This window comes from Vigna unguiculata, chromosome 4, assembly GCF_037176805.1.
Source record: "Vigna unguiculata cultivar grain cowpea cultivar isolate G323 ecotype 2 chromosome 4, ASM3717680v1, whole genome shotgun sequence".
In the NCBI taxonomy this organism is placed as follows: Eukaryota; Viridiplantae; Streptophyta; class Magnoliopsida; order Fabales; family Fabaceae; genus Vigna; species Vigna unguiculata.
In genome coordinates, this window is record NC_140795.1 from 49,075,053 (window position 1) to 49,300,083 (window position 225,031).

Sequence of the window (225,031 nt, forward strand, 5' to 3'; positions counted from 1 at the left end):
TTAAATTGAGTAATATAATTATTTAAAAAACATTTAGGATATTCATCGGAGCTTAAGATACTCTATTGGAGAAACAAGAAATCATCTCATTTAAATTACTTATGATGTTAAGGTTTATTGTTCCGAAAACTAAGGGATTTAAACAAGAAAACGTTAGAACATTCTACTAAGTTTTGTTTTAATATAAGGATTTTATAAGTTTCATTCTAAATTTTTGTATTAACACTTTAACTTAAAAATTTATTTTAGTAATGTAAAACAATGAGAACAATACATTTAATTTTTGGTCAACATATTTGAATAAAATATTGAAACTTAAATTTACGAGGTCGTTGGAAATGTGTCTATTAATTAACAGAAAGATATTATTAAATAGTAATATCTATAATAGTTATTTTGACTTGTTTTATATAAATTGAGCAGTTGATTTCTCCATTCATTTCATTAAATTTGTGTTTGTTGTTCTCATTCGGGAACTTCATGTTTGCTACTCATATTCATGTATTTCTTTTTGTTTTATTGTCTTTCTCTTTGTTTTGGATATTTTTTTAATACTTTGATTCAATCCTTTTCTTTTTCTTTGAGTAATAGGTTCTGGCGAGAATTTCTGATTATTTCATTCCATTCATTTGGTACACTGATTGATTATTAGGTTCTTGCAAGTATTAGGTTTGATAACAAATGAAGAAGGTAGATTGATATTTTCATTGGCAGAACAACACATTTTGAGGATTATGATAGTTTGACAAACTTTTTTGATAAAATTTATTTTTTAACACACATCAAAAAGTAATTTTCCTTAAATTTATTATATGAGTGAACACACATCTTCAAATGACATACACTAAAATATATTATAATATTATAGATATTTAAAAGATGTGAACACACATATGTGATAGTATCTCATTTGTGTTTTCGCTAGTATTATTAATAGTAATAAGTGAGGTTGAAATTCCATATTGTATAGAAGTAATTTATGTGTATAGATTGATGTAAATTTCAACTTAGAAGTTGATTTTGAACAATTGGGTTAGACTTATAGTTTACTTTTTAATATGAGATCATAATTCTTTAAAATTTATCTTAGTGAAATTTATCCAGGATCAATGTTAGCGATGTGTGTTGGTTTGAGAGAAGATTGGGTTTATGAGTCTTTATCTTTATATGATGTTCAACTTTCTCATGTTGATTCAATGTGAGACTTAGACTCATACTTGATTTCCAACCATATCTAATTCCAATCTTACTATGGTCACGTGGTGATCATTACTTTTAACATTTATGTGAAAGAAGGGATGAGTATTGCATCAATAATCGATGTTCTTGGGAGATAGTCTAGAAGACACCATGTCAAATTAGATCCGGATCCCGACAATGCTTTATTTGGGATGAAGCTCCTAAAAAGTTAAAATAAAAATACTTTCTCTTTATAACCATTTATAAATCTGTGGAGATTAAATAATATTTACACTATGGAGTTTTAAATTTATATTACCAACATGTAGATACGAAAATTATTAATGGTTGGATTTAATGAAAAATGTTAGAAAATGAGTTTTAAATTAAATAAATACCATAATACTATTTTATAGGGTAAAATATGGATGTAATTGTAGTAGATATAAAAATTTTCAATTTAATTAGATTATATCTGACATGCTTTTAATCTAATTGGAGTTTATTTTTCAAAATCTCTTTGATCTAAAGAAGACATTTCAGAAAATCGTTCACATTTTTAAATATGTAATTAAGTTTTAAGTGTCTCATAAGCGTGGATAATTTCATTTGAGTTCCTATTAAATGTTATTGATACTCAATATTTTTATATTGGATTAAATATATTTTTAGTCTTTCAACTTTTAATAAAAATTTGAATTATTCACCTTTTGAAAATTTTGAACCAATTTAGTTTCTTAATTTTGTAAATGCGTGAATTTAATCTGTTTAAACAAATTTTATTAAATTTATTTGATATTTCAAACACATTTTATTATAAATGTTAGTAAGAGGTCCAATTATTAATAAATGATGGTTAGCTATTCATATGGGTATTTATATGTCTACCTCACTTCATAGAAAAGAGATTAATCTTCTTTGAAGTTACCTTATCAAAGAGACAATTTATGGATTCAATCTCCAAAATTATGATAATACTTTGTTTGTTGTTAGTTGTTGTTGTGCAATTGGAAGGTATCGTGAGTGCAGCTCCTTTTTTTCCTACAAAAATTACAGTTGAAATAACCAACAAATTAAGTACGAAGCAAAAGCAATTGGATCTTTACTGCAAAGACAAGCATCATGATCTGGGTTTGATTAAACTAAATGTTAATGAAACATATCGTTTTCGATTTTTTCCTGAATATTTTATTCCTACAACCTTGTACTTTTGTCACTTCGTATGGTCAAATGGTGATCATCATTTTGACATTTATGTAGAAAAAAGAGATGTATATTGTACCCACAATCGATGTTCTTGGAAGATACTTGAGAACGGACCATGTAAGATTAATTCTGAATCTCCTCAATGCTTTTCATGGAATTAAAGCTTCTAAGAAAAATATATATTTTTTCTTCAATGTTTTTTATAAATTTATGGAGATTAAATAATATTTACATTATATATGAATCAAATTGAAAAATGCTAGAAAATAAATTTTAGACTAGTTTAATTATCGTACTAAATTGCACTTTTTATTCTAGCCATTGTCATCCAAATTTTGGGTTAAACTATACTAAATCCACACATATATTTCAAATTATAGCATTTAGAACTATAATAAAAGTTATATTTAAATCTAATAAATATAATTAATTGAAATACAACGTCTAGTAATTAAAATAATTATTTAAAACGCATTTAATTATAATTAATGGAACGTCTATCCTATGTAATAATAATATTAAATGCCATTAACCGTAATTCATCCGTAGCAGAGTTTTAAAAAAAAAAATCTAAAACCCAACTTTTAAAAAGTTGTAACTAGTATTATTCTTCAATCTAAATATTAATTATGTTGAGTAATATAATTATAAAAAATTAAAGTGTATTGATTAGAAACTAAGGAATTTAATTAAACATTAATTAAATTGAGTAATATGATTATTAAAAAATATTTAATATATTTGTTGAGCATGATAGAAACAAGATTTGATCACCCGATGTTACGTTTGAATCTGAACTTTTACATTTTAATAATTATGTTAAATATTCTAAAATCTAAATAAATTAAAGTGTATTGATTAGAAAACTAAGATTTAATTAAATTTTAATTTAATTTAGAAATATAGTTATTAAAAAACATTTCATATATTCATTAAGCATGAGAAAAACAAGAATTGGTCACCCAAAAAAGTTTGTATTACCTTTCAATATGAAATTTTACATTTTAATTACGTTGATATCCAAGATCTAAATTAATTAGAGTGTTTGATTAGAAAATAAAGAGATTTAATTAAATATTAATTAAATTGAGTAATATAATTATTAAAAAAACATTTAATATATTTATTGAGTTTGAGAGAAATAAGAATTGGTCACTCAAATAAGTTTATGTTATTATGTAATTAAGTTTTAAGTTTATCGTAAATTTGAACAGTTTTATTTGAATTCTTATTAAATGTTACTGGTACTCAATATTCTTTATATTTGTCAACTGCGTTCATGCAGTTTAATTTTTAATTTTTTTATTTGGTGACGTTATTTTATTTTGTCATCTTATTTATTTATTTTTTTTTTTAAAATGTGAGATTTTGTAATTAATATAAAATGAAAATTGATTTTTATTTAATGACGGATCTTGGTTAATATTTTTGGGAGTCAAAATAATACTAAAAAATTATATATTTAATTATTGTCAATAAAACAAAAATAATGAATACATAATTTAGTATAACTATAATTATATAATAAATCATACATATTTAAAGGATTGTCATTTGTTCCTTCGTATTCTTGAAATCATTAATAATTGAATCAGAAGAACTAAAATAATTGAATCAGAACTAAAATATTCAGTTATTTAATTTTCAATGTAAATAATCATATTGTCGGCAAAAAATTCATCTTCTATTTTTATTCCGCCATGTTGTTTTTATAATTTTCGTTGTAGAAAATGATCTTTCTATTATAGTTGTAGAAATAGAAATGACTCACATGTAATTCTTTGAAACCTTAAGAAAGAAGAAAGAGTTTCTGTAATTGCACAATTAGGTCATGATTAAGAATATATGTGAAATATGAAGGAGTTAACTTTGTCTTGTTTTTATCTTCATGCACAATTTCCTTTTTATCACTATTAAAATATGAATATATTTTCTTATTATTTATCAATATACCTTAGTTTAAGACTAAAAAAATAATTTATCACAATTTAATATAATTAAGACGTAAATATGAAAAGATAGTTTTATACTAATCAAATCACAATTAAAAATCGATAATGAAAAAAAAAAACATAGTACAATATTTTCTTTCTTCTGTGTTTATAAAAAATTGAATATACAAAAGGCTCATGAGATTTTTTTTTTATTTCAAGAATGAAAGAGAAGAATTGAGAAATAAGATTATAAATAATTATGTTTTCTCTCTTCAGAAATAAAAGAAAATAGACAAGAGTGAGAGATGAGAACAACATGTGAGAAACTCAAAAAACTATGAGAGAGAAAATAAAATATATTTTAATAATTTTTTTATTCTTTATTATATTTTATTTTGAATTTTATCATTAATTAACATTAAATACTATGCTTTATAAAAAAAATAAAAAATGTTTAATTTAATTCTCATTGATTTCTCATATACTACACATAATTAAAAAAAAATTCAAAATACATAATAATCCAAAACTTTTAGTTACACATAATAAAAAAAACCAAAATTTCTGGGGAGCATGGTTCCCATGGGTCCCTCTTATGCTCTGTCACTGCTCTTGTTGTTTAATATCATTTTATATTAACTACAAAACATCACATTTGATAACATATGGATACAAACAAACAATATGAGAGGACAAGATAACAATCAAGTCACACTTACCGAACCAATTAAACTTTATTAATTTTATTTTTTAATTAAGTGAATATAAATATCAGTTTTATAAAGTTGAAATAAAAATTCAATTATTAATAAATGATGGTTAGTTATTCGTATGGGTATTTATATGTCTAACTCACTTGAAAGAGAAGATATTAATCTTATTTGAAGTTATCCTATCAAAGAGGCAATTTATGGATTCAATCTCCAAAATTATGATAATACTTTGTTTGTTGGTAATTGTTGGTGTGAAATTGAAAGGTGGTGGTGTGAGTGCAGTTAACCTTTTTCCTAAGAAAGTTACGGTTCAAATAACCAACAAATTAAGTATGAAGCAATTGGATCTTCACTGCAAAGACAAACATCATGATCTAGGTTTGATTACATTAAATGTTAATGAAACATATAGGTTTCGATTTTATACCCAATTTTTTACTCTTACAACTTTGTACTTTTGTCACTTTGTATGGTCAAATGGTGATCATCATTTTGATATTTATGTACAAAAAAGGGATTTATTTTGTTTTCATTATCGATGTTCTTGGGAGATACTTGAGAACGGACCATGTCAACTTGCACCTGGAACTCGTCATTGTTTTATGTGGAATTAAAGCTTCTGCAAATCAAAATAATATGTTGTCTTCATAATTTTGTATAAATTTATGGAGATTTATTGAAGAATGCCAGAAAATGAATTTTAAACCAGTTTAATTATCATACTAAACTGCATTTCTTACTCTAGCCATTATCAGCCAAATTTTGGGATAAACTATAACAAATCCACACATATATTTCAAATTGTAGCATTTAGAAATACAATAAAAGTTATATTTAAATCCAAAAAAATATAACTATTTAAATTCTTCGCCAGATAAAAGTATGCAACAATCACGCAACAAAATAAAAATCCCAAAAAGGAAATTTGTAACTAGTTTTAATTATTTAAAATACAATTACAATTAGTTTTAACGAAAATTAATATGCTTGTTTATTATTGTTATAAAATAAAGGTAATAAGAGAGACAAAGGAGAGGAAGAATAGAGAATGAGAGAGTAGGGAGCAACTTCTGGTTTTATGTGTGTCTAATTACTGATAGGACGAGTCCTATTTATAGGTACAATATGGTAACCCAGAAAGGATATAAAATCAAATAGTAAATACAAAATATTACATCATAAAGAGTAATGAATAATATGATTATCAATCATATGAGTAATTGTATAAATCAATGGACGACCATTAATTCATAACACTCCCCCTTGGGTGTCCATTGATAAAAGAATGTGCCTCGTTAAAACCTTACTAGGAAAAACCCTTTGGGATAAAAACCTAGTGAAGGAAAAAGAGTACATCATTCTATATAATATTGTTCTTTGCATCTTCTAATTTCTCCCCCTCATGTAAACTTACATCATTAAGATGGCGGAGTCCAATCCTATGAACCAATTGCTCAAAAGTTCTCCTTGGCAAAGACTTTGTAAATAAATCTGCTAGATTTTCACATGAGCGAATCTTTTGGATCTCTACATCACCATTTCTTTGAAGATCATGAGTGAAAAAGAATTTTGGAAGAATATGTTTTGTTCTGTCTCCTTTAATATATCCTTCTTTCAATTGAGCAATGCATGCACTATTGTCTTCATATATCGTTGTTGGTTTCATTTTTCCCAAGGATAAACCACAAGTTTGTCGCACATGTTGAATTATAGACCTTAACCAAACGCATTCACGACTTGCCTCATGTAATGCTAAAATTTCTGCATGATTTGACGATGTTGCTGTTATTGTTTGTTTCACAGATCGCCATGAAATCGCTGTGCCACCACATGTGAACAAATATCCTGTTTGTGATCGACCATTATGAGGATCTGATAAATAACCTGCATCTGCATAACCCATTAGATCTAATTTTGAATCATTTGGGTAAAACAAGCCCATATTCATAGTGCCTTTAAGGTAACGGAGTATTTGTTTTACTCCATTCCAATGTCTTCTTGTAGGTGAAGAACTATATCTTGCTAACAAATTTACAGCAAATGCTATATCGGGTCGAGTATAATTAGCAAGATACATTAGTGCTCCTATAGCACTAAGATATGGTACTTCAGGACCAAGTAGTTCTTCATCTTTTTCTTGAGGTCTAAAAGGGTCTTTATCAACATCTAATGACCTCACCACCATTGGAGTGCATAGTGAATGTGATTTGTCCATATAGAACTTTTTAAGCACTTTCGTTATATAAGCTTCTTGATGTACAAGAACACCTTTGTTTAAATACTCAATTTGTAATCCCAAACAAAACTTTGTCCTTCCAAGATCCTTCATCTCAAATTCTTTCTTTAAACAATCAATTGCCTTTGTGAGCTCATTAGGAGTTCCAACTATGTTTATGTCATCTACATAAACAGCAATTATGGCAAATTCATTCTCGGATCTTTTCATATAAATATCATTTTCCAAAGAGCCATACAAATAGGCTGTAACAACATCCATGAGGTGCAGATTCAAACCTTCTTGTGCAACAAGGCTAATTAAATATCTAAATGTTGTTGCATCCAATACTGGAGAATATGTCTCCTCAAAATCAATACCAGGTCTTTGTGAAAAACCTTGAGCAACTAACCGTGCTTTGTATCTAACAATTTCACCATTCTCATTTCGTTTTTGTACAAAAACCCATCTGTACCCAATAGGTTTTACACCCTCAGGTGTGCGAACTACAGGTCCAAAAACCTTTCGTTTAGCAAGCGAATCTAATTCTGCTTGGATTGCATCTTTCCATTTTGGCCAATCATTTCTTTGCCGACAATCTTCAATTGTCATTGGTTCTTGATCATCATTGTCACTTATGACATCCTTTGCTACATTATATGCAAAAACCTCGTCAATATTGACTTTATTTCGATTCCATATTTTATGATTCATGACATAATTTATTGAGATCTCATCATTTTCAACAATTTCAGGTACCTGAGGTTCTTCTGGAACCGAATCATTGATTATGTCAAAAGAATCTTTTGGGACTTTTACCCCCTCGATTAGGCCATCTTGCCTTTTTTCCCTTTTTCTCACACGAGGATTTTTATCTTTGGAACCCAAAGGCCTACCACGCTTTAGGCGTGTTTGAGATTCATTTGCTATATTAGATTGTCCAACAGGAATATCAATTCTGATTGGAGTATTAGCAGCGGGTATATGCGACTTAGTTACCCTTTTTGTGTCAGTAAAAGCATCTGGTAATTGGTTGGCCAATTTTTGTAAATGAATTATCCGTTGAACTTCTAGTTCACACTCTTTTGTACGAGGATCAAGATGAGATAATGATAATTCATTCCAACCAATATCTTTTTTCCAGTTTCTTTCTTTCTCCCCCTAACGTTGGAAAAATTGATTCATCAAAATGACTATCAGCAAATCGAGCTGTAAATAAGTCACCTGTTGATGGTTCAAGATATTTTATTATCGATGGAGAATCATATCCAACATATATTCCCAAACGTCTTTGAGGACCCATCATAGTCCTTTTTGGTGGGGAAATTGGGACATATACAGCACACCCAAAAATTCTTAAATGAGAAATATTTGGTTGTTGACCAAAAACCAACTGTAAAGGAGAGTATTTGTGATAACTTGTTGGTCTGATGCGAATCAATACTGCAGCATGCAGAATTGCATATCCCCAAGTAGTCATTGGAAGATTAGCTTTCATAAGTAAAGGTCGTGCAATCAATTTTAGACGTTTTATCAATGATTCTGCAAGTCCATTTTGAGTATGAACATGTGCTACTGGATGTTCAACTTCAATTCCAATTGACATACAATACTCATTAAAAGCATGAGATGTAAATTCACCAGCATTATCAAGACGAATTTTCTTAATTGGATAATCTGGGAAGTGGGCTCTTAACTTGATCAATTGTGCTAATAACTTAGCAAATGCTTGATTTCGAGTTGATAGTAAACAAATATGTGACCATCTAGTGGACGCATCAATTAATACCATGAAATATCTAAATGATCCACATGGTGGGTGTATTGGACCACAAATATCACCTTGTATTCGTTCTAAAAATGAGATTGACTCATTTCTAATTTTTTCTGGTGATGGTCTTATTATCAATTTTCCCTGCGAACATGCAGTACATGAGAAATCATTGGACTGAAGAAGCTTTTGACTTTTAAGTGGATGTCCACATGAGTTTTCAGCTATTTTTCGCATCATGATATATCCAGGATGACCCAACCGATCATGCCAAACAAGAAATTCATTCTTATTTGTAAGCTTCTGGCTTACAATAACATGCGTCTCAATCGCATTAATATATGTGTAGTACAAGCCATAAGAGAAGGCTGATAATTTCTCCAATACACATTTTTTATTTGACTCAATTTGAGTGATATAAAGATATTCAACATCTCCTTCATTATTTGTCTCAATATGATATCCATTTAGACGAATATCCTTGAAACTTAATAAGTTTCTATTGGACTTAGGAGAATAAAATGCATTTTTAATATGCAATCTTGTACCTCTTGGCAGAAGTACTGTAGCTCTTCCAGAGCCTTCAATTATATTTGTAGTACCAGAAATAGTACTAACATTGACTTCTCGCATTACCAAAGTAGAGAAAAATTTATTACTCTTGAGAATTGTATGAGTTGTTGCACTATCAGCAAGGCACAGATCCTCATCATTGGTGTTAATGCCAATATTCATTCTTCATATAAACATAAATATCAATATTAGAGATTACTTTGTAAGAGGAGAGAAAGAAAAAAAAATAAAATAAAATAAAATAGAGGATTTTATTCATAAAAACATAAAAACTTGTACATATAAAAGCAACATGAATTAAATATAAAACATTGTCTTAAAAATTAATCATAAAATAAAATTATTTTCTAACACTCCCATCACCAATAAGGTGATCAATGCTTCCATCGGGTTTAGAAAAGAAATCACCAATATCAAGATGAGTAGTATCCATATGATCATAATCAGAATCACCATCTTCATAAGCAAAGTGTGTTTCTACATTCTTCTTTTTAAGTGATTCTTGGTAGAGTTCAACAAGATGCTTTGGTGTATAACAGGCACGGGTCCAATGACCTTTACTACCACAACGGTAACATATATTTTCAGCCTTTTTGCCATTATTTTCACCCCTTTCTTTTTCCTTTTTCGCATTCTTGTTCCACTTCTGTTGATGAAGTTTCTCTTTGAAATTTCCTTTATAACCATGTCCACGACCATGATTAATAGCACGACCACGACCACGACCATGGCTACGACCACGGCCAAAATTACGACCACGATTATTATTATGGTCTTGACCTCGTCCATGATTATATGGATCAGATGTTGCTGCATTCACTTCTGGGAATGGAGCAGAACCAGTTGGTCGGGCCTCATGATTTTTCATCAAGAGCTCATTATTTTGTTCAGCCACAAGAAGGCATGAAATCAATTCAGAATATTTGTGAAAACCTTTTTCACGATACTGTTGTTGCAAAAGCAAATTAGTTGCATGAAAAGTTGAGAATGTTTTTTCCAACATATCTTCATCAGTAATTCTTTCTCCACATAGAGTCAATTGAGAAGTAATTCTAAACATTGCAGAATTATATTCACTTACAGTTTTAAAATCTTGCAACCGTAAATGCATCCAATCATAACGAGCTTTTGGCAAAATCACGGTCTTTTGATGGTCATATCTTTCTTTTAAATTTTTCCATAGTACAGAAGGGTCTTTTATAGTAAGGTATTCAATTTTCAACCCTTCATGAAGATGGCGACGAAGGAAAATCATAGCTTTAGCTTTATCTTGTTCAGATGCTTTATTTCCTTCTTTAATAGCATCACCCAGACCCATTGCATCTAGATGAATCTCAGCATCTAAAATCCATGATAAATAATTGTCCCCCGAAATATCAAGGGCCGCAAATTCAAGCTTTGCAAGATTTGACATGTTTTAGAACTAGCACATAAAATATTAATATAATCAAATTTCATGTATGAAATTATTAAAATCAAATAATAATAATAATAATAATAATATGACAGAGAAAAATAAATCAAACAATTATCATTACACAAAAAAAAAAAATGAGATAAAGTTTGTGAATGAGAAAAAGATTAGAAAGAACCTCGATTAAGGAATATAGAGCGTTGTTCTTAGGGAGAAAGAAGAAAAAAAAAAAAAAAATATGCCTTCACGCTCAGTTGGATAACCCTCGTGCTGATAACGTGTTATAAAATAAAGGTAATAAGAGAGACAAAGGAGAGGAAGAATAGAGAATGAGAGAGTAGGGAGCAACTTCTGGTTTTATGTGTGTCTAATTACTGATAGGACGAGTCCTATTCATAGGTACAATATGGTAACCCAGAAAGGATATAAAATCAAATAGTAAATACAAAATATTACATCATAAAGAGTAATGAATAATATGATATATGATTATCAATCATATGAGTAATTGTATAAATCAATGGACGACCATTAATTCATAACAATTATAATATTTTTTATGATTTTAATGCCGGAGGTTATCTTAATAAAACTGTTATTGAATTAAGTAATAATAATATAATTAAGGTAGTCAAAATCGAGATTTAAATAATAGGATTATAAGATTTTACGATTTATATTGTAATTACGAATCAGATCTCACACATAATCATAATAGGATGATAGGATCATAGAACAAATAATAAAATCGTGTAAATCATTTTTTTGTTCAAATCTTATGTTGTATTATTTGTTCATATTCTTCGACGAATAATTAAAATTCTACATGCGTTCTCAGTCACACAATCACCTTTCACCTAATTAAATTAAATTAAATATTACTACAATTAAAATTCATTTCTCAATAAAAAAAATCATACAATTAAAAATCAGCTGCAACACATAACCAAACAAATTCAATTAAAAATGACAATTATAATTTTTTAGTTTTGCAAACACAATTTTATATAGACCCAATGCGTACTAACATTTATTATTTACTAATTTTTTATTAATTATAATATTATTATTTATTATTTCTCGTATTTATTAATTATAACATTACTATTTATTATTTCTTTTATAAAAAAATTTATATAAATATTATTTGTGAAGACCAGTAACAAACAGAGACAATTTTTTGTTTTTTTTATGCTCAAATATATTATAATACTAATAAGTTGATTCGATATTTCACTATCAACATCTTGACCTAAAAGTGTAATTTTTATCTATAAAATAGAATAATTTATTTAATTTTAATTCCTTTTGTATTTCAATATTTTATTATATTAACTATTTTCATGCATATTTAAACTTTCAAAAGATAAATCGGATTAATTTATACTCCTTATATATATATATATATATATATAAAGTGAAATTTATTATCTGTGTTACGATTTCATGATTTACGAATATATGAATTACTTGCAATTCTACTTATAATCTTGATTTTAATCACCTTGAATATAACTATTGATTACTGGTTAAGAATAATTAATACTAATGAAAATTTATAAAAGTTCATAATTAATTGTAATATTAAATGAAATATGACATGATCACAATGCATGCAATTTTATTTTATTTTAAAAAAAATCCATAAGTATTATACAATTGTTATAATATTTATTTAGTGTTTATCGATAAAATTTACAAAATGTTAAATAATAAAATAACTATATTTTAATGTTATTAAAAATTAAAATATAATTAAACATAAAAAAAAGTTTAAATTAACAAAAAAAATCAACAAAAAATAATATTAAATATCTAAAAAAATTACAGAAAAAAAAAATAAAATAAAAGTATCAATTTAAGATTTAATTAAGTTTCAAAATTTTTATTTTTATTGCTTAAAAATTTTTAAAAATATTTTTTTCTTTATAAAATCAATGATATAAATTTACATTATTTTAATTAATAAAATTAGTTATTTCAACTTTCAATTGATAAAATCGAAATACGTTATTATTTCTTAACCAATAACAAAAGGGTACGGGTTAGTATTCTCTATAACTATTTAATATATTTACAATTTCAGTCCTCATTGCATCACATATTGTAACGTTTCATTAATTGTAATGGCGTTGATTAAAGTATGTAACAAATTTCGAAGGAAAACGTAAGTAACAATTAACGCAAAAGACAATTCCTAAATGCAACGTCTAGTAATTAATATGATTATTTAAAACGCAATTAGCTATAGTTAATGCAACGTTAATAATTTCAAATGCCATTAATAGTAATTCATCTTTATCAGAGTTAACACCAACAAAAGAAAAAAAACCTAAAACACTAACTTTTAAAATATAACGGGTGCCCTATTGACACTAATTAAAAATAATTACTGAATATTAAATTTTATAAAATTGTATAGTTAATTATGAATTTAATTTTAATAATCATTAATGCAATTTTATTTTTGTTAGTGAACATAAATATCCATAAATATTATATATATGTCATTTATAATTTTTTTATGTATAACAAACAAAAGTTAAAAAATAATTAAATAACGAGTTAACTATGTCTTTAGTTCATCAAGTTTAAGTGAAATTTGAAATTAGTCCAAAATTTTTGACTAATTTAGTCATTCATCTCTAGAAATACGTGAATTTTAATCTTTTTAATTTAATTAATTCTTGTTAAGTTTAGCTGACGTTTCAAACACATTTATGATAATATTTAAGTTAACATTAGAGAAAATGTGTCAAATGGGGTAGATAATTTAAATACTATCATGAGATGGTTTGAAACGTAGGATAAACTTAACAAAATTTAGGTAAAAGGACTAAATTCACGCATTTATAGAGATGAATGACTGAATGAGTCGAAAACTTCGAAGAAGAGAGACTATTTTCAAATTTCACTGACACTTGAGAGAACAAACACATATTTAACCCTCAAATAAAAATAATAAATTAATTTTAACATAATTGTGTCATTAAAATAACTAAATAATAAAATTTAATGTCATTAAATTTAATTTTCCTCCAATATTAATATTGTTCGGTGAAATTTAATGATTAACTTTTTAATTCATCCTCAATTTAACTTTTTATTTTATTCTTAACTACGTAATAAAATCATAACATTTTGTATTTAATAAACAAACGTTGTAAAAGTGTTTTCACAAACATACCATTGTCACGGCCAATCGTAAAATAAATTAAAAAGAAAACGTAAAAATGTTGAATAATGATAACATATGATAGCGAGAAATTTTACTATTATTAAATATAAAATTAATTTTTAAAATAAAATTATTTAATACTTTTTATATTATTTAATATGATAATGCATTAGTCATTTTCATTATAAAGATGACTGTATAGAGTTTTAAATTTAATTTGAATCTCATTGTATTATATTCCTTTAAACAAAAATATTGTTATAATATTCATATTCTTAATATAATTTTATTTAACTAACTTATGACTACATTAAAATTATTTTAATTTTTTTATGCATAAAACAAATTATACATTATAGTTGTATAATATTTATGAACATTTTTGTCTTCCAAATAAAATAAAATTGCATTAATAATTATTGAGGTCAAAATTCATTAAATGTCACACTTAATTATGAATTTTATACTTATTAATTATAAAATTAATACTCGAGCACTTATCACTTGACCAAAAGCTATCGTTATTAGTCAAGGAGCAACTCTTTCTACTTAAGCGTGTATGAGCCCAAGCGTCATGATTCGATTGTGACTCGGCCCACCCAGCCTCCACCACAAAACAATTGGTGTCACCCGCAACAATCTCCCCCTCAACAAATCTTTATACTTAGCAAAAATTAAAAGAGAGTGCAAAGAAAGCACAAGAGACAACAAGATTTATATTGGTTCGATTCAAATGAATCTACATCCAGTCTCTAGTTTTTCTCACTAAAAATTTCACTATAAAACCCCTATGCAATTCCTAAACTCTAAAACCACACGTCTAGAAACACCCCTTCAAGAAATATGAAAATTGTAATGTTCCAAGCAATTGCACACAATTACCATAATCACAGTGATAACATACAAAATTTCAGATTCAAGAAATTACAGAAACTAGTGAAAAAACAGTAGCAATGATGGAACAATAACACCTGATTCAGTACACAACTTTGGTGTCAATATTACACCCTCTTCATTGGATCTTGTTTATCATTCTTGATGAACACTTAAGCACTTGCTGTAGAATCTGCTCCAAGAAAATATTCAACACTCTTTCCTCTTTCTTTTGGTTGAAATACGTATTTACAATAGGTGCAGTGATCTTATTATATGAATCAGCTGTTGTCTAGAAGTACCTAGTTGACTAAGTTATTTGGCTAATCAACTAGATTATGACAGAACTCAAGTTCATGTTCCAGAACCAATCTAGTTGACTAGATTAGTATTCTAGTTGACTAGCGAGACAACTTAACCAGTATATAGTTGACTAGACTAACGACTGGTGTGGTTTTATAGTGAACTTCTAGTGAGAAAAACTAGATACTAGATGTAGATTCATTTGAATCGAACCAATATAAATCTTGTTGTCTCTTGTGCTTTTTTTCACTCTCTTTTAATTTTTGCTAAGTATAAATGTTGAACAATATGCATTCTTAAATTCTTTTTGTCAATTTGATAAAGATTTAACAAAAACTGTTTTTCAAGTATAAAAACAAATCAAAAGTTTGAGAAAGCAATTCACCCCTCTCTATTGGTTGTGAAAGATTGGTGCATCAAAACTAAAAAATCCCTTGTCAATAATTATTCAAACTTAACTTAGCTTTGTTTACCAATAAATGAGGAGGAAGAGAACAAAGTAGGTTAGACTTTTTTTTACTCTATGAGTGCAAAGTAACAAATGTTTTACCAATAGATAAAAAATATTTCACATTTAAAATGCCATTAATCTAATGGGAGTTTATTTTTCAAAATCTCTTTGTTCTAAAGAAAGACATTTCAAAAACTCGTTTACATTTTTAAAAATTTAATTAATTTTTAAGTCTATCGTAAATTTGAACAATTTTATTTGAATTCCTATCAAATGTTATTGGTACTCAATATTTTTATATTTGTCAACTGAGTTCATGTAGTTTAATTTTTATTTTATTTTTTGTTTATTTGGTGACGTTATTTTATGATGTGATCTTAATTATTTGTCTTTTCGTGTTAAGAAATGTAAGATTTTGTGATTAATATAAAATGAAAAATGATTTTTATTACTTAATACCATTTTATATTAACTACAAAACATCACATTTCATATTATACAGATACAAACAAACAAACAAGATGAGGGGACAAGATAACAATCAAATCATACTTACGGAACCATTTAAACTCTAGAGACTCAATTGAACAAATAAGAATTTTGAGTACCTAAAAGACCAGAAGTATTTAATAAGAACTTAATTAAAAATACCAAATTTTATGAAAAATTTAAAACTTGATTAATTTTATTTTTTAATTAAATTAATATAAATTTCACTTTACATGTCAGTTGTATAAATTTCAGTTAGAGGTTCAATTATTAATAAATGGTTAGTTATTAATATGGGTATTTATATGTCTGCCTCACTTGATGGAAAAGAGATTAATCTTCTTTGAAGTTACCCTATCAAAGAGACAATTTATGGATTCAATTTCCAAAATTATGATAATACTTTGTTTGTTGGTAGTTGTTGGTGTGAAATTGAAAGGTAGCGTGAGTGCAGTTCCCCTTTTTCCGACAAAAGTTACAGTTCAAATAACCAACAAATTAAGTACGAAGCAGAAGCAATTGGATCTTCGCTGCAAAGACAAGCATCATGATCTAGGTTTGATTAAACTAAATATTAATCAAACATATAGTTTTCGATTTTTTCCTGAATATTTTATTCCTACAACCTTGTACTTTTGTCATTTCGTATGGTCAAATGGTGATCATCATTTTAACATTTATGTAGAAGAAAGGGATTTTTATTGTTCTCATTATCGATGTTCTTGGGAAATAATTGAGAATGGACCATGTAAGATTAAACCTGAATCTCGTCAATGCTTTATGTGGAATTAAAGCTTCAGCAAAACAAAATAATATTTTCTCTTCATAATTTTTTGTTATCCATACAAAATCTATTCATGGTTAGATTTATTGAAAAATGATAGAAAATAAATTTTAAACTAGTTTAATTATCATACTAAACTGCACTTTACTCTAGCCATTATCATCCAAATTTTGGGATAAACTATAACAAATCCACACACATATATTTCAAATTGTAGCATTTAGAAATTAGAAATACAATAAAAGTTATATTTAAATACAATAAATATACCTATTGAAATTCTTCCCCAGATAAAAGTATGCAACAAACGCAACAAAATAAAAATCCCAAAGGAAATTTGTAACTGGTTTTAATTATTTAAAATACAATTACAGTTAGTTTTAACGAAATGTCTAACATTTATTTGTAATTAATATCCTTGTTTATTATACATTATTTATGATTTTAATGCTGGAGGTTATCTTAATAAAACTGTTATTGAATTAAGTAAAATATAAAGGTAGTCAAACTCAAAATTTATATAATAAGATATTACTATTTATATAGTATTTACGAGTCACATTTAATGCATAATCGTAATACAATAGTATTGTGATATCTTGAACAGAATTGTAAAATTATATAAATTGTTGTCTTTTTTTTTTTTAAATTTTCTGTTGTATTACCTATTCATATCTTTTAATGAATAATTAAAATTTTACTACTGACACAACCACCTTTCACCTGATTAAATTAAATTAAATATTAATACAATTAAAATTCATTTCTAAACATTACTTAAATATTAATTAAATTGAGTAATATAATTATTAAAAAATATTTAATATATTCAATGAGCACGAGAGAAATAAGAATCGGTCAACCAATTAAGTTTATGATATGTTTCAACATGAATTTTACATCATACTTATGTACCAAAAAATCTAAATAAATTAAAGTGTGTTGATAAGAAAACTAAGGGATTTAATTAAATATTAATTAAATTGAGTAATATAGTTGTTAAAAAATATTTAATATATTCAACAAGCATAAGAGAAACAAGAATCGATCAACCAAATAAGTTTATGATACGTTTAAACATGAAATTTTACATCTTACTTATGTTATATCCAAAAATCTAAATAAATTAAAGTGTATTGATAAGAAAACTAAGAGATTTAATTAAACATTAATGAAATTGAGTAATATAATTATTAAAAAACATTCGGTATATTCATTGAACATTAGAGAAACAAGAACTGGTCACCCAAATAAGTTTATCTTATTTTTCAACATGAATTTTCGCATCCTAATTATGGTGATATTCCAAAATCTAAACAAATTAAAGTGTACCGATCAGAAAACAAAGGAATTTAATTAAGTATTAATTAAATTTAGTAATAAAAATATTAAAATTCATTTAATATATTTATTGAGCGTGAGAAAAGCTAGAATTGGTCTCCCAATTAAGTTTGTGTTACGTTTTCATTATGAACTTTTACATGTTGACATCCAAAAGTTTAAATAAATTGAAGTGTATTCATAAGAAAAGTAAGGATTTAATAAAATATTAATTAAATTGAGTAATACAATTATTAAAAAGTATTTAATAATTAATTGAGCATGATAGAAACAAGAATTTGTCGTCCAAATAAGTTTATGTTACAATTCAACGTGAACTTTTACATCATAGTTATTTTGCTACCCCAAAATCTAAATAAATTAAAGTGTATTGATCAGAAAACTAAGGGATTTAATTAAATTGAGTAATATCATTATTGAAAACCATTTAGTATATTCATTAAGCACGAGATAGATGAATTGGTCACCCAAATAAGTTTATGTTATGTTTCATTATGAAATTTTACATCTTAATTATTTTATTACTGCAGAATCTAAATAAATTAAAGTGTACTTATCAGAAAACTAAGTGATTTAATTAAATTGAGTAATATAATTATTAGAAAACATTTAATACATTCACCGAACATGAGAGAAATAAGAATTGGTCACCCAATTAAGTTTATGTTAAGTTTCAACAACAACTTTAACACATGGTACCCAAAATCTAAATAAATTAAAATAAATTGATAAAAAACTAAGAGATCTAATTAAATATTAATTAAATTGAATAATATAATTATTAAAAATCATTTAATATATTCATTGGACATGAGAGAAACAAGAATTGGTTAATTAAATAAATTTATTTTACGTTTCATCATCAACTTTTACATCTTAATTATCTTGACACCTCATATCTAAATAAATTAAACTGTGTATTGATCAAGAAACCGAGGGATTTAAACAAGTAAACGTAAAAATATTAAAAGGTAATAAATAACTCTTGAATACAAAAACTGCCATATACATGTGCTGTATGAATATATATATATATATATATATATATATATATATATATATTAAATATAAAAGCAAGTGAATGTAAATCTAAAGTGTAAAGATGAGTTTTTTTGAGGAATGTCAACAAAATTCATACATGCGGGTATCTGCGGATAAAACTCGCAAGGATAGGAAATGAATATTGTAAATAGATATCCATAAGTAACGGGTACGGATATTTTTAATACCCACATGTTAAAAAAAAACTGTACCTGTATATACTCGTACTCGCTATACTATAATTTAAATTAAAAAAAATTAAAAAATAATTAAAATATTAACATATTGATTTTGAATGAGTTATTTTTTTTATTAAATAGTTTTAAAAACATCATTTCTTTATAAATTGTCATTCAACACTATTTAAATGGGTTATTTGGACTTTGTTTAAAATTTATGAATGTTATGTATTTTAGTTTATTTGAATATACAATTAAAATATATTGTTAAATATTTATTTTTATTTTTTCTTTGTAAATACTCGAGGGTACTCGTAAATATGTGTGGATATTAAAATATTATATGAATATCCGCATAACGAATACCTAATAAATATGAATACATGTACGAAACAAATATTTATCCGACGATAAGATACGGATGAATTTTTGTCCCTAACCTCCTTGGCCAGTTGAAATCCCTGATTATTCTTAAGATTGAATAACTTCAAATGCAGTGTTAGTGCATGAATATGTAGGATTGCAAATCCGTTTTTAGTGGGTGGCAGTTGTGGTTTTATAGTTGATTTCCGTTTGTTGGGCGGAAGACAGTGAGACATTTATGAAACTTGTGTAGTTGTTAACTTCAACCATAACAAAGACTGTCTTATAATTACAACACTGGAAACTAAAAATAAAAGGTAATAAGAATCCATTAAAATCACTCTCACGGAGAGGAAACCAAGCCAAAAGTTGAAATATGTACGAGATTCATGCGACGAGTCACACGCTAAAAGACATAAAAAAGAACAACAACCAATGTTGCATGGCACGAGGAAACAAAGTTGGTGTCAACAACTGAAGTCATTCATAACGTCATGCACCTTTCTCTCCAAAACCTGAGAGCAAATCTGTCCCATGGTGCTGTAGAAAGTCAAAAGCTCAGAAAGTTGCTCCACCGTCATCTTCCCCATTACGTTTTTCGCCATTTTTTCTCTTCCTTCGTTCAGTTTCAGTCTCTCCACATACGAACCTGCATTCCTCACTGTTGCTCCCATCTGCTTCAACCGATTCTCTTGCTGCACGCTCAACACTGTGTTCGACTCCAAAAACTCTGCTCCAGCTTCAAGTTCAGAATCTCTAGAGGACCAATTCCCACGCCCAGTTGTGTATAGGTTTTTCGCAAGTGAAAAGCTACGCACTATGATTTTCCTCTTGTTCTCCATTTCCCTGTTGAGTTTCACAGGCTTTGGCACTGATGTTAAACTGTTCAGCTTCTTCTGATAAGCAATCACAGCCTTCACAAATTCCTGCATCATTAGCTAAATCTGTAAACAATGTATACCATATATAGCATCAGATTGAAAAAAAATTTGATCTTTTTTAACCTTATAAGCAAAGGGGCAACCGGGGTAATCAAATTCATCAGAATCAGGCTTTCTCATACGCTCAGGGTGAAATTGCAATCCCATGATAAATTTCCCATCTTCGGGGTTATAAGCATCAGGGTCATAAAACCCTTCGATCAAACCATCCGCAGAAAAAGCCATTGGAACGAAACGTTGTGCTAACCTCTTCACCCCTTGATGGTGGTAACTGTTAACCAAAATCTCCCTCTCTTCTTCTTCTTCTCCTTCTCCACCTTCCTCATGAAACCAGTTCCACAAAGGGGTGCTTTTTACGAGCTTCACGCCATGTCTATGGCCATCGTAATCATCGTAGTTCATGTGCATCACTCTATCACTCTCCGCACACCCTTTTGAAAGCTCTTTCCCAATGTCCTGGTAGAGGGTACCCCCACACGCGACATTGAGAACCTGGGAGCCCCTGCAGATACCCAGATAGGGAATGTTCCTCTCGAGGCAGAATCTGGCGAGGCTCAACTCGATGGAGTCTTTTTCTTTGTCGATGGAGGTATCGCTGGAATGAAGCCTTCTGATTTCTTCCAACTCTTCTGGGGAGAGAGCAGAGCCATTATCGTCGTCTTGCTGGTACCAACATGGCTCGATGTCTTCTCCCTCGCAGAGAAGAACGCCATGGATCGGCTCGAAGCTGGTTAGCAAGGATTGGACCCCGGAAACGCGAGGCACGATCACAGGTACTGCGCCATAGCTCACTATCAGATCAAGATGGTATTCCCCTGAAAATGATGATAACGATGATGATGATGATGATGATGAAAAAGATGATTCAAATAATGATCAAGTTAGTTAGTTGGTTGATTAGTTACCGACGAAATCCACGAACTTGTTCTTGCGAAGCGTTCGTCGAGAAACGATGAGAACACGAGGGAGTATGCCAGAGAGATCGGAAGACATTATGAGCGATGTGGGGCTAATACTATTTCGAAAAAAGCTCAAATCTTAATGCATTGCTCTGTGGGACTCTCGCGATGCTTCTATTTATAGGGTGAAATAGATAGATTAAAAAATATTATGGGATTCTTGATTATAACGAATTTTATTATATGAGCCATGTTGATAATTAATATAGATTTGTTTTTTTTTTCTTTTTATTTCAATAAAAACACGTGAAAGTGTTAAGTAAATGACTCGTGCTTCTCCTATTAAGGCATCTTATCTTGGATTGCACTTTAATTAAGGTAATCAATTTTCTATATAATGAAAAGTTATTGTTATTTATAAATAAATCTCAATTGTTAATTGAAATTAAGATGTAAAGATAAGATTTTATTTTATCTTATAGAATTAGAGATATTAAATAACTGATTAAGATTTAAAAAATATCTATATTTAAAAGATATATATTCTTAAAACAAAAAAGAAAATTATCTCTTCTAGTGAGACAAAGCAGAATTTCTTTGATGAACAATAGAAGATATACATATTTGTTTTTGATAAACTAGAGAAAATAAATATTTAAACAAGTGAGACTATCATACAATATTTTCTTATGAATATATAATTTTTTTTAAGCAACTAGTAAAATTATATTATGGGATATGAAAATCGTTTTAAAAGATTGAGATGATGAGTATCATTCGTTGTATGGTATAAAAAATAATTTTTTTTATCATGTGCTCCTTTATCTTCAATAATATAGTTCAAATATTCTACATTTTAATGTATTCATTCTTCAAGACTTTGTTGAGTCATGGATGACACAACACATCGTGATCAAAAGATTGTTGAGGAAAAAAATGTTATTATTTAGAAAAGCAATATGAACTTATGAAAAAAAATATGCATCTAATTTATTATCACGCGTAGAAAATAGTAATGAGATGTTATTATTACTGTGGGAAATCATCTTTATTTTTTTAAATATAAATACACATTATTAGTTTCCTTTTTAACAATTCTCTTAATAATTAAACCAATTGTTCAAAAGTTGAATTTGGATTTTTTTTTGGGAATTTTTGTGCTGTTCTTCTACTGCATCTTCTGCATCTTCGTAATACAATGATTACCATCAATTTTAACGTTTTAAAATACATTAAAAAGTCAAAAGCTTACGCAGTGGATTACTTAGAGTCAATGGAGTAATCAATATAACTATCAATTTTAGACTTTACTTCCACTAAGTATATATATTCTTTCTCTGGGAAATATCTATTTATATATATAACGAACAATCTACACTTTACTTTCATTCTTAACTAAGTCAACATTTATTTTTTCAAGTTATGTTTTCAATTAAGTGCTTAATTAACCATGTCTGCAATCTGCAATCTGTCTCAGCAAGCACCAATCCCTCACTAGCTATAATAATATAAAACCCACTTACGACTTCATCACCCTAAACAAGTCCTATAATTAGTATTTATGATTTTTCTTTTTATGAATTTATTGTTAATGATCATTGTCTATGTTGAAGATGAGTATAGCTAGTGTTATATTATATGTGTTTTTTTTTTACATGTCTTATTTGTATAATTTTCAATTTTAACAATGAAGGGATTTATTGTTATCCATTTTAAGAAGACATAATAATACTACTAGAAATTCTCATATTTTCTAAGAATTTTAATTAGTAGGTAATTCCTTCGTAGGTAATTATTTTCTACAAAATTATAAAATTTGCACGTATTTTTTACAGACTTTTTTAAAACAAAATAGGTAGAAAATATGAGTTTTTTTTTTAAGAATCACGCATCTTTGATTTTTTTTTTATCGACAATTGTTAGTACCTAAATCAACTTTATTTCTCCAAATTATTAAGAGGAGGGATAGAACCCACAACCTTCCTCTCTTTTCCCTCTCTTCTAACTAATAGAATACCTTATCTCTCTTTATTAGAACTGGGTTTTAAGCCTAACTCAACCCCACAAAACCGGCTTGTAAGGTGAAGTTTGCACCCTACTTATATATTGTGAATTAGCCTTATCTCTAGTTGATGTGAGACTTTCAACACACCCCCTCACGCCGAGGTATATACATATTGTGCGTGTGACTAGAAATGAATGGGTGGTCCGTTAGCGGCCCGATATCGGATAAAACATAATGTCCAAAAAAACTAGTTAGGATAGGATCTAACTTGACTGTGATACCATATTAGAAGTGAAGTTTAAGCCTTAGAATACCTTATCACTATTTTTTATATCATCAACGTGAGAAGGTATTTTAAAAAGTCAGATATTAGGCTTACAAGTTGTAAAAAACTTTGAACTTTCTCGATTTCATGAAGAAATTAATATACATTGGTAAGTAGTAGGTATAGGGGAGAAGGGGACATTCTAGGGAAGAGGCACAAATAATGAACTGAATTTCCTTCTTCAACGTGTTTTCTCAACCCCAACACAGGTGTTTCACATGTAGCTTCTTCAACATGAGACAATAATTGTATGAACAAAATCACGAATTCTTTTACTTTTTAATATAATGTCTATGTTTGTACCGTTAAACAATGTCAACCATACACCGCAAATGCACCATGGCCACTAATTAACGCATTATCATCTTTCGACTCTTCCCATGTCACTGTCTATATATTTATGCACACCAAATTATGGCTAAAACTGGTGAAGGTTAATTCCAAAAAGAGAACTCCATTATTTCAAACTTGAGTGGAACATAATCATACGCAAAACACTAATAATAATAATTTATTTGATGGAGTAATTTTGTGTATACAAGTTGAAAATGTTTCCCAGAGAACATAAAGGTTGTTGAGTGTGACCTGTGTTTGAACATTTGTGTCCAAGACTGTTACTGTTTGTTCCAATGGTGGAAGAGAAGTGATGAAACAAAAGTTGTGTTTTTGGGATGAGAATTTCATATAAAATTGTATTCTGAATCAATTTTGGGATCACATTAATGCATGGGAAGCATTTCCCAGAAAAGAAGGTAGTATCCATCTGGGGTGGGTTATATTTATATTTACAAGTTTAAAAATTGTGACTTTTGTAAGATTTTTCTATTTAATAATGATATTTTGACTCTCACAATTTGACTCTCATTTTGTATTTCTGAGATGGTTTAATATTGAATATTAATTCTTTTAAAGGAAAAGATAACGATATATTAATCGATACTTCATATTAAATCACGTCAAGAAATACAAAATCACGTCAAGAAATACAAAATGAGAGTCAAAATACAATTTTCCTTTTTTATTAGAATATTTTGAAGTGACAACAAATTTAAGACTTCAATTTTTAAATATAAAATCTCGAATCATTGAAGATGCCTAAATAAGGATATAGATTTTTGGATGTGATTTGAGTTCAAGTATAATAGTTTGAGTTTGGACTTAAGTGAGGATTTGATTGGTGGAAATAATTAATTAGTATTCTCCCTTTAGTGTTTAGGGTTTATTTTATCCTTTTTTCTTTCCTTAATTTATCATTCTCTCCTCCTGAATTCTTTTCTATTTCTGGTAAATTTTTTTTCTAGAAAAAAAAAATATAACCTTGATTCAGAGTTGAGATTCTAATTAATAATTGATTTGATTCTCATTAATAATTTCAATAGAAAATTCTCCTTTCTCAACTCCTTACATTTGTTTAAGTTCACTAAGTCATATACAAAAACTTGGATAAGAAAAACTAAATTATCTTCTGTATTTTAAATTGATGATGGGTAGAGATTTCTTTAATCCTTTTAAAATCTTGTTTAAAGTGTCCTTTTTTTTTATTGAATGGGTTTCTTTAAGTTTTTTAGAAAAACACTCCTATTGATAAAAATAATTATTTAATATGTTTGGATAATCTCATTTAGAAAAGTAGAAATATAAAATATACTTTTTCTACAAAATTACTCAAAATGGATTTTGTTAAATAGCTCAGAACATCGTATTTAACAGATGAAATGATACTTTTTACTTTTTTATTATTGCAGGCTTTGAAACTTGACTCAAAATTAAGGGTGAAATTTTGGTTTAAATTTTAAATAGATACGAATAAATAAAGGGTGAGAAAGAATTTTTTTTAATTTGAATAATTGAGACAAGTCAACTCATTGAATTGAATATATATTATAATGGAGACAGAAAACTAGACATCGTAATAATTGAAAGAAAATAAACTTGTGATCTGAAAAGATAAATATCGAAGAAATGAAGTAATTTCATTTTTCTCTGAAAAAGGAATCAGAAAAAGTGGTAGAGAGATAACGTATTTTAATTGCAGTGAACCGTGAATCCAAGACAGTAGAAGCAGGGGAACATAAATTGTGTTTTTTGTTTTGCTGGTTATAAGATTTGTGGTTGGAAAGACTCCATCCGTTACTAATTTTCGGTAAATTTTAAAATTAATTTATTTTAAAGTTTTGAATTAATTTAATTTTTTATATTTTAAAATATATAAATTTAATTCTTTTAATTTAATTTTGTTAGATTTATTTAATATTTTGTACGTATTTTAATATTATATTTGAGTTGTTTATAATGTTCGACATATTTTTATTTTAATGTTAAGTCAAATAATATTATGAAATATACTTAAAATGTTAAATAAATTTAATAAAATTTGATTAAAAATATTAAATTTATGTATTTTGAAAGATAAATGACTAAATTGGTTCAAACTTTTTAAATAAACTAATTTTAAAATTGACTGAAAGTTAAGAGAGAAAAATATATTTAATCTGTTAATAATTAAGGTTAGAGATTGATGAAGAGAGAAGGGTGTGAAGAAGGTGTGGGTGGTATGTGGGGAAGGTCGAAGGTGGCTGTGGGGTGTGTGCATGGGAATTCAATACTGAAAATAATGCAGAAACTGCAAGTGTTGTTGGAGATGATGGAGTTGTATTTGGGGAAGGTTTCAACTTTCACAACACAACACACCACAATGCATGCATGTTCGACACGTAATCAACCCACCATTAAATAAATTTTTAGAATATGTTGTCAATTAATCACTCAAACTATACAATAAATAAGTAGTATTAAAGGTTGTGAGTGCCTGTTTAGCAATTTTTGGTGATTTGTGCAGATTTTGTGTGAACTGTGAGACTAAGATCATTATGTTATAGTATATATATATATAGTTATTTTGCTACAAACACCTTATAATTTTATTCCTTTACTGTATTTGTGAAGAATTAACAACAAATATTTTTTCTTATTAATTTTTCTGGGAAAATAGAAATTTTTTTGTACTATAGAAAAACATTTAATACTTCATTAAATAAATAAATAAATTCAATGATCCATAATTAAATTTGAATATTGCATTAAAGAGATGCATAACTACCATAAATGCATATTAATATCAAGATAATAAATTCAATGTAATTTATCATTGAACAATATTGTTATTGTATAGGATATAAAATTTGTGTTTTAACAAGATAATTTAGATATAATCTTCACATTAAAATGACATGTTTGGATAAAGTTATCTGAACAAAATTAAAATTTAATAAATTTTGGAAGCTATTTCAAATGAATAAAATAGAATAATTTTAAATAATCTAAAAATATAAGTAATTTCAAATTCTACTCATTATCACTTTATTCTCACTTCATTCAGTTGAATCGACATATGTTGAAGGATTAGCCAAGTCGGTTCGAACTGGAGGCTCAATCGAAGGTTAAGAAAGGTCAGCAAGGACCAAAAGGTTAAGAAAGGTCCATAAGGGCCAATGGTTAAGATGAGTTTGTCATGTCGAAGATTGGGATAAATCTACCCTGGCCATGGTTAAGACGAGTCAGTTCGGGCCGAAAGTCGAGATGAATCAGTTTGAGCAAAATGTCAAGATGAGTTACTCTAGATCGAATGTCAAGTTGAGTCAACCCAATATGAGGGTTGACACGAGTTGGCCAAGGTGAAGGCCGACACAAGTTGGCTCAAGCTTAAGGTCGAGATGAGTAAGCTTGGACTAAAGGTCAGTAGGTCATCCTTAGTTAAAGGTCAGGACGAGTTCGATGAGTCAAAAGTCAAAATGAGTCAACCTAGACCGAATGTCGTAACAAGTCATCTCGAGCCTAGGGGCAATATGAGTTAGCCCAGGTCAAAGGTCAATACGAGTCATCCTAAGCCTAAGATTCTTATTCATTATTGGCAGCCAGTACCTAATACTGACCTTGGTGAGGTAAGGTCAGGTACGGATACTATAGGATTCTTGTTACTTTGTGGTAACCAGTACCCAGTACCTTACCTTGGTGAGATAGGGTCCAGTACGAGTACTATAGGATTCTTGTTCCTTTGTGGTAGCCAGTACCCAATACCTAGCTTTGGTGAGATAGGGTCGGGTATGGGTATTATGAGATTCTTGTTGCTTTGTGGTAACCAGTATCCAGTACTTGACCTTGGTGAGATGGGGCCGGGTACGGATAGGACACCAACGTCAACCTATTTTACCATCCTTTAATTTTACAAAATTTATGTATTAAAAATTTGTAAATTTTTTTAAGAATAGTATAATTGTGTAATATTTAGAAGGAAAAACAAAGAAAATAGAAATTTGAACCTTAATTTTATTAAATATGAATAAAAGTATATTCAAAGGACTTTATATATCCACCAACTCGTACAGTTAAAGTTTATTGTGGGAAGATAGTGAGAAAAAATGGTATCAATCTCCAAAATTGCAATATTACTTTCTTTGCTTTTAACAACATTTTTTTCTTTGATATTGAAAGGGATTGAGGATGGAGTTGTATCTTTAGAAGTAGAAAAAGGGATTAGTTTTTCTCATTCTAGAGTACACATTGCTGTGATCAATTCCATGGTTTTGAAGAACTTAACCGTTCATTGCAAAGACAAGTACCATGATCTTGGAACTCACATATTGAATTATCAAGATACATACAACTTTAGTTTTAGACCTAGTTTCTTTTGGAAGGTTACTTTGTACTTTTGTCGCTTTGTATGGGAAGGAGAAATTCATTATTTTGACATTTATAAACAAAATAGAGATGAATGTGTTCAATGTGTATGGAACATATTCAAGAATGGACCATGTAAGATGTATCCAAGATATAATAAATGTTATGCGTGAAAATAATAACTTGACGTGATTCTATTATTTTTATTCCTTTTTCTACTTTTGTCTATCTTATTTTCTTTATTTTTATAAAACCAACTCATAAAAGATATTTATGCTCTAAAAGTTTTTTCTTTCTTTTGTTTTTTTAATTATATTTTTTTTTATAAATAATTGAAAACATTTTCTCATAACTTTTATAGAAATAATTTTAATATTCTAATGTATTATAACTAGAAAAGAAAAGTAATAGAAATGAGTGGGGATCCATTTACTCTTAGAGTAAGTAAAATAAATTACCCCTAATCTTAGGTGTTTATTTTAATTTATCGGTTTAATATCACTTTCGGTCCTATATTTGTAATAATTATTCAATGTTTTTTCTGAATTCTTTTTTACTTAATTTGATCTTGTTCTTTCAAAATAAACTTAAAAAACAAACTTAATGTAGTTCATTTCTTTAAATTAATGTTAAATTGTTTTGAGAATGATGATTTGACATAATGATATGAACACCCAACATATTATTTAACATAGTACTTGAGTATGGTGGGTTATTACATTATATATATTGTATAAACTTATATATTAGATATTATATTATATGTAAACTTTATAAACATACATGTGTGTTTGTGTGAAATCTTAGACTTTTGGTGAGTTGTGTATATTTTATAAGACTCGGAGAGTAGGAAACGATTTTAGTTCTATAAGACCAAATGACAAATATTTTATGTGAAATTTGAACTTATATAGTAATTAAATTATTTTATAAATTCTTAAACATACTCTGAATTATATATAAAAATGAACAGTCTTCTAAAATTTCTCATTCAAACACACCACACCAATCACTAAAATCTTAAAAAAACTATTAAAACTTTAAATAATCACTAAACAAAGAACAGTTTATAAAACAATTTAAATTACTTTTTTGACATTGTTGTTATCCATCATCATCCCACGCTTTCTCGTCAGAATTATCATAACAACCACCATATCACCACACTATTATTGTAGTTTTTTCCACCACATGACAATGTATTAACATTAATACTAATTATTACCATTGTTAATAATAATAATAATAATAATAATGAGAAGGTTGATCAGATAAACTGGTTGAGGAATAATTAATGTGAATTTATTTTATTATTTTTACATTAGTTAAAGAATAATTAAAATTATATAACATATTTTATAAAGACAAAACTATCATTTAAAATTTTTAATTAATAATTTTTTTATTTATAATTAATAATTTCAGATATTGAAATATTATTTTTTTTTTAATAAGGGAATTTTGTTAAGTTTCAAGTTAGAGAAAAGAAATTAATGAAGTCTCAAATTGATACTTAAATTTCTTTTATTTTTATAAACTTTTAAGATATTTAACACTATTTTTTGTTGGTTTTATAGTAATTTAAACTTTTTTATGTTTAATTATATTATAATATTTTAATTTTTAGAAACATTAAAATATAGTTATTTTATTATTTAATAGTTTTTTAACTTGTATAGGTGAACACTACATAAAATATTAAAAGTAGTTGTACAATATTTAAGGATATTTTTGTCGTTTAAATAAAATAAAATTACATGGTTATTAGTTCTGATTTTATTTATTATCATAATTAATTATGAATTTTTTATTTTTATAAACTTTTAAGATATTTAACACTATTTTTTGTTGGTTTTATAGTAATTTAAACTTTTTTATGTTTAATTATATTATAATATTTTAATTTTTAGAAATATTAAAATATAGTTATTTTATTATTTAATAGTTTTTTAACTTGTATGGGTGAACACTATATAAAATATTAAAAGTAGTTGTACAATATTTAAAGATATTTTTGTCGTTTAAATAAAATAAAATTGCATGGTTATTAGTTCTGATTTTATTTATCATCATAATTAATTATGAATTTTTATAAGATTCAATACATATTAATTATCTTTAACTAATGTCATACACCGATTAACAAGATACTGATTAATATCTTTAAATAAATCTTTAAATAGTCTGTGTGAATTTAAATTTAACATGAAAGTCTAAATAAATACAAATGCAAGTAGAACTGATAAGGTTGAAAATCATAAATGTTCATCAATAAATATCAATAATGATATATAATCACCTATTAATGCTCATTAATGAAACTTTATGAAATGAGACTTGGTTATAATTTCATTAAGACTTAAATATTTATTGTAATAATGTTAAACGAAAATTAATTTTAAACTAGGATTTGATTTAATTTCACTTACTTTAATTTTTTTTTATATTTCACTTTATATTGCATTATTTTTAAAACTTTTTTATATTTAATATTTAATATAAAAGTTTTATAAGGTTAACATCTTAATTAATATTTTATTTAGTAGTTAATAATATCATATCTTTCTAATATTTTTTTTAATTTGAGAAAGAAAAAAGAGAACACTCAAACATTTATATCATTTGTTTCAACAAATAATGCTGTTATATGTAATAATTGATATAATCAAGTTCCACTATATCTAAAATATACAAGTAAAGTTTTAAATCTAAAATATACAAGTAAAGTTTTATATTGGTATGTATGAAAATACTTTTTAAACTGTATGTAAAGTTAGATCTTTAAATTTTCTAAATATATGTTTAGCTTAAATATTTAATCTCAGTATTTATAAATATTTATACAAATTAAGTTAATGCTTTTTTATATAAATATTTATTTCATATTTGATTGATGTAATAAATAATATTATTTTATATCATATCTCATAAAAATATTAACGAGCATGAATTTTATAATATCATGAAATAAAAATTGAGAAAGTGTTAAAAGGAAGAACTCTTAACTCTACAAGAAAATTAATCATTGACAAAAGAATATGTTTAGAAATCAATTTTTTGATTGGAAATTAATCTAGAGATTAATTTTTTTTAGCCAAAAATTTGGTAATTAATGTTAGTGACCAATTTAAAGATCAATCCATAATAGAAAATATTTTAGTTAATAATTTAGAGACCAATTATAATTTTTTAAAACTATTTTAGTTACCAATAACTTTTAGTTTATAAATTGATATCTAAATTAGTCATTAGATTGATTAATTATTTTTTGTCACTAAAATTGATAATTACTTAAATATTTTCTTAAAGGAGATATTTTAATGTTATTATTTTAGTATAAAAATACATTTAATACTTCACTAAATAAATAACAAATATTTAATTAATTTTAATTAGATTGGAATATTGCATTAAATAGACAACTTACCATAAATGCATATTTAAATCAAGGTAATAAATTCAATACAATTTGTCAATGAATAATGATGTTATTGTATGAAGTATAAAATCATAAAATCATACTTCTGTTTGATAAAATAATTTAGAAGAGTACATAATTTATTTGAAATATTTAAAATTCTTTGCACTAAAATAATTTGAATAAAATTATCTAAAAGAAGTTAAAATTTAATACTACTCATTTTCAAATGAATAAAATAAAAGAACTTTAAATAACCTAAAAAATATTAGTAATAATCAATCAAAAATCGACTAAAAAATAATCAATATTAATATTTATTTTTAATTTTGAACAATTTAATATTTAAATAATTGTTTAAATAATTCAAATACTTTATCCAATCAATAACATTAAAATTCACAATATTTTTATCAGATTATACATTTGAGAAATAAAAAATAAAATAAAATAAGATTAATTCAAATTCAATATATTTAAATATCTTAAAAATTATAAAATTCACTATCCATATACAAAGATATACTAATAAAACATTAGTTTTACATCTTAAAAGCATTCATTTATCAATAAATTTGTTAACATGTGAGTTTTGTGAAGAGCTTCATTGGTTCGTTAAAAGTAGGTTTAATTAGTTGGACGATATTCACTTTCATTTAGATGTGTCAGTTTAGTATCCGCTTTTAAAGAGATGTCAATTGAGTATTAACTTTTGAAAATATGCCTCAATTAGGTTATTTTCAACAAAAAATTATTAACGCCGTTAACAGTATTAATATTTAAAAGGACTTATAAAATTAAGTATTAATATTTATATTAAAATTTAGTGATAAAAGTCATGAATTAACTTAAAGACTTTAGTAATTTTTTTCTAAATAGGACATGATTAAGACATTTTTTCAAAAGTTGGGACTAGATTGACACATTTTTTTAAAGCGGGTACAAACCTGACACATCCAAACAAAAATTGAATACCATCCAACTAATTAAACCTTAAAAGTAAGATGAACGCATTAGCTGGTTATAGATAATTGAAGTAAAAACAGTGCCACGTCCTTTTATATATATATATATATATATATATATATATATTAGAAACAAAGTAGTTATATAAATATTTATTAAAATACCATATTATTTTATATTACTATCATTTAAATAATATAATGAAAAAAGAGTTGATATTCCTAATTGTTATTTCATTTTTCTTTTAAATTTTAAAATAAAATGAGAATTTGATTCATCTTTTCTTACCTCATCAATCACTTGTGTGTTTGGTTGATAAATTAAAATTTCGAACCTAACTACTACCGTCAACCGTTTTTTGATATTTTAATTTTATAAAATTTGTGAATTAAAAAAATTGTAATAATATTTTTAGAATATTATAATTATGTAATATCTAAAAAATAAATAAAAACTCAAACCAGAATCTCATTATATATCAACAAAAGCATACTTAGAGGACTTTATATATCCATCAACTCATACACTTAAAGGTTATTGTAGGAAGTTATCGAGAAAGGATGGTATCAGTCTCCAAAATTATGTTGTTACTTTCTTTGCTTTTCACAACACTTTTTTCTTTACAATTGGAAGGGAGTAAGGGTGGAGTTGTATCATCGGAAGTAGAAGAAGGGTTTTATACTCCTTCTAAAGTATCTATTGCAATGAGCAATTACATAATGTTGAGGAACTTGACCATTGATTGCATAGTCAGGAACCATGATCTTGGAGCTCGCATACTGGATTATGGGGAAACATTTGAGTTTAGTTTTAGTTCTAATTTCTTTTGCGAGGTTCCTTTGTACTTTTGTCGTTTTATATGGAGAGGAGCAAGTCATTATTTTGACATTTATAATCAAAATAGAGATAAGTGTGTTGAATGCATGTGGAACATATTTGAGACTGGACCATGTAAAGTTTATCCAAAGTATAGCAAATGTTATGCGTGGAAATCATAAAAAGTACCTCTCTAAGAAGAGGTAGATTATGAACATGTATTTTTTAATCTCCTTTCAAAAATTATGAAAATTAAATAATAATATAATAAAATAATTGAGAATATTCGAAAAATAGCTTGATATGATTCTATTATTTTTATTTTTTTTGTCTATTTTATTTTCTTTAATTTTATGTGACCAACTCATCAAAGATAATTATGCTCTATAAGTTTTTTTTTATATATATTTTTAATTGTATTTTTTTCTATAAATAATTGAAAACATTTTCTATTAACTTTAATAAAAGTAATTTTAATATTCTAATGTATTATAACTAGAAAAAAAATAATGAAAATGAGTGGGGATCCATTTACTCTAAGAGTAAGTAAAATAAATTGCTCCTAATATTAGATGTTTAATTTAATTTATAGTCTTAATACCACTTTTGGTCTCTATATTTTAAAAAAAAAAATATTCAATGTTTTTCCTCGACTTTGTTTTACTTAATTTTGATTTTTTTTTAAAAGAACTCAATATAGTTCATTCATTTAAATTAATACTAACTTGTTAGAGAGTGATGATTTGAGAGAGGGACAATACATTATTTAACATAATACTTGAATTGTAGAAGAACAAATGTCATTTTTACCTTTTATGTCATGTTTTAAAAATAACTAAAAGAGAGAAAATAATTTATATATATATATATATATATATATATATAATAATGTAATATATATATATATATATATATATATATATATATATATTATAAAATAATATATATTGAGAGCATGTTACATTCGAAACCCGACACATGTCAATTTTTTTAAATAAAAAAAAATAAGATTGACACTTGTCATGCTATTAATGTTTCTTTTAAAGGATCTAATTAAAGCATTTTTTGTCAGAAGTTGAGATGTAATTGATATGTTTTTAAAGCAAATATCAAACTGACACATTCAGAAAAAAGTGAGTATCATCCAACTAATTAAACCAAAACTTTAAATAATCACTAAAGAAAGAACAATTTATAAAACAATTTAAATTACATATTTTTAACTCAATCAAATAATATATTACTTTTTTAAAATTGATGTTTATCCATCATCATCCCACACTTCCTTTTCAGAATTATCATAACAATCATCATATCACCACACACTATTGTATTTTTACCCACCACGTGATAATGTATTAACATTAATAATGTTAGTTATGATGAAAATTATCATCCTAATTATTACCAAGTTTGAAAATCATCAATGTTCATCAATAAATATCAATAATGACCTAGAATCACTTCATTAATGCTCATTAATGAAACTTTATTAGATGAGACTTGGTGATAGCTTCATTAAGACTTAATTTTTTTTACTAATGTGTAAACGAAAATTATTTCTTAACTAAGATATGATTTAATTTCGCTCACTTTAATTTTTATTTTTATATTTCATTTTATATCGCATTATTTTTAAAACTTTTTTAAAATTTTTAATTTACTATAAAATTTTGATAAGATTAACTTCTTAATTAATATTTTATTTAGTTGTTAACAATATCACATCTTTCTAATGTTTTTTTTTTTAATTTGTGAAAAAAAAAGAGGACACTCAAACATTTATACCATTTCTTTCAACAACTAATGCTGTTATATATAATAATTGATATAATCAAGTTTCACTGTATCTAAAATATACAGGTAAAGTTTTAAATTGGTATGTAAAAAATACTTTTTTTAAAATGTGTTTAAAGTTAGATTTTCAAATTTGCTAAATTTATGTTTAGCTTAAATATTTAATCTCAGAATTTATAAATATTTATACAAATTAAGTGAATGTTTATGTATATAAATATTTAATTTATATTAGATTGATGTAGTAAATAAGATTATTTTTTATTAAATCTCCGAAAATTTCGATAAAATATTAACTAGAATATGAATTTTATAATATCATGAAATAAAAATTGAAAAAAAAAGTGTTAAAAGGAATGACTCCCAAAGGAAGATGTTATAATGTTATTATTTTAATATAGAAAAACATTTAATACTTCATTAAATAAATAATAAATATTTAATTATTTTTAATTAAATTTGAATAGGGCATTAAAGAGATAACTTACCATAAATGCATATTTAAATTAAGGTAATAAATTCAATACAATTTACCATTTAATATTAAATAATATTGTACAAAATATAAACTCATATTTCTTGTGTTTTAACAAGTAATTTAGAAGAGTAATTCATTTATTTAAAACATTTAAAATTCTTCACACTAAAATTGACATGTTTGGATAAAGTTGAGACGAATTAACTTAATTTGAAAGTTAAGATAAATGTTGAGACAAGTGAGTTCGATTAATTTGACCCATTCCTCATTTAACATAAATTGAAAAAAACTTGTACGATTATAAAAAAAACATAAAGAATTTTGACAAAAAAAAAGTACATCAATCAAAATCGATGTTGATATTTTTTTTTTCATTTTTAACAATTATTTTGATATTTAAATAAATTTTAAAATAATTAAAATACTTTATCCAAGAACATTAAAATTTATTATATTTGAATTATTTTATCCAAATTATGTATTTGAGAAATAAAAAAAAAAATCAAATTTAATGTATTCAAATGTCTTGAAAATTATAAAATTCTCTATCCAATACAAAGATATACGAATAAAACATTAGTTTTACATCTTAAAAGCATTCATTTATCAATAAATTTGTTAACATGTGAGTTTTATGAAGAGCTTCCTTGGTTATAGACCAGTGAAGTAAGAACAGTGCCACGTCCTTTTTATATATATTTCTCATTAGAAAATTTAAAAGAGTATTACTTTCACATCATAAATTATTAATGATTCAAAATATAATATCACTTTATATTCGTATCATTTAAATAATATAATGAAAAAGAGTTCACATTCTTAATAATTTTATTTCTTTTTTCTTTTAAGTTTCAAAATAAAACGAGAATTTGATTCATCTCGTCTTGTTTCCTCTATCACTTGTTTGTGTCTTTGGTTGATAAATTAAAAATCTCATCCTAACTACCAACGTCAACCCGTTTTCTATCTTTTAATTTTATAAAATTTGTGAATTAAAAAAATTGTAAAAATATTTTAAGAATAGCATAATTATGTAATATCTAGATAAAGAAAATAAAAACTCAAACCATAACATCATTAGATATCAACAAAAGTATACTCATAAGACTTTATATATCTACCAACTCGTACACTTAAAGATTATTGTAGGCATTTATTGAGAAAGGATGATATCGATCGCCAAAATTATGCTATTACTTTCTTTGCTTTTAACAACACTTTTTCCTCAGCAATTGAAAGGGAGTAAAGATAAAGTTGTATCTTCCGAAGTAGAAGATGGGTTTTTTCCTCCTTCTAAAGTATACGTTGAAATAGCCAATTTCATATCCTTAAAGAACTTGACCGTTCATTGCAAAGACAAGCACAATGATCTCGGTATTCATAAATTGGAATATGGGGAAATATTTGAGTTTAGTTTTAGACCTAATTTCTTTTGGAAGGTTTCTTTATATTTTTGTCAATTTACATGGGAAGGAGGAAGTCATTATTTTGACATTTATAAACAAAGTAGAGATAGATGTATTGTATGCGTATGGAACATATTCGAGAATGGACCATGTAAAGTTTATCGCAAGTATAGTGATTGTTATGTGTGGAATAAGAATGTACTTCTCGAAGAAGGAGGTAGATTATGAACATGTACTTTTTAATTTCCTTTCCAAAATTACAAAAATTAAATAGTATTAAAATAAAATAATTGCGGATGTTCTATGAGAGAAATACCTTGATGTGTGGTTCTATTATTTTTATCCACGTATCGAATATATGTCGTATATGATACACGTATCGTAATTATATATCATATGGTATGATATAAAGACCTAAATACTAAAAAAACATAACGTTTTTTTCGGTGAAATTGGAACTACATAAAAATCAAATTACACTCATAAATTCTGAAAATATAAATTTTAATTTTTAATGTTTTATACAAACAACTTATTTGGACATAAATATCTTTCTAATTTTATACAAAGTGAAATATCTTAAAATATGTAATATATATTAAAATAATAGAAACCGGTTAAAGTCCTAAATAAACTATTAAAACTTAATATATATATATATATATATATATATATATATATATATATATAAAAGAAAATATTAAAGGTAAAATATGTTTTGTTCCTAAATCATAATATAAATAATATTATAGTTAATGTAACATTTTGTTTGTCACGTGACAAATATTTTACATGTTATTTGTTTACAAACAAAATATAATTATTATAAGATTATTTATAATAATTATGAAACGAAAAACATATTTAATATAAATATTGAAAAAAAAATCAAAAAATCATATAATATTTTTATAGTTATTGTAAATTTATCACCTAACTAAACGCCATCATGAAATGTAATCAGAATTAGTATTAATTAGTTTAAATATCATAAATGTTCATTAATGAAGTACAATCCACAACACTAATGAGGTAGTTCCATCTCATTAAATAACTATAATAAATGAGATTCACTCATAATAGAGGTTTAATATAATTTCATTCACATTATTTGAGTTATTTTGAGTTATGTAAAAGAGTTATTTAGGACTCAAATATTACAAAAACCCATACACTATCAAAGTATACTAACATATCAAATTTAAGACCTTATATTACAGTAATAAAAAGTATTCTTTTACGTTAAAAACTAAATTTATTTCATAAAAATATTTTATAATAGCATCAATTTTTTCATGTTGAAGTGTATATATATAATATAACATTAAATACTCTCATAAGACTTTTTTTTTTCATGGCAGAAAAAGCATATATCGAATCTTAAAGATGTGACACAATAAAACTCGGAAAAATTAAATTAAGAGCTTGCATTATAACCTCATCTTAATTTACATTTCCTAAATTTTACTTATTATCCTACAACTTTTAAGATATTTCTTTCTGGAATAAAAAAAAATATCACAAAAATTATTCTAATAAATATTTTATTTAATTATTAACAGTAAAATATATTTGTAATATATTTGTATTATATTAAAATACAAAGTAACAACGTGTTGATTTACACACACACACACACACATATATATATATATATATATATATATATATATATATAATTAAAACCTGAGTTAAGGTTTAAATTTTTAAATTATATATCATGTTAATTTAACTGAATATTGTTGTTAAATTTACAACTCTATATATGACCCATTTATTAAATAGGTGATCATAAAATTTTAATAACTAAGGTTAGAAATGAATTTAAACTTTGATTCATAAACTAATTATAATTATTTATTAATAATAGAAAAAATTTTAAATATTTATAAATTTTAATTTATAAAATAATATTTAATTTAGTTAAAATATTACTTATTAAAGGAATTGTAGCATGTAATAATGCATAGGCTAAAATTTATTTAATAATCATAGTCTAAAATTACTTATTTTCGTGAATAACAGCATATTATTTACTATAACTGTAGTCTTAAGCTTCTTTTATTACTATAACTGAATATACTATAGTTTATCATGCGTAATTTAATACTAAAAATAATCGTAGTTATATTTTTAGATGCACTAGTGATTATATTAATTAATAAAAAAAATCATGAATTTAAGATAATACAAAATTTTAGCCATACATCTTAGGTTGAATTTAATCTTACATAGTATTTAAATTATTTCATAAATTTTAATCTTAAGAAAAGCAAAAAACATGTTTTATTATAAACATACTCTAAATTATATATCGGAGTGAACAATCTTCTAAATTTGATTGTAGTAAATAGTTATATTGCAACGCTTTCTTCTTAAAATTGTAGCAACTAAAGTGTTATGATTTGATTGTGACTTGGTCAAGCTACTCTCCTCCACAAGACAATTTATTCATCTTACAATAATTTAATTAGGTCACGTGATGGTAATTTAAAAATATTTAAAGTTAAATTATCACAATTTTAAAAATGTGTTCTAAGCTATCCACATTTTAACAGCGGTTGCCTATACCTATCAATATTTTCTACCATATTGCTTAAAACAAATAGACAACATTTTTTTTGTATGCTCTCTAGGTTTAAGGCAAATAAAACTCACTATATAAGCAACAATAAAAAAAATTGTGGCTTATTCCTATTTTACGCAATGGTTTTTTAGTTGTTGTCATGTCAGCGTTGCCTAATCTATAGGTATGAAGAAGATTCATAGTATATAGTATAACTGATAAGGAAACAACACAAGGAAGATGTCACAATTTTATTGTTTTGCCCACATTTTCTGTTGGCAACTTTTAAAAAAATGTTGCCTAAATAATCAACAATTTATTAAATGTGGTCTTTAGTAGTTTTAAGCCACACTTATATATTTGTGGCCTTTTATATGTTAAGGCAACACTGTTAGAGATGTGGGCTAGTTCAAATGTGATCTAAAGTAAAAAATGGTGTAGTGACCATAGGACAATGATGTTGTTGTATTTTTGTGCCAATAGTTTTCTTTCCAACAAAAATAACATTGACATTCTGTTGTAACCGTCTACAATTAGATAGATAATGACCAATTATTTTACAAATTTTACAAAATAAAGACAATTTCTCAAACTCTACATCAATAATAAACAAAAATCATGGTCTTTCCACCAATATTTGATTAGGCACCAACCTGTTTTACTGTTCTTTAATTTTACAAAATTTGTGTATTAAAACAATTGTAATAATATTTTAAGAATAGTATAATTATGTAATGTTTAGAAAAAAAATAAAAAATTCAAACCATAATCTTACATTGGATATCAACAAAAATATACTCAGAGGACTTATATATATATATATATATATATATATATATATATATATATATATATATATATATATATATATATATATATATATATATCCACTAACTCATACATTTAAAGGTTATTGTAAGAAGTTATTAAGAAATGATGGTCTCAATCTCCAAATCTGCATTATTACTTTATTTGCTTTTAACAACACTTTTTTCTTTGCAATTGAAAGGGAGTCACGATGAAGTTGAACCTTCTGAAGTAGAAAAAGGGCTTATTCCTCACAAAGTACACGTTGCAATAACCAATTTCTTGATTTCGAAGAGTTTGACCGTTCATTGCAGAGAGAAACACCATGATCTTGGAACTCACATATTGAATTATGGGGAAACATATAATTTTAGTTTTAGACCTAATATCTTTTGGAAGGTTACTTTGTACTTTTGTCGCTTTATTTGGATAGGAGCAGATTATTCTTTTGACATTTATAAACAAGATAGAGATGAATGTGTTCAATGCATATGGAACATATTTGACCGTGGAGCATGTAAGATTCATCCCAAACATAACGAATGTTATGTGTGGCAACGGTAGAAAGTACCTCTCTAAGCAAGAGGTGTCTTATGAATATTTACTTTTTAATTCCGTTTCCAAAATTGTGAAAATTAAACAATAATATAATAAAATAATTAAGGGTATTCTATGAGAGAAATACCTTAATGTGAAATTATCTTCATTCCTTTTTATATTTGTCTTATTTTCTTTATTTTTATCCAACTAATATATAAAAGATACTTATGCTCTATATTTTTTTTCTTTTAATATTTTTAATTTTTTTTTCTATATATCAATGAAATCATTTTCTCTTAACTTTTATAGAAATAATTTTAATATTCTACACATCTAATTTTTATTACTAGAAAAAGTAATGGAAATGAGTGGATCTATTTACTCCAAGAGTAACTAAAATAAATTACGCCTAATCTTAGGTGTCAATTTTAATTTATAGGCTTAATACCACTTCTAGTCCTATATTTGTAGTAATTATTCAATATTTTCTCTCGAATCATTTTAACTTATTTGATTCCTATTTTTAGAAGAAAAAAAAAACTCAGTATAATTCATTCCTTTAAATTAATGTTAACTTTTTTAGAGAGTGATGATTTGATAGTGATATGAATACCTGAAACATTATTTAACATAGTATTAGAATCACAAAGATTAAATGTAGAGACCAAAAGAGGGATTAAGTATAATTTATATTAATTATTCATATTAAAATTTTGTTCCATAATTACATTAAATATATTTGGACCTTGAAAGGTGACATTAATAATTTTGGGAGAGAGACAAACTCACTCATGCTGTTGTAATTGATCTACGAATGAGATTAATGTTTTTTTATGTAAAAAACATTTAATATTTGATTAAATAAAAACATAAACATTAAATAGTAACAAAACTTAGTAAAGACATAGTGAAAATAACATTAAAATCAAAGTAATAGGTGTATTTTAAATTACAATAGAGAAATAGTATCAAAACTAAGTAACACTAGGGTGTTCATTTATTATTAAAAAAACTTATATTATTTGTCAATTTTGTTTTAATGTTTTTTAGAAAATACTTATAAATTTATTATAAAAAAATTACAAGAAATTACTGCCAATTTTTTTTGTAAAATATTTTGTATAAAACACTTTTTACAATAAATTTTGTAGGAAATACTTACAAATTTTAGAATTTTGTAAAAAATAATTATTCACAAAGAAATTACCTATCAATTAATATTTTAAAAAAAATAACAGAAAAAAATATTTTTTTACAAATTTTTTCAGCATCATGATTTTGGGGCTCAAATAATAAATATTGGTGAAACATATAGTTTTGTGTTAGGTCTCGTGAGTGTTTCAGTGGAATAACAACTATATGTAATTTAAGGAATGAAACAAGATTTTTTATGCAACTTTTATAAGTTTTACTTTCTATTAGGATACAAAATTTTAAAATCTTTTATGACACTTAATGGTTTACATTTTCAATTATTTCATTTTTTGAAATGTTTTATGTAGATAAGTTAATTTAGTTTATTGAGTTTTAATTACAAGTTTTTTTTTTTTTAAAAAAACATTCGGCAATTACCATCAAATCAAAATATGTAATTTATATTAAAATACTAAAAACTGGTTAAAGTTTCAAATAAACTATTAAAACTTGAAAATCAATAAAAAAGTAAATATATAAAACAATATTAAAGAATAAATATATTTTTCATCTTAATATTATTATAAAAAAGTATGTTTTGCCTCTAAATCATAATATAAATAATATCATAATCTATTGTAAAACTTTGTTTATTACATTTCATATGTTATTTGTTGGAAAAGATATTTTATATAACTTTCATAAAGTTTAGAAAACATAATTCTTTATAATTCTTTATAATAATTGTGAGACGAAAAACATAATTCTTTATACAGTTTTAGTTAATTTGTCACAGTCCTAAACTTCATCACGCAAACCATAATCATAATTTATAATTAGCTTTATCATATTATTTTGAAAGTTAAAAAGTTATAGATGTAAACATAATTAGGATTAACTAGTTTAAATATCATAATCAATGAAGCAGATCAACAACACTAATGACATAGGTAGACCTCATTAAATAAATATAATAAATGAGACTCGTTACAATAGAGATTTGATATAATTTTATTCACATGAGTTAAGTTATATCTAGCAAAAATATGTTTTTAGTTTCTGAAGTTTGAACTAAATTTGAAAATAGTTCCTAGTTAAAATTTGGTCACTGTTTGGTCTCTGCACTTTCAAAATCATGAAATATTATCATGAATCGTCATTGACTCAAGTTGTGACTAAGTAGTAGGCTCCAGCACAGGATCCACAGGCTCAACCACAAGCTTCACAAACTTTAAAACTGGACCAAGAGAGACTTTAGTCTCATCTTGAGCATCAACTACCTTAGGACGATAATGTTGTATTTCTGCGTCAACAATTTTCTCCTCAATAGAAATAACATTGACATCCTATTGTAATCGTCTATAATTAAATAGATCATGACCAATCATTTTACAATTTGGACAAAATAAATGCAGTTTCTTATACTCCATATCAACAATAAACACATATCTTCATTTTTGTATCGAAACCTGAAGATTTATCCTTGATTCATTTCACCTTGTCTCGTTTGTCACTTGTGAGCTTGGCTGATAAATTTAAAATGTCAAAGCACCTATTAACGTCAACCTGTTTTACTGTTTTTTAATTTTATAAAATTCGTGTAATTAAAAAATTTGTAATAATGTTTTAATAATAGTATAATTATGTAATATTTAAAGAAAACCAAATAAAAATCAAAACTATAATCTTACCATTAAATATCAACAAAAGTATACTTGGAGGACTTTATATATCCACTATCTCATACACTTAAAGGATATTGTAAGAAGTTATTGAGAAAGGATGGTCTCAATCTCAAAAATTGTATTTTTACTTTCTTTGCTTTTAACAACACTTTTTTCTTTGCAGTTGAAAGGGAGTGAGGCTGAAATTGTACCTTTTGAAGTAGAAAAAGGACTTATTCCTCACAAAGTAAGCATTACAATAACCAATTTATTGATTTCGAAGAACTTGACCGTTCATTGCAAAGACAAACATAATGATCTTGGATATCACACATTGAATTATGCGGAAACATACAATTTTGGTTTTAGACCTAATTTCTTTTGGAAGGTTACTTTGTACTTTTGTCATTTTACATGGGAAGGAGCAAGTCATTATTTTGACATTTATAAACAAGATAGGGATGAATGTGTTCAATGTGTATGGAACATATTGGAGGCTGGACCATGTAATGTTAATCCCAAGCATAATCAATGTTATGCGTGGAATCAATAGAAATTACCTATTTAAGAAAGAGGTAGCTTATGAACATGTACTTTTTAATTTTCTTTCCAAAATTGTGAAAATTAAATAGTAATATAATAAAATAATTTAGGGTATTCTATGAAAGAAACACATGTGATTCTCTTATTTCCATTCCTTTTCTACTTTTGTCTTTCTTATTTTTTATTTTTATTTTATTATCTAACCAATTCGTAAAAGATACACACTTATGCTCAGGGGCAGAACTACGTGTGAGGGCTCTCCCAATTTTTTTTTGAATTTTTTATATATATTTATATATTTTTTAAAATTATATTTATATATTATTTATATTAAGTTTATATTATCGAAATTATAATAAAAGATAAAATAAAAAAAAAATTAATGAAGATATTGATTTATAAAAGAGATTAGGATTTTTTTTGTCTGGTTATAAGATCTTTCAACCATGTAAATTATCATGAAAATGTGTGAAGAGAAATAAATACAAAGAGATAGATTGGAAAATAGAGGTTGAGAAACACATAGATTGAGATTGAAATATACATTCTTGCATGATCTTTCACTGATCAAGGTTAGTATCTTATTATGATTTAAAAGTTTGAATTTATACAGTGTTGCTTATCTAATTAAAGTGGTATGAGTTTTGTTATGTTTTGCATTGTGAAAATTGTGATTTGTGAATATAAATTTTATTTTTTCTTGATAGGCGAGAGGTGATAAATTTATATTAGAAAGATTATGATAAAAAGTAAAAAATTGATTCTTGTTTTAAAGAGGAAGATTTGGAATAAAGATGAAAAAAAATACATTTACGTTAACTAAATTTTACAAATTCAATGAGAAATTTCATAAGAATAAAAAATTCAAGACAATAAAAATAAATCTCTAAAGTTCTTAGAGTCACATATAATGAATTTAAAAATTCATTAGAACGCAATCTGAGCAAAATAACCTCAAATTTGACAATACCACCAAATCAAATTAATGAGGTACGAAGGACTTATCTAAAATGTACATCATAATCAAATTTCATATATGTGTCAAGTTTTACTTTGTCGTTAGTCATTGTAATGATGTTAACAAAATAGACCAGGTTGAATATTTTAATATATATGAAATATTAAATAAGATTGATTTGAAAAACAAATTGAGGAAAAATATTGAATAATTATTATAAATATGAAAGCCAAAAGTGGTATTAAGTCTAATTTATATTAATAATTCGCATTAAAAATTTATTTCCTAAGTATGGGAGAGAGACAAACACATTCATACTGTTATAATTGATCTACGAATGAGATCAATATTTGTTTGTGTAGAAAACATTTAATATTTAAGTAAATAAAAATATATACATTAAATAGTAACAAATGATTATTGTTTAGTTTTTTATGGTGTATTAAAGACAAAGTAAAATTAACATTGAAATCAATGTAAATAAATGTATTTTAAATTATAATAGACAAACAACATCAAAACTTAGTAAAACAAATTCAAAATAATGTGTTTAGGACTTTAAAGCTATTACAAAATCAGGATAATCAGTGATATTGGGACATATTCGACATTGGTCTTTATGCAACTTTTATACGTTTTACTTTCTTTTACGATAGAAAAATTTTAAAAATCTCTTGAGACTTAATGGTTTACATTTTCAATTATTTTATTTTTTAAATCTTTTATGTAGATAAGTTAATTTAGTTTATTGAGTTTTAATTACAAATTTAAAAAAATAAGAATTGAAAATTTTAAGTGAAAAATATAATTTGGTTCCATTAGAAGATTTTCAACAACATTGATTGAAAGATGTTGATAAATATTAGTAATATTGATAAAAAAGAAGCCATCGATGTTAATGTTAGTTAAAAGAAACTCTAATTAATATTGGTGAGAAAAACATTTTGATCAACATTATTAATTGACATTGATAACAAGATGTGTTTAATATCAAATGAAATATACAAATGGTGTGAAAAAATAAACTTTAACCAACATTAAATTTGAAAAAAACATTAGTTTACATTAATAAAAAATAATATGGACAATGATGATAAAGAAAAATATCTTAATTGAAAATATTTAATTTTCATATAAGATTTACGATATTTAAAATAACGATATAATGTAGAACTATTTCATCTTTAAAATAATAATACATATTAAATTAATAGACACTATGACATGTGTAGTTGTTATACATACACTTAAACAACTCTTCAATATATAGGTAATATAAACTACACAACTATATTACGAAATTGATGCCGAATATTAAACAAAATATTATTTAAAAATAATTCAACTAAAGCATAAGAAAAATTAACATTATCTAAATGTTATTCAAACCCTAATTTAATTTACTAATTTTATATTCAAACCCTAACCTTAGACTAATATTGTTATGAAAATTTTAAAAAACTTATTTCAGAAGGTTTTTAAAATAGGTAATTCGGAAGTTAGTTTTGCAAAAAAAAAGGGTTAAGTATGTTTTTAGTCCCTGAACTTTGCTCCAAAATTGGAATTCGTCTCTGGTCGAAACTTTGATAAATTTCGGTCCCTAAACTTTAAAAATGAATGAATATAGTTCTTTTAACCCAATTTTGTTAACTTTTTTTAGGTTTCGAACGCATTTCTCAGTAAATATTAGGGTTGTTTACGCCGTTTGACACATTCTCGGCTCAATATTTACTGAAAAATGTATTCGAAACCTAAAAAAAAGTTAACAAAATTTGATTAAAAGGACTATATTCATTCATTTTTAAAGTTTAGGGACCAAAATTTATCAAAGTTTCGACCAGGGACGAATTCCAATTTTGGGTCAAAGTTCAGGGACTAAAAACATACTTAACCCAAAAAAAAATATCATTTACACAATTATGGGGGTACAACTAAAATTCACGTGGGTGCAAAAAGAAAAAACCTACTATAAAATTAAAAACTAACCCAAGTAATGTTTTTCCAAATTAGACGTTAATCAGAATGATACTGTTTTGTTTTCCGTTTATTAAATTGTCGGTACCCATCTTTTGTAAAACAACCGTCTGTTAATTGGACGTTGGTTTTATATTAATTTTTGTATCAAAAAATAAAATTAAAAGTAAACTTCTTTATACATGAATTAATTCTAACCTACATTTTTTTTTTTGTGGTAAAATGACGTATAAAGAAACTTGGTCAAACGTACACCTAATATTTTTGTTTATTTTTCCATTAATTTATAGCCGAATTATTCATTGTTGGGTGAAGGTGGAAAAGGAAATATCCATACAAATATCTTTTTATTATCATACACATTTTTTTAAAAAAAAAACATGAAAATATGTAATAATTTGGAATTAACTTTTATCTTTTTTATTTAAAAGCTCCGATACCTCCGTATATATTTAAAGAAAAAATGACATATATTTGTATAATAAACGATATTATAATTCTCACTTTTTATTTTTTTTACGTAATTTAGTGTAGATCATGTACGATTATTTTTTCATACTAAATCACATAAAAAATAAAAAATAAAAATAAAAAATGAAAACCAAAGTATAAATTTGCATTCCTATACCTGTCATAAAACTTTTTTGAAATTAAAAGAAAAAAAAAAAAAAAAACCTTGCCGATTCAAATTGCACTTAATTCATCTTGACCAGTTGACGCCAAAGTCCACCACTCACTCATTGTTGACAAAAACCAGTAGTTCGTAAGAACAAGATAAAACGAAGAACCCAGATACACACCAAATTTATTCCATTAACTTCTTCAACATCTCATTCACACATGCAACATCATGAAACAGAAGGTTTATTACATTTGTAAATATTAAGGTATCGGAAGATGACAAAGTTTGCAGTAACAACACATGATGTTCTTTGGACTAACTAACAAGTCGGAAAAGGAACCCCACAAGAGGTAGCAACCCTTCTGGAACCAGGAGAGTTGACATAATTCTTAAAACTTGGATTTTTGAGGTAACCGCAGAGGCATGGCCTCTGTTCCCTCACTTTCTGGCAGCAAGCAGTTGACGGTGGAGAAGACGAAGTTATTGCCGCCAGACAAGGACCCAGCTCCACGGGGCTGCATGTCACACCCTCTGCCGGAGCCACCTCCAGCGCCACCACTGCCACCGCCGCCACAATCGCAAAAACAAACACCTTCTTCATCTCTTTCTCACTTCTTCAAAATCTGAGAATGTTATTATGGCTTTTATGGTCCCTGGAGTGGACTCAAAGGTAAATACACATGCTAAAGATTACGACAACAACCGGTCTCAGTCTTCACACGGAACCTCTGCTACAGATGTGGACTTTTCCACACTCTCATGTCACTTTCAAAACATCTAATTTTGTTGCTAAAAATCTCACCGCTTAAATAAATTTTTAATCTCTTAATTTTCACCGAACACTAATTTAGTTTTTCATTTTTAAAATATTACAGATTTAATCATTTTAATCAAATTTTGTTAAGTTTATGTGACATTTCAAGTACGTTTTATAATTGTATTTGACTTAACATTAAAGTAAAAATGTGTCAAACAATATAAACAACTCAAATACAATCTTGAAATTCGTACGGAACATCAAATAAACTTAACAAAATTTGATTAAGAGGACTAAATTGACGTATTTCAAAAGATTAAGGACTAAATTGGTCTAAAGTTTTGAAATGGAATAATTCCAAAATTCACTAAAAGTTAAGGGAGCAAAAACATATTTAACCTAATCTTATTTAATATGAGATTGATATTATTTTGACTACTAAATTTGATAATTTTTTTAATTTTATAACATGAGATAATATTTTTAAGTGAATTTTAAATATTAAAAATCAAAAATAAAAAAACTATTTAAAAAATGTCATCAAAATTTAGAAGTTATCGAATCATTTTCCTATTTAATATGTATCATCAATTTCAGTTTTAGTTTAAATGTAGAAAAAAGAGTGTTTGGGAAGTAATGTGTCAAATGAATCTTAATAGAAGAGAAAGGTAAAGTAAATGCACTACTCTTGTAGATGTACAGATATGAATTTAAATTTTTTACTGATTTTTTTTTGTATTTTTTATCTGTTATATTTTTGAAATAACATAGATGGATATTAATTTAATATTTTAAAATATATCAAAAATATTTTAATCCTCAACAAAAAGACAATACTTAAAAAAAAAATCCACTAGAAATAGTGTAGTACTATTTTTATAAGTGATTGTTTCTTGTAGGAGAGAATGTGTGTGTAAAAGGAGGAAAATGTTGGTATGACAATTACTGGAATTTAGTGTTTTGTAGACAATTTTTTCACATTATTAATAGAATTCAGAAGTGGTGGTTTCTTCTTGGGCAATGGGATATAATTAGTATGTAAGGAAGTTTATGGAACTAAAAATTTATAGTTAGAACTATTCTAAACTCTAAACTAAGACTTTATACCTATATATATTTTGAACTAAACAAACTCAATGGCTTTTTTTTTTTTATTTCAAAGTTCGTTTGATGTTAAATTTGTAAAATAGGATCCATTTCAAATTTCATATAAAAAAGAGACGTCTTATTTTTTAATTTAAATAACACCTAACAATTATAATTATATAACTTTCTAATTATAGTAAGCAATAAAGTAATATATATATATATATGTATGTATATAAGGATAAAAAAAAGATGAGATATCCACCTAAGCAATCTAAATATTCTTATCAAGAACTGGACAACTTTAAATAATACTAACAAATATGATTTTATTTATCGTACTATATAGGAAGTTAACTAAATATAAAGTACAATTATTAAGCAGTTGGTGTAATTAATTATGGGTTGAATCAATTGTCACATTACGTTGCAAGGTTTTCGTAGGCATTCATCAAAACTTTGTTCCCTCGTGTAAGGAAAATTTAAACAGAAAACCTCTTTCTGGGATAACATTCTTAAACTCTTCACTCACCCATGTTTCAACGTTTCAGGAACGCAATCACATCAACCACAGATTTTTATTTTTATTTTTTATTTTTTATTTTTTTTTGCCATTATCAAACCCCATTTCAAACTTCTACACAATCTACCTATTCACTTTTCAACATTACTTTTACAGATTTCAAACTACGATAAGGAATTCCAACGAACCAAATGAAGAACAACTTTTTTTTTTTTTTTTTTTTTTTACTTTCGAAAAGAAAAAACTTCTGAACTTTTCCAACTTTAATCTCAGCATACACTGATTTAATCTTACAAGTTTTACAACTGATTCGTTTATTTTTGTAGGCTTATAACTTGAGCCAAATCTTTCACAAATGTCTTTATAACAAGTATTGCTTTATTAATATTGATTTTAAGAAGATACAAATTAAACAAAAAGGTTTTATATATATCCTATCCTTATGAAATACAAGCATTTTTCAAACCAAATTTGTTTGAAATCTAACCATTCATTTGGTTGGGTGATACATTAAGATGATAGAATGAATGTTAACTAGTGTTACTTTTTAAATAACATATAGTAATTTACAATATATATATCGAACTAAAGAAATAAGAAAAACCAGTTTTTATTGAAATTTGCAACACTGATAGTGAAAAATGTTGTTCTAACAAGTCTTATTGGTTGTGAGAATCGTCCTGGTGTTTTCCTCTGGTCCTAAGTATTTCACTAAAATGTCCAAGCATGATGCGCCTTAATCTGGTGTCCTCGACTTGTGGTTGTGGTGTTGTGACAGTCTTGGGGAACACCACTCTCTCTTCGGTGCTGTCTCTCTTTCCACGCAACCCAGCATCACCAAAGAAATTGCTCACCGATGATGGAAACCCAAGATGAGAAGTCATTGACTTACTTGCACCTCCATAACTTACCCCAGTTCTTTCTTTCATGATAATTTCAAGGGCTTCTTTGTGAGCTGGATCTAGTGCATCCAAGTCTTTTAAAAGGTTCTGTGTTGCTGGAAGGAGATAGTCTCGCACACTACTTGCAGAAAGATCTGTAATACAAACTCAGAATTAAAAATACTTCCTAAATAAGAAAGAAATGTGATAGGATGGGATCCCAAGTGTTAATTATGAGAAAAATGTTATACTCATAATATGCAGCATTCGAGGTTAACTATGTTTTTGTCTATGATCTTGGATGTCATTACTATTTCAAACTTTGATCTTATTAGGTCCTTATACTTAAACAAATACATAGATATTGTCTTTTTCATCCAACAACGTTAACAACTTTTTGATGTGACAAATGACAAATCATTTGTTGGATGCAATCCAGAAGTTCTTGTCAACGTCTTAAAAGGTTAGCATGTTTCGCAGTTTGTCATGCCAAAAAACAATTATTACCGTTGGGCAAGCAGAATTACATCCATGTATTTCTTAAGTACGGAGATCTAACAGGATCAAAGTTTGAGACTATGATGAAAACCAAAATCACATTACGGTTTAGGGAAAAAAAAATGGTAAAAGATGAAAGAAATGTTAGAAGTAAAGTTAGTATTATGTTCTTCAAAACATGGACGCTCTTCTATTGATCGCAGACTTATTTTTCTAACCAAAAGATGTAGGAAAATAATTACAAATCACAAATTTTCATAATCGTGAAATGTTAGAATTGATTACCAAAGACAAGAGTTATGTGGTTGAGCAAACCTGAAGCATCTAGAGCACGAATTGCCTCACAAAATGCATTAGCTCTTTCTCGTCGGCGTGTTAAGTCACTTGAAGCAGTTGTGGGTACGGCTGTAAGTTGAGAAATCTTGGATACAAGATGTACTTCAAGGTTAAGAAACAAACGACACAATTTAAGAACAGAAAATGCAAACAATTTAAGAGCACAATTTAAGGTGCATTTTTCAACATTCCAAGGATATAATCTCTAAGTTGTTCTGTTGTATTTGGTAATGCAACCACCAGCGCACGAATGACGGAAATAGTAACTTCATGGGATCCATCTTCAAGAAAAGCACCCATTTGAACACGTATCTTGTCAACTATCTACAAGATATCAATTTTGATCAGGAGTTTGAAATGTATAGCAGCACCAACTTTTAGCTATAAAACCAACATTATGTACTGAACATATACCATGTCATTTTTAAAGCGTTGAGCCACAACACCAAATGCATCAATGCTGGCACATTTAACATCAAGGTTTTGGTCAGATCCAAGTGTAACTAGGGCAGGCAAAGCATGAGTTGAAGCTAGTTTTGCATCAATGTATGGCACCTAATATTGAAGAACTTTGTGTCAATTTTGGTGTTTATGAGATCTAACTATAAGAAACTGAAAAAGAAAAACAATAAGCTTACAATAGCTTTTAGAAGCTTGGCAACAGTGATTTTCATGTTCACGCTAGAGCTAGCAACCATTTCCCACACTATATTAAATATCATAACATGATTTTCTTCAAATATGCTGCATTATAAGAAAGTTAATGACTCAAATACTCGTACCAATTTTGAAATTATAAAATAAAACAGAGGTGTGCTATACAAACCAAATGAAGCGAATAGCATTAATAATCTCAGGAGTGTGTTTTGTTGGTTGATTCTCTATTGAATTGTCTTCTACAAGCAACTTTTTTGAGTAATCTTCTAGTTGATTACGTCTTCCGGGAGCACTTAAAATACCGGCCAACAGAAGTGGTAGGACACACAATATCGAGAGCTTCTCCACAACAACAGATCTTGGTCTCAAACCTAGAAGTGAACTATCAAAACAAACCATTTACGAAAAAATTTCACAAAAATAGTTGAAGAATCATTACCATTGATCCTTGATTTTATGGTAGTAGGAAAAAATGTCAAATCAGCTTCATCTCCCAGTGCTGTTAAAAATACGGGTAGCATGATGCATGTCACATAGGAATCCCCAAACCTTTGAGAAACAGATAACAAAAACTGCAATTAAATAATTTAGATCAGAAATTACTCAATTACTTATGCTACAAAACATACAAAAAAGTAAAAAAAAAAAAAAAAGAAAGAAGAGAAATTATGAATGAGTCACCTTTGAAATTCGACTCCTTAAGTTATCTTCTTTCCATGGAAGCAAGCACACCAGTTGTATCAATTTGGGAAAGCACTCAAGATGCATCCATTCAAATGCATCCCATTCAACATTCCCCCTAGCAAAAGTGGAAACCATTCAAGGTTAAACACCATTTTGGTACTGCATTCAAGAATTGCATAGTTTATGTTTTTTACCAATGAATGACTACAATGCATATTCAACACAATGATGTCTTCCAAACAGGATCTCGTGTATGGAAGGGTGTGACATTAAGACCAAAAGATTAGTTGTGTCAAATTTTTTTACAGGTGTTAGTGTTATTATTTCAAAATGAACATTTTATGTGAAGCTTACCTTGAATACAATTTAAGCAATGTGGTAGAAAACACAACTTCAGTAGATTCTATTGTGGACAAGAAAGGACATGTCGCAATAGCTTTTTCATGCACGAAAGGAATCAATTCCTCTAGCATTCTCAATAGAACATCTATATTCCAACGTTCTCTTTCACCCAATGCATGTAGATGTGACTCTATACACCCTTCAATTACAGAAAGAGGTGGACAATGCTGTAATGCAGATGAGTAAATTCAACTCAGAAATAATTGCCAACAAGGATTAAGTTCTCAGTGACGAGGAACAACTAAATGCAAATGGGAAAACAAAGACCTGAGCAGAACTCAAAATGTGTGAGAATAAAACTCTCAAAACATGGTCTAATTTGTTTCCCCACTTTACAACTGCAATAACCAATTCCTTCAGAGTAGTTTCGGCCACCACTCCTGATCGATCACATATCAATTGGAACATCAACTCCTCCACCTAACAACAAATAAAACAAAGCATGAGACCAAATCTTTATCTCTATTCTTTTTATTTAAGTTGTCACATTATGTATGATAAGGATAAAAGGCTCCATTTCCTATACAGTCCCGTCAACCTGTTGCAGAGCTTACATTGCAGTCAATTCTTTATAAAGTCAGAAATCTTCTCCATGATTGCCTCGAAGCATATATAGTGAGGCTGACCTTGAAATATTTATCCAAGCTTTGAAAAAGTGGAAGCAACATAGCCAAATTATGAGCTGCAGCCTCTCGAACAATAATGGCAGCATCTTCTATTAGTTGTTGCACAATAGATAAAATAAGGGAATCCCGAATCTCAGGCCGCACAAACTCTGCAAGCTCGCCACATGATTGAGCAACAAGCAGTCTACGTTCCTCGTACGTGTGATTTATCTAAAACCCATAATAGAAAAGAAAAAAAAAAAACTAAAAACCTAGTTTCTAGGTTAGAATGACAAATGAAGGTGAAAAATTATGGCTACAACATACTTGTTCCCAACACTGAGGAAGCAATTCTGTTTCTGTTCTCATCTCTCCAACATTCTTTGCAAGGCTGACACATGCCTGAAATTTTGAAAGTTGCATTCAACCAAAATCTTTAAACTGACATAAGCAAACCAAATATAACGTACATCCATTATTATTCGTCTTTGTTGTTCATCAGGGCGCTTGATTAAGTTGAATAATGTATGGGTCAAAGAATCCCGAGTCCTGCTATCTGGGTGGTGCTCAATTGCACACATTATTAAGGGAAGAAGTTCCTGCAACCAAACAACACTAATGCAACACATGTTGAAGATTGTGTAAGTGTAAATAAAGAAAAGTGAGTAGCCACCTCACGATGATTGATCAATACATAAGGAACAATTTTAGGCAAAGCATCTGCAAGTATTTGAATGGTTCTTAATCCCTGTCAAAGAAAAAACATTTGTAAGAAACTAAACAAAGAAAAAACACTTTCAATTTGAAATCTCATGAGCTTGACTTTCTTATATTCCTTTTGTTGGGAAGTGGGATTTTCACTTTATGTTTACTCAAGCACTTTGTCATTGGGAACATAGACTGTGATACTACTAATTTATTATTTTTAAGACCAAGACCATGCCGTGACAAAAACAAATCTTGACCTTTTAGTTTGACTAAAGTGAGAGATACATATTAATTTTTATCCACCACCAAATTGACACTGAACAAGTTTAACCATATCATTTAGAAGAATTTGACTTTTATCAGAGCCATACTCTGGTAAGAATGCTGCAAAAATAATCATGATTGAGTAAAAAAAATTGAAGCTAGAGAACTATAGCCCAAAATGTAATAATGTTCATAATATTCTAAAGAACAAAGGTGTAATGGACTTGCCATCTTCGCCATCTTCTCAGATATTGCTTCATCATTTGCATTATCTGTTTTTGCATTTATCTTGTTATCCCCTTCTTGCTTGCTTGCATTTTGTCCAGGGACATTTTCAAAAGCATTATTTGCATTTGCAGGATTGAATAATGCATATGGTTCATCTTCGTGTTTATCGGTATATTTGCTCATAGTTCGAGAAGTTGTTGATTGAGCATCGTCATTGCGTATGATATCGAGTGCTGCATCACTAGTGTAAGAAATTGCACCTTGGTCCTCATGAATCTCTATTTCTTTGTCTTCTATATGTAAAGTTTCATTTTCATAGCCAACAAATTTTCCATGTTCAGGAATTCCTCTGTTTTGTTCCTTTAACCATTCAACTTCCATTTGCAATTTGTTAATTTCTTCCTTATAATTATCTGAAGACGCAAGTTGAGAGTTGTCAACATCACCAACAACCACACGATTTCCTGAACCAGATCGTTCGATATTCATTTTCAGCTTACTGATCTCAATTCTGCTAGCATGAAGATCTTTTCTTTGATTCTCCAAGGACTGCTTTAAAACTTGCGCCTAAAAGTTAATATTAGTTTTCACGATATAAAAACGAACGAGTATTGTTGGACAATATATCATACAAGTAAGCAAAAACTACCATGTTCTCTTTGTCTTTAAGATCTTTGCGTAATGCCTCCAAGGATTTTGATAATGCTGTAATTTGACCATATGCCATATCTTTATCCTTCAACAAGCTTTCATTTTCTTGTTTCAACCTCTCATTTGCTTTCAACAGTGGGTTACTTTCTTGACCTTGGATAATTTTACCCTGGATATTTACATATGTAAGATTTAACATAAGACCATGAAAAATATCCTATTTTGTATCATATTTTAAGAACCATAAATATTACTATTTTATTTCAAAATTTTATTTATATTCACTTTTATTAATTAAATATAATATTTTATTGTTAGAAAGGTTGCAAAGTAGAGGTAAAAGAAAAAGAAAAAAGTGGGTGTCTGTCAAATGATAATTTTCCTTTTAACATAAACAAGAATATGAGTTTTGTAAGCAATATTATAGGAAGCATTCAATTTTCACATTTATCATCATTTTCTAAGATCCATTCAAAACTAGTTGAAGTTAATAAATTCTTTAAGAATATAAAGAAGTTTCCTTTATTAAAAACAAATGAAACTTTTAAAGTGAAAAGTAATGGTAAGATTAAGAAGCTAAGTGAATCCATAACAACAAACCAAATAATAAACAACTGGTTGAGCCATTAATCTACAGTTTAGATAGTATTTGATAAGAAACTTGCCTACACCATGAGTTAAATAATCACCTCAGCAACCACTGAAGATGATGAAACATAATGGTAATAATAGTGACGCAAGGCGTGCGGTACTGATGCATATGTGTTACTCCCATTGTCCAGGTTCTGGTCTGTAACCTGCAGGAGTCGTCAGAGTTTAACCTAATTGTCTTGCATTGCAAATTAAACATCTTTACACTTTAATTAAATAATATCACACTGATTTGGTTTTGTCATGCAAGAATTTCTCCCACTAATCTCATGTAAGCCTAAACTTGTTCTTGAAGTTCTTCAATTCTTAGTAAACAGTTTGGAAAAAAATGTTCACGAACATTATGAATGAAAAATTGGTTGAAGTGATAAAATGATGAGAAAGTGAAGAATGAAGAGAGTTGGTGAGAGTGGAACCTCTTCATAGAATGTCATTGCAGTGAGACGGTAGCCGGCAAAAAGCAAATATTCCTTGACAGCACAGTTAAGATCTCGACGCTCGGTGTCGGTGAGCGGTCCCATGTCGTTTCCCTTGGGTTCGTGATTCTGTGCCTCCCAAGCATCTCCGTTGGACTGGGGAGCTGCGGGGAGAAACGGAAGAGAGAGTGAGTGAGAGAGATTGGAGAAAGAGGAAAATGCAGAGTGCGAGGGAGAACCGTAGAGCTGATTGAGGCGTTGGGTGTGGGAGTGCAATTGAGATTTGAGTTTGGCGATGTCTTCGTTGGCGAGACGGAGTTCGTAATCGGTGATGGCGAGCTTTTGTTCGGACTCGTTTTTGAGGTGGAGGAGGGTTTGGGGATCGGCGGCGGGGAGGGAGTTGACGCGGGAGATTTGGTTGGGAGGGAAGCGGGAGGAGTCGGCGAAGTAGTGCTGGAGACGAATCGCCTGGTCTTGGCGGCCATCGTCGAGGAGCTCGTGGAGGAGCTCGAAGGCGGTGAGGAGGTAGTTCTCTTCCAGGAGAAAGTTCACGACGCAGTTGCACAGCGACGAACGCTCCACCTCCATCATTATTCTCTCACACCCTTTCTCTCCATTCCCACACTTCTATTTCTTTTAACTGGATTTCCACGCTTTTCGCTTCTTCTTCTTCTCCTTCTCTCTCACACCATCCATGCAAAAATTTTCTATTTTTGATTTTCATGCAAATCCCCACCATCCAAAAAGCTTCGATCTTTTTCGCAATTCTTTCAAATATTGTGCTTTATCGTAAAATAAAAGAGAGAGAAAAAAAAAAAAAAACAGTGGCTGACATGATTTCCGTCTCTGCAATATGAAACGAAGCAGACAAAGAATGAAAGTGATATTTTAATTGTTTGGTCTAATGGAATAAAATAAATCTGAGAACAACTTAACAATATATTTTGATGAAGAGATGGAAAAATCTGAAAGGAATAACAGTGGTACTGTCCAATAGCAACCAGTCATGTGGACCTTCATCTTCTTTTTGTACGTTCTCAACCCTTTGAGTCTCAGCCACAAAACTTCTCTCTCTTAACATGTTTCGTTTCTGAGCTAACAATTCTCAAACAACACACTCGTTTCAGGTAAGGCATTTCTTGTGTATCAATCACTGCTTATTTTGTGGTTGGGCTAGCAAGCTCTGAGTTCTGCTACGTATATTTTGTGTTACCCTTTTGCAACAAGCTATTTTTATGGGAAAAAAACTTCATTTCGATGTGAGTACACCATAGCAAAAAAGCTGATAAATTTTTTGTTGTGGTTCCAAACAGGAATAGGATATATGAATATGGATGGCTCGGCCTCAAAGCACTCAAAGCCTGGTGGTAACTCAACGAGAGTTGGTTTGGTTAAAACTGCTGCTAACATGTATGGTAACAGGATTGCAGATGTTAATGGTCCTTTGCTCAGAGAAGAATTCTCCACGGTATGTGCTCATTACTTTTCATCTACCTGCAGTTACCAAACCAACACTCAAGAACAGAAACTATAACCTTAACATAATCTGTGAGGCCTTTTGCATATAGGTTACAGTTCGGTTAGAGAGTAAATTTTTTTGTGAGATACTATTTACTATCATGAAAGAAAATCTATGTATCCTTTTAGAGCATTCGATAACAGCATTGTTTTATCAAATATTTATCAGAAGAGCTCTTCAAAAGCAAAAGAACTCCACAGAACGAGAAGGGATATTGTCCTGTACAAAGAGAGCAAACAGGCTGCAGAATCTGCAAAAGCTGAAGCAGAAACCGAGCTTTCTAATGCTAAAAGGACGGTGAAAGATCTTTTCTCTATGATCGGGGAATCTAGCTACAGGGCAAAAGCCCAGATGAGAGAAATGGCATCATCACTAAAGAAGTATAGGAAGCCAAGCAAGAACGATGGTGATAATGAGCATTCACGAGTGATGAGGGAATTGGAACATGCTAAACGGGAATTGTTTCAACTCAAGCTGGACGCGGCTTCTGTTGTGGAAGAGAAACTTCGAGCAGAGAAGGAAATAGAAGCATCGAGATCCAACGTGCTGTCATGGTCAAGAGTTGCACAAAAGCTGATGAAGGAGATTGAAGCAGCCAATGAAGAACAGGTGGTGGTTGAATTGGCCCGGATGGACGCTTTGAAAGAACTGAGAGACATGGAAGCTCTGGAGAATGCAAGGAACAAGTTGAAAGAGGCCATCAAGGAAATAGAGGAGTCAGAAGAGCTTGAAAAGAAATTGGCCAGGGCAATGTCTGAAATTGATATCTTGAAGAATGAACTGAAGTTGGTGAATAAAAGGGTTGAAAGAGGTGAGAGCATGGAGCAGACGAAAGACGAAACAGGAGGAGATGTTGGTGTGTTGGAGACTATAAAAGAAGAAATAGAGGCTGCAAAGAAAGATTTAGCTTCGATAAGAGGTCAGGGTTTTAAATTTATGGCCTCCATGGATGTTACAAGAAATGAGCTGAAGGAAGTGAATGCCGAAGCGGTTCATTTGAAGAACACGGAATCAAAAAAAGGTACAAAAGTGAGAAACATCAGTTACAAGCTTTTGAGAGCAAAATCTAAGCTAGAGACAGTGACTGCTGCTGAGGAAAAGGCCAAGTCAGTAGTCATGAACCTGTCACAAACCCTCGATGAGCTCAGGTCCGAAACAGAAGCAGCAAAGAAGGAAAAAGAGGTTATAAAAGAAGAGGTTACAGCCACTAAAGAAGAGATAAAAAAGGCTACGTTGGAGATAAACGAGGGTGAGGAAAGGTTGCAGGGTGCCATGCAGGAGCTTGAAAGAGTGAAATCATCAGAAGCTTTGGTCTTAGAGAAGCTGAAGATTCTCACGGAGAACGCCATGAGAGAGAGAAGCTTAACAAATCCTGGTAGTACCTTGATTGTGATCTCAAAGTTTGAATACGATTATTTGAGCAACCATGCAGCGGAGGCAAAACAAATTGCTGACAAGAAAGTTGAAGCGGCGAAGGCGTGGGTTGAAGCTGTGAAGGCCAATGAGAAGGAGATAGTGATGAAAACAAAGATGGCAGAGAGAAAACTGGAAGAGAAGATGGCTCCAAAGAGAGTTATTAACAATGAAGAGTCTGAGAATTGGTCGAAAAAGAGAGAGAAGTATCCATCAAGAGAGTTGCAGCGTGCCATGTCAAGAAAGAGCAAGAAATCTGAAGGAAGCTCCACACCTTCCAGGGTTCATAAGTTTCAGAAGGGAACTTCACCAGTAACTCGTCCTTTGAGTCCTTTCATTGTTAAGAAGAAGAAGAAGGTGATACCAAATTGGACCAAGATTTTTAGAGGGAAGAAAGAAAAACACTAGCACACTTATATAACACTGTATTTCGACAAACTCATGTAATAATAACTGTATAAAAGAACAACCTTTGTATCAGTGAATCTAATTTTCTGTTAATCTAGCTTATTCTCGTTAAATTTTAAAGTTGGCATTTTTTTTTCGTTATTTTGAAGAAACAAAGAACAAAAAGAAAACATAGCCACGTGTCAAACGATGATTGGTGAAGAGCGTTGGGTGGGGGTGCCCCGAAATAAAAACTCAAGAGGTGTAAAAAGTGATAAGATAAGGCAAACGAACCAGAGTGAGAGAGTGAGAAGCATTTTGCTCTGTTTCCCCAATTCCCACCATGGAATCGACGGCCACTGCTGCGATGACCTTCGCCGTTCCCTCCACCAAGGCCCAGGCCCATGCCCGCTACCGAGTTCTGGCACGGCCCACCAACCCGTTCACCGTGCCCGCCGGCGGGCTGGCCCAGCGGCCGCCCGCGCGGCACCTCTGTATCCGGGCGGCGATTCCCCGCACGAAGAAAGAGGAAACTGTGGAGACGGTGCGGGAGCAGTTGGAAAACTGCTACCTTCTGGCGGGCATAAACTACAAGGGGTTCACCGTGAAGCAGTTCCAGGAGCTTCGGAAGACGTTCCCGGAGAGCACGAAGCTGATCGTGGCGAAGAACACGCTGGTGTACAAGGCCGTGGAGGGAACCCCCTGGGAGACGCTGAAACCCTGCATGAAGGGCATGAATGTGTGGCTCTTCGTTCACTCCGAGGAGATCCCCGCCGCACTCAAGCCCTACCGGGACTTCCAGAGGGAGAAGAAGCTCGAGGACAACGACTTCACCGGCGCCGTTTTCGAGGGCAAGTTTTACGGCCCCGACGAGTTTAAGAAGCTCGAGACTTTGCCCACGCGCGCCGAGATTTATGCCACTCTTTTGGGGGCTCTCAAGGGCCCTTCTTCCGCTCTCGTTTCCACCCTTCAGGCTCCTTCTAGAGAACTTCTGTTGGTCCTCAAGGCTCATATCAAGAACCTTGAAGAGCAGCAACAAGGTCTTCCGCAGTAGATATTGAAAACGTGTATGTGTATGCCTTTTGTTCGTCTCATTCACTTGTTTTCTTCTGTTGTTCAATTATTTACGCCTCTGTAGATTATGTGTTCTTTTGTTTGCTGATGGAAAAAAGGAAATTGAGAATGCTGCATAGGGAATTCAAGCCCTTCTTTTTCAATCTTGCAAATTTTCACTATTTACTGTTTTTTTTTTTTTCTCTCACCCTTGTTCGTTGGAGTGCTGGGATTTTTTTGTTATGATTCTTTAGTTTGTACCTATTGTAGTTTATAACAATGCCATGGAAACTCTGTCTTGGGAGTATTTCTGCCTCATACCTGCATGGAAAAACCAGTTCAAATGCAGAAACTCACACTACTTACCTTCAAATGTTGGGATTTCACTAGGATTTCTGCTCCTGCTTTCAATAAATGTTTACATGTCCAGCTGTTTATTTTCTACCACACTCTTGCTATTTTCTTCTTCCTCTTAACAATTGATGACAATTCAAAGAACTTTCCTGTTCCTAAGCTTTGGGAGAATCCCAAGATGGCATTGATTGTCTCTTTGGTCTGAGGCATTGATTGTCTTGGCATTGTAAAAAATCTCATGTTTTGTCATGTTGATGGTCTTTTTCGAGTCCTTTTCTTACATCCTTCACTCGGTTGCTTTCAATGCCATTTGCTCTGAAAAAACATGAACCTGTCATCTGCAAACAATAAGTGGGTTATGCTGTGTAGATCCCCAATAAGTGCAGAAAAGAAAAGCATTCACAACCTAGGATGAAAGGATAAGGGGAGAGAGGATCCCCTTACCTATCCATTCTCCATTAATCTGTATAGAAAACCCTACAGAATGCAATGATCCACTTTTAACAAAACCCCAACTTCTGCATAATAGTTTTAATATATCCCCATTCCACCAAAAACATCGCAAAGAGAGTCTTTCATAGAGGAGGGCTTCTCTGTGTTGGGTATGAAGACAAAGTTAGTTTCATTCAACTAACTGGGTAGGGCACCTTCTTCTGAGAAACTTTTATAGAAAGCCATGTTTAGCCCATCCGGGCCAGGGTATCAGAATGCATTTGAAAGAGAACTTTCTTAAACCCCTTCACCTTAAAAGGCCTGGTTAAAAGCTAACATTATCTGCTGCATTGATTCTATTACTAACATTTCGCAGCACCTCTTCACAATCACCACCACTACTACAGACCTGAACCAGTCACCAAAATAATTCTTGCAATTTGGCACACTTTCGTCTTCCAGCTTGTGCAGTTTCTTGTACTTCTTTTTGGCTGAGGCAATGGACTTTTGCTCTGTCTCTCAGCTTCAGTCCCCACTCCTTGTGTACTGTTTTAACCTATGTTCATATATTTTCTCTCTGTATAGTTCCTTTTGGGATTTAAAAATGTCAATCTCAGTCCTGAATATGATTATCCTAGAAGTCTGCCAATTAATTATTTTTGTTATACTAATTGGTTAAAAGGGACTATTTTGTTTAAGAACATTAAGATCCATGAAGTTATCTAATCAATGTAGGGAAACAAGCATCGATTATAAATTAGTTCACCAGAGAACAATCCTTATAAAATAAATGAATAATGATAGAGATACATTTTTGTTTTATATACATCTATTACATGTTCGTTTTTTCAATGTATTACTTCTATCACATCATATAATCTATTATTTTTGTTCTCCTTCTAAGTGTTCATAAACTTTTTTGATGTACATGAAATTATTTTCTAAAATAAATAGTCACGCATCTTAATGAGAACAATTCTCCATTCATTATTATAAATAGTAAACAAAAATTGTAAGCTCACACAAAAATAAGCTAAAACTAATTTAAAAGTATAAATATTAAGAATTAAGAATTAGACTTTAAATTTAATTCCAGCACCATATTCGAGCATTCAATTTACATGAGCATATACGTCTAGAAACTACACTATATTAATTTGGAGAGTGTATTAACATGATGCTAATAGAGAAGTAGAAGCACACTTGATCTTTCTTTTTTTATAATCCTCCTCTCTCACGGAAACCTTCACAAGTGGTCTGAAAAATAAACAACAAAATTTCCGACGCTGTCAAAGTCACCGGAAACTCCAACCCGTGAAGCCAAGAGAGAAAACTAAACTTCCTAAGTATTAATTCAGAAGAAAGAGAAACCACGAAAATGCAACACCAAAAGAACCGGTTTTCTGAATTTTGTGTGTTGCAAAGAGAAAATTCTAAAGTGAAATTTCAACTGTGGAAACCAAAACAAGTTTAGAAATTATATATAAGATTGTTTTAAACAATATTAGATACATTTTATTTATTTGTTTATTGCTTATTAACTTGCAAAATTTAATGTATTAAAATTACTGTAATTATATTCATTGTACAGCCATTAAAGTGACATGCCAAAGAAAAGAAAGTCATTAAAATTCAAAGAATATTATATTTACTGTAATTATATTCAATCTAGTGAGAATTTATTTTGTTTAATTTTGGTATCACACATTTTTTTGTAATGTTTATTAAAATACAAGGAATGGGTATCTTTTATAAAACTCAAAATGTTCTTTAGTTTTTTATGTTGATCCCATCCAAAACATATCAGGATTGACATTTGAAATCGTAGAAGGTTTACACGCCAGAGGATTGAGTTACTTCTCCGAAAAAGAAAAAAAAATCAAAGCAGATATGAAAGAAGTATTCTCATCAGTAGTGATAGGAAAATATTCAAAATATTATACACACTAAGATGGTAAAGAGAGGCAAAAACATACCAATATACCACTATGAAAAAAAAAGAAAAAAGAAACATGATGGACCATTGTACAAAAATTGTGTTCCAGACAATAAAAATCACTGTGGCTGTGATGTTTCTATCTGCTGCGGCTATCCACATGCAACTGAGAAAGAGCTTCAGACAACAACTCCGCCGTGTCTTTTCTCAAGGTTTGGTGTTTAGAAGGCAATGCCGGAGGTGGGGGCTGAGATTTGTATATCTGATCACGAGCAAGGTTGTTGTGAAGTTCATTCCCACTCTCGGGAGATTCCACGGAAGTAATAGATATATTCTGAGATTGAGGTTGATGATGATGAACGAGTGGTGCAGTTTGTGTGTGTGTTAAGTAGTTGTGAGAGTTAGAGGTATAGTTATGTGGTACATGGAAACCTAAAGATGAAACATTTAGATTCATTGATGGTTGAGTGGAGGCTGTCATAGGCAGAGTAACAGGTACGAGGTATACGGGGCAAACAGGATTGGTTTGATAAAGCAGATGCGTGGAAGGACGAGGTTGCTGGTAAATATGGTGAAGAGGTAAATTGCGTGTAGCAGATTGCAGCAGTGGATTAAAGCGTGGAAATGAAGAATACAGTGCATTCACATTTGCATTATTGGAAACAAAGGGGATTTGAGTTTCAACTTGAACAGGGTCCTGATAACATATATTGTGCCGCTGCGAAATGATGCTGGAAACAGTACTATCACTGAAACAAAATGCAACCAGAATGTATTAGTAAAATCTTGAGAAAGAAAGAAAAAAAAACGTGACTTGGTGAAGAAGTTAGGGGAAGGAAGGAAGGAATACCTTGGAAGAGAAGAGGGGTGGTGATGGAGGGGAGGGGTGACGGAGGAAGAGGTGGCGTCGAGAGGGAAGGAGTGGTGCATGATGGAGGAGCACTTGAGGGCGTCCAAGAACCATGACTCACTTTTGGGGTGGCGGAAAGCGGGGAAGACGAAGAGTCTGATGCGGGAGGAGGAGCGGTGGTGCTCGTCGACGAGGATGTGGAGGTCTTCGTCGGAGGCGAGGGTGATGAGGGAGTCGAGGTGGAGGTGGGGGAGCTGGTACTTGAGAGTGAAGGGGTATTTGAGAGAGAGGAGGGTGGAGAGATGGGTGCGGAAGGAGGAGAGCGTGGCGAGGGTGCGGCGGTGGATGGAGAGGATGCGGGTTTCGCCGCCGGCGTAGAAGAGGGAGTTGGTGCCGGGACGGGGGAGTATGTGGCCGCCGTAGCTGCACATGAGACGGAGCTTGGCGGTGGATTCTGCAGAGTCCATCGGGTTGGGTCGGTTAACGCACAAGAGAAACTTTCATTCTACTTTCTTCTTTTTTTTTTTTTTCAAAAATATTGACTACTTTTATTTACCTTAATAGTTAAGAATTAAAGTAGAAAGTTGAATACGTAGAAAAGAAGTATTGGAAAGGTTCTAGACGCTGCACTGCTATTTATTTCTTAGTCAAACGCTTCTCTCACCATCTTCATAATCTCACCAAGTAAATCTCCTTTCAATCGGAAACCATGAATCACCACCATCACCGATCTCATGCTCCTCCTGGGCCTCCGGGGCCACCAGGTCCACTGCGAGGACCGCCAGGGCCACCGCCACCTCCGATCCACCACCACTCACCGCCTCCGCCCGATCATTTTGCTCCTCCACCACCACCACCACCGCATCATCATGCTCCACCGGATCCATTTCATCCTCCACCGCCACCCCTGCATAACCATCCTCCCGGACCTCCCGGCGGATCTTATGGGCCTTCTGGCCTCCATGGACCTCCCGGGCCTCCTGGACCTCCTGGCCCTCGTGCGCATCCCGGTCCTCATGGGCCTCCCGGGCCTCCTGGCCCTCATGGACATCCCGGGCCTCCACCTCCACGCGGGCCTTACTTTTGAGGAGTACGTAGAAGGTCCACTTGCCTGTATCTTATGGTGTTTCTATTATTATAAATGTGCCAAAATAATGTCAATAATTTATGGTGGAGTTGTCTTTGTTTGGTGTGGTTTCTCTCATTTCTATAATACTCCCATCATTATGTATTCTATGTTCTATTTTTAATTCATACTTTTTATTCTAGATACCTTTGCGATTTTGTGTTTTTCTATCCTTTAATAAATATGTATCCGTAAGCTAAAATAATATTTTGGAACAGTTTATGAGAAACTTTTAAATTATTTAATAATTTATGTGTTCAAATTTATTTATTTTTATATTCTGATAAATACTTAATTAAACCACATATCAACCACACGAAATATAACTAAAAATAAAATAACTTTTTAAAAAGACTGGACCAGTACGGTGCCCACGAGTCCACTCACGAGCCCCACGACTCTGTTCGTACGAGGACACTTATTATATTATAAATTCCTTCCTAGCATGTTCCCACAAAAACTTATTTTCTATTTATCAAAAAAATATATATAATTTTACCCTTTTATCAAATATTGAACTCGTATTTTTTATTTCTAAATCAAAATAAATAAAATAATTAAAAGAAGAAAAAATGTGAGACTTCCAATTTGTGAGATTTGCTGGAAATGGGCAGCCTTTCAAAATAATACAAAATCAGTATATAAGATCTTACAAAATAATATAAAATAGTGTATATAAGATAAAGTTTGTACTTTTATATACTAAAATTGGTATATTAATAATTTAGTTTAATATTATAAATTATTACATTAATTACTTAATAGTGAATTTTACTTAACTATTGCATTGTATTCAAATTCCAATGCCTATTTTCATGAATCAACTGCAATGCAATAACAACAAAAGAAGGAATGGTAAAATTGATTTTGGAGAAAAGTCTCAGCCATGGGTGATTTGATATTTGTCACCAAGAACTTGCAAGTGATTGAGAAATCCAATGGTGGCCTTTCACTTACATTAATAATTAACTAGTGCTTCCAAGAACCTCTTTCCATTCAAAAATGGACCTTACCCCAATCACATTTCCTTGATTTGATTTTACAACTATTCCCGAACTTTCTTCTCTTTTTTAACATATTACGAACGAGTTCTGAATTTTTATTAATTTTTTTGAATGTTGTCATCTGTTGAACATTAAAAGTATATTTAAAATTAGTAATAATCAATGTATTATAGATAGATAGTAGAGGAAGAAAACAGAAAAATTCGATATAGAATCCAAATTCTACCGTGAACACCAGAGAAAAGATGAAAATGATGCATGAGACGTGTGGAGTGATAGGAATCCAAGTGTGAGTCTAAGTCCCACGTTGACCAGAAATGAGAAAGTAGAGCACTATATAAAGATAAAGACCCATAAACTCATTGCTTTAAGGTTTTGGGTTGAGAGTGGTGTCAATGTCTTATGTGGTTAGGCTCAGGTCTTATTGATGTTGTATCTCCCCAGTGATACCCCTCCTTATAAACCTAACAAGTGGTATTAGAGCCGATGGTTAAAACTGACTCAGACGAGTGCAGTATATCGAAAGTCTTTCTGAGAATATAGGTCAGATAAGCGTGTAAAAGAAAGTGTGAGTCTAAGTCCCACACTGTGAACCCAAACCAATTCAATGCATTGAGTACACATTTCAAATAGAAAATTGGTGGTTTTTGTTTTGGACACTTGTGCCGTCTAGCACATATATGCATGCATGAAGAATCTGTTTTGTGGTTTAAGATTTCAATATTAACTTCTTCTGATTCAAACACTATTTATTAAAAAAACATTTTTTAACTTAGAATAGATTCATCCAAGAGTTTCTTGCCACTAACTTTCTTTTTGGTTGTTTGTACCAGAGATTCAACTTCAGATACCAGAAAAACTTGCATTAGTGGGAGAATGGATGAACCTCTTCATTCTGCTATGTGTTTGGTTGTGTGGTGGAGGAACGTTTATTGAAATGATATTTTCACAGAATGGTACAAAAATAATGACGTTAGGTGGCGCATGTTTTCTGCTTTCATGATAATACCAAAGTATGCAGCAAAAGAAAAACTCACCACACATTGATGAACAAGTTCATATCATGCATCAAAGTAAAAGAAAACATGTCATTAATATTTGTAAGTAAAGATCCAGAGTCAAAACCAAATCCAATACAAAACTCTCATCACATATTCACACAACTTTTCTACATGTGTTAACATAATTAAATCCTCTGACAGACACAAAACAGAAACAAAATATTAAAACCAAAACACAGCCAAAGAGAAAACTGACACACTTTATTATATCCTCTATGGCTATCTCTCTCTCTATTTCCCTATCTCCTTTCCATAATCAACTCAAAAACCAAAAGAGCTATCACAGTGTATTCTGCTCTTCCACTCTTTTATTGTTCACTTGCCTTCAATATCTCAAACAAGTGCAGTGTGACTTTTACTTGAATTCTCCACCACTCTCTCCCTAACTTTAGTAGCCTGCAATAATAGCAACATCCAAGTACAATAATTTCATGTTAGCTATATATTCGGGTGATGTCTCACCAACCTTACAAAATCAGCGTTTAACCTAAGGGTTGTATTCACATTTACACCGTAAACTCGTCTTATTGCGAGATTTCCAACAAAAGACTCGTATTTACACTATAATCTTGTCTTATCTCTGATCGGATGTGAGATTTTCAACAAAAGAATTGAGATTATGCATGCGAGAAAAGTAAGACTAACCTCTTTCTGCCAATCTGTTAGTGCTGTTACGATGGCAAGAATAATTACTTGTACAATAGAGCCTGATAGAGTTCCTATCCAAAGGCCCTTGGCATTTAGCTGTAGATGGAAACCCAAAAACAAACCTATAGGAATTCCCACAAGATAGTAGGCTCCCAGGTTCACGTAAGCACCTATTTGCTGAAATCCTCCACCTCTCGCTACCCCTACACACGTTCATCGATAGATATAGATGCAACAATCAACAATGGTGTTTTGTTTTACATAAATATAAATATATATACACAGAAGAAGGAGATTTTGAAGTGACCAACCAGAAAGTGCTCCGATTAGACTGTCTGCACTGACAGACACACAGAGGAGAGGAGCTATGCTTGAAACATAATCCACAACTTCCATGTCATTGCTATATGCGTATCCTAAGATATGTCGGCAACTGAAGAACACTGTGCTCACAATAACTGCCTCTGCAACCACAAGAATCACAACCACACGCACAGCACCTTTGGCTGTTTTTGGATTTCCTGCACCTAGTTCATTTGAAACCCGAGTGCTGCAAAACAAACACCACAGATTACAAAGTATGTTCTTGATGACAAAGATTTTCGTTTTCTGTTCAAGAATTACTCACTGAAAGAGACAATGTTTTATTTACTCTAGCTTAAATGAAAAAAACCGAACCTTGCAGAAGCTCCAACAGCGTAAGGAACGAAGTAGTGTAAGGTAGTAGCATTAAGGCTGCAAGGGTGTGATAAAAGTCAGAAGAAGATGAAATGAGAGTTATTAAAGGAAGAGAAATTGATTCCACCCACCAGACTGAGAGTACTGCGGTTTCAAGCTGGGGATTAGGCAAAAGCCCTGCAAGTAAAGTTAGCACCTCAAAAGACCACCATTCAAAACTGCAGAGATCAGTGAAAAATGCAATTAGCAGAGAAGAAAAACAGATGAAGAAAAAGCATTGATTGATGCAAAGTCATATATTTACCAAAACATGAGTCCTGAAGGGATAGCTAATTTCAAGAACTCTGGAATGCAAAGTAAAGCACTACAAGAAAACACAATCCTGGTTTTTTGACAAGCCGGGGAGTAGAGCATGTAAATTGCAAGCCAAACCACATTCAACCAATAAGAAACTCCAATGGCTAACGCAGCTCCAACGTGTCCTAGCCCCAACGCAAAAACCAGACCCCAACAAATAGGAACATGCAAACACAGTGAGGTAATTGAGCTGAAAACCATGGGAAAGATCATACTCTGAGTCTGGAAGTACCGAGTGAGAGCCTGAAGAACAGCATGCCCAAACAGCGCTGGCATGAGGCATATGCAGTACTCACAAGCAGCACCAGAAATTTCAGGGTCTTGACCAAACACCATCAGTATTTTATCAGTGAATATCCACACCACAGATATGGGGACACAAACCAATATCAGAGTCACTGTGGCACACCATGTGTAGTTCCCAAACTTTCTATACTCCTCTGCACCGTACATTTGCCCGCACAAAGTTTCCAATGCACCAGACATTCCCAACTGCAATGCAACACAACACAAACACACGAACGTTTCAAAACACAGACATAAACACCGGACTTTGTTTTGTGGCATCAACAATAATACTCTCTCACTCACTCACTCACACACAAACACAAATATGATAAGGACAGTTTTCAAGCTCTCAACTTTCAACCCTTTGCGTAGATCCAGTGTCAAAAGCAAGGTTATATCAACCAAACTGAACAACCAAGTTAAGAAAAATGAGAGAAATAAAAGAAAAAAGGGTGCATTGAATCAAAAGCAAGGTTATATCAACCAAACTGAACAACCAAGTTAAGAAAAATGAGAGAAATAAAAGAAAAAAGGGTGCATTGAAGCAGAAAGAGAGTGGTATTTATTTACAAGGACACTGAAACCGGTAACTTCAGCAAAAGAGGTGGCAACAGCAACCCCGGAGAAGGAAACCAGTGCTCCGAGATGTCCCACCATCATGAGTGACACAACCTGCAGAAGGTACTGTGAAACCGTAACAGCCACCATTGGAGCCGCCATGGAGCTTATCCTCTTAAGCTCTTCCCAGAATGTACTCTCCGATGATAATGATGCTACTTCTTCTTCTTCTTCACCACTCTTTCTTAGCAGTGGTGCTGCCATCTCCTTATTCATCATCTCCCTAGAATTTTCCATGGTTTGAAAAATGTTTGAATGTTGTTCGTGCCAAAGATGTTCTGCAAGGAGAGATATATATATATATATATATATATATATATAGGAGCGAAAGTGGTGCTTCTTTCTTCCTCCTCTTTTTACCAAACCACCAGTGCTTCATTTATTTATGGTCAAACATGCTCAGCCACTCCGAACTGCAAATAAAGCAATTCATGCTTCATGAACCAAAATAATAAGACAAAAACAACTCTTTACATAAGTAACCTATCCACAATATTCTGTATCAGGAATTAACTATCGTCAGAAGATAAAGATAAAAGAAGAGAAGATAAAGATAAAAGAAGTAACTACCGACTAAAGCAATAATTTATGTCAATTATTTATGTCATCATAGTATTTAACAGGTTTAATCGAATCATATTCACTTTTATTTAAATATATTCACTTTTATTTAAATATTTTAATTTGATACTTGTTTTTTAAAATGTGTTAATTCAGTTTTAATTTTTGAAAATATATTTCAATTATATTTTTTTCAGCAAAAAATTATTAACACATTGATATTTAAAATAACTTACAAACTTAAGTATCAATATTTATATCAAAATTGAATGGTAAAAATTATTTATTAAGTTAACGATTTTAGTAATTTTTATCTAAAAACATTCTGATTAAGATATTTTTTCAAAAATTAAAAATAAAGTAACACATTATTTTTTTAAAGTGAGTACTTTGAAATATTGAAATATTATAGTATAAACTAATTAAACTTATTTAATATTAGCTAAAAAGTTGCATGAAAGTGGCAAGACCATGTGCATTATAACAGGGGACAAACCAAAACCGTGATCGTTCCACCGCGTGCATTCCAATTCTACTTTCTAAGTTACTTCGATGTTACAGTTCTTTATCTGAAAATGATATATTAACAAAGTTTTTTCTTACAAACTCTGAGAAACTATCAATTTGAGTAAAAAAAATTACTTTTTTATTTTATTTTAGTTAAAAAAATAATCTATTTTAATTTTATTTATTTTATTTAGGGAAAGTTTGTGAACTTTGTCAAAATAATTTTTGTCAATAGATAATTTTCTTTCTTTATTTTGGTTATTACTGTAATCTGATTCAGTTATTGTATATGAAATATTATAGTATAAACTAATAAATAAAGGTGCAACTTTAATTTAGTAATTAAAAGGAATATTGAAGTCGATTTAATGTAATAGATTTGGTTAAGTTTATAAAATAAAAAACAAAGAAAAAAGTACTAGGACATGTCTGTTTGAATAATTATTTAAAGTCACAAAAATGAACTGAACCACATTTTGAAATGGACCCCAGTGTCCTACAACTTAGAAAAAATGTGCATATATCCTTTTTAAAGGAAAAAAAACATGTGCATTAATCCAAAAGGATACGATCTCTGGCATTTGTATGTATTTATGACGTAACCTTGTAACTTGTTATGACCACATAATTTAGATTTCGAATTTTCAATTATTATCAATTATGATATTCTTATAATCGATTTGGTTAGATATTTTTATCGTCACTAAACATTTTGATTTAAACTATAAAAATAAATTAATATAATTCTTTTAATCCAATAATATTAAAACAAATTATAGTTTATAGTGAAGACCAAATATTCAACCTCAAATAATAGAAAAACTTGCATGAGTGAAAAAATATGTATTATACACTTGTTTTGTTGAAATGTGATATTTGTTGACAACAAATTTACTTTGTGAATAAATTTATTTATCTATGTTGTTGTTATGTTATTCATATAAATAATAATATAATTTATAGACTCGACTTCCCACATGTGCTGGTTCCACATTGCCTTCTTTCACATATTCTTGGATGAAATGAAAGAGCACATCAATATGCTTGTTACTTTCATGGTTGACTGAATTCTTTGTCAACTTAATGGCTAATTTGTTATCAACTCATATCATCATCCTTCCTTTCTGTTTCATCTCCAGTTTGCTTAGAATATTTCTAAGTCATATTGCATGACATACACAGCATGATGTTGCAACATACTCTTGAATTCACATGTTGACAATGTTCTATGGGTTGCTCGTTTGAAAGCTAAGTGAATGTCACGTGGTTCATGAAAAATATATATCTGGATGTGATTTTTCGATCATCTACATCTCTACACCAATCATTGTTCGATGTAGTATAGTATAAGCCAAGTGATACCATTTCCCGAATATACCTTAGTATACGCTCTGACACCTTCTAATGTTTATAGTTCGACTCTTTCGTATACCGACTTATTATTCCAAGACTTAATAGTAAGCCCTACCTTGTACTTGTTAGATAACGAAGGCTTCCCACTAAGCTTTGCATCATGATTTACAAACAGTTTGCATCATGATAAATTCTCCATTGTTTTGAGTATTTTCACTTTCATATTAGCTAGCAATTCATCAATAGATAGTTTTCATTCATTTTTAATCCAATTCCATAATTGTATATTGTCTTAGAGTAGGTTTTATGCATCATTTTCATTGCATAGTGGTTATATACTACATTAGTTAGCTCAAAAGTAGGTAGATTTCGTCCAATTGCACTAATAAACACTCAATTTAAGTGCTCTCCTTGAATTAATATATGGTTTTCGCGCTATACTACATTAGTGAGGAAATCATTTTTGTATAAACTTAATACAGCTAAGAATTTATCAATCTCCATCAAAATCTTCAACCAAGTTGTTCCAACTGGCTTCATCTATTCAAACATCATAATTTACTATCATCTTCTAGGTTATTGGGTCTAACAATTTCAAGTGCAGTATTGGGTCTTTCATTAAGACCAAGTAACCCTTCTCTAGTCTCATGCTCAAAATGTTACTTTTGAGATTGGTACAGAGTACACATCTTGAATTTCTACAACTCGGCCATCCTTCTACAAGTACCGGATTGTTCCTCGACCTTTCATCGTAACCTTTGAATCATATCCAAAAGACAAGTACCCAACTTCTACTTTAGCCAGGTCCTTGAAGAAATGTTTTCTCTCCACATTGATGAGTGCAAATTTATGTCCTCATTTAATCTCTAAACTTAGCTTTTTATTTGAGTGTTTGTGCTTTCAAATACTATTTTATTTAGGACTTATTATAAAATGGCTAATTTAGTTTGGGATATAAAAATGTGTTAAAATTAATTTTTTATCTGCATAAATATTTTTTCTTTAATTACAGTGTACACTTACTTAAGTCTGCATTTTGATCTAGAGGGTTTGGTGCAGACTTAACTGGGATGCAGACTTATGAATATTATGAGTCATATAATAAACCCTATATTTATTGAACAAACAATCCACCCCAATGCAAAAGATGAGCAACCAGAAAGGCATGAAATGTAAAGGTCAAGTCTTTGTCTGAATGATCATCAACGCTTGGAGATTATTGCTTTGTTGGAGAAATCCAAACCAAAGTTCATGCGAAGTATTGCTCGACAATAAGAAGTTCATGAGAAAGTCATTCGAAACTTGATCCGAGAATTTTTTCTTTCCAAATACAGATTTATGTGAACTTAAATGAGTGCGAACTTAAACGAGTGTATACTATGTTAGAAAAAATAAAAGATATTTGCCAAATATTTTTAAAATATGGGCCAAATCTTTTAAATCTTTTAAAATCTCCAAAGCAACATAAATTGTAGATAAGTTTCTGGCCGAACTCTATAAAAGGAGACTTAAAGGAGACATTAGGACAATCCACTCTCTCATATAATTTGCGCAAACGCTTTCCTCCAAACACCTCATTCTTTCTTTTCTTTTATTTTCATCATGTTTTGTAACACTTCCATAGAATGCTAAACCTCTAACATTGGTTTCCTTGTAATTTCAAATAATGAATTTTGAGGTTTCAAGTAAGTAACAATTTATTTATTTATGAGAGTTTACTTTTTTTACCTTTTTATCTTGAGTTATACTTATTTCTTTTAAGATTGTTTAAGAATGATATTGAGAGTCAATTTTATGTATGGTACTTAACAAGAACTCGTGTTAATATTTAATTAGTAATTTTTTATGAGAGTAAAACAATATTCTTTTATATATGTATATACTAGAACATACAAAGGCGAATTAGAACATTTAGATTGTATATGGTGGAACAAAATAACTACTATTAGTTATTTTAATTTATATATGGAGAGAAACTAAAATAATTTATTAATGATATTCTAGTTAATTCAATATTTAACAACTGTGTGCTTAATAAAAAGATAGTCAAAAAATTGGAAATTTAATCATATACGGTGGAATGAAGAAAGTACAAATTAAATCTTAATCATATACAGTGGAATGAATAAGATTTTAAAAAATTAATTGAGTGGTTACTTTAATTAATTTAAGTTATCAAATTTTAAAATTAAATTGAATAACAATAAAAAATATAATTTGAAAAAAAAGGAAAATCAAAATAATTTTATATAATTGAATTAAATCCTTTAATCTATCTTGCATTTATTTATTTGTTTATTCTTATTTAATTGCACAACAATTCCCCTTATTTTTCTTTCAAACACCAAAATACCTATAAAGTTTCTTATTTTATTAGAATTATCTTTGTAGGAATTTAGGTAGTTTATCATTTAGTTTTATTTATTATTTATTTTCATTTAATGTGTGCATGGCATTCGAACACGTTTATTTTATTTATTCTTATTTGCACCATTTTTTTAATATTTTTTTATACTCTAACCCTTAAGTGTAGGTTTTATTAAAACTAATTTTAGTTTAAATCAATTCAATATTCGCTAATTTGGATTAGTTTTACCCTAACTAGTATTCTTGACTACTCACCAGGCAATACTGAAATTGTATTGAAAAAGTAGAATTAATTTGATAGCATTAATGACTGCATTAGTTAGCTGGTATGTTCTTTCTTTTCTGCATGCCTTCCACGACTTCTACAACCATGATCGTTTCCTTTACCTCCTCAACCTCTTTCGTTGTCTTGAGTGTTCTGAGTATAAAACGCCTTTTCTTCCTTAATTGTTGTTTTAATTTTTTGGAGTGTTTGTTCAAGGGACTCCACTTTCTTCTTCTTCTGCTACTCATGCATCTTAAGAGACCATGTTCTTCGATTGAAAGCACTGACAAGTCATTGGACTCTTCAATTGCACACACCATGTCCTTAAAATTATCGACAAACGACCTCAAAATCTTCTCCACAAATCTAATAGTAGGATTGTGTTTCTCATTTCCGTTGAGCTGGTTCGCCATGGTTTCTACACAAGTTTTGTACTTGATAATGTTAATTTTTACCATTATCTAAGTTATATTTTGTTAGCAAAATCAACTCTTCCATAGCTTTCAACCTACTTAATTCTCAATTTTACCTTACTTTTGTAAATAAATACATTTTAGGTTACATTGATATAATTTTACCACTAATCCCCATTTTTTGTATCTTTCTGTAGACAGGAAGCTTTGTTCCAAAACCTAGACAAGTGAGTGACCCGGAGTAGCAAGGAAAAGATAAAAAATGTTATATAATGGAAGAAACAGTAACCATTGGGCGACACAAGGCTAGAGTCAGGCGCCATTCCAGTGGCTCACTGCCTGGCGGCACTTGGAGATCGTCAGACGGTACACGCAGATCTTCAGCACTGGTTTTAGAGGTCGTGCTTGGTGATGAGAGACTTCCACCAAGCTCCACTTTTCATTGATGTGACAAGTTAACCCTATTTCTTCGTGTTTTTGTGAGGGAAACTCATCTTGGACGTTTTAGAGCTCGAACAACACGATTTGGAGTGCTTGGAGGACTATTAGGGTTTGTGGGAACTCTCCCTTCTTCCTCTTTGTATCTCATTCATCTTCCACTTCCATTTTTGTAAGCTTGTGCTCTCCATGACAATGGAGAGCTAAACCCTTTTTGTTGGGGGTAGATATAGCCATTGAACTGTCATGTATTTGTGAATGTTTTGAATATATATATATATATATATATATATATATATATATATATATATATATATATATATATATATATATATGCTTCTTCCATTAATTGCTAGTATCTTTGTTTCTTTACTTAAGGCTTGCTTTGTTTTAACCATTCATTGCATGATATTAAGGTCATTAGGTATTGGAAAATAACTCTTGAAACCTAGACTTGGAACAAGATACCTAATGAAACTTGTATCTAGGAATGGAGTTTGACCCATTAGTTGTCTTAAACCCTAGTTCATAAAGTGGGTTTACTTATTTAAAGATTCAAGGAATTAACTCGTAATAAGAAAACCTAGGCTCATTCAACTAAGGGATTAGGGCTTAAGTAAAGTTGTGGATTGACATTAGTAATTTAATGGAGAAGAGTTTTAATGTTTTATATGCATGAGAGTGAAGTCGATGAAATCTAATCCCAACAATATCAATCCATTGCATTTCTAGTCTTTTCCATATTCTAGAGTTTCAAATATTCAAGTTCACCTTTTAGTTGTTTATGCAATATTTACTTTATTGCACAAAATCCAAATTATTGATTCATTCTTTAGTTTAAATTAGTTATTAATTACACGATTATTTAGTATACACAAGTCTCTTGGAAAACGATATCCCGATTTTATCGGTTACTACTTACGCAACTTGGTACACTTGCTAAAGTCTTAACAGTACTCATCTACTCTTTTAATCTCTTTCATCTTCATGTATTCCAACTCGCGCTTGAGTATTTGAAGTCAGACCTTCTTCACTCGATCATCTTCCTTATATGCCTTCTCCAATATATATTATGCTTCTTTTGCATATTTTGAAATTGCAATCTTCTCATAGTCAAACTCATGAACAACACATGCAAAGTTGCTACGTTCTTCATACGCGCTACTTTCAACGCATTCATTTGGGCATTCGACCATTCGTGGTGTTTGTTGGTTCTTCGTGACCATTTTCCACCACTTCCCAGTTGTCTTGGGAGCCAAGAAGAGCCTTCATGTAGAGACTCATATTGTAATAGTTGACCGCATTTGTCAACTCGAGGAAAGGCATTGTTTGTAAGACTGACCATCTCACTCTCTCTTTTACAAACACTTAGAAACTTAAACTCTTTGGCTCTGATACTAACTTGTTGGCAACACTGTTTGTAAGACTGACCATCTCACTCTCTCTTTTACAAACACTCAAACACTCAAACTCTTTGGCTCTAATGCCAATTTGTTGGCAACAAATTTACTTTGTAAATAAATTGATTCATCTATGTTGTTGTTGTGTTATTCATGCAAACAACAACGCAATTTATTCTCACACATTCCTGGTCATAGTACTCAAAACAGATAAAAGTGTCTAAAACTGGCTAACTCATTAACTACATATAAGACAACAAATAATATATTAACTACCCACAACGGTTAATACATTTAAGTTTATTTCTAACCCAACAATATCATTGTTGAGACACTCATTCTTATATTGTATCATTCAACAAAAAGTAAACCTTTTCATTATGGTATTGTTTTGTTGTTTGGTGGAGGTACATTTATAAAAATAATATGTTCATATAATAGTACAAAAGTAATAACTTTAGACAACACATGTTTTCAACTTTTATCATATAATACTAAAGCAAGAAGCAAATGAATGATTTATCACACATTATCACTACATTCATATCATACATCAAAGTAAAAAAGAAACATGTTCATTAATTTGATTATTTGTGCATAAACATCAGCCAGAAGCAAATCCAATACAAAACTCTCATCACATATTCACACAACTTGTTTACATGTGTTAACATAAATAAATCCAATGACAAACATACAACAAAAGCAAAACACAACCATAGAACTATAGAGAAAGTTGACACACTTGAAAATCCTCTATGTTATCCCTATTTCCCTATATTTCCACAATCAAATCAAAAACCAAAAGTGTTAGGACAATGTATTGTCAGTTCTTCCACTCTTTTATTGTTCACTTGCCTTGAATATCTCAAACAAAAACAGTGTCAGTTTTACTTGAGTTCTCGACCACTCTTTCCCTGGCTTTAGTTGCCTGCAATAATAACAACAACCAAGTACAATAATTTAATATCAACTATCTATTCAGGTGATGTCTTACTATTATTTGCAACATGCATTCCATGCATGCAAAGAGTCTAAAAATGAAAGAGCATAGATTTATGCATGTGAGAAAACTAAAACTAACCTCTTTTTGCCAATTTGTTTGTGATGTTATGATAACAAGAATAATTACTTGTAGAACAGACCCTGATACAGGCCCCATCCAAAGCCCTTGGGCATTTAGTTGTAAATGAAAACCTAAAAACAAACCCATAGGAATTCCCACAAGATAGTAGGCTCCTAGGTTCACGTAAGCCCCTATTTGTTGAAATCCTCCACCTCTCGCTATCCCTACACATGTTCATAGATATACATGCAACAATCAACAATGTTGTTATAATGTGTATAAATAAATGTGTATATGTGTGTGTGTGTGTGTGTGTATTTGTAGTTACATAGAAGAAGAAGAAGAAGAAGAAGATGATGATTTTGAAGTCACCAGAAAGTGCTCCATTTAAACTATCTGCACTGAGAGACACACAAAGGATGGGAGCCATGCTTGCAAGATAATCCACAACTTCTATATCATTGCTATAGGCATATCCTAATACATGTCGACAACTAAAGAAGACTATGCTCATAATGATTGCCTCTACAATCCCAAGAATCACAACCACACGAACAACACCTTTGGCCGTCCTTGGATTCCCTGCCCCTAGTTCATTTGCAACCCGAGTGCTGCAAAACAACCACCATGTCAATTTGTGGGATGATGTAACAAGTAAAAATAAAGAAAGGATAAACCAAGAAAAACACAGAAAAATCAGAATATGTAATGACCAATGACTAGTGGCAATAGATGTGCATGATCAGAAAAAAAAAAAAAAACATATAATTATGACATGGTTTTCCCCTTCACTTGACAATATAGTTATCTTTGTGTTATGATTGTCCAAGTATGCCCATTTCCTTCCATTAAAGATTAATTATACAAGTAAGCTTGTGGTTTAACTTTTTCTACCATGGCAGTCAAAGATTATGAACCAGAGCCACCACAAATTTAAAAAGCATAACCATTAGCAAAGAGTGAGGCAATTAAAAAAGGGACAAATTTGAACTGGACCTTGCAGAAGCACCAACAGCAAAAGGAACGAAGTAGTGTAAGGTAGTAACATTAAGGCTGCAAGGGTGTGATAAAAGTCAGAAGATGATGACATCAGAGTTATTTCAAAGTAATGGAAAAGAAATTGTATCCACCCACCAAACTGACAATACTGAGGTTTGAAGTTGGGGATTAGGCAAAAGCCCCGCAAGTAAAGTTAGCGCCTCAAAAGACCAGGATTCAAAACTACAGAGAAGTGTGAAAAATGTAATTAGCATAAGAAAAATATATCAAGAAAAAGCATTATGTTAGAGGAGATGCAAATATATTTACCATAACATGAGTCCTGAAGGGATAGATAGTTTTAAGAACTCTGGAATGTCAAGTAAAGCATTACTAGAAAATACAATCTTGGTTTTTTGACAAGCCGGGGAGTATAGCATGTAAATTGCAAGCCAAACCACATTCAACCAATAAGAAAATCCAATGGCTAATGCAGCTCCAACATGTCCTAGGCCCAACGGAAAAACCAAACCCCAACAAATAGGAACATGCAAACATAGTGTGGTAATTGAGCTGAAAACCATGGGAAAGATCATACTCTGAGCCTGGAAGTAGCGAGTCAAAGCCTGAAGAATAGCGTAGCCAAATAGCCCTGGTATGAGGTATATGCAGTACTGAGAAGCTACACGAGAAATTTCAAGGTCTTGACTAAACAAGATGAGTATTTTATCGGTGAATATCCACACCAGAGATATTGGGAGACAAACCAATATCAGAGTCACTGTAGCACACCAAGTGTAGTTCCCAAACTTTCTATACTCTTCTGCACCATACATTTGCCCACACAAAGTTTCCAATGCACCAGACATTCCCAACTGCAATGCAACATAAGCATTTCAAAAGATTACCTAGTACAGTAAGGGATGTGAAGTGATGGGTTTAATTTTAAGGGTAGTTTATCAATCTCCTCTCTAAGTATGTGTTTGTTTCAAAGAATGAATTTGAAGGAATTTATGAGAAAAGAGGAGTGAAGGTGAATTGTTTGGATTAAGAGAAAAATTGTAAAATTTGAAGGAAAATGAGAGAAATGTTTATAAGAATTAGTAAGTGATGATAGGATAAATTAAAAAAAAAGTTTAATTGATAAAAGAATAAAATAACTAGTTTATCCTTGTACATAAAAGTAATTTAAATTAAATTATACATAATGTAAATTATATTACTATAAAATGTCAATTATTATTTAAACTAGAAAATTAATATTGATAAAAATATAATTTTTAGAAATTAAGATGGAATAAAATTTTGGAGATTAACTTTAACAATGTAAGTAATAATTTGACATTATAAAATTATTTTAAATTAAAGTGTTAGTTTAAAGTTATTATAAATTAATTGGGAGTAATTTTGTTAAAAAAGGTTATACATTAATAAAAATAATTTAAATTAAAAATTGTACATTTGAGATAAAGTCTAAGTACAGAAAATATTAAACATTAAATTAAAATATAAATTGTAACATTTCTAAAAGTCAAGAAAAGGAAAATTTAAACAATTGAAAACTTGAAGAAAACATATTTCATTATAACAATAGAAATAACTTAAATTCCAATCATTTTCAAATTTTAAATCCCAATAATTTTTAAATTTTATATTAATTATATTTATTTTTACCATAGTTATCTAATACAATTTATAAATTATTGTAATATTTTAACAAGATGTGTTTAATTTTATTCATTCGTGGTGTTTAACAAAAAAAGTGTTTAATTCTATTTATTCGTGGTTAATATAAATTTTTTGCATCCAATCAAAAATTTAATATAAATAAGATATTAATTAATTTAATCTAAACATAATATAACTTTAAACTAATTAAAATTGAATAATTTATAATTCAAAATAAAGTATTAATTAGTTACATTTTAAATATTTGAAATTTTTATAATAAATAGCATTTTTCTGTAATGACATAAAATAAGTTTAAAATTATATGTAGTAATTCTATATATAATTTTACAAAAAGTGGTATAACTTTTTATTCAAATCTCTTCATTTCAAAGATGATCACTTTCTCTCCATTCCTTCAAATTTGTCCTTGTAAATTACCTCAAATTAGCTTAAACAAACAACATTCACCTGCAAATCTATCCTCTACCATAGTAAATAGGTAGAAACAAACAGAGACTAAGAGTGAGTTCCTTTCGATACGGTATATTTTCTTCAACTGTATAATATCCCAGATGAACCAGTAACTTTGATATCACTGATTTTACTTTTAGAAGTAAAGGTCATTAGAGAACTATTATATATACGTGACATGAGTTTTATCCATTTTAACAAAAAACCTTGGAACAATAATTTTACGATTTTTTTCCTTATACGATGTTTAACTTTTCTATTTTTACTTAATATAAAACTTAAATTCGTACTTTAAAATATAATTTTCCGATTATAAAAAAATATATACTCTAATAAAAAAAATGAGATAAAAAAAAATTGCATCGGAAGGAGAGTTGTATTTACAAGGACAATGAATCCGGTAACTTCTGCAAAAGAGGTGGCAACAGCAACCCCGGAGAAGGATACCAGTACCCCCAAATGTCCCACCATCATCAGTGACACAACCTCCATAAGGTACTGTGAAACCGTAACAGCCACCATTGGAGCCGCCATCGAGCTTATCCTCTTTAACTCTTCCCAGAATGCTACTTCTTCTTCTTCTTCACCACTCTTTCTTACCAGTGCTGCTTCCATCTCTCTACAATTTTCCATGCTTTGAAGAATTAATGTTGAATGTTGATGACAAAGAGAGATAGATATATATATAGGACCAAAAAGTGCTTCTTCTTTCTTAATAGACCAAACATGTTTCGCCACTACAATTCATGCTACATCGACCAAAACAATAAGACAAAAACAACTCTTTACATGTCCATAATATTCTCTATAAGGAATTAACTATACACAGAAGATAAAGATAAAAGGAATTAACATAATATTCACATTAAATTGACAATGAAATCAGAATAACAAGGAGAGGGTTTTCTTTATGTGAATTATTTTGTGTGATCATAAGTATTTAATAATGTCGGCTAAAAGATGCACGAAGGTGACAAGACTGGAGTGTGGGGTTTAGTTAGTGGAGACTTTGAAGTGGCGACAAACCAAAACCGTGATCGTCCCACCGCATGCATGTTCCAATTATAGCTTTTTTCACCATTCTCGTAAAATTTTATTTTCGGATCATTTTTCACAAAAAAAAAAATCGTTATAAGTTGACACGATTTCAGTAGTAATTCATTTGCATGGAGTCATTTCAATTTGGTCCAACTTCTTGTTATAAAACGAAATTATACTAAGTTGGTACGACTTACGTATATACAATATTTTTTAAAAAACTTATACCGTTGTGGTAATTTTGAAATGAAATTACAACAGAATGCTGAAAAAAATCTAATTCTACTTTCTAAGTTTCTTCAATGGCGTAATTCTTTATTTTTCGTTATTATTATCTAATTCAATTATTGTATAAAAATTATTGCAGTATGAACTAATAATTAATGTTGTATTTGCATTGAGAGATAAATTTGATGGAATAGATTTGAAGATGAATATGAGATTGTTTGAATTAAATGAAAAGTATGAAAAGTTGTACGTGGATTTGAGAGGAAAGTTTGTAAAAATATATGTATGATGTGACGGAGAAGATAGATTAAAAAATGTTTTATAATTAAACAATATAAATTCTTTACTTTTAATAATTTTACATAAGTTTTCATGAGGATGTGATTGTAATTTTATTTTTGGAACTTTCATATTACCGTTTAGTAAAAAAAAAAGGTTAAATATGTTTTTGATCCCTTAATTTTCGATGAATTTTGGAATTAGTTCATTTCAAAATTTTGGACCAATTTAGTTTTTCATATCTTTCAAAATATGTGGATTTAGTCATTCTGATCAAATTTTGTTAAGTTTATTTGATATTTTAAACGCGTTTCATAATAGTATTTGACTTAATATTAAAGAAAAAATGTATCAAAATTCTAAATAACTCAAATACAATCCTAACATGTGTACGAAACATATTAAATAAATCTGACAAAATTTGATTAAGACAATTAAATATACGTATTTCAAAAAATAAATGACTAAATTAATTCAAAATTTCAAAATAAACTAATTTAAAATTGACTAAAAATTAATAAAAAAATATAGGTTAAAATACTTCGATGGTCTTCGTTTTGGTTCAAAAATCTCAAATTGGTCCTCGAATTTTAATTGATCTCAATTTCGTCCTTATTTTTGTAAATGTGTTTTAAATTAACCCAATCGTTAACAGTGTCAAAATTGTTAACGTTAACTTCATTTTAATCATCTGACGTGGCTTGATTCATTAATTTGAGGACTGAAAAATTTGTACGTGGCGTTATTCATTAAAATAAGCATTTGTATAAAAACCCTAAATTAATGAATTAGGATTGAAATTGAGTGTTGAAGAATCGCGACTGCGAGGGCGACTCGAGTAAATGCCGTGAACGTCGACGAAGGTGAGATTCAGCGTCGTCGAAGGTGAGCTCGAACATTTCAGTGTTCGATTTTCGAGCTTTAGTGTCGTTGATCGTAGTCGTTCTTGAGCACCACACTGTGAAGGTGAGTATCGGTTCATCCTTGGCTGTTTAGGGTTTTGTTGGTTGGGAATGATGTTGTATGGCTTTTATTTTGTGATTAAATGTTGCTTGTCCCCCCAAAATTTTCTCCCCATGTTCTTAGTCGTTCTAGCAGTTCTTGTGATTGTCTTCTCACCGCAATAACAAACAGGTGTTAAATCGGACTTCCTCACCGCACTTCCATGAGAAGAAAAGCTGGAATTTTTCATCTCCCAAGCATTGTAAGTGCAGGATGAGCAAGAATGAGAGGGAGACATTACTAATCTTACCAATTGAGAACGCAAGAGACAACTTCACCTCACCCTTTTCAAACCCTAACATTCAAATGTTATGAAAATAATCTCTTTTTAAAAGAGAAACTAAGAACATATGTGCCAAAACAAGTGAATGACACGTCAGAATACACAAAACAGCCACATCATCAGGAATAAACGCCGTCTGTGAACTGATAACGGAAAGGGTTAATTTAAAACACATTTACAAAAATGAGGACGAAATTGAGATCAATTAAAATTCGAGGACCAATTTGAGATTTTTGAACCAAAACGAGGACCATCGAAGTATTTTAACTAAAAATATATTTAACATAAAAATATATTTAACCTAAAAGAAAAAGAAATATCCAAGTCGATTTAATGTTACAGCTTTTGTAACTTTATAAAAAATAATTTAAAAAAAAAACTATATCAGTCTATTTGAATAATTATTTAAAGTTAGAAAAGTTAATTACACCACATCGGGAAGTGGACCCCCATAGGTGAAAATGCGCATATACCTTTTAAAGAAAGGAAAACGTGCATTAATCCAACAAAAAAGGTATATATGACGTGACCTTGTACCTAGTAATAATGTTCACCTAATCTATATTTTGAATTTTCAAATATTATCAGTTCTGTTATTCTTATAATTCCTCATTTCTTTTCTAATATGGACATCTTTATAAAAAGAGTTAATATATGGTTGGAAGAAGGCCACATTTTACTAAATTTCAATCAACAATTTAATTAAAGTTTTATATATTAAATAAGTGAGTTATGAAAAAGAAATTTATTTTTGCTTTTGCAAAATTGTAGATTATTATTACTTCATTTCTGATATTGTGACTCTACATAACTGTATGAACTGAATAAAAAGTTAGATTACTATTTCAAATACAACGTAATGTTGTAATACAATAATGATCTTTATCAACTCAAATAAATATTAGAAACTAAAAATGTCATTCGAAAATTATAAGAACGTATATGGATTAAAATTAAATTTTATACATTTTATAAAGATTAATGTAAAACCCCATTTGTATATAGACCGGTATAAAAAGTTTTTTTAATTATAAAAATATTATGGTGTCCGCTTTCTATATCTATATATCTATATAACTATAATGGATATAAAAAGTTTTTTTCTTTATTAATAAAATGTTATCGCATCCATTTTTTATATTGATTATAACTAGAACCGATTCTTATATGTATAAATTAAGTCCTGGAAGTATTGTATCTTCATCTACGGGTTCAAGATGAAAAATCTTGAAAGAGAGATGAGAATGTGGTTCAAAATTCAACGAGATAGTTTTATATACCCCTCTATTCAATTAAAAATTATTCCAAATTTTATAAAAAGAAGAATAGCTAAACTAAAACAAGATAAAAAATTTATTTCAGTTTTTATAATAAAAAGTATAAATATCTAGATAACATTGGAAGAATAATTGGAATTAGTTTTCATGTAAATGGTGATTGAGATGTTCAAAGAATAGAAAGCTTTAATAATCATGTTGAAAACATCAATCTTTCTTAAAGTTTATTTGATGTGACTCTCAATTAACAATAAAACAAGTAATTACAAGTGTGAAAATTCAATTTGCTTAAATAATTGCTTCCGATGATTGAAATTTGGAACAATATGGGCAACACATTTTTATTCAGAGTATGAATATATTATCGTCCAAAATAATTCTTTAAATGTAATTTTGTAATTGACAATTTTTTTTCTGTATTTATAATTCATTAAAAAATTGTTTTCACTAACATAATTATATTTTTCCATTTTTTTAATTAAATTATAAAGGGTTAAATATGTAACTCTCAATGAATTTTGAAATTAATTCATCTCGAAACTTTAAATCAATTTAGTCATTCTTCTCTTGAACTAAGTGAATTTAGTCATTTTAATTAAATTTTATTATTTTATTAGATTTAGTTATTTAATGTTTCGTACACGTTAAATAATTGTATTTGAGTTGTTTATATTGGTTCACACATTATTATTTTAACGTTAAGTTAAATACTGTTATTAAATGTGTTTGAAATGTCAAATAAACTTTAATTAAAATGATTAAATACATATATTTCGAAATATAAAAGATTAAATTGATCTAAAATTTTAAAATTTATTAAAAATTAAGAGATAAAAATGTATTAACTCGATTATAAAGTCCATTAATAAGTGTGGGCCGCAATTAGAGCAAGTATCGGAATTTATTGCATTCTAAGAAACTGCTGACAATTTATTTTTTTTTTAAATCAAATTATTGTTATGTTGCATTCAAAATCCGTACGCACCACAAAGAATTCATTCATTACAATGTAATACAACAAATTGCTAGCAGCCATCCATTTTACTTTTTTTTCTTTCTGATTTGTCATTTATTGATAGAAAATTTTGATGATATTTGCTTGAAAAACATACAAGTTGCTTTTAAATATAAATTTTACAAAAGAAATTTTGGGAGGATGATTCAAATTCAAATAAAATTAGGAAATTCAAATTCTCTATTATTATTTTGGATTCTTTTTCGCTTTAAAATACACTAAAAGCTTATATATTTTGAATAAAATTACCGAAATAGGTAACCATTTTTCTTATTTTTGATTAAAACGTCACCGATCATGTAACGTAATATCTGTATTTTGAAAAGAAGATGTGAAATTGTATTTAGTTTTTCTACCGTATTTACTTTTAATATTTTAATTTCTTTTAAATATCAGCTTGCGACTATTTTTTATTTTTATAATTTTTTAAAACTAAGTATTTTAATAAAATTCAGGAAATTTAAAATAAAAAATAGTGTACAATTATAAAAAAAAATCAGCTTATTTATTACCTTTGTGCAGAAGTAGGAGAGGATAAAAAGATTTATGAATTTCAATTTTCTTCTATCTCAAACATTCTAATCTCTATATACAACTATAAAATTTGTTTTTTAGTCTCTCATTGATCTATAAAATAAATGTATTTATAAAACTATTTTGGAATATTTAAAAACTAAAACTTGCTCTTTCTTTTACTTTAGAATATTTATCTATTTATATTATTCTTACTCGTTTTTCATCTGTAGAAACCTTAAGAAATATCCAAATCTTCTCTAATCACTATTTTTAACGTTGCTTAAATATAATGTTATTGTTAATTATGTATTGAATTTGTTACTCTAAACACCTGTGTTAGATAACTATGAATTTTTCCCAAAAAAGTGACTATATACCGATGTAACATTGATAATTCAGGGTGGTCCCAATAATTTATATAATGAATTAAAAATAATAAAATAAATAAAATCAATTTCAGATAAGTCAAATGAATATTTCAATAAAAAATTATCTTCATAATGATTGCTAATATAAATAATGATTTATCTAAACTACTAATAAAATGTTATTTAACAACATTTAAAAAGTGATGGTGCAAAATAATTCTCATCTTACATAATCAATAGAAAAATCTAATTGTGTGATTCAATTAAAAAAGTTACAATTTTTAGAACTTAATATTACACAAAAATTTAGTTTGAAGTCAATTAAAATTTTTAAATTTATCCAGAACACAAAACTTAATTAATTATATAAAATTAATTTCAATAACTTTTGTAATAAATTACCATTTTCGTGATTACAGAAATCAATTGCACTTAATTAAAAAAGTTATTTTAATAACAAATTGGCATGCAATTAAATAATTGCTCCAATAAAATGTGTGAACCTAAATAACTGCACCAGTAAAATGTGCCAACCTAAATGTTGCGATAACTCTTGATTCTTGATGTGCATTTATGCTTTCTTTCTTTTTTTAAGAAAACGTGTGTGAACCTACTAAAATAGTCTACCTTTATATATTGAATAATTTTTTAATTTTAAAATAACTAAATAAATAAATTTTCTAAAAATAATGGTTATATAATTTTTTTAATAATATATATATATATTAAAATTGTATTACAATTCTATTTCGTAATTAATTACACATAAAAATAATCAAATTGAATATTACAATGTGATAAAAAATGTGATTACGTGTTTCCACTAGGGATGACATGAATTTCTTCCACGAGTATTATCCAAATTCGTTATAATTTTGTCAAAAAAATTCTCACATTATCTGATATAAGAGGTACAAGTATGAATATTAGTAAATATAGTTTCATACATGTCTCTATTTAATTACTAAGATACATAAACTATAAACTTGCATTAACTTTTTTTCCCTTAATTTGATAACTTGAAGTAAATAAAGGTAGTGAATTTCTTCCTGCACCCCTATATTTTCTTATTGCACCCCCATAAGCAAGGTAAAAAACAAATTTGCCCGCCTTTTATTCTCTTCTCCTCCCTCAAAACACCTACATACTTTCTTCAACCTCCACCATATCTTCTTCTTTCACCTCCAACTTCACTCATCTTCTCCCACCTCCTTCTTCACCTCCACTCTATCTTATTCTTTGACCTCCCACCTTTATCCCTTCTTCTTTCACCTTCACCCTAAAAAACATTCATAGGTGTTCATTCAAAAAAAATGAAAAAATTATAATAATATGAAGTGTAAGGAAGAAGATGATAATTAGTGATAAAAGACATGAAATATAAGTTTCAAATTTTACAATCCGTATACATTTTAAATTGTACAATCTGAAATTGAAAATTACATTACAAATTGTAATCTAGAATGCAAAAATTGCATTACATATCAATTCAAAATGTAAATTTGCATTACGAATTATATAATCTAAAATATCTGTGGATTGTACAATCCAGAACTATAACTATAACAAAAGTATAATTGAAAATTTTAATATATATATATATATATATATATATATATATATATATATATATATATATATATATATATATATATATATAACCAACTTAAAAGATCACTTTCTTATTTTCTACCACCAACTCTATTAGAAACAAGAGGCACCAAAATTCTAGAGGAATCAAGTTGACTTGTTCAAAACTGATAGACTAAAACTCCAAGTTTCTAGTAACATCTAGAAACTTACTAAAACATCTAGATATTCAATTTACATTTGCTATTACTCCCAGTTTGCTCATATTTGAACAAAGTCTTTCAATTTAAGTGTCTTAGTCATGACATATGCTACTTGCTCTTGTGAATTACAATGTTGAAGTTCAATGGTGACATTCTTTATAAGATCTTTTAAGAAATGAAAGTGTACATTGATGTTTTTACTTCTCCCATGCATTATTGGGTTCCTTGACAACTTGATAGTCAAACTACTATCATTATAGATAATTGTGGATTTGTTTGGAAAGTTTTTGTTTTGCTAAAACTTTATAGTGAAACTACTATGATTATGTTATGGAAAGTGGAGTTTAAACCCAACTCAACCCCACAAAATCGACTTGTAAGGTGAGAATTGCTCTCACTTATATATTGTGAATTGACCTTATCTCTAGTGGATATGGAACGGGTGGAACATAATGTCTAAGAAATCTCACTGGATAGGCTATAGCTTGGCTTTGATACCATGTTAGAAAAAGTAGAGTTTAAGCTTAATTAAATCCCACAAAACCAGCTTATAAGGTGAAGATTTCTCTCACTTATATATTGTGAATTAGCCTTATCTCTACTAGATGTGGGACTTCCAACAGATTATATTCTCTTTAATCCTTAATTTTTGTATTATTTGAAAAAAATTTGTTTTGCTAAACAATTTTCATTATCTCTCAACAATTCAATTGTTTTTTATATTTGGAAATTTTCTTAAATGTCCAAGGTATTTTTCATCTTATTATACTCTTAATTATACATATTTTTTTATTCGTGCAGTTTTATTTAATGGTGTATGAAATTGTTTGATCAATTTTTATTTTTTTAATATTTTTATTTGTTGTTTATTTTTATTATGCGGAATAATATTTTGATGATTTTTATATATTTTTTATTTTCTAAATCATTCTTATAAATGTAATTTTACTATTGCTTGTTAAAAATCTTTCATTTACTATAATATAATTATTTTATTTTATTATTATAAATCTTGTTTATACCATCAAATATAGATTGAAGTTCGAAAGATAAAATATTTATGTTTAAATTTGAATTATTATTATTATTACTTTAATATTTCTTACCTATTTGATTTCTAAATAAATTAATGCTAGGTATCATCGCCATTATATTAATATTTTATTTAAAAAAAGAAAAAAGAAAATGAAAGAAAACCATTGGAAGACCACATCTAACCCAATATAGAATTATTTTGAGCTTGTATGAAAAAGAATCATAATTTCTTTCATGAAAATCATTAGATACTTTAAATTTCATATAACAAGGAAAAGACAAATTCCTCGTCATACTAAAAAAATTATCATTAGTCAATTCTTTCACATTAAAAAAAAAAGTTTAAGTTTTAGAAGATTTTGTTTTAGAGAATTAGTAATAGGTTTCTTTGGCTTACTCCTACTAGATTTTTTTGTAGTTTGAACATCTCATTATTATTAGAATCTCCCTTTTGAATTAAGCATATTAGTCAATTTAGAAATTATTTTCAATTCATCCACAAAATGTAGTTTCTTTATAAGTGTCAAAAGACTAAAAACTGTGGTTGAACTACTATTCGATTTCATTCAATATAATATTTATTAGTATATAAGAAAATAAATGAATAAAAAGACATTTGAAATATTTTTAAACTTAAATATTGTTTTTCTTTTTATAACTTTTTAAAAATACTTTTTAACTGTATTTCATTGATGTTTGCAAAATTTACATATGTTTGTTGTCATGAATTTTGTAATTGCGAAATATTTTATACGATTCTTTTACTTTATCTAATTATTACTTAATATTTTGATTTAAACTTTATAGAATCATATTTTAATATATGATAATATGTCGTATATCGATACGAGAATAATAAGGATGAAATTTTATGTAATAAATATGGATTAATGAGTGTAATGTAGGTTTGTCATAACAAGTCGTAATATTTAAACTCTTGGTTCAAATAATTGATGAGTTATAATTAAAGAAGTCTCAAAATTCAAACAAATTGGAATTTCTCAATAAACTATGGGAAGAAATGGTTTGAGAAATTGGATGGACATGTCTATTTGAATAATTTTTAAAAAATGTACCATTCTTATAATAAAAAATGAATTGCACCACATTCAAAAAGTCACACATTGTCATGCAACTTGATAATTGCACCTAAATTTGTGTACCTAAAAGAATTCTCCACTCTGTATGCATTTACCTTTTTCTAAAGAATATATATATATATATATATATATATATATATATATATATATATATATATATACACGATGTGACCTTACATAATTTAAATTTAAAAAGTTGTTGTTATTTTTCTATTCTAAATATTTTTATAAAAATATTAGATTAATTAATTTTTTTTTAAGATTTATTGACTTAAACAAATTAAATCTTCAAAAATATTAGATTAATTATGTTTTTAATTATTGAATTTTGATGTAAAATTAAAATTATAAAATTTTGATATATTTTGAGTCTTCAAACTTTAAAAGAGAATATATGTAGTTATTATAATTCAGTATTAAATATTTTTGACATGTCAAACATGTTTCGAACTAGCATTCAAGTTTCTATTCTTTGATATCTTTTCACTTCAATTTCGGTTGAAAAACATGTTTAACATATAAAATAATTAACGAGTTAAAATATTATATTCATTTATTTTTTTTAAAATTTAAAAACTAAAATATATAACATTAAACAAATTTCAATTTTGTGTCAAAATTTTAGACTAAATCATATTTAACCATACTTCCATAGATGTACCTGATTTCTTCAATGTATTTTTTTTATATATAGAAATAATTCCTTTAGAGTAAAACATGATTTATCAAATAGAACTAAATAAAATTGATTTCAAACATAATTGGAAATCACAAAAAATATTGCAGAATTTTTTAATAGAGTACAAAAAACTTGTATAACAAATGTTTAAGTGGTGAATTATTTTAGTAACTAGATTACTTATATGCATATTATTAGATTTCAGAAAATGACATAGACTTATAATCTAATGAACAATTAAAGTAAAGTATACATTTATTAAATTTTTATGTTATTAACTATATAAACATAAAAATCTTTGTATAAGAAATATTTATAGAAAAAATATATTTCATATAAAAAAAATATGTTTTCAGTATGTATGTAAATGAGTGTTGATTTTATTTTAATAAAAAACTATCTTTTATTTTTATTTTCTGTAAAATTAATGTTTTATTGTTTGTTATTCTTAATATTCTAATATTATATAACTATTTGTATGTTGAATAAAAGTGTTAAATGGTTATTTCAAATACTAAATAACATTGTGATATAATCCTGATGTATTAATTCAAATAAATATTAACTACTAAAAATGAATAAATATTGACAACTAAAACAGTAATTTGAAATTTTAGAATAATGAAAATCTAATAAATATATTTGATATAAGTTAAAAATAAAAATTATATATTTTATAAGAATTAAAAATTTATTTTAAATATTATGAGATGTAAAGAAAAATAAAGCGCGATTAGAAACTTATTTAAGTTTTGATTAATGATAAAAAAATTAAAAAAAACCTTTATAAATGTTTAGGTTTTAAAGAAGTTAAATTAGCACTGAAACTCAATACAATACGAATTGTTTGTTTGTTAATAAAGGCCACACATTCACAAAGGATAAGATTTCTATTAATATTTTAAAAAATTGACTCATCATTAAACTAATGAAAATAATATGTTAACGAAAAGTATAAGAAAGTTGAGATAGACAACATTTTAAATTAATTTAGAAGATTTATACTATATTACGAGTGAGAAATTCACTCATTGATTCTATATTTAAGACTTTTAAGATGTGTAGAAAAAGGAAAAAAAAAATATTATACAAACTTAAAAATACTGATTTGTAGTAAAATTTCTAACCACAAAATGTATTTTTCCTCGTAGGACAAATTAATTACACTTTTGTTCGTTATAAATAAAAAATTTAGTAATATAAAAAGTTTTGTATTGTTCTTAATCTTATATTATTTAAGAGTTAAGATAAAAAGTAATTTAAATATTTTTTTCAATCTAAATGTCTTGTAAAGATAAAATTGTAGAATTTTAAAATGGACCCTGAGTTTAAAAATGCATCTCCAATCTCGAATGTCTAATTATTTCAATATATTTGAAATCATACTAATATATAATTAAAAACATGAGGAGTTTTGTAATATTTATTTACTTTAAAAATGAAACTCAGATAAATTATAATTAAATAATTTCTGTAAAAAAAAAAACAAACAAACTACAAGATACAAAATTAGACTCTTTGACTATAAATGAATATAATCGTAATCCTTAAAATTTTGTGATATTTTTCCTTAAATTTGGAAACTTTAACATTATTTATTGATTATGTAAGAAAACATTGATACATGTCACTTTAAAGTCAAAATAATTATTGTGATGGCGAGAAAACATTAGATGGTCCTCACCATTAATACAAAAACGTGGATAACCCGTCCCCATTAAAATACAAAGTAACAACTTGATTTACACACACACACACATACATATATATATATATATATATATATATATATATATATATATATATATATATATATAATATGAAAAACTTGTAGTGTTTTTTTGTTTTTGACGTAGTGGTTTCACCCTTCTGTGTCTTGTTTAAACCAAGACATATTCTTCTGCAATTGTTGTGTGTATATATATAGATATATTTGTTTGTTTTTGTTATTTATAGCATGTTTTATTTTGATATAGTTAGTTTGTAGAAGATTTTAGAAGAAATAAAAGAATGAGAAAGGAAATGGAAAAAGGAAAAGTTTATTTCAACTTTAGAGTGGTCCGATCCGATATATGGTATGATTGAAAAACTACAAGGACGTTTCCTTCTATACCCATTCATTTAACCGATTACTTTTAGTACAATTATTATATATAGCTTTTTATAGACCATACACCATCTACACAAATGAGACTTTTATATGTTACGGCTGGTAAATTCACATATACTTGTAAATTCCCATCTTTCTTTTTTTTCTTTTCATTTGTTTTTATCTTTATTGAACCTTAGGATATACTTTATGGATGTGAAGTGACTTGGTCATAAGATTTTGATTTCTATGTGGATGATGTTTTATTTGGATGTTATTTGAGTTTTGGGTTAATACATGATTGTTTTAAAATATTTTAAGCCGAATATTACTTAAGAAGTTAATTTAATGGCTAAATTATACACGTTAAGGTATCTAATTTTTGTGTGTGGATGTTGCACATGTGTGTGTATGTGTGCGCACGCGTGTGGATAGGTGGGTGTGTGTGCCTTGTTGTATGAGTGTATACGTGTGGGCGTACCTTCATGCATGTGTGCTTGCTTGCATGTGTGTGTATGTGTGTTTGCACGTGTTCGTGTGCATGTGTGTGCGCGTGTGGGTGTGGGTGGGCGTGTGCGCGAGTGCATGCGTGTGCATGTGCGTGGACGTGGACATAGGCGTGTGCGTGCACGTGGGCGTGAGTGTGGACGTGTGCGGAGGCATGTGCGCGGGCGCAGGCGTGGGCGTGCGGTGGGGGTGCGAGTGGGCATGGCGCAGGCGTGGGCGCGGGCGTGGGCGTGGGCGTGTGTGTGGGCGTGCACGTGGGCATGGGCGGGGGCACTTGCGCGGGCATGGACGTGGGTGTGGACGTGTGCATGTGTGTATGTGTGTGTGTGTGTGTGTTTGTGTGTGTGTGTGTGTATGTATGTGTGTGTTTCTCTCTTTGTGTGTCTCTGTTTATGTTTTTCCGTGTTTGTTTTTGTGTCTCTATCTTTGTTTGTGACTGTGTGTGTGTGTCTGTTCTGTGTTTGTGTGTGTGTGTGGGTGGGGGGGGGGGGTGTCCATCCCGTAATTGTATATTTCATTTGGTGTATCAATACTATTAAAGGATGTTCAAAGAAAAAGTTGTCTTTTTGTATAATAAGTTGAGTGCAATGAAAAATATGTAAGTTAACAGGTTGTCAATCTCTAATAATACACTCATAAAAGGAGAAATGATTTGTATGGAAATTCTAACAATCTTATTTAAGATGTTTATATATAAAAGTTCTTACATGCACGACAAAACTAATGATTCAAGTGATTTTGAGTGACTTTACATAAATTAAAAGTTTTTGCATGAAATAGTGCTATTGAGCTTTTCTTAGTCTAAGTTTTCTTAAGAAATATGAATATTGTATTCATAGAGAGTTATCATTATAGCACTCAAACAACTATTTCATTGTAGCTGGGGTGATCATGGATTGAATTTTTAATGATTCAATCCACATCCATTTAGATCTAAATAATTGGATCAGATTTTCGATCGAAATTCATTTTTTCAGCAGAACTAGTTTCAATTTTTTAAATTCCAGATCCAAATATTTGGTTCAAGATTTAAATCCATATCCAAAATATTTGGATTAAGTTCAAAATTTAGAAATCATTTTTTGATAAAAGAAATTTAAATTGAATTTTTAGAACTTGTGTCCCTAGGGCCAACACCATCTGACAGATTTTTTGTCAAGACCAACTCGGCCGAATTTCAGCATGGGACGGACTCGGCTGACTTTTATTCGTGGCCAACTTGGTCGAAGTTTGGTCAGGGTTGATTTCGCCTAATACGTCCAAATTTTGGCCAGAGCCATCTCAGCCAAATATGGCCACTTTGGCCTAGGGCCTACTCGATCAAATTTTGGTCTGAGACGACTTGACTGAATTTGTCGGTCGGGGCTGACTTGATTGAATACAGCTACATTTCGGTCACGACCTACATGGCGGAATATGGCCAAATTTTGGTCATGGCCGACTCGGCTGAATACAGCCAAATTTCGTTTGGGGATAACTCGACTGCATACAACTAAATTTGGGCTAGGACCGACTTAACCAAATTTTGGTTGGGATCCACTTGACTGAAATTTCGGTCAGAGCCAACTCGGTTGAACACGAAAAATTTTGGTGCGACCGACTCGACCGAAACGACTAAATTTCGTTTGGGGTTCGACCAAATACGACCAAATTTGGGCCAATGCTGACTCAGTTAAAATTTTGGCCGAGTCGACTCGACTGAATTTGGCCAAATTTAGATCAAAGTTGACTCAGATGAAAATGGATAAATTTCATTAGGTCGAATATGACCAAATTTGGGCTAAGGGTGACTCGGCCAAATTTGGGCCAAGGGTGACTCGGCCAAATTTCGGTCAAGGTTGACTCGACTGAATTTTGGTCGAGGCCAACTCGACTGAATTTGGCCGGGGCTGACTCAGTTAAATACGACCAAATTTTGATTGCAACCGACTTGTTAGAACATGACCAAATTTCGTCTCGGGCTATCTCAACCGAATATGCGAAATTTGAGCTAGGACTGACTTGGCCAAATTCTGATTGGGCCCGACTCGATTTAATTCGACCAAATTTTGACCGGAGTCGACTATGCTGAATATGACCAAGTTTTTTATCGCGGCCGACTCGGTCGAGTACGTATCAATAGTTTTTTTGCATAGTGACCTACAAGAACATATTTTCATTAAACAACCACCATATTTCGTATCTTCAAACTCCTCTCAAGTGTGTAAACGTAATAAAGTCATTTATAGCCTTAAGTAAGCTCATAAAGACAGGTTTCAAAAACTTAGCTCCACTTTAAAGAGTTTCGAATTTTTAGTAACAAGAAGCAATCCTTCCCTTCTCACTAAATTTACAAATGGTGTTACCATATTCATATTGATATATGTAGATGACATCATTATTACTAGCTCATAATATGTTGCTATCACCTCTCTCATTTCTACTTTAAATCATCTTTTTACTTTAAAAGATCCCAGTCCATTACTTTTTTTTCTTGACATAAGGACAACATGGACATCTTAAGGGGTCGTTCATCTCTCGCAAACAAAATATATCTCAAGGTTATTTCTTATAAGCAAATTATGCAAAAGCTTCTAATTTTGGGAATTAGGCTTATTCCAATTTTAACTTACCAGTTACTTGTTTCATGGCTTTGATTTGAGCTACCAATCCAACTATGGAAACTGAAATATCGATATTAATATCAAATCTTATTCTATCATTTAATAGATCGAATGATAAGAATATTTGGCCATCTGTAATGGAAATTACATTTACAGAAATATAAGCTGAAACATCTCCCGATTGAGTTTCAACTATTGGTAAAGCAATCATACTTTCTTCGCCTAATTGAGAAATTAATTTAGTGGCTCTTTCCAAAAGATGCAAATGTAAATAAAAAACATCCCTTAAATAAGCTTCGCGACCTGGTGATCTTCGTAATAGAATAAACATTTGTTGATAAGCTTGTGCTTGTTTGGAGAGATCGTTATCATCTTACACAAGATGGATCCACAACTTTTGAAGATCTTAATCTTTACAAATCAACAATTGACACTCTTCGATACATCACCCTTACACACCAGAAAACTGCTTATGTTGTCAACAAAATTTGCTAATACATGCATAACCCTCAAGAGCATCATTGGAAAGTTGTCAAACGGATTTTAAGATACTTGGCTAGTATTGTCACTCATGGATTACTTATTACTTGTTCGTCTTCATCAAATTAATTCTAATCGGTTTTAGTGATGCTGATTTGGATGATAAAAAATCTGCAATGGGTTTTTATGTTTATCTAACAACATCATTTCATGGCTCTCTCACAAGCAAAAAATGATCACTCACAGCAATATTAAAATTGAATACAAGAGCATTGATGTAGTCTTATCAGAAATTATGTGGATCTCTTCCCTTCTACATGAGTTTCATCTTTATTCTACTAATCCAATCATCTATTCAGATAACCTAGATGTTGTGTTACACTCGACTAATCCTATTATGCATTTTCATACAAAAAAAACTTTGAATTAGACCTCTATTTTGTACATGACAAAGTTTTGATGCAACAAGTCAAACTTGTTCATCTTCCCAACAAATATCAAGTAGTTCAAATCATCACTAAACTTTTATCTGTTATTTCTTTTATTAAGTTTAGACATAAATTTAAGTTGGAATATAATTCCACCCTAAGTTTAAGGGAAATGTTGATATATATAAGTTAGATATATAATTTGTTATTTCTGTTAATAATGCAAATCTTTCTCCCCTTTCTCTTTAGTACAATATCGACTCATAAATAACGTAAAACTATTGAATAATACATGTTAATTGTTTGCCTTGAGAAATTTTATCACCATGTATTAGACCGAATATAATAAAATACAGTTGAAAAAGTTACAATGACACAAATGAAAGATATTAACATCATTATACCATGTTTATATCCATGAAAACTTTCGCTACATGTTTTCTACGATTATTATTATTATTATTATTATTATTATTATTATTAATGTACATATTCTCGATTCTCAACCAAATTCTACGTCTCCCTTCTATCATTTATCTCCTTGATGCAACCGAGTTTCAGAGACACGTAATACTGTGACACCAAAGGCTTTAGCTTCATATGTTTCTTAGAAATACTTTTCACACCCCATATGTTTCCTCTACAACCCTTAAATATTAAAATCTTCGATTTACTCTTCTGTTTAAAGATGTTTATTTTTATATAATTTTTTTAAATTTGTGAAATCCATAAAATACTTCTAAACTATTACACATTTGGTGACAATGATGGAAAGAGGGTGGCCAACAGCAAGGGAGTGGTGGGTGCAAGGGGCAGTTTTGCCTTTTGCTCACTCCGTGGAAGTGAAGGAAGAAAAAAAAAATGGGGGTGCAGGAAGAAATGCCCTCCATGTCGAGAACAAAAGAAGCGGAGGCCCAGTGGCAGGCCCTGAATTGGTGGTTTGAATGATTTGAGTGGTGGAGTGCGTGAAAAGAGAAGGAAAGAGACGAAGATGTTGACGAAATGATGGGAATGATTCCATTCCATGCTTTGAAATGCTGAGACTCACTTTATGAAAACTTTGAATACTGAACAAAAGCCCCGTCCAAGTTTGCTTCATTTTTTAAATGTCCCAATCTTATCTCATACAAATAATAAATCACAACTGCTACATTTTTTTTTTTGTTTTTCAAAATTTGAAGAAGAAGATGAAGATGGTGTGAGTGAAGTCTGAATCGAAGAAACTGCGAAGTGAAGAGATCGATCGGTGAATGGAAGCGATGGTGTGGGAGGGAGTAATGGAACTCACCAAGTGGGCGCAGGAGAAGAAGACCGACCCTCTGCTGTGGTCAATTCAGGTCAGCGCCGCCCTCAACTCCGCCGGCGTCTCCCTCCCTTCCGTCGACCTCGCACACCGTCTGGTCTCCTACATCTGCTTCGACAACCACGTCCCTCTCGCATGGAAGCTTCTCGAGAAAGCCATGGCGGTCAGAATCCTCCCTCCCTTGCTCGCCCTCTCTCTCCTCTCCACCCGCGTCCTCCCCCACCGCCACCTCCACCCCGCCGCCTACGCCCTCTACATCGACCTCCTCAACCGCCACGCCTTCTCCCTCTCCTCCAACATCCACTTCCCCAACTACCCCAAGGTCATGGCCTCCATCCACCACGCCCTTCGCTTCTCCCACCTCTACTCCTCCTCTTCCCACGACCCCCACCCCGGCCTCGTTCTCGTCCACCTACTCTTCACGCTCGTCTCGCAGTTGCTCGAAGCTTCCTTGGACGATGAGGGACTTCTCCAACACAAGCCCCGATGGATCGATGTCGATAACATGCTCATTGACGCCTCCCCCAACCACACCAAAGACACCTTGCACCGTAAAAACACTGCCATGGCTATTGAGACCATCTCTCGCTTTCTTCACCACAAAGTCACTTCCAGAATCCTCTCACTCGTTCAGCGAAACATGTAAGCCTTCGTGTTATCATGCTACACCGAAACTTTATATATACGCCCCCATTATGTTCTCCAGTTAGAATTGAAGTTGAATTGGTTATGCTTATTCTCAAGCTCGTTCTTATGGGAGAACATTGACAAAAGAAGCACCTTAAGAACTGCATTTATTTGTGTTTACGCTGACTCGGTGGATGTTATTTGTAGGCCAGCGCACTGGGGACCTTTTGTTCACCAGCTTCAGCGGCTTGCCGCGAACTCGACCGTGTTGAGGAGCTTGAAGCAGGTCACTCCTGACTCGCTTTTGCCTTTGAATTTTAACTCCGCTCCTGGGATTAAGGGTTTGTCTTCTGAATGGAAATCGACACCTAAGCTTGAACTCAGTGCCGTTGTGGCTGCCTCTTGCGCGGTTCAGTCTTGCAAAGATAATTGGTCTTCTCTTTGGCTTCCTATTGATCTTATCCTTGAGGATGCAATGGATGGAAATCACGTGGCTGAAGCTAGTGCTGTTGAAGTTCTTACCGGTAAGCATAAATTTCAGTGGCGCAGTGGTTACTGGACTCAACGGTGAATCTGGCAATGATAGGAATTTATTTTTGTTCATGCGTTGTTGAACTGCGTGGTTGAAGTGATTGTTGGCTAATTGCAGGGTTGGTTAAGGCTTTGCAAGCAGTTAATGGTGCTGCATGGCACTGTGCTTTTTTAGGTTTATGGATTGCAGCACTACGGCTAGTTCAAAGGGTAAGAGTTGATCCGAGGTATATTAATTAACTAGAATTTGCTGTAGGGGATGATTTCTTCCATGTGGAAAAAGGGTAATTCCTGAAACGAAATGCACACTAGCAATTTCATATTTTGGACAGGGACAAACACTTTGTGTGTGTGCGAGAGAGAGATAGACTGCTTGATGGACTTAGCATGTGTATGATAAGATGTAGTCACCCAAAGAACATAAGATATTGCAGTATATCTGTTATATATTTTACTTTGTTGGTCGGTTTACATTCAACTGATTTACTGGTTTTTTACAAAATGCAATTAGTTACTGTAATTTTTTATGCTATTGGCCTCTGTTCCCTTGTTTTAAGACGTACACATTCCCCCATTTTTTAGGAGAGGGATCCAAGTGAGGGTCCAGTGCCTCGCCTTGATACCTGCTTGTGTATGTTATTGTGCATTACAACCCTTGTAGTTACCAACCTTATTGAAGAAGAGGAAGGGGAACTCATTGAAGAAGCTGAACGTAGCCCTACAAATCAAAGGATGGACAAGCAGGCTTTGGGAGAGCGTCGTGGGGAATTGGTTATCAGTTTACAGCTATTGGGTGATTATGAAGATTTACTCACTCCACCACAATCTGTTATTTGGGGATCCAATCAGGCCGCTGCCAAGGCTACTTTGTTCGTATCAGGACATAGTGGATACTTGGAATATACCAATGTGAATGACTTGCCCACCAACTGTTGTAAGTAATTGCTCTTATAATATGAAACACTAGTGGTGTTTGGTTTGGTCATAGAAAGAACTCACAGCTGGAGTACCTAACTTAAAATAAAAGCAGACAACTTTCGCTTGTATCTTTTGTACAGTTATAACTAACATGTAAGAAATTTCGTGATTAAGAAAATGACAATGTAGGAATACTAGTGAATGCAAACAGGCAATATGGATCAAATATGGATATGCTTTCATTTATCCTGTTAATTGTTACTTAATAAATTTCAGGGCTATTCAACTTGACCTTCGCTCAATCTCTATCATGCTCCTGATATTTTTGTTGTGAATGATCAAGTTTTCTCTTTTCTTCTGATTATTTTGTTCTCAGATGTGTGCTCTTATAAGGGTATCTTGTGTTTGTCTTGGGCCCCTTATTATACCTCTTTGGTTTGAGAGTGATAGCTCATCATGTTTTTTCTTGCAGCGGGCAACTTAAGGCATCTGATTGTGGAGGCTTGTATAGCAAGGCATCTGCTTGATACCTCCGCGTATTTCTGGCCCGGTTATGTCAGTGCACCTTTCAATCAGCTGCCACATAGTATTCCTAACCATCTACCTAGCTGGTCATCATTAATGAAGGGATCACCACTGACTCCTCAATTGGTTAATGTCTTAGTTGCAACTCCTGCTTCTAGGTATGCTGCTACCTCATATCATTTCTGTAGTCATACTCATACATTACATGTGCTCTGTAGGAGTGCTATATCCACATGGCAAGGCAGCAATGACAACTCAAAATTATTATCTTGTCTAGTTTTTCTATTTCACTTTTCTGATTCCTTTTCAGTTTTGGTATGATAATACAATTTTTTTTCTATAGTATGTATCCTGCTGTCTATATCCCTGCCCCCCCCTCCCCCCAAATATGAAAGGAAAAACAGGACTTTTATAGTTATCTTTAATATGGTTTGCAAATACGTACTAGCATAGAGTTAATATTGAAATACCATAGATACACTGCATATATTATTTAAAGAGTTGTTAAGGAGTACCTTTTCTTAATTAAACTTGGGCAGGGTAGTAATAACTCTATTGGTTTATTAATCCCATCCATTGTATCTTGGATAATGGACCTCATTTCATCTGGTAAACAAAATAGAAAATTACTTGTATCAAAGGCAAAGTAGAAATGCATACGTAGATATTTAATAGAGATAATGCATACATAGATATTTAATAGAGATAACGCATACATAGATATTTAATAGAGATACGCATTCAAAGTGTGCATTAATGTGTTTTTGAAAGTAGTAGCTGTCCAATTGACTGTAGTATGCTAATACCTGGGCTTCAGTTATACTTTTCTGTTTCCTGAAGTTCAGGGTACCATATGCTCTATTTGTATATTTACTTGTGGTAAAACAACTGAATTTAAGCTCGTGGATGTAATGGAAGCTTAGCAGAGATTGAGAAAATATTTGAATTTGCAATCAATGGCTCGGATGAAGAAAAGATATCTGCTGCTACCATTCTTTGTGGGGCATCTTTAGTACGTGGTTGGAATGTGCAGGTGATCCCAACACCATTTTCATTTTATTTTCTTATTTGCTTTATTCTCGATAATTCATTTTTGTTTGCTTCCATTCCTTTTCAGTTTTTGATTTTTTACTCATGATTGTAATGACTATCTTTGGATGTAGGAACATATCGTTTTTTTCATAGTAAAGATGCTTTCACCTCCAGTTCCTCCTAAATATTCTGGGACTGAAAGCTATTTGATCAACCATGCTCCTTTGTTGAATGTCCTTCTGATTGGAATTTCATCCGTAGACAGTGTTCAGATATTCTCCCTACACGGTGTGGTATGTTCTGATTTAATATAGCAAGTGGTGTACATTCTTGTTTCACTCAAAGGAAAAAGGAAAACTAATATGAATGACATAAACGCTTTTTAGAACAACCCTACCCTATGCATACAGACAAAGAAAAAGATTACCCAAGCATTACGAAGACTACATTGAAATATTTCCCTAGTCAATATGATTTCAACACCCCACCCTAGATGCTCAAGACTAGACATATAGAATGTGGACAAATGTGGGTGACATTGTAACGGCACCCCTATAATTAAATTGGTTATATCTCTAGTTGATACTAGATTCCAACATGCTCCTTCACACTTAGGATTGGATATTTAGAGTGAAGACAAATGTTGGTGGCCCAATGACATCACCCATGATGCCTAGGAGTAGACATTTAGGGTGTACACAAATATGTGTAACCCAATAACAATTATCGGATATGCTTTAATACCATATTAGAATTAAATTTTAGGGCCTAACTCAAGCTCCATAAAACCAATTTATATGGCGAGGGTTGTCAAAGTTTTATAAGAACTACATTGGTCCCTTCCCTAATCTATGAGGAATCACAATAATAACTATTGAAGCTTTTAGTTTGTTGTCCTATTCTATGTATTCATTTTAATTTCTTCTTTCAGGTTCCGTTACTTGCTGCTGTTTTGATGCCAATATGCGAAGCTTTTGGATCATCTGTTCCTAATCTCTCATGGACTGCTGTTACTGGTGAAAAACTCACTTGTCATGCAGTGTTCTCTAATGCATTTATTCTCCTGTTGAGACTATGGCGGTTTAATCATCCACCTGTTGAGCATGTGATGGGTGGTGCAGCAACTCCAGCATTAGGATCACAGTTAGGTCCTGAGTACCTTTTATTGGTTCGAAATTGTATGTTAGCATCCTTTGGGAAATCACCAAAAGATCGAGTAAGTTGTAGAAGATTTTCAAAAATGATAACTTTTTCTTTAGAGCCTTTATTTATGGAATCCTTTCCAAAATTAAACATTTGGTATCGGCAACATCGAGAATGTATTGCATCTACCTGTTCTACACTTGCACCCGGAGGGCCAGTTTCTCAGATTGTTGAAGCGCTACTAAGCATGATATGCAAGAAGATAAATCGAAGTGCTCAGTCATTGACGCCTACAACTTCAGGAAGTAGTAATTCATCTTGCTCTTCACTGGATGATGCTCTGATGAAACTTAAAGTGCCTGCATGGGACATCCTTGAAGCAACTCCATTTGTTCTTGATGCTGCTCTTACTGCTTGTGCACATGGAAGACTCTCTCCCCGTGAATTGGCTACAGGTTTGCTCAGTTCACTCGTGGATACATTCTAGCCTCTTTTTTTTTTTTTTTAATTGCTTATCATTAATAACTGTTCCAGGATTACACTGAGGCTTTCATGTTATAAAATGTGAGAATGTCAGTTGTGGACTAATGATGATCAAATATTGAACATGGCTCATGACTATCGGAATGACTTAGCAAGTGAAAAGATTGAATACAAGTGCTTTTTTTTTTCATAAAAATGATATTGTTCTACCAAACTCTCTTGTCCACTTGTCACTGAAATAAATTGTGTTTGCTAGGATTGGGAAGATAGTTAGGAAAGTTATTATAATTAGTTGCTTGGAGGAGTTAGTTCTTAGAGGGGATTTGCAAGGTAAATAAAAGGAGGAGGATGCAAGAGAAGAGGCACCCTCTCTTGCATGTTTAACTAAAATTGAGGACGTAAGAAAAGACTTGGTCATGTTTGTTGTCCTGCTGCTACGTTTCTCCCAAATCCAGATAGGTTTGTGCTCACTACTACTCTTGTAGTTGTGTACTCCCTAGTGTGGACGTACATGTTTGGAGTGCATGCCAATTGTTTGACAAAATCACTGGTGGTGTAGAAGTTTGCAATTAAGCTAAGGAACCATAAAATTATCAAGCAAAATTAAAAGGTATTTTTTAAAAAACTTCATCTTAGTAGTGTCTTCAAAGATGAAGGCTAGGCCTAATGCTAGGTAAATCCATGCTTCTTTAAGTTGTGATAGATTAACTTATTGGAACAATTGTACGGTAATTAAAAAATTCTAAGTTTGGGAATTCATTGAAATGGGTTGCCATTGTCTTATTTTTTAAGTTTTCTTTAGGCAGCTGTTTGCTTAATAAATCATCTGCCTGATTTCTATCTAGGTCTCAAAGATCTGGCTGATTTTCTTCCGGCAACTTTGGGAACTATTATAAGCTACTTGTCAGCTGAAGTAACACGAGGCATTTGGAAGCCTGCTTTTATGAACGGAACTGATTGGCCAAGCCCTGCTGCAAATTTATCTATTGTTGAGCAACAAATCAAGAAAATTTTAGCAGCCACAGGTGTTGATGTCCCTAGCCTTGCTATAGGTTTGTCAAGTTTACTTTCTTTAGATGAATCCTTCTTTTTGAGTTCAATTTATCCTTTCCTTGGTGATTGTTGTTGCATTTTTCGTTTTCTCCCTATAGACCAACTAATCTGTCATGTTCTGCATATTCGTAGTTATTTTTTGGAAATAACTCGTGGATGATGAATTAGCTACGGGCTATATGATTGACATAGAAATATGAAGTCATTGTCTCCAGTTTTTGACAGATCGTGTTTTCATTACCTGTTTATATGAACATCAGCCAAAAATGAAGTGAACGTTCTCTATATATGTTAGAAATATGAGAAATGTCTATTGATATCATCTTTAGAATATTTGAGTATCTGTGATGATCTCATAGGACCATCTTTAGAATCTTTATAATCATAGGGATATTTAATTAGAACCAAAGTTATTATAGTATGATTTATAGACATATCATGTTCACAGGAATAAAATTTTCTATAATTATTTGTATCTACTGTAATTATCTTGCATAAAATAGACTCCTTTGTGTAGTCCAGACAGTTTTCAGCATCTCTTGTATCTTTTTTTCTATCTTTGACAAAATTGATCAGTTGACACTACTTCTCTAACTGCTGCTAGCAGATGGTAATGCTCCAGCTACACTTCCTTTGCCGTTGGCAGCTTTTCTGAGTCTCACAATAACATATAAACTGGATAAATCTTATGAGCGCTTCGTTGTTTTGGCTGGACCATCTTTGATTGCCCTTTCTTCTGGTTGCCCCTGGCCATGTATGCCCATTGTTGGTGCTTTGTGGGCTCAGAAGGTGAAGCGTTGGAGTGACTTTTTTGTATTCTCTGCTTCTGCAACTGTCTTCCACCACAGCAGGGATGCTGTAGTTCAGCTCTTAAGAAGTTGCTTCACTTCCACCCTTGGACTTGGTTCTGCCTGTATTTATAACAACGGAGGTGTTGGCACGCTCCTTGGTCATGGCTTTGGTTCTCACTTCTACAGAGGGATCACTCCGGTTGCTCCTGGGTTTCTCTACTTAAGAGTTCACCGGTCTATTAGAGATGTCATGTTTTTGACAGAAGAAATTGTATCTCTTTTAATGCTTTCGGTTAGAGATATAGCTAACAGTGGGTTGCCCAAGGGTGAAGTGGAGAAGCTAAAGAAGACCAAGTATGGGATGAGATACGGGCAGGTTTCTCTTGCTGAATCAATGACACGTGTAAAGCATGCTGCTCTTCTTGGGGCTTCGTTTCTTTGGATATCTGGTGGTTCAGGTTTGGTTCAATCTTTGATCACAGAAACTCTACCTTCCTGGTTTTTGTCAGCGCAGGGGTTAGAGCATGAAGGGGCAGAACCTGGAGTTGTTGTGGCTATGCTGAGAGGTTATGCACTTGCGTGTTTTGCCGTACTTGGTGGAGCGTTTGCCTGGGGTATCGACTCTTCATCACCAGCATCAAAACGACGACCAAAGGTTCTTGGGATTCATTTAGATTTTCTTGCAAATGCACTTGATGGAAAAGTATCTCTTCGCTGTGATTGTGCAACCTGGCGTGCGTATGTGTCAGGGGTTATGAGCTTGATGGTTAGCTGCACGCCACTGTGGATCCAGGAGCTTGAGGTGGGTATATTGAAAAGAATGAGCAACGGATTAAGACAGATGGATGAAGAAGACTTGGCTCTGCGACTGCTAGAAATTAGAGGGACAAGCGTCATGGGTGAGGTAGCTGAAATGATCTGCCAAACTAGATAATAATAACCTAACGGATTTTATACTCATTTCATTTGCTAGTTGCTATCATTTCTGTACATAGCAATGTAAATTTCATAATTTTGTATTATCCCATTGAATTTAGAGCAGTTACGTTTAGGTAGCAGTATGAACCTTTGATCATAAAATGTATTACAGCAAATATTGTCTTAATGTGTACTTGTAGCCTTAACAGATTCATGAAGATTTTTTTCAACACTTGTATTCCCTAACAAGCATATTTCGTTATGCATTTCCCAATACTAGCAAGTTCAGTATTTTTGAAGACTACATCACCATTACTATTAAACAATGGTTTGGAATATGTTGTTAGGACAGAATGAAATAGAAAAAAATGTTACTGTTTTCAAGACAGACGATTTGTTATATCACAAAATGAAATTAAAGGATGAACTGTGTGAATTATTAATTCTTGTTTAAGATGGTTATTAAATTTTAAGTTTATGTCATTATGATCTTTGAAGATAATATTTGTATATTAATGAAGTCTCAAATCAGTATTAATTGAAAAAACAAAACAACAAGTTTGAGAAGTCAAATAATACACACGATGTCCACAGACAAGAAGAAACGCGTAAACGAATTGGAAAGCCTTCAAGTTGTTTTCTGAAACCACCATCATCTAACTTCACATTCCTTCAATCTGGTAATCATAACCAAATCTTGTGAAATAAACATCATTAAATTTCGCTCTCAATCCCAACTAAAATCCAACAACAATAGAGTTGAAGTTTTCTACAATGAAACCTAACAATTGAATATAAGAATAGTCTAACAATACTGCATGTCTAATGTCTTGAATTAGTTTCAGTAATACATACAATTCCAATCACAATAAAGAAAAAAAAAAATCCTAAACAGTTCCAATCACAAGAAAGCCAGAATCTGCAGAACTTCTGATTATGATCTTGCACACAGTGGTTCCTCTGCTATGGTCTCAAGCAAAGGTTTCTTTGACCTGGTGATGGACAACCTGTGCATGAACTCGGGGCTAGAAAACTCTTCAATGTCGTCAAGCTTCAGCTTTGTCTCCTCCACTTGTTTCTCAGGAACAACTCTGACTTTGGCAGTGACCCTTTTGGCAGTGAGTAACAAGGCACCCATGTCAGATGGTTTGACCACAGAATTAAGCCTCTTCATGGGATGCATCACATAAACATTCCCATACTCAAGCTCTTCATCTGCGTTGAGTGCACAAAACCTTCGTCCAATATGCAGAGACCGAGTGTTCACCACAAAGAAACTTGGCATCTCAAGCATCAGTTCTGCTGCTTTAACTCCTTCTTCAAACTCCTCAATCTCACCACTTGGAAATATCACCTTTATGCCTCTCCAATGCTTGTTCCCTGCTGTTGATAGAGTGCAAGAAATGTAGTTCCCCATCTTCTTCTTCTTTCAACTTTGAAAACACAGCTTCTTTCAACTTTCAGTGTCTATATATAGAAAGAGAAAATGTGATGTGAAATGGTGTAGTTAATTAAATACACATAGGGTTGACATTGTAACAGAGTCCGCGTTAGTGGCAAGAAGAAGCTTCTGTGCCATTTTCGTGTAGTTTCTGATAACTTGTTTACTTCTTCCTCTATATGTTTAGAAACGGAAGCTTATGATCTGTAGCCATGACAGTGTACGCGTGAAACGCAAATGCAATAATATTCCTTATAATTATTATTATTCCTTCACCACAGATGACAAATCCCATTATCTGCAGTGGCTTCCGCATAAAATAAGGAAGTGACTTTATTTATTATATTATAGTATGTATACTTTTGGACGCAAAAAAGTTTCATCAAAATGCATGTGAATGTGAATTCACGGATTTGACAATTTCTAAAACACTGGTTTCGAAGCTTTGCGTGACTTTATCATTTGCGGTGACCGTGTCGGTTTGTGGACAAGTCATAAACAATATTCATATTCATAACGTCGTTCCTCTCTCATATTTCAAAAACCATAACTATTTTAAAATTAGAATCGGTTCATTTTTCGAACTTTGATATGGTTTAGTCTTCAAATTTTTTAAAACTAAACAAATAATTTTCATAATCTAGTTATCTTAAACTTTTTTTATGTGTCGAATAATGTCCTTACAGATTAACGTTTAAACTATGTACATCATTTTAGATGTTCCAATTCAAATGTTAATATCAACTTCATTTAACATGTAAACAAATTCGGCATTGTTAGATTAAAATAACCATACCCGTTCGTTTCTTAAATTGATAATAAAAATGTATCAAAATTTAAAGAAAAAAATTATAATTTGACATCCAATTACTATAAATATATTCAATCCTATTATTTATTGTCATATATATATGAAAAGAATTATGTCTTGATTGCAATGAATAGGAAGCTTGATGCTAGCTTCTACGTTGTTTTTTAATTAATAATTGGACATGTTTCTCCATCCCATAGACTGTTGGATGACATCTCATACCTCTATGAACTTGTATTCATGATTACCTACACATGTTTCCTACGATAAACTAATTGGCTTCATTCTTTTTGCATTATTTTTCTCCTAGGTTTGTGTGTGTGATGATGGAAAATCTCATGCTTCCTTCTTAAGTATTAAATTATTATGCTTAGTTTGTGCTTGAGTTGATTCCCAAAGAGTTAATGTTGGGTGGAAGCAATAGCAGTTGCGCTTCCACATTTTCCAATTGTCACACCCTCTCTATTATAATACAAGACAATGTAAAAAAACGACTTGCAAGATCACAATCTACACAGTAGGAACTTTCCTCATCCATTGCGTCTTCATAAACCAGAAAAATGGTTCAAAGCATCAATTTTCAACTGATTATAAATCAATACATGAAAAACGACAACAGAGTTCGGAAATTTACGATACTTTTGTTTAAAGGAGTACAGTACTATTTGCCATATCAGTGAACTCAAAATTCTTCCGATCATACTACTCAAATATTTCATTTAACACTTCCAAAGAGTAATACAAAAAAAAATATGAGAGACTCTGTACTTGTGTTTAGATCATAGGAGTATCACAAAAGTCATGGAGATGCGTGAAGAAACAACCCATATTCTACAGTAGCCAAATGTTTAGTTGGATTACTCTGTTAATGATTGAAAACCAAGGCCACGAAACGTGCGTCCAAATGTACACTACAAATAGTTAAACATAATATATAGAACGTTCAAAGTGCAGCGTATTAATGCGCAAAACTAGCTTTGAAAATGGGATTCACACTATATTTAAATCACTTAAAGGGGACTAAAATTGAAAATACATAATAAGCAAACACAAACATGTCTGCTGTTCCACAATTGTTCCGTTAATTCCAAAGTATCAATTTATTTGCTAGCTCTGAAAAAATAAAATCGAGAAACTGTGAACTCAAGATATATAACAATAACTATTATTTTGAGAGCCACGCTAATGTGTTCAACTAAAGTAATACAGTCTAACAGAAATCATTTATGATTCCCACTACCGAGCAAAATTTTCAACCGAATCATGTACCTCGTCGCTTGATCAATATCGGAACATATATGTTTGAATATAATCGGCTAGAGAGCAAAAGCCTTAAAAACAAAGCAGAGCTCTCAGAGGGTTCCCTCCCCGAATAGACAGAAACTCCTTAAACTTACGCAACTTGGGCGACAGTCTCAGATGCATCATCTGTTTCTTGCCTGAAAAATGTAGATGGCCAGAAAAAATTGTTAATTCAATCCAAAAAGTAAATTTAAATAAACTCTCAGACATGAAAAGCATAATGGGAGTTTAATCAACGACTTTATTCTCAATTGTTTGAGAGCATTGGATGGGTCAGTCAGGAATAGAACGCTGCAAAGCCAAAAAGGAACTTGACTGATTCTGAAGTTTCTAGGTATGAAGACATAACATAATCATTTTAGGTAGGTGAGGTAAAAAATACTTTAGGTTGTACACATTATCATATAAAACGGAGAAATTTAACACTTTTAATTAGCTAAAAATGACACATTACTAGAGACATATCAAAGTAATAATATAAGTTTATTTATGCACTTTAATCCCAAATCCTGTAATTACAGCATGGTGAAAACAAGCAAAACATAATGTCTACAATACTTTGGTTAAACCCTTAACATAAGGACAATTGCAATGATTTTCGTTTCAATGGTACACAATTGGAATCTAGAATAAGATAGGAAAAGACTATCCAAAAATGTACTGGTTTTACCCTGCAATTCCTTCCCCAACTTCCATTCTCAGAAAGTTTACAACCCTCACAGATGAACCCACCTCCTTGGATAGATTATCCAGCACCGCCTGCAAAGAAGAATGAGAGATACTAGAAAATCAATTACCAAACAAACAAATTGGTCTAAGATGGATGCTTCACAAAAGGTACACAGCATTTCACACACATAAATAGCAAATACACATCTAAAGAGTATGCACTTTGTAATTCCACTAAATATATTTATAACGCTAGTCAAAGGCACAGTCTAGAAGCTTAATGGCACTACAATAAACAAAACACCTTCATTTTCTGATTAGTGTCCGGAAACATACTGAGGTTAACCACGAGTTTGAAACTTTGAATGACTACCTACAGTTCTATATTGCATATTTGCTTGGAAGAAATTCTCAGCTTCCCAGCAGCAAATATAGGTTTCTCATTTCCTATTTATTATCATAAACTCAGAAGTGAAGGAGACATCACTATTTAGAGATGATTTTGATTATTGGGGCATGTGGGCTATATGTAAGTTCAAATTAAAAAAAAAAAAAAAGTTTCAACCATAAAACGAAGTAGGATTCCAATAATGTGATAATTAATCAGGCATTTCCAAATAAGACAACCCAACTCTAACCCTCAAGTGCACCTCTATTTTGCCTTTTTCAATAGTTAAGACATCATAATTGTCACTTTTCACCAAATTCACAAATTAAGGCGATCTACAACTTGATGCAGGGGCTGTTAACAAATTTATTAATCCCTCATATCAACCATGGTACCGAATAACGAATGCATTTGCTGCCACCAGAACCTTACCAAGAATTGTAAACACCACAACAAGTACTCACACTGACAACCACCATATGGCTATAGCCATCATAATTTCCACCCTGACATAAATCACAAATCAATCCATTTCAATTCACAGAAACATCACATACCTTCACATTCATAGTGTCATTCATAATGAACTTTTGGTCCATAAATACAACATCCTCAAAATACTTGCGTAGTCGTCCTTCAACCATTTTCTCTACGGCCATCTGAGACTTACCAGAGGATTCTGCCTGAAATAATTAAACCATAGTAAAAGTTAAAAAATTTCGTTTGGTTTTTAAATATTGATAAAAAAAGTGGAACTTTAGCATATGAAGTATATGAATCAAGAAATGAAAAAAATATTGAGCAGATTCCAACTGCTCAACAAAGTTTTCTTCCAATTCTGAATTTTAATTACAAGAGAAAGAGTTGAATTGCTCTAACTAGGCCAACCCTAAACTCTTATTCATCCAGGCACAAGAAGGTTATCATTCTTGTACAGGTGTAACTGGCCACAGTTCACAAAAGAAACTAGTTCAAATGTCCATTTTCTCTATTGAACCATACCTCGCCAATTGAAATATAGTTAAAAACTATTATGTACAAGCCAGATTAAACCTACAACACCATCTTAAACAGTCCTTAGAAAGACCCTCTGGTCTGCTGCATCTATGCAAGCATCGCCAACTTTCAAACCTATCCCCCAGATGGGAAAATACACGTCAATTAAGGAAACAAGAAAATTAAAGTAGCACAGAACGATTGATACAATATCTGAGAGGGTGTTAACTCAATTTTATGTTGTGACAGCTTGCTATTTTTGCTGGTCAAGTTTGTTTGGCTCTTTATGGTTCTACATGTACTTTGCTTTGTGATGTAAGTTATCAATGAAGTAATACAGCAGTTTTTACTCAGTTTTTCTATTGTTACTAACGGGAAGGCTAATTCATCTAAATTCATTAATTTAGATTGCTGAAATAAATGACAGAATTTCTAGTAATACTTAAAGACCAAAACAAACAGAAGCCTAGCAATTCCATATTAACTACGATTCATGAATTCAGTACAGGCCTGAGCTTGAATCCAAAAGAAACCCACATATACCTGAGATTTAAGAATTTCTCGCTCATTTTCCAAAGCATCTGAAGGCACGAGTTCCTTTGTTAAAAATAATGGCTTTGCTGCCACTACATGCATGGCTAATTCTGATCCAACACGCTGTAGAGCTTCCACTTGTGTTTTACCATCATCTACTTCAAGGGACAAAATTCCAGCAATGCGACCCAAACCTAATCAAACAAACAGGAGAGAGTCAGGATCCTTATTGGGTCCAGTTTCTAGGTACCGCAAGGTAACAACATATAGTAACACAAAATGATACTGATCTCATTCCAACAACTTCAAGCGTGTAAATATATACACTGCCCCGACATTTCACATGCAATGCAAGAGTGGCAAAAGATTGGTAAGAGCAGAGCAAAAAGTAAAAAGAACAAAAACAAGAAGTGGAATGAATTTTTTACCCGGTTGGGGACTGGTATGAAGATACGTAGATATAAAACCGTTGGATGAAGTAGGCAAGACATAACCTCTTCTAAGCCTGACATTCTCCCCCATCATGGCAGCCACTTCAGTGATTGCATTTTGAACGGTAGTTTCTCCGCTGATCTTCGGATGCTCAAGATTCAACGTCGTGTACTGGCAAATACAAGCAATGATGTCAATAAACACACTGTGACAACATCGTAACTCGAGAGGATTTTAGGAAACGAGGAAACTCAGTTCATTTATATAAAAGAGGTTCATTGCAACAACATTAAGAGCGTTAATTAACGTACATCCAAAGATTGAGGTCCGACATGAAAGGCAGAAGAAGAAGAGCTATCGAGCGACAACGCTTGCTTTGCCAAACACAATGCCTGCAGATTGAAGAAGAGAGTGAGTGAGGAAATGTGTGAAAAAGATTGTTAATTGAAATATGATGAATATGAAGAGACAAACCAAGTGTCGGAAAATATCGTTTCGGGCGACAAAATCAGTCTCGCAGTTGAGTTCGATGAGAGCGACTTTGGCGGGGGTTTGGGCGAGGGCGAGCAAACCTTCGGAGGCGATTCGAGAAGATTTTTTGGAAGCCAAAACTTTTCCCCTTTTTCTGAGTTCCTTCTGAGCAGCGTCGATGTCCCAATTGGAATCCACCAGAGCGGCTTTAACGTCCTTGATCGGAGCGCTTGTTCTCTCTCGCAATTGCTTTATTAGATTCACGTTTTCCGATGAAGAAGAAGAATATGAACGATTCCGGCTTATGAAAACACAAACACGTTTTGCGGCTCCATAGAAGGCCATAGCGAAAGAGAAAGTGAAGCTCAGTTGATGAAATGCTAGCTAGGGCTTTTCAACACTTTCCTCTTACACACCAACTCTCTCTGTAAAATCCATGATTAACAATGGAAAGGTGAAATTTTTTTCCAAGATACCAAAGTTCCAATTTTTTTTTTCTTCTTCCCAAGTATAATTAAAAAAATTGAAATGGTGAAAAAAACTATTTTAAAAAAAGTAATTTTCTGGTAAATTTTATACAAAGTATTAAACTATAGAAACTAAATATTTGACATCTTTTCCCAAATCCTTCTAAGCTGCATATCTCTCACCAGATTAAGATCTACACATGATGGAACATAGAGATACAACTTCACCCGTAAAATGTAAAAAGCTATGTATTTGACAGCCTAAAATTTCTGATGTAAGCCTTTTGTTTGTGTGAGAATGAGACTCAGAAAGACCTCATACTCTTCAGTCAGTCACTCATGTCTTCTTTGCATTTCACATACAAACATATAAGGAAGAATTTTCACCCTTTGATTGAAGGAAATGTACATGAACTAATAGCGGTATGCAATATATATATATATTCACAACACACCACTGATTACTGAATAAAACCATGTTGACAAATACACATTCATAATTGTGAAGTTGGGAATTCACACTACAGTACAATACTGATTACTGGATTTTACCCCTGGAAACAAGATGAATGAAGGACAATAGAATGCAATAGATAAAATTGGGGCTAATATTTGATGTAGAAGAAGCGGAAACACAAAAATTGAGAGTTGCGAGGTTGAAATGAGAAGAAGATGGAAGAAGCATGTTATGAAGAAGGGTGAATAGAAATGAAGAGAAAGAGAAATAGCGTACCTCCGAACTGGGAAGCGTGGAAGCGACAAACGAGGGGGTCGTGGTTGAGGTGGGAAGTGTTGGGTTTGATGGAAATGAGGGTTTTGTCAGTACAATTTCTTTAGGCATTGGAATAACTAAATTGTAATAATTCAAAAATTAAAAACATACTTCCAATATTAACTTAAATCATTTATTTAAATTATAACTTAAATTTTCATTTTTTATTACCAAATAATTTTCTCACCGTTAAAAATTCTTTACAGTGTTATAAATTTTAAATCACAAAGTTTCATCATAAAAATTATATTTTTCAACAATGCTATATATTTAGAAAATAAATAATTGTAACATATCATTTCATTATCAATTTTGTCTAACTTAATTTAATATAGGATTCCATATATTACGCAGCTAACTTAATAAGTTTATTAAAGTTATTATAATACTTAACAAGTTTGTGAAATATTACTAATTTTAATTAATATATGACTTTTTTAATTTGTAAGAGTTGTAATTCCTTTTTCTTTTTAGTTTAAACAAGAAGAACCATCGTAAACATTCATATCAGGTTCAGGTCTGAAAAGAAAACCATACACTAAAATATCAATAACTCCATTAAACATGTAATTCTAACTTGATTAAACCTAATTTTTAATTAAGTAGTAGTTGGTTGTCTCGTAAAACTAGAGATGTCAATAGAAATAAACATTATTCACCACATTCACCACAGTACAAGAGATGATTTTTTTTTTCTTTTTTTAGTTCATCACATTGGTCTAATCTTGCATTTACAGTATATTTCATTTTTTTTTACCAAAATATATATTAAAAGCGTTTCCTTTTATGAGGTACATAATTTTACAATATTAATTATTACAAATTATAGAATATTATCAAAGTGGGAAAAACCACATGTATAAAAAATGGTCATCCAGAATTGTTTGCAACTTCTGCAGCTCTCTGCCTCATCATCTCCATTACAGCAACCTCCTCAAGTGTTCTTTTAAATCTGACCTTATGAAATCCATTCACATCAGACCTTATGAAGAGAAGAGCAACATCGTCACTGAGAATGGTGAATTGGTGCACAACCATAAAGAATTCAATAGTATGCAATTAAAGTATTATCCCGTGTAAATAACAACGTATTTTGTAAACCTCCCCTCTCCTCCCGAAAAATAAATTGCCAATTCATTGATAATAATCAGAAAAAGTTTAACATACTGATATCATTGATAGTAACCCAATAAACGCTCCAACAACATGTATGTTCTACATATGCATAAAATTCAAGAAAAATTCATAATTCTCACATTCCTCTTCACACTCAAATTTCACTAGATGCATGATTTCCTTATTTGAAATGCAATATAACCAACTTATAAACATGATCATTAAAATGACAAGGATAGGGTCAAACATAATCTCATTCAAACCTGTAATACTCGTAGTTGCCTAGCTTCCTTGTTCTGAGCATCACGATCTGCCATTGATGGATGATTTGTCAATTTATGAGGATGATCCGTGCCACCATCCTTTTCATAGCAAGCATTGCACACATCATATTCAGGGCACACTTCACAACGCCAACCTTGGCCTGTTTCTATGTCAAGACGACAAATGTTACATGTAGTAACAAATGCAGGAGCAGTTGGATTATGAAGATGATAGAGAACCATCATAGAGGAATGCTAGGCCCGTCTTAGAGTATCATACTGATAATGATTTCCCTGGCAGAGACTCAGAAATGCCTGACTAGTGTCAAAGAACTCACTCTCAAGAATCTCATCTTTGTCCTTTGTATCGGCAGGTACATCAATAATTTCCACCTGCAAAAGACATACAGGGTTCGAAAAATTCCAAATTCATTTTTTTCTAAATTGTAAGTCATCAAAAGAAAATATTAAATCAAATTTCGAGCTCCATAACCAGGGTGATTCAAAGCCAAGTTGAAGTACTAAAATATGACACGGGAAACCCTAAACCTTAACATACACTAAAAGAAAAATCTATATAAACACTATCTGTGACGAGACTGATTATTAGAGGTAGTCATTTGGGGAAGTTGCCTACAAATAAGAAAAAGGGTTGATAGGATCTTGTAATTTGAAAGGGATTTCGGATTGTTGTATGTCAAAACCATGATACATATTATGCATTTTAGGAAGTTTTTTTATTTTATCCTTGCTATAAATTTATTCTTCATTACAATAGTATCTTGCTATCAATACTAGGATTATGTATTCAGATTCAATCCCATAATTACCTGCATTTGTTTCCTTAGAATTAGGTCTCTATATTTCCTAAAATAACCAGCAGGTTCATGTATTTATAGATCCAATGGCCTCATTATTGTAATACAGAAGAACTATATCATTCTTTCTAAATTAGAGATTGTAGGATAACCCAAACCTCTAAAGCACCGGATCTGAATCTCAAATGTATTAGCTCATAATCATTTTTTCACATGTGTTATACACCCAGGATATATGACTAGGAATGTCATATATGTATTAGTAAGTATTGGTTGCATTATAACAACAATATCCTTAACATTATGGAAGTATGTAACATTCATAGCTGCCTAGAGCTAACAATTTTTCACATCTGTAAAGGTTACAAAAACTGGTGAAAAATCAATCACTTTACATGTGAACATAAAAAATGCCTGCTTACTCACAGGATAAAGGATGTGCTTCTCCCTCTGGTTAATAGGATGCCGCTCTCTCTCTTCACGCTTTAGTTCTGCTTCATAACACCAACGAGAACACTGTTATCAACATATTGAACATCTTTGAATATAAAGGGAAAAAGCAAGACAGTGTGTGACAAGTAAAATTGCTAGCTGTTTATAAACACATTGAAGGCAGAGGAGGCATCAGTCCTGAACAAGCTCCATGTATTTGATAATCCAATGGATTTAAACAAAAACAAAAATCACGTGTATAAATAAATAAAAAAGGATAAAAAAAAACACAATATAGAATACTGGCTTCTTGGGTTGAGTGAAGGTTCACATATTGCATTTTGTAAGGAAAGTGAGGAACTTAGCTGCTTACACTGCACGTTAGAATCTATACAAGGTAGGAACTCAATCAGTGGAGAACACTATCAAAATGCCTAAATAAGAATATCTTAAGTACAGAGATCACCCAGAGAAAGGTACACAGAACAACAAAAATGGAAGAATCATACCTTTATGAAAGAGGAGCTCAAGCAAATCAGGTGCCTACACAGAAATCTAAAGTTTTGTCAGAAGCAGGGAGAAAATGAAAACAAATTGACAGCTATGGTTAGAGGCAATCCAGAATGCTAAACCAATAAAAAGTCCAGAAAATTTTACCGTATATTATAATATCGAAACTGATATACTATTAATACAATTAAGGGAGATTGTAACCCTTGATATAATATGCACCAGTTTTACACATCCAAACCAGAAGTGGAAACATTTCAAACTAGGTTACAAACGAAGGATAAATATTATATGTAAAAACACTGAACTTCTTTGATATATAAATCAAAGGGCTGATGATGCATTTCCATTCCACTCACACCAATTGTAGCATAGACGGACAAACAGAAAGCATACCTTTATTTGAGCATCAACTTGCATTGTTTCAGTAGCAATGATGGGTCCAGCATCCAGAGCACGAACGGTGAATGCTAATGACACTCCAGTTTCTTTAACACCATCCTAGTGTACAAATCAATACAAACCACCAGCGAAATAAGTTAATGAAATAGAAGCATTGAGAATCTAGGGATTGACAAAAGAAATGGGGGGAACCTGCAATGCCCTTTGAACAGGAACAACACCACGATGCAATGGCAGCAGGCTACGGTGAATGTTGACTGTTCCTGAGATATTTGCAAATGGAAAGGTTTCACAGAGGTCTAATTTTTTTATAGATTTAGCACCATCATGGCTGGCATTAGAGGAGGAAGTGACAAACCCAACGGAGGAATATCTAGAAACTTGGTAGGTAATATATTGCCATAGGCAGCTGTAATGCACAAGTGAGGTTGTAAAGCTTTTAAATTTGACAAGAAATCATCCTGCAGAAATTGAATTGGATGAAAAAGAAGCAAATTTAGGGAAAAAAAAAACGCAATAAACAGAATAGGACAGAAAAGTTAGGTACGTCTCCAGCTTTAAGGGGGGTGAAAATGAGATCGGGGGAGAAGCCTCTGTCAAGAGCATGATTGGCCAAGGGAGAGAGGGCGAGCTTCTTGCCCCTGTCCCTTCTAGCAGGTGGCTGAGTCACGATGGCCGCAACCTGATGAATTGCATATTGCATACACAGTGTAAATAAACATGGAATGAACGTGGAATTACAAGAAAATGGCGTGTGTATATGATGAGAACCTCGAACAAAGAATGTGGAGAAGCAGAAGCAATGAGAAGCATGTCAAGGACTATGGCGGAGACCTGAAAAGCAGAGAATGAAATGAAACAGAAAAAAGTGAAGAAGGAGGAAGGTAGCATGAGTTCTCAGAGACATACCTGAGGTGCGCCCAACAAGACAAGGGGCTTCTTGATGGTGGTGGGAGCAGAAGAGAAAGGGAGGGAAGGAGAGACACTCTGCAAACAGCACAACCGTCGAATCATGGTGGTTGCCGTTGTGGTTGTGGCTGTGGAGGGCAAAGAACCACACCACCTATAGCTATGCATTTGCACTTCCCTTTCTTCTCTCTCTGTCTCATATCACAATTATACATAATTTTTTGATTAAATTATACTTTTAGTCCCCATTTTCGTAGCAAAATTTGAATTTGGTCCCTCAATTAATTTTTATCTCAATCTGGTCCCTATTTTAGGAAATTTGACCCAATCAAGTCCTTTCCGTTAGTGGTGGAGTAACGGTGTTAAATGGGGTGCCACGTGTCAGCTTCTGGATTTTTTGAATTTTTTTGAATTTTTTTTGAATTTTTTTTTTGAATTTTTTATTTTATTTTTTATTAATTTTTTTAAAATTTTTTAAAAAATTAAAATTTTGCCACGTGTCAAGCAGACATCGTGCCACGTGGCAGTGACAGTGCCACGTGGCAGTGACAGTGCCACGTGTCACTATTTGGGAGGTGTCATTTTCTCATTCTCGATTTGGTCCCTGTATTTTATCTTTTGTCTCAATTTAGTCCCAATTTTTGTAAAAATTATGCAATTTCGTCCCCCTCCAAATTGAAACAAAAATTATAAAATGTTATACAAATATTTTTATTAAATTTGATTTTTTCATTCAAATTGATATTTTTATTATATATTTTCAATAAAACCAAGTTTCTTTAAATTTGTTTCACATTAAATTTTACTTAAAATTGTTTTCAAATTTTAAATTTATTTGTTTTTTATTGTTACATAAACTAGTTAATTTTTCTTAAATTATATAATTGTTATTTTTATACTAACTAAAATATTTGTATAGAAATTATTGAATTTTACACATTTTAAAAATATGCAATTATTTAAAATATAAATTCAAATAAAAAACAATATTAAAGTATAATGTAATAAAATATCAATATAATTTATGAATTTTTTTATTAACATTATTTTCTATTAACAACTTTAAAACAATTTTAAATAAAGTTTAACGTAAAATATAAATTAAAATAAACTTAATCTTGGTAAAAATATTTACTTGAAATATCAATTTTGATAGAAATATTTGTACATATTTATATAGAAATTAAATTTGGTTTCAATTTGGAGAGGGACAAAATTGCACAATTTTTACAAAAATTGGGACTAAATTGACACAAAAAATAAAATACAGGGACCAAATTGAGAATGAGAAAATGATACATCCCAAATAGTGACACGTGGCATTGTCACTGCCACGTGGCACAATGTCCGCTTGACACGTGGCAAAATTTTAATTTTTTAAAAAATTTTAAAAAAATAAAAAAAAATAAAAAAAATAATTCAAAAAATAATTCAAAAAAAAAATAAAAAAAATTCAAAAAATCCTGAAGCTGACACGTGGCACCCCATTTAACACCGTTATAGGACTTGATTGGGTCAAATTTCCCAAAATAGGTACCAGATTGAGATAAAAATGAATTGAGGGACCAAATTCAAATTTTGCTACGAAAATGGGGACTAAAAGTATAATTTAACCTAATTTTTTTTAATCAATTCAACATATTGAAAATTAAAAATTTTGAAGGTAAAAGTAAATTTATAATGATTTAAGGAAAAAAGAAAACAAATAGTTATTCAGGTAAATATTAATTTTGAGAAAGAACCGAATTGAAAAAAAAAAAAAAAAAAAAACCTCTCTTCCCTTTATCTTATCCATCTCTCTCACTTCTTGGTTTGCAGAGCAGGGGTAGCATAGCATAACAGAAATGGCTGTTTCTCTGTCAGTGAACCGTCCTCTCCTTCGTCTTCACCACAAGCAACCATCTTTACCGGTGGGCGTCGCTCCCCAACTCCACTTCCACCGTCAGCCCAAGCTCGCCGGAATTCGGTGCTCCTCCTCGCCCTCTCATTTTACCGACAAAACCCTCATTTCCATCAAACCCAACACTTCCCACCTCAACCACGACCCCCTCGTTTGTCGCTTCAACGCTTCCCAGTTCGGAGGTACGCTATTTCTCTTTCTCCTTCATTTCTATTCACCCTTCTCCATAACATGCTTCTTCCATCTTCTTCTCATTTCAACCTCGCAACTCTCAATTTTCGTGTTTCCGCTTCTTCTACATCAAATATTAGCCCCAATTTTATCTATTGCATTCTATTGTGCCTTCTTCTCACAATATATCCTGCATTTAGATATTACTGTCGGCAGGGTCTTTTTCTTCACATTATTTGTCCTTCATTCATCTTGTTTCCAGGGGTAAAATCCAGTAATCAGTATTGTATTGTATTGTGAATTCCCAATTTCACAATTATGAATGTGTATTTGTCAACATAGTTTTAGTCAGTAATCAGTGTTGTGTTGTGAATATATATATTGCATACCACTATTAGTTCATGTACATTTCCTTCAATCAAAGGGTGAAAATTCTTCCTTATATGTTTGTATGTGAAATGCAAAGAAGACATGAGTGACTGACTGAAGAGTATGAGGTCTTTCTGAGTCTCATTCTCACACAAACAAAAGGCTTACATTAGAAATTTTAGGTTGTCAAATATTTAGCTTTTTACATTTTACGGGTGAAGTTGTATCTCCAATGTTCCATCATGTGTAGATCTTAATCTGGTGAGAGATATGCAGCTTAGAAGGATTTGGGAAAAGATGTAACCGATATTTAAATTTAATGCTGGTGCAGGACAGGAGAGCAGCAAATTGGTGGAAGCTTACGCTGTTGGGCGAAATATTCGTATGTCTGCTAATAAAGCTCGAAGAGTGATCGATCAGATTCGTGGACGAAAATACGATGAAACACTTATGATATTAGAACTCATGCCTTATCGAGCGTGTGAAGCCATTCTGAAGATAGTGTTTTCTGCTGGAGCAAATGCTAGCAATAACCTGGGTTTAAGCAAAGGAAGTTTAGTTATCAGTAAAGCAGAGGTTAATGAAGGGAGAACAATGAAAAGGGTAAAACCTGTGGCTCGAGGGCGTGCTCATCCAATTCAAAAGCGCACTTGTCATATAACCATCACTGTAAAAGGCTCACCAAGTGAATCCATCGTGGAAGCAAACCCTGCATAATCCTTTTCGGACTAATGTATGTACTCCTTATGATGAGTTAGTTCCCTTTACCCTTTACATTTGATCAAAATTTCTGTATTTCGACATTGTGTACTTCATTTTATACCTTGTGACTTAGGGGAGTGATGAACATGTTAAATATTCAATTTAATTAGTCCTGAAGATGAATGGTTTTGTATTTCAATTTGAGAAAAATTTGTGACATTGCTAATACTTACCAAAACTAAGTAATTTAGATTCAGCATCCAGTACTAAGCAAACAATTCTGAGTTACTAAAATTAGTTCCTTCTATTGGTAATGTATTACGTAGTACATGTCTGATATCACGGTGGATATGAAAGGAACCACGTTAATTCTACTGAAACCATTCTGGACTCAAATTTAGGTGTTTGATTGTCAAAGAAAAATCACTCTCGAAGTAAAGTAAGATGGCCATGAAGAACTGGGGAATAGCATTTGTTTCACCCAGAAACAATTTGTCTTTTTAGGAGTTGTATTTTTTCTAGGTTGTCTTGTCCTCATCTCATCTAAATTTTGCTTCATCTCTTCCTTCTCAAAGCAGTCGCCATTATATCTGGTTTATAAAGTCGACATTTATTTCTGTAAGGAACAAAAAGACATACCAGTTTCTGTGGTGCAATGAGTCCAGTCTTTTTTACAAAAGATGAATCAAATTAAACCTTGTTCCATTCACAAAGTAGTAGTGATGGTTACTAATTTCAGAAATTCTTATATTGTCCAGGCTATGTAAATTTGAAGGGCTTGTTTAATTGTGCTTGTGCATTAGAAGTACTCAAGTGACAGTGGAAGTGAATGAATGCTTAGGGTTATATTTTAGTTTTCCTTATGCTCATAATTCTTTTCTTAATTTAGTTCCCAATCATGAAATAAAAATATTTTTCTCAAATTAGTTTTCTCGTTGAAAACCTAATTCAAATAAATGACAAAGCGCATAAAGGATGATTAATTGATCTAATTGGAAATTAGGGTTAATGGTTGGTCATACATTATTTCCAAATTTGATTGCTCCATATGTCTATTAGTTGTGGTATAATGACTGAATACAAAATACATTGAAGTGAAATAAACAGAAAATAAGTTTCATATGCAAGTTCCACCATGACTAAAATAAGTTTAACTTTAATTATCAATGATAAACACAACTTTTAATTATACTAACAGAAAGAAGCCACCTCCAATTTTGGAATAATGCGTGACTATGTAAAAAAAAGTTAAAAAAAATGATGATAGAGTTCCACCTTATTCTTGATGTATTTTATTGTACTTGAAGATTTTTCTCAAGTCTTTTAATTTTAAGCAAACTTCTCTAGTTAAGATAAGAACAGATAGTTAATCTTTTAAACAGCTTTAAATATTTCAAATAATACTTAGGACATGTTTGGTTTCTTAAGGTTAATCTTCATAGAATTCTACTTCTTTTAGACCTTTTTGGTTCATGGAGTAATGATTTCTTGAATATTAAAACAAAATTGAATTGCCAAAGACCATATATTCTTCTTCATCATTTCTTGCTACTTTGAGCCTTGTCAATAGGTTGAAAATCTCCACATAAGGATTTATAATATATTTGTTTGTTATAATTTATTTTTTTAAGATGTATATATTTTTTAAGTGTAATATTTTAAAATTAAATCAATATCTTTAATTTTCGTCAAGTAAAATAAGAAAGGAGTATTTAAAATAAAAAGAAAAAGGAATTACAACTTTTACAAATTAAAAAAGTCATATATTAATTAAAATTAGTAATATTTCACAAACTTGTTAAGTATTATAATAACTTTAATAAACTGATTAAGTTAGCTGCGTAATATATGGAATACTATATTAAATTAAGTTAGACAAAATTGGTAATGAAATGATATGTTACAATTATTTATTTTCTAAATATATAGCATTGTTGAAAAATATAATTTTTATGATGAAACTTTGTGATTTAAAATTTATAACACTGTAAAGAATTTTTAACGGTGAGAAAATTATTTGGTAATGAAAAATGAAAATTTAAGTTATAATTTAAATAAATGATTGAAGTTAATATTGGAAATATGTATTTAATTTTTGAATTATTACAATTTCTTTAGGCATCGGATTAACTAAATTGAAATTTAAAATATATATATATATATATATATATATATATATATATATTATTTATAATAATAAATACAAATTAAACAAACAAATTCATAAATTTACTACTGATAAAAGTATATTAATTATTTAGTTTCTATAGTTTAATAATTTGTATAAAATTTATCAGAAAATTACTTTTTTTTAAAATATTTTTTTTTCACCATTTCAATTTTTTTAATTATACTTGGGAAGAAGAAAAACAGGAATGGCTGTTTCTCTGTCAGTGAACCGTCCTCTCCTTCGTCTGCACCACAAGCAACCATCTTCACCGGTGGGCGTCGCTCCCCAACTCCACTTCCACCGTCAGCCCAAGCTCGCCGGAATTCGGTGCTCCTCCTCGCCCTCCCATTTTACCGACAGAACCCCCATTTCCATCAAACCCAACACTTCCCACCTCAACCACGACCGCCTCGTTTGTCGCTTCCACGCTTCCCAGTTCGGAGGTACGCTATTTCTCTTTCTCCTTCGTTTCTATTCACCCTTCTCCATAACATGCTTCTTCCATCTTCTTAAAATGAGGTCTCTCTGAGTCTCATTTCTGTTATGCTATGTTACCCCTGCTATGCAAACCAAGGAGTGAGAGAGATGGATAAGAAAAAGGGGAGAGAGGGTTTTTTTTTTTTTTTTTTTTCAATTCCGTTCTTTCTCAAAATTAATATTTACCTGAATAACTATTTGTTTTCTTTTTTCTTGTGTAAACCATTAAAAATTTACTTTTACCTTTAAAATTTTTAATTTTTTATATGTTGAATTGATTTAAAAAAATTATGTATAATTGTGATATGAGACAGAGAGAGAAGAAAGGGAAGTGCAAATGCATAGCTATAGGTGGTGTGGTTCTTTGCCCTCCACAGCCACAACCACAACGGCAACCACCATGATTCGACGGTTGTGCTGTTTGCAGAGTGTCTCTCCTTCCCTCCCTTTCTCTTCTGCTCCCACCACCATCAAGAAGCCCCTTGTCTTGTTGGGCGCACCTCAGGTATGTCTCTGAGAACTCATGCTACCTTCCTCCTTCTTCACTTTTTTCTGTTTCATTTCATTCTCTGCTTTTCAGGTCTCCGCCATAGTCCTTGACATGCTTCTCAATGCTTCTGCTTCTCCACATTCTTTGTTCGAGGTTCTCATCATATACACACGCCATTTTCTTGTAATTCCACGTTCATTCCATGTTTATTTACACTGTGTATGCAATATGCAATTCATCAGGTTGCGGCCATCGTGACTCAGCCACCTGCTAGAAGGGACAGGGGCAAGAAGCTCGCCCTCTCTCCCTTGGCCACTCATGCTCTTGACAGAGGCTTCTCCCCCGATCTCATTTTCACCCCCCTTAAAGCTGGAGACGTACCTAACTTTTCTGTCCTATTCTGTTTATTGCGTTTTTTTCTTCCTAAATTTGCTTCTTTCTCATCCAATTCAATTTCTGCAGGATGATTTCTTGTCAAATTTAAAAGCTTTGCAACCTCACTTGTGCATTACAGCTGCCTATGGCAATATATTACCTACCAAGTTTCTAGATATTCCTCCATTAGGTTTGTCACCTCCTCCTCTAATGCCAGCCATGATGTTGCTAAATCTCTAAAAAAATTAGACCTCTCTGACACCTTTCCATTTGCAAATATCTCAGGAACAGTCAACATTCACCCTAGCCTGCTGCCATTGTATCGTGGTGCTGCTCCTGTTCAAAGGGCATTGCAGGTTCCCCCCATTTCTTTTGTCAATCCCTAGTTTCTCAATGCTTTTATTTCATTAACTTATTTGCTCGTGGTTTGTATTGATTTGTACACTAGGATGGTGTTAAAGAAACTGGAGTGTCATTAGCATTCACCGTTCGTGCTCTGGATGCTGGACCCATCATTGCGACTGAAACAATGCAAGTTGATGATCAAATAAAGGTATGCTTTCTGTTGATCCGTCTCTGCTACAATTGGTGTGAATGGAATGGAAATGCATCATCAGCCCTTTGATTTATATATCAAAGAAGTTCAGTGTTTTTACATATAATCTTTATCCTTCGTTTGTAACGTAGTTTGAAATGTTTCTACTTCTGGTTTGGATGTGTAAAACTGGTGCATATTATATCAAGGGTTACAATCTCCCTTAATTGTATTAATAGTATATCAGATTCGGTATTAGAATATACGGTAAAATTTTCTGGATTTTTTATTGGTTTAGCATTCTGGATTGCCTCTAACCATAGCTGTCAACTTGTTTGGTGAAACATACAAGGCATGTCTTCTTTTTCTCCCTGCTTCTGACAAAACTTTAGATTTCTGTGTAGGCACCTGATTTGCTTGAGCTCCTCTTTCATAAAGGTATGATTCTTCCATTTTTGTTGTTCGGTGTACCTTTCTCTGGGTGATCTCTGTACTTAAGATATTCTTATTTGGGCATTTTGATAGTGTTCTCCACTGATTGAGTTCCTACCTTTATTTGACAATCAGGATCTGAACTTTTGATTAGGGAACTTCCTTCTATACTTGATGGATCAGCAAGATTAAAGGCACAACCTCAAGATGACTCTAAGGCTACATTGGCTCCTAAGGTATGTGAGCCTTGATTTTGTTACCAAGAAGCTGAATAGAAAATAACAATTCCAGTAATATTTGTTCGGTATGTATCAGGTCCTCCAAATTTTGGGTCCAAAATACTATCTAGAGTGTTGAAAGTTGATATTGAATATACTCTTAAAAATCTATTGTATTTCTGCGAACAAATTAATGGTTAAAAAATGCAACAAGGTTGTTGATTCTCTTTTGAAGTCAGTAACTTAAATTTCCTTTAAATAATATTCAAAAGAGTGCGAATGAGAGGCCACAAGCACAACATTATCGACAATAAATTCAAGGGGTAGAAAGAAGACATTAGAAGATATGGGTATTGTATATTCCTCTTTACACCATACAATACATATTGCCTTCATTTTAATCCCCCATATATTCCTAACGAAACCCATACATGATAATTCTCAAAGGTGGAAAGACTCATCTAGTGAATCCAAAGGAACAATTTGTAAGTAAATTCATGCTAAGATGCGGGGACTCATTCTGATGTTGCAAATAATAAAGAGAAGCTTCGCAATGCAAAAATTAAGTGGCTTACTGTTTCTGGGTTCATTAGTTCATAGCACATGTTAGGTAAAAGAGCTGTGTCACTCAAGAGGTCTACATCTGCAAATTTCCACTTGTATAGATTCTAACGCGCAGTGTAAGCAGCTAAGTTCCTCACTTTCTTACAAAATGCAATGTGTGAACCTTCACTCAACCCAAGAAGCTAGTAGTCTATAAGAAGTATATCCCTGAGAAATAGTCTTCCTTGGTGTTGCATCAGTTACAAATTTTTATGTTTTTTCTTTTTCTCCTGTCTCTAATTTTCCAATACTTCTAGAGCTCCTGTGTTCAGAAATAGGGTTTCATGCTATTTGTGTTCACATGATTTCATTTAGCAGTTAGCTGTAGTTCAGTTAGAAAACCTGTGAATGTCAAAGATTCAATGGTTATGGTTTGTATTACGCGCCTTTCTGTTCAATGCAGTAAACATCCCGTTATTCATAAGAATAAGAAAATACTCGGGTATACACAGTTGGAAAAATATCTTTCTTATAAGGAGTTAGTCATTTTTTTTTCTACTTTATGCAGATAACTTCAGATGAATCATGGCTATCCTTCGATGAAGAAGCATATGTTCTACACAATAAGGTAAACTTTCATGATCATATCTGAAGGGCACAGTTGTGACATAAAACAATTTTAGGTTCGTGCCTTTTCAGGGTGGCCAGGAACTCGAGCAAGGGTGTTAGTGATTGAGAAAAATGGTGAGCAGAAAACTTTGGATATTAAAATTATAACCACACGACTTAGCAGTCATGAAAGTGTGCAGTTCAAGGAAGTAGATGATGTTGCATTTGTTGAGGGTGTGTTGGTATTTCCATGTGGAAGGGGTACCACAATTGAGGTACGTTTTCATATCTTGTTTGCATCACCTAGGTAGGTGATGATGGGTGGAAACCAGATACCTTTTGAAATTTATTACTGTATATATTCCCTTATGCTGAAGCTTCTGCTTAACAATTATCTTTTTTCTGAAAATTGCTATTTAATATATTTCATGCACAAGTTTCCATAAAAAATGGGAAATTCCCGCCGCTCTTGTTCTCCTTTTGTCCAAGTACTCTTTGAAATTCTCTGACTGTCTTGCATCTTGGAATCAACATCAAATGTATTATGTATGAAATTAATGTCAACTATGAAAATTGAAATTCCTGTCACGCATTCAAGAGGCTTTTGTCCTTTCAATGATTACATGTTTGTCTCATCCAATAGGAATTGGATTCCATGATTGTAATTCTTGCCCTGTTAATGACAGTTGTGTTTTTTGACAGTTTTTTAATATAAATCTTACCTTTTCAAAAGTAGAATGGAAACAAATAATATCGGATGAAGAATTGTATATCCTCACCTTATTGAAAGACCATTCGCACTTGAAAATACAAGATCTTCGACTTTGTAATTACTTGCTTTCTGAGATACAGTTGACAAGTGTTTTTCTTTTATATCACGAGGCCAAGCATTAAGGAAGCACTTGCTGTTCAATCTATAAATAAGAACACCTTTTGCACACAAATTTAGTATAGGTATGCAAGCCCAAAATTCTTGCATGTCAAATATACCTTTCTGAATCAGTGTCACTGTACCTCTCTCAGGTATTGGAACTTCAGCTTCCTGGAAAAAAGGCAGTAAATGCAGCTGCCTTCTGGAATGGGCTGCGTGGGCAGAAGCTGAAGAAATTATGAACAAGGCATATTTTAAATTATTCTTTTAGCTGTTTAGGAAATCGATTTTGTTTTGAAATTATTTAAATTTTTATTTCTGGACTGATTTTATATTGTATCAAGCTGTGCAATTTTCTACTGAAGTGCCTCTCAAACATGCATTCATTCTACTTTATTTATGTATTACATTGGTTTACCACCTTAGATTAACAGATACTTGTTTGAGCTAGGTAAATTACTGGAGTGATCTTACTGAAATTACAAGCTCATTGCCGAATAACTGATTGCATATGAAAAGTTGGCACAGTGCACAAGATTTTTTTCTCTCACTTAAACCGATCTAACTATACAAAATTTGAGTGCAGTAGTTTAGTGTTGCAATTAAGGTCACACTCATTCATCTCCTTCACTCAACAAAGTGTTTGAATCATGCGCATTACAGTTATTCTTCTATCTCTTTCTATCTGTTTGATGTGGGTCTAAAGAAGAGCAACTTTAAACTTTCGGTAGGCAACAAGCAATAACATATTGAGTAAATCATTGTGCTCTTTACTTTGGGATTGAATCCATAATCATTAATCAATATTATTGTTGCGGAAAGTATTAAATCATTTTCTTCCTTCCTCACGCCGTAGCGCCGCTCTTTTATTTATATATTTCAATCTTACAACCATTCTTATCTCTTTCGAACTACAATAATGCCCATATTCGGCCATCTACTATAGTTAATATAAACACAAAAATACATGAATGAAGCATTATATCATGGTTTGGTTGAGGAAAGAAAATAAAAATAGGAGAAACAATAGCTTGTTTACATTTTTACTGTGTTTTAACTTCTCATTAGTTTAAACCTACTTGCAATATTCATAATACAGAACAGACTAACTCACGAGCTAACAATTACAAAACCTTAATGTTAATAAGCTGGTACCAAGATATTGAACTATTCAAATAATTTAATGAAACAGTGGACAAAATCATATAATAAAAGGCATTATTGGAGCAATTTGTTAGGGTGAAATGTGGATAGGCAAACCATAATCATTGCACAAAAACTGAAAGACAAGATAAATATAAAGAATAGAAAAAATGAATAAAATATGGCACTGGCAGAGGCAACACCAATGCAGCGTTAGAGTTGCTAACCTTTTTAGAACATATGTCCCCATTAATAATTACAGTTTATAATATATAATACAATGCTTAAGATACTGCTTTTCCAACTAGTCCTCTCAATCTATTATATATAAACCCTATTCATTGCTCTGAATGAGTCATAACAAAATGGGTGCACTTGATTACCTCTCCAACTTTTGCACTGTAACCACCACTAGGACCAAGCACAAACCAATGCAGGTAACAACTTCTTCCTTCACCTTGCTCCTCCTCAATTCATCATTATTACTATTCACATGCCTTGAGTTGCTTTAAATTTTAATTTCAGACTGTTGAGATCAAAGTCAGAATGGACTGCGATGGTTGCGAAAGAAGAGTTCGAAATGCAGTCACTTCACTAAAAGGTGTTGCTTATAAAAATATATACATCATTCTGTCTCCTGCAATACATAGATTGTTAATACAGATCTCTTCTGCTGATTTTGTAAGATTGAAGATTTACTTAAATTTAAAATTCATTTCTTAACATAATATCAGAGTCGAGAAATAGAGTGTATCGTAACAAAATTTGTTGATAGTCGAGTTTATTGTTCACGTATTAATAACGTATATCTGACTTGTTGTTGTGTAGGAGTGAAATCTGTGGAAGTGAACAGAAAGCAGAGCAGGGTGGTGGTGAGTGGATACGTGGATCCAAACAAGGTGTTGAAGAGGGTAAAGAGCACAGGGAAGGTGAGAGCAAAGTTTTGGCCATATGTGGAACAGCATCTTGTGTACTATCCATATGCCACAGGAGCATATGATCGAAGAGCACCCTCTGGATATGTCAGAAACGTTGTGCAGGCTTTTCCAGATCCTCCCCAGGACAACTTTCTCTCCTTCTTCAGTGACGACAACGTTCATGCATGTTCCATCATGTAATCATCTCCGTCATATCAAATAAACTAATAACCTTCTACTCTTCTTCTCTTCTCTTCTCATGCAATGCTGTGTACGCATTCTCTTTTTTTTCTTTTTCATATCTCTCTCATATCTCATGCATGCCTTATCATTGCACGTTAAGAAAAATGAAAAAAAAAAAAGAACTATGTGTATATAAGTCATAACTTATATATATATTTTACTGTGATGTAAAAATGGAAAAATAAAAGTCTTATAATAATATTTTAAGAAGAGGAGACTAAAAACAATTCCCGTGACGAAGAAAATTAATAATTAATTGCAAGGCGCACCCAGCATTTAAACAGTTTCCCGCACAATACAAGTTGACAACAGCTTAGAACACACGTCCCTAAATTTTGGCTTTATTGCAAAACACATCCCTCAAACTTAGCTTTTACTGTTCTTAATTATAAAAAAGGACCTGTGAATTATCTGAAAACAATTTTTTAAAAATGTTCTGTCTTTTTTTATTATTGTAATCTCATGTGATGTGATGATCCCACCATTTAAAACAGTACACCCACAAATGTGGAATGTTGTTATGGAAATAATTGGTGTAGCTTTTGACTTTGCAGTAATAATTAACAAATGTTATGGAAACATTTTTCTGCATAATTTCCCTTCTCTTTTCTCTCTAAAGAGAAAACTTGACATCCAAGTATTTAATTTTGAACATGAAGAATAACATCTTGATCAAATGTAACCATAATGAAGCAACCCTATCTGGTTTATACTAAAATTTTACCTCATACCTAAACCAAACATAACATTAACAAGTAGTTATTTGATTTCCATTAACACAGTTCCTACTGGCATATTACATGACATAACATGTGTACGTATGTTGTTTGAGCTTTAATCTGAAAAGAGTTTCAGTGTCCAAAAGGTAGTCCTGCAGAAAGTAAGAGAGAAGAGTGAATTGAGTAATATACTAAACATAAACAATTTGTATGTATAAATATCTGTATATATATACGTACCTTGGTGTATATATATGTTTTAGATATGATTAATTGTCAATGACAACCACTCCGAATTTCTCCCACAGAGCCAAAACCTCGCTCTGGCTTCTGTATTGACGCCCTTCCCTATCATAGTAATACTGCATATTGTTGGAAATAGTTTAAGTGTGAGTCATAGTCACACTTTTATAAAGTTAAGGAAAATGATTGTTTGACATCATTTGACAACTTTTATAAAAGTAAAATGGTTTTAACAAAAGTTAATTTTTATATTTTTAGAAGAAAGAAAAAGTAAATAATTATGAGAGGTAGTGTGAAATGGTAATAAAAGAAAGAATGGTGTCAAAATAGCAGTATTCTAAAGTTAAATACTATATAAGACTAAAGATTCATAACATCGTTATCTTAAGGTTTTAGAATAAAAATAATATCAAATAACTTATATATGTGTAAGACTAATGTCATCATATATTCATTTTAAAATAGTTATAAAGAATAAGACGAGATTTACACCGACTTATATTAATGTTATGAAATGACGAAGAAGATTACCCTGTAGACCCTGCCAGACAGCATGTGGCGTTCTTCCGCCACCCAACCAGGAAGCAGCCAGCGGTAGCCAGGCGAGGTGTTGTCGTGGATGGTGCAGAGCGTCTGTTCATTTCCGGCGCGTGCGCGAGAACATTGTCGTTTGATTTTTGACAAAGTTTCCTTTGTTTTCTCCGAAAATGTTTGGATCTTCTTCCTCTTCCCCTCACCACCATGCCTTTGCTTCCCACACTCGCTCTCCATCTTCTTCACCTTCACTCTCTCTTTCTCACAACAATGCATGTCTTATACATGTTCTCCACCTAAAAACAATTTACATTCTTAATAATTAATAACTATTAATTAATAAAATATAATTAATGTTATTCTAAATATTTACTAAAAGTGTCTAAATATTTACCATATATCTCCCTCTATAATAATTACTTTAGTTTATTTTCCATTGTATCATTTTCTCGTCAAAAATTTAAATTAGCTTCCTAAATTTATCACAATGTTTAGATTAGTGTTTTGGATTATCAATATAGATTTCAACAGAATGATGAGTATTTTATCTAATTATGAAATTCTTTAGTTTTTAAATATATGTTCTCTACTTTCTTGATAATTTTAATACTCACGAAATTTTTCTGCAACTGCAAATAGCATTGTTCAAAAAGGAATAAATTCAAATGCATCTGATTGCACCTTATTTTTCCACCTTTAAAGGTGGACTTTTTTGTTTCCAAAATACTTAAATTCTGTAAAATTTGATTTCCCAGAAACTGAATTCACAAACGAAGGTAGGACTTCAGTTCTTCAAAGACTCAAGTTTCATCTTGAACAATGAAGGTTTATTTGGGTTAATTTTTTTTTCCTGCAAAATTTCTACTTATTTATTTAAGTTTACATTTATATTAAAATATACACATGTAATAATATTAATAAATTTATTCATATATTTATAACTATTTGTTTAATTTTTATTTTAAACAATATTGTCATCATAAAAATATATTCTTATAAATAATTTATAATTGGTGAAAGGTACCAATTTTATTGTCTTATAATATAATAATTAACTTCTTCAATTTTATATTTGAAAAATTCAATTTTTGATTTTCATGATCATATCCTTTTATTAGTTTTATTCAATTTAACATACTACTTATTCTGCATTATAAGAATTTCAATTAAAATAAAATCAATAAAAACAAGAAAAAAGTATTAGCATATTGAATAACATAGGATGAGGCGACTCAATTAATGCAAGGTATTTGAAGTTTTAGGTAAATAATTAATTGTATTTTTAATAATATAGAATATGTATTCTGAAATTATTAATTATTAATTAAATTGTATAAAAATTAAAAAATCAATTAATTTTATATTTTTATAAAATAAAATATACATTTAATAAGTGCCAATTTTTGACAAAAAAATAGATTTATAAAATATGTAATCTTTTAATATTATTAATTATTCTAATTGTATTAATGATAATAGTAAATAAGTTATTTAATTTAATGTGGTGTGTAATTAATAAATAATGATATAATTTATTCATACAAAATAACATATTAAACTACTTATTTAATATACTAAAAATTCAATTGATTACAGTATATAATTTTATTCTATTAAATTATTATCATAATATTTATATGATCTCTAATTGTAAGGATTGAAAAGACATAAAAATAAATACTTAAAGAAGAGTATGAGAAAAAAATATGAGAAGACGATACGAGTAAAAAAATAATTATTTTATTGTTAAAAAGTTCAAGTTATAAATAGAAAATTAATTAAGTGACTTTTATGTTATAAAAGTCATTATCTCTCTAAATATGTTTTTCTTCTTTCTTTCTATATTTTTTTCAGATTTCTAACCAATATATTCATTAGTTTGATTATATTGTATTAGTGCAAAGGGTAATCATTCTATTGGAATAAAGTCTGAAATATAATAAGTTCGTACCTATTTTTGAGTCAATTTCATGATATGCTCACATGTGTGAAAAAACTTACTTGCATGTGACTCTTGTTGGTTCAAGATGAATCTTTGACTCTTGTTGGTTCAAGATGAATCTTTGCATGTCACGGATTATTAAGATGTTCATTGGTATGAGTTTGTCTTAGTGTAGATATAACATACTGTCTTCGTAAGGGAAGCTAGATGTTTTGTTTTTCACCTATGAAATTGGTTGATTCTTTGTTTTGTGAATTGCATATTAGTGATGTTGGTTATTTATTGTTTGTGGTTGATTTCAGATGATTCACTATAATTGAAAATTTTCTCTTAAAATATGATTTTATGGGATGTTTGAGATGTTGGGTGAGGTATTAGTTGAGCAAATTATTTTATTAGAGGTAAATTTTAAATTGAATGTAGTCATTTTAATGTAAGGAATGATAAAAAACACCCAAATTGACCAAAGGGACCACTTGATATAGTTAAAGGGGTTTTTGTAGTTGTGTAGGGAAAGTTATACAAGATAACATGAGTATATATATTTGGAATTAATTGGCCTAAGGTGAAACCTATTTTGAACTAGACAATAGATTAAAGAGAGAAAAACCTATGAAAAAGACAATAACACCAAATTGATATACTTGTTAGTTTTATCTAGGTAGAGCACACAATACTTGTGAGATGATGTACTCAATGAATGAGCCACCACTCACTAAGTCAATATAATAAGAATTAATTTTCAAAGAGAGTTCTAAATAATGCACTCATTGGGCAAGTCAACTCATTGGACGAATCTAATAGATGTGGCTTTCACGGGTTTGGGTCACTAAGGCGAGTAGTATTATCGCTGAGCAAAAATTATGTTTTTAAAAATTCAGAGAGCTCATGGTGAGTCCATTGAGCGAGATGTAGACTTGCTAAACAATAACTTGGCAAGTGACACCTTCGTGGGGGGAGGTATATGCTCATTGGGTGAGAAGGAGGGAAATCTTTAAAATTAGTTGGAATTTTCATTGTGAGATGAAATGAATGATTGGGTAGAGAAGAGTCAGGGCAAGAGGCCATAATCTATTATGGATATGTGTGTGTGTGTGTGAGAGAGAGAGAGAGAGAGACCGAGTAGAGTCAATGCATGAGGCCACAATCTACTATAGACGCATATATGTATATATTTTATGTTTGTGTGTGTGTGTGTGGGGGGGGGGGGGGGGGGGGGGGGGTGTGGCATGGGGCAAATGTGATGATTTTCAAGGAGAAAATACTATGTTGAGTGGTCTTAGGATGTGTATTGAATCAATAGGTCATAAAAAGGAAGATATTTAGGTTATTAGAGTTGAAAGAAGTTCTTGTGGTCCAATTTGCAATATGAAAAAGAATTGTACTTAATAGGTCATAAAAAATTTACCCTGTCATAAGAATGAACTACTTAGTTCCAAGATATGACGTCGAATAGAGTCAGAGCATATACCATAAATTATTGAGAGGTCATGCAATAGGTATAAAATGTATAAGTCTATTCAACGCACAATTTCTTTCAAAAGTATATTATGATGTCAATAATATATACATGTCATTAGACAGTTATGTGCATTGTCGAATATGAATTATTTGAAAAATGTAATTAAAAATGTAATTCTATGTCTTGAAATAAGTTAATTGATCCTACTTTATGGTTGTAGTTTTATATGCTGAATGTTGTACGGGAGTATATAATAGTACAAGTCTGAGTGCTCGACGTTGAGCGAGCTAAAAGCTTAAACAACTAATAACAATTAATCCAAATAGATGTATTTCACCAATCACATAAAAAAATTATATAAAATTGTTCTAATTTAGTAAATAATTCTGAATTTAAATTGAGAACTATGAAATTCATAAGAAAATAAGAAGAGATATACAAGTAACGTATGGAAGAAAGAAATTCACATTGTAGTTTCTTTTATAAAATTTAAAATTTCATAATCATAAGTATATTTTTAATAAATTTTTTGAATTTTTTTCTCTTAAATCACATACCCAAAAAAATTACTACAAACTATTTATATTATATAAAAAAAAAGTGCTGTAATATTTTTACAATTATTTATACACGTTATATTTTGATGATATTGTGATCATTATAATACATCAATGGTATGATTAACAAGAGCATAGTCGTGTTTAGTTATTCTTACAAAAGGATTGAATCTCAAAATGTGACATATATTCGTATTAGAAATTCAGTAAAATCAAATCAAATCTAATGAAAATATATTTTCTCAACTTCATACAAACCAAAATGAAATTGGACGGAAATAAATCTTATATCCAACAAAATTTATTGAACTCCAATATATTCTCATTTGGTAGAGTACTGAATTAAATAATTTCTTATTCAAATTATTAAAATCGAATAATTATCCCATTGGTTCTTATTTGAATTTAGAGTTCATGTAACAAGAGATAGAATTGAAATGGATTTTTTTATTGATCTGAATATTTTTTTTAAAAAATTAAGTTTCTAAACTTAAAATAATTGTAATTGGATCATAATCTTCCACAAGTTTTTAAATTTGTAATAAGGTTCCTTAATTTCGTGTAAAATGTATATCATATAATTTTTTGGGTTAAGTATGCTTTTAGTCCCTGAACTTTGACTCAAAATTGGAATTCGTCTCTGGTCGAAACTTTAATAAATTTTGGTCCCTAAACTTTAAAAACGAATGAATATAGTTCTTTTAACCCAATTTTGTCAACTTTTTTTTTATAGGTTTCGAACGCATTTCTCAGTGAATATTAAGTCGAGAATGTGTCAAACGGCATAAACAACTCCAATATTTACTAAAAAATGTGTTCAAAACCTAAAAAAAAGTTAACAAAATTGAGTTAAAAGGACTATATTCATTCATTTTTAAAATTTAGGGACCAAAATTTATCAAAGTTTCAACCAGGGATGAATTCCAATTTTGGGCCAAAGTTCAGGGACTAAAAGCATACTTAACCCTTGATCTAGTTGTCATTTAGAAGGATCTACGTGTTTTAAGGTCAATCTTAAACATAAATAATGAAAATAAAAGTTTTTAAAAGTTTAACAAGATTGCTTCCAAATATATAGTAAATGAAAAGTTATAAAATATGAATACTTATAAAAAATATTCATTGAAGCAAAACTTTAAAAAATTTAATACCAATTACAAAATTATGAAATAACCAAACTACTATAAAGTGAAATACCAATCTGTTGCTTGTATAAACATAGCGCTCGAGATGGTCTTGGATTAGGTAAGGTCTTTTTTTCTTTCTGCACCTCATTTTTACTAATTGTACGATATAGTAACATAAAAAAACTAAAATATTTTTCCTTCCAAAAAGTTTTTCATGTTCTAGAAAATTCATACCAAAAGATACCATACGTTTCAAAAATCCGATTTTAAAAAATTTGTTCTACGTTACATTTTGTGTTTATGAGAGGTAAGATGTTATTTTTAAAAAATGTCATTTTTAAAAATTATGGCGGTACGCAAAGAAATGAGGAATGCAGAAGAAAAAGATTCAGAAGTTGTAGTAGTTGTATTCATTAGGTAAGCAAAAACATTGCACCTGAATTTTGCTGTGAATCAACAGGGAGGAATTTCCGATCATGTATCACAACATCAACTACAACGATGATAAATCGGAATCATAATTTTGCATATGAAGAACACGAATGAATGAATGAATGCGTGGTTGATTTGATAGTTTGAGGTAATTCAGACGCACAGAGGATCTCAATTCAAAATAAAAATAGAAATATATAATAATAGGGAAAATTGAATGCACCATTTTTGACAAAACAAAGTCCTCGCCTTCTCCAAATCATGAATGACTCCAGAGAAAAACGTAAACGGATACAAAAAGTTAGAATAGAATGAAAGGGTTACAAGCAGGCAGCAGTTGTTCCGGAGGAATAAAACAGCCGTCTTTTCCTTCAATAACCCTATTGATCAAACAATTTAGAAGCACTTTCTATGCACAATTGATGGTCCAGACTCATCGTACTCTGCCTTTGCAATCCACATCTGAACTCAAAACAAAACAAAACAAAACAAAACAACGTTGTTAGGTGTGGTTAGCAACAACAATTCAAGGATGTTATATTATTACATTAGTATAGAAGAAAGAGAGACCTGCTGGAAGGTGCTGAGGGATGCCAGGATAGAACCTCCGATCCAGACACTGTACTTTCTCTCAGGAGGAGCAACCACCTTGATCTTCATGCTGCTGGGGGCCAAAGCAGAAATTTCCTTGCTCATTCTATCAGCAATGCCAGGGAACATGGTTGTGCCTCCTGAAAGTACAATGTTACCGTACAGATCTTTCCTGATGTCAACATCACATTTCATAATGGAGTTGTATGTTGTTTCGTGAATGCCTGCTGCTTCCATCCCCACCATGGATGGTTGGTACAACACCTCTGGACACCTGAAACGCTCAGCTCCAATGGTGATAACCTGCCCATCAGGCAACTCGTAGCTCTTCTCCACTGCAGAGCTGGTCTTCGATGTCTCTAGCTCCTGCTCATAGTCCAGGGCTATGTATGCCAGCTTCTCCTTCATATCCCTCACAATTTCACGCTCTGCTGAGGTGGTAAAAGAGTATCCACGCTCAGTCAGAATCTTCATCAGAAAATCAGTGAGATCACGACCAGCCAAATCAAGACGAAGGATCGCATGAGGAAGGGCATAACCCTCGTAGATAGGGACTGTGTGACTGACACCATCCCCAGAATCCAACACAATACCTGAAAAACAGAGAAAAAAAAAAAACAATTCCATATTCCATACCTCTAATTCTAAGGCCAGGACCTAAGAAAAGGAAACAATTTGAAAGAAAATGTTACCGGTTGTACGACCACTGGCATAGAGTGAAAGAACAGCCTGAATGGCTACATACATGGCAGGGGCATTAAAAGTCTCAAACATGATTTGGGTCATCTTCTCGCGATTAGCCTTAGGGTTAAGAGGAGCCTCGGTCAAGAGAACGGGATGTTCCTCAGGGGCGACACGAAGCTCGTTATAGAAGGTATGATGCCAAATCTTTTCCATATCATCCCAGTTGCTGACGATGCCATGCTCAATGGGGTACTTGAGAGTCAGAATACCACGCTTGGACTGAGCCTCGTCACCCACATACGCATCTTTCTGGCCCATGCCAACCATCACACCGGTGTGCCGTGGACGGCCAACAATGCTAGGGAAGACAGCACGTGGGGCATCATCTCCCGCAAACCCCGCCTGAAAAAAAATATATATACTCACCAAACGTTAATGCCAGAGAATTGGGCGGAGAAGCATGAAGCCAACAGAGACGCATCGTGTACCTTAACCATTCCTGTTCCATTATCACAAACAAGGGGTTGAATATCCTCAGCGTCTGCCATCTTCTAATATCTGCTCTGCTGGAAAAAAAAAAAAAAAAAAAAAAAAAAAAAAAAAAAAACAGCAGATACATGAAGCTGATATAACAAATCGTTGCAAGTGATTGAATCGGTAGTTAAGAAGAAATGTAAGAAAAGTTGCAGATCTAGTACAGATCTGAATGAGAGATTGAGAATGCGATGTACCTTTGGAAATGCGAGTGCGAGAGAGAGGAGAGAAGAGGAGAAGAGAGGATGAAAGAGCGATTCTCAGTGTCAGACACAAAATGAACGAAATTCCATTCAAATGAATATAACAACCATGACGCCCAATCGGGACCGTTGGATCACGGCTCCCAATTTTTGGCCATTTTAAATTTGGAGAAAGAGAGAGAGAAATTCACGCTGCTCATTCTTTTCTCCATTTACGCCAATACTATTCATTGTTTTACGGAGCAAAACAACGAACGGGTAAGGTTAATTTCAGAAATTTTGTTAAAATAAAATAGAAAAAAAAAAGGGACAAGAAAAAGAAAAGGAAAAGGACGAAGGAAGTAACAGTTCGATTCAACCCTTGTTTTCTTTTCCTCTAATTATGGAGTGTGCGAAGGCTAAGATGTAATGTAAGGTTTAAGAAAATACATCAATCATCTCTTCACCCTTTAAGATGAATCAACTTTGAATTACAATATCTTAGTTGAGGACCCACATCTCCAACCAGAATACTTTTCCACCACTTCAAAACTGCATTGCAATGTACGATTTTAAGAGTACCAACCAAACATTCAAAAACAGATCGCCAACAATAGTCACCAAAACCAACATTTATGGGACATTTAAATTATGCCCACAAATCCTCACTCCTCAATTTTTTGCAAGCTTTTCTTACCTGTTATGTGTCCTCTACCAATTACCACTCTCACTCACCCATAACCACTATCATTTTCTTTAAACACAAACTACTCCTTAGGGCTTCAGATTCTGTGACCTACCACACAGTAAAATTCCATCTTATATAATATCCCCTGATATCATATCATATAAGCGCTTTGAAATATAAATAATTTTAAATCGTGTTTAATCTAAATTATTTTTAGACTGAAATTACTTTTTATATGTATTTCAAACTAGAACTAGTAGAGTTATCCATGACAAACTTTATCTGATGTTTGAACTCAATCACAAATTTAGATTAAAAATTCAACTCCTTAGCATGAAACCAAACATACTTACTCCATCACGTTAAATATCATCATAATTTCTAATAATGCAGTGTAAATCTAAACAGCAATATGCTAGAGGAGATGTCTTTTGGAAGGTATTTATTTTGGCATAATTTTATTAAAATTATTAATTAAAAGATGGGCCTCGTGCTTACTGCAAGCTACCCGTCCCAACAGAAAAAATCGATTGATTTGGTTAAAACAAAATTCCTTTTTTGCATTAAAGAGGAAATTTTAAAATACCAGACATTTGTCAATTCTATTGATAAACGCATAAACTGCATAATACTCTGAATATTTAAGAACCATGTACATCAGACTTGATTTTAGATTGCCTTGCACGTCAAGCTGTCAGTGGTAGGAGCATTTTCCTTTTCCATAAATTTCTAATCCGATTTCCATTCATCTTTAAAGGTCATTAAATGAAAGAGTATAAGAGCATATCAATCACTCAAGGGCTACAAATTATGGCTACAAATTTTATCATCACACATTGGCCTCTTCCATGCTCCCCCATACCAAGTATGTAGAACATTAAAGCTTCATATTTACTCCACCATTGCATCAGCCGATATATCAGCAGCAGGAACATTAGCCTTTCCTTTATTCTTCCCTGCACAATGTCACCGCAAATATTAAAGTTATAACACATAATATTTAGTCAAAACATTTTTAAGGCTATTTCTCAAAATGATCATACAGTTATACAATACTTTTTTAATACATTGAGCTTTAAAGAGTATCATGCGACAACACGATGCAGTCACCTTAGTTATAGATAAAACCAGTTCCTATTGTAATCAAATAGATTTCATCTTGTCAGTTAGCTTATTCGATTGACATACCAAACAAGCCATATGCGATCTGTATACAAATACAGATCCAATACAATCCCATTCATTACTTCAATATATATTTTAATTTCAACTTTGGATATGATCAGGTAAAACTAGGTTATGCCTTTCGGAGAGTTAGATGTTTCATAACTAGGACCCATCCTAAATACAGCAAATCGCTATTGGACTGCAGCAGATGGACCCTCCCCTCTAATATCCTCATAGTTAATCCCACTTGAATAAAGTAAAAGGCAGAGAAAACATGTCTCCACTCTTGACTTAATCTAGAATCAACTAAAACAACAGAGGAAATACATTAAACCCTTAATATAAGTTTGTAAAGGTGGATAAGAATGTTCGTTAGAACTTAAACACGAGGATAATTCAACCCAAAAGACTGGTCCATTAGGTAGGAAAACCTCAACACTTGAGTACCACATCAAGTATTTTATTCTACTGATGTAAGACTCCCAATATTATCACCCTTTAAGGATCGACTACCACAACAACTTTCACTATTGAACACTGACTGATGGTAGACCAGTCCAATATTATACTACTTTATATGAGACTCCTAACAATGTCATTCTAAATTCTCTTGTAATGCAAATTAATTGAAATATGGGCCCATTATTTCATCAATTTTCGTCCATGCAGCCCAATTTATAAATTATTCCTTTGAATATGTGAATATAAACTAAATATTGTTGATGAATCAAATATACATAAGTAAATTATATTGATAAGCTTGGCAGTCAGTGGAAAAGATTTAATAATTTTGGCTCTCTTCTCCAATCAAACTCTACATTAATTCCATCCACCGTATCCTCTTAACCAAACAGGGTATTAACATGTAATACCTGAACTATGGGTTTGTTCGGGTGAGCTTCTCCATAAGGATTTCTAGGAGAGAAAATCAGGAAAAAAAAATACACCTTTTCCACATGGTAAATTAGCTTAGGCATAAGTTAAAAAATAAATAAATAAAATGGGAAGTTGTATGAAAAAGCTTCTACAAACTAGGTCAGGCATAAACTAATTTTAGCCTGTGGACAAGCTAATTTCATTTATTTTCTAACTTTTCACTCCTAGAAGTCCTTAATCAACCAAACAGACCCTAGTATCCTCAGCTACATTCCTATTTTATAATGCCCTGAGAACTACAAATTGGCAAAAAGTGAATGCATATATTGAGAAGCTAGTTCGACCAAAAAATGTCAGTATAGGCAACAGCCTTTGTCAAAACCAACATATGTTCAATTTGATGTACTACCAAGGGGTTCGCTAATGATAAAAAAATGCTTTGAATAAAAAATAAAAACGTGTCCTAAATTAGGTATTGAACTTTAACTAGTCCGTGAAACATACTGCATATCCCATGCATTGCACACATTACAGCTCGTATAACTAAATTAAGTGATGAGTTAGCCTATGAGGAAATAAATGTTGATCAAATCGAATTAACACTGCTCGTATGTAGTAGAGTTTAGGTATTTTTTACTAGCATTACGTATTCGTGAAACATCAGTTTTAAAAGTCCTAGAAAGAAAATTGGGAATTGGTAGTTTGGTACATTATTATACTCTTGTTGTATATAATATAATACATCTTTGTGCAAATGTATCCCAAGTTTTAGAGAAAAAAAAATAACCCATAGATATACAGAATCTAGTGCAAGATAGAACAAGAAATTATAAGCATGATAGACTTACCTTTGCGCTTGGGCACTCTAACTTTCACAGCCTTCTTCAAGCGAACCATTTTTTGGGGTTTAGGGGTATCTTTGGTATCCCCTGCTCGCAAAATCAAACAATTAGCAAACATGTTCTCTGGTATTAGCACAAAACACCAATGATACAAAAAGTAATGATTCCATGAAACGAGTAGCAGATACCTTCAGCAACCGCCATTTGAACATCTTCCATGCTTATCAACCCATTCTGTATGGCGTCCTTTTGCTCCTGAAAAGTGAAAACGCAAATTGTGAAAATTGGGAGCGTGAAGGATAGAAAAAGAAAGCGTGTGAAGTACCCGGCGCCATTTTTTGAAGAGCTTGCGCTTTCGTTTTCCAGATATGGAATGGGGCTGTTCCCTGATCTTGAGCTTGGCGGTGGAAGGGTCTCCGTGAAGCTGTCTCTTCTTTTCCGCTATGAGAGCTCTCCTTCGCTTCTGCACCACATTGAATTTCGCCATGGCAGACACCAAACCCTAACCCTAATCCTAAACCACCGTTCCCTCTCTTCTCTTAATAATACCTCTGCTGTTTATAATTATTTAATTTAAATAATACTATATTTTCTTGTCTGCTGTTTATAATTCTGATAATAAATTTATTATTAAAATTAGAGTTTTATAACTCCTTTTCAATTTCCTCCATATTAACTTTTTTTCACCATATCTTTTTTATTTTAAATTAGTGCTTGACCCGTTCACACACACGGGTCTTCGTTTTTTTCTTGTTTAAAAAATAAAATTATTACTGTATATAAATTTGTAAATAGTAAAACATAAGATATAAAATAATAATGACCAGTAAGGTTTAAAGATTTATAATCTACTAGAGAATAATATATATCTTTTAGAACAATATTATTATACGTTAAATATTTTAAATATTTATTTTTTAATAATTTAAAGGGTTAAATATGTTTTTAGTCCCTTAACTTTCAATGAACTTTTTAATTAATCTGTTTCGAAATTTTTGACCAATTTATTTATTCATCTTTCGAAATATATGGATTTAGTCATTTTAATCAAATTTTGTTAAGTTTATTTGACATTTCAAACGCATTTCATAATAGTATTTGACTTAACATTAAATCAAAAATGTTTCAAACAGGATAAACAACTCAAATACAATCCTGAAATGCGTACGAAACATCAAATAAACCTAACAAAATTTAATTAAAAGAACTAAATTCATGTATTTCGAAAGATAAATGACTAAATTGGTCCAAAATTTTAAAATTGATTAGTTCCAAAATTCACTTAAAGTTAAGGAACCAAAAACATATTTAATCCTAATTTAAATTAGATTATAAGAATATTAAATAGATTGTGGTTTTATTAAGGTTTAATAGTAATTGGTTCTATATTTATACCTTATTTTGGTTTTTTATAATTGTTTTTAAATTAATTGAGTATTTATTTTTGTAAAAAAATCAATATGATTATCTCTTAAATTGATTTTAACACTATTTGAAAGTATCACATGTCAAAATCTATGATTGACACGTGTCAAAATTCATGTCATTTTTTACATTGGAACTTCTCTTATTTTTGCATGGGACACCTTCCAAGTAGAAGATGACCCAGATATTCATATTATGACATGTGGTATTTTCAAATAATGTTAATGTCAATTTAATGGAATGGGTCACATTGATATTTCTTATAAAAAACAGGGATTCAATTGAGTCTTATAAAAAAATTGATTTAATTAAGTAAAAAAAAGGAATCAAAATGAATCAAAAGGTAAAATGTAGGATCAAGTTATTAAGGGTTAAACATGTTTTTAGTCTCTAAACTATAACGCAGTTTTGGAATTTGTCCATATCCGAAACTTTAATCATTTGTAGTCCCAATACTTTATAAATGAATGGATTTAGTCCTTACAACATGATGATGTTATTTTTTTACGTGGTTTGCTACATGTTAACATGTGTATGTGCCCTTCTCTCTTCTCTCCCCTTCCTCACCCTCCCTAGTCATGTCCCTCCCTAATTGCTACTCCCCTCCTCCCACCCTCCTCACCACTCTTCCCTTTTGTTTACCCTTCTAATATATGCCTTGCGTCCAATTTGGTGAAGGAATGGTGCTACTGGAGTTCATGTGGTCATAAGGTATTTACATGGATTAAGATGCCTTTTTTAGTAATGGCTCTTATTATTAGTTTGGGGCTTCAAATTAATGGATGGATGTTGATAGAAAGGCTGGGTGGATTTGTGTATTAGTGAAATATTTGTACATTGTCAAACTAGAAAATCAAGACACTACAAAATATGAAGGAGATACTACAAAACCATACTTGCACATTTTGATCACACAATAATATGACAAATTTTGTAGTTGTCCTTGTGAATTGATTTTCTTTTTGTTTATATCTTCTAATTTTACTTGTTATGTAATCGTTTATTTTGTGAGATAACATGTTTTGCACTCATCAATGATACACAAGCATTAGAATACTTGAAATTATGTATTTGTCTGAGGGGAACTTCAATGCATTTGGTTAGGTAACTCTTAGATCCCCTTAAGAGTGTATTGGGTTATGTTCTGGCAATGTTGTCATTGAATTTGATGGAAAACCTGTCAAAGAGTAAAGGAGGTTTCACATTGCTAACCTATGCGGCTCCCAACAACATCGCTCCCTCACTAAATCGGTCAAAGTGGCAGTTGTAGGGAAGGTAGAGGAAGGGGAGCAATGGTGAGGATGGTAGAGGGAGGCGAGCAGCAGCCAGGGGGTGGGGAAGGGTAGGGAACAAAAAGGCAAGGAAGGGGTAAGAGGAGAAATAAGGGCACTTATATGTGTTGACATATGGCATAAAAGGAGAAATAAAGGCACCTATATGTGTCGACACGTGGCATAAAAGGAGAAATAAAGGCACCTATATGTGTCAACACGTGGCAAAATTGTTTGTCATGTAAAAAAAAAAATTAATGTCGTTAGATGATGAAAACTGCATTCATTCATTTCCAAGGTATAACAAAAGTCAACAAAGTATTATGTTTTCACACCTTGTCCATTTAGAAGGTTAGCAAAAGTCTTCCCTTTTACACCTTGTCTTTTTACAAACTAGGGGTGTGGTTAGTACATTCTATTAGGTTATGCTACTCTTAAGCTCTCATTCCTCTAGAAAGGTCATGAGGAGGTATTAGCAAACAAAATATTATATTCTAGAGTTACACTGCTTTGTGGTCCTTAAAAAGGTCTTAACTATGATTTTATTAACTCCTGTCTCAAACTCAAAAAAAAGTTTATCCTTTTTTTGTTTAGATTCTTCAATAAAAAGATAAAAGATCTCACCATAAGCATTAAAATTGGGACAATAGTACTTTCACACGACCAATTTTCTCTTACTTCCATTTAACACTTCAAAAAACTATTATTTTATTATAATATTTTATTTATATGTATTTTTATAACGTTAATATAATATTTTATTATTAAATCTGGTGTCAAATGAAAGTCAAAATTAAAAACAGTGTCAAAATAACTTTTTTCTTAAAATTGTTGATAAATGGAAAAAAAAACAAAGATGTACATTTTTAATGAAAAATCAAATGATTCTTCTTAAAAAAGGGAAAACAAATGTTGAATAAAAAATTGTTTAATATGGTTCTTTACCATATCTTAAAACAACTTCTTAATAAAAAATAAAATAAAATAATTTGTTATAGAATCCTTACCAATCATAAACCTTAAACTTGTACCTCTTATTTCAGTCTTTGTCATTTTGCTTCAGTCTCACCCCTTATTTCTATTTATTTCTATTTTGATTTAGTCTAAAACAAATAAACAAACATTGTCATTGTTTTTATTAATCTCCTCAATTAAAATGCAAAAAATCTTTGTAGTAAAAAAAAGAACTTACCCATGTGCTTGATATCATTCAAAATTGAATCTTTCACTCCTTCGATCATTGAAGGCGTTCTCTCTCGCCTTTGTCTCCCATGCAATAAATATTTGAGGAGTAAGAAAACCTAGCACACGAAAAGAGTTTCATGGGCAGTGAAGTAAATTTCAATTTCACAAAATTCATGAAGGCAAAGATAAACAGGAAATGAAAGAAGTGAAAAAAAGAAGAAAGAAATTGTGTTGGAAGTCCCACATCGACTAGATATAAGACAAATTCATAATATATAAGAAGTGCAAACATCATTTTACAAGCCGATTGTGTGGAGTTCACAAATGACAAAAGAAAAAACAAACATTTTGGATTCTTGGTAAAAAAAACAAAATAACTTATTTGCTTGTTTTGAACCTTTGGACCTTTAATCGTCAAAACCATCTTCAATTGTGCTTTCCTTTTCATGTCTGATGATGTTTTCATGGTAGTCTTTAATGCACTAGAGTATATCAAAAAATAACAAAACCTAAGGGAAAATGAGGAGAAAAAGTTAGGGTGTGATCGAACAAATGAGCAAAGAAGAAAAATTGGACGGGGAAGAAGAACTTGATGAAAAGATGAAAATACCACAAAAACCAAGAAAGAATGTGAAAGATGTGAATAAGAATAAATGACAATATGATAAATTCCTACAAATAATGTTTGAATGACATAAACACAAAAACATTTGTACAATAATCGCGAAACTAAGTGAGGACAAATTTGAAATTTTTATAGTAGTTGATTTTTTTAGTTTTAATAATTTGAAATTATTTTTAATTTAATATTTTATTATACAAATTGTTTTCAATATTCACACTTTTATAGTACAAACCGGCGCTATCACGTATGTGTGTACGCATTTTTTAAATATAAATGATAGTATGTTAGTAGATGATAATAGAATGTTATTAATTTAATATATAAAATAAATTTATATTTATTAAAAATAAAATGAAATGAATAGAAAAATAATTTATTGATGAATAAAAAAAAAGAAAAACAATTTTATAAAAAATAGGTAAAAATAACTGTTAATTTTAGAAAATTTAATAAATAATTATATTATTAAGGGTAGAATTGATATTATGAAATGTGGACACAAAAGAGGAAATTCTCTTTATATATTGTTATAGATTCCAATTTAATTTTTTTACAATGTAAACTTAATTTAATTATGCAATTAAATATTTTTTATTTTTAAGATTTAAACATTTGACATTTATGACCCCGAAAGAGTTTTACATTTGACATGAAAATCATTTTAATATATATTATAATATTTTATTAAACATTTATAATTTACCATCGTTCATCGACATTTACGATATATAGAGTTTTCTTTTCCCCCAAGAAAAACAGAAGTGTGCATGCATCACAATGTAGAAAAAAGAAGGTGTTGAAAAAGAACGTAGAAAAGCAACCAAGTGCAGTACTAAAAAAAAGTGATTCTTGATTAGGACAAAAGTAAAAGAAAGTGATTATTCTAAAATACCATCTTGAGACTCACCCGCAAAACCGTGGGGCGCACACCGAAGGAGACGTCGCCGTCTAATCTTCAGAGTCCAAATCAGTGGGCCCAGCCCACAGTGACGTTGGGCTTCGGATCTGAAACCTAAAACCACGCCCCAAACGCTAATACTATGTCTTACTAATACATATTGTGAATAAGAAAAAAAGTAGAACATAAGCACTTTAATTAATAACCACGGCACCATAACTACCGTAATTTTGGAAATAAAAATAAATAAATAATTTTTAGTCTTTTAATTTTAAGTAAATTTTAAAATTAATTCATTTTAAAATTTTTGACCAATTTAATCTTTCATCTTTCAAAATACGTAGACTTAATCATTTTTAATCAAATTTTGTTGAATGTATTTGATGTTTTGTACGCATTTAAAAATATAACTGAATTGTTTATACGTTGAACACATTTTTATTTTAATATCAAATAAATATTATTATAAAATATGTTTAAAATATTAAATAAATTAAATAAAATTTGATTAAAATAACTAAATTAACGTATTTTAAAAATAAAGATTCGAATTATTTTAAAATTTTAAATAAAATAATTTTAAAATTCATCGAAAATTAAGAAAAGAAAATATTTACCAATAGAAAAACGTAGAATTCAGTTGTGGAAAGGCGCAAAAGTGCTTTTGTTTTTGTGATTCTGTGGGAGTTGGGGAAAGTGGTGGACTCGTGGCGACTTTTAAATTCAAGGAAGCATAAAAATCCCGTAACGCGTGTTGGGTGGTGTTTGGAAGACAAAAAAACATAGGTTTCTATTATGCTAAAATAAATAAATAAATAGGAGTGAGTGTGAGATTGAGACCCTCTGCAACCTAACCCTCTCGACTCAGACCGAGGCTGGTGTTGTCCCAATCTAAGGTTTGTTTGTGCTTCCCCTGTCGTGTCTGGTTGTTGGTTTTGTTTATTTGATTGATCTGAATGTTGATTGTTCAGAGAGAGGAGTAGCAGTGAAGGAGTGAGTTAGAATGGCGAATATAGAGATCGAAGGGATCTTGAAGGAGCTACCCAATGATGGGCGTGTTCCTAAAACCAAAATAGTGTGTACGTTGGGTCCTGCTTCCCGATCCGTGGAAATGACCGAGAAGCTTCTGAGGGCGGGGATGAACGTTGCTCGTTTCAACTTCTCTCATGGCACCCACGAGTATCATCAGGAAACCCTCAACAATCTCAAAATTGCTATGCACAACACCGGAATTCTCTGTGCTGTCATGCTCGACACTAAGGTCATTTCGCCGTTCTTTTCATCCACTCAATTTTTCTCTTCTACTGTGTACCCTCTTTGTATTCTTCATTTCATTTTTCTTTTCATTGCCCCTGTTCTTCCTTTCTTCATTCACTATTGAACCAGTGCATTTATTACGCATTTGGGGACATTTCTAAGCTCGACATTTTTATAGCTTGTATGTAAATTTGGTGGGGGCATTTCTAGAAAGAAATGAGATTCTAAACAATTAAAATGATATTTTGGGTGTTTGAAATCAATTTTTTAGCTTTAAATTCCAGCACGTTAGATTCAAGGCGAAAGATTATATCTTATGCTCTAGGTTGGGAATTGTGTAATGTGTACTATCTTTCTCTATAAATATGCTTTTTAGATAAAGAGTTTTCGAGCTCAGATTGCGTCGCTTCCAATTCAGATTCATCCAAGATGGTCAAAATTGAAATCATTCAAAGCCTAGTTTGCTAATGCTCACCCAAACACTACTTAACGTATAAAATTAGTTATTTATGCATAAAGTTAACGCTTCTTACTATTCATGCAGACATGATTCTCCCATGTCTTGATTCAATGCCTGCTCTATTTTTTTTTAAGTGATCAATGATTTTGGTGATGGAATGGTGGTAAGTGTTAAGTTTGTTGTTTCCATATATAGTGTCATATATAGCTATTAGCTTGTGGACAGAAGTTCAAAGTGCCTTTGGCCTTCTTGAATGGATTTTCTAACAACTGTATTTTATCTGGTTGCTATTAAATGCTTAAATTTGTCGCACTTCTCATGGCCAGTTTATGCTCTTAGTTTTACATTTTAATGCAGTAGTTGTACAGCTTTGTGTTTTTCCCCTGTAAATATCTTATTAAGGAGGATATCTTGTTCTTGACATTGTAAAGTTCTATTTCTCTTATGGTGATGGATTTTTTATTCAATAAATCATTAACATTCCGTGTACATCTGCTATATGCTGTATTTCTGCAGGGACCTGAGATTCGAACTGGTTTTCTGAAAGATGGAAAACCTATTCAACTCAAAGAAGGACAAGAAATCACCATAACTACTGATTATGATATTAAGGGGGACCCGGAGATGATATCGATGAGTTACAAGAAACTGCCTGTCCACTTGAAGCCTGGAAATACCATACTATGCTCTGATGGGACAATCACTCTCACTGTCCTGTCTTGTGATCCTGATGCTGGTACTGTTAGATGTCGTTGTGAAAACACTGCCACCTTGGGTGAGAGAAAAAATGTTAATCTTCCTGGTGTTGTGGTGGATCTTCCCACACTTACTGAGAAGGATAAGGAAGATATTCTTCAATGGGGTGTACCCAACAAGATTGATATGATTGCACTTTCATTTGTGCGGAAAGGCTCAGATCTTGTTAATGTCCGAAAGGTTCTGGGTCCACATGCAAAGAATATTCAGTTGATGTCAAAGGTATTTTTTATTGCATTCTTATGCAATTTCCGTAATAAAAAACCTTGTGCATCTTTCAAAATAAACTAGAGATTTTATTATTAATTGTGATCTATTTTTCCTTTGTGGTTTCTCAGTTGATGTGGAAAGAGCTGTGTTTTTTCCTCATCATACACGAGTTGCACATCTACGACAGGAATAGTGTTTGTTGTGTATTGTAAAAAGTGTAATTTATATTGGTCAAGTATTCCATAATTAGGAATAATGACTGGGGGAAACCATGCTTTTAGCCTCCCTTCCATACCACCCAGTAGTATCCATACACACACGCACACGCACATAATGTCTTCTATGCATTGAGTTCAATTTATTCCATATTCTTAATGTCTTCACTTTAACACAAGGTGCATGCTTGTTTGGATTTTATATATGTAGTATGTAGTATTATCTAATTGTTTTATATTTACATATGCTGGAGGTTTTCTTTTACCAGTTCGTCTCTTTCAGTTCACAAAACCTGATTTCTATTTTAATGATTTTATGATATTCCAAGGTTGAGAATCAGGAGGGAGTCCTGAATTTTGATGAAATCCTTCGGGAGACGGATGCATTCATGGTGGCCCGTGGTGATCTTGGAATGGAGATCCCGGTTGAAAAGATTTTTCTGGCACAGAAAATGATGATATACAAGTGTAATCTTGTTGGGAAGCCTGTGGTCACTGCCACCCAAATGCTTGAATCAATGATCAAGTCCCCCAGGCCAACCCGAGCTGAAGCAACTGATGTAGCTAATGCAGTTCTTGATGGAACAGATTGTGTCATGCTTAGTGGTGAAAGTGCTGCCGGGGCATACCCTGAACTTGCTGTGAAAATCATGGCTCGTATTTGTATTGAAGCAGAATCATCCCTTGACTATGGTGCTATCTTCAAAGAGATGATAAGGTCTACCCCCTTGCCTATGAGTCCACTGGAAAGCCTTGCATCATCTGCTGTCCGCACAGCTAACAAAGCCAAAGCAAAACTCATTGTTGTGCTGACACGTGGTGGGTCTACAGCCAAATTAGTTGCCAAGTATAGGCCAGCGGTTCCAATATTGTCAGTGGTGGTTCCAGTTTTGACCACAGACTCATTTGATTGGACCTGCAGTGATGAGACGCCAGCAAGGCACAGCTTAATATACAGGGGCTTGATTCCTATATTGGGCGAGGGATCTGCTAAAGCTACTGATGCAGAATCCACAGAGGTGATTCTGGAAGCTGCTCTTAAGTCTGCAACAGAAAGGGGTCTTTGTAAGCCTGGTGATGCTGTTGTTGCACTGCATCGTATCGGAGCTGCCTCTGTTATAAAGATCTGCATAGTGAAATAATAAACGCAAGATATACTGAGGAGCTGAATGTGTTATTCGCCCGCGTGGCACAAACTGATGCAGGGCTATGTTTTGGCTTTTGTTTGTGAAACTTTTGTGCTGTTTATCCATTATATCATAAAATGGAAGATTTAGTTACTAGCTTTAGATAAATTGAGTTTTGTTATTCGCTGTTAATGCTGCGGAGTACACTGAAAGATATGTCATGGAAATAAATCAGTATTCTTGCTTTTTAACGTATGATTGCTTTTGGTCTGATAGATACCTCGTTTCATAGTGTGTATTTGAAGTAGGGATATGACAAAATAGTTCTGATAAAGAAGCTCCACATGCTAGGAATGAACACGGCAATGCCATTATAACATTGCCACAAAATACGAATTAGTGTGTCCTGTACAAAAAACGGTGAACTTCATTGATTTATGTTTGCTTTTTAAATACAGATAATTATTCACACCTAAATGTTATGATTCACGGATGAAGAAGTTTCTTAACTGAAGGACGGGTGTGTTGAGTTTTCTTATACCCATAAGCCATCCATTTTATTTTTCTTTATTGTTTTAAGCAAATAAAAAGTTGTCACGTACTTTTTACATTGATACATAAACAATTTAATAGTGGCAAACTTGTTTATCATAAATTTATCTGAATATTATAAAATTAAAGTCAAACAATCGCACTCATATTTCATCCTCTCTCTCTATTTACATGAGTTTTTGTTAATGGCTAAAAATACATTACATTCATACTCTAGTTAAGAAACACTTTAGCCTAAATGTTGAGAAGTTATTAACGTAATTTGGTAAAAACGAAAAAAAAAACATCGTACTTGTCTGGTCTGCCTACAAAAAGAGACGATAAGCATTTGAGAAGCAGAGTGAGAGAGATGGCTTATGGATGTTATTGCCGTTGGCAGTGGGTGGAGGCCAAATCCATCATCGGATTGGGATGTTGCTACTCTTCCTCAACTGCAAGGACCAATACGAGTTTTCGTCTTCGACTTCGTTCTCCTCCTCGTCCTGTCTCTGTCACTGTCTCTGTCTCTGGTCTCTCCGACGGTAACCCTCACACTTCCGGTGACCCGGAGGACATAAAAGGGTCGGGAACTACCGCCAGAGGTCGCAGACTGCTTAAAGTTCGAGAAGAGAAACAGAAGCGTGAATACGAGAGGCTCCACAACTACCCTGCTTGGGCAAAGTAACCGTCTTTCTCTTCATTCCTCCATTAATGATGCTTCTTCTATTTATTAATCGATGCTCTGTTTTGCCTTCAGAGTCCTCGAAAATGCCTGCAAAGACGACGAAGAACTCCGTGGCGTTCTTGGAGATAGTATTGGCAACCCTGAACTCATGAGGAAACGCGTGGAAGATAGGGTTCGAAGGAAAGGTCGAGACTTTCAAAAGTCAAAAACAGGATCCGTCCTTGCTTTCAAAGTCACCTTCAGAAAGTACACAAACATACTTGCATTTCACCAATTTCTGTGTGTTTATCAAAACCCATTTTCAATTAGCTCTGCATTCCCTCTTGCAGCTTCAATCCAACTGATTCATATATCTGGTTTGAATTGTATGGACCACCATCAGATAGGGATGTTAATCTAATCGGTAATGTAAGTGTTTAGTTTTAACTTTTAGACTTTTAGCTTTTAATATGTAGTTATATTTATTCATAAAATTTATCTGTATTCTTCATGTAAAATGCAGGTTATTCAATCATGGTATGTCATGGGTCGCCTTGGTGCCTTCAATTCATCAAATTTGCAGGTGAGGCCATGTTCACTTCTTCAGTTTTCTGTTGCTGTCTTGTAACACTTTAGTGTTGGCACCATCTCCTATATTTGTAGTTGGCCTTGATTATCTTTGTAACTCTATGGAAAATAAATTTTCAAGCTGAGTGGTGAAACTACTCGAGCACGTTCATAAAAACTTTGTTTCTCACTTTCTTACAAAATCTTCTCAAACACCATTAGCTAGTTCTAAGCTGTTACTGTTTGGCATGTTTTTCTTTATTATCAATCAGTTTGGCACTAGTTCTCTGCTCTAGCGTGTTCTATTCTTGATTTAGTTTTTTTGTTTGCTTTGGATTAGCTTGTTCCTGAGTAGATTATTGTATTTTAGTGCATTTCACTCTTCCCTATTTGAATTGGTTTTATTTTTTCTTTTGCCTACTGTAGTTCTTCTGCAAGCCATTATATGATAGATTCTCTCATTTTTTGGACACTTTATTGTAACCCTTCAAGTTCCACATGTTATTATTGTTGATTCATTTTTTGAATCACCCTTCAATTACCATGTTGGCGTGAATGAATGGGTGAGAAAGTTAATGCTAGGTTGTTGCTTGGAAGCATATAGGAAACTAAGAAATCACCAATGAGACTCATTACTGTTGGTGGAGTAAGACTCATTGTTTCAACAAATTTCATCTAATAGTGAAGAATATGTTTCAAAGAGTATTTAGAAAGTATATTACTAATGTTTCAGTAAACTATTTTTATATCGACTTTCTTATCTCCCTAATGAAAGCATCAATTTTAATTTATAAACAAACAAGGACAATTTATATGATTTTGGTCTTTGGAATTCGTCAAGTTTAGCTTAGTGCAAAGATGCTATGGCAATGATACACCTGCATGAACTATGAGTCATGGCAACTATATCTAGCTTCCTACTTGTACCTTTACATTCTGACAAGAACTGAATTATCTTGAATTGATGACAGATGACAAATTCATCAATGGAGTTTGATCCACTATATGATGCAGACAAGGGTTTCAAAGTCATGCCATCATCTTTCCATGATATCAGTGATATTGAGTTCCAGGACAATTGGGGTCGTGTGTGGTATTAACTCTAGAACTCAGCTCTTTAAAAGTGAAATAGTAAAAATGTTGTTTTACAAGGAACTCATCTAAGTATATATTGAAATTTTGGCAAAGACTCTTTAATCACACGCAGCTTATTATAGTATTTAAAAACTTAAAGTCGTAAACAGAATTAATTAAATGCAGAGAGCACAATAAAGAATCCCAAAAAATATAAAGAAGTGAGATTTTTAAGTTAATCTGTATTGATCAACTCAAACTAGAAACCTCGTAAAAAAAATATTCAAACAAACAACCAGTATCGTGAATGATATCTCTTGTCAAATGAATCAAAAGAAGAAATCAAATTTAGTAAAACTGACAATACATAAATTACTGTTAGCTTAAGTTTTCCTTGGAGTGATTTGGATTACATGTTTGACCAAGAGACAAACCAGAAGAAAGGATGAATAGAACTGAGAAGTAAAGAAAAAAGAAACAAATTGGAGCTAATTACATTATAATTAAGATGAAGGAATAAAGTACAAAACAATTGGAGTACAAATCTTCTTATATGAATGTAACTTTTTTACATTAGTCCATTCACATGTAATGTGTTTTATGTAATTATATTATTATATAACTGTAAAATATGTGATTTAATCAAGATTCGTGTTGGCACAAAACATATTTAAGCTTTATACGAATATCTTACAGGGTGGACTTGGGTACATCTGATTATTTTGCAATTGATGTGCTGCTCAACTGCCTAACTAGCTTGAGCTCGGAGTAAGTTTGAATACTAAAATTCTTGTGACTAAATTAAGGATATATGTGCTTGTCTTGTTAGTTGTTTTATAAAAGGTTAAATATGTTTTTGGTACTTCAATTTTTAGTAAAAATTAGAATTAGTCTCCCTTGGAAACTAAACCAATTTAGTCCCTTAACTCTTTAAATGCATGGACTTAATTCTTTTAACCAAATTTTATTAAGTTTATTTGACGTTTCAAACATATTTCATTATAATATTTTAGTTTATTTACACTGTTTGACACATATTCTTTTAACCAAATATTTACTTCAATGTTAGCTGAAAAATGCGTTTGAAACGTCAAATAAACTTAGAAAAATTTGGTTTAAGGGACTAAATCCACGTATTTCTAAATGTAAAAGACTAAATTGGTTCAAGGTCTGATTTTCAGTAAAAGTGAAAGATCAAAAACATATTTAGTTATTTTATAAAAGCTAGTGTGAGTAACCTTTTTCTGAATAGCAGATATCTTGGAATCCAACAAATTATTTTTGGTGGTCGCCGCATGGGTGATTGGGAAGAGGGGATGACAAGTCCCGAGTATGGTTACAAATACTTCAAGATTTAAACCATTACACTCCATGCATTGTACTCTCAGTTTGGTTCAAAACGGGTTGTAACAAATGTGCATACGAAAAGGTAAACTTTTTGGGTGAGTTTAACTTTAGGGTAAGTTTACCCTACTCGGTGGAAAATGGCACTGCTCTTTAACGTATCTGTAATTTCATTTCTAAGAAGCGAAAGCATGGTTTTGTTGTATTTCACATATCATGTGCGAAAGAATGATGGTATGGTACGCTGCAAGAGACAGTTTGACATAATTTGACAGAGGAATGTCATGTATCCTCTAAATTTTAGTTAAACTTTCTTACAGGTTTAAAAAGTTTGATTACGAAACTTAGCTGCGAGACGAAAACTTGCTTCAAGATTTAAAATGAAGTTATACTTGAAAAGAACATTTTTCAGTGATTAACCAACAAATAATCTTATTTGAACCAGCATTTCTCTTTTGGTTTCGGGCATCTAGACTTGAGCCTCGCCTTGGAATTTTTTCTTAGTAAGAATTTCATTGCGTAGTTTCCACCTTCCTCTCCGAAGTATTTTTCGACAAATCCTCTTCATGATGCATGAAAATAAGAGAACTCCCACTTCACTTAGTCTTAAAATTCCCAAGCGATCACTTAATGATATTTTCTACGGTAGAATCAAATCCCATCCATGTGTTTGGACGAGTGATTTCAAAAATTTCAAGAAATTAAAATATATAGTATTTTTTTATCATCAAAAAAGAAATATAATAAGAATATTTGGAGTGCTCAAACTCTTTTAAAAAAAGAAAACTTACATCATTATCATTTGTACAAGATATATGGTATTTTTAAACACACTTAAACAAAGGTTAAACCACAAAAGGACCCAACAAGATACACAACTACAAACAAAATTGACATATTTTAATTTTAAAGCAAAGAAAAACAAGCTAAGAGATAGGCTAAAACTAGTAATACGCTGCATAAAAACACATGAGCCATAAGAAAGAACTCTTGAGAACCATCATGTAGCTTGAACAAACTTGAAATAACACACCACAGAGAAACTGTACTCCCATTCTAAATACAATAGATTGCATGAAGCAACATCCTGCTTGATTTATGTCCATTTTCCACCTCCAAAGTAATTCTGCACCCTGCATGGGCCTTATTGCGGGTAGCTTTTTTGGGCAAATTCAGCCCCATTTGTACCGGCAACGTCAAGAAGCAAACATGTTTTCCTTGCAACACATTGAATTCTTTTCATTTATTAAATAATTTATTTAGATGGAATCTTAGATTTCAATTTTCTTGTTTGGATAGAGTAATTCAATTTCTATTTTAAGACAAACTCAACTTTATCCTTGAGCCTAAGTTAAGTTAGTTTGACTTTTGATCCAGGATGACTTGTCTCGACTTTTAGTTTGGATCGACTCATAAAGATTTAATCTGGGCTAACTCGGATCGACCTTTGAGTTGGGCCAACTCTACTTGACCTTCAATCTGGACAAATTTAACTTGATTCAACCTTCGACCCGGGTCAACTTGACTCCACTTTCAGCCCGACCCGACTCGGCTCACCCATCAACTTGGCTTGGCCGACTTGGCTTGACATTCAGCCAGGGTCAACTTGATTCGAACTTCGACTTAGATCAACTCGTTTTGACCTTCGACTCAAGTTAACTCAGCTCAACTTTGACCTAGGTGAACGCAACTTGACTTCGGTACGACCGAACTTGACTCGACTTTGAATCAAACCAACTTGGCTTGACTTCGGCCTGGGCCATCTAATCTCAACCTTCAACCCGGGTTTGCCCGACTCGACCATTGACTTTGGACGACTCAACTCGACCTTCAGCATAATCCAACTCGACTCGACCTTCGACCTGACTCAACTCAGTTTGACCTTTAACTTAAGCCGACTCAACTCAACCTTTGACTTGGGTTGACTTGGCTCAACTTTAGTCTAAATTGACATAGCATGACTTGGGTTTGGACCCACTCGAATCAACCTTCAACCTGAACCATCCAGTTGTACCTTCAACCCAGGTCAATTCAGCTCATACAGACTTACCTCAACCTTCATTCTGGATTAACTCAACTCAACCTTCAATCAAAGTTAATTCAACTCAACCTTTGTGAGTGAAATGAAAAGAAGGGTAATTTTAATTTCCTTCTCTTGAGTGAATTTCAAATTCTATTATTTTAATTATTTAAAATATTTTCTTAAATTTCTCAATTTCAATTTCCTTTAATTTCACTATTCATCCAAACAAATCATTTTATTTCAAAGAATTTCAAATTCTTTAAATAAATAAATTATTTCATTAAATTGTCTCATTCAAACACAAGACAATTGTCTTCAAAGATTAGTCTGAGTCCGGTTTTAAATAGCCTAAAATATGGGAATTCTGAAAAGTTCATATGTAGATAGTCCATGAATAATACTTAATCATTTTGAATGGCTATGATCCCATAGGGCATACAAGACACTAATCCATTGTCATATTCAAGCAAAAGCATTGAAAGAAAATCATACAAGAATATGCTACAAATAGAAATATGAACGGCGCCACTCACTATGAATATCGGCACTTAAAGAACCATAACAAAAATCACGAAATTTCGAAATGAGAATAGACAGGCAGTAGTATCTTGCGCCACATATTGGGTTAGTTGTGGAATGGACTCAGATCTTCACATGAAGCAGATGACGACTGGTTAAGTCAGCTGTGCAACCATCAGCAGAGGGTGACATGTCTCATAAGCTTTAGCTTCGAGTATATGTCGCAGAATTAGCAGTTATCAGTGCCTCCACTAATCAATTTCCATGAACTTTCACCGGCAATAAATGTACATACATGAAAAGGCTTTTTTCGACGCCAGAGGACAATGCATCAAACTATTCCGTGGCTTGTTTAGAGGTTTAAATCTTTAAAATGCACAAAACCCCCAAAAGCACCGGCAAAACATGAGCAACAGAGATCATTGAACCACGACAGGATCATGAAACATCCTGTAAAGCCAGATTCAACTCGTGTGCAGATTTTGCAACTGATCCTCCTCTTCTACAGGTGAAGAGACAACAAACAATGAGTTCAAGCCAAACTAGCATTGCCAAATCCGGCTTAAATAAATAGACATTTTTTTTCCATTCAAGCCAAAAAATAAAGTTGAACTGATACCTCGAAAGAGAAGGTAAAAAACGTTTGACTTTTTCAAGTTCTGGGAAGCAGAGGTTGCAACGTTCTAGCCTGACCACATTAACAAGCAGCATAAAATGAACGAGTATATATATGTGTGTGTGTGTGTGTGTACACTATTTATACATATAAAAATCTCTGAGGAATTAACAAAACCTTTTCTCTGCTTCAATATCGACACCAACGGGTAGTGGAGCTGATACAGTAGAATAGATTACCGAACCAAATATTCTGACCAGTTTCAATAGCATTTCCAAGGATATTCCCTGATGTCTACAAAGATATGAATATAAAATTTGTCAGCACAACTAAATCTATCGAATTATAATTTAAAAATATAAAAACATCAAAATTACTCATCTTCTATACGGATACAATTACAAAATTGGTGAAGATTTTGTCACTGGAAAATATTAAGGGTACAGCTGATTTAAACACGAATGCCCAAGACACATTATAAATGATTACTTGTAGTGTTTATTAGATAAATGATTCCATATTATTGATGGTTAGTCATGAAACATGCAATAAAGAGCCAAAGGTTTTCATAGTTTACTGAACTTTCAAAGTTTTAACAGTCTCTGTTAATTCTTAAACTGGTCGTACTTGCTGGCAGCTATTAACTTTAGTTAAGTTATACATACATACAAGACTACGCATAAAGTTTATTGTTTCATCAACTTGTGTTATGAGTGTCAAATAAAATACCACCAGCTATCTAAGTCTTCAAATAAGTCTTTATAATTTAGGAAAAATAAAATTGTTTAATAAAAATAGGTTTTTTTAGAAGTACAGGGGATTCCGTTAAAATCTTTCAAATTATTGGGATTTCATAAAAATTTAACAAAACAACAAGGATGGACCTACTAATTAATCTATCCAAGGAAAAAAGACGATAGACAAGATCCATGAAAGAAACACTACTAATTCTTTATACAAGAAAGAAATTGGAAACATTTTTTGTCATAATTATAAGATAAGAGCCCTTTCAAATGTATTTATTTATTATTGTCTTATACACTTAATTTATTCTGAAGTCTATTAATGAAACCACCACTCATTTCCCATGAGTAGATGAGTTATTGGATTACTAACTAACATGCAAGTCATACTCACAGGTTGAAAAAATTATTACATTAATAATGTCATTACATATAACTACTACTTAAACCATTTAATTTTATAGGTATTTCTAGAATAAAATTTAAATTTTTGACATTGTTTATTAAAATTAACTTCTTTATTGGTATTGGTGAATTATGTATTTGTTTGTAATGTATAAGGACCAGAAGAATCAATAACTGTCAAAATCCAGCAAAACTTAGTTCTTACACTTAGTTATTGATTCCTTCAAATAATAGAAGGAATTAAGTTTCCCAAAGAGATTCCTAAACAAAACTAGGGTGCTTGCAAGAGAAGTGAATAAATAGAACCTCAGACTGTCATGTATGGTACTCATCAATTGTCTTCTGAAACAAACATTGAGAAGAAACTTGTACTTGCTTGAGAATAGAATTGTAACATATCACAGAATTAAGGGAACGCTTGGTTCGAGAAAAAATCTATTTTCAACTTTAGTTACAAAATACCATTTTATTTCCTATTTTCAAAAGTTGCATAGGAAACAAAGTAAAATTAAGGTGAAATCAAACTACCACTAAATTAACGAATTAATATCAAGGACCAGTTGCAGTTTAAACTAAGATTACTTATCAGTGGCACTCCATGGATCCCCGTAACTTCTCTCCTTGGATAATTTTTTCTTTCTCCACAGAGTAAGAAATGTTAACACTTAAAGTTACTGCATAATACTGCTAAAAGAGCCCAAAAGATGGTTCAATACACAAAATTTAGAGAAAATATATTTAATAAAAATGTCAAGCAAAAGTAATCCATTTAATTTATGATCCACTCCTTTCCCTTAAATCCCCAAAATGGCCTCCTCATTCTTGCTGTCGTGGAATACCTTCCACACCGGTTAGTACTGGTGTTGATAAAAAATGTTATCCAAGAAAATTCAAACAAGGTAAATCAAGGCCCTGGTTGGTTACCCACATTGGATTATTCCAAACCACCTGTTTTCTCAAAAAATAGTTGTCGCCCCATTCCCACGGAAATCTGGTTTATATAACAACTGTTATACTAGTGCGGATGACACTGAACGCATGAAAGAAACATTTCATAAACCATGTAACTATCACTTTATCTTACTTTTAACAATATTTTATGTCCTCTATAATGCATTGGTCCAGCACAAAGCATTTAAAATGCTGCCTTGAATCAGAAGAGATATCACTCACCTTTCCATTTCACTTTGTAGAAGGTCGGCTAGAAGTGGTAGAAGACCAGTGCATATATCAAGTGTAATGATATCAATTTTTTCCATTATAATGCTAACAACATCCGCAATCACCTGGAATAAAAACCAATCACAGGAGTTTCATCAACTTTAATATTTATATAAGAAAATTATGCATACATATTAACAATACCACGGTAAGGTCAAGATTTAATAATGGTATGCAATAATGACAAAAAAAAAAAAAAAACACTATGCTCACAGCATGATCATCCATCTTTGTCATTATGCCAATGACCTCGTTAACATCATTCCTTTCCCAACATCTGAAGACCATCTGCAATATAATGCTTTCAAAGTTCAGCAAATGAATAATTGCAAGTAGGAATGGGTCAGGTACCAAAATTCTATTTAAGTAAATTCTAAATGTTTATTGAAGGGAATTTATCTTTTCGTACAAAAACCAATTTCTCGTTTTGCTTTATTTGGAAATTGCTCTGCGTCAGGCTGTGGATTCTACAAATTGGTATGATTGAATTCACCGAGAAAAAAAAAAGGAACACGATTCAAACTTCAGAACGGTTCAGTTAGTTGTAGTTGTTCCACAAATAAACAATTATAGAGCAATGATAGAACTTTCTGAGATAAATATTTGCTATTTCATCTTTTCATGGGATAAAATGGCCTTAGCTTCTGGTTACTAGCTTTCTAAGCAGGTTTCTTCATTTAATATATAAAGTTATGATCAAGCATTGTCAATTCATATGTTTCTTCTTGTGAACACCAGGTTAAGTTTGTGGTAGACTCCAAACTCTATAGGATGGTATAGTGAGAAATCATTTATCTAGAAAATATCTCATAATATCTGGAATGATCGATCTCTTAGAAGTGTTTTTCATGCTTCAATATTTCATAATATATCATGATCCACTTCCTCAAATTAGGCTTACCAGAGTAATATTAGTATATCATTTATTAAAAAGGGTTACAGTTGTCTTTTGTGACACATCAATAAACACCAAATATGAATATTATATTCTATAATAGGGAGCTTGTTTTCTCTTTTCTCCTTCCCTACCTAAATTCCTATACATATTATCCTCTGATCATATGAAATTCTCTCCTCTAGATCCATTTTTTCTCTAATCTGAGAGAAGAAAAAGAATGCTGAAGCACATCAAGTTCCCTGACCAGTTGACACTCAACATTCAAAGACTCTTGCTCATCATCATAGAACAGATAGCAGTAAGACAAATCTAAATAAATTCAAGGGACTCTGAAAAATATTCATGAAATCATAATTAAACCATCAATACCTGTAACTTAGCTGAACGAGCCATCATTGAACTGAGAAATTCATCATGTTGTTCCATCACATCAGCAATGGAATCTTCATCAGTAGCAGAAACTGTAGCCTTCTCAGTAGAATGTCTCTGTATAACTTTGAGGAATAAGGAAATTACATCCACCAAGTAAAAGGAAAACAAATAAAGGGCAGGGAGAAATTATGAACTAAGAAGGAAGAGAGGGGATATATAAGGCGTTTTAAATTAGAAAGGTAGGGAAAAAAGTAGTAATATAGGCAAAGTAAGTGAGGGTCAAGGACATTAAAGTGCTTTTGTTTTCTTCCTTTCAGTAATCTTTGGTTGCGGTCTGAGATTTGCAGAATCTATTTTTGTGAGGACCTGAAATCCTAGTGTTTTTATTTGTATATTTCATTTGTAATTAGTTCCCATCATATTACGGCAGTACTTTCCTTCCACAACCATATGTCAAGAAAATAATCAGAGGTCCCCCTTGCCCTTATAATAGAAAGGGTGCAGATACAAAATGAGTATAACTATATAGTGGCCTACTTACTCTCTGATGCTAACTTGATTGCCCTGTCCCAAATAAAATAAGTTTCAGCACATTCTTACAAAACGAAAGAAATGGATCGATTATACCAGTATTTTTTAAGTGTTCTTTAAGTGTGTCAGTAAACAAAGCTATGATGCATTAATCATCATAAGTTACACAAAATAGATATAAAAAAGGCTACAAATTATTATAGCAAACAATAGAATTGGTATAATACCCCACTGAAAGGAAGCACATGAACTGATGATATCCTTCCGTGAGAAATCCCTTGTCTAGGTCCTTCATAATTTAGAGGTCGTTCCCTCTTTTCTAAATTGAGAAGTGACCGCATTCTCCCTATATTTTATAAAGAGTATAAAATTAAGAAAACATTTAAATTAATGAAATGACAACCAACAGTTCACAAAAAGAAAGATACCTCCTTTTTGCACTTCCACAGAACATACATCCCTGTTCACTTTCAAGCTTCGAGATTCATCTGGAACAGGATGGAATTCTAAACACCATTAATACACCATCCAACAGGGTAAACACATCCAGATTTTCACAAACAAATGCTCATCAATCATTGTAAAAACCATAACATGAGGCAGTGGACCTTCACACCATTTTGCCTTAGTACATTGTCTACGTTTAGTCTCATTATAGCATTGTAATTGTACTCAATGTCCATGAAAAATCAAACAGAGATCAAACAGCTACAACCAGACAACAAAAGAAAACTTATGCAAAGGTCCTTCCCATAACACGAAAATTGCGATGCATTGATACACCCCAAATCGTTCCTAATATGCAAATCACTTTCAAAGTTACAGCTTCCAGCAAGTTAACGCTATGTTTTGAGACCTAAGTCTCGCAATTATTAAGAGCATATTACTTTTAGATGTAAGAAAGACTGGGAAAGCATGGCATCTTTTCTTATGGCATCCACATTCATGGTAGCCCAAAGCATAAAACAAGAATGGTTTGCCATAGTAATTATAGGTCAACGTCGGCTTTTGCCACACAGCCATAGCACAGATCTCACCTATATACAAAGTTTCTTTTGTTCACTGGTGAGGCATATAAATCAATCCAAGTTTATCTTCTCCAAAACAAATTCCCATCTCACACTTCTATTACTTTATTATTGTGAGCAACACCAGGGATTTGAAGCTCATGAACATGACATGTATTCAGATAAGATAATATCTAGAGAAACGAGAAATTTTTGCCAAAAAATTCACTTAAAAGCTTGAGTTACAAAGTACTTAAAAATGGCCTCCTTCAGACGTCGAAAGTTTGTTACATGGCAATAAAGCACATGTTCACAGCTACGCTAATTCATAAAAAACCATCCATAACTCTGTTGAAATCACAAGATTTAGATATGGAAGGAGTAAAAGAGAGTAAGCAAACTCCTAGTAAATGTATTAGATTATATGGTGTGATGATAATGAGGTTCTAATACTATGGTTCACAACCATTTGACCAAAACTTAGACAATTGCAATAATATTAACAGTACAACTCACAGTTAAATAGATTAGGACTAGAAAACATATTGCATAAATATCAATGGAAAACAAGCTGTGTGAATATAGGAGATGTAAAACTTCATGCTGATTACTAGCACAGAGCTCAATGAATTTATTCATATTTACTAGTCTCAAGACACCTAGCATAATTTAAGCCTTTAAAAGATGTAGAAATACCTTGCGTGGAGCTTACAGAAGCAGGGAAATTACTTTTATCTGCAAAACCACTTAATTCACTGCTCTTAGATGCTGCAGATTCAGTCAGAGGAGAAGGAAGGGGCTTATCCATGTCATCTCTATTATTCGGAAATTTACGCATATCTGTTGCCTTTGATTGTAAGGGGAATGGCATTGTTCTTCCAGCAACTCCAACTTCTTTTCTAGAATCAGCTACAGGCTCGGATGACCTCAAGCTAGTTCTGGGGACAATTACCGGTATAATATCTGATTTATTGACAATTGGAACATTGGATGTTGTATGAGATTTCAAAGAACTCCTTTTCTGAGCTGTTGTATTAACCACTGTGGTTGAACCACCAGGTACTGTTTTGGGACCAGAGTTCAAATTGATCCTTTGAGGAGTACTTGGTGCACTTCCTGAGGCTTCATGCAATCCATAAGTCACATAGTGAGTGAGCAGTGATTAATTGATAACATGATCCAAATGGATCCAGATACAAAAGATTACACGAAAAATTGACTAGAACAAATTCAAAAAACAAAATAAGAAATTGAAAAATGAGGAAGGATGTATACATGGCAAACATTTTCCCTCCTTTAAGGGGTCTGAATCTTGAGAAGAAACTGACAACCTTCCAAGAGATCTCGTTTCTTTTAGTAATTGATCTGGATTTTGTGAAACAGGTAGCCTAGCCTTAGCACTGATCTCATTCAGAACAGTCATATTTCCTCCTGAGGATTTAGTTTCTGAATGACCATTTAGATGGTTCACACTATTAAGTGCATATGGTTCTATACGCTGGACAAGAGATCAGAAATGTAAAAGAGGCACATTAGTATTAAGTGGTATCAAATACAAGGCAACAATTCCTATAAGAAGCGAAATTTTCTCTTGAAGATAAGTGCCTTTACCGAGATGTCCACCACCCAGACTCCAACACAGCTTTGATTGTATGAGCAGCCAAGAAGTTTTCCTTCATGAACATTAAGATCTGACAATTTAGACCAACCCACTTCCACCATATCATGGCATCTTATAGGTTCCCACGAGAAAACCTAAACAGAACCAAGCAGAACATTATAACCTTCATAAATGATTTACCTCATAAATAAACCAAAAAAAGAGCTTACCTTTAAACTCTCGTGTAAACCACAAAGCAAGGTCCTCCCGTCAGGACTAAAAGTAAGAGAACGCACTCCAGATGTCTAACATAAGAAAAAATAGTCCAAATAAACCAAAATTAACTTGACAGATTGATCGTAAACTGATCATCCTGAAGAAAATGGTCAATTTCCTATAATAAAAAGTACCTCAGGACCAGCCGAACCAATAAGCTCAAAGGTTTCAAGGTCCCAGAATTTTACTGTTCTATCTGCCGAACCTAAATATGAGAAGGGAGGGATAAATGAAATAAAATTAAACTCGAATTCACTGAAATTAACAAAAAAAAGCTTCCACAAACAAAACACAATAAGTTCAAGTCTTAGAAGGTCTACTTTGGCCATATTCCTAACTAACGGGAGTGTAATAACAATTTTCATAAGCTAAAACAAAAGCTTACAAAATAAATTATTGCAAAAGCTCCAAGCAGCACATGAAAAAACATCTTGAACCTGGATAAAGTTCAAACACCATGTTTGTTTTGTTTTTACATTCAAATGACATGTTTTCACTCACAATTAAAGTAATGCAACCACAAAAACCGAAAACAAAATGAAAATAATTCATGTTTTTGTAATTGTAATCATTAAAGAAAACATATCAACTGAAAATGAAAACAAATAACAAACCAACCACACACACCCTCTCTTGCTAAGGTAGAGAAAGGTACTTATTTTCATGATTTCATCAGAGAAGTAAGACTAACCTGTTGCTAGTAGAAACTCATTGGGATGAAAATCTATACACTGGATCTGGCCTTCGTGACATTTAAAGTCATGCAAGAGCTTCCCTGCAGTCAGATCCCATAACTGCAAAAATATACATTATAATTTAGATAATTGTTTGAAAAAAACAATAGATTCTCATTTGCAAATGTAGTACAACCATACATGCCAAAATTACATTAATCACAATTAATCAAAATATTAAGATAGATATATTGCATACTATGCACCAAGTCCATGATAACGAATATAAAATTTTACAGACTTTTTCAAGAAGTCATACTAAAGTCTATATTAAGTGAAGATTAGATTATTTGCTCCCAACTCAGCAGCAAAGGGAACATTTCTTCTATATAACAAACACACATAGGAGAAAAATATTAGAAAAAACGTAATCGCTAAAAGTAGACTCAAGAACGCAGCAAGCTGTCCATTCTCTCTACACGCCACTTGGAGAAACAAACTTATTTAAATATACAACAAAATATCAACCAAAACAAGAGGAGAAAGATATTAAAAAGTAATGATAGTAAGTATACTCAAGAACGCAGTAAGGGTGCCCAAACTATCTTCACGTCACTTTGAACAAGTAACTCTGAAATAGCCACATGCAAAGAAAGGCTAAATATCATCACATTCTAGAGGTAGTTTACGGCAAAGGAAAACATTAAAGTAATGCAAGTATTTCCCTCCAATCAAATGCACAAAATGAATGCATAAACAGAACACAACCACAAAATTTTAGCCCCTTTATTTTTTCATAACCTTTTATAAAAAGCCATGGAAGTTAAGGTGCACTTTGCATTTTTACAAATAAATTTTCTATTGGTTGGATTGTGATAGGAAGAGTAATATAAGCTTCAATAAGACCATTCTGCAGACCACTAAAGAGCAGACACCTCAAGAAATCTACACGGCACCTAACACAACAAGATTACATTCCCATTCACAGTCTCTGAAGAAGTAGCAGTCCACAATACAGCCCTAGCTGCCCTCAAGTACACCAATAATTTTGCGAATCCCGCCACAGACAGCTTAATTTCTTGTTTTATCTTTACTACCATTACCATGTGTATACCTTCAGGTTATCATGTTTATTATTTTCACCTGTACTACCATATTATGCGTACAACCTCAAATTATCATGTTTGTTATACTCACTTCTATATTTGTTCTCTCACACACACCCAGTAATAGAGTATAAGACTTTTCTTAGCTACTGCTTTGTGTAACAGTAAAGAGATAAACATGTATATTCTGTATTAAGGTACATGTTTGGACAAACTTCTCTAAAAGGACTTCTAGGAAAGATATTGAAATGAGTTTCTCTAGAAGGTAGAATTAACTTACGCACAAGTTAATTTGTACAAGCTCTCTCATATAGCTATTCCAACTTTTTATCTTTTAACTTGTCCAAAAGCTAATTTTAACTTTTGAAGACGCTGATCTAATTTTTTTCTTCTCCTTTTCATCTCTTAGAAGTCCTTTTAGTAAGTTTGTCCAAATATACCCAAATTAGTATAGGATATTCTGCCAGCTAAGCAAGTGGATATGCCAGCTGTATTTTCTGTTATTGGTAGTTACTTAACTGCCCCTATCTCTGTACTATTAAAATATGTTCTCTGTATTCAGATATCAGAATATCAATAAAATCAGAACTTATATTCTCTTTCAGTTCTTTCAACCTCTGAATTTTTTTACCAGCATTTCATGAAACAGGTTACAAAAGTAGACACCTGAACTTGCTATTTTTCATTGAGGGTATTCATCATCATGTACATCACCCAGCAGTTTTCATTCCATGGTTAATTATTTTTATTTGAGGCAAACCATGCAAGACATAGGTATATATGGTTCAATATGATTGACTACTTTTTCCTTGTATAGTTGACCAACCATGCAAGGGAAACCTATATATTGAATCTGACTCTGCTAATACCATGATAAGGGAAAGCAATTCTAACCTTTACAGTATTGTCCTCTCCACCTGAAACAACCCAGCGTCCATCTGGGGTAAACCTGATTGCATTGACCCCTCGAGTGTGACCCTTGTATGTATGGATACAACCCTTCTTTCTGATGTCCCATATCTTAAGATTGGTGTCTAAAGAACCAGATGCAAAGAATTCTCCAAATGGATGAAAGTCCACTGATGTACAATTGGACCTATGACCAGTAAGAGTACGAACAACTGCCAAAAGAAACACAGCAAGTCAAAGACTAAATTTATCGGTATGGGCAAAAAACTTGTGGTAAAAATACTGAATAAATTATGTGAGACTAATCAAATCTCTTTTCATCAGTGAATTAAGACCATTTAAAGTGAATGGCAAGAAACTGCGTACTCTTTGCCTCTTCTAAGTCCCAAAGTTTGATAGTGCCACTTGCAGCTCCAGCGGCTACCAAGACTTCAGAGGAATCAAAGCTTACGGAGTCTATTCCACTAGAATGTCCTGACAAACTCTGCAAAACGGGAAACAGCTCTTACTGAAAATAGAGAAACAAACATTCTCTTTTCTACAGGAATATTTTTCTGTAAAATATAAATGAGACAGACAAAAGTAAATAAAAAGATGATGGCAGCATCATTGGTATAAAAACAAGAAAAAGAATGCATTTAGATAAGAAACTGATCAGTTGTTCCCAACGGCCAAGAGGACATCCCAATAGCTAAAAATTGAGTACCATATTGGGTTGAACTTGTCAGAATGGGATAAGCAGCACATATTGGGTTATTTTCAACTGAAACCAGAAAAAAAAATGGAATCCACTCACTTTGAACATTTGAGAGAGGAATCTCCTTCACACAATCTCAAATATATATATATACCATATGTCAAAACAAAAACAGCAAAAAGGGATAATTTCTAGCTTTAAAATTTTTAAATTTAATCCTAACCAACTAAACCAAAGCCCGAATACAACGAGCATATTCACAATATGTAACAAACCTAAATAAAAGAAATGGAAACGATGATGTCATGATGTGACATTAAGAATAACTTCAGAAGAAAATTAATCCCATGAAAACATGACAAGAAGTTTTCATGCAACACCATTTTCATCAGTGACCAGTTACTGTGCAAACTAGCTTGGAGCAGCTCCAAATAATTAAAAATGAGTTTCAAATGTGAGAGGGAACAAGAGGCCGGCACAAGGAAAACAATGCTAATAATTAAGGCGCAACTAAAAAAGACGAGGAGAAAAGAGGAGAACGAACCAGTATAGCGTTAGGTTTGCCAATAGCCCAAAGATTGACCTTGTGGTCTTCACCTCCAGTGACAAGAACCCTGGATGATTTACGTCCAATCTTGAGGCAGTTGACAGAAGAAGCATGTGCTACAAATTCCTCTGAACATAACTCGTCAAGGCCAACCCAACCAGCAAGTACCAACCATAACCCACACACACACAACAATAGAATAACGAAAGCAAAGAGGGCAACAGATAGCAGAGAGATCTGTAGATGAAAAAAACAATGAAGGGCAAGAGCACAGCATAGATCAAACAAAATGCAGAAATGACAAGAAGGATACGAAGCTTGTAAGCGCGTTTGGTAGTCATCGGTATGAATAAAAAAACCCTAGCAATTGCAGTTGCGGCAGGAACAGCAGCTCCCGATTAGAGACATTCGAGTCCCGAGATCTAATTCGGTCCACAGAGATTCTCAGATCTTCGCTACCCACAGCTGACAAAAAAAATGTCGGTCACGGCAGATCAAAATGGAGAGAGTGAAACTGAAATGAAACAAAGACCAACCGAACCTAACCTAACCTCCTTTTTTACTCTTGTTCTTATTAGGTAAACAGCGGTTGGTTGCAGTTGCAGTTGCAGTAGCAGAAGAGATTGCTTCACTTCAGAGTTCACACAACATGATTCAAACAAGTAACACACATACACAGATACATTCACTTGTGCTTGTTCTTCTCAAACTTGTCCACAACCAGAGAGTGTGAGACTGCGCATGCGACAAGCCTGAAAGGTTTACGAATTACAAGTAATAATGCTAACGCCGCCGTCGCGGGGAGCGAGGGCTTCACCACTTCCTTGGATCTGCGACTGAGTGAGTGAGTGAGTGAGCGAGTGAGCGTGGGAGCCAAAAGCTGGAACTGCTCGGCGCTTTCACGATCTCTGCGTGACCGTGTCCCTCGGTAGTCGGTAATCGTAATGCTTATGTTCAAATTAACCTGAGAGTGGGAAGGTTCAAAATATATTTGTAAAAATAGATAGAAAAAAAGAAAAAGAAGGAAAATATGTAAATAAAAATGTGAAAGCTACGTTCCACGTTTTATCCTCCCTCCGCAAATCAAAATTGAAAAGACCACACAACAAAACTCAACTCCAATGGACTCCCTTCACCTTTCTCATCTTTAGCTACCTTTCTCTAATCATTCATCATCTTTCACTCACTCACATCACAACCACTGTTCATTCCACCTGTACCCTTTTTTTTTCATAACTTATTTTCAAATTTTATTTTAGAATATGCAGTTAGCACTTTTTTTAGTTTTTTTTTTCCTAACTAAACCCTTTTGAAAAAAAAATCCCAAAATAGACTTAAGCCTAATTAAATTATTTTAAGGATTTACGTTGAGAATTTTAGTTTCAAAAAAGAGTAGAACTGGATCTCTAATGTGAAACTGAAACACTCACTGTGTTCATAACAGATGGTAATTGGATCTCTGAAAAAACGAATTTCGTCTAAGGCTTTTTATTCTTTTAAATGGTAAAAAATGGAAGGGAGGAAAAATGTAAAATATAATTGAAATTAAAAGTAATAGTTACAAATGTGAAATTAAATTTTAATTTGGATTAAAAGAATGAAAAAAAAAGACTATATATCTTAATAAAGAATAGGAAATGTTGAGTATAATTTAAATTTGAATTTTGTAAACTAATTTAGAATGTAAATTATTATTATAATTATATGTATAACAATTTAATGAAACATAGAAGAAAGTTATAAAAATGTAATACATTGATACTGTTATTATTATTCATTGTTGAAATAAGTTTTTTTTTTAAATGGAATGTACAGCAAAAAATTAGTAAGAATTTAAAGTTGAATTTTAAAATTTTTGTTTTTTTCGTGAGTTTAATAACTAAATAAAATAAAACAATATCTACAAATAGAATAAATATCTCAAAATATAATGAATGAAAATTGTGCTATTAGCATATCAATTATAAAATGAGATTTCAATTTTGTTTGTGATTAGTTAAATTATTTAATATTTTTCTTATATCGAATAAGATTCATTGACTACACAATTATATGTATTAAGTACACTAATATTTTGACACTACATCTATTTTTACTATTATTTGACATTATCTCTTAATACTATTTACTTTATTTTCTTCTAAAAATATAAAAGGTAATTCTTGTCGAGACTATTTTATTTTTGTAAAAGTTGTCAAATGGTGTCAAAGAATATTTTTCTATATATTTATCAAGCGTAATATAATATGTTTAGGTCATCACATATGTACATTTCATTATTATTCGTACAGTAAAATAAATCATAATTTTTTGTAATTTTATTAACATAATTTTGTAAATGATAATTAAATAAATTTCATAACTTTTCTTAATCTTAATAACAATTAAAACAATTTTATTTTACGATTTTGGTCTTATACAAAATACACATATAAATAGGGATAACAATGTGGTCTTAATCCAGTGGGTCAGTCTGCCAAAAAAATGTGGGACGGACCGAGGTATTGAGTCCGCTAGCCGTATAGCTCGCAACCCACGCTAGCCAAAGGCGCAGCGGAGCGGGGTGGCCCGCAGGCCCACATAACCTACACTCTTAAACTTCAACTTGTAAATTCACGAATGAACCAATTTTTGAACTCTTTTGGACTGTTTGGATTATTTTTTATTAGACTGTTTTTTATTGGACTATTACACTATTTTTTTTATCACTAAGATGCGGTTGATTTGCATCTTAATCTTAATGTTCATGTCCAAGACTTGTTTTATTATAGAATATAACTTTGTTTAACTTGTCGGACCAGACTACATTGTTGTCATTCTGTACATATAAACAAATTAAATATTATCAAGGTTATGAATAAAAATGACAAAAACAAAATGTTATTTTAAATTTTTGAGAAAAAAAAAATCGATAACAAATTTATAAATTGAAATATAAGTTATTCAAAACAACAAAAACGATAACAATAGAAATCAAGTAAATAAAACTATATGGATATTATCAAAATTTCTGCGGTTAACAAATTTACTTCATCAGACAAAAGTGGTAAGTGTAAAGAAATAAAAGATAATCATGACAAAGATATAAAATTATTAAAAGAAATACACTACAATGTCTAATAAATTATATTTTAACTTTATTTATTTTAGAGAAAAGTTAACCACATTGTATAATACCTTTTAATAAATGAAATATATATATATATATATATATATATATATATATATATAATTGACATTAAAATACTACCTGTATTATTGATCAAAAATATTAAATAAGTCCTTATATTTTGATTAGTCCCGTTCACATACCTTAGTCGGTTCACATGATTCTTTCCCAAATTTTTTTCATATTTTACTTATTGATATATTTATGATTTTAAATAAATTATTTAATTATAGATAAAACTAAATTAATTATTGAATTTAAAAAGAATAATAGTATTTATTATCACCCTTTTACTTCTCACTTACTATTAATTAATAGTTTTGTAACTAAATTGGTAATATCATATCCAATAGAAAAATAATTTTAAATTTTAACTTCAGTATTTTACTATTAATACTTTTAATTATTCAAATTTGTAAAATCTATTAGTCATCTTTGAACTATATGAATATTTCACAAGAATAAAAAATACATTTTACTTGATTTTTTTTTGTCAAACAAGATTATGAAATAAAATGGAAAATAATTTTTTTGCACACAATTACATTAAAAGAATATAACTAAAAATTGTAGTTTTGACTTAATTATTGATGAATTATTCATTAATTTCTTTTATAGTTATAATTATGTTAAATTATGTATCCATTATTATTATTATTGATATGTTATCAATAGTGATAAAATATATAAATTTTAAATATATTAGTTTGGTCTCTAAAATTAATGGTCAAGATCTGTCACTAATTCCAATTGAGTTCATATTCTTAAAATATAATGTAATTTGATTATTTTCGTTAATTTTGTATCAACAATGTTAACTAATGTGTCACATGTTAATTAATGTTTTTTTATTTATTTAATTTTCTTTTAAAGCTGACACGTGATATATGAATAACTTTGTTGACACAATACTAATTAAAATGATCAAATTGCATTATATTTTCAAAAGTACAAACTTAATCAAAACTAATCAAAATATTAGGACCCACTTCATATTTTTTAATAAATATAAGGACCGAGTACTTTAACTAAAAAAATTTAGTTTTAATAAATTTACAGTGTAAAGCAACAATTTTAAATTGAAGGTGTAAATATGAATACATTTATAAGTAACAAAGATAAATAAAAAAATATTTGTTTTACTTCCTATTTTACTTACGAGTATGTTTATTTTTATTCGTATTTATTAACGAATATGTTTCTTTGGATAAAGTAATTATCGGGATTTGTTATTGAAGGGTTATTATCACCTAAGTGATATTACCAACTTAGATTGATTGTAACATTCGCTCAAACGTATACTTAGACTAAAATGATCAAAAATACATTTATCACCATACTAATTTTATAGTATTAATCAATAAAACATGCAAATACTATCTATAACTATAACATATTCGTTTATATATTAATATTCTATTTTTCAGATGAGGACGGGTTAAGTACTATAACTATGTAATATCATATATGTAATATTACTAAAATGAAACTTCTCTCCAATGTAATTAGACATTCTTATATGTACCATAAAGGTTGATTATTTAACAATAAATAGTAACTATTGTTCATCCTTAAAATTTGTTTTGAGAAATTCCTTAATAAAGACTCAAGAGAAAGAAAAAAGAGAGAAAAAGAATGAAATCAGTTCCTTGCTAAATTATAGTTAATTAAAATAAAATACTTAGAAAATAAATTTCATTTGAGAGACTAATTAGCATACATATACACAAGACAATTTAAGTTTATAAAGAAATTAATTAATTATTAAAAAAAGTTGGTTTAAATCGTGCTTATTTTGAATTCCCAGTGAAAAAAAAAAGGTTAATATATTGTAATGGAAGTAAGTAGAAGGTTTAAATTTTGATTGAAAGTGATAATATATAGAAATAACAAGAAGGAATTTTGGAATAGTAATTGATAAATATAATGTGATGAGTAGTGATGGAAGATTGATTAAAGTGATTGGATGGAATAATTTGATTCCATTTGGTGTAATGAAATGGAGTTGGAGTAAAAGATGATCACATCGGTGGTATTGAGTTTGAGCTGTTACAGTGGCAGGTGTTGTGTTTGTTTGAGACTGAATAGTTTAGTATTATAAAAAATGTTGTCACAACTCAACACACTCGGATGACGGCAAAGGAAAGTAGCGTTGAGGTTGAGGTTGAGGTTGAAGCTACGCCTGAGCGAGCGTCCATTGGAGAGACACACACAGTTCAACCCTTCAATTCAAGCTTCTGCTTTCGAATCCACCCTCTGCCACTCGATCACTGGTTTGTTACTCTCTCTCTCTCTCTCTCTCTCTCTCTCTCTCTCTCTCTACCTGTTCCGTGCCTCCTTCACCCACCCCTGTTTCTGTTCTCTGTAGATTTACTTCATATCACCTAACGCTATCAAACTAAGAAAAAGAGAGCTTGCGAAAGACAATTTCACTGATGCTTCGGATCACACGCACCAATTTCATTGCTTACAGATCCACTCGTTGATTCGCGATCTGAGCTGCAGAGTGTCGAATAAAAACCCTAATCTGTAATCTGTCACCGGAATCGGGAATTTTACCCGTACAGAAGGTGGCTCAGCCCTTGCGTCATGCGTTTGCGCATGTTCGGTTCTCCTCCTCGCGTGTTTTTGTGATTGATGGTAGTATGAGAGATATGCACCGGAATTCTACTGGTAGTACTAATAACAGCACTAATAGTAATAATAAGATATCATCGGCACTGAGGCTGTCCTCACCTCAGCAATCTCTAAGACGCTTGGGACTGTGTTCCCAGATAGCAACGGGGGAGCATTCCTCTCCTATTGTCTTCCCCGAAAAACGTGCCAAAGTGAAGGCTTCCAGGAAGTCCAGTGTCCCCACTACCATTCGTCCGGATGATCAGGACAACAGCAAGAATTTCGAACATAGGATTGACATTGGAGCAGGTGGAGGAGGAGATGAGAAGTCTGATTTGTTAGGATACGTTGTTTTTTCTGGAAAACTTGTTTTGGATAAGAGAAAAATTTCTACAAATAATAATGCTGATGCCCAACAAACTTCTGACGTTACCAACCAAGATGCTGTAAATGCCAAACTAACAAGCAAGGCCTTGGCTTGGGGCTCCCAAGTGCTGCACCTTGATGATGTTATCTCGGTAATGCATTTGCTATGGTTCAATACTTTTGTGGTAGGTGCTAGGGAAAAAAAAAATTCTAATTGGTTTTAGTCCGTGTTCTAAACAGGTTTCTTATAATGCTGGTCTCAGACATTTCACAGTGCACTCGTACCCATTTAAAAAAGCTTCATGTGGGCTTTCTTGTTTCATAAAATCTCAACGAAGTCGCAAGGACTTTCGCTTTATAGCTTCTAGCATAGAGGAAGCACTGCAATGGGTTGGTGGATTTGCAGATCAACAGTGTTTCGTGAATTGTCTTCCTCACCCTTTATCGTCCTCAAAGAAGCAGGCATCCTCAGAATTATTTCAATCAGACACCCCTCCAGAATTGCTCTTTAGATGTAAAACTCCACCTAAGATGCTTGTAATTTTAAATCCACGATCAGGTCGGGGTCGTTCAAGTAAAGTTTTCCATGGCATTGTGGAACCGATATTCAAGGTATGCTATACTCTTTCTTGGATTCTATGTCCTGCATATATTGTTATTTTCATCATTGTGGTACTGTGCATATTGTACTTTATGGTTTCAAATATGAAATTAGAGATGTTCACTGTTTAAAACAGCAGGACATTGTGCAAGACTGGTAATTATAGTAATTTCTATATTATGTCTAGTTTCTCATTGTCTGTCAACACATTGGTCTTTCATATTATTACTACTATTTTTATTAATATTATGTCAAATCAGTCTTTGATTTCAACACTTCAACCATTATAGTTAAGTACTTGTACTATTTTATATATAACATGCAATAGGAAGGATAAAATAATGCTTTATGAGACTTTCTTACATGTATCTACGGCATGTACTGTGACAGCTTGCTGGGTTTAGATTGGAGGTGGTTAAAACAACATGTGCGGGTCATGCTAGAAATCTTGCATCAAGTGTGGACATCAGCACTTGCCCTGATGGTAAAATCGTTGTTCTTTAGTCTACACGTGTGCTGAGTGTTGTTTTGTTACTTTTTAAATGTTTTTTTCATTTATACCACTTCTCTGGCGTTTCTTTCAGGAATTATCTGTGTTGGTGGTGATGGAATAATCAATGAGGTAAGCCCTTCATGTGTTGTGTGCTGGATCATAAGCTATCTAGGACTAATTGAAAAAAATAATGGATATCTTTTTGTGTAAATTCCAGCGGTTCAAGGCTTCTTTCATCATCAAAATAAGAGTGGTAGTGGAATTATTAGTTGTTTTGGTAGGAACTGGATTAGTTCATACACGGAACACCAAGAGTGATGTGTACATCTTCTCCTCAACTGACACCAGAACAGGGGTGTCTAATACATGTATACTAGTACTGGTATTAAAACTAATTTAAAATAGAAAGAAAACCAATTACAATCCATGAATTCAAGCATATTGCTCCAAATGCACCACCGATTATTTATATTCCCCACACTTTTCCTCTCATATCCCCAATATGATCAGACCGGAATTTGAGCGCTCTTTCCACTACTCTGCCTTGCTGGTAGTTAGATCAGATGTGATCATAATACGTCCCATGGCCTCTTGAGCATTTATTTCCTTCATACCCTCTTTTGCATATACATATAGTGATAGGAGGTTTGCTGTCGTTCTGTTGTAAAAAGTTTGTCTCAAGCTTCACAATAGGTTTTCATCTTGTTTCTTCCTTTATTCTTTTTCTCCCTAACAATTTCTCTTTCTTACCTCAGAGAAGAGTACGCACTACTAGTGCTTAAGTATTAAATGTTGATCCTAGAATGTTTTTTGATGGAGTAAATTACATTCTGTCAGTCATCACATTGGGGATTGTTAAAATGATATAACCTTGCAAATTGTTCAATAAACAAGTTTGAAATCAGAAAAAGGAGTGACAATGACAAGTTTACACGGAAAAATCTAAACCCTTCATTCTCCTTTCTTTATTTGAGAGTATGTAGTTTAGTCAAGTCAGACCGGAAGAGATTTAGTTTCTTGCCAAAGTGAATATCTCTAGAAAAAACAGATCATGAATAGAATAAAAACTTTTTTTTGGAGAGGTAAGAGTTTATTGAATATATGATGATACAAAAACTCACCTAAGGTGGTTTGGTCATTTAGGAGGTCATCAATGAAGATCTCATTTAGAAAGCTTTGCTTTAAATGTGTTTATTAAAAAAATGGTCTTCATAAAATCCCAGTGCCCATTTTTAATTCATAAAGCTGACTCTACTTGATAGGATTAAGCTTAGTCACATTGATTTTTCAAATCAGTGATCAGAGAGATAATCACCAAAATGTTTCCTTTCCTCCTTCAATAAGAAGATAGTATTATTTAGAAAATGGGGTAAAAAATCATAGCCTCATATGTACCTGCTTTCCTACCCTTGATTATGTCCCAATCAGCAGACTTAGAATCACCCAATTGAGAACATCTGTTAGAATATACAAAAAGAAAGGGTCTCCTATTGTGAAGATGTATTGAATATCTATATTCAATCATTGTGTAATGTGTATACCTTCTCTATAAATAAAGAATAACTCCTTTCATGCAATCGTATCTGTCCCTCATAATTTATATAAATTGTTTCAAATTATTAAGGTGCTGTGTATTGGCACAAATATGGTGTATTTTATACCCCATCATCTTTTGAATAAGGATATTAAAGGTTGTGCTTTTTATAGGAGTACTGTTCTTATCATCACACACATACAAACATCATTAATGATGGGCAAGTTATATGACATTGTTGGTCTGTAGGTTCTTAATGGTCTCCTCAGTAGAGACAATCAAAAGGAAGGAATATCTATACCTATTGGAATCATACCGGCTGGTTCTGATAATTCACTCGTATGGACTGTTCTTGGAGTCAGAGATCCGATTTCTGCAGCAATGGCGATTGTAAAGGTAGCATTCTTTCATTTTTTGCTCTTCTAGTAAGTGATGGGTATGTAATTAATACCTTTTATAGTTAGGATCAGACATCGATAACATTGGTTCCTATCCATGTTCTTGATATAAGTTGACCATATTCTTTTTGTATTGATATTCATTCTAAATAGGCATTGATAAAACTGTTCACTCATTCATTACCAGCTTTCAGTTTCTGATTTATCCATTTTAGCATCTGTTTATACCAGATAGTCTAGTCATAGTTTGAAAGGAAAGCAAAAATAAGTACATTTCATCCCCCAAGAATGGAAATGACTCTATGTGCGAGTGAGGAGGGGGTTACATTCTTCTCCTTCTACAACCTATATAAGACGAATTGTAAACATGAGTTGTTCAGAGAACGAATTAAGTGCCGACAATTTTTTTCCCTTTTCTTTGGTTAAATAGTTGGACATTTATTGGCAATATGTCACTTCTGTTTGCCATGTCGGCAGTTGTGTAGATTTCTGGAAATCTTACTCTTAATAATTAATAAATACTGACATAATACATTCTGTTTCTGGTTTCAGGGGGGTCTTACTGCTACTGATGTCTTTGCTGTTGAATGGATTCAGCAGACTGATAAAATTCACTATGGATTAACAGTCTCATATTACGGTTTTGTTAGTGATGGTAAGTGAATGAAGTGTATACATTTTTTTAGTTATTACTAAGGCAGAAATTATAGGATAAATGAAGGAAATCGTTTGCTTTTATTACATTGTTCTTTCCTTTGTTTCTTATTGTTGCTACATTTCTTGAGCAGCTGAATTTTAGTTCTTAGCTCTATATTTTGAAGACCATGTATGTATTGGGAATTTTTGGCCATAATTGGCCTTAATGTTGATTTTATTGTCAAGAACCAATCATGTCATAAACTTTTATGTCTAACATGCTTCTCTAGACAAGAGCCTTTTTGCCCTGAAGCGTAAACAATGCACAGGCCCACCTCACTAGGTGTTGAAATTCAAATTTTAGAAAAATGGTTCTGGCATTGATTTAATTCATGACCAATTAATAATACCATGTTAAGAACCAAGCATTCTAAGTGAAGGCTCTTGAATGGTTCTTTAATATAAATAAACTTTTTAGTTAAAGTCCTTTCTCTTTAGTAACCTTTGGTAATTAATGAGATGGTGCTAGGGGAAAATAAAACCTTTATTTAGAATTTAAACATGAAGGTAGTTGATTGATGCACTGATACAATTTTTAAGGCCCAAATTTAAATGGGCATTAAGTGTCTTATGTATTTTTCACATTTCAGTGTTGGAACTTTCTGAAAAATATCAGAAGCGCTTTGGTCCACTACGGTATTTTGTTGCTGGATTCTTCAAGTTCCTGTGCTTACCACGCTATAGCTATGAAGTTGAATATCTTCCAGCTGTGAAAACAGAGAGAGAAGGAAAGATTTCTGGTGAAAAGGAAGTAGTTGACATGTCAGATCTGTGTACTGACATCATGAGCAGATCAAATAAGGATGGAATGCCTAGAGCATCTAGTCTTTCAAGTATTGACTCAATAATGACTCCAAGTCGTATATCTGGTGGGGACCTGGATACCTGTAGTAGTACCCATGCTAGCACTGAACCTTCTGAATTGGTGCGCGGTTTAGATCCAAAGTCTAAACGCCTATCATCTGGAAGGGGCAATGTAACAGCAGAGCCAGAAGTTATCCATCCTCAGCTGCCTCTATCAACAACTCCAAACTGGCCAAGAACCAGATCTAAGTCAAGGAATGATAAAGGATGGACTGGATTGACCACAACACATGATACCACTCGATGGGGGAATACTGCAACAAATGATAGAGAGGATATTTCATCAACACTGTCTGATCCTGGTCCTATCTGGGACGCTGAACCAAAATGGGATGCTGAACCTAATTGGGATGTGGAAAACCCAATTGAGTTGCCAGGACCATCAGATGACACGGTAATGGGATCTACAAAGGAGGTTGTGCCTCGTTTTGGGGACAAATGGGTTGTGTCAAAGGGACGATTTCTTGGCATTCTGGTCTGTAACCATGCATGTAGAACAGTTCAGAGCTCTCAGGTGGTTGCTCCCAAAGCTGAGCACGATGATAGCACACTAGATTTGCTCTTGGTTCATGGGAGTGGTAGATTGAGGCTCTTGAGATTTTTCTTACTTCTACAAATGGGTCGACATCTTTCACTGCCATATGTTGAATATGTCAAGGTATTTGCATTTGTAGTTGTTTTACTCCGTGTTTTCTCAGTGAACTCTGTTGAAAATCACTGGATTTTCACACTAATATATTCTGATGACTACACACTGGGTAAAACCACCTAATGATGTAACTCTGTGTGTGCGCGTGTGTATATATATTCCAATCTTTTGTCTTCTTTCTCGGAAGACTATAATTTACATTTGTGATTAGTTTTGAACTATGTAGGTACGGGTATCTTAGAATGATGTCCTTGTTAGCATATCTGGCTGTTATTTTATCCTGGTAATTTGAGCATATGTATCTGTTAAAACTTCTGCATCCTGGTAATCTGTTGTAGGTAAAGTCCGTGAGGATAAAGCCTGGGAAGCACACTCACAATGGATGCGGTATTGATGGTGAGCTTTTCGCGCTCAATGGACAAGTAATTTCTTCTATGCTTCCAGAACAGTGCAGACTTATTGGTCGCTTTCGTTTATGATAACTGAGTTCTTTTCAATTCTTTTATGGGTTCTGGGAAGTTTAATGTACCTTCTCATATACAAGTCCAGATACCCAATTTGTCTTTAAAATTCCTTATCGCTGTAACAGCTGAGCTTTGTAAATCTTTTGGTCCGGTTATATGTATCTGTTGTTGCTTGCTTACCTGTCTTCCTTATTTTGGTTTTATATATAGAAAAAAAAAAAACACTGCTCATTTATGCACTTCCTGCAGCAAGAAGGTTGAATGTATTGATGATCACCATTTCCTCGAATGGTCAGTTGATTTTCTTATTATAAAGCTTTTGATCGTGATCTTGCTTCTCAATATCTGGTTATCATGTTTGGTCTCCTCCATTTACTGTTTTCACCGCATGGTGTAATCTTGAGATATTGTCGGGTGTACATTCAAAGTTTTTCTAAATACAAACCACGTAAATGTGATCGACCATTCAGAAAGGAAATTATATCTAGATCTAGTTGATACAATTTTTTAAAGGACTCTATAGGGTCAAGTAAGAAAATTTGTTTTACCAGCTCTAGAAGTGGATGTTAAACCTTGGCAAAACGGGACTGAGTAGGAATCTATTTTGAGCACTCTCCATAGTTATTGAACAAAGTTGTGAAGGGTTCCAATACAGGAAGAGTATCTTGATGTCAGTTTAATTAATAAGACAAATTATAATCTGTTGACCTTTCCTCAAATAAAAGAGAAATTAATCTGCATTTTTTTAATTACTACAGCAAATATATTTATTTGACTACTAAAATAAAATAGAATTATTGGAACTAAAAGAGAAAGAGAAAGACATCATTATAATAGGAAAGTGTTACTTTATTTTTCACACTAGTGTAGAAAAAAGATTTTTTCGGACCCAATAAAATTACAGTTTTTGAATGCATATATGCTTCCATATGTAATTGATGTAAATAAGAACGATGTCTAAAGAAAATTGGTGAGACGGTAAGAGGCCAAAATCTACGAAATTTTTTCTTCAAAAAACAAATATGATTTGAGAAAGAGTAAAAGAAATAAGAAAAAAAGGTGTGTGTGGTTATGATAAGTATGAAACGTAGATGCAACCTAGGAAAGAAAGGTCCGAAAATAATAGGGAAGAATAAACATAATAATTACAAACAAAATGCGAAAGAAGAGGAGAAGAATGATTGAGATGAATGGATATGGATATTGGAGGAGTGTTGCAGAATGGGTCACGTGTCCTCTTCCCGGGTGTGACTTAGATTATTATTTTTATTATTATCAGAAGATAACTACATAATACTGAGATTATTTATCCATTATACAAAATTTGGGGTGGAGGTTAAGAAAGGAAAGGGAACAAGGAAACCCTTGATTTGGACGTGCAGAAGACAAGAGAGAAGATAGAAGATAGGATAGGATGAACAACACAAGTGCGCTCAGAGCAGGTGCTATGGCATCGTCGATGGTGAGCGTGTCCCCAAATTGTTACTGCAACTGTAATTGCTCATCGACGACGATGATGCATATGAGGAAGACGACGAAGATGCCTTTGTCAGTTGCAATGAAAAGCAAATTCGTTCGTGGTGTTCGGTGCGAGGTTGCCATAAACGCGGTGGAAGAGTCGACAACTTCAGCAGAGGCGAAGGTTGGAGCGCGGGTTAAGGTGAAGGAGGGTGTGAAGGTTTACCACGTCCCCAAGGTTCCGGAGCTTGACCTTACGGGTATGGAAGGTGAGATCAAGCAGTACGTTGGCCTCTGGAACGGTAAGCGAATCTCTGCCAATCTTCCTTACAAGGTTCAATTTGTCACTGAAATCCAAGGTCGTGGTCCTGTCAAGTTCTTGGCTCATCTCAAGGAAGATGAATTCGATTATCTTTAGCTTCTCCTTATTTGTATGTCACTCACTTCCCTCATTATTACAATACTATTACTTCTACCGCTGAATAATCAAATCATCCATGTGATGTGATGTTATCTGCACTGCACCCTTGTTGTGTATAATGTAATCGATCCTCCTCTTCATACCTTGCAATTTTAATCCTCTTTAATTTTCACTCTACTATTACTCATATTTTCGTTGCGGTTGCACCTTGTTAGAGACATCATTTATCTAAAATCTCCTCCGAACTCTATTTTATTTTGTTTTATTTTTTTGCAATTCCTGCCTTCTCTCAATCAGTATTGCAGCAATTGAAACAAATCTTCAGAAAAGAAGAACTGCAACTACTTTCTTTTACAACACACAATTACAATATTACAACACAGAAAACACATAATTTCCCATTAGCCAACTTCTTGTGAGTCAGCCACATAAACTTTAATTGCTTGGGTAAACCATGTAACTCCTTTAACTGCTTCTTAAAACTGAAATAATACTTTGACAATTGAAACATCAATAAAGTTTGAATTTTAGAACCGCTTACATTTTCCACCCTTGCTTTAAACTTCCATTACAACATCTGATTTGAATTTCAGAAAATAAATCCAACACATTTGGGTTAGATCATCTACAAAAAAATATAGTAATGATTACCTTTAAGGGCGAGGGTTCTTTGAGGCTCTCCAAGTGGCTCTTGGGAATGGAAGCCTACTTTGCTTACCATATTAACAAGCATGACAATACGTAGAAATCACTTCAAAATCAGGTAAATTATTTACCATTTCATATTTTTGCATTTTGAGAAGCCCTTGGTAGTGATAATGCTCAAGCAAGCCTCTTGTGTTACAACCCAGCAACATTTTCTTTTACTGAGAAAACTACATGCTCCTCCAAAGTTGGATTAAGTGAAAAACTTTTGCCTCTCATTTTCGCCTTGAACCAATCTTGACCTGCAACAACCTTGATTAAGCATCAATTGTCTTCAAAAACACCTTAAAGCCTCTTTCTAATAATTGACCGACACTCAGCAAGTTTTTGTATAGTTTGGATACATCAGAAATTGTTTTATTTCCTACATGTGTTGCAATGACAATGGCTCCTATTCCTTTTGCTGCAATATAATCATCATGACCTATCTTAACTTTTGAAATTTTTGAAGGCTAAGTTTCCTGAAGAGTTCTTTGTCATGAGTCATGTAATTGGTGCACCCTCTATCAATTAGTCAGGATTCACTTGAGACATTGCTTGAAAAACAAGTTGCAATAAAAAATTGATCTTCCTCTTCATTTGCAATTTTAGCATCTTCTTCTTGCTACGCAAATCACAACTTCAAGTCCAAGTTCATTGCACTCATTACACTTAGCATCATGCCTTCTCCAGCGTTTAAATGGTGGATGGTCCATCTTGCTGCAATGCTTGCAAGGAGGATACATTCCCTTTGAACTTCCAGCTTTGTTTTCATTTTTGAAGGATCTCTTCTCTTGTAGCCCTTTATTGTTCTTGTGCTTGCAAAGAATTCAACAATTGTGCCAAGGTGATCTTGGGTAGTTCCTTAGTGTTTTCTTCTCTTGTAGCCCTTCATTGTTCTTGTGCTTGCAAAGAATTCAACAATTGTGCCAAGGTGATCTTTGGTAGTTCCTTAGTGAGGAATATTTGAAGGATCTTTCTCCATTTGCTTGCTGCTTGTTCATGTTCTTTTTATATCTCCCATCATCTTCATGTTTGACTGATATTCCTCAACAAATCTTTCTTCTCTTGTAGCCCTTCATTGTTCTTGTGCTTGCAAAGAATTCAACAATTTTGCCAAGGTGATCTTGGGTAGTTCCATAGTGTTTTCCAACGTGGTTATGGTTGAATCAAATCATTCGGGTATAACAACCAAACTTGTTTCAATAATGCGTGAGTCATTAAACTCAATACCAAGCAATCTTACTCCATTTGCTATGCTTAAAAGCTGTTCGGAGTCTTCCCTAATGTTTTTTGATTCCTTCATCTTTTGCAATTTAAAATCTCTAATAAAATTCAGCAGCTGCATGCCTTTAATTTGATCATCTCCATCATACTCCTTTTTGAGATATTCCCAAATGGTTTTGGCTGACTTTAAAGTCATGATTCTAGTGAAAATTGTTGGTGATACTACCACAAAAAGGCTGGCCTTTGCCTTAGCTTTTTTGGTTTTTCTATCATTGTTTTATTTGAGTCGTTCTACGGCTTCCCATATATCTAAAGCCTCCAGGTAGGCTTTCATTCAAACATCCCAAATATGATAATTTTCACGGGTGAAGACTGGTGATGCTATTGCTGATAGATTTGAATCTCCTTCCATACTTTTAAATTTTACTCTTAGGTTCCTGAAACAGTGAAAGAAACTCCCAAACTATAACGAGGGATTTTATTGTATCAAAAAGAGTTTCTATCTTCCAACAGTAGGTTGATACACATAATAGAAATAGAAATTAAGGACAAGAACAACAATCCCTCATCCTGCACCATATAACCTGGAATGACAGAAGTATGATTTAGAAAAGGCAGAGTAGAAGAATTTAGGGAAAATTAGAAGAGAGAATTTCAGAGGGAAATCACATACCACGCTCTACCCTCTTTCGAGTACAAAATCTTTGAATATAGAATTCTTTTTTCTTTGTCTAACACTTTTCCTGCTGCCCTCATTATTCCTTTCACCTTCCACGTGACTTTTTGGCATAACTAACTTTGTCCCATTATCCATCTCAGCATTATTTTGCATGCCTGTTTGATTTTACTCTTAGGTTCCTCAAGAATAAAGCTCTATAATACCAATTGTTATAAATATTCCTTCAAGAACTAAGCAGTATTGTAGCAATTGAAACAAACTCCTCTTAACTGCATCTTCAAGCAATTAAAATAATAGTGTCTGCATATTACCATTACATTAGATTGAAAGGATATATCAGATATGTTATCGCTGTTTGAAAAAGCAGGTAGACTAAATGAATGATATAAATTCACCTTCTGCTGTCATCCTGTCACTTTTGTTACCCGAGAGTTTAAATATTTTCAAGTTTAACACGTCCATCTTGTAACGATGTAAGATATTCACATTACACCATAATATAATCCATCTCTTATATTTTACCAATTAATGTTATTTGATTTGAATATTTAGCTTAATATTTTAATATTCATTTGTAAGGGTCTCTTTTTGGTAGATGCAATGGTATCCTTTGACAAAGCTGTCTTTTAATATTCATTGGTAGAATTCTTTTATTATTAAGGAGTCATTTTAAATTTAATTTAATCCTATAAAATCTATTTATAAGATGACAATTATGATCCATAATATAAATTTAATTGGTATAATAAAACATAAGTTTAACAAATGACTTCAAATAATTATACTTGTCTTAAAATATCCTTATTCCATCCTCCACTAACATCATCTCCAATCTTCATTCAACATTTTTAGCATCACCTCTATCAACGTCAAGCTCATTGATAAATGTGCATCATCCACGTGGACCAAAACTCTATTAAGCTCAGATGTATTTAAAGATGGATTACTTGAACTTCCTCCAGCATTAACTTCGTCTTGAGGTTGCGTATCCTTAACCTCTCCATAAACATTAACTCCTTCAATTATCCATTCATCACCAAATTGAATACAGTGCAAGTTCCTCCATATGAAAGTGCAGGATAAAATATATGAAAAAATATGTTCACTTCATTCACCTCCATTTAGCAACAATAATGTTTTTTTACTACAATCATGTTTATAATTAAACTAGCGAATATGTAACGTCCCATTTATTTATTAAACGAAATTAAACAAAACGTCACGCAATAAAGTATAGCAGTGTAGTCTTGAGGTCCTTAACGCAACTCCTACAACCTGGCACACCACGATGCCAACATAAAATAGATACAATTCTAATAAGGTGTGTAGAGTAAGAAATCATAAGACGATACAGGGGCCGTAGCCCTAAGGAATTCATGATTAAAATGACTCTAGCCCAGATGGCTAAGCTACTGAATCACCACTCCCTTGCTGACCACGAGAACCTCGCCCATCTGCTCCCCTCAACCAAGTTGATGATCATCGCAAGGAAGAACAGCCACATACAACACAACCATGCAACAAAACGGGTAAGCTAGAGCCAACACATACTCATCATACAGTCAAATATATTTTCATAATCTCACATCCATATAACAACTAAACATGTTATGACTCTTCATTTAATACACTATGACTCGACTCATCCGGATACGTATAACTTGGTCGGATTCAGCGGATGCTTACACTTGTGGTGGATACCTCTGCTCGACCCTGAGCTGCTCGATCCTGAGCTATGTGTTACAAGTGTTACGATGAATCAAATCTCCCTCACCACAAGGTTAGCCCTTACTGGATTTCAGGCCTCCTGTTACTCTCACTACAAGAGTCAGTCCGCTCTAGGTGAGACTAACTGGCTCCTCAGAGTGTCAAGATACAACCTTACCTTGAATCCTTACCTAGTTATACAGATGGGGCACCACCATGGACACCCACTAACAGGGGTCATGGGATTACGTCCCGACCACTGAAGCGTAACCTCGGAGATCTCTCCTAGAGACCCCAAGGAATTACACGCTGACACGGACCAACATTCATAAAACAACATTAGGAGAACATCAAAAGCATGTTTACAATTCCATACCCATCCATGAGATTTATTCCTCATGCGCATCACATTTTGAATCCATACCACTGATCATCACCATCCCATGAGTCTAGGGTCTCATCTCATGTCAATACCATGTTCCTTAAATTTCAAACCACACATTCATTTCGCATGCTAAGTCTCATACCAACCCATCATCCACAATTCATGAATCATGCCAAAAATATACTTCATGCTCCATTATATACAGATCACTCCTCATACAATCATACTCAACCAAAACAGATCATTCAGGGACCAATAGACATTTAAACACAGCACAGTCTCGCCCAACACCTCGCTCAGGCTGAGGGGTCTCGCTCAAGCGAGCCACCCCCTCCGCCTAGGCGAGGGCACAAGAACAAGAGCATAAGCAACGCAGGATCTCGCTTGAGCGAGTTGCCTGCTTGCACAGAAGTCACAGCGGGTCGCCTGGGCGACCATTCGTGGAGAAAAGGCTTAGGCGAACCTCTGTTAATCTCGCCTAGGCGAGACTAGCTCGCTTGGGCGAGTTTATCAGTGCCTGCCACTGTTTTCACCTGCAACAGATGCAAAGACATACCGCAAGCAACAATCCCATCTATCATACATCCAAATCAACAGGTAAACACAAAAGAGAATCACCAAGCACACAAAACCGCATACTCGCACCAAACAAACAGAGGATCCTAGCTTCCCGTACCTGGAATAAGCTAGCAAACGACCCAACACTCCCTCGACACCGAACGCACGAGCACAACAGCTCAAGAAGCGAATGGAAGAACTGAAAGGATAGAGAAACAAGAGCACGATATGGGTTACTTGGAACCCTAGCTGTGAAAGGAACGAAAAAGGAACAATGGAGACGAGAATGGCTAGCATAGTACTTACATGGAGTAGAGGACAGCTCCGAGCTAGCTTGAAGATGGCAGAAATCTAACCCTAGCAGAGCTCTTTGTGAGAGGGAGAAAAGGGTTGACGGCTGGGTCTTTTCTGAAAGTGAATGAAATGTGGAATTAGGGCAACACGAAGGGTACTTATATCATGGGCCAGCCTTTTAGGCCCACTGCTGCAGGGCATCCCTAAATATTAAGATGGCAAAATAAAAGGGGCCTTACATTCTCCCCAACAAGAAAATTTTCGACCTCGAAAATAAAGACTCACCAGGTAAACAAATGTGGGTGTGATTTTCTCATGTCCTCCTCTAACTCCCAAGTCGAGTCACCCGTCCTCCGATCCCAGATGACTTTGACAAGACTGACGGTCTTTCCACGACGTTCCTCAACCTTGCTATCCTCAAGAGCGATGGGTGGTACTTCCACTGTGAGATCCTCTCTGATCTGTATATCCTCAGCTTCCAACACGTGGGCCGGATCGAATACATACTTCCTCAGCTGTGACACATGAAACACCGGATGGAGGTTTGCCAACTGTGGGGGTAAAGCTATCTCATAAGCTACTGGCCCAATCCTCCTCGTGATCTGATACGGGCCAAGGAATTTAGGCGAAAGCTTCCGTGAGCGGAGAGCCCTTCCCACTCCCGTGGTTCGGGTCACCCTCAAGAACACATGATCTCCCGCTGCAAACTCCAAAGGCCTCCTCCTGCGATCCGCATAGGCCTTCTGCCTACTCTGCGAAGCCAACATCCTATCTCTCACCATCCTCACCTTCTCGGTGGTCTGCTCTAACAACTCGGGTCCAACCAACACTGCTTCTCCATCCTGATACCAGCAAAGAGGAGTCCTACACCTCCTGCCATAAAGAGCCTCGTATGGCGCCATGCCAATGCTCGCGTGGAAACTGTTGTTGTAGGTGAACTCTATCAAAGGCAATACCTCATCCCAAGCTCCCAGGTGGTCCAATATGCATGTCCTCAACAAATCCTCTAATGACTGGATCGTCCTCTCAGACTGACCATCGGTCTGAGGGTGATAAGCTGAACTCATGGTGAGCTTGCTACCCATAGCACTCTGCAGCGTCTGCCAAAACCGGGATGTGAACCGTGGGTCTCTGTCGGAAACTATGCTCGAGGGCACTCCATGAAGTCTTATTATCTCTTTAATGTACAACTGAGCCAGTTTGGCCATAGACATCCTCAAGTTCATCGCCAAAAAGTGTGCACTCTTGGTCAGTCGATCCACTATCACCCAGATGGCGTCATGTCCTCTAAATGTCCGTGGAAGATGAGTCATGAAGTCCATGGAGACTGTCCCATTTCCACACCGGTACCTCCAACGACTGTAGAATGCCACTGGGTCTCTGATGCTCCACCTTCGCCTTCTGACACGTCAGACAGGCAGATACAAACTGAGCCACATCTTTCTTCATCCCCTGCCACCTGAAAGTTTCCTTGAGGTCCTGGTACATCTTAGTCATGCCGGGATGCAAGCTAAGACGACTCTTGTGTCCTTCCTCAAGGATCAACTTCCTCACCTCAGCATCATCAGGTATACACACTCTGCCTCGAAACCTTAGTATGCCATCATCACTCACGGTAAAGTCTTTGGCTTCCTCTGATCCAAGTTGTTCCCTAACCCTGTTCAGACCAGCATCCAACAACTGCCTCTCTCTGATTGAGCCCAAGAAGTCACTAGATATAGTAAGAGTACTACACCCAATGGACTCAGACCCCAACTCCACCTGTAGCCTCATGTCTCGAAATTTCTCTAGTAGTTCTACCTCCTTAATCATAAGGTGTGCAGTGTGCACTGTCTTCCTACTCAAGGCGTCTGCCACTACATTCGCCCTCCCTGGGTGGTATTGGAGCTCGAAGTCATAATCCTTCAGGAATTCCATCCACCTCCTCTGCCTCATGTTCAGCTCCTTCTGATCAAACAAGTACTTTAAACTTTTGTGGTCGCTAAACACCCGAAACTGAGCACCATACAGATAGTGCCTCCAGATCTTCAAGGCAAAAACTATAGCCGCCAACTCCAGGTCATGAGTGGGATAGTTACGCTCATGTACCTTAAGTTGTCGTGAAGCATACGTCACTGCCTTCTTTTCCTGCATCAAGACGCAACCAAGTCCAAGATGAGACGCGTCACAGTAAACTTCAAACGGTTTCCCCACATCCGGAATTACCAATATAGGAGCACTCGTCAATATCCTCTTTAGCTCTTGAAAGCTCTCCTCACACCTGTCCGTCCAAGTGAAAGGTTGGTCTTTTCGAGTAAGCAAAGTCAGAGGCGCCACTATCTTGGAGAATCCCTCTATGAATCTCCTATAGTAGCCCACTAACCCCACAAAGCTCCTGATCTCTGTGGCTAATTTAGGACTTTCCCACTTTACCACTGCCTCGACCTTTGCCGGGTCCACTGCAATCCCCTGGGCAGATATCACATGACCTAAGAACTGAACTTCATCCATCCAAAACTCGCACTTGGATAACTTGGCATACAACTGTTTCTCTCTCAAAACACCAAGCACCAACCTCAGGTGTTCTGCATGCTCCTCCTGAGTCCTGGAGTAGATAAGGATGTCGTCTATGAAGACCACCACAAACTTATCTAGGAAAGGTCGGAAGATCCTGTTCATGTAGTCCATGAACACCGCTGGGGCGTTGGTCACGCCAAAAGGCATAACCACATACTCGTAGTGGCCATACCTGGATCTGAAGGCTGTCTTCTGTACATCATCAGCCTTTACCAAAATCTGGTGGTAACCTGATCGCAGGTCTATCTTCGAAAACACTGATGACCTATGTAACTGATCCATCAAATCGTCAATCCTCGGGAGCGGATACTTGTTCTTGATAGTCATCATGTTCAGTTGCCTGTAATCCACACACAGGCGTGAACTCCCGTCCTTCTTCTTCACCAACAACACTGGTGCTCCCCAAGGTGAAGTGCTGGGTCGGATGAACTGTTTCTCCATCAGGTCTTCTATCTGTTTCTTGAGCTCTACCAACTCTGCTGGAGCCATACGATACGGAGCCATCGATATCGGACCTGTGCCTGGGACTAGATCGATGGGGAACTCCACCTCTCTACTGGGAGGCAATCCCGGTACCTCCTCTGGAAACACATCCATAAAATCTTGGACGACCGGTATCACAGACGTCGTCTCTCCTCTCTCCACCTCCATATGCGTGAAGACCATGTAACACTGCGCACCGTCCTGTAGTTCCCTCATAACACCCTGGGAAGACACCAACTCAGGCTCCTCTGAGTCGGGAAACAACAACTTCTTCTCCCGACAGTCTATCAGAATGCGATTGGCAGAGAGCCAATCCATCCCTAAGATCACCTCCAACTCCTGTAGAGGTAGGCAGATTAAGTTCACCCTGTACCTGCGCCCCTCTACCTCCACTGGAAGCCTAGCACACAAGGACGACGTCCTGACTAAACCCGACGTCGGAGTAGACACCGCAAGCTCACACTACAGCTCGCGCACCGACAAACCCAACCGTTCCACACAAGCAAAAGACACAAAGGAGTGTGTCGCTCCAGAATCATACAACACATAACATCTCATCCCAGAAATCACACAATAACCCATAACAAGGTTACCTGAACCTGCAGCCTCAGCTCCGGTCATGGCATAGACTCTGCCCGTCGCCTGAGGCCTGTTGCCTCTGTCCCTCCCCTGATGCTGTTGGGGTGCCTGAACTGGAGGGCGTGTCGCTGCCCTAGAAAGGTTGGGGCAATCTCTCCCAAAGTGGCCTTTCTTGCCACAGTTATTGCACCTGCGGTAACCCTCCCTGCGTGGACAAGCATACCTCGGGTGGGGTCCTCCACATGTGTAACATTGCACTCGACCCTGCTGAGGAGGAAGACCCCTAGACCCCTGAGACTGATGGTGTAGTCTATCATATGGTCTCCTCCGCTCCTCATGTTTGGGCCTGGACCCAGATGGTCCACCGATCCTCTGATGCGGCTGTGGCTGCTGTGGGCGCTGACCTTCCACCTCACGCTTCATCTTCTCCATCACTCTGGCCTTCTCCACCAGAGCAGCAAAGTCCTTGATGGACAAGGGTGCCACCATCAAGCGAATATCTCCCCTGAGGCTGTTCTCAAACTTACGGCATCTCCACTTCTCATCCAGTGGCAGTGTATAGAAGCGGCTGAGATGCTTGAACCTCTCAGCGTACTCAGTCACGGTCTTCTCTCCCTGGGTCAACTGGAGGAATTCCACCTCCTTGGCGTACCGGATGCTGTCAGGAAAGTACTCTGATAGGAATCTCTCCCTGAAAATCTCCCATGACACGGGCTCATCCCTCTCCTCCAGGATGGATCTGGTGCTGCTCCACCAATGCTCCGTCTCTCCCGTGAGCATGTACACAGAGAACGCCAACCTGTTCTCTGTAGGGCACATCTTCGCATCATAGATGCGCTCCAGGTCCTTCAGCCATTGGTCTGCGGCGTCAGGACTAGTCTTCCCGTCAAACTTCGCCGGGTGGTGTTTCAGAAAGTCCTCCAGACTCCACTCCCTAACTGCAGGTCGTGGTTCAGGACCGAACACAGGGGCAGCCGCCTTGTTCTCCTCCAACTAACGGAGGGCCTCCATGTGCTACCGATGAGCATCCTCAGCAGCTACTCTCGCAGTCTCCATCTGCTGCATCACAGCCTGCTGCTGCTCCAGCGACGCCGCCTGTCGCTGCATGGATGCCTCATGCTGCTGCATCATCGCAACACTCTGCTGCGTCATAGCTGCTACCATCGCCTCTATGGCTCTGGCGATATCAGGTACGTCTCCCTAGGATGATTGCGAAGTCCTACAAGGAGGTGTCATAGACCACTGGCACATAGAAAATCACTTGGTTAGGCTCGATAAAGACAAAAATTCAACTAAGAACACTCAGAAGACATAGAGAAAGCTAAGCGGACATCCAAGTCCACAGACCTAAGGAATGACCGCTCTGATACCATAAATGTAACGTCCCATTTATTTATTAAACGAAATTAAAGGAAACGTCACGCGATAAAGTATAGCAGTGTAGTCTTGGGGTCCTTAACGCAACCCCTACAACCTGGCACACCACGATGCCAACATAAAACAGATACAATTCTAATAAGGTGTGTAGAGTAAGAAATCATAAGACGATACAGGGGTCGTAGCCCTAAAGAATTCATGGATAAAATGACTCCAGCCCAGATGGCTAAGCTACTGAATCACCACTCCCTTGCTGACCACGAGAACCTCGCCCATCTGCTCCTATCAACCAAGTTGATGATCATCGCAAGGAAGAACAGCCACATACAACACAACCATGCAACAAAACGGGTAAGCTAGAGCTAACACATACTCATCATACAGTCAAATATATTTTCATCATCTCACATCCATATAACAACCAAACATGTTATGACTCTTCATTCAATACACTACGACTCGACTCATCCGGATACGTATAACTTGGTCGGATTCAGCGGATGCTTGCACTTGTGGTGGATACCTCTGCTCGACCCTGAGCTGCTCGATCCTGAGCTGCTCGATCCTGAGCTATGTGTTACAAGTGTTACGATGAATCAAATCTCCCTCACCACAAGGTTAGCCCTTACTGGATTTCAGGCCTCATGCTAGTCTCACTACAGGAGTTAGTCCGCTCTAGGTGAGACTAATTGGCTCCTCAGAGTGTCAGGATACAACCTTACCTTGAATCCTTACCTAGTTATACAGATGGGGCACCACCATGGACACCCACTAACAGGGGTCATGGGATTACGTCCCGACCACTGAAGCGTAACCCCGGAGATCTCACCTAGAGACCCCAAGGAATTACACACTGACACGGACCAACATTCATAAAACAACATTAGGAGAACATCAAAAGCGTGTTACCAATTCCATACCCATCCATGATATTTATTCCTCATACACATCACATTTTGAATCCATACCACTGATCATCACCATCCCATGAGTCTAGGGTCTCATCTCATGTCAATACCATGTTCCTTAAATTTCAAACCACACATTCATTTCGCATGCTAAGTCTCATACCAACCCATCATCCACAATTCATGAATCATGCCAAAATTATACTTCATGCTCCATTATATACAGATCACTCCTTATACAATCATACTCAACCAAAACAGATCATTCAGGGACCAATAGACATTCAAACACAGCACAGTCTCGCCCAGCACCTCGCTCAGGCTGAGGGGTCTCGCTCAAGCGAGCCACCCCCTCCGCCTAGGCGAGGGCACAAGAACAAGAGCATAAGCAACGCGGGATCTCGCTTGAGCGAGTTGCCTGCTTGCACAGAAGTCACAGCGGGTCGCCTGGGCGACCATTCGTGGAGAAAAGGCTTAGGCGAACCTCTGTTAATCTCGCCTAGGCGAGACTAGCTCGCTTGGGCGAGTTTATCAGTGCCCGCCACTGTTTTCACCTGCAACAGATGCAAAGACATACCGCAAGCAACAATCCCATCTATCATACATCCAAATCAACAGGTAAACACAAAAGAGAATCACCAAGCACACAAAACCGCATACTCGCACCAAACAAACAGAGGATCCTAGCTTCCCGTACCTGGAATAAGCTAGCAAACGACCCAACACTCCCTCGACACCGAACGCACGAGCACAACAGCTCAAGAAGCGAATGGAAGAACTGAAAGGATAGAGAAACAGGAGCACGATATGGGTTACTTGGAACCCTAGCTGTGAAAGGAACGAAAAAGGAACAATGGAGACGAGAATGGCTAGCATAGTACTTACATGGAGTAGAGGACAGCTCCGAGCTAGCTTGAAGATGGCAGAAATCTAACCCTAGCAGAGCTCTTTGTGAGAGGGAGAAAAGGGTTGACGACTGAGTCTTTTCTGAAAGTGAATGAAATGTGGAACTAGGACAACACGAAGGGTACTTATATCATGGGCCAGCCTTTTAGGCCCACTGCTGCAGGGTAGCCCTAAAGATTAAGATGGCAAAATAAAAGGGGCCTTACAGAATACATTTCGCATTTTTTAATTTTTATAAAATTTTGAGTTAATATCAATAATATTTATTTTTAAAAAATATATAATAAATTTTAAAATACTTGTTAAATAAAATAACTGTTAAAAGATGAATTTTTAAAATCTTTAAAATAACGGTTAAAATAAAGAAGATTCTTAAAAAATTCTTAAAAGTAACTAATTATAAAATAATTAATTTTTAAAATAATAACTAAAAGTGAACAAAAATAAGAATTCTTTTTTATATATTATATTGTTATATATATTTGATTTTGAAATGATTATATTTTTACTTTATCTACCCTTTTCCAAGAGTCTCATATCTTGTGAGATCGCAATGTTTATATATATATATATATATATATATATATATATATATATATATATATATATATATATATATATATATATATATATATATATTAATCAAGTCATTGAACAATAAATATATACTTTGTTCCAACATGTTTTTTTTTTTGAAAATAACACTTTCAAGTTAATTGCCACATTTTAGATATTATCACTTTTAAAACTTTTTATCGATAAATTGTTTTTAAATCGCAATTTTGTTTTTAAATGACATTTAAAGGAAAATATGTGACTTTTTTAATATATCGAAATAAATATTGTAATTGAAGTAAGAGACGTCCAAAACATCCTTAACTGAATGAAATCTTCATTTTCCTATTCATCATAAGGTTTCATAGCCGTTTGTATTGTCATTATCTGTCCTTTTCAATTGAAATTTTAGGAACGCTATTACAGATGTTTCAATAAATTAACTACTAATCACAACCCAGTAATATCAGGTAGAAGTCGCAATAATTTCAAAATGAGCATGTCAGTCCGAATTGTAATTATTCTGTGTCAAGATGATCAATGGACACTGACGAAGGTATTCTGTGACGCTTCAAAATGCTCGAAGTGGCAGCTTTTGCCATTTCATAGTTCAAGACAATGACTCGATCATCATCCAAATCAATTCGTAAGAATTCTGCATTACAGCTTTGAACAAGTTGGCGCAAGTGTTTTAGATTGTCAATTTCTGTCCCATTAACCTTCAAAACCTGCGTATTAAAATTTAAAAATAAAAGCAAACAGGAATTAATATATCATTCATTTTAAGGAAACAGTATTAACTTGAAACAATGATCAAAATATGTAAACAATTTGTTTTTATTCATTTGTTAGATATTCTAAAGAAATTGAGACCTTGTTCCCCTCACACCACGCAAGTCTATGGTAGGTTGTGCTCGATTTTTAAGTGAAATTTGGTCATTAAGGTCCACGCAAGACTAAAGGAGACTTGTCACTGTAAGGGTGCATTTAGGCCAACTGTGCCATCTTTGTAAGCCTTTATACGATAACAATCTCTTCAGAGTCTGGTTTGATAGATTTAGCATTGTAGTTCAACAATTTGTGAGGTTGACCTCAGTTTTCTATCGCCAACACTTAAATTGCAGGTTGCATTAACATAGGGAAATCTACACCTTTGTTATCGTTTTCAAACAAGACTCGAGGAATTAGCAAGCACAATTCAAGACTGTTTTGTGCTTTATCAAAAATAATATGCAAGAGACATTTAAAGGGAAAGATGATTGATAAATGCTAAATGTATGGATACTACAATAGATCGAATACCAAACTTCTACTGTTCAGGGAGAGCAATTTTCAGACCCAAAAAGGTACAGAAGACTATGCTTTAAATCTGGAACTTGAAGTCCAAATAAAGCTAACAATGCCAATGAGGGTACAAGGATGTTATTGGCAAGTCATCATCAAAGGGCTTTTTCTTACTCCACTTCCATACTTTCTGTTCTTAGTAGGATATTAAGTGTACTACTAGAAACTCATAAGATCTCTATGTAATTATTACTATAGGATTAGAGTTCTCTATATATAGAGACTGATGTAGAACAAAAGTGCACCCATTTCCTTAGTTATTGTGGTGGCCTGAAGTGCACCAAACTTGTTTTGTCACGATTTCCCCCAGCCACTGCCATCTATCAGAGCCACAGCCTTCTACCATCCGCTAGAGTTGTTGCTGGAGTCGTCACTGCTGCTACATCACTCTTTTGTTGCTGCTGATATCACCGCTGTTGTCACCAATATTGCCAGAGTTCTGTCTTACTATTCTGTTTTATTTAGGAGGGAGCTAAGGAATCCCTATTATTGATTTTAACATGACAACTCCATTAAACAATGTTGATCTTCTAACTTCAGATTCTAAAAATCCTTATAAGACTCCTTCATCCTCTTCAATTGAAGAAGGAACACAAGCACTAAGTGCTAAAATCAAACATCTAAAATCTCACATGGAGTCTATAAGTAAGCAACTTTCTGGTACTAGCTCTTTTATTGTGACGGGTAAGAACTCCAATTTCTCATTTAATGTTTCAAGGACTCTTGGGTTCTAGACTCTAGTGCAGCATATCATATGCCAATGAGACTCGTATTCCAATATCTGGACGGGGTAATGTTTCTCTTTTGTCATCCCTTGGCATGTCCTTTATGTTCCAAAACTTTCTATTAACCTTGTTTTCTTCATAACATACCCATGTCCTTTATGTCAATGTAATTTTAAGTTTTCTTTATAATTTTTATCTTTTAAATTAAATATGGGAAGTAATTATTCATATAATGGGAATTAAAGCAACATTAGTTAGTATTAATGATTACTTATTGAGAATTAATGTGTACTTAAAAGGGTCTTGCCTAATGCATCCTATAAAAGGATGGACTTGTAATATGATAGAGATATGAATTTTGAAAGAAAATTGAATTTTCTCTTTGTGAAAGCTTTTTGGAGTTCTGAGTTATAAGAATCCAAATTAGATCTTATCTAGGTAACTTATGGTGATCAATTGCATGACTTATCACTCACCTTCTCATTTTCTTTGAGTGTGACATCAGTATCCTTTCCTAAACCGAATATCAAAATGATCCTAACTTATTTTTCTCATCAATATTGATGTTGAAGACATATGAAACAAAAGGTCTGGGCCTAGGTTGCATCTTTTGTGATCATTGGGGAAAGGTTATCTCCTTCTAAACGAAACAAAAATAATGTATAGAACTCTTTTGGGATTTCTAATGTATACCTGGGCATTTGTTAAATTAAGTATAGAAAGTTCTTGTCTATAATAATTCTTGTGATCATTGAAATGATAGGTGGTTAGTTTTCAATATCTATGTAAATGCAACCAAAAACCTATCACACCCAAGCATGGATTTGACCAATATATGATTTACTAAATGAGTAATTGTGAGATTTAGTAAAATCTCAAACTCCGTATTCTAACAGTGAGTAGAAACTATGATGCGACTTTGACCAATATATGATTTACTAAATGAGTAAATGCCTTAACCATAGAGAAGCTGACACCTGTAATTCTGCAAGACGCTCATATCCAGCATTGATATCATCCATCAAGACCTAAAACAAACAAGATATTATTAGTAGAACAACTTTGAACCAAATATCTGGATTCATTTGCTAAAACCAATTCTCGAGGAAACTGCATCATATAGTAACTTAATAGTCATTTATTTTAAATGAGAAAGTTCACTTTAGTCATAAAGCTCTGCAAATTATAAGATATTTTATTGGTGATCAGGCAAATTATTTTCTACATCTACGTCTTCACTCCTTTGGCCAAAATATTTCAATTCAAGTTGAATTTTTAAAATTAATTTGACATGGTAAATCTAATCATTAGGAAATGCTAGGTTTTTCTGTCCACTAGAGTGCATTATAAATATCATTCAGTGGCACAAACAACTATATTGCTGCCTAAGAAGAAGCCTCATATGTCAATCCTTCTTTACTCTAGCAAAAGAAGTAAAATTCATGTGGTGTTATTAAACATGTCAACAAGCGTTAGAAAGACAGACACTGTTATAATCTCAGGAAAAGAAATGCTATCAGAAAAGCAAAGGAACGAAGCAAAAAAGCCTGTCAAGAAAGACATAATGCATGGAGGACCTATGCCCTCTCTTGGCTGTCACCAGTTGCAAGTCTGTTATTACACATAACAGACACGGGAATGGCAAACATCAACTTTATAAGATCTTCACCGGAGTTAAAAAGATGTTTACCTGAGAGAGGATAACAAGTTGTTGATTTGCTTTCTTGGGCAATTCCCTTAGTGCCCGCTCACACAAACGACGAGGTGAACTATTATACCAATCTTCCCCATACTCATGAAGGTATGGCTGAGTGAGTGGAACAAATACCAGACCAGCGAAAATGTAATAACTTGGAAGTTTATCAAACTGATGGACTGGAACTAGCGGTTGGATCTGAAATGTCGATGGCAATATATTTAACAAAACTCCTAAACCAACAGGTAACACAAAAATGTAATTAGGAGGGAAAGCAATGAACTCAGGAATGGCAAACATCAACTAACCGCAACATTGTATAGTTAACAATCTCAATTCAAATAAATCACTCCATCCTTCATTTGTTAAAAAATGATCAAACGTTAAAACAAAATTAAGGGTTGTAATCCCCTTTTGTTTAATGGAAGAAATGGAAGGGACCTTAATCAATTATGAATACAACAAAACACTAAAACTACAGTGACTACTATAGCTGGAAATTAAATTCAAGGTTCTACAAGTTTAAGTTGAAAAATCGTGAATATAAATACGAGTAGTCCACACTCTATATAAAGGAGAGTGCCATCTCTTTAGAATTTTAATAATAATAGTGGGAGAACCACATCAAAAAAGCTAGTTATTGTACTTGGAGAACCCAAAGCCTTATAAAGGTCACAATAGAATCCCATACTTCAAGACCCATAGCTTGCGGCTGAATCCTTATGCGTCTACTCAATTAAGCTAAAATTTATAAACTCAACCAATGATATAATTAAAGAAACCTTGATAGAAACTTTTATCTGAATGAATATTGAAAACTCAACTGAATTTGTTCTGTACACTGTGTTTATATACATAGGTCTAACTAACTGAAAGTTAGTCAGAGTTTACATCTGTCAAAGTTAAAGAACCCTACAGCTGTACAAGAAAACAGAGTCAAAACCTACTCTAACTAACAGAGTTTGTGGCTGACAAAATTAAGAAATAGATTACTACTGTTGTACATGAAACCAGAGTTAAACTACTCTAACAATCAACAAGTACAGAAATCATTTCAACTTGTTTTCCACAGAGTGGAAAGTACAACCGCAAATAAGAAAGTGTATCCTATTAAACAGAAGAAAGAAAAAACATCACAACTCACAAATCAATAATGCAGCAACACTGCCCCGTGTGCATGCATTGAAAAAAAAAATGCAACTCTCTGAGAATAGCGATTACCAAAACACCACAAACAGGCCATAAACACAATCCTGTTTCTTAGCAAGTTGAGAACAATCATTCACTTATTAAACAGAAGAAATACATAATAACATACGGGCTGGAGAATAATGCTAAGATCATGCTCTTGGCCATCCCGCAGAACTCTGACTACTGCTTTTTCATTAGGTTTCTTCATAGACACCAAGTGATCAAATGTTATCCGTTCTCTGTTTCGAAAAGGAACTGCAGCATACATAGAGGTTGAGTTAGTTACAACTTTCACTACGACAGTTGTCACAACCTGTTGGATACACCTCAATATCAAAAATATAGAGTATGCTCTGACAATTTTCAGCGTGGGAGGACTCTCAAGTCTCATACCTTGCCATTGCACCTAAGCATTTTGTTCTATCAGGTTGATGCTTGCAATGCAGACATGCAATGTTAAAGCAGAAGAGGAACTCAAATAAATGGAATAACTTAGATAGTTGCTACCATGTTTATTCTTTCCATATCATATGCATCTGAGCCACATTTGGTTAAGACTTCTTGATGATTATCTATACAGTAAAAAATGTATAAATGAAAATTCAGGAAACAGAAAAGAAAGAACACACCTGTCCCATCATTTGCTAAAAGAACACCATCAAATGAAAGTATAATATCATCTTTCTTCAAAATCTTGTATGCATCTGAAAGTGGATTAATTTTGCTTACAATCACCCCAGTCATATCAGGTCTCATGCTAAAATGGTTTCTGAGGTGCACATTTTCAGTAGTCTGGCATGACAAACCCAGAGAACAAAATCCAATATATGTTCCATTTTCTTCTACACCAGATATAAAATGCTTTATTACAGGAACAGGTATAATGTAACTGCAACATCCAATATGAAAGGAAGTAATCTAGTGTACAAAAATTATGTTTGATCAGAAAAGCAGAATATATAATATAGAATGCTTCACAAAATCCAATATATTTTCCATGGTCTTCTACACAAAATGCTTTATTAGAGAAACTGTATAATGTAACTGCAACATCCGATATGAAAGGAAGGAAGTAATCTAGTGTGCAAAATTTATGTTTGATCAGAAAAGCAATACTTGATAGTTTGCATGGTTTTGTACCCATGATCTAGTAACTTCGTGATGATAGTTTGCATTGTCGTACACATGATCTAGTAACTTCGTGATGATAGTTTGCATGGTTGTACACATGATCTAGTAACTCCGTGATGATGATATGCAGTGCAGTCAATGGCATCATCTAACTCATTTGTCCGGCTTCTGTTACAAGATGTAAGGTTGCTCATGATAACTCCTCCCTGATTCTCCCTTTTAAACCAATTGGATTGTAAACTTTAGGGATACTTATATCTTTTACTAAAACAATTTCTCACAGCTTGATGCTCTATTTGCACTTGGAAGATGCCTTGCTACAGGTTTCAACATATGAGCTTTAAATTTAGAGAAGAGCTTTATAGATATGTATAAAACTCTCTAGTATGTAAATTATTTCTTGTTATTTTATGTATGTTCTTCTTTCTGTTTCATATTTTAATTACTCTATTTCACAAGCTTTCACTTTCTTTCACATAAAAGTTCTATTATCTTTTTATTATTTGGTTTCATCTTGTACGAAATCTCAGTTTAAAATACACTCTTCAGTTTTCACTATATTCTTCAATTTTGTTTCAGTTTTCTTCTGCAGCATCCCTGTTTTCCTTTTTAAAAGGGACCGCCTTTGTTGTTCGCTTTTTTTCTAAAAAAAATATCTACTAAATTCTCTATCTATCTCAAGTGCTCAATTGTGCATTTTTTTCTTTTCGTGTTTCCATTTCATTGACCTGGTTTTTCAACATTTGTCTAGAATGTCTATCAACGATAGGGGAAATTTCTGTCAGCTTCGCCAATCCAAGCCTTACCTTCACAAACAACAATACAACCATTACCCTATTGGGACAGCCTTCTTCAACCCACACCCACTAGCTTCAAATCATTTTCCCAAATGGTTCACACATATTCTATAGCTTCAATATACATCCTAACCTTTCAACCTCTCGCACTATCCAACCGAATAGAACCTTCCATTGAGAACACATCACCTTCCCTCATACATACAGATATTCAGTCTTTTCTGATGAATAATAACCCACAATCTTCAGGTTGTCCACCCCTAGATCACTGTAAGAGAGGAAGAAGCAACAGGGGCAATTAAGGAAACAACTACTGTGAGTGGGTCAGTACACGTGGCACCTGATCCTAAGGAGGTGGGAACCAGAAGAAGCACCAGGACAAGGATAACAAATTCACGTTTGAAAGGATTCATGTGTGACAGCAACTAATTATATAAGACGGGTTTTCTTTGTTGGGGGGGGTGGTGGATTCTATTTTCTTCTCTCTCCTTTCTGTTACATTGCTACTTTTCTATGCCTTTCGTTTTTGTGGACTGGAAACGACACAACGTTGAATTCAAAAACCTATTCTCAATTCATAATACTGCACTTCTCGTTTAATCTTTATTACATTTGGTGCTTTCATCGACGAACGAGTGATTATAGCCGAAAACACACGATTGAAGGACCTTGTCGTTGACGTGAAGCGTATTTTGGAGCTGATGGAAACACGACATACAGAGTATACATCATGCATAGAGAAATTGGAGGAAGGCTCTTCCGCTTCAAACCTTGCTCATCACAATGTCTCCCAGCCATTTCAAGTTCGTTCGGTTAAGCTGGACTTTCCACGTTTCAATGGTTCTAATGTTCTTGAGTGGATCTTCAAGGCCGAACAATTTTTTACGTATTACAATACTCCAGATGATCAGAAATTGATGATTGCAGCAGTTCATTTGGATGCAAATGTTATTCCATGGTTCCAAATGTTAACGAAGAATAACCCATTTCATTCATGGGTGGGTTTCACAAGAGCTCTAGAAATGGAATTTGGGCCATCTCCATATGAATGTCCCCGTTCCACTCTGTTCAAGCTAGCTCAGACTGGTTCAGTACAGGACTATTACAAGGAATTTACAGCACTAGCAAACCGTGTGTATGGTGTAACGCCTGATGCACTGTTAGATTGCTTTATTAGCGGTCTGAAACCAGATATACGTCGGGATGTAATTGCTCAGGCTCCAACCTCCATGATTCATACAATCTCTTTAGCCAAGTTATATGAAGAGAAATACATTCCTAAACACAAACCCTATCAACCCCATAGCCTACAAAAAAGCCTCTCATACCCGATTACACAAACCCAAAAAACAACAAGCCTTCCACCCTTACTTACCACTCCCACGCTACCCAACATACACAAACTCACAACAAACACTCCAATATCAAAAATATTTCCGCAGCTGAGATTAGGTTACGACGTGAAAAAGGATTGTGTTTTACATGCGATGAGAAATTCTCTCCTGGCCATAAATGTCCAAACAAGCAGTACTTGTTATTACAAGTTGAAATGAATGAGCAAGATTCTCTGGAACCAGACCCCCCAGATCATGTTATACCTGACCTTCAAGACTTATCGTTGGAACCTCATTTATCATTCAACGCCTTTAATGGAGGATCAGGTGTAGGTACTACGAAATTTCAAGGAGCAATCAATGGTATGGTGGTACAAATTTTATTGGACAGTGGTAGTTCCGATAATTTTTTGCAACCTCGATTAGCCCATTGTTTAAAACTACCTGTTGAGCCAACTTCAGGTTTTCAAGTTTTAGTAGGGAACGGTCATGCTTTGTCAGTGGAAGGCATGGTGAGATATATGGAAGTCATGATTCAAGGTCATTCTTTAAAATTATCCGTTTATCTTTTACCTGTTTCAAGTGCTGACTTAGTGCTTGGTGCTGCATGGCTGGCCACCTTGGGCCCACATGTTTCAGACTACAGTGCTTTGTCACTGAAGTTTTACTTGAATGGAAAATTTATCACCTTGCATGGAGACAAACCAAGGCTTCCTGATCAAGCCCAATTTAACCACATACGTCGTATGCATAAGACTCATGCTATTTCAGAAGTTTTCACCATGCAATTGGAGACCCCTTATTGTGCTGATGATGAGTGGTTACAAATACCAGATAATGTGGAACCAGATTTGGCTTTGTTGTTGCACTCATACAAGGATGTGTTCTCAGTTCCGCAAGGATTACCTCCAAACAGAACTCATGATCACTCTATTCCTTTGATTCGAGATGCAAAACCAGTTAAGGTACGACCATATCGGTACCCTCATAGCCAAAAGGAACAAATAGAAAATATGGTTAATGAGATGCTGCAAGAAGGACTTATTATGCCTAGTAATAGCCCTTTCTCCTCTCCTATTGTTCTTGTAAAAAAGAAAGATGGCCAATGGAGATTTTGCACTGATTATAGGGCTTTAAATGCAATTACTATTAAGGATTCTTTTCCAATTCCTACTGTAGATGAATTGCTTGATGAGTTATGTGGAGCCCAATATTTTTCAAAGTTAGATTTGTGATCCGGGTATCACCAAATATTGTTAAAGGAGGAGGACCGTTTCAAGACAGCTTTCAGAACTCATCATGGCCATTATGAGTGGGTTGTTATGCCCTTTGGCCTTACAAATGCACCGGCTACCTTTCAGTCATTAATGAATAATATTTTTTAGGGGCTGTTACGCAAATTTGTTCTGGTTTTCTTTGATGATATATTGGTATATAGCTCTGATTGGACTGCTCATTTACATCATCTGACAACTGTTTTGCAAACCCTTAGGCAACACCGGTTGTATGCTAAACTTTCGAAATGCTCCTTTGGGTTAAAACAAGTGGATTATCTTGGTCATACAGTTTCAGGTAACGACGTGGCAGTGGATGTTTCAAAAGTGCAAGCTGTGTTAGATTGGCCCCAACCTCAAAATTTGAAGCAACTACGTGGGTTCCTTGGACTTACTGGTTATTACCGCAAATTTATCCAAGGATATGCTACCATAGCAGCCCCTCTTACACAATTATTGAAGAAAGATAATTTTCTTTGGAATCCACTTGCAGCAGATCCTTTCAACAAGCTTAAGATTGCTTTGACAAATGCCCCGGTCTTAGCTCTGCCCAATTTTTCTCAACAATTTGTGCTTGAAACAGATGCATCGGGTATTGGCATAGGAGCAGTCCTTGGTCAAAACAATCATCCACTTGCATTCTTCTCAAAGAAGTTAACACCAAGCTTGCAAAAGAAATCTGCATATACACGTGAATTGTAAGCCATTACCGAAGCTATTGCTAAGTTTCGCCATTACCTTCTGGGCCACAAATTTATTATAAGGACAGATCAAAGGAGCTTAAGGAGCATTACAGAGCAAGCTATACAGACACCAGAGCAGCAAGCTTGGTTGCATAAACTGCTTGGCTATGATTTTAGAGTTGAATATAAGCCAGGTAAGGATAATATTCCAGCAGATGTTTTGTCAAGGTCCTTCTTAATGGCATGGTCACAACCTCAATCAGAGCTTATCCAGTCCATCAAGATTGCCATCTCGGAGTAAGAGGAATTGAGGTCCATTCGGGATAGTTGTATAAATGGGAAACCACCACATCCTCTCTATATTGTTCATGATGAATTGTTGTACTGGAATGGGAGGTTAGTCCTTCCACAGATCATGCCATCACGCAACAAATACTCCATGAGTTTCATTCATCTCCACTAGGGGGACATGCTGGCATAGCCCGAACAATGGCACGTATTGCAGCTCAATTTCATTGGAAGGGTATGCAGAAGGAAATTGCAAAGTATGTGAAGAATTGCCTTATTTGTCAGCAAGCTAAGGCCTCCAATACGCTTCCTGCAGGACTTTTGCAACCCTTGCCCATTCCCAATCAGATATGGGATGATATAGCCATGGATTTTATCACAGGACTTCCACCATCAAACGGGTTCACAGTAATCTTGGTTGTAGCGGATAGACTTTCAAAATATGCTCATTTTGCCACTCTTAGATCTAATTATACAAGCACTTAGGTTGCTGAATTATTCATGAAGACGGTGGTTAAATTGCATGGGTTCCCAAAAACAATTGTTTCAGACAGAGACAAAGCTTTTACAAGTCACTTTTGGAAACAATTGTTCAAATTGAGTGGCACAAGTTTAGCTATGAGTACAGCTTATCACCCACAATCTGATGGTCAATCAGAGGCCGTAAATCGCTGCATAGAAATGTATTTACGTTGCTTCACCTATGAGAATCCTAAGGCGTGGACAAAGTTCTTACCATGGGCAGAATTCTGGTATAACACGGCCTATCATACCAGCACTAAAATGACACCATTTAAAGTAGTATATGGAAGAGATCCTCCCCTTGTGCCGAAATATGATTCAAAATTTGACGCTTCAACAGAGAATGAAAAAGGTTGCTGACCAGAAGTGACGAGAAGTGGAATTCAAGATTGGAGATATGATTCTAGTCAAGTTGCAACCTTATAGACAAAATTCTTTAGCATTGAGAAAGAATCAAAAGCTGGGATTAAAATATTTTGGCCCATTTCCAATCATTCAACGTGTTGGCTAGATAGCTTACAAGTTATTACTACCATATTCTACTAAGATTCATCCAGTCTTCCACTGCTCACAATTGAAACCCTGTCATGGTGACCATAATCAACCTTATGTTCCCCTGCCCATGATCACTAATGAGATTGGACTTGTTATGCAACCAGTATCAATATTGCAGTCACACCGCATTCTTAAAGGAGGACAACTAGTGAATCAAGTTCTCCTGGCATGGGAAGGCTTCAATGAGTCTCAGGCCACGTGGGAAGATTATGATGTGATCAAGGTAAACTATCCAGGTTTCAACCTTGAGGACAAGGTTGATTTTAATGGAGGAGGACATGTAAGAGAGGAAGAAGCAACAGGGGCAATTAAGGAAACAACTACTGTGAGTGGGTCAGTACACATGGCACCTGATCCTAAGGAGGTGGGAACCAGAAGGAGCACCAGGACAAGGATAACAAATTCACGTTTGAAAGGATTCGTGTGTGACAGCAACTAATTATATAAGACAGGTTTTCTTTGTTGGGGGGGTGGTGGATTCTGTTTTCTTCTCTCTCCTTTCTGTTACATTGCTACTTTTCTATGCCTTTCGTTTTTGTGGACTGGAAACGACACAACGTTGAATTCAAAAACCTATTCTCAATTCATAATACTGCACTTCTCGTTTAATCTTTATTACAATCACACAACTTGCTTCATGTCAGAATAACTTAATTGGATGGGTTAACTTGTGAGAATAGGTTAACTTATGCATAGTATTTATTACCTATGTGACCAATAGGTGTAGAATTTACAATTAATTTTTTTTGTATCTTTGATGTAAGGAAATCCTATAAATGAATAAGGTAAGAGATGAAAACCACTATTAAACATTCTTTCCATACCTCTATCCCAAGTTGGCATCAGTTTTTCATTCAATATGGTATCAAATGCAGAGATCCATGGCTTCAGAGAATGTTCCTCCTCCTTTCCCTTCATTTTGATATTTCCTGTTTTTATCCTATTTTAACCTAATTCTTAGCATAGCTGTTACTTCTTCTGATCTCTATACTTTTTAGAGGACCACCAGTCCACTCCTTACCCAATTTGACCCATCATTTATTCAGCTTTTGTGCCTCAAGATGAGCTAATTTTCCAAGAAAACCACTTATTATGTTTACTGTTCTTGACTTGCATAATTTGGTCTTTGCATTCTATGTTGCCCGGATACGGACACGGGTACGGATACGACACGGATACGGATATAGAGATACGGATAAATTGAAAAAACATAGGACACGGGACACGTCGTGTATATACATGTTAAGTTTGAAACTATCAACTAACACATTGTCAACTAACACAAAAATGAATCTAATCTATCTATCTAATATCCAATATGCAAAAAGTAGTGATAGAATAAGATTTGTTCCTTATTTTAATCATCAAAATCATGTCAAAGATAAAAAATATCTTTCAGATTAGACATAGTGTGTCCTACAAGTATCGTACGAGTGTTGGTGTCCGATGGATTCCTAGACCATAAAACTATACCGGATTTTTCCACACCCTTAACAATACCTAAAGAACAATTTAGGTACAAAGAAGGAAATAATAAAATAACAAATCATGATCATTGGCTTGAATTTTCCCTGCCCTTTTGCATGTTTTTTCCACTCATTTTGTACGTGTGTGATCATTAATGTGAATATTTACACAAATTCTTTCATGAGCAAGAAATGATTCTTTTGTGATTCTGTTAGCCAAATGAACCTTTTTATGAATGTGTATATCGTTTGTTTCAGAGAATAACTTTCACTTTTCTTTTTATTAATAAAGTTATTTGTGAATTATACTGGTATGCATGAAATCAAAACTACTGGAAAAAAGAGAGATTAATGAATCTTAAGCTTTGAACTCAAGAAAAACAAAGGCTAAGAAGTCCCACTTACCCTATGTTCTCGGCACCTGAAAGATTTTGAAATGCTACTCCGGCAACCTTATTGCTCATAATGGCAGGGCCACCACTGTTCCCAGGATTTATGGCTGCGTCAATCTGTATTGCCATCAGCTGTGATGCACCATGAACATACTGTGTGGGTTCAACCCTTGAAACAACTCCTTTGGTGACTGAAATGTTGTCACCACCTGCAAACAAACACCTACACTAATTATTTAATTCAAATGTGTGATCACCTCTGCTACAAGTGCTCAATGTTCACAGATTCCCATGCCACGCATGCCCAACATAACTTCACTATAATTTCACTTTCCTATAACCTTTTTATTTTTCTATTTGCTAAAGAAGAGTTTTCCAAGAGAAAGAGAAGTAGAAATGGGCCTCAAAGAACCTCCCCCTTCCTTAAAAAGAATCAAACAAAAAAGAGGGAAACATTGACAGGAAATAACCCTCAAGGTTCTTTGTAACCCTACAATCATTGCAAATCAACTAAGTCCTTGGAAGTTTGCTTCTCAAGGAAAACCTTCTTTTAGAACATTAATTTTCATACATCAAGTTTTGGGAAGTGTTCCAGTGAGAGATATTCCATCCTTAGAGGCTTTACCTAATGTCTGTTGGGTCTTTAATTTGAATTATTTTCAATTTAAACATTTCTTTCAATTTTACTTCCACGAATATTTCTTAAGAATTTCAACTTAGGAACCCAAATAATGAAGAAACAGGTGAATTAGGGTTGCGAACTCTTTCACTACATTTTCAATTCTTCTATGCTTTGAACCAAACCGAATAGAGCAATCTGGACCTTGATTCTCTTCGTGCTTAGGTACATTTTCTTATGAATCTTTTTTTGGACTCTAAGCATTCCCCTAATCACTAGGGGTTTCTTCTTCGCAAAACTGGCATAAATCCCTCTGAAAATCTAAAACCAACGCTTAATAGGACCAATAGAAATGCACATTATAGATTTGTTGGCCAGAGTTTTTTCTTCTTAAATGTATTTTAAATTAAATGCATACTTAGTTCTTTCTTGCATTATAACAAAACTGCCTTCTGATGGAATAACATATTTAGGGTTCTTGGAGAAAGTGTCACCTGCTACAGACATAATGGAGTTTCTCATAATTTATTTTAGAATTTTTTACCAGAATATCAAAGAAATGGTTTTTCTGCCAGAGTGTAATTTGTCCATATAACTTTTCATATTTTATTTCTCCGAACATTTTGAATGATGCAGCCACTGATTTATAAACAGAATTAGTCCCAAAGAGGAAACTAAATCTGCCACATTCAGGAAAAAAAATCAGTAAGCAATAAATAGCCTATCATAAAATCAAGGCATAGATTAGGAAATAATCAAATAAGGCTGAATATTTTTGCACATTTCTTGCGGTTTAATATTATATTCATATTTATTATTATTCATGATGATGTCTTTTCTTTCTTTGGTGATAGATTCTATTTTCATTCTTAATAATATATAATTTTGTACCTCAAAAACAAGGAAGAATAGAACACAAAATATGTAGCACAAGTTAATCCATACACTATTGCTACCTTGAGGATATCCCACAACAGCAACAGCTTCTTGTAGAAATGGGACATCTCCAAGCTCCAAGGGATTCATACCATCCCAAAACTCTTCATTCTCAATAGTCAATATAGCTAAATCACATTCATGACCAACAGCTTTGACTTCTGCTCTATATTTGGTGTGACAGCCATGCTTCCTTACAAGTACAAAAGTGTGATCAGCTACCACATGAGCATTTGTAAGAATCTTTCTACCCAAAATTACAAACCCTGCATCACCATCATAAAGATCTTTTAGAGAAAGGAAAAGGCATAAAAGAAAACAAGCACGGTGAAGAGCACAAATACTTCAACAAATTCACAAACAACTACCATTTTAGTCCTCAAATATATGCATTTTTCTCAGTTTAGCCATTTAGTTGAATATTATCAATATTTTTTTATAATTTTAATCAATCTTAGTTTAGTCCATTCATATATATATCAAATCCATACAGAACCAATTTGAGATAATTAAAAACCTGAAAGCACACAATAAATAACAAATAAAAATCACAGAATAACATATGGATTACATCATGGGGAACACTTAAAGCAACAAATATACTTCAATTCAATTAGTAAGTACATGAATAAAGGCTCTTTATTTGTGTTGAAAGGATTGCTTGTGATATGTTTTGTGTAAACACATGAGTATTCTTATTTGTAATGAAGAAGAAATACAATAATAAGGAACAAAACCAAGAATTAATAATGTTAGATATTTGCCAATATACTTTCCTATTTGATGTAATCAAATCATGTCATATTTTCCTATTTAATGTAGTCAAATCATATGTTTAATACCCCCTCCCCCCCCCCCCCCCCTCCTTCAAGTTAGAGCATATGTATCATGAGTCAAGTTTGTTACAAATGCCATCACCATGAGAGCCCTTGAGAGACCAAGTGGCATGCCAATCAATTAGTTGTTGGAGCTGAGAAAGCTAGTGATGACAGCTTCATGCATTGATTTGGTGCAAGTATGCAAAGATGGCATGCCAAGGAGCTGGTCACACAAGGTAATGATGGGCCTTGATTCAAGCAACAACGTAGTTGTTGGAAAAGGGCAACTCTGGTTTCAGGAGGTCGAAGGACATAGTGGCTACTGCAGAATGATAAAAGTTCAAAGAGCATGGCAACAATAGAAGAGCAAGAATGCTCATATGGTGCAGTGGCTACCAGAAAGAAAAAACAGTTCAGAGAACACAACAGTTTCCTATGAGAAAAAATATTCGTAAGGTGTGGTGCATGCCGAAGAGCAAAAATGTTCAGAGAGTACAGCGGCAGTCAAAGAGCAAAATTGCTTTGAGAACACGGAGGCTGGAGAAAAGCAAAAGTGCTCGGAGGGTGCAAAGTTGTTGAAGAGCATAAATGCTCTACGACCACAGTTGTTTGCCAGATAGCAAACTGCTTGGAGGGTGCAACAACTGCTGTGGAGAAAAACTGCTTGGTGGGGGCAACTGCTGCTGTTGAGCAATAAAAGGTTTGGAAGAGTTAGAAGCTGTCGAAGAGAAAAAATGTTTGGTGGGTGCGGCAGCTGCCGGAGAGGATAACAGTTATTGGAAAGAAAAATTGCTCAAAGGGCACGCAGCTACTGGAGAGGAAAAAAAAATGCTTGGAGAACACTACTCAAATCATGCTTTCAACAGTTCAAAAATGAAGATACTGATTTTGCATAACAGAAGAAGTGCAAGTACATTAGGCAATTTCACATTTTCATAGCTTGCACTAGTCATAGGAATGGTGGTAACTTTCACCTATTGCACAATTAAAGTGCATAAAGCTTGAGACAAAGCACATTTCTGTCCCATTTTACAGTACAATAGGAAAAACATTTAATGTTGCCTTTTTCGAGATTCAAGCTTCAAATCAAAGTCTCCATTGATGAACTAGAAGTTTCTTCCAACAATTATGGGACTGTTTGGGCAAACTTCTTCACAAACCCTTTTAGGAAGACACATAAGAAAATACAAAATTAACTTCTCCATAAACTAAAATTAGCTCATACTGTAGTTAAAAAAAAAATCGAAAAAGTTACATGAGATAACTTTTACAAATTAGGACATACATAAGCTAATCTAGCATATGGAGAAGCTAATTTCCAATTTTTATCATGTTTTTCTTTTCTAAAATTAGCCCATGGAGAAGCTTGTCCAAAATTGCCTTGTAACTATACCCTTAAGAACTACAAATAGGCTATAGCTTGTAGAAGAAACCGAGTTAATATGCAAATTTATTCTCAAATATTTGCGGAAGAAAATGTGCAACTTTATTCTCAATCATTTGAACAAACATTATTTGAAGATATTGTAAAACTTAGAATGATATACATAAATGAATATCAAACTTAATAGATGAAAGTTATCAGGGTTTCTTTGATGTAAGTAAAATAAACTGACCAGAGCCCATTGTTTCGCGCTGGGACTTGTTCTGCCAAGGAAGTAAGTAGTTGGGACTGCACGAAACAGTGAAAACTTTTACTACAGAATTCAACGCAAGTTCGACCGCCGTATTCTGCGTCGCGTAAGCCTCACGTGCTTTCTTAACTGGCAATCGCCGGTTCCTGAAATTGTAACCTTTGAACAAAGACGCGGAAGATGTGAGAAATAATTGTTTTTCACTTCTAAGTTTGCTCTTAATTTGTTGTGTGATATTGTTCCTAACAACTGACAATGACTGTGCAACAGCATTCTGTATGGTCTTGGTCGCTGGTTGAGCGACAGCACGGTCTTTCAAGAGATGGGAGTAAAAGGAAGACGAGAAAAGGTTGCGAGCCACACGAACAAAAGAAGCCATCACTACATTCACAAATCAAGCAACGTTACACTCCTACTGCTATGGTGATCCCACATCTCAAATTAGGGTGCCATGTAGTCACTAATATATATATATATATATATATATATATATATATATATATATATATATATATATATATATATGGGTGTGGAGGAAAAAAAGGGAGGTGCAGAAAGAAATTTCAACAGTGAAACATGACCTAACTTGTCCAATACTGAAGACACAGCGCAGGAGGGGAAGAGAGAGCGAGAGTGAAGAAGAGGAGGAAGAAAAGGGCAAAGGGTTGGTTTTGTTGATGAATCGAGAATGTTTCGAAACCAGTACGACACGGATGTGACGACATGGAGCCCTGCGGGGCGGCTGTTCCAGGTGGAGTACGCGATGGAAGCGGTGAAGCAGGGCTCGGCAGCGATCGGTCTCCGATCCAAGACGCACGTGGTTCTGGCATGTGTCAACAAGGCCAACTCCGAACTCTCCTCGCACCAGAAGAAGATCTTCAAGGTCGACAACCACATCGGCGTGGCCATCGCCGGCCTCACCGCCGATGGCCGAGTCCTTTCCCGCTACATGCGATCCGAGTGCATCAACTATAACTATACCTACGAGTCCCCTCTCCCCGTGGGTAGGCTCGTTGTTCAGCTCGCCGACAAGGCACAGGTCCGAGTGCATTTTAATTGTTGGAATTGGAACTACTCGTTTAGTGTTCCGCTCTTTAATTTCGATTTTAGGTCATGAGAGTAAGTGAATTGCGTGTTGTATGTTTGTTAAAATTCAGAATTTGAGTTGCAGGTTTGTACACAGCGATCGTGGAAACGACCATATGGGGTTGGTCTTCTGGTAGCGGGATTAGATGAATCAGGAGCTCACCTCTATTACAACTGTCCGAGTGGAAACTATTTTGAATATGAGGCTTTTGCTATTGGGTCTCGCTCTCAAGCTGCAAAGACATATTTGGAACGCAAGTTTGATAACTTCGTGGGCTCTTCTCGAGAAGATCTTATCAAAGATGCACTTATAGCGACTAGGGAGTCTTTGCAAGGTGAAAAACTGAGGAGTTCTGTCTGCACCATTGCTGTAGTTGGAGTTGGTGAACCATTCCACATTTTAGATCAGGAAACTGTTCAACAGTTGATTGATTCTTTTGAGATTGTGAGGGAGGAAGAACCTCCAGCTGAAGAAGCTCAGCCGGATGCTCCCACAGACCAGGCTTCTGGTCCAGATCAAGGTGCAGCTGCTGGAGATCCAGGAGCTTCTCCCATGGAAATTTGATTAGTAAAAATCTATTTCGAGAGGTGTTAAATTAAAGATGAGTCAGTTTCGTATGATGTATTTATTTGCGTCAATATGTTTGTCTCTGCAATTCATCCGAGCCTCATCATTGTAAACAATTTAATAGCTGTTTGATGAACCTGACTGAAATTTTGGAAGAGCCTTGACCTATATGGGAAATTTCTTTAACGATTCACTATTAATGGAAAGGTGATCGAAAATTTTTCAGGGAAGAGATTTTGGGAGAGGGTTAAGGATTTATTGATGTTGGGTTGTAAAAAGAGCATAGAGAATACTCAATGAGATTGGTGATGAAAATTGTGACTTAAATGATCCTTGAATTAAAATGTTGTAAGATTTATAAATTATAAAATAATATTGATGATGTTGTTTTATATCGTTTATTGGTGTTTAGTTTTGTGAATGAAATCAATTTCTTTATAATTTTTACTTGTTTAATTCTTAAGTTTATCTTGTTTTTTCAGTGTTTTTATATTTGAGTTGTTTTATGATTTTTTACTTCTTATCTCTATTATGATTGTGTGAAATAAGTCAATAAGAAGTAATTATGGTGAGGAAAACAAGTTGGAATTCAAAGAAGTATGATTGAAACAGAAAAATTGATTTTTAGACAAATACTCACGTCGGGGACATTAGAATCGCCTAACATTACAAACATGGAGAAAGGACTCACCTATAGGTATATACTGCATTGAGCTAGATGGCAAAAGTCACCATTGGACGATAGGCTGACTCGCTGAGAAAAAATGACAGTAGAAAACTGTCGTATTCAAGTCGCTGAGCGAAAATATGACTCGCTGAGCGAAAATATGACTCGCTGGGTGAGAATGTCAACCTGATACGCAAATATGGTCATTTAATCATGTTTCGACGGGAGTTTTAGGACATTCATCATTTTTCACTAATAGAAACACCTTAGGTGCTCAGGATAGGCTCTTGAAGACGGCTAGAGGTGCCAGGAAATTGTCCTTTCTCTTTCTTGGGTCTCCTTCTTCATCCATGAAGGTTTTACCCCTTTTGGGTTAAAGAGGATGGAAATTAGAGGCAGAGATGCGAATAGAAGGCACAATTGAGCTCACAATGGCATGGAGTAGTTGTTAAGAACCTTGGAAGAGAGATTTTTTCTACTTTATGGTTCCAATTTCTTTCTTATTCTTCAATTTTGTAAAATCCTAGGTTCTCCACCATGAAGAGCAATTTCTATTTCTTGATATTAGATGTAAAACATTGAATTCTTGTATAAAATTGTGTTGTTAAAATATATATGATTTTCCAATTCAAGTTAGTATTTGATTTTCATGCTTCATGCTTGATGTGGATTGTTCCTATGCTTGATTTATGATTCTTGAGGTGTTTGATTCGCTCCTATCCAATGGCTTCCATCACTTCTTCACATTCTCCAACACCACGAAGAAGTAGTTACAACTCTCCAAAATCGTATCAAGCTCCTCCTTTGAAGGATCAGAGCCCTTGAGGACGTGAAACAAGGAAGTCCTAGGTGCCATTTTTCACCATGCGTTTGAGTTTCGTAACAAGGACCCACTTGTCCTATTCTTCACGGCAGGCCCTCGACGACCTCCATGACTTCCACGACCCCTAACACCACCACGCCCAAGCCCACCGAAGCCATGCTCGAATTGTCACAGTCAACACCTTTACGCTTTGCTTGTGTGGATTAAGAAGAAAAAGTTTGGTAGAAATAATATGTATGTGGGTGGATAAGCATATGAGGTTTGTGTGTGAATTTTAGGGTTTATGTAAATGGAGGGATATGAAATGGGCTAGGTTGTTAGCAATGGGCTTAAATAATTCACCGCTTGCAAGATTGGGTGGATTTATGTAGTTAAGTGCTTATAGGGTTTATGTTATTGGTGTTATTTTTTTCAAATTTACTTTTGTGTGTATGATGCTTGTTGGTCTTTTTCAAAATGTTATGTTTTCTTTGTGTGGTTTCTTTGGATGTGTGATATGCATCAAAAGTTCTCACCTTTAGTGTTGAGGATCATGTTTTGGTTGAGATGGTTGATGAGTTTTGTTATTTGTGGATCTGAGAGTTTCAATTTTTGTTGTTTTTTAGGAGAACAAGGTTTTAAATGTCATCATTAATTTTTTTTATTAAAAATTAAATCCAAAGAGCACGCCAAGATTTAATTGTATTTAGAATTATCCATATCCGAATAATCCAACAAATTAAGTAGTCAAATTGAATTTTTAAATGCTAAATATGGATTATGCCACATTGGGCAGGTTGGACCAAACCCAACCCAACCCAAGCTGACCACTACTCAAACCCTACATTTTAGTGTAGTTTTGGTAAGTTCTAACATCTTTGTCTCATCATGCATCTTTTCTAGTTTTTACCAATTAAATTTATACTCTATGAAAATATGGTCAATTTGTAAATGAATATAAATATAAATAAAATATAGTGTTAAGTATGTTTTTAGTCCCTAGACTTTGACCAAAAATTGGAATTCGTCCCTCGTCGAAACTTTAATAAATTTTGGTCCCTAAACTTTAAAAATGAATGAATATAGTCCTTTTAACCCAATTTTGTTAACTTTTTTTTAGGTTTCAAATGTATTTCTCAGTAAATATTGAGCTGAGAATATGTCAAACGGCGTAAACAACTGCAATATTAACATGAAACACATTCGACATGTTGAAAAAAGTCAACGTAATTGGGTTAAAAGGACTATATTCATCCATTTTTAAAGTTTAGGGACCAAAATTTATCAAAGTTTCTAATAGGGACAAATTCCAATTTTTGGCCAAAGTTCAAAAACTGAAAATATACTTAACTCTAAAAGATAACTTTAATGTATTAGTGTTCTCTTGATGTTTATATAAGACAATGCCATAAACTATGCTTTGTAATTTTTTACTTAGCTTTTAATGTACCTTTTATTTTTCATTCTCATGTCTCTTGTGATCTTAAATGGTATCTAAAGTAAGATAAGATCATTATGTCTTTCGCTCAGCTATATGTCCATTCTTTGTAAACGTTTCACGCGCCTATTGCAATAAAACTAAAGGATCAACAGTTGTTGGTGTGGAAACGACAAGTTTTTGCAAGCATTTGCAATTTCAAATTGGAGCAATTCATCATGGGTTTTGATGTTTCGAAGCATTTTTCTTCATCAACAGATGCAACAAACAAAGTTATCAATGTTGGTTATGATTAATGTGTCCAACAAGATCAATTATTGATGTTATGGCTTTTAGCTTCAATGTCTTCCTCGATCTTAACGAAGATGGTTGGTTTGGGTCCTCATCCTAGGGTTGGAAAAGTTTAGATGTCTACTATGCATCACATACTTGTGCTATTGGTGTTCATATCTTTGATGATTGTAATGGATTTTTGGTGGTTGGCAATGAGATGATCCTGGTCAAAACATTGTCAAGGTTCTAGGCGAAGGAACAATAAAAATGATCTCAGTCCTAAACTTTCATGTCTCAAGTAATTCATCCTGTTCCTTTCTCAAGTGACGCATCTACAGTGGTTGATCCCCTTTGGTGTCTTGATTATGAGGCTTCTCATCACATTACATATGAGATTATAATATGTCTATCATGACTCCTTACATTGGTTCATACAAAGTCCATATCGACAATGGTACATGTTTGGTAATATAAAAGGGTTAGATATGTTTTTGGTCTTTCAGCTTTTAGTGAAAATTGGAATTAATCCATCATAAAAACCTTGAACAAATTTAGTCCCTTGTCTTTATAAATGCGTAAATTTAGTCCTTTAAACTATTTTTTTTAAATTTATTTGACGTTTCAAATGTGTTTTTCAGCTAACATTAAACGGACACGTGTCAAACTGTGTAAACAAACTAAAATATCATAATGAAATGTGTTTGAAATTAGTTAAATAAATTTAATAAAATTTAGTTAAAATGACTAAATCCATATATTTATAGAGTTAGGGATCAAATTAGTTCAATTTTTCTAGAGATACCAATCCCAATTAATGACAAAAAACATATTTAATCCAATATAAATTTTTTTTCTTCAAAATTTTCTAAACATCTTATTCTTAATAACATGTTGTATGTTCCTTCGGTAACTAAAAACTTAATTAGTTTATCTCAATTTGCCAGGAATAATGGTGCGTTTTTTTAAGTTTATTCTTATTATTGTACTGTTAAAACTCATGTAACTAAGAAGATTGTATTTCAGTAACAATTTAAAAATGTATTATATGTTTCCCCTTATTCAAAAGGCTTCTCCAACATTTAAGTTTTGTTTATGAAAATTTACTTTATTAGTAAAACAAAATAATATGTTGTGTAGTGTTGTCAAGATATAATATATACTACTGTCTTGGTTATTATTAATAATTGTTGTTTTACATAAAAAAAAGTATAGGTGAAGAAATATGTTATGTTATGTATCAATTCATAAACAAACATTTTAAAACATAAAATTTAGAAAAACAATGGTTTTTAATATTAAGAAATAAGTTCTAATTAAATCAATAAAGTAATAATATTTTAGAAAAAATAAAAAATAAAAAATAAAAACTAGTATTTGTTGTGATCTTTCTTATGCAAAAAGTTATGTTACCAAAAATAAAATAATTATGGAGGGAGCATTGGGATAATAACTCTATAGAATTAGAAATTCCAAGTGACTTGTTTTTTTTTTTCGGTTAGAACAAAAATATATTATTATTTTAATAATTTTTATTTTTGTAATTAGTGACCTGAAATTAATTGATTATTTATCTTGTTCTGAAGTTATTAAATTATAGTTTTCGTATAATTAGTTTTCTGAAGCGGATGAAACGATATTATTTACTCGGTGCATTAGGATATGTGTACATGTATTTTTATTAATTAATTATAGAATTAAATACGTTTTTAATTCATAAAATTTATTTGATCTAATCTTAAATTAAAATTTATTTTTGTTTGAAATTTTATACATTTAACCTTAATTA

The 225,031-nt window shown here is 32.6% G+C and overlaps 25 protein-coding genes and 1 pseudogene across 32 annotated transcripts; 11 read left to right on the forward strand and 15 right to left on the reverse strand.

Moving 5' to 3' along the window:
• Nucleotides 1-20,315: 20,315 nt before the first annotated feature.
• On the reverse strand, nucleotides 20,316-22,010 carry LOC114181006 (putative glutamine amidotransferase GAT1_2.1). Its single transcript, XM_028067316.2, has 3 exons — nucleotides 21,854-22,010; nucleotides 21,012-21,763; nucleotides 20,316-20,933 (listed from the first exon to the last, which is right to left on the reverse strand). The coding sequence occupies exons 1-3, from the start codon at nucleotides 21,939-21,941 to the stop codon at nucleotides 20,475-20,477; spliced, it is 1,299 nt and encodes a 432-aa protein (XP_027923117.2). The 5' UTR covers nucleotides 21,942-22,010; the 3' UTR covers nucleotides 20,316-20,474.
• Nucleotides 22,011-48,714: 26,704 nt separating this feature from the next.
• LOC114181504 (non-specific lipid-transfer protein 2-like) lies at nucleotides 48,715-49,178 on the reverse strand. Its single transcript, XM_028067978.2, has one exon. The coding sequence runs from the start codon at nucleotides 49,142-49,144 to the stop codon at nucleotides 48,863-48,865; it is 282 nt and encodes a 93-aa protein (XP_027923779.1). The 5' UTR covers nucleotides 49,145-49,178; the 3' UTR covers nucleotides 48,715-48,862.
• A 2,247-nt stretch (nucleotides 49,179-51,425) lies between these two features.
• LOC114181387 (uncharacterized) lies at nucleotides 51,426-58,765 on the reverse strand. The gene is made up of 19 exons (XM_028067833.2): nucleotides 58,130-58,765; nucleotides 57,891-58,054; nucleotides 57,513-57,620; nucleotides 56,822-56,992; nucleotides 56,173-56,739; nucleotides 55,646-55,720; nucleotides 55,443-55,571; nucleotides 55,300-55,374; nucleotides 54,994-55,203; nucleotides 54,635-54,787; nucleotides 54,320-54,534; nucleotides 53,963-54,080; nucleotides 53,721-53,853; nucleotides 53,451-53,652; nucleotides 53,263-53,368; nucleotides 53,039-53,179; nucleotides 52,825-52,948; nucleotides 52,604-52,723; nucleotides 51,426-51,945 (listed from the first exon to the last, which is right to left on the reverse strand). Exons 1-19 carry the CDS (start codon nucleotides 58,479-58,481, stop codon nucleotides 51,569-51,571), a joined length of 3,540 nt encoding a protein of 1,179 aa, XP_027923634.1. The 5' UTR covers nucleotides 58,482-58,765; the 3' UTR covers nucleotides 51,426-51,568.
• An 88-nt stretch (nucleotides 58,766-58,853) lies between these two features.
• LOC114181388 (protein PLASTID MOVEMENT IMPAIRED 2-like) lies at nucleotides 58,854-61,327 on the forward strand. The gene is made up of 3 exons (XM_028067834.2): nucleotides 58,854-59,017; nucleotides 59,204-59,358; nucleotides 59,578-61,327. The coding sequence occupies exons 2-3, from the start codon at nucleotides 59,215-59,217 to the stop codon at nucleotides 61,228-61,230; spliced, it is 1,797 nt and encodes a 598-aa protein (XP_027923635.1). The 5' UTR covers nucleotides 58,854-59,017; nucleotides 59,204-59,214; the 3' UTR covers nucleotides 61,231-61,327.
• A 148-nt stretch (nucleotides 61,328-61,475) lies between these two features.
• Nucleotides 61,476-62,426, forward strand: LOC114181389 (large ribosomal subunit protein uL10c-like). Its single transcript, XM_028067835.2, has one exon. It carries the CDS (start codon nucleotides 61,553-61,555, stop codon nucleotides 62,261-62,263), a length of 711 nt encoding a protein of 236 aa, XP_027923636.1. The 5' UTR covers nucleotides 61,476-61,552; the 3' UTR covers nucleotides 62,264-62,426.
• A 2,511-nt stretch (nucleotides 62,427-64,937) lies between these two features.
• LOC114180326 (protein PAL OF QUIRKY) lies at nucleotides 64,938-67,201 on the reverse strand. 2 transcript variants are annotated; one of them, XM_028066622.2, is made up of 3 exons: nucleotides 66,391-67,201; nucleotides 65,835-66,288; nucleotides 64,938-65,733 (listed from the first exon to the last, which is right to left on the reverse strand). In XM_028066622.2, exons 2-3 carry the CDS (start codon nucleotides 66,263-66,265, stop codon nucleotides 65,124-65,126), a joined length of 1,041 nt encoding a protein of 346 aa, XP_027922423.1. In that variant the 5' UTR covers nucleotides 66,266-66,288; nucleotides 66,391-67,201; the 3' UTR covers nucleotides 64,938-65,123. The 2 variants fall into 2 exon arrangements, with proteins under 2 accessions (XP_027922423.1, XP_027922422.1); XM_028066621.2 differs by having other exon boundaries at nucleotides 65,835-67,201.
• Nucleotides 67,202-69,028: 1,827 nt separating this feature from the next.
• On the reverse strand, nucleotides 69,029-72,020 carry LOC114181595 (protein DETOXIFICATION 9-like). Its single transcript, XM_028068092.2, has 7 exons — nucleotides 71,567-72,020; nucleotides 70,656-71,200; nucleotides 70,483-70,569; nucleotides 70,352-70,408; nucleotides 69,985-70,223; nucleotides 69,671-69,876; nucleotides 69,029-69,421 (listed from the first exon to the last, which is right to left on the reverse strand). The coding sequence occupies exons 1-7, from the start codon at nucleotides 71,849-71,851 to the stop codon at nucleotides 69,359-69,361; spliced, it is 1,482 nt and encodes a 493-aa protein (XP_027923893.2). The 5' UTR covers nucleotides 71,852-72,020; the 3' UTR covers nucleotides 69,029-69,358.
• A 7,457-nt stretch (nucleotides 72,021-79,477) lies between these two features.
• LOC114180364 (protein DETOXIFICATION 9-like) lies at nucleotides 79,478-83,764 on the reverse strand. 2 transcript variants are annotated; one of them, XM_028066667.2, is made up of 7 exons: nucleotides 83,489-83,763; nucleotides 81,293-81,837; nucleotides 81,119-81,205; nucleotides 80,981-81,037; nucleotides 80,357-80,595; nucleotides 80,003-80,208; nucleotides 79,478-79,849 (listed from the first exon to the last, which is right to left on the reverse strand). In XM_028066667.2, the coding sequence occupies exons 1-7, from the start codon at nucleotides 83,735-83,737 to the stop codon at nucleotides 79,787-79,789; spliced, it is 1,446 nt and encodes a 481-aa protein (XP_027922468.2). In that variant the 5' UTR covers nucleotides 83,738-83,763; the 3' UTR covers nucleotides 79,478-79,786. The 2 variants fall into 2 exon arrangements, with proteins under 2 accessions (XP_027922468.2, XP_085528957.1); XM_085672831.1 differs by having other exon boundaries at nucleotides 80,003-80,595; nucleotides 83,489-83,764.
• Nucleotides 83,765-100,803: 17,039 nt separating this feature from the next.
• Nucleotides 100,804-109,380, forward strand: LOC114182688 (mediator of RNA polymerase II transcription subunit 33B-like). 2 transcript variants are annotated; one of them, XM_028069603.2, is made up of 10 exons: nucleotides 100,804-101,769; nucleotides 101,962-102,278; nucleotides 102,404-102,495; nucleotides 102,868-103,219; nucleotides 103,676-103,886; nucleotides 104,647-104,761; nucleotides 104,892-105,053; nucleotides 105,692-106,358; nucleotides 107,232-107,438; nucleotides 108,044-109,380. In XM_028069603.2, exons 1-10 carry the CDS (start codon nucleotides 101,075-101,077, stop codon nucleotides 109,162-109,164), a joined length of 3,939 nt encoding a protein of 1,312 aa, XP_027925404.1. In that variant the 5' UTR covers nucleotides 100,804-101,074; the 3' UTR covers nucleotides 109,165-109,380. The 2 variants fall into 2 exon arrangements, with proteins under 2 accessions (XP_027925404.1, XP_027925405.1); XM_028069604.2 differs by having other exon boundaries at nucleotides 100,805-101,769; nucleotides 108,047-109,380.
• Nucleotides 109,381-109,781: 401 nt separating this feature from the next.
• Nucleotides 109,782-110,813, reverse strand: LOC114181508 (uncharacterized). The gene has a single exon (XM_028067981.2). It carries the CDS (start codon nucleotides 110,563-110,565, stop codon nucleotides 110,083-110,085), a length of 483 nt encoding a protein of 160 aa, XP_027923782.2. The 5' UTR covers nucleotides 110,566-110,813; the 3' UTR covers nucleotides 109,782-110,082.
• Nucleotides 110,814-112,372: 1,559 nt separating this feature from the next.
• Nucleotides 112,373-117,535, reverse strand: LOC114182747 (translation elongation factor Ts (EF-Ts)). Its single transcript, XM_085672650.1, has 8 exons — nucleotides 117,393-117,535; nucleotides 116,196-116,617; nucleotides 116,033-116,113; nucleotides 115,718-115,892; nucleotides 115,299-115,483; nucleotides 114,317-114,442; nucleotides 113,373-113,461; nucleotides 112,373-112,839 (listed from the first exon to the last, which is right to left on the reverse strand). The coding sequence occupies exons 2-8, from the start codon at nucleotides 116,535-116,537 to the stop codon at nucleotides 112,794-112,796; spliced, it is 1,044 nt and encodes a 347-aa protein (XP_085528776.1). The 5' UTR covers nucleotides 116,538-116,617; nucleotides 117,393-117,535; the 3' UTR covers nucleotides 112,373-112,793.
• Nucleotides 117,536-118,193: 658 nt separating this feature from the next.
• On the reverse strand, nucleotides 118,194-122,085 carry LOC114181592 (uncharacterized). Its single transcript, XM_085672651.1, has 10 exons — nucleotides 121,882-122,085; nucleotides 121,744-121,806; nucleotides 121,520-121,654; nucleotides 121,331-121,433; nucleotides 121,165-121,235; nucleotides 120,967-121,071; nucleotides 120,570-120,603; nucleotides 120,055-120,119; nucleotides 118,811-119,203; nucleotides 118,194-118,413 (listed from the first exon to the last, which is right to left on the reverse strand). Exons 1-9 carry the CDS (start codon nucleotides 122,047-122,049, stop codon nucleotides 119,066-119,068), a joined length of 882 nt encoding a protein of 293 aa, XP_085528777.1. The 5' UTR covers nucleotides 122,050-122,085; the 3' UTR covers nucleotides 118,194-118,413; nucleotides 118,811-119,065.
• Nucleotides 122,086-123,657: 1,572 nt separating this feature from the next.
• LOC114181042 (large ribosomal subunit protein uL22c-like) lies at nucleotides 123,658-125,222 on the forward strand. Its single transcript, XM_028067361.2, has 2 exons — nucleotides 123,658-123,963; nucleotides 124,653-125,222. Exons 1-2 carry the CDS (start codon nucleotides 123,726-123,728, stop codon nucleotides 125,036-125,038), a joined length of 624 nt encoding a protein of 207 aa, XP_027923162.2. The 5' UTR covers nucleotides 123,658-123,725; the 3' UTR covers nucleotides 125,039-125,222.
• Nucleotides 125,223-127,370: 2,148 nt separating this feature from the next.
• PDE194 (formyltransferase) lies at nucleotides 127,371-132,107 on the forward strand. 2 transcript variants are annotated; one of them, XR_014994531.1, is made up of 12 exons: nucleotides 127,371-127,636; nucleotides 127,985-128,175; nucleotides 128,251-128,313; nucleotides 128,403-128,537; nucleotides 128,623-128,725; nucleotides 128,821-128,891; nucleotides 128,984-129,088; nucleotides 129,475-129,508; nucleotides 129,638-129,738; nucleotides 130,832-130,891; nucleotides 130,963-131,147; nucleotides 131,896-132,107. XR_014994531.1 is itself a non-coding variant. In XM_028066710.2 (12 exons), the coding sequence occupies exons 1-12, from the start codon at nucleotides 127,399-127,401 to the stop codon at nucleotides 131,983-131,985; spliced, it is 1,392 nt and encodes a 463-aa protein (XP_027922511.2). In that variant the 5' UTR covers nucleotides 127,378-127,398; the 3' UTR covers nucleotides 131,986-132,107. The 2 variants fall into 2 exon arrangements, 1 of the variants encoding a protein (XP_027922511.2); XM_028066710.2 differs by having other exon boundaries at nucleotides 127,378-127,636; nucleotides 130,947-131,147.
• Nucleotides 132,108-133,171: 1,064 nt separating this feature from the next.
• On the forward strand, nucleotides 133,172-134,055 carry LOC114180399 (heavy metal-associated isoprenylated plant protein 21-like). Its single transcript, XM_028066711.2, has 3 exons — nucleotides 133,172-133,323; nucleotides 133,412-133,487; nucleotides 133,715-134,055. The coding sequence occupies exons 1-3, from the start codon at nucleotides 133,237-133,239 to the stop codon at nucleotides 134,002-134,004; spliced, it is 453 nt and encodes a 150-aa protein (XP_027922512.2). The 5' UTR covers nucleotides 133,172-133,236; the 3' UTR covers nucleotides 134,005-134,055.
• A 719-nt stretch (nucleotides 134,056-134,774) lies between these two features.
• On the reverse strand, nucleotides 134,775-135,779 carry LOC146887368 (uncharacterized). The gene is made up of 3 exons (XM_085672176.1): nucleotides 135,540-135,779; nucleotides 135,006-135,127; nucleotides 134,775-134,917 (listed from the first exon to the last, which is right to left on the reverse strand). The coding sequence occupies exons 1-2, from the start codon at nucleotides 135,777-135,779 to the stop codon at nucleotides 135,035-135,037; spliced, it is 333 nt and encodes a 110-aa protein (XP_085528302.1). The 3' UTR covers nucleotides 134,775-134,917; nucleotides 135,006-135,034.
• Nucleotides 135,780-141,233: 5,454 nt separating this feature from the next.
• On the reverse strand, nucleotides 141,234-143,209 carry LOC114181779 (actin-97-like). Of its 2 annotated transcripts, none has more exons than XM_028068330.2 (5): nucleotides 143,069-143,209; nucleotides 142,826-142,900; nucleotides 142,346-142,739; nucleotides 141,633-142,246; nucleotides 141,234-141,524 (listed from the first exon to the last, which is right to left on the reverse strand). In XM_028068330.2, exons 2-5 carry the CDS (start codon nucleotides 142,883-142,885, stop codon nucleotides 141,459-141,461), a joined length of 1,134 nt encoding a protein of 377 aa, XP_027924131.1. In that variant the 5' UTR covers nucleotides 142,886-142,900; nucleotides 143,069-143,209; the 3' UTR covers nucleotides 141,234-141,458. The 2 variants fall into 2 exon arrangements, with proteins under 2 accessions (XP_027924131.1, XP_027924130.1); XM_028068329.2 differs by having other exon boundaries at nucleotides 142,826-142,903; nucleotides 143,069-143,207.
• Nucleotides 143,210-144,341: 1,132 nt separating this feature from the next.
• On the reverse strand, nucleotides 144,342-147,193 carry LOC114181780 (uncharacterized). The gene is made up of 4 exons (XM_028068331.2): nucleotides 146,952-147,193; nucleotides 146,815-146,881; nucleotides 146,633-146,713; nucleotides 144,342-144,697 (listed from the first exon to the last, which is right to left on the reverse strand). Exons 1-4 carry the CDS (start codon nucleotides 147,111-147,113, stop codon nucleotides 144,633-144,635), a joined length of 375 nt encoding a protein of 124 aa, XP_027924132.2. The 5' UTR covers nucleotides 147,114-147,193; the 3' UTR covers nucleotides 144,342-144,632.
• A 5,483-nt stretch (nucleotides 147,194-152,676) lies between these two features.
• Nucleotides 152,677-156,306, forward strand: LOC114181778 (pyruvate kinase, cytosolic isozyme). Its single transcript, XM_085672365.1, has 4 exons — nucleotides 152,677-152,926; nucleotides 153,002-153,291; nucleotides 154,264-154,725; nucleotides 155,258-156,306. The coding sequence occupies exons 2-4, from the start codon at nucleotides 153,034-153,036 to the stop codon at nucleotides 156,068-156,070; spliced, it is 1,533 nt and encodes a 510-aa protein (XP_085528491.1). The 5' UTR covers nucleotides 152,677-152,926; nucleotides 153,002-153,033; the 3' UTR covers nucleotides 156,071-156,306.
• A 573-nt stretch (nucleotides 156,307-156,879) lies between these two features.
• On the forward strand, nucleotides 156,880-160,544 carry LOC114181439 (structural maintenance of chromosomes-like protein, putative (DUF3531)). The gene is made up of 7 exons (XM_028067899.2): nucleotides 156,880-157,267; nucleotides 157,344-157,517; nucleotides 157,601-157,679; nucleotides 157,774-157,833; nucleotides 158,789-158,910; nucleotides 159,588-159,659; nucleotides 160,147-160,544. Exons 1-7 carry the CDS (start codon nucleotides 156,957-156,959, stop codon nucleotides 160,247-160,249), a joined length of 921 nt encoding a protein of 306 aa, XP_027923700.1. The 5' UTR covers nucleotides 156,880-156,956; the 3' UTR covers nucleotides 160,250-160,544.
• A 2,094-nt stretch (nucleotides 160,545-162,638) lies between these two features.
• LOC114181958 (katanin p80 WD40 repeat-containing subunit B1 homolog KTN80.3-like) lies at nucleotides 162,639-175,453 on the reverse strand. 2 transcript variants are annotated; one of them, XM_028068659.2, is made up of 19 exons: nucleotides 174,931-175,453; nucleotides 174,693-174,844; nucleotides 174,377-174,507; nucleotides 173,502-173,619; nucleotides 173,121-173,347; nucleotides 171,138-171,240; nucleotides 170,581-170,651; nucleotides 170,401-170,475; nucleotides 170,182-170,325; nucleotides 169,846-170,068; nucleotides 169,267-169,692; nucleotides 167,992-168,051; nucleotides 167,791-167,909; nucleotides 167,030-167,146; nucleotides 165,976-166,050; nucleotides 165,715-165,827; nucleotides 163,571-163,687; nucleotides 163,397-163,465; nucleotides 162,639-163,279 (listed from the first exon to the last, which is right to left on the reverse strand). In XM_028068659.2, the coding sequence occupies exons 2-19, from the start codon at nucleotides 174,718-174,720 to the stop codon at nucleotides 163,216-163,218; spliced, it is 2,280 nt and encodes a 759-aa protein (XP_027924460.2). In that variant the 5' UTR covers nucleotides 174,721-174,844; nucleotides 174,931-175,453; the 3' UTR covers nucleotides 162,639-163,215. The 2 variants fall into 2 exon arrangements, with proteins under 2 accessions (XP_027924460.2, XP_085528688.1); XM_085672562.1 differs by having other exon boundaries at nucleotides 174,926-175,453.
• A 4,082-nt stretch (nucleotides 175,454-179,535) lies between these two features.
• Nucleotides 179,536-188,280, forward strand: LCBK1 (long-chain base (LCB) kinase 1). Of its 2 annotated transcripts, none has more exons than XM_028067673.2 (9): nucleotides 179,536-179,821; nucleotides 179,917-180,682; nucleotides 180,771-181,142; nucleotides 181,522-181,615; nucleotides 181,716-181,753; nucleotides 183,408-183,554; nucleotides 184,109-184,211; nucleotides 184,843-185,774; nucleotides 186,104-188,280. In XM_028067673.2, the coding sequence occupies exons 2-9, from the start codon at nucleotides 180,194-180,196 to the stop codon at nucleotides 186,242-186,244; spliced, it is 2,316 nt and encodes a 771-aa protein (XP_027923474.1). In that variant the 5' UTR covers nucleotides 179,536-179,821; nucleotides 179,917-180,193; the 3' UTR covers nucleotides 186,245-188,280. The 2 variants fall into 2 exon arrangements, with proteins under 2 accessions (XP_027923474.1, XP_027923475.1); XM_028067674.2 differs by having other exon boundaries at nucleotides 180,022-180,682.
• Nucleotides 187,535-188,280, forward strand: FTRA1 (ferredoxin/thioredoxin reductase subunit A (variable subunit) 1). The gene has a single exon (XM_028066665.2). It carries the CDS (start codon nucleotides 187,644-187,646, stop codon nucleotides 188,103-188,105), a length of 462 nt encoding a protein of 153 aa, XP_027922466.2. The 5' UTR covers nucleotides 187,535-187,643; the 3' UTR covers nucleotides 188,106-188,280.
• An 8,863-nt stretch (nucleotides 188,281-197,143) lies between these two features.
• LOC146887369 (uncharacterized) lies at nucleotides 197,144-198,424 on the reverse strand. Its single transcript, XM_085672108.1, has 3 exons — nucleotides 198,302-198,424; nucleotides 197,747-198,253; nucleotides 197,144-197,551 (listed from the first exon to the last, which is right to left on the reverse strand). Exons 1-3 carry the CDS (start codon nucleotides 198,422-198,424, stop codon nucleotides 197,144-197,146), a joined length of 1,038 nt encoding a protein of 345 aa, XP_085528234.1.
• Nucleotides 198,425-201,331: 2,907 nt separating this feature from the next.
• Nucleotides 201,332-220,402, reverse strand: LOC114180353 (protease Do-like 10, mitochondrial). The gene is made up of 9 exons (XM_028066655.2): nucleotides 218,998-220,402; nucleotides 218,394-218,792; nucleotides 215,980-216,225; nucleotides 214,418-214,613; nucleotides 206,592-206,851; nucleotides 206,090-206,217; nucleotides 204,766-204,969; nucleotides 204,053-204,103; nucleotides 201,332-201,734 (listed from the first exon to the last, which is right to left on the reverse strand). The coding sequence occupies exons 1-9, from the start codon at nucleotides 219,239-219,241 to the stop codon at nucleotides 201,525-201,527; spliced, it is 1,938 nt and encodes a 645-aa protein (XP_027922456.2). The 5' UTR covers nucleotides 219,242-220,402; the 3' UTR covers nucleotides 201,332-201,524.
• On the forward strand, nucleotides 219,361-220,062 carry LOC114180354 (proteasome subunit alpha type-1-B pseudogene; annotated as a pseudogene).
• Nucleotides 220,403-225,031: the final 4,629 nt, after the last annotated feature.

Coding starts and splice junctions, on each gene's coding strand:
- LOC114182688 (XM_028069603.2), top strand. CDS start 101,075: ATGGAAGCGATGGTGTGGGAGGGAGTAATGGAACTCACCAAGTGGGCG. Junction 103,220..103,675: donor TGACTTGCCCACCAACTGTT/GTAAGTAATTGC, acceptor TTTTTCTTGCAG/CGGGCAACTTAAGGCATCTG. Junction 107,439..108,043: donor TGTCCCTAGCCTTGCTATAG/GTTTGTCAAGTT, acceptor AACTGCTGCTAG/CAGATGGTAATGCTCCAGCT.
- LOC114181958 (XM_028068659.2), bottom strand. CDS start 174,720: ATGACTACCAAACGCGCTTACAAGCTTC. Junction 170,476..170,580: donor TTGGTTCGGCTGGTCCTGAG/GTACTTTTTATT, acceptor TTCTTATGTTAG/ACATCTGGAGTGCGTTCTCT. Junction 163,688..165,714: donor CTACAAAGTGAAATGGAAAG/GTGAGTGATATC, acceptor ATATCTTTGTAG/ACATCAGGGAATATCCTTGG.
- LOC114180353 (XM_028066655.2), bottom strand. CDS start 219,241: ATGCCAGAACCACGTGCGTCTTGGATCGGAGACCGATCGCTGCCGAGC. Junction 214,614..215,979: donor TGTTGTGGGATATCCTCAAG/GTAGCAATAGTG, acceptor GTTTGTTTGCAG/GTGGTGACAACATTTCAGTC. Junction 204,104..204,765: donor AACTTGTTATCCTCTCTCAG/GTAAACATCTTT, acceptor TGTTTGTTTTAG/GTCTTGATGGATGATATCAA.
- LOC114181779 (XM_028068330.2), bottom strand. CDS start 142,885: ATGGCAGACGCTGAGGATATTCAACCCCTTGTTTGTGATAATGGAACA. Junction 142,247..142,345: donor TGCCAGTGGTCGTACAACCG/GTAACATTTTCT, acceptor TCTGTTTTTCAG/GTATTGTGTTGGATTCTGGG. Junction 141,525..141,632: donor CCCTCAGCACCTTCCAGCAG/GTCTCTCTTTCT, acceptor TTTTGAGTTCAG/ATGTGGATTGCAAAGGCAGA.
- LOC114181504 (XM_028067978.2), bottom strand. CDS start 49,144: ATGAAGAAGGTGTTTGTTTTTGCGATTGTGGCGGCGGTGGCAGTGGTG.
- LOC114181042 (XM_028067361.2), top strand. CDS start 123,726: ATGGCTGTTTCTCTGTCAGTGAACCGTCCTCTCCTTCGTCTTCACCAC. Junction 123,964..124,652: donor CAACGCTTCCCAGTTCGGAG/GTACGCTATTTC, acceptor ATGCTGGTGCAG/GACAGGAGAGCAGCAAATTG.
- LCBK1 (XM_028067673.2), top strand. CDS start 180,194: ATGAGAGATATGCACCGGAATTCTACTGGTAGTACTAATAACAGCACT. Junction 183,555..184,108: donor CAGCAATGGCGATTGTAAAG/GTAGCATTCTTT, acceptor TTCTGGTTTCAG/GGGGGTCTTACTGCTACTGA. Junction 184,212..184,842: donor TTACGGTTTTGTTAGTGATG/GTAAGTGAATGA, acceptor TTCACATTTCAG/TGTTGGAACTTTCTGAAAAA.
- LOC114182747 (XM_085672650.1), bottom strand. CDS start 116,537: ATGGCCTTCTATGGAGCCGCAAAACGTGTTTGTGTTTTCATAAGCCGG. Junction 115,484..115,717: donor TCATACCAGTCCCCAACCGG/GTAAAAAATTCA, acceptor TTGTTTGATTAG/GTTTGGGTCGCATTGCTGGA. Junction 112,840..113,372: donor GTTGGGGAAGGAATTGCAGG/GTAAAACCAGTA, acceptor TACATTTTTCAG/GCAAGAAACAGATGATGCAT.
- LOC146887368 (XM_085672176.1), bottom strand. CDS start 135,779: ATGGAGAGCGAGTGTGGGAAGCAAAGGCATGGTGGTGAGGGGAAGAGG. Junction 135,128..135,539: donor TGTCTGGCAGGGTCTACAGG/GTAATCTTCTTC, acceptor AACAATATGCAG/TATTACTATGATAGGGAAGG.
- LOC114181508 (XM_028067981.2), bottom strand. CDS start 110,565: ATGGGGAACTACATTTCTTGCACTCTATCAACAGCAGGGAACAAGCAT.
- LOC114181387 (XM_028067833.2), bottom strand. CDS start 58,481: ATGATGGAGGTGGAGCGTTCGTCGCTGTGCAACTGCGTCGTGAACTTT. Junction 53,369..53,450: donor AATGCTATTCGCTTCATTTG/GTTTGTATAGCA, acceptor CTTATAATGCAG/CATATTTGAAGAAAATCATG. Junction 52,949..53,038: donor AACGCTTTAAAAATGACATG/GTATATGTTCAG, acceptor GATATCTTGTAG/ATAGTTGACAAGATACGTGT.
- LOC114181780 (XM_028068331.2), bottom strand. CDS start 147,113: ATGGCGAAATTCAATGTGGTGCAGAAGCGAAGGAGAGCTCTCATAGCG. Junction 146,714..146,814: donor TCAAATGGCGGTTGCTGAAG/GTATCTGCTACT, acceptor TTTTGCGAGCAG/GGGATACCAAAGATACCCCT. Junction 144,698..146,632: donor TAGAGTGCCCAAGCGCAAAG/GTAAGTCTATCA, acceptor GACATTGTGCAG/GGAAGAATAAAGGAAAGGCT.
- LOC114181778 (XM_085672365.1), top strand. CDS start 153,034: ATGGCGAATATAGAGATCGAAGGGATCTTGAAGGAGCTACCCAATGAT. Junction 153,292..154,263: donor CTGTCATGCTCGACACTAAG/GTCATTTCGCCG, acceptor GTATTTCTGCAG/GGACCTGAGATTCGAACTGG. Junction 154,726..155,257: donor ATATTCAGTTGATGTCAAAG/GTATTTTTTATT, acceptor TGATATTCCAAG/GTTGAGAATCAGGAGGGAGT.
- PDE194 (XM_028066710.2), top strand. CDS start 127,399: ATGGCTGTTTCTCTGTCAGTGAACCGTCCTCTCCTTCGTCTGCACCAC. Junction 128,538..128,622: donor CCCCCCTTAAAGCTGGAGAC/GTACCTAACTTT, acceptor CAATTTCTGCAG/GATGATTTCTTGTCAAATTT. Junction 131,148..131,895: donor GAAGGGGTACCACAATTGAG/GTACGTTTTCAT, acceptor TACCTCTCTCAG/GTATTGGAACTTCAGCTTCC.
- LOC114181388 (XM_028067834.2), top strand. CDS start 59,215: ATGAATATGGATGGCTCGGCCTCAAAGCACTCAAAGCCTGGTGGTAAC. Junction 59,359..59,577: donor TCAGAGAAGAATTCTCCACG/GTATGTGCTCAT, acceptor AATATTTATCAG/AAGAGCTCTTCAAAAGCAAA.
- LOC114181595 (XM_028068092.2), bottom strand. CDS start 71,851: ATGGAAAATTCTAGGGAGATGATGAATAAGGAGATGGCAGCACCACTG. Junction 70,570..70,655: donor CCTTCAGGACTCATGTTTTG/GTAAATATATGA, acceptor TGATCTCTGCAG/TTTTGAATGGTGGTCTTTTG. Junction 70,409..70,482: donor ACCGCAGTACTCTCAGTCTG/GTGGGTGGAATC, acceptor ACACCCTTGCAG/CCTTAATGCTACTACCTTAC.
- LOC114181389 (XM_028067835.2), top strand. CDS start 61,553: ATGGAATCGACGGCCACTGCTGCGATGACCTTCGCCGTTCCCTCCACC.
- LOC114181592 (XM_085672651.1), bottom strand. CDS start 122,049: ATGCATAGCTATAGGTGGTGTGGTTCTTTGCCCTCCACAGCCACAACC. Junction 121,072..121,164: donor CTGTTCAAAGGGCATTGCAG/GTTCCCCCCATT, acceptor TTTGTACACTAG/GATGGTGTTAAAGAAACTGG. Junction 120,604..120,966: donor AAGTTGATGCTCAAATAAAG/GTATGCTTTCTG, acceptor ATTTCTGTGTAG/GCACCTGATTTGCTTGAGCT.
- LOC114181439 (XM_028067899.2), top strand. CDS start 156,957: ATGGCTTATGGATGTTATTGCCGTTGGCAGTGGGTGGAGGCCAAATCC. Junction 157,268..157,343: donor AACTACCCTGCTTGGGCAAA/GTAACCGTCTTT, acceptor TTTTGCCTTCAG/AGTCCTCGAAAATGCCTGCA. Junction 158,911..159,587: donor GACAATTGGGGTCGTGTGTG/GTATTAACTCTA, acceptor AATATCTTACAG/GGTGGACTTGGGTACATCTG.
- LOC114180364 (XM_085672831.1), bottom strand. CDS start 83,737: ATGGAAAATTGTAGAGAGATGGAAGCAGCACTGGTAAGAAAGAGTGGT. Junction 81,206..81,292: donor CCTTCAGGACTCATGTTATG/GTAAATATATTT, acceptor ACTTCTCTGTAG/TTTTGAATCCTGGTCTTTTG. Junction 80,596..80,980: donor GCTGTTGGTGCTTCTGCAAG/GTCCAGTTCAAA, acceptor GTTGTTTTGCAG/CACTCGGGTTGCAAATGAAC.
- LOC114180399 (XM_028066711.2), top strand. CDS start 133,237: ATGAGTCATAACAAAATGGGTGCACTTGATTACCTCTCCAACTTTTGC. Junction 133,324..133,411: donor CCAAGCACAAACCAATGCAG/GTAACAACTTCT, acceptor TTTTAATTTCAG/ACTGTTGAGATCAAAGTCAG. Junction 133,488..133,714: donor TGCAGTCACTTCACTAAAAG/GTGTTGCTTATA, acceptor GTTGTTGTGTAG/GAGTGAAATCTGTGGAAGTG.
- LOC146887369 (XM_085672108.1), bottom strand. CDS start 198,424: ATGGTAGCAGCTATGACGCAGCAGAGTGTTGCGATGATGCAGCAGCAT. Junction 198,254..198,301: donor AGCAGATGGAGACTGCGAGA/GTAGCTGCTGAG, acceptor GCCCTCCGTTAG/TTGGAGGAGAACAAGGCGGC. Junction 197,552..197,746: donor GGGGAGATATTCGCTTGATG/GTGGCACCCTTG, acceptor CATCAGTCTCAG/GGGTCTAGGGGTCTTCCTCC.
- LOC114181006 (XM_028067316.2), bottom strand. CDS start 21,941: ATGTCTTCCGATCTCTCTGGCATACTCCCTCGTGTTCTCATCGTTTCT. Junction 21,764..21,853: donor CAAGTTCGTGGATTTCGTCG/GTAACTAATCAA, acceptor CATCATTTTCAG/GGGAATACCATCTTGATCTG. Junction 20,934..21,011: donor GTTGCCCCTTTGCTTATAAG/GTTAAAAAAGAT, acceptor CTAATGATGCAG/GAATTTGTGAAGGCTGTGAT.
- FTRA1 (XM_028066665.2), top strand. CDS start 187,644: ATGAACAACACAAGTGCGCTCAGAGCAGGTGCTATGGCATCGTCGATG.
- LOC114180326 (XM_028066621.2), bottom strand. CDS start 66,301: ATGGACTCTGCAGAATCCACCGCCAAGCTCCGTCTCATGTGCAGCTAC. Junction 65,734..65,834: donor CACCCCTCTTCTCTTCCAAG/GTATTCCTTCCT, acceptor ATTTTGTTTCAG/TGATAGTACTGTTTCCAGCA.